This window comes from Pogoniulus pusillus, chromosome 1, assembly GCF_015220805.1.
Source record: "Pogoniulus pusillus isolate bPogPus1 chromosome 1, bPogPus1.pri, whole genome shotgun sequence".
NCBI classification, from domain to species: Eukaryota; Metazoa; Chordata; class Aves; order Piciformes; family Lybiidae; genus Pogoniulus; species Pogoniulus pusillus.
Window position 1 is genome coordinate 1,558,648 of NC_087264.1, and position 235,069 is coordinate 1,793,716.

The 235,069-nt window shown below is 50.7% G+C and overlaps 6 protein-coding genes across 18 annotated transcripts in view; 4 read left to right on the forward strand and 2 right to left on the reverse strand.

The window, feature by feature from the left end:
• Positions 1–45,392, reverse strand: part of WDHD1 (WD repeat and HMG-box DNA binding protein 1) — a 56,378-nt gene extending 10,986 nt beyond the window's left edge. For 2 of the 8 annotated variants that reach the window (XM_064146885.1, XM_064146818.1), the window contains exons 1-21: positions 44,983–45,312; positions 44,812–44,903; positions 41,623–41,734; positions 39,078–39,229; positions 33,939–34,050; positions 33,351–33,401; positions 29,508–29,603; positions 25,959–26,051; positions 23,634–23,740; positions 21,689–21,824; positions 21,334–21,517; positions 20,717–20,907; positions 18,660–18,844; positions 14,346–14,587; positions 12,759–12,896; positions 11,377–11,533; positions 8,626–8,740; positions 5,589–5,720; positions 4,388–4,608; positions 2,995–3,125; positions 790–846 (exon numbers count right to left, since the gene is read on the reverse strand). In XM_064146885.1, the coding sequence (XP_064002955.1) occupies positions 790–846; positions 2,995–3,125; positions 4,388–4,608; positions 5,589–5,720; positions 8,626–8,740; positions 11,377–11,533; positions 12,759–12,896; positions 14,346–14,587; positions 18,660–18,844; positions 20,717–20,907; positions 21,334–21,517; positions 21,689–21,824; positions 23,634–23,740; positions 25,959–26,051; positions 29,508–29,603; positions 33,351–33,401; positions 33,939–34,050; positions 39,078–39,229; positions 41,623–41,734; positions 44,812–44,888 (2,689 nt within the window). In that variant the 5' untranslated portion in view covers positions 44,889–44,903; positions 44,983–45,312. The other 6 variants (XM_064146775.1, XM_064146359.1, XM_064146620.1 and 3 more) reach the window with 5 other exon arrangements.
• Positions 45,393–45,454: 62 nt separating this feature from the next.
• Positions 45,455–59,088, forward strand: SOCS4 (suppressor of cytokine signaling 4). Its single transcript, XM_064152642.1, has 2 exons — positions 45,455–45,761; positions 57,236–59,088. Exon 2 carries the CDS (start codon positions 57,336–57,338, stop codon positions 58,635–58,637), a length of 1,302 nt encoding a protein of 433 aa, XP_064008712.1. The 5' UTR covers positions 45,455–45,761; positions 57,236–57,335; the 3' UTR covers positions 58,638–59,088.
• Positions 59,089–82,756: 23,668 nt separating this feature from the next.
• Positions 82,757–96,345, forward strand: MAPK1IP1L (mitogen-activated protein kinase 1 interacting protein 1 like). The gene is made up of 4 exons (XM_064147024.1): positions 82,757–82,869; positions 90,429–90,456; positions 91,722–92,435; positions 93,637–96,345. Exons 2-4 carry the CDS (start codon positions 90,433–90,435, stop codon positions 93,646–93,648), a joined length of 750 nt encoding a protein of 249 aa, XP_064003094.1. The 5' UTR covers positions 82,757–82,869; positions 90,429–90,432; the 3' UTR covers positions 93,649–96,345.
• Positions 96,346–109,872: 13,527 nt separating this feature from the next.
• On the forward strand, positions 109,873–119,269 carry LGALS3 (galectin 3). Its single transcript, XM_064152651.1, has 7 exons — positions 109,873–110,003; positions 111,784–111,830; positions 111,955–111,977; positions 113,551–113,880; positions 114,095–114,183; positions 115,689–115,857; positions 119,006–119,269. Exons 3-7 carry the CDS (start codon positions 111,960–111,962, stop codon positions 119,159–119,161), a joined length of 762 nt encoding a protein of 253 aa, XP_064008721.1. The 5' UTR covers positions 109,873–110,003; positions 111,784–111,830; positions 111,955–111,959; the 3' UTR covers positions 119,162–119,269.
• Positions 119,270–121,016: 1,747 nt separating this feature from the next.
• Positions 121,017–167,320, reverse strand: DLGAP5 (DLG associated protein 5). Of its 2 annotated transcripts, none has more exons than XM_064147216.1 (19): positions 167,233–167,320; positions 150,790–151,040; positions 147,785–147,990; positions 147,281–147,385; positions 145,018–145,102; positions 142,045–142,149; positions 140,432–140,502; positions 136,897–137,192; positions 136,333–136,454; positions 135,302–135,422; positions 134,869–134,954; positions 133,176–133,336; positions 130,988–131,080; positions 129,517–129,724; positions 126,962–127,211; positions 126,577–126,634; positions 125,309–125,471; positions 124,185–124,234; positions 121,017–122,218 (listed from the first exon to the last, which is right to left on the reverse strand). In XM_064147216.1, the coding sequence occupies exons 2-19, from the start codon at positions 151,028–151,030 to the stop codon at positions 122,096–122,098; spliced, it is 2,544 nt and encodes an 847-aa protein (XP_064003286.1). In that variant the 5' UTR covers positions 151,031–151,040; positions 167,233–167,320; the 3' UTR covers positions 121,017–122,095. The 2 variants fall into 2 exon arrangements, with proteins under 2 accessions (XP_064003286.1, XP_064003200.1); XM_064147130.1 differs by lacking the exon at positions 167,233–167,320 and adding an exon at positions 155,662–155,730.
• Positions 167,321–167,566: 246 nt separating this feature from the next.
• FBXO34 (F-box protein 34) lies at positions 167,567–228,974 on the forward strand. Of its 5 annotated transcripts, none has more exons than XM_064147347.1 (5): positions 167,567–167,697; positions 188,185–188,263; positions 207,115–207,219; positions 210,764–210,962; positions 226,070–228,974. In XM_064147347.1, exons 4-5 carry the CDS (start codon positions 210,886–210,888, stop codon positions 228,261–228,263), a joined length of 2,271 nt encoding a protein of 756 aa, XP_064003417.1. In that variant the 5' UTR covers positions 167,567–167,697; positions 188,185–188,263; positions 207,115–207,219; positions 210,764–210,885; the 3' UTR covers positions 228,264–228,974. The 5 variants fall into 5 exon arrangements, with proteins under 5 accessions (XP_064003417.1, XP_064003681.1, XP_064003501.1 ...); XM_064147431.1 differs by lacking the exon at positions 167,567–167,697 and adding an exon at positions 169,214–169,387; XM_064147518.1 differs by lacking the exon at positions 167,567–167,697 and adding an exon at positions 187,841–187,859.
• The last annotated feature ends 6,095 nt before the right edge of the window (positions 228,975–235,069 follow it).

Below are 235,069 nucleotides of genomic sequence, written 5' to 3' on the forward strand. Positions count from 1 at the left end.
ACTGCCCTCATCTCTCCCACCCCAAAGAATGCCTTCATGACATAACCAGGCAGGCATTTGGTGTGGCTAAGGCAATCAGAACAGTGTTGTGGAACCCATTAGGTAAAGAAGACATCAACAGGAGCAGGGAACCTCTTAAAAACATGAGAGCAAGAATCAGTCTCAGCTACCACTCAACAGCACTGTTATGCACTGAACTGTGGCAGTAACAGGAGAGTGGAGGATCTGGGAAGATGTAGATTCATAGAATGGTTTTGGTTGGAAAAGACCTTTAAGATCCTGAAGTCCAACCATTCCCTAATTCCATCAAGTCTGGTGCTAATCCATGTCCCCCAGCACAACATCTGTGCGTTTCCTAAACACCTCCAGGGATGGGGATCCAACCACTTATCTGGGGAGCCTCTTCCAGTATTTGAGAGCACTTTCAATGAAGAATTTTTTTCCAGTATCCAACCCAAATCTTCACTGGTGCAACCTGAGGCCATTACCTCTCATCCTGTCACTTGTTAGCAGGTAGAGGAGACCAGTCCCTACCTGGCTCTAACCTCCTTTCAGGGAGCTGTACAGAGTGAGAAGGTCTCCCCTCAGCCTCCTTTTCTCCAGGCTAAAAACAATCCCCTGCTCCTCACCAGCCCTGTTCTCCAGGCAGGCCCTTTACCAGCTTTGTTGCCCTTCTCTGGACTCACTTCAGGACCCCAATGTCCTTCTTGTAGCGAGGAGCCCAAAACTGAACACTTATCAAGAAGCATGACAAAGTTCTGATCCTGGAATAAGTGGAGGTGTACTCACTGGACTTAGGAGCAGGGACCTCTGCTGAGGTGGCACTCCTGGAGAAAGGATTTGGCCCTTCAGAACAAAGGAAGAGGCACATATTTAAGTACAACAAAATGTAACAGCATGACTTCTTTAGAACAACACCCCCAGACAGACAAGTTACACAATCCACATTTCAAAGCAGGGCTCAGAGTCTTCAGACTGGGCACACAGCCTTGCAGAACCATACTACTTCCACCTACATTCAACTGACAGTTGTATACTTATTGCTTAAACCTTAAGGTGCTTAAACCTGAACAAGTGTGCCCAGCAAACTACTTGTCTACCTGTTCAACTGCTGCAAGATTTGAGCTGAAACTGAAGCAGTTGTTTCACAAGGTTACCCAGTGCATGAGAAATGGGATCAGACAAGAGAAGAATTCCCCAGGGGTCCCTCAAATGGTTATGGCAAGCTGTGGCAGAGCAGGTGACAGACACTAAACTTGCTTCCCTGCAGCAACTGCAAGACACAGGCTGGAATATGGACCTGCTCACTCAGTAGGCACTGCCACTCATCTCCCAGAGGGGACTCCAGGTAACAGGATGCCCACAGGCAGGAGTTAACTGCATGTTAACCTGTCACTCCTGTGCCATTATTCCACTTCTCAGCCTTGTTCAGCATCTCCATCAGTGACCTGGAGCAAAGGATGGAGTGCTCTCAGCAAGCTAGCTGCTGATGCAAAGCTGAGAGGACTGGCTGGCACACCATCAGGCCATACTGCCACTCAGAGACACCTGGGTGCAGAGAAACCTTATGAGGTTCAACAAGGGCAAGTGTAGAGTCCTGCACCTGGGAAGGAACAAAGCCCTGCACCAGTACAGGTGTTCAAGAGACAGGCAATTACTGGAGAGAGTCCAAGAGAGGACTATGACAAAGCTAAGGGGCTTGGAACCTCAGTCTGAGCAGGAAAGGCTGAGGCACATGGGGCTCTGTTCCATGAAAGAGGATCTCCTCAGTGCTGATCAATAACTAAAGGGTGGGGGGAAAAAGGATGAGGCCAGAATCTTCTCAGTGATGCCCAGTGACAGGACAAGGGGATGGGCACCAACTGGAACACAGGAGGTTCCATCTACACATAAGGAAAAGCCTCTTTCCTTCGAGGGTGCCAGGGCATTTGGGCAGGCTGCCCAGAGAGGCAGTGGAGTCTCCTTCTCTGGAGAGATTCCAAATCCATCTGGACACTGTGATCCTTGGTGACCTGCTCTGGGTGACCCTGCTTTAGCAGGGGTGCTGGACTGGATAATCTCCAGAGGTCCACTCCAATCCTTACCACTCTGTGATTTTTTTCACACATCAACACCCAAACAAGACAGATTGGACAGCAGCAGCCCTGCTTCCACCAGGCAGCAGAAAAGCCTGCCCTTGGGACAGCTGCAGTTTCAGAAGCCAGTGAAGCAAATGGGATTACTTTCTCTTTATGTCATTGGATCTAAAGCAAACCTCCTGTACCTCACTTGTGCTGACCTGGGACAGGTGGTAAGCCTGTCTTACCTAAGTTTTATCTCAGAAGAACAAAACCAAAACTAACAACACAAAACTCATTGTTTGTACAGGCCTGTGGACTGCTGAGTTATCCAAATGACATATCATCAGGGAATTTTCCACAACTCATAGAGTCATAGAATCAAGCAGGTTGGAAGAGAGCTCCAAGCTCAGCCAGCCCAACCTAGCACCCAGCCCTGCCCAATCAAACAGACCATGGCACTAAGTGCCCCAGCCAGGCTTGGCTTCAACACCTCCAGCCACACAGACTCCACCGCCTCCCTGGGCAGCCCATTCCAATGCCAATCACTCTCTCTGACAACAACTTCCTAACAACATCCAGCCTGAACCTCCCCTGGCATAGCTTGAGGCTGTGTCCCCTTGCTCTATTGCTGCTTGCCTGGCAGCAGAGCCCAACCCCACCTGGCTACAGCCTCCCTGCAGGCAGCTGCAGACAGCAATGAGCTCTGCCCTGAGCCTCCTCTGCTGCAGGCTGCACACCCCCAACTCCCTCAGCCTCTCCTCACAGGGCTGTGCTCCAGGCCCCTCCCCAGCCTTGCTGCCCTTCTCTCAACACCTTCCAGCACCTCAACATCTCTCCTGAGGGGCCCAGAACTGGACACAGTAACACCTTATCAAGCCTGTGAAAGACACATCCAAACCATATCCAGCCCATTCAGAGAACATGTTTTTCTTACTCTGTTTATGCACTTCTGGTGTTTCTTCTTCCTCCTCACAGGCATCACTCTCCTCAGCACCTTCCATTTCTTGGTCCTGCTGAACACTTCTGACTGGCTGCCGACTCCACTCCCTGGCAGAGTTGCTGTAACTAAATGGAAGGAATCCATCAGGAAGGAAGTGGTTGCCACATTCAGAGGGAAAGCTGGAACAATGGAAGGTAACTTACTTGCCTAATTTAGGAAGTAAGACCAATAACATCAGGCATTTATTTACATTCTACCTCTGATTAAACTGTGATGGTTACTAAAAACAGAATAAAGGCTCATTAAGTGCTTCAGTTGACCCTGAAACACCGACTGCAGCTCCCTGCACCGGCCGAGCAGTTGTAGTTCCATGAGAGACCACACAGGGTGATGAAACTGCCCGAAACTCACACGCAGCTGAGCACATGCACTGGCCTTCAGACGGCCCCGAACGCAGGAGCAGACAGCCAAACAGAAACAGCAGCCTTCTGCCACCTGCCTCAGAGTGCACTTATGGCTGCCAAATCCCTTTGCTGCAAATATAAATGCAAACATAAACCAGCTTTCCTCATTTCTCAGGTTGTTTGGGACTCCTTCACCTAGATCAAGGTTGCTCAATGTCCCTGCTGACTGCAGGGAGGTTGAATTAAATGACCCTTAACAGTCCCTTCACACCCAAACCACCCCAAGACTATCATTCTACTGCCGTTTAAACACACGTTTGGCCACACCTTGAGAGCTGTGACCTGTTCTGGCCTCCTCCATTGCAGAGAGATGTTGAGGTGCTGGAAGGTGTTTGGAGAAGGGCAGCAAGGCTGGGGAGGGGCCTGGAGCAGAGCCCTGTGAGGAGAGGCTGAGGGAGCTGGGGGTGTGCAGCCTGCAGCAGAGGAGGCTCAGGGCAGAGCTCATTGCTGTCTGCAGCTGCCTGCAGGGAGGCTGTAGCCAGGTGGGGTTGGGCTCTGCTGCCAGGCAAGCAGCACCAGAAGAAGGGGACACAGTCTGGAGTTGTGCCAGGGCAGGTCTAGGCTGGATGTTGTTAGGAAGTTGTTGTCAGAGAGAGTGATTGGCATTGGAATGGGCTGCCCAGGGAGGTGGTGAAGTCTCTGTGGCTGGAGGTGTTGAAGCCAATCCTGGCTGAGGCACTTAGTGCCATGGTCTGGTTGCTTGGGCAGGGCTGGTTGCTAGGTTGGGCTGGATGAGCTTGGAGGTCTCTTCCAAGGTGCTTGATTCTCTGATGCTAGCATACACAGTTTAAGTAGAGCAATGTGAGCTGTTACCTTGTAGCTAACACATCACAAACAATGGCCAAGATGTCCCTAAGCTGGATCAGTGTGAACAGATCCACAGGGAGCGTTCCCAGGGTTCTAGTCTCAGAAGTTTGTGTTACCCAGCACGTGAGGGCTTTGGGAAATCCTCCTCCTCCTCCTCTTCATCTTCCTCTGCTGTTGCCAACTCTCTTGCTTTTTCTACAGCCATTTCACTGAGTCTCTGAGCTAAGTTCAGCCTTCGGGAGCGAGAGGCGTACTTGATCGCTAAATTCACAACGCTGTGAGTCATGAGCTCAGCAAGCTCCATGCAGCGGAATTCACGCTCCAGCTTGCAGGACAGCTGAAAGAGAAGAAGCCCTGAGGATTACACACCTTGCAGGCACACAGCTCCTCCCAAGCCTCTAGGAACAGAATGTTATGGTCTGGGTGAAGGGAATGAACAAAGGCAAAGCAGCACCAGCAACCCGGAGGGCCAAGCAGAGCCTGGGCTGCAGCAGCAGCAGTGTGGCCAGCAGGGCCAGGGAGGGGATTCTCCCCCTCTGCTGTGCTCTGCTGAGACCCCACCTGGAGTCCTGCATCCAGCTCTGGAGCCCCTGGGACAAGAGGGCTGTGGAGAGGCTGGAGTGTGTCCAGAGCAGGGCCAGGAGGATGCTGAGAGGCTGCAGCAGCTCTGCTGTGAGCACAGCCTGAAAGAGTTGGGGCTGTGCAGGCTGGAGCAGAGGAGGCTCCCAGGGGACCTTCTTGTGGCCTTCCAGCACATGAAGGGGGCTTCCAAAACAGCTGGGGAGGGACTTTTGAGGCTGTGAGGGAGTGCCAGGCCTGGGGGGAATGGAGCAAAGCTGGAAGAGGGGAGAGTGAGGCTGGAGGTGAGGAGGAAGTTGCTGAGCAGGAGAGTGGTGAGAGGCTGGACTGGGTTGCCCAGGGAGGTGGTTGAGGCCCCATGGCTGGAGGTGTTTGAGGCCAGGCTGGCTGAGGCTGTGTGCAGCCTGCTCTAGGGTAGGGTGTCCCTGGGCATGGCAGGGGGGTTGGAACTGGCTGCTCCTTGTGGTCCCTTCCAACCCTGCCTGATTCTATTCTATGATTCAACCAGGAGCCAAGAAAAAGCTCTTTTTTTGTTCCCCTCGTCCCCCTGCTTTTCACACTGGTAAGCAGTACCAGTACTAACTGCAGCTCATCTCCTGTCCTAGCCTGAACTAGTTGGACTGCCAGCCACTAGGCAGACTTCCAAGGAGAGCAATCACATCAAAACTTCCATTGGATGCCACCCATCCAAAATGAAGCCTCAGGAATTCTTTCCAGTGCTTCTTTATTTGTACTTACAGCAAAAAGCTTCATTAGCAGTTCCTGCTGTTCCTTCAGTGCCTGACTTTTAGCAGTTCCATCCAGCTCATAGCCATTCCTTGATAAGTAATCTGTGTGGTTGTGAAACACAACAGAACGCCAGTACTGCTCCTGGGGAAGGCAGAAAGATGGAGGTCAGAGGAGAAAATGTAGTTCACAGCTTAATGTCCAACAGTATTTCACAGACTCTACTGCTCCTTTCCTCTGATGAAGAGGGTGAGGGATACACAGTTCTCTTCAGAAGCCACTGAGTACTGAGGGGATAAAAAAGTGACCACACTAACAAGCACTTACCCACAAGAAGGGCTGGAGGGAGGAAGCAGAAAATTCCAGACCTGTCAGCCTGACCTCAGTTCCAGGCAAGGTCATGGAACAGCTCCTCTTGAGTGCCATCACAAAGCACCTACAGGATGGCCAAGGGATCAGGCCCAGCCAGCATGGGTTTAGGAAAGGCAGGTCCTGCCTGACCAACCTGATCATAGGACCAACGAGTTTGGAAGAGAGCTCCAAGCTCAGCCAGCCCAACCTAGCACCCAGCCCTGGCCAAGCAACCAGACCATGGCACTAAGTGCCCCAGCCAGGCTTGGCTGCAACACCTCCAGGCACAGTGACTCCACCACCTCCCTGGGCAGCCCATTCCAATGCCAATCACTCTCTCTGACAACAACTTCCTCCTAACATCCAGCTTAGACCTTTTAGGTTCCCTGCCTGGTGAATATGGGAGGCTGTAGCTGGAGTCTACCTGGATGGCAGCAAAGCCTTTGACACCCTCTGCCACAATAGGCTCCTGGCACAGCTGGCAGCTCCTGGCTTGCACAGATTCACTCTGATAGGGGTCAAGAACTGGCTGGAGAGCTGGGCCCAGAGTGGAGGTGAATGGTGCCACATCCAGCTGGCAGCTGGCACCAGCTGTGTGCCCCAGGGATCAGTGCTGGGCACAGTCCTGTTCAACATCTTTACTGATGATCTGGAGCAGGGGATTGAGTCCAGCATCAGTAAGTCTGCAGATGACACCAAGCTAGGAGCAGCTGTGGAGCTGCTGGAGGGTAGCAGAGCCCTGCAGAGGGACCTGGCCAGGCTGGATGGGTGGGCAGAGGCCAATGGGATGAGAATGAACAAGGCCAAGTGCAGGGTTCTGCACTTTGGCCACAACAACTCCAAGCAGCACTACAGGCTGGGGCCAGAGTGGCTGAGAGCAGCCAGGCAGGGAGGGAGCTGGGGGTGGTGGGAGAGAAGAGCTGAAGCTGAGGCAGCAGTGTCCAGGTGGGCAGCAGAGCCAATGGCATCCTGGGCTGGCTCAGGAGCAGTGTGGGCAGCAGGACAAGGGAGGTTCTTGTGCCCCTGTGCTCAGCACTGCTCAGGACACCCCTGGAGTGCTGTGTCCAGTTCTGGGCTCCTGAATTCAGGAGAGATGTTGAGGTGCTGGAAGGTGTTTGGAGAAGGGCAGCAAGGCTGGGGAGGGGCCTGGAGCACAGCCCTGTGAGGAGAGGCTGAGGGAGCTGGGGGTGTGCAGCCTGCAGCAGAGGAGGCTCAGGGCAGAGCTCATTGCTGTCTGCAGCTCCCTGAAGGGAAACTGTAGCCAGGTGGGGTTGGGCTCTGCTGCCAGGCAAGCAGCAACAGAAGGGGACAGAGTCTGAAGCTGTGCCAGGGCAGGTCTAGGCTGGATGTTGTTAGGAAGCTGTTGTCAGAGAGAGTGATTGGCATTGGAATGGGCTGCCCAGGGAGGTGGTGGAGTCTGTGTGGCTGGAGGTGTTGAAGCCAAGCCTGGCTGGGGCACTTAGTGCCATGGTCTGGTTGATTGGGCAGGGCTTGGTGCTAGGTTGGACTGGATGAGCTTGGAGGTCTCTTCCAACCTGCTTGATTCTATGATTCTCCACAATTACATTTCACTTCAGCATCCTCTGCCTTAAGAGCAGCAGCCAGTGCAGAAGGCTCTGTTTTCAGAGTAATTACATGAATTTGAGCATGAATTTGTTTGGGAAAAAACGCCACAAGCATCTCCCAGAAATGTTGTTATGCCTAACATATTAAAAAATAGACCTTAAAGGGAGTCTTAATTTGGATCCCCAAATCTGGTGCCTGTTAGAACATGAACCACTAGAAAAATAAAAGAGAGAGTGAGAGAGACTTGACGTGTCAGAAATAGATGCTGTATAAATATAACCTTATATGAGCTCTAGCAGCTTTAGCTGGTATTTTTCTAGGAACAGTTGTGTGCCCAGGTGGCCAAGAGAGCCAATGGCATCATGGCCTGCATCAGGAACAGTGTGGCCAGTAGGACAAGGGAGGTTATTCTGCCCCTGTACTCAGCACTGGTCAGGCCACACCTTGAGTGCTGTGTCCAGTTCTGGGACCCTCAATTCAAGAAAGATGTTGAGGTGCTGGAACATGTCCAGAGAAGGGCAATAAAGCTGGTGAGGGGCCTGGAGCACAAATCCTATGAGGAGAGGTTGAGGGACCTGGGCCTGTTTAGCCTGGAGAAGAGGAGGCTCAGGGGTGATCTTATTACTGTCTACAACTACCTGAAGGGGCATTGTAGCCAGGTGGGGGGTGGCCTCTTCTCCCAGGCAAGCAGCAATAGAACAAGGGGACACAGTCTCAAGTTGTGCCAGGGTATGTATAGGCTGGATGTTAGGAGGAAGTTCTTCACAGAGAGAGTGATTGGCATTGGAATGGGCTGCCCAGGGAGGTGGTGGAGGCACCGTCCCTGGGGGTCTTCAAGAAAAGCCTGGCTGAGGCACTTAGTGCCATGGTCTGGTTGATTGGTTAGGGCTGGGTGCTAGGTTGGACTGGATGATCTTGGAGGTCTCTTCCAACCTGGTTGATTCTATGATTCTATGAACCAAACCACAGCAGAGCAGCTGAACAAAACCACCCAGCCCAAATAACCTCCTTGGCTCTGTGTCGTACTCAGAGTTTGTAGCACCCTCTTTCACAGCAGAGAGGATTAACAGGAATTGTGTGCCATCTCTGCTAGGAGGATATCTGAGGGTGTGGACTCAACACTGTTCCTTACCTCCATCTGTCCCTTTTCTGTGGCAACTTGACAGTAAGGAAGTTTGAAGGATAGTATTGCTACAGCAGGCCGGGGCAGCGTAGGAGGGAATCGAGCTCCTTTACAAGGAATACACCTGTGTAAAGAGAGACAAAACCACAAAAGCCTCAGCACCTACAGCCACCACTTCTACACCTAAACTCTGTCTCCTGAGAAGCAAGACACTTTAAGAGGATTTGTTCTTTCTAAAGCAGTAATTAAATTACTGACTTAAATACAGCAACATGAAAGATGGAGTTGGAAAGGGTTGTTTTCACCCTGCGACCAACAAAAGATGCTTCAAACAGCAAAGCATTGTGCTGCTCTGGTTGACACCAGAAGCTCCAGAGGTGGCACAGCACAGACACAGATCTCTATCTCACAGGACACAGCATTTAGCAGCTATTACAGAAGGTAAATGAAATTTAGTAAACTCAGAAAGCACTGAACAACTGAAGCCACTGGACCAAGAGCAGGCAGACCTATCAGTTATTCTGAGGAGGGGGTTTTGGAGTTCATGGGGAGAGCAAGTGCTGTGCCCAGACATAGAGAGGGGGGGTGGAGGGGTGTATGAATGCAGTTTAATTCTTTCAGCTGAGCAGAGCAAACAATCAGCAAAACAAGCTCTGATAACATTTGAGTGTATTCTATTCAGAGTGGAAACACATTCAGAATTTCTGGTAAGTATATTAAAGGAACAGAAAAGTTGTAATATATAGAAATATATTAAAGTTACATAAAAAAGGATTTTTTTTGTTACTGAGATTGAAACAAAACACTGAGGGCCCAAGGTCAGCATTACAAAAAGGGCTTTAATCAGCCTGACTCTCCCCCAAAGTTCTCACAGTAGCTGTCAAGTTTCTGAGCATCACTCAGGCAGGTATCTCCTACCTTCTGCAGAGAATCCCACCCATACCAAGCAGGATTTCCTTGTCAGAGAAAGAAAAGGGCAGGGGAAAAGAAGGCTAAGCAGATGCTAAAAGCAGTCCTATTGTTTCATCCCATTTAACTGAATGCTTTCTGGTAACAATCACTTCAACTAAACATCGACTGGGGCAGAGCTGAATTTCCAGCAGCAGCAGCAAAGCAGCATTGACAAAGCAGCATTTTCTAAGCTGCTGCTTTAGACACTAGGAAGAAGGGAAAAAATAACCCAGGAAGCATTAGTGCTCTGGCTATCTGTGTTAATTAAGGCATATGGTGTTGCTACAACAACCCTCCCCCATCTTAGCTGTAATGTGCCAGTGGCTTTGAATAAAATGGGCTTTTGCCACACGGAGCAGCTCTCTCCCTCAGTGTAGAAGGAAAAAAAACCTCATGATGACAGCCTCACAGTTGACCATCTCATCAATGTGATGTGTCCTGCACATTTTGGTGTGCTTTCTCTGGAGGCCAACATTATTTAATGATTTAGAGTGAATTGACATTTACCAGTGATGTCAAATTATTTCCTTCTTTGCCAAGAGAGGAGTAAAAAGAATGTCAGATAAATCCAAATGAAATGCAGGCTCCCTCCAAACTCCACAACTGTGTGTGGCTAGCAAAGAAGAAAAGCCTACAATTCAGTAAAATATGGGAGCTGATGGATTCTGCTCTGGTAGGAAAAGAACACAGCTCACTGAATAGGGAGAACTATGAACACAGCTCAGAAACTCATGTCCAGGATGAGTGTTACCATCAACAGAAACATCACCACTATCACATGTGATAATGTAATGGCCACTGGGTTGATCAGAGGGCTGTCCTCATAGGAGAGGTGCTCCAGCCTGAGGGAGTTGGGGCTGTGCAGGCTGGAGAAGAGGAGGCTCCCAGGGGACCTTCTTGTGGTCTTCCAGGATCTGAAGGGGGCCTCCAAAAAGCTGGGGAGAGACTTTTCAGGTTATGAGGGAGTGCCAGGAGTGGGGGGAATGGAGCAAAGCTGGAGGTGGGGAGAGTGAGGCTGGAGGTGAGGAGGAAGTTGTTGAGCATGAGAGTGGTGAGAGGCTGGACTGGGTTGCCCAGGGAGGTGGTTGAAGCCCCATGGCTGGAGGTGTTTCAGGCCAGGCTGACTGAGGCTGTGTGCAGCCTGCTCTAGGGTAGGGTGTCCCTGGGCATGGCAGGGGGGTTGGAAGTGGATGACCCTTATGATCCCTTCCAACCCTGACTGATTCTATGATTCTATAACTCACAGCTAAATTTTGGAGTGACTTTAAATACAGAATTGTTCTTCAGGGCCACAGTTCAAATATTAATGCAACAGTTCTGATTTATCTATGTCTAAGGATGCAGATTAATTATAGGGTTCCTCTCTAAGTAACAAAAGGGGGAAACAAGGGGGAGAATAGGGGAAAACAACAACAGAAATAACCCAAATACCCACAAAAACCCAACTCCACAAAGGCCATCAACAGCAGAAGCATATTCCTAACAGCAACCACCTCTTTTGAGTAGGTTTCTCTAGCAAAAATTCAGTTTGCTGACTGTGTCTGCATCCAAGATGTGTGCTTTCATAACAAAGCACAAGGCAAAAAGCCCCAATTGGTCAGTTGCAGGTTATAAAACTCTCATGACTTCACTCAAAACCAATGTAGTGATGAAACATCCACACACAGAGTTACATTTATGAACTCAATCCTTTGCTGTGCGTGTTTAGTAGCCTCCTCTTTGAGGAGCTGTTTCCAGTTTCTCTTAGCAGGACGAGTTCTGTAATGGAAAACCAAAGCAAACAAAGGATTTCCTTGTGAACTATCTGACCTGAGCTGCTGGGGATTCTCATGGATGCCAACCACCCAGTAATGATCTGATTTTGCTTTGCAGTGCTCTCTCATGTTACAGACTGGAATCCAAGTGTTCCCCAGCCCTCGGTTCAGCATCCGGACGAGTCCTTCGGAATCCACGTAACAGGGGGTACCTGTTTGGCACAAACAATTAACGCTGGCAGGCAGTTCATTACAGCAGGAGGCAGCCTGCACTGGTGGGTACTGCTGGGAAACGATGGTTAATGGATCTCGATCACCACATCCTCCCACGCAGGCAGCACAACCCAGCTGTGCAAAACTCGTTTGCTTAGAAAGCTACGCCACCTCCTGCCGGCTCAACTCTACTGCCGGCCAGCTCACAGCTCCCCTTCAGCACGCTTCAGGAAACCACAGACTCACACCACAGGGAGGGTTGGAAGGGACCTCCAGAGATCATCGAGTCCAGCCTCCCTGCTAGAGTAGGGCCAACCACGGCAGGCTGCCTAGGATCACAATGCCGGGTGGGTTTGAAGTCTCTCCGGAGAAGGAGACTCTACAACCTCTCTGGGCAGCCTGTTTCAGGACACCAGCAGCCTCACAGCAAAAAGGGTTTGCCCTAGGTTTAGGTGAAAGCTCCTGTGTTCCACTTTGTGCCCACTGCCTGTCACCAGGAACCACTGAAGAGTCTGGCCCTGTCCTCTTGACCCTCACACTTTAGATATCAACCAGCACTGACCAGATCCCAGCTCAGGCAGCAGGTAGAACCTCCTATGTTCCAGATTGTGCCCATTGCCTGTCACCTAGAACCACTGAAAAGAGTCTGGCCCTGCCCTCTCGACCCTCACACTTTAGATATCAACCAGCACTGACCATACCCCAGCTCAGGCATCTCTTCTCCAGGCTAAACAGACCCAAGTCTCTCAGTCTCTCTTCCTCAGACTGCTTGGGTAAATACCCAAAGAAAATTCACTATTTTACAACTACTTTATCTGGTTATCATCAAAGCTGCTCCCAAGCAATTTTGGGAGGTGGGTGGGGGAGCTTTTGCTGAGATAGCTGAACACACTTATGATGGTGTATGAATGCAGTTTAATTCCTTCAGCTGAGCAGAGCAAACAATCAGCCAAACAAGCTCTGATAGCATTTGAGTGTATTCTATTCAGAGTGGAAACATATTCAGGATTTCTGGTAAATCAATTAAAGGAACAGAAAAGTTATAATATATAGAAATATATTAAAGTTATTTAAAAAAGGATTTTTTAATTACTGAGATTGGAACAAAACACTGAGGGCCCAAGGTCAGCATTACAAAAAGGGCTTTAATCAGCCTGACCCTTCCCCAAAGTCCCCACAGTAGCTGTCAAGTTTCTGAGCATCACTCAGGCAGGTATCTCCTACCTTCTGCAGAGAATCCAAGCCATACCAAGTAGGATTTCCTTGTCAGGGAAAGAGGCTCTCCGTGCAAAATCTGTCTTTTCTTTTCTCCTAGTTCCATCAGCTGGACTCCAAGGCACTGGTCCCCATCAAAGCCAGTTCCTAGGAAGAAGTGATTCAATAACTGTGCTACAAAAAAGAATTGTCTCATCTCCATGCTAAATCTAAGTTTTGAATCAAACCCCAGTTCTAATGCAGGTTTACCCATGAATACCAGTGTCAGGCAAGAGATTATTTGTCAGTTTGGATGTACAGAGCACATGTGACAACCACTCATGAATTTCCCACAGTTCTGGCCTATCTAAAACCCAAGTTTTATCTGCTAGTGTCATAGCATCACAGAATCAACCAGGTTGGAAGAGACCTCCCAGGATTTGGGACTGAGTCCAGCATCAGTAAGTATGCAGACGACACCAAGCTAGGAGCAGCTGTGGAGCTGTTGGAGGGTAGCAGAGCTCTGCAGAAGGACCTGGCCAGGCTGGATGGGTGGGCAGAGGCCAATGGGATGAGACTGAAGAAGGCCAAGTGCAGGGTTCTGCACTTTGGCCACAACAACTCCAAGCAGCACTACAGGCTGGGGCCAGAGTGGCTGAGAGCAGCCAGGCAGGGAGGGAGCTGGGGGTGCTGGGAGAGAGGAGCTGAAGCTGAGGCAGCAGTGCCCAGGTGGGCAGCAGAGCCAATGGTAGCCTGGGCTGGCTCAGGAGCAGTGTGGGCAGCAGGACAAGGGAGGTTCTTGTGCCCCTGTGCTCAGCACTGCTCAGGCCACCCCTGGAGTGCTGTGTTCAGTTCTGGGCTCCTCCATTGCAGAGAGATGTTGAGGTACTGGAAGGTGTTTGGAGCAGGGCAGCAAGGCTGGGGAGGGGCCTGGAGCACAGCCCTGTGAGGAGAGGCTGAGGGAGCTGGGGGTGTGCAGCCTGCAGCAGAGGAGGCTCAGGGCAGAGCTCATTGCTGTCTGCAGCTGCCTGCAGGGAGGCTGTAGCCAGGTGGGGTTGGGCTCTGCTGCCAGGCAAGCAGCAACAGAACAAGGGGACACAGTCTGAAGCTGTGCCAGGGGAGGTCTAGGCTGGATGTTGTTAGGAAGTTGTTGTCAGAGAGAGTGATTGGCATTGGAATGGGCTGCCCAGGGAGGTGGTGGAGTCTGTGTGGCTGGAGGTGTTGAAGCCAAGCCTGGCTGGGGCACTTAGTGCCATGGTCTGGTTGACTGGATAGGGCTGGGAGCTAGGTTGGACTGGATGAGCTTGGAGCTCTCTTCCCACCTGCTGGATTCTATGATCTTAATTATAAAATTCTCCTCTTCCCTACAGGATAATTTTAGCTATGATAATATCAATTGTGGACCTCACTATCAGAAGGCAAAGATCTGTGAGCTGAGCTGGTAAAACCATCATCAAGAAGTACAAGCAGAAGGATCAGCACTATCAAGAAGAGAGCAAGAAGGATAAGCATTATCAAGAATAAAACACTCCTGGTGAACTCTTGTTTGAAGCTAGTAACAGACAAAGGCTGAAAACATAACCCAAGTTCAAAAACAGAGAGAAGGGAGAATACTACCTCTGTGATAAACAACCATCAACTGCTCTCCATGTCCTGCCATAGACACCACTGGGCCTGGAAGGCTGAAGATCTCTTTCTGAATTCCTCCAACTGTGAGCACACGAACCAGCAAAGCACTAGTGGCACAAGCAGCCCAGCCTTGCCCTAGGCAGATGGCCTCGATGTCTTCATCCTTTGGCATATCCACTGTCCACTCCTTGTTTGCATCCCACGAGCCAAAATGAATGCAGTGCAGCTTGCTGAAGTGGAGACAAAAAAACAACAGTCAACTATCTCTAAAGGAAGGAAAAAACAATATCTGAAAAGACCCCAGTGTATTCCAGACAGCTGGAATCTGTGGTAGTGACAAAGGAACTGCAAATTACAGGCGGTCATTTGCGTTGTCAAACACCAGAACAGGCTCCCCAGGGAGGTGGTTCAGAGAATCAAAGAATGGATCAGGTTGGAAGAGAGCTCCAAGCTCAGCCAGCCCAACCTAGCACCCAGCCCTGGCCAATCAACCAGACCATGGCACTAAGTGCCCCAGCCAGGCTTGGCTTCAACACCTCCAGGGACGGCCACTCCACCACCTCCCTGGGCAGCCCATTCCAGTGCCAATCACTCTCTCTGCCAACAGCTTCCTCCTAACATCCAGCCCAGACCTCCCCTGGCACAGCTTGAGACTGAGGTTAGTTGGAATATATGGTTGAAACCCCATGCCTGGAGGTGTTGAAAAGGTGCAGAGATGTGGTGCTGAGAGATGTGGTCTAGCACCAGACTCAGAGGAGTTAGGGAAGGGTTGGAGGTGACGATCTTAAAGGTCTTTCCCAACTTCTGTTTGACAAAGTGTTACTTCTATTACCCAAGAACCAAAAAGCCAGCTCAACCTCCAGCTCTGTAAATGTAAAGCCTCTAAAGCCTGACACAGAGACAGCTCAGTGGTCTGAGAGGAGATTTGAGTAGGAAACAGGCAATGTCCTGCTTAATTCACATTAAGAAGCACTGAAGGCACAGTCTCCCCTGAGTATCAGCCCTCAGCATATATCCATCATATTTATGCTCTATTTAAAAGGAGGGAAAAAAGTAACTTCAATTCTACCTTCTCAATAACTAAAATCTGCCCATGACCAACTCACAGATGCCATGGCTTTTCAGACACTACCTATCTGTACTGAGAAGTACATTTTGAGCCACACAACCAAAACATACAAATAACACTTTGATAGGTAACAACCACAATGCCATGTGTGTGAAACTAGGAAGGCAACTTTAAGTGCTGGAGTGTGTCCAGAGCAGGGCCAGGAGGATGCTCAGAGGCTGCAGCAGCTCTGCTGTGAGCACAGACTGAAAGAGTTGGGGCTGTGCAGGCTGGAGCAGAGGAGGCTCCCAGGTGACCTTCCTGTGGCCTTCCACGGTCTGAAGTGGGCTACAAAAAGGGTGGAGAGGGACTTTTGAGGCTGTGAGGGAGTGCCAGGAGTGGTGGGAATGGAGCAAAGCTGGAGGTGGGGAGAGTGAGGCTGGAGGTGAGGAGGAAGTTGTTGAGCATGAGAGTGGTGAGAGGCTGGACTGGGTTGCCCAGGGAGGTGGCTGAGGCCCCATGGCTGGAGGTGTTTGAGGCCAGGCTGGCTGAGGCTGTGTGCAGCCTGCTCTAGGGTAGGGTGTCCCTGGGCATGGCAGGGGGCTGGAACTGGTTGCTCCTTGTGGTCCCTTCCAACCTTGCCTGCTTCTATGATTATAAGTTCTTCTTCAAGATAATTTTGGAAGAAACCAACACTAAAATATTATTTCTGTTGCTCTTAAATGCAAGAACAGAGTCCAGCTGGCCCAGCTGGTAAATCTTTCTGTGGTTTTCATGGTTTGGGTTCTTCACACCTATAATTTATAGGGTATCTGCAAATTTTTCTCTTTAGTAACAGCATAAAAAGAAATAGCACAGCCCTTATGATTAACTTTTCATAGAACCACAGAATGGTTTAGGTTGGAAGTGACCTCAAGGATCATCCAGTTCCAACACCCCTCCATAGGCAGGGACACCTCCCACTAGAACAGGTCACTCAAGGCCTCATCCAACCTGGCCCTGAACACCTCCAGGGAAAGAGCCGCCACAACCTCCCTGGGCAACCTGTGCCAGTGTCTCACCACCCTCACTGCAAACAACTTCCTAACATCCACTTTCAATCTCCCCTCTGCCACTTCAAACTCATTACTCCTCATCCTGGCATTGCCAGACCTTGTCAATAGTCCCTCCCCAGCCTTCCTGTAGCCCCCTTCAGATACTCGAAGGCCACTCCAAGGTCTCCTCAAAGCCTTCTCTTCTTCAGGCTGCACAGCCCCAACTCTCTCAGCCTGTTCTCAGAGCAGAGCTGCTGCAGCCCTCTCAGCATCTTGGTGGCCTCCTCTGCACTGGCTCCAACACTTCCATGTGCTGCTTGTGCTGGGGGCTCCAGAACTGCACCCAGGACTGCGGGAGAGGTCTGAGGAGAGCAGAGCCAAGGGGCAGAATCCCCTCCCTTGCCCTGTGCCCACACTGCTCCTGCTGCAGCCCAGCACAGGGTTGTGTCTGGGCTGCACTCACACTGCAGGCTCCTGTTGAGCTTTGCATCACCCCAGACCCCCAGGGCCTGTTCCTCAGGGCTGCTCTCAGACATTCCCCACCCAGCCTGGAGCTGTGCTTGGGATTGCAGCCACCCAGGTGCAGGACCTTACACTTGGCCTTGCTGAATGTCAAGAGGTTGGCCTGGGCACAGCTCTGCAGCCTGTGCAGGTCCCTCTGGATGGCATCCTGACCCTCTAGCAAGTCGACTGTGCCCCACAGCTTGGTGCCATCTGCAAACTTTGATGTGAGCAGACTGCAAAGGTATTGCTCATGTTGACAATTTGCTTTGAATTAGCAATGTGTGCAGTTTCCAGAGTAATTTGGAAAAGGGATTGAAAAAACAGAAAGTCCCCAGGGAACAAATAATATCTTTAGACATTCTTGAAGTCTTCAAGTGGGTGGATGTGAAAATCCTTCTTAAAAGTGGTCCCCTAAATAAAAAGTCTCATCTAAAGCAAAAAAACTCCAAAAAAAAAAAAAAGAAAAAAGGATAACAAAAGTTGAAATTATTAACTGAAATTTATGGAACCACAGATTGCATCAGGTTGGAAGGGACTCTCAAAGGTCACCTTCTCTAACTCCCCTGCAGTGAGCAGGGACAGTGTGATGGTTTGGGTGTTACCTGCCCCCCCTCTCTCAAGAAATCACCCAGACTAGACTCAGCCAAGCTGGAAATGAAGGACTGAAGCTTTATGTTTACAGCTTAGCACAACACACAAGCAGGTAGTTAGAACAGCTACAGACAGCAATAGACAAGGTAAAAGGTAATGCAGACACACAGCAGCCCTCCCAGAAACCAGAGTGCCCAGAAGGGGCTCCTAACCACCCTAACACCTCCTTTCCACCCCTCTACCTTACTCCAGACTTTGCCTTACGTTCAAGGTGAGTTTGGAGGATTGGCAAGGATGGTTAGGAAGCAGAAGGATTAGTTACACAGAAAGCAGGCCAGGGAGAAAAGTACAGACACCAGCTGCAACAGAGAGCCACTGACACTGTGTTATCTGTGTTTATTTTCTTGTTCTTATCCATCTCAGTAAGCCTGTGAGTGCAGCAGACATCAGCACTGCTTCATTTTCACAGCCTAGCATCTGATTCTTCTGGCCAAAATAGTCCAGCTAGTCTCAAAGTAGCATGGACATCTCCAACTAAATCAGGCTCTCCAGGGCCAAAACAAGTCTGATCTTGAATGTCTCCAGATATGGGGCCTCAACCAGATCCGTGTGCACCCTGTTCCATTATTTCACCACTCTCACTCTAAAGAACTTCCTCCTGATGCCCAGCCTGAATCTACTCTGCTCTAGTTAGATAGAATGTCCCTCATCCTATCACTACAAGGCCTTCTCAAAAACCATAGAATAGAATCATAGAAGCAGTCAGGGTTGGAAGGGAGCACAAGGATCAGCCAGTTCCAGCCCCCCTGCCATGCCCAGGGACATCCTACCCTAGAGCAGGCTGCACACAGCCTCAGCCAGCCTGGCCTTAAACGTCCTTCCCCAGCCTTCTTGTAGGTCCCCCATAGTTATTGAAATGCAGTTACAAGGTCTCTCCAGAGCCTTCTCTTTTCCAGGCTGAACAGAGCCATTTCTTTCAGCCTGTCCCTGTAGTAGAGGGGTTCCAGCTCTCTTACTGTCTTTGTGGCCCTCCTCTGGACCCGCTCTAGTGGGTCCGTGTCTCTGTTGTGTCGGAAGAAGTGCAATTCCACGCTGTGAGTTTTGCAAAGCAAGGCCATGACTTACCTTGCAAGCTCTTCTGTGCTCTCACAGGCCAGTAAGATAGCTTCAGCAGAGAGGTCAGCCATTGTGTGATTCAGGGAGTTGGGCAGGTGTGTTGCATGGTGTACGGAGGTATCGTGAAATTCCACGTCGATGGCATTGTCCTGTTCGTCATTGTAACACCGAATGATGCCAACAGAATTCCACACCTAGTGAAAACAATCCCCCCCAAAAACAACCCATCAAACATGGGGCCACAAAACAGCCTGCTAGAAACTTCCTATCACAGAATGGCTTCGGTTGGAAGACATCTTAGAGATCACAGAATCAGAGAATCAGCCAGGTTGGAAGAAACCTCCAAGCTCAGCCAGTCCAACCTAGCTCCCAGCCCTATCCAGTCAACCAGACCATGGCACTAAGTGCCCCAGCCAGCCTTGGCTTCAACACCTCCACCACCTCACTGGGCAACCCATTCCAAAGCCAATCACTCTCTCTGACAACAACTTCCTAACAACATCCAGCCTAGACCTGCCCTGCCACAACTTGAGACTGTGTCCCCTTCTTCTGCTGCTGCTTGCCTGGCAGCAGAGCCCAACCCCACCTGGCTACAGCCTCCCTGCAGGCAGCTGCAGACAGCAATGAGCTCTGCCCTGAGCCTCCTCTGCTGCAGGCTGCACACCCCCAGCTCCCTCAGCCTCTCCTCACAGGGCTGTGCTCCAGACCCCTCCCCAGCCTTGCTGCCCTTCTCCAAACACCTTCCAGCACCTCAACATCTCTCTGCAATGGAGGAGCCCAGAACTGGACACAGCACTCCAGGGGTGGCCTGAGCAGTGCTGAGCACAGGGGCAGAATCACAGAATCAGTCAGGGTTGGAAGGGACCACAAGGATCATCTAATTCCAACCTCCCTGCCACGGTTTAGGGCAGTTGATCTTGTGGCAGCCTCCAGCTGCTTAAAGAATAATATATCAACCTCTTCTTCCTGATTGGGTGGTCTGTAACAGACTCCAACCAGGATGTGAGCCTTGTTGGCCTTCCCTTTAATTCTCACCCTCAGGGACTCAACCTGGCCATCCATAATCTCTATTTCCATGATGTCCATAGCATGCTGTCTACAACTACCTGAGGGGTGGTTGTGGCCAGGAGGAGGTTGCTCTCTTCTCTCAGGTGGCCAGCACCAGAACAAGAGGACACAGCCTCAGGCTGTGCCAGGGGAGATTTAGGCTTGAGGTGAGGAGAAAGTTCTTCACTGAGAGAGTCATTGGACACTGGAATGGGCTGCCCGGGGAGGTGGTGGAGTCGCCGTCCCTGGAGCTGTTCAAGGCAGGATTGGACGTGGCACTTGGTGCCATGGTCTGGCCTTGAGCTCTGTGGTGAAGGGCTGGACTTGATGATCTGTGAGGTCTCTTCCAACCCTGATGATACTGTGATACTGTGATGCCTGATACCCAGGGCCACTCCTCCCCACCTTCTCCCTCGCCTGTCTCTCCTGAAGAGTCTGTAGCCATTGATTACAGCACTCCAGTTGTGTGAGTCATCCCACCACTTATCTGTGGTGACAACATCATCGTTTGCTTCTTGTACCAAGGCCTCCAGCTCCTCTTGTTTCCTACCCACACTGCATGCACTGCTGTACATACACTTCAGCTGGGCTGCTGCTTTTATCCCTACCTCTGCCTTAGCACACTCAGCCTGCTTCAGTTCATCTCTGGTACTGTTGTATCCAACCCCCTCCCCCTTCCAGCCTAGTTTAAAGCCCTTTCAACAAGCCTGTCAGCATGTGTGCCAGGATCTTTCTCCCCCTCTAAGACAGATGTACCCCATCTGTTGCTAGCAGACCCAGAGCTGTATAAAGTTCCCCAAGATCAAAACCCCAAAATTTTGTTGGTGGCACCAGCCTCTGAGCCACATGTTAATCAGGCATGGTTTCCTGTTCCTCTCAGCATTCCTACCTGCAACTAAGGCTACTGATGAATATTGATCCTGCTCTGGCAAGAGGGTTGGACTAGGTGATCTCTAGAGGGCACTTCCAACCCTCAACATTCCACCATTCTATGATAACCACTCAGCAGTAAGACTCACCATGAAACGATGCATGAGATGGGCAGGAGTGGAGCCAGACTGGAATGGCTTTTGCTTGGGGGTTGGCATTGGCCCATCATAGAAAGGTTGCTGTGTGGATGTTGGTGGTAAAGCTGGAAAGCCACCAGGCTGATCATCATCATCATCTTCCTTTTCCAGGAGACTGGAATTAGCTTTTATCATCCCAATATCTAGAAGTTTAAGAATAATAATTATGTCTTATAAATGTTATGATGATTATGATGATGGAATATAGGTTGAAAAATTAAGAGTTAATGTTTCTCTGGAAAAATAAGGGAGAATATATCTGAACAGAGGGTGCTGAGATCATCTCAATCATAGAATTAATCAAGCAGGTTGGAAGAGAGCTCCAAGCTCAGCCAGCCCAATCTAGCACCCAGCCCTGGCCAAGCAACCAGACCATGGCATTAAGTGTCCCAGCCAAGCTTGGCTTCAACACCCCCAGGCACAGAAACTCCACCTGAGCAGCCCATTCCAATGCCAATCACTCTCTCTGCCAACAACTTTCTCCCCACATCCAGCCTATACAGCTGGATATAGAACCCACACCTCAATAACAGCACTAAAGCACTATGAATAATCAGTTCATTCAGTACCTAGTGAGTTGTCATCATCATCAACTATTGCCCTTCTTAGATGGGCTGAAGCTGGCATGACATCATCATCATCTTCATCAGCTCCAGGCTTTGGGGAAGACTGTGGTTCAATATCTCCATTTAAATAGTCATCATCTTCTCCATCAAAGAGATCATTGTAGTCCTTTGTCACTGTACTGGCAACCTAAAACCAGATTAAGGCTTAAGGTTGATGGTTTTACTGTAGGAAAACTTCTGGAATTCCAGAAATTTCCTCCACACAAGAGGAAACTTTGGACACACAAACCAGAACTTTCAATCTGACTTAGCAGTCTAAACAATCATGTTAATTTAAGAAACATTGGGTGATGATCACCTTGTCATCTGCTTTCTTTCCATCACCAATATGTTCCAACAGCCCCAGATTTCCTTCAGTGTCTGTGTAAGCAATGTGGTTGTATTTAGGGTGCCATGCCAGTCCACAAACTGAGTAATTTTTCTCATGCTTCATCCTAAAAAGAACACAGAATCACAGAATCAAGCAGGTTGGAAGAGACCTCCAAGCTCAGCCAGCCCAACCTAGCACCCAGCCCTGCCCAAGCAACCAGACCATGGCACTAAGTGCTCCAGCCAGGCTTGGCTTCAACACCTCCAGCCACAGAGACTCCACCACCTCCCTGGGCAGCCCATTCCAATGACAATCACTCTCTCTGCCAGGAACTTCCTCCTAACATCCAGCCTAGACCTCCCTGGCACAGCTTGAGACTCTGTCCCCTTGTTCTGGTAGCAGAGCCCAATCCCCACATGGATTTCTAATAAGCTTCTCAGGGCAGAAGCCTCCCCAAGAGTTACTGCAAAAGGTGGCAATATTTCCTAGCATTAGAAAATGCTGTTAGACATAATGAAACAATGAAGAGGTCACCTTTAGAATAAACAGCAAGTGTTCCTTTCCTACAGAGAAAAGCACTCCAGCTTTAAAAGCCAAATGGAGCTATCTTCTTAAAATGGGAGCTCCCTGACAGATGCAGAGAAGACAAAGCATTTCCCCAGCAGCTACACATTCCAGAGCCATGCACTTACAAAAAGAACACCAAGTTGCTTCCTCTGTTCTAAATTGATGAATTAATCCTCTGTCTTATCCACCCTTTATTGTCATAGAAAATCCTCCCATTAATTATTTACATCATCTGACTAGTTCTTAGCACAGGCACTACAGTAACAATCAAGTTTCTTACCCACAACATTCAGACAGATAAATCATTCCTTCTCTACCTCACTTAGTCATAACATGTATTATTTTGCTGTGGAAGGAGAACTGCTGAATCACAGAATGGTAGGAGTAGGAAGGGATCCCTGATGATCATCTCATCCAATCACCATGCTAAAGCAGGATCACCAGCAGGTTACCCAGGATCACAACGTCCACGTGGGTGTGGAATCTCCCCAGAGGAGACTCCACACCCTCTCTGGGCAGCCTGCTCCCAGGCTGCAGCACCCTTACAGTACAGAAGTTTCTCCTCATGGTCAGATGGAACTGCCTGTATTTTAGTGTCTGCCTGTTGCTCCTCGTCCTACCACTGGGCACCACTGACTTCATCCTCTTGACCCCTACCCTTTAGCTGTCAATCAGCATTGATCAGACGCCCTCTAAGGCTGCTCTTCTTTAGGCTAAACAGCCTCAGATCTCCCAGCCTTTCCTCCTCACCGAGATGCTTCAGGCCCCTCAGCATCTTCATCATAGAATCAAGCAGGTTGGAAGAGACCTCCAAGCTCATCCAGTCCAACTTAGCACCCAGCCCTGGCCAAGCAACCAGACCATGGCACTAAGGGCCTCATCCAGGCTTTTCTTGAACACCTCCAGGGATAGATTCTCTCCAGTAGTCTCCTGTCTCTCTTGGACTGGGGAGCCTGGAACAGGACCCAATACTCCAGCTGTGGCCACTTCAGAAGAGGGTAGATGGGGAGGAGAACCTCCCTGATTTGTTGGTCACACTCTTCTTAAAGCACCCCAGGATATCACTGGCACACTGCTGGCTCATGCTTGTTATGCACCAGGACTCCCAGGGCCTGGTCAAGATGCTATTGAGGCTGTGAAGCCTTCCATCAACAGAAATGTTCAAGGCCAGGCGGGATGGGGCTTTGAACAACCTGGCCTAGGGGAAGGTGTCCATGCTTGTGGCAGGGAAGTTGGAGCTGGCTGATCTTTAAGGACCCTTCTAACCCAAACCATTTCATCATTCTGTGGTTTACACAAATAAGTTTTACAAAGAAGATAACAAAATTCTACTTTAAGCAAAACAGTATGGAATAAAGTTGAATACCTCTCTATGCACCCCTGGGTTTCCACATTCCACACCACTATACTCCCATTTATACTTCCAGCTGCCAGATACTGCCCAGAAGGAGACCAGGCCACAACATTCAAGGACTAAGGGAAAAAAAATCATTTAAAAAGAAAACAAAAGAAAAAATGAGCAATGCACACACAGCTTTCATGTTCTGGAGCTTCACACTGACAGACACTTGGGAATAAAGCAGTAATAGTAATCAGAGAATCAAGCAGGTTGGAAGAGAGCTCCAAGCACATCCAGTCCAACCTAGCACCCAGCCCTGGCCAAGCAACCAGACCATGGCACTAAGTGCCCCAGCCAGGCTTGGCTTCAACACCTCCAGCCACACAGACTCCACCACCTCCCTGGGCAGCCCATTCCAATGCCAATCACTCTCTCTGACAACAACTTCCTAACAACATCCAGCATAGACCTGCCCTGGCACAGCTTGAGGCTGTGTCCCCTTCTTCTGCTGCTGCTTGCCTGGCAGCAGAGCCCAACCCCACCTGGCTACAGCCTCCCTGCAGGCAGCTGCAGACAGCAATGAGCTCTGCCCTGAGCCTCCTCTGCTGCAGGCTGCACACCCCCAGCTCCCTCAGCCTCTCCTCACAGGGCTCTGCTCCAGGCCCCTCCCCAGCCTTGCTGCCCTGCTCCAAACACCTTCCAGCACCTCAACATCTCTCTTGAATGGAGGAGCCCAGAACTGGACACAGCACTCAAGGGGTGGCCTGAGCAGTGCTGAGCACAGGGGCACAAGAATCTACCTTGTCCTGCTGCCCACACTGCTCCTGAGCCAGTCCAGGATGCCATTGGCTCTGCTGCCCACCTGGGCACTGCTGCCTCAGCTTCAGATAATAATAATTATCTTTACAAACCATACCCAGCTTGCCATGATGCAGCTGGCTTTCAGTATCTCCCTACAAGAACTGTACTTTAAAGACAGCACATTGAAGGTTTTTTTTTTCCCAAAATACTCATCTTCCGTCACTGAACACTGCCATGAGGTCAAACAAAACCTCATTCTAGCAGGTAGACAGAAACATTGTCTATTTTGGAAGCTCAGCACTAAAAAGCTTAAATGGGCTGCCCAGGGAGGTAGTGGAGTTGCTGTCCCTGGAGGTGTTGAAGCCAAGCCTGGATGGGGCACTTAGTGCCATGGTCTGGTTGCTTGGCCAGGGCTGGGTGCTAGGTTGGACTGGATGAGCTTAGACCTCTCTTCCAACCTGCTTGATTCTATGATTCCATTTATTTTGAACTTCATACATTTCATAAATTAAAATTCCAGAGTGTGTGCTCTGTAGCTTAGTAAGACTAAGAAAGTGAACCTCTCTAACCCAAATGTTTGTTCAAAAGAAATAAGACAGAATCATAGAATCAGTCAGGGTTGGAAGGGAGCACAAGGAGCAGCCAGTTCCAAGCCCCCTGCCATGCCCAGGGACATGCCCCCTGCTCTACCCTAGAGCAGGCTGCACACAGCCTCAGCCAGCCTGGCCTCAAACACCTCCAGCCATGGGGCCTCAACCACCTCCCTGGGCAACCCCTGCCAGCCTCTCACCACTCTCATGCTCAACAACTTCCTTCTCATGGCCAGTCTCAATCTCCCCACCTCCAGCTTTGCTCCATTCCTGCCACTCCTGGCACTCCCTGACAGCCTAAAAAGTCCCTCCCCAGGTTTTTTGTAGCCCACTTCAGATGCTGGAAGGCCACAAGAAGGTCACCTGGGAGCCTCCTCTTCTCCATGGCACAGTTAGAGCTACTATGAAGCTAAATTTCAGCTTAATAAAGTATAAACCAAACAGCTGATATCTCTGTTCTGCACAGCAATAATACCCTTGATGCTTTCCCTCCACAGCTCTCTATCCAGAGCAGTTTGTGATAGCAGATGTTCTTCAGCTGCACTTGGTGACTCACCAGTAACCCACTAGATGTCTAAAGTCTACTACAAATGAAAGAGAACCACAGCCACGTGAGGATGTTTGACACTCCTCTGGCTGCCCAGGGAGGTGGCAGAGTCGCTGTCCCTGGAGGTGTTGAAACAAAGCCTGGATGAGGCATTGAGTGTCATGGTCTGGGTGACTGGATAGGGCTGGGTGCTAGGTTGGACTGGATGAGCTTGGAGCTCTCTTCCAACCTCGTTGATTCTATTATTCTATCTTTTTTCCTTGTGTTCTGACAGAGTGGGACAGGAGCAGAAATGAAACAGCAAATGTGAGTAGCTGTTACAAAGGGGAGAGGAGGAAATACCATCCAGAAGATCATTTCTAGAAGAATAGCATTTAAGGCATGAAAGATTTAGCACCTGGTTTATGTACCTACCTGTGTGATGAATGCATCTGACAGATCAAACTGACTGTCCCAGGTTTCTCTTCTGTAGAGTTTAACAACCTGATCTACAGGGATTGCCAGCAACTGTTCAAAGGAAGCAAGAATCAAACAGTTACAAGACCTTTCACACAGACCATTCACACAGCACAGCTCCCTCATTCAGAGGGACTACAGCTGAGTACCGCAGCATTTAATCGCTCTCTAGCATCCTCCCAGTACCAGCTGAGACAAGCAAGCTGAAGTCACTGGAATTCAAGGCTCTTTAATGCTTTCTACATGCAGCACAGCAAAGCATGTCTGGGTTTTTTAATATCCATTGCTTTGTGGCAGAAAATTGAGGATGGAGACAGCTACACCATGAGGTTAGAAGTTCTTAGTCCTGGGGTAGCTAATAGACACACACACACAAGCAGTTTTCAATGCTGTGAGCACAGGCTTGGTTTTTCCCTTTCCCCCCTCCTTCCCCAAACCTCTACTGATCAGGTTATAGTTCTCAGTAAATCTTATTTCAACAGCTGATTCCTAGCTCATTTCACCTTTCACAAAAACACTGCCTCTTACTGCCTCTGTTTTCTCAGTATTCAGGGTTTGACAATGACTTCTACCAGTCTGCAATTTTAAGAGAAGCAAAACAACTACTTACACACCACAGGTAGATTTAGACTGGATATTAGGAAGAAATTCTTTACAGTGAGGGTGGTGAGGCACTGGAGCAGGTTGCCAGGGAGGTTGTGGATGCCCCCTCCCTGGAAGTGTTCAAGGTCAGGTTGGATGAGGACTTGGGCAACCTGATCTAGTGCAAGGTGTCCTTGCCTATGGTGTGGGGGTGGAAGTGGAGAAGAGGAGGCTCCAAGGTGACCTTCTTGTGGCCTTACAGCATCTGAAGGGGGCCTCCAAAACAGCTGGGGAGGGACTTTTTAGGCAGTGAGGGAGTGCCAGGACTGGCAGGAATGGAGCAAAGCTGGAGGTGGGGAGAGTGAGGCTGGAGGTGAGGAGGAAGTTGTTGAGCAGGAGAGTGGTGAGAGGCTGGCAGGGGTTGCCCAGGGAGGTGGTTGAGGCCCCATGGCTGGAGGTGTTTGAGGCCAGGCTGGCTGAGGCTGTGTGCAGCCTGCTCTAGGGTAGGGTGTCCCTAGGCATGGCAGGGGGGTTGGAACTGGCTGCTCCTTGTGGTCCCTTCCGACCCTGACTGATTCTATGATTCTAAATGATCTTCAGAGTCCCTTCCCACCCAAACCATGTTAGGATTCTATGCATGTGTGTGACTAATTAGCCTACAAAATAAAAAGGTTTGCTTTTATGAACTATGGGTGTTGAAACACTTTGCACTGCAGGTGACATTCTCTCTTCCACAGTTACACATAATGCTATCCAAGCAGCCAGGTGCTCTGAAGAGTGGACATGGGTAGACAGACACAAAGGTTACGTTAGGGGAACAAGATTATTGAGGTAAGAACTCTGAGAAAACCCCTGGGAAATACTCTGTAGATCCAGTATACTGCAATATCAACAGAGGCTGTATAGGCTCTGCCATGCTAATCATAGCATGGTTTAGGTTGGAAGGGACCTCAAAGCTCACCCAGTTCCAACCCCTCACCATAGGCAGGGACACCTCCCTCTAGAACAGGTTGCTCAAGGCCTCATCCAACCTGGTCTTCAACACCTTCAGGGAGGGAGCATCCACAACCTCCCTAGGCAATCTGTGCCAGTGTCTCACCACCTTCACTGGAAAGAACTTCCTAACATCTTTACAGGCTGGATGTTAGGAGGAAGTTGTTGGCAGAGAGAGTGATTGGCATTGGAATGGGCTGCCCAGGGAGGTGGTGGAGTCTCTGTGGCTGGAGGTGTTCAAGCCAAGCCTGGCTGAGGCACTTAGTGCCATGGTCTAGATGACTGGCCAGGGCTGAGTGCTAGGTTGGATTGGATGAGCTTGGGGGTCTCTTCCAACCTGGTTGATTCTACAATTCTATGGTCTAGTTTATACCTCCCCTCTGCCAGTTTAAATCCATTATTCCTCGTCCTGTCATTACAAGACCTTGTCAATAGTCCCCAGCCCCCTTCAGATACTGGAAGGCCACTACAAGATCTCCTCTCTTCTATTTTGCATTTATCTGCTTTTTCTACCTCTCCTCTTTGCATTGGCCAGCCTGATGTAGTGTAGGGTGGCCCTGCCCAGGGCAGGGGTGTTGGAACTAGATGATCCTTATGGTCCCTTCCATCCCTGACTGATTCTATGATTCTCAGAAGCGGCAGAGGTCTTCCAGGTAACATGCTACAGAGACACCTGTACTGCTGCATTAACTCCCCAAGCTGCTTTCATTAGTGATCCACACACAGCACTACTGCAGTAGTCTGTACACAATGCACCACAGCTCTAGTATTTTGCACCAGGGGAGGTTTATGTTGGACACAGACAATTCCTTCCCTGAAAGGATTGCTAAACCCTAGAACAGGTTGCCCAGGGCAGTGGTGGAGGCACCATCCCTCCAGGGATTTAAGAGCAGCATAGATATGGTGCAGAGGGACATGGTTTAGTGGTGAACCTGACAGTATCAGCTTATATAGTTGGACTTGATGATCTTCAAGGTCCTTTCCATCCCCCAATAATTCCATGATTGTATGTATCAGCAGCATTGTTAGTCACAACAGGATTGACTTCACTCTTCAGGTGAAAAGATCAACTTACTAAGGAAATATTTACAGAGCAAGATTACTGATAGGGCAAAATTTACTCAAAGCAGCTGAAGCCTGAACTCCTTTGATCCCCTGTTGTGAGCAATCTGATTATTTCCCCTGTGTACAATGTTTCCTCTTACTCAGCACAACATGACTGCTTAAGGGTGGCTGGGGCTGACAGCTGGACTGCTGCCAAACACAGCCTGGGGCTTAAAGAAGGAAACAGTTCCAGGTTTTGATTCCATTACAAGAGGGATGTGGAGATGCTGGAGTGTGTCCAGAGCAGGGCCAGGGGGATGCTCAGAGGCTGCAGCAGCTCTGCTGTGAGCACAGACTGAAAGAGTTGGGGCTGTGCAGGCTGGAGCAGAGGAGGCTCCCAGGGGACCTTCTTGTGGCCTTCCAGGATCTGAAGTGGCCTACAAAAAAGCTGGGGAGGGACTTTTGAGGCTGTGAGGGAGTGACAGGAGTGGGGAGAATGGAGCAAAGCTGGAGGTGGGGAGATTGAGGCTGGAGGTGAGGAAGAAGTTGTTGAGCATGAGAGTGGTGAGAGGCTGGAATGGGTTGCCCAGGGAGGTGGTTGAGACCCCATGGCTGGAGGTGTTTGAGGCCAGGCTGGCTGAGGCTCTGGCCAGCTGACCTAGTGTAGGGTGTCCCTGCCCACTGCAGGGAAGCTGGAACTAGACAATCCTTGTGGTCCCTTCCAACCCTGATGATACTGTGATTCTATTTTTCCTGAGAGTGAACTTCACCCCAAATATTTTCCTTAGTCCCAGGAGCTGCAATTTGGGCTTGCCCAGACTGAATTCTATTCTCAGACACAGAAAGAGAGAAGGAGGATTAAGATGTGACTAAAACAACACCACTTACCTTCCCATTGCCAGGTTGCCAGCCAAGCCTGCATATTGATTTAGCATTTATCACATCATTACATTTCTGCAGCAGTGGCCAGCTTGTTGTGCATGTCTGAAACCAAAATATCAAGCAATGAATTTTCTACCACTGTCAAAATCTTCTGTGCAGAGCAAATTCTTAAAAGGAAAAATGAGGGGGGGGATTAAATTAATAAAAAAAAAAAAAGAAAGATAAAGCATTTTTGGAGCTGAAACAAATCTCTTCTATCCAAATATAGATCTGAAACTATTCTAATGACAATACAACTGCTCGTAGCAGAAATAAAACACACAGAATAAGTGTTTTTAAACAAGTACAGAACAAATGATCTCATATATTTAGACTTAGAGAGAAATCTGGACAAAATGAACTTGTCAAAGCCTGGATCAACTGCAGCAAGGTGACACCCATCAGTCTGAATGGCCATAGTCTCAAATTACAGCACAGATACTCCATACTGAGCCAGCAGTGTGCACTTGCAGCCCAGAAAGCCAAGCAGAGCCTGGGCTGCAGCAGCAGCAGTGTGGCCAGCAGGGCCAGGGAGGGGATTCTCCCCCTCCGCTCTGCTCTGCTGAGACCCCACCTGGAGTCCTGCATCCAGCTCTGGAGCCCCTGGGACAAGAGGGCTGTGGAGATGCTGGAGAGTGTCCAGAGCAGGGCCAGGAGGATGCTAAGAGGCTGCAGCAGCTCTGCTGTGAGCACAGCCTGAAAGAGTTGGGGCTATGCAGGCTGGAGCAGAGGAGGCTCCCAGGGGACCTTCTTGTGGCCTTCCAGAATCTGAAGTGGGCTACAAAAAAGCTGGGCAGGGACTTCTGAGGCTGTCAGGCAGTGGCAGGACTGGGGGAATGGAGCAAAGCTGGAGGTGGGGAGGTTCAGGCTGGCTCCGAGGAGGAAGTTGTTGAGCATGAGAGCAGTGAGAGGCTGGACTGGGTTGCCCAGGGAGGTGGTTGAGGCCCCATGGCTGGAGGTGTTTGAGGCCAGGCTGGCTGAGGCTGTGTGCAGCCTGCTGTAGGGTAGGGTGTCCCTGGGCATTGCAGGGGGGTTGGAACTGGCTGCTCTTTGTGGTCCCTTCCAGCCCTGACTGATTCTATGATTCTTTGACTAGAGAAAATGGTTTCAAGCTGCACCAGGACAGGTTCAGGCTGGATGCCAGGAAATACCTCTTCACCAAGAGGATTATCAAACATTGGAATGGTCTGCCCAGAGCAGTGGTGGAGTCCCTGCCCCTGGAGGTGTTTCAGCAGTGTGTGGATCTGGCATTCAAGGCCATGTGATTCTGTGATCTTGCACTCATAGGAATTACTGCAGTCAGTGGCATTTAGCAAAAACACATCCAGGTGCAGAAGTGCTTTACTGAAGTGTTCACCTAAACTCCTCAAGTTCCTTAGACTTCCAAGACCAAAGATGAAATCTGATTCTCCCCCTACTTCAGGTCTGATTTCATATAGGCCCTGAACTCTTTCACTCAAATATTGCCAATGTGAGCACAAAGAATGTATTTCTAATAAAATATGTTTTCAAGCCATCCCCTTTCTGACAAATTTGGCCTTTCATTTTCCAGTTGGCTTGTTTTAGTATTTGAGCCTGGCTTTCATCCACTGCTTTGCTGGGGACCATCTCCTGTGCCCCTGGGCTACAGAATTGCTGTGGTGCCAGCACCGATTAGCACATGCATGACCGGTGGTGCATGGGATGTCAACGATCAAACTGGCTTTCAGCTCTGGGAAAGGACTTCCCCAATGTGCTGGTCAGGTAACAGAAAGGGAAAGTCAGCTCCAGGCTGGGGTGCTTGGACCTACACTGGGGAAGATGTAACAGGTGTTTCCCATCACAAGAGATGTCTCTGTGGGTGAGGAAATACATCTCTGACTTTTTCTTCTTCTAGGCATCTTCCTCTTGTGACTAAATGACCAAATCCACTTTGTTTCTTACAGTCACCAACTTCCTTGAAAGGAGGCTGTAGCCAGCTGGGTGTTGGTCTCTGCTCCAAAGCAAGAAGCAACTGGATAAGAGGTGGCCCCAGGTTGCATCAGAGGAGGTTTAGGTTGGACATTAGGTACAATTTCTGCCCTGAAAGGGTTGTCAAGTGCTTGAAGAGGCTGCCCCAGGAAAGTGGTGGAGTCATCAACCCTGGAGGGGTTTAAAAGCTGTGTAAATGTGGTATTGAGGGACATGGTTTAGTGGTGGCCTTGGCAACGGCTGCATTAACATTTGGACGTGATGATCTTAAAGATCTCTTTCAACCAAAACGATCTGATGACTCAACCATTCAATGATTATAGAGTTTGTAAACACCAACCAAACAACAGCCTTAAATAGCCTTAAACTCATTCACACCTAAAAGGCTGCATTAACATTTGGACAGTGATGATCTTAAAGATCTCTTTCAACCCAAACAATCTGATGATTCAACCATTCAATGATTAGAGTTTGTAAACACCAACCAAACAATAGCCTGGATAGCCTTAAACTCATTCACAGCTAAAAGGCTGAAATGCACTGAGCTGAGCCTTGAGTCTGCATGTACCACAGGCAGAGAGCAGCACAGACTGAAGCAACAAATCTGTTCAAATTCAGAACTCAAAGAAAAATGTTTTCATCATGGGCGTCATCACAGTGATCCTGGCACGTGCAATCAGTACCTCCTCCTAATCTCAAGTCAAAGTAATCATGTCGTAACACCACCACTTAGAAAAGACACTGTGTAGCACCTGAGAGCATTATTCCATCCTCCCCAGTCAGTCTGCAACCCTGATAATTATCCACTGCTTCAGAGGAAGCTTGGTGGAAACAAATAAAAATGCCTCGAGGGTTGTTTATTAAACCAATAAAGAATCTGAGCTAACTGCTATCTTCTCACACAAGTGTTATTTCTGACAGTAGGGTTTCTGATAGGGTTATGAAGATTATTAGGGGACTAAAATATCTCTCTCATGAAGAAAGGCTGAGGGACTTGGGGCTTTCTAGCCTGGAGAACACTTCCATCTTATCAATGCTTATAAATAAAGAGTTGGAGCCAGCAGGATGGAGCCAGTGATCAGGCAAAACATAACAGGCACAAACTTGAACATAGAAAGTTCCATCTAAACATAAGGAGGGACTTCTTTACTCTGAGAATCACAGAATCAGCCAGGTTGGGAGAGACCTCCAAGCTCACCCAGCCCAACCTAGCACCCAGCCCTGGCCAAGCAACCAGACCATGGCACTAAGTGCCCCAGCCAGGCTTGGCTTCAACACCTCCAGGGACAGCGACTCCACCACCTCCCTGGGCTGTGCAGGGAGACGATGGAGTCACCATCCCTGGAGGTGTTCAAGAGAAGACTGGATGAGGCTCTTAGTGCCATGGTCTCGTTGACTGGCCAGGGCTGGGGCATAGGTTGGACTGGACGACTTTGGAGGTCTCTTCCAACCTGGTTGATTCTATGATTCAAAACCCATCTGCATGCCATCCTGTGCAGCCTGCTCTAGGTGAACCTGCTCTGGCAGGGGGGTTTGGGCTAGATTATCTCCAGAGGTCCTTTCCAACCCTTAACATTCTATATTTGTGCTGAGGACTAAACACAAAGTGTTGGCCCATGAAGATGAAGGGAAGAAATCAGGAATTCCACAGACAGGAAGAAGAGTCTACATTTATCCAGGCAGCATCTTAGCATCAGGCTTTGGAATTTCCCCCACAGATGGATTTGGTAAAGAGTAGTTAGATTCTTTTCCCAAAAGAAAACACTATTCCAGTAGGGTTCTTTCAGTTCAGCTTTTCTTGCTATCTGTGAAATCTTGGATTTCTTAGGCAATCTGAAGCTTGAAATGGAGATCTTTTACCTGATCTGCAATTTTCCATACCCTGACAGATCCATCGCAGCTCGACGATGCCTGTGCAAGAGATTTTTGTGAACCAATTAATACAGACAGAGAGAAATCAATGCCACAAAACAAACCAAAAGAACCCCTATAACCAATGTTAGAGACATAGCATACAAAAAGAAAGCCTTCCTCTTTGAACCATTTGAAGATTTAATACTTTCTAGTGCTGTCATCTTGATAATTGTGCTCAGCTCCAAAATACTGCTATTGCAAACCCTCAGACTTCAAGCAAGCTGCAGAAGAGGCTCAAAATTAATAGCAAATTTCTTTAGTAAGCCATCTTTCCCCTCTAAAATCAGATCAGCATTAGATTCCAGAAGAACAGACAGTAATTGAGTAGTAAAGCAAAGACTGGGTTCTCCTGGGAGGCAATAAGCTGTGGCACACTCCATCATCAGTAACATCAGCTGAAACGAAGTGGTCTCATGTGCCCAGTCATTGCTGGTGTTTTCTTTTAGTTTGTTTTCAAAAAGCACTTCTTTATTTTCTTTCCCAGGGGAAAAAAAAAAAGAGCTTCAAAGTAGAAAGCAGAGAAAATGTTTTTACCAAGTAAATATCCTGGGGGTCAAAAGACAGGCTTAAAACAGGAGCGTCGTGTCCTCGGAATGTTTTCTGCTTGCTGCTGTCAGACACCTCCACCACTTTGATCAGAAAGTCACTGTAAATCACAATGGCACAGACAGAGAAGTATTAACAGCAACAATCCGTGTGTTTGGGGCAATAAAAGCTGGGTGCTAGGCATAGTTTGGGGAATCACTGTCCCTGGAGGTCTTCAAGAAAAGACTGTATGAGGCACTTAGTGCCATGGTCTGGTTGACTGGATAGGGCTGGGTGCTAGGTTGGACTGGGTGAGCTTGGAGCTCTCTTCCAACCGGCTTGATTCTATGAAGTTTGCCTCTCAATGCTGTATGATCTAAGGGAAAATGAGAATCTTGAGGTTTACTACAACAGGAGTAAAGCAGGACTACTTTTAAGAGAAAACAATCATTGTTCTTGAGGGAGCTGGGGTTGTTTGGTCTGGAGAAGAGAAGGCCAAGGGAAGATCTTGTGATAGGTGTTCAAGAAAAGACTGGATAGGGCACTTAGTGCCATGGTCTAGTTGACTGGACAGGGCTGGGAGATAGGTTGGACTGGATGAGCTTGGAGGTCTCTTCCAACCTGCTCGATTCTCTGATCTTACTGTACTCTACAACTACTTGAAAGAAGGCTGTAGTGAGGCCAGTGCTGGTCTCTTCTCTCAAGTAACTAGAGATAGGATGGGAGAAAATGGGCTTAAGTTTTGCCAGGGTAAGTGGATACGAATTGGATACTAGGAACAACTTCCTTATTGAAAGAGTGGTGAAGCACTGGAAAAGGCTGCCCAGGAAGGTGGTGGAGTCACCATCCCAGAGATGTTCAAAAGCCATTTAGACCCAGCAATTCAAGACATGGTTTAGTGGGCATGGTGGTGTTGGATAGAGAGTTGAACTTGATGATCTTAAATGTCTTTTGCAACCTTAATGATTCTATATATCTGTTTAACACAATATTCTACATGGCCTAAAGGAAACCCCTGCTTAGACACCAGAGAGATGCCTTACCAAGAACTACCTGTTGAATGGGACTGATGCTCATTTCTGTCATTATCTGCCCAGGTGGTTTTTAGAAGAAGATAAAGCAAGACATTTATTTTATGACTTCTTGAACAGGATTTACAGTATTTAGCTTAGTGTCTCAGATACATCAACAGATTTTCCCACAACTTTATTCCCTCCTCCCAAATTAGAGTTTATTGCAGTTTAACTCAAAATACCCATGATAGCTTAGCAGTTGCTAAACCAAAGAGCTTCTGTGACAATCTTTCAGCAACACTTCCTCTCACACTTCACTGCAACACCCTCAGAGAGAAATTTCATTTTAGGACCTAATTCTATAGGGTTAACCATGACTTTAACTATATTCAGAAGCATGAAGGCTGTGGATGTAGTCTACTTGGACTTCAGCAAAGCCTTTGACACCATCTGCCACAAGAAGCTCCTGGCCAAGCTGGCAGCTCATGGTTTGGACAGATTCACTCTGTGCTGGATCAAGAACTGGCTGGATGGCAGAGCTCAGAGAGGGGTGGTGAATGGTGCCACATCCAGTTGGCAGCTGGCACCAGTGGTGCTCCCCAAGGATCAGTACTGGGCCCAGTCCTGTTCAATATCTTTATTGATGACCTGGACGAGGGCATTGAGTTCAGCATCAGTAAGTTTGCAGATGACACCAAGGTAGGAGCAGGTGTTGACCTGTTGGAAGGTAGCAGAGCCCTGCAGAGGGACCTGGCCAGGCTGGATGGGTGGGCAGAGGCTAATGGGATGAGATTTAACAAGGCCAAGTGCAGGGTTCTGCACTTTGGCCACAACAACCCCAAGCAGTGCTACAGGCTGGGGCCAGAGTGGCTGAGAGCAGCCAGGAGGAAAGGGACTGGGGGGTACTGATAGACAGTAAGCTGAAGATGAGCCAGCAGTGTGCCCAGGTGGCCAAGAGAGCCAATGGCATCCTGGCCTGCATCAGGAACAGTGTGGCCAGTAGGACAAGGGAGGTTATTCTGCCCCTGTACTCAGCACTGCTCAGGCCACACCTTGAGTGCTGTGTCCAGTTCTGGGCCCCGCAATTCAAGAAAGATGTTGAGGTGCTGGAACATGTCCAGAGAAGGGCAACAAAGCTGGTGAGGGGCCTGGAGAACAAATCCTATAAGGAGAGGCTGAGGGAGCTGGGCCTGTTTAGCCTGGAGAAGAGGAGGCTCAGGGGTGATCTTATTACTGTCTACAACTACCTGAAGGGGCATTGTAGCCAGGTGGGGGGTGGCCTCTTCTCCCAGGCAACCAGCAATAGAACAAGGGGACACAGTCTCAAGTTGTGCCAGGGTTGGTATAGGCTGAATATTAGGAGGAAGTTCTTCACAGAGAGAGTGATTGGCATTGGAATGGGCTGCCCAGGGAGGTGGTGGAGGCACTGTCCCTGGGGGTGTTCAAGAAAAGCCTGGCTGAGGCACTTAGTGCCATGGTCTGTTTGATTGGATAGGGCTGGGTGCTAGGTTGGAGTGGATGATCTTGGAGGTCTCTTCCAACCTGGTTGATTCTATGACCTCAATTTTATCATCTAACCAAACAATCACAAGGGGAAGTCTTTAAGCTACATTGTGTGACAACTAAAATTACTTTAGTGTTCTTAACACTACTCAAGACAGCTTAAAAGAAAAGAACCAACAGGTAAATCACAGAATTGGTTTGGGTTGAAAGAGATCTTTAGAGTTGATCTATTCCAATCTTGCTGCAGTCAGCAGGGACATCTTCTGCTACAGTGGGTTTCTCAAGAGGCCCAGACAACCTGATGTGGAATGGCACCAGGGATATGGGATCTGCCACCCCTCTGGGCAACCTGAGCCAGTGTGTCCCCACTCTCACAGTAAAGAATTTCTTCCTCCTATCTAGTCTGAATCTCCTCTCTTTTAGTTTAAAATCATCACTCCTTCTCCCATCACATGTCCTGCTAAAAAGTCCAAACTGTTTTCTAGCTCATTTCACACCCAGAGGAGTCATGGAGCAGATGCAATGCTGTGCCATGTCCACTGTGAAGGACAGGCTCCAGCAGAGAGGTGAGCAGACAGCCTGGGTCAGCTACAGCTGCCCAGAGTTCACCAAATCTCATTAAGGATTACCTGGCTCTTAAATAAAAAAGTAAAGTGTTGTTTACTTGCTCATTATTTCACCATCTTTGTTAAAGGGGCAGCTACTGGGAAGGAAATTAGAATGACATAATCATTTTGGTTGGAAAAGACCTTTAACATCATCAAGTCCGACTGTTAACTCAGCACTGCCAAGCCCACCACTAAACCATGTCCCCTCAGCACCACATTTAGACAGCTTTTTAATCCCTCCAAGGATAGTGACTTCACCACTTATTTTGCTTGGCAGCCTGTTCCAGGGCTTGATAACTGCTTTCCCTAAAGACATTTTTCCTGATGTTCAACCCAAACCTCCCCTGTGCAACTCAAGGCTGTTTTATCTTGCTTTGTCACTTGTTCCTCGGGAGACCCACAACCACTTCATCCCAACCTTGCAGGGAGGTGCACAGAACCTATTTTTCCACAGGCTGAACAAACCCAGTTCACTCAGCCACTCCTTAGAAGACTTGTGTTATAGACCCTTCACCAGCTTTGTGGCCCTTCTCTGGACATGCTCAGCATCTACATGTCCTTCTCAGAGAGATAGGTCCAAAACTGAACCCAGGATTCAAGGTGCAGCGTCATCAGTGGCCAGTACAGGGGAAAAAAATCACCTCTGTAGTCTTACTGGCCACACTACTGCTGATTCTGGCCAGGATGATGTTGGGCCTCTTGGCCACCTGGACATACTGCTGGCTCATGTTCAGCTGGCTGTCAACCAACACTCAGGTCTTTTTTCAGCAGGCATTAACTCTATCCCAGCTGAAACCAGGACTACAGTGTATGTAAAAGTACACATGGACCCTAAGGAATGAACTGAACTGCACATTTAACTCCCCTCAGGCAAGTCTTGCAACTGTCATCTCTTATCACTTGGCAGCATGGTGGTGATGCTTATGCCAGAGAATGGCTCAAAACACTTGCACAGATCAGAACCCATCTAACTTTTGCCTGTACATACACACTATCCTTAGCACACAGCAACAAAATCCTTGATGCTGCAGTGAGATCCACACGGGCATTAAAGGAGTGAAAACTGAAAACACTCAAGACTCCTCAAGAGAAGGAATCATTCCACAACACCAGATTCCCACTGAAAACCATTCAGTGAATCAAGTATCTTTCCTGGTTTCCTAAAGTCCTTTTCATTCCTTTCTTCTCCTTCACCCCGGAAGGCATTTAACAATACTTAAAAAGCTTCAGAAGCACATGGATTAATGATCTCAGTGCTAAAAGACAGCACGTGAGGAAGCTGTCAGATTTTGAATAACAGCAATACTTTGATTACTGGCTGGAGAGCAGCCCTGAGGAGAGGGACTTGGGGGTGCTGCTGGAGAAGCTCAGCAGGAGCCAGCAGTGTGCACTTGCAGCCCAGACAGCCAAGCAGAGCCTGGGCTGCAGCAGCAGAAGTGTGGCCAGCAGGGCCAGGCAGGTGATTCTCCCCCTCTGCTGTGCTCTGCTGAGACCCCACCTGGAGTCCTGCATCCAGTTCTGGAGCCCCTGGGACAAGAGGGCTGTGGAGATGCTGGAGTGTGTCCAGAGCAGGGCCAGGAGGATGCTCAGAGGGCTGCAGAAGCTCTGCTGTGAGCACAGACTGAAAGAGTTGGGGCTGTGCAGGCTGGAGCAGAGGAGGCTTCCAGGGGACCTTCTTGTGGCCTTCCAGCATCTGAAGGGACCTCCAAAAAAGCTGGGCAGGGACTTCTGAGGCTGTCAGGCAGTGGCAGGACTGGGGGAATGGAGCAAAGCTGGAGGTGGGGAGGTTCAGGCTGGCTCTGAGGAGAAAGTTGTTGAGCAGGAGAGCAGTGAGAGGCTGGACTGGGTTGCCCAGGGAGGTGGTTGAGGCCCCATGGCTGGAGGTGTTTGAGGCCAGGCTGGCTGAGGCTGTGTGCAGCCTGCTCTAGGGTAGGGTGTCCCTGGGCATGGCAGGGGAGTTGGAACTGGCTGCTCCTTGTGGTCCCTTTCAACCCTGACTGATTCTATGATAAGGCACAGATTACCTTGATCCAGCAGCAATTTTGGTGCCATCACCATTAAAGATGACATGGTTTGCATTCGTGGTGAAACGAGTGAGGATCCCATCTGGAGCTCCTTCAGGGAATGTATGCACCTGGACAGTGTTGTTTGATATTGCTGTGATCAGTCTCCCATTCTAAAAACAAAATCCAGCATAAAATTTGTTAGTTAAAATGCATTTATTTCAAAAGTTGCTTTGATGTGCCTAATATTTAGCTAGATTAACTCTAGTTTTCCAGAAGGGACCTGACAGCAAGAGTAGCAGGGAAACATTCTTTTAGCTTGTATTTCATTCCCCCCAAAACACAGACAAGCACAGTAACTTTAATAGTTTAGCATCTTAACCACACTACTGAAGACTACAAAAAATACTCTCCTCCTTTCAGTCCTGTAGAAGAGCACTGCCTGAATTTTTTACAGGCTCACAGGATGTTAGGGGTTGGAAGGGACCCAAGGAGATCATTCAGTCCAAACCCCTGCCAGAGCAGGACAGTGCTATCTAACACAGAGCACAGAAGAACACATCCAGATAGGCCTTGAAAGTCTCTATTACTGAAATTTCCAGTTGCTTCAGCTCACCTAAAATTCATTATACCAACTATATGGCCATTTTCTGTATCAAGACCTTCCCAATTTGCACCTGTAGTAAAACAACAAATACCCCAAGTCACAAATGAATGTCAAAGAGAACTACCTAACCTTCTGGTGGATGGAAAATTCACTCCTTTGACGTCGGCAAGCAAGCTCTTAGAACAGGCAGACTTTTGTATCCTGCTCAGATTAATACACCGCAGCATCAGGAGAGGGCACCCTTGGACCAACTACTCAAGTTAAATGCCACGAGGGAAAGATGAGAAGTTCCTAACTACAGCTCAGTTCTCTTGGAAAACAGAAGGCTGATGGTCACTAAAAATTAACCCGGATCAAAAGAAGTGTAAAACAAAATAAATCATTATCCTGTACTTGGAAAAGTAGCATCTCTTCTTCAAGTGATAGAATTATTCCTCTGTTGTATGTAACAGTAAAGTTTTGAAACATATAAACAAATACTTTATTTCCTTGAGGGTTTCTGCTTATTTGTTTGAGTTTAGAAAGGGTTTGGGTTTTGTTTGGCTGAGGTTTATTTTAAGTCGCCTGAAATTACAGTACAAATCCTGAAGATAAAAGCAGCAGCAGCAGCCAGTGCTAAACAACCTAATTAAATAATCTCAATTCAGGAATCTCAATTTGAAGCCTTATACAGAACTAGTACCTTAAGAATAGAATAGAGTAGAATCAACCAGGTTGGAAGAGACTTTCAAGCTCTTTCAGTCCAACCTAGCACCCAGCCCTATCCAGTCAACCAGACCATGGCACTAAGTGCCCCAGCCAGGCTTGGCTTCAACACCTCCAGCCACACAGACTCCACCACCTCCCTGGGCAACCCATTCCAATGCCAATCACTCTCTCTGACAACAACTTCCTAACAACATCCAGCCTAGACCTCCCCTGGCACAGCTTCAGACACTGTCCCCTCGTTCTGTTGCTGCTTGCCTGGCAGCAGAGCCCAACCCCACCTGGCTACAGCCTCCCTGCAGGCAGCTGCAGACAGCCATGAGCTCTGCCCTGAGCCTCCTCTGCTGCAGGCTGCACACCCCCAGCTCCCTCAGCCTCTCCTCACAGGGCTCTGCTCCAGGCCCCTCCCCAGCCTTGCCGCCCTTCTCCAAACACCTTCCAGCACCTCCACATCTCTCCTGAACTATGGAGCCCAGAACTGGACACAGCATTCCAGGTGTGGCCTGAGCAGTGCTGAGCACAGGGGCAGAAGAACCTCCCTTGTCCTGCTGCCCACACTGCTCCTGAGCCAGCCCAGGATGCCATTGGCTCTGCTGCCCACCTGGGCACTGCTGCCTCCTCTTCAGCTCCTCTCTGCCAGCACCCCCAGCTCCCTCTCTGCCTGGCTGCTCTCAGCCACTCTGGCCCCAGCCTGTAGTGCTGCTTGGGGTTGTAGAACCCTGCACTTGGCCTAGCTCAATCTCATCCCATTGGCCTCTGCCCACCCATCCAGCCTGGCCAGGTCCCTCTGCAGGGCTCTCCTACCCTACAACAATTCCTCTACAATCCTCTGTGGGATAAATGAATTTCCAGAAGTAGTTTTGATGTATAGAAAATACTTCATTTAAGTAAAATATTCAAAACCTCTAATAGGCACAGTTAATCAGCTGAAGTTCTGTGAATTTGAGAAAACTGTGGTTTCACCACTGCTGTACTCTTTGCATTTAGATATTTGCATAAAGGTAGAATGTGTTCATATGCTCAAATTTAAATACCTGCTGCTCTTTAAGCAGCATTGTTTGCTTATACATTAATCTGAAGACAAGGATCTATATATTTAACATACATTAGACTGAAGTGTGTATCTTATCCCAGGATATATTTAATGTTACGTACAAAAGCAACATCCTTGAGCTTGAAAATCCAGCATCTGTACAGGCAAAGTGTGTATCAACACCAGCAAGGCACAACTTACAGGAGTTATGTTAACAATACCTTCAGAGCACATGAATAGGCCTTTTCTCCCACATCAATGGACTTTGGATCGTCATCATCCAGGTTTTCCCAAATCCTAACATCTCCATCACTGCCACAAGTTACAATGCAGCTGTGAAAAGACACAGGATTTGTCAACATTCAGCAACAGAAAGGTTAGACACTGATTTCTGATCCCAAGGTGAAAATGTTATTAAAGTGTGAAGTTTTCTTAAATGGAAACAAAATCCATACTAAATGATAAAGCAAACACATTTATCATGTTTAAGTAGCTTATTAAAGCCTATGAGGAGAGGCTGAGGGAGCTGGGGGTGTGCAGCCTAGAGAAGAGGAGGCTCAGGGCAGAGCTCATTGCCGTCTACAACTACCCGAGGGGAGATCGTAGCCAGGTGGGGTTGGGCTCTTCCCCCAGGCAAGCAGCAATAGAACACGGGGACAGAGTCTCAAGTTGTGCCAGGGGAAGTCTAGGCTGGATGTTAGGAGGAAGTTGTTGGCAGAGAGAGCGATTGGCATTGGAATGGGCTGCCCAGGGAGGTGGTGGAGTCACCGTCCATGGGGGTCTTCAAGAAAAGACTGGATGAGGCACTTAGTGCCATGGTCTGGTTGATTGGATAGGGCTGGGGCATAGGTTGGACTGGATGATCTTGGAGGTCTCTTCCAACCTGGTTGATTCTATGATTCTAAACATAAGGAAGATGGGTAAATCACATCTGGCAGCACAACAGAGTAGCTCAAGTCTCTGATAGCTCCCTAGGCCTGGTGTTCATCTGAACTGACCCTGAGATACTCCCAGTCAAGGCATTTTTCCCAAGACCCAGATTAAATTCTTCAAAGGATTTATTTAGCACTGTTTTCTCTAAGAACTGGGCTTTTCATTGCTTCTCAAGACTTTGAAAACTTACCTCACAGCTGATTACAAAGCTGAGGGCAAAACTGAGAGTGTGAATGCATACCTGACTAAAGTTTAACATACTGAAAGTGTTCCAAGCCTACAGAGGCCTTAAAAATGGTTCCTACAGAATTCAAGTTTGCTGGAGTTAACTTCTAGAGTTTTAAAACAGCAAACAATAACCTGAAGTTGCAGAGTAAACACACAAAAGCTTGCATGGAATTTTTAATGAAAGAGGTCACAAAGCCATAATCAGGACTTGGTTTCTTTTCCACTTGTCTGCAGACCCCAAAAATTCTAATTAAAGAGCAAAACTTTGCCAAGCCAGTGGTGAAGCTCTGATGCTGTTGTTCTGAGTTCTGTAAGCTCTGTACTTTGACAGCAACACAACACTGTCTTGATATTTAATACACTGATGCTGGCAGTGCAGCAGTAGTGGAGCAGTGGTAAGGGACAGAGGTGCCTGCATCCCTTCTTAAACATTTGCACAGTGATGGCAAAGAAGGCTTTTTGTGGCCTTGAGGGAACATCACTAGACTAACTCTTAAGAGTAGTCTTTGCTCCAGGGTTAAAGGTGTACAAGAATATGGACTTAAACCACACATGATACATGACTTAGAATCACAGAATCAACCAGGTTGGAAGAGACCTCCCAGATCATCCAGTTCAACCTAACACAGAATCAACCAGGTTGGAAGAGACCTCCCAGATCATCCAGTTCAACCTAACACAGAATCAACCAGGTTGGAAGAGACCTCCCAGATCATCCAGTTCAACCTAACACAGAATCAACCAGGTTGGAAGAGACCTCCCAGATCATCCAGTTCAACCTAACACAGAATCAACCAGGTTGGAAGAGACCTCCCAGATCATCCAGTTCAACCTAACACAGAATCAACCAGGTTGGAAGAGACCTCCCAGATCATCCAGTTCAACCTAACACAGAATCAACCAGGTTGGAAGAGACCTCCCAGATCACCCAGTCCCCTTGAGTTCATTGTGAAGGCCTGCCTTCTGGCTTACCATTTATTTTTAGACAATGAAAAGGTAGCATCAGGTATTCTGTTTACATTTATACATTCAAGAGCCAGCAACAAGCATAAGAAAAGACATCAAGCCAAACATCTGATTTCTTCAAGTATGTTTCTTACTGATGAAGTGAACATATTTACTCTTGCATTACACTGACTCATGCTAGATTCTGAAGTCACTCTTAGGAGTCTTTTCCAACCTTAATGATTCTATAAGATTATCCAGTCCAACAACAGATGATCAACTCCAACCATAAAAAAGGGCATACAGAGCTCTTACATATTATATATACATATATATATGCATATATGCACATATGTATATCACAGGCTCACAGGATGTTAGGGGTTGGAAGGGACCCAAGGAGATCATCCACTCCAACTCCCCTGCCAGAGCAGGACAATCCTATCTAACACAGAGCACACAGGAACACATCCAGACAGGCCTGGAAAGGCTCCACAGAAGGAGACTCCACAACCTCTCTGGGCAGCCTGTGTCAGGGCTCTGGGACCCTTACAGGAAAGAAGTTCCCCCTTGTGTTGAGCTGGAACCTGCTGTGCTGCAGCTTACACCCATTGCTGCTTGTCCTATCCCAGGCAGCAGTGAGCAGAGCCTGTCCCCCCCCATCCTGGCAGCCTTCAGATACTTACAAACATTTATCAACTCCCCTCTAAGTCTTCTCTTCTCCAGACTAAGCAGCTCCAGGGCCCTCAGCCTCTCCTCATCAGCCATGCCCTCCTGTCCCCTCATCATCCTCATAGCCCTCTGCTGGGCCCTCTCCAGCAAATCCCTGTCGCTCTTCAGCTGGGGAGCCCAAAACTGATGGCAGTATTCAAGATGAGGTCTCAGCAGGGCAGAGAAGAGGCGAACCTCGATCTGCTGGACACACTCCTGCTAATACACCCCAGGATCCCATTGGCCACAAGGGCACATTGCTGTGCCACGGGTGACTTGTTAGCCACCAGGCCCCCCAGGTCCCTCTCCACGGGGCTGCTCTCCAGCCTGTATATACACGCATAGACACACACATATATATACACACACCCCTGCATTTAAGTTAAAAACCAATCACTTCAAAACCCGGGGCACCAAAATATTGTCACATAGCCAGTTCACCAACACAGGCAAACCCCACAGGGTTCGCCAGACCAAACCAGGCCATATCTCCAGCCCAGCAGCCGGTACAGAAGCTGCTGGGAAGGCAGCAGCCAGGCCCAAGATGCTCCCTCCCCAGGGCAGTTCCTGGGCGCTAGGAACTACGATCTTACCTCCCGGCGTCATCGAAGCAGACATCCGTGTGACCTTCCGTGTGGCCGTACCGCATCGGCTTTTGTGCTGAAGGCATCTTCACCCTCGCCTGCTAAGGACGAAAGAAACAGATTAAAAGGAAAAGCTTCAGAGAGAGCCTCAGACAAGGTCAGGGCTGCTCGGACACCCACCCAGCCGCCCCCAGGGCCGGGGGCACGGAGCTCGGCCACCAGCTGCCCCCCGCTTGGCCTAAGGGGTTCACAGCCGGGGAAAAGAAGGAAGCGAACCAAGAGAGCAAAGCGGGCAAGAAACGAGCCAGCGGGGGCTCGGAGGGGGGCGGCGTACCGCAGGCCTGTCCCTCAGGCACCTCAGCGCTCCGGGCAGGCCGAGCCAGGGCCTAGAAGGGACCCCTCCCCTCGCACCACCTCCCCGCTCAGACCCCTGCCCTCCCCGCGTGGGGCAAGGGGCTCGCACCGCCCGCCGGGCCGAGGGGAAGCCGGGGCCGGGGCCCGCTCGCCGCCCGCTCACCGCCCGGCCCAGCCGCCGCTTCGAGCCTTCCCGCGCTCGGCCCCGCCGCGCTCAGCCCCGCACCGCCCGCCCCGGGGCCGGGCCTGAGCCGTCACCGCCCGGGGCGGGGCTGCGCGCAGGCGGCGCTGGGGCTGGCCCCGGCCGCCCGGGAGAGGGAGGATGGCGCCGGCCGTGGCGGTGGCGGCGGTGGCAGCAGTGGCAGCAGGCGCGGCCGGGGCCGCCTCGCAGCGGTTGTGTTCGGGCGGCTGAGCGGAGCCAAGGCCAAGGCCGCCGCCGCCTCGCCCGGGCTGCCGCCGCCCTTGCCGGGACCCCGCGTACCGGTTGTGGCGGAGGTGCCGGCGACCTTCCGCCTTCTCCTCCTGTCACCCGCCGCGGGTCAGGCCGCCCTGTCCGGCTGAAGAAGCGACTTGGGCGGCGAGAGGCTTCCCGGGAGGGCGCGATCGTAAGTTGGGGTCGGGGGGCAGCCGAGGCGATGTCAGGCGGGGTGTGAGCCCCTGTCCCCGGGGTGGGCTCGGTCCTCGGTGGGTGTTGGCTTTTCCTGTGAGCAGCGGTGTGTGGGGGCATGCCTGATGTGCATGTTCTCCTGTGTGGAATGCACAGGTACTTAGTGCATGTACTTCTGGGCATCTGTTTGGTGGTAGTCCCTCGGGAGGCACAGGAATGGCAAGGAAAGCCCAAACGAGGGCTTTCACCCTTCACCCCTCGCTTGGCCATAATCCCCATCTCAGCAAAGCACATCAGGGAGCCTGGGGAATGCCCTTGCTCCAGCAAAGGCAGCAGGATCAAACCCACTTGGAGATGGGTCTGGTAATGATGGAATTAAGGCTGTAATTACAGGCACCCGGATGCATCCGTGAGATGGAGGTGACAGCAGTTGTGGTTAGGCAGGTGAGGATGGCACTGCAAAAATCAGTGAGCTTCCCTGCCCCGAAAAATAGGAGGAGGAAGGCAGCAAGGTTTAGGTCTCGAAGGGCAAAGGCTGTCGGAGCTTGACATACCTGAAATAAGGACTGAAATCCAGTTCACAGGCTCACAGGATGCTGGGGGTTGGAGGGGACCCAAGGAGATCATTCAGTCCAACCCCCCTGCAGAGCAGCATAATACTATGTCTATTTACTACCTCTATTTATCTTATCTATTTATGTACAGTTCTCCATTCCTCCTTTATGTAGCTTTAATGATCTGGCCCAGTCTATTCCTGCTTCTAAGAAAAATTGCTGCCAGGCAAAAGCCTTTTTTCCTCTTCGGTTTTGCTCTTGCAAGCAGAGTTATCAGTGGCTGGGGGGGTGAGCAGAGTGATTTATTTGTGTAGGAAATGTGCTCGGGCTCCCTAGGAGAGTCACATTGTTGATGCTTTCATGAATGAGTAAGTGACAGGATTACTGAAGGAAAAACAAACCCCAGCCAGCTATCTGCCCAGGTTTCGTTCTGCAGCCTGCTGGAAGCTGGGTAGAGGCATGTTTCCCATGGGTGCATGCTGCCATGTGTCGGCAAATCGTGATTTCTGGTGGGCATAACGTGTTCTAGCCAGAGTGATTCCAGCTCAGCCACTTCTCAGATGAGTGGGAAGAGCAAGCTATTCTTACTGCAGCCTGCCTGCAAGCTGCTGCCTGGGATGGGGACACAGGCATGTCAACTGGATTCGTTTTTCTTTAGTGTTTCAGTTTGCAGAAGCTCACAGAGGGCACTACTTTAATTTGGCAATCTCTCCTATGAGGACAGGCTGAAAGAGTTGGGGCTGTCCAGTCTGGAGAAGAGGAGGCTCCGAGGTGAGACCCTACCTGGACTACTGCATCCAGTTCTGGAGCCCCTATTGCAAGAAGGATGTGGAGGTGCTGGAGGATGCTCAGAGGGCTGCAGCAGCTCTGCTGTGAGCACAGACTGAAAGAGTTGGGACTGTGCAGGCTGGAGCAGAGGAGGCTCCCAGGTGACCTTCTTGTGGCCTTCCAGCATCTGAAGGAGGCCTCCAAAAAAGCTGGGGAGGGACTTTTGAGGCTGTGAGGAAGTGTCAGGAGTGGGGGGAATGGAGCAAAGCTGGAGGTGGGGAGAGTGAGGCTGGAGGTGAGGAGGAAGTTGTTGAGCATGAGAGTGGTGAGAGGCTGGCAGGGGTTGCCCAGGGAGGTAAGGCCAGGCTGGCTGAGGCTGTGTGCAGCCTGCTCTAGGGTAGGGTGTCCCTGGGCATGGCAGGGGGGTTGGAACTGGCTGCTCCTTGTGGTCCCTTCCAACCCTGACTGATTCTCTGATGCTATGTTCTGATTCTGTAATACCAAGCCAGTTTGAGTTCAGTTCTGTATCGCAACAAAACGAATGTGCAGATGATAGCTGCTGGGATAACTCTGAACAGCACGGGAAACTAGGGGGAGGGTTTTTAGGGAGCTGGGGGATCCCGTGGGCACCTGGCCAAGGGGCTGCAGGCCCTGTGGCTTCGTCACGTCTGAAGTGGCAGGGCGTCAAATGCAAGGTTACTCTTTAAAGCCGGTCAGGAACTCAACCTGCTGCTGACTTGATTAATGGGTGCGAGCGGCAGGGCGGGAGCTGGGAATCGCTGCTGCTCTCCTATTCGGTTTCTGGGTGGAGCACGAAGTGTTGGTCATGGACCATAAAGCTTTTACTGATTGCTGCTGCTGCTGCTGCTGCTGCGGTCTGCCAAGTGCTGCTCGTTCAGCACATGAGCAGAGGTTCATTAACCCAGCAGATATGGGCAGCCCTCACCTTTGGCACCTGCTTCCAGATCACTTCTACCTCTTGGGTATGAATAAAATAGCCCCAATGTCAGGGTTAGGGGACATGGCTTTGTGACCCCAATGTCAGGGTTAGGGGACATGGCTTTGTAACCCCATTGTCAGGGTTAGAGGTCATGGCATTGTGACCCCCTTCTCCTATAGTTCTGCAGGTATACAGAGGCTACTTCCAAGCAAGAGATATTGTAGGTTATCAGCTTTTACTGGTTGCTGCTGCTGCTCCTGCTGCTGTGGTCTGCCAAGTGCTGCAAGTTCAGCACATGAGCAGAGGTTTGTTAAACCAGCAGATATGGGCAGCCTTCACCTTTGGCACCTGCTTCCAGATCACTTCTACCTCTTGGGTATGAATAAAATAGGGGACATGGCTTTGTGACCCCTTTCTCCTATAGTTCTGAGGGTATACAGAGGCTATTTCCAAGTAAGAGGTATTGTAGGTTATCCTGATGTCCTTAGACGGTCACTTTGATGGTCTGGTTGATTGGATAGGGCTGGGTGCTAGGTTGGACTGGAATGAGCTTGGAGGTCTCTTCCAACCTGGTTCATTCTATGATTCTCTGACTCTTTTGTGTGTGTGATTATTGCTTTAATTTGCTGGAAAGGCCTCTGGAGTCGAGCTTAGGTATTTTTGAATGGTATCATAGATCAAAACAAACATAGACAAGACTGAACTAAAATAAGTTAAGACAGAGGAATTGAGATTTAATTTTATGCTTAATAGGTTGGGCTTTTATTCCAAGAGAAGTCAGTAACAGCTCAACTTCAGGAAAAGGTCAGGCTTTAAAATGCAGTCTTGTGGCCAAACTCTAGTTGGGTGAAGTGAATGAAACCAGCATGTGACCAGTGAGACTTTTTCTTCTCTAATAACTTCTACGTAGGTTGAAAGAGGAAAAAAAAAAAAGCAAAAGTACTCCAATTTATTACAGCTTGCTCTTCTTCCTCTCAGGATTTTATCCATTCTAGAAGAATGTCAACTTCTATAACAATTCCAGAATGGATTTGTTGTTCTTTGTGTGAGTCTTCTTCTCTTGTTTAATTAGAGGAATAATACATAGAATGAGAGAATCAGGCAGGTTGGAAGAGAGCTCCAAGCTCAGCCAGCCCAACCTAGCACCCAGCCCTGGCCAACCAACCAGACCATGGCACTAAGTGCCCCAGCCAGGCTTGGCTTCAACACCTCCAGCCACAGAGACTTCACGACCTCCCTGGGCAGCCCATTCCAATGCCAATCACTCTCTCTGACAACAACTTCCTAACCACATCCAGCCTAGACCTCCCATGGCACAACTCCAGGCTGTGTCCCCTTGTTCTGTTGCCACTTGCCTGGGGGAAGAGACCAACCCCACCTGGCTACAGCCTCCCTTCAGGTAGTTGTAGACAGCAATGAGAGCCTCCCAACCACCCTTCACTCCCCCTTTCCACCCCTCTACCTTATCCCAGACTCTGCCTTATGTTCAAGGTGAGTTTGGAGAAGCGGCATGGGGGGTTAGGAAGCAGAGGGATTAGTCACACAGACAGCAGGTTAGAGAGAGAAGGGAGGCAGCCAAAGCCAGAGAGCAACTCTGTTATCTATATTTATGCTCTTGTTTTTATCCATCTCAGCAAGCCTGTGAGTGCAGCAGGCATCAGCACTGTTTCCTTTTCACAGCCTAGCATCTAGTTCTTCTCACCAAAATATCCCAGCTAGGCTCATACTCGCACAATGAAGAAGAGAATTAACAGAGGTAGAATGATGAAGAAGACTTGGAGGTACTAGGCTTGAGGCAAAGGGCCAGCAGCTCAGGCCATAAATATCTCATTAAAGCAATTCAGTATTGAATTAAGAAAGAAGGGGGAAAAAAAAGGTCTGTCTTCTCCTGTTGGAGTTATTGAGTCTTTGCCACTGATTTAATTAGACATATGGTGAGGCTGTAACTGTCTTATCACAGCCTACCTCCGGCTAGGAGTTGATACTGTTATTGCCTTCAAAGAGCTGCTAGATATTGCTTTTATATCTATTAGATATTGTTTGGGCTTGGAAGCCTTAGTGGTGAGGCGTCAGCACTTGGGAAAAAATGTATCTGGTACAGCTGTCTGTGCACCCCCTTCTCAACAGCCTGGCAGGAACCCTGCTTCTGAAGGAGGGAGCTGTGCACACTAAAAACACCAAGGGCACTTAGTGCCATGGTGTGGTTGACTGGCTAGGGCTGGGTGCTAGGTTGGGCTGCATGATCTTGGAGTTCTGTTCCAACCTGGTTGATTCTAGGATTCTTTCTTGTTCCTAGGGACTGCAAGCTCTGGCAGTCTTGGGTAACCTTGAACTGCAAGCCTGATCCCATGGCCCAAAGTGAACTCTGCTTATCCCTGCACGTTGTTTTGTCTTTGCCGTTTGCTTAGGAGGAAGAGTTTCAATTGTAAAGGCTTTGTGAAGGCTGCTGCTGAGATGCCTTGAAGGTATCCCTGTGTCAAAGGCAGCTTTTGTAGGAAGGAGGCTAATCATATCTACCAAAAGGATCTTGGAACTGATGCGTGCAGGCTGCACAGAGCTGAGCTCCTCCATTTAACCTTGCCCTGTAGGGAAAAGTATACTCCGTGTTCCCTCTCTTTTATCCTTGCCCTCCTCTCCTTTTCTCTCAGTCGTGTTCCAGCTGTTAATGGACAGCATTTCCCTTGGCCCTTTCCAGTGAAAGGATTGCCTTAAGTGGCAATACAGCACTGAGTGCCTCACTGCTCTTTGTGTTCTCTTTCTTTCCAACAGATTATTTTTGGTCCCAGATTTATTGATGGGACTGTGAATCGTGGGGTTGGAAGGGTATGAAGGGGTGAGCTCCTGTTGTAATGTCACATGGCAGGATTTGGGCACCTACATATGTTGTTTCAGGAGGCAGCTTGCCTGTGAGAGCACAGATCACAGAACCACAGAATGACAGGTTCGAAGGGACCAACTACCTGAAGGGAGGCTGTAGCCAGGTGGGGTTGGGCTCTGCTGCCAGGCAAGCAGCAACAGAACAAGGGGACGCAGCCTCAAGCTGTGCCAGGGGAGGTCTAGGCTGGGTGTTAGGAGGAAGTTGTTGTCAGAGAGAGTGATTGGCATTGGAATGGGCTGCCCAGGGAGGTGGTGGAGTCTCTGTGGCTGGAGGTGTTGAAGCCAAGCCTGGCTGGGGCACTTAGTGCCATGGTCTGGTTGATTGGCCAGGGCTGGGTGCTAGGTTGGGCTGGGTGAGCTTGGAGCTCTCTTCCAACCTGCTTGATTCTATGATTTGGTCCAGCCTTTCTAGGTAATGGAGTTTAAATGAGATGGCCAGCACCCTGTCAAGCTGGGTCTTAAAACTGTCCACTACTTCCCCTGGGAGATGATTCTAATGTCTAACTAATCTCATTGTGACAACTCATCTTCTGGATTTCAGTTGGAATCTCCCCAGGAGTAGCTTGTACTCATTACTCTTTGCCTTTTCCATGTGACTCCTTGTCAAAAGGGAGTTGCCACTCTCCTGGTAGGCATCCTTTGTGTGCTGGTTCATGGTAAAAGGGTCTCCCCTAAGCTTTCTCTTCTCCAGGCTGACCAAACCCAGTTCTCTCAACCTTTCCTCGCATGGCAGATGCTTGTAACACATCTGGAAATCAAGGGTTTGTCTCCTGGGTCACTGAAGCATCCATTTCCTCCACAATGCCAAGTTCAAACCTGGTTTAATTAGGGTGACATCCCTTTCCCTTCATTTGTCCTATGCTCTTTTCACGGGTCCAGAGTTGTGCCTGATTATCAATTACTGCTCTGACGCGGCAGAACTGGCACCTGGGTTCCAGCAGCCCTCAAACCCCAGGGAAGCAGCATTCTGTGCTGCTGGCTAATGGTGTATGTCTTGCAACTTCACGTGCTGGTCCTCAGGCTGAAGTTTCAGGGTTTAGGTACCACTAATAATCTGTGGTCAGAGGAAAGGTATGAAATAGAAGGCAGCTTTACAGTTCACTAAAGCAACCACCGAGGAATGACATCAGCCACTGAGCTGACTTGAGTTGCAGGGCTGTAGTTAGGAGATAACAGACCTATTCAGCACTTCTGGGGTTTGTGCATTTTGCAGGTTTTAATTAAAAGCCCATCTTCTGCCTCTTCTTATTCCTTACATGGGCTGGATGTGCAGGCTGAGATAACTGAAGGTTTCAAAAGCAATTTACAAACTGTCATATCCTAATTCCCAAGTACTTGGCTTTGCCTCCTCACTGCTATCTCTCTGTCCAATTAGCAATCCCATATGTAGGGACTTGGAATCACAGAGTCATAGAATCATGGAATCAGTCAGGGTTGGAAGGGACCACAGGGAGCAGCCAGTTCCAACCCCCCTGCCATGCCCAGGGACACCCTACCCTAGAGCAGGCTGCACACAGCCTCAGCCAGCCTGGCCTCAAACACCTCCAGCCATGGGGCCTCAACCCCCTCCCTGGGCAACCCACTCCAGCCTCTCACCACGCTCATGCTCAACAACTTCCTCCTCACATCCAGCCTGAATCTCCCCACCTCCAGCTTTGCTCCATTCCCCCAGTCCTGGCACTCCCTCACAGCCTAAAAAGTCCCTCCTCATTTATTTTGGAGGCCCCCTTCAGCTCCTGGCAGGCCACAAGAAGGTCACCTGGGAGCCTCCTCTTCTTCACTTGTTGTGTTTCCCTACAGGATGAATCTAGAATAACTTTTGGTCTGCAGCAATTACTCCTGATTAGCAGCAGAATAAATGAAATTGCATTTTTTGTTCTCACTTCTTTTTGCATCGTGGAGAAAACTCATCACTTCACTCTAGTTGTTTCTGGATGAAAAATCAGCAGTGTTCCAAAAGCAATCAATCAAATCTTGGTCTAAATAAAGGTGCTTTGGGTCTTATGTACAAATGTTGCCTTCCTCCTGCCTGCTTTGCAACCCACAAAGCTGGGAGTGGGTTTTTTTGCTGAAAAGTGGCTTGCAAGAAGAAAAAGGCATCTTGGTTTTAATCTTTGCTTTGTAACTGTTGGCATATCTGTGATTCCTCTAGGTACCAGTGAGGTATTGTTCATCTACACTGCTCCAACACCAGGGAGTTTCCCCCATATTTGCAATCTTTTACCTATTTCCCCCTCATTTTATATTTCCTGCATCTTTGTGATGGTTTGGGTGTTCCCTGCCCCCCCACACTTAGGAAGATCACCCAGACTAGGCTCAGTGGCTCTGGAAATTGAATGAAGGTTTATATTTGCAGCTTAGCACAATATACAAGCAGATAGTTACAATATACACAGAAATATACAAGTTAAAAAGTAATACAGATACACAGCAGCCCTGCCAGAAACCAGAGTCCCCAGGAGGGGCTCCCAGACACCCTTTCACCTTCCTCCTACCCCTCTACCTTACCCCAGACTTTGTCATACGCTCAAGGTAGTTTGGAGGGTCGGCCAGGGGGGTTAGGAAGCAGAAGGATTTGTTAGCAAGTTAGGGAGAGAAGTGCCTGCAGCCACAGCCAGAGCAGGACTCCCTTATCTATGTTTGTGTTCTTGTTTTTATACATCTCAGCAAGCCTATGAGTGAAATAGGCATCACCATAGTTTCCTTTCCACAGCCTATAATCTAATTCCTCTCACCAAAATATCCCAGCTAGGCTCAAACTAGCACAACCTTCTCCCCCCTTTCCCTGCCTTGTTCATCTACACTGCTCTAACACCAGGAGTTTTTTTCCCCACATTTGCAGTCTTTTACCTATTTCCCTCTCATTCTGTGTTTCCTGCATCTTCTCCCCCCTTTCCCTGCCTTGTTCATCTACACTGCTCTAACACCAAGGCTTTTTCCCCCCATATTTGCAATCCTTTACCTATTTCCCTCTCATTCTGTGTTTCCTGCATCTTCTCCCCCCTTTCCCTGCCTTGTTCATCTACACTGCTCTAACACCAAGGCTTTTCCCCCCCATATTTGCAATCATTTACCTATTTCCCTCTCATTCTGTGTTTCCTGCATCTTCTCCCCCCTTTCCCTGCCTTGTTCATCTACACTGCTCTAACACCAAGGCTTTTTCCCCCCATATTTGCAATCCTTTACCTATTTCCCCCTCATTCTCTATTTCCTGCATCTTCTCCCCCCTTTCCCTGCCTTGTTCATCTACACTGCTCTAACACCAGGGTTTTTTTCCCCCACATTTGCAATCCTTTACCTATTTCCCTCTCATTCTGTGTTTCCTGCATCTTCTCCCCCCTTTCCCTGCCTTGTTCATCTACACTGCTCTAACACCAGGGCTTTTTCTCCCCGTATTTGCAATCTTTTACCTATTTCCCTCTCATTCTGTGTTTCCTGCATCTTCTCCCCCCTTTCCCTGCCTTGTTCATCTACACTGCTCTAACACCAGGGTTTTTTCCCCCACATTTGCAATCTTTTACCTATTTCCCTCTCATTCTGTGTTTCCTGCATCTTCTCCCCCCTTTCACTGACTCCCTCCCAGATCTCTCAGGTTTGCGAGTAGTAAATAAAGAATGCAACGTCAAAGATTCCCGGGTGAAAGTTCCATCTGGGCTGCATTTGGCTCACAGATTGCATGTAAAGCCTTTTGGCACTGCATTCTTATTCTTGTACTGAAAGCAGAGGCTAGAACTCAGCCTGCGCAGCCCCGGGGGACCGCAGAGAGGTTGTGTCATGCTGGCTAATCCTGATGATGAGAATGGATTGAATGGAGAGAGGAAGTGGATGCCCTTTTCTTTTTTCCTGCTTAGTATTTACCATGTCAATTAGTTTGAAAAAGAAAAAGGAAAAAAAAAAGGGGGGGGGAGGGCACAAAAAAACCCAACCCCCAACAAAACAAAAAATCCTCAGCCAGAGAAAGCAAAAGCCCAGTGGAAGAGAGGAGCTGTACGTGGGGTTGGTGCAAAAGCATCATGGTATGTGCTGGGGAATAGTTGCCTCAGGAGAGAAAAGCACACAGAACATATTGCTACCTTGAAAAAAATAACTCTGCTCTACTTCCAACCGAGTAATCAAAAGAGGAATTTTTTTTCCTCCCCTCCTTTTTTTTTTTTTAAAGCAGAGCATTCAGAAGGAAACCTCTTATCTATCTGAGAATTCAATACACTTCGGGAAACAAAAGAGAATGAAAGCAGCAGCCGCAGGTCTCGGAGCAGCAGTGATTTTAATAATGTAAACTTTCTTCTCTAATGAGTAATAAGCAGTTCCATCTTTCACAGCCTCTTAAAATTGCTTTTAGTAAGGGACTGGATTTGTTTTAATCCTTTTCAGTATGTAAAGCCCCAGATATTTCAATCCCTTCGGGGCTCAGTATTTTCTAGCTCTGTTTGAAAAGGCAGAGGAAAACAGCTTTCAGAAACTGAGGGGATCTGGGACTGATAGAGTTTAATTTGTCTACTTTTTTTTGTATATACATATCCAGTAAGTGACCCAAAAGTGTCAGTTAAGAAAAAGATCTCTGGCATCCCATCCTGTGGATTAGTAGCAAACAGGCATATCATCTAGGTACAGTAGTTCTTTGTACTCTGACCTAGTTGTTTCTGTTCTGCCTTGTTCCTTCTAGAAAGGTTATTTGGAAGAGCAGCAGAATTTGCTTACTGAACAGCTCGAGAGGTATCACCTGCCACATGAAGTGTCTCCCTTTAAAATGGACCTCAGCACAAGAGGATTGCCAGCACCTAAAGCTCTGCTCTCCTGTGTAGTGGGGATGGGTACTATAAAAATAACCTGAGATAGAATCATGGAGTAGTGACAGTTTGAAAAGGGTGAGACTGAACAAGGCCAAGGGCAGAGTTCTACACTTTGGCCACAACAACCCCAAGCAGCACTTAGAGCTGGGGCCAGAGTGGCTGAGAGCAGGCAGGCAGAGAGGGAGCTGGGGGTGGTGGGAGAGAGGAGCTGAAGCTGAGGCAGCAGTGCCCAGGTGGGCAGCAGAGCCAATGGCATCCTGGGCTGGCTCAGGAGCAGTGTGGGCAGCAGGACAAGGGAGGTTCTTCTGCCCCTGTGCTCAGCACTGCTCAGGCCACCCCTGGAGTGCTGTGTCCAGTTCTGGGCTCCTCAATTCAGGAGAGATGTGGAGGTGCTGGAAGGTGTTGAGAGAAGGGCAGCAAGGCTGGGGAGGGGCCTGGAGCACAGCCCTGTGAGGAGAGGCTGAGGGAGCTGGGGGTGTGCAGCCTGCAGCAGAGGAGGCTCAGGGCAGAGCTCATTGCTGCCTGCAGCTGCCTGAAGGGAGGCTGTAGCCGGGTGGGGTTGGGCTCTGCTGCCAGGCAAGCAGCAACAGAACAAGGGGACACAGTCTCAAGCTGTGCCAGGGCAGGTCTAGGCTGGATGTTGTTAGGAAGTTGTTGTCAGAGAGAGTGGTTGGCATTGGAATGGGCTGCCCAGGGAGGTGGTGGAGTCTGTGTGGCTGGAGGTGTTGAAGCCAAGCCTGGCTGGGGCACTTAGTGCCATGGTCTGGTTGACTGGATAGGGCTGGGTGCTAGGTTGGGCTGGGTGAGCTTGGAGCTCTCTTCCAACCTGCTTGATTTTATGATTCTATCTACCAGCACCCCCAGCTCCCTCTCTGCTGGCTGCTCTCAGCCACTCTGGCCCCAGCCTGTAGTGCTGCTTGGGGTTGTTGTGGCCAAAGTGCAGAACCCTACACTTGGCCTTGTTAAATCTCATCCCATTGGCCTCTGCCCACCCATCCAGCCTGGCCAGGTCCCTCTGCAGGGCTCTGCTACCCTCCAACAGCTCCACAGCTGCTCCTAGCTTGCTGTCATCTGCAAACTTACTGATGCTGGACTCAATCCCCTGCTCCAGATCATCATTAAAAACATTGAACAGGACTGTGCCCAGCACTGATCCCTGGGGCACACCACTGGTGCCAGCTGCCAGCTGGATGTGGCACCATTCACCACCACTCTCTGGGCTCTGCCATCCAGCCAGTTCTTGACCCCTATCAGAGTGAATCTGTGCAAGCCAGGAGCTGCCAGCTGTGCCAGGAGCTCGTTGTGGCAGAGGGTGTCAAAAATGTCTTGTTCTGGGGGATACTTTTTTCCAGGGATAGGATAAAAGAGCCTTGGCTGGGATTAGCCTGGTCTTTGTGGGGTGCTCAAGTGAAACTAGTTCATCTTGGTCATGCTTTTTGCATGGTCAGCAATTAAGTGCCATCGTTGCCCTGCATTGCTCTCCTGCCCTGTGCATGCAGAATCCTAACCCAGCTGTGTTGGTTTCTTTTTCTCCCTTCTTCAGACGTTTCCAGAAGGTGCCTCAGGGAAGCTTCCACATGTAGAAGCACCCTCTGAGAAGCACAGGTGCCCTTTCTGGCAAGCCGTGAAGCAAAGCTGCCGGCATGGCAGAAAACAAGGACAGCAGTGTGAAAAGCGCCGACGTGAGACCCAAAAGCAGCCGCAGCAGAAGTGCGGACAGGAAGGACGGGTACGTCTGGAGCGGCAAGAAGCTCTCCTGGTCCAAGAAGAGCGAGCATGGTTCTGATGGGGAAGCAGCAGGGAGACCAGGGGCTAACTTCAGGAGCCAAGAGAGGAAGTACAGCTGCTCCTCCATCGAGCTGGACCTGGACCGTTCCTGCGGGCACAGGTTCTTGGGGCGGTCTCTGAAGCAGAAGCTGCAGGACGCGGTGGGGCAGTGCTTTCCGCTGAAGAACTGCAGCGGGCGGCACTCCTCGGCGCTGCCAGCCAAAAGGAAGATCCACATCAGCGAGCTGATGCTGGACAAGTGTCCCTTCCCCCCGCGCTCCGAGCTGGCTTTCCGGTGGCACTTGATCAAAAGGCACACGGCCCCCGTGAGTCCGAAAGCAGAAGACTGGATAATTGCCGATTTATCCCAGCAGGAGGAAAGGGAGGATCAGCTGCGGGACGAGGAGATTGCCGACGGGGGAATGGGCTCTCCCTCCCCGTCCTGCGACTTCACCGACAGCGGCTCCTCTAGGCGCGATTCGAGCTCGGAGCTGGCGGCAGGCAAGGCGGGGAGGAGCAGCAGAGACGAGAGCGACATGGACTCGGACGACGAAGTGATAACGCTGTGCACCAGCTCCAGGAAAAGAAACAAGCCCAAATGGGAAACTGACGACGAGCTGCTACGCATGGAAACGCCTCCCAAGTACCACACCCAGATCGACTACGTGCACTGCCTGGTCCCAGACCTCCTCCAGATTAACAACAACCCCTGCTACTGGGGAGTCATGGATAAGTACGCAGCCGAGGCGCTGCTGGAGGGGAAGCCGGAGGGAACGTTTCTGCTGCGGGACTCTGCCCAGGAGGACTACCTGTTTTCGGTCAGCTTCAGGCGCTACAGCCGCTCCCTCCACGCCCGCATAGAGCAGTGGAACCACAACTTCAGCTTCGACGCCCACGACCCTTGCGTCTTCCATTCCCCGGACATCACGGGACTCCTGGAGCACTACAAAGACCCCAGCTCCTGTATGTTCTTTGAGCCGCTTTTATCCACCCCGCTAAACAGGACCTTCCCTTTTTCTCTCCAGCACATATGCAGAACAGTTATTTGCAACTGCACCACCTACGACGGCATCGACGCCCTTCCCGTGCCGCCCTCCGTGAAGCTCTACCTGAAGGAGTATCACTATAAGTCCAAAGTGAGAGTACTCAGGATTGATGTACCAGAGCAGCAACGCTAAAAAAAACAGCCTATTTTTAGGAGATTATCTCTAAACCAAGGTTCTCTTCAGTCTTTCTTCCTTCTAGGATTTAATACTTTTTTAAGTAGCTGTTTGATTTCTTTTTGTTCTTCCTCCTTCTGCAGATTATTTACTGCCCAAGCTAGCCTCTCTTCAAGGCTTTTTTAATCCAAGTGTGCTTTGAGTCTTCCCAGACTTCTCTTTTCTTTAAGTACTGTTGTTCATTGTGGGCTTTTGGTACTGTTCTCAGGCTAGAATGTGATGGAGTTTCAGGTAGGCTTTCTGCTATCTCCCTAGGTGGATAGTCTGTAGGTCTAAAAATCAGTCTGGGACTTGGTCTGTCTTTTATGTTGTATTTCCATCTGTTGCTGACTTGTTTGCAGTAATGCCCTGTTAACTGAAGGTTGACTCCTCTGTATTTTCTGCATTTCTCTTAAAATGAGTGCTCTAGCCTCTGTGTGAGTCTGTCTGTCTGTCCAGACGTAGCCAATGTGGTAAATCTGTCTGCCAGTCCTAGCCAAGCAACCAGACCATGGCACTAAGTGCCCCAGCCAGCCTTGGCTTCAACACCTCCAGCCACAGAGACTCCACCACCTCCCTGGGCAGCCCATTCCAATGCCAATCACTCTCTCTGACAACAACTTCACAGTAACTTCCTAACAACATCCAGCCTAGACCTCCCCTGGCACAACTCCAGACTGTGTCCCCTTCTTCTGTTGTTGCTTGCCTGGCAGCAGAGCCCAACCCCACCTGGCTGCAGCCTCCCTGCAGGCAGCTGCAGACAGCAATGAGCTCTGCCCTGAGCCTCCTCTGCTGCAGGCTGCACACCCCCAGCTCCCTCAGCCTCTCCTCACAGGGCTCTGCTCCAGGCCCCTCCCCAGCCTTGCTGCCCTTCTCCAAACACCTTCCAGCACCTCAACAGCTCTCCTGAATTCTGGATCCCAGATGATCTTTCTATAAATACATCAGGGGACTGGATACCAGGGAGGGGAAGAAACTATTCAAGCAAAGGACAACACTCAGAACATGGAACAAATATGTATAAACTGGTTGTGAAAAGATTTTGGTTGGAAAAGAGATTTCCTTCATCCCCAGAGCAGTGGTGCCCTGGAACAGCTTTTTATTTTAAATAATAACAGTAAAAAGCCAACTGGCTGTGAACTGGGATTTGATCAGTGTCTGGATGGGATAATCACAGAATTGTAGAATGGTTTGGCTTAGAAGGGACCTTTACAGTTCATTTAGTCCAATGCCACTCCCCCATCTTCAAATAGAGCAGGGGCAGAATCCTCATCCTGTACCTGCTGTCTGCTCTGCAGGGGATGCAGCTCAAGACACAGTTCTCATAGAGCAGTCAGGGTTGGAAGGGACCACAAGGAGTAGCCAGTTCCAACCCCCTGCCATGCCCAGGGACACCCTACCCTAGAGCAGGCTGCACACAGCCTCAGCCAGCCTGGCCTCAAACACCTCCAGCCATGGGGCCTCAACCACCTCCCTGGGCAACCCAGTCCAGCCTCTCACCACTCTCCTGCTCAACAACTTCCTCCTCACCTCCAGCCTCACTCTCCCCACCTCCAGCTTTGATCCATTCTCCCCATCCTGGCACTCCCTCACAGCCTCAAAAGTCCCTCTCCACCTTTTTTGGAGGCTCCCTTCAGATCCTGGAAGGCCACAAAAAGGTCCCCTGGGAGCCTCCTCTGCTCCAGCCTGCACAGCCCCAACTCTTTCAGTCTGTGCTCACAGCAGAGCTGCTGCAGCCCTCTCAGCATCCTCCTGGCCCTGCTCTGGACATGATCCAGTATCTCCACAGCCCTCTTGTCCCAGGGGCTCCAGAGCTGGATGCAGTACTCCAGCTGGGGTCTCAGCAGAGTGGAATAGAGGTGGAGAATCCCCTCCCTGGCCCTGCTGGCCACACTTCTGCTGCTGCAGCCCAGGATCTGGACTGTGAGTGCACAGTGCCAGCTCACATCCAATTTCTCATTCACCATTGAAGGAGCTGCTTATGATAGATGGGACTTGGTTCTGTGGTGGTATTTCACTGTATGAAGTACTCAGTTTTCACTGTGGGAGCTGCTGCTGCTGGAATCCCAAGGCACTGAGTGGGAGGGTGAGAAGGAAGACACTTCATTCAAAGGCTGCAGATGATACTCTCTGATCTTGCACTGTCGATCCCAAGGTGCTGCTGAATAACTTTCTTACCTTGTTAGCAGGGGTGGGGTTTTATTTTCTTTTTGCCAAGCAGTATGGTTTCAAAAGAACCAAAAAGTCTGCAGAGTTCTCTTGCAGTGTGAAGCATGTGGTGGAGTGGCCTCCTGCCAAATTCCACGTAGGGGAAAGCCATGCATGGGTAATGCTCCTGAAAGCATCACTTACGCTGCATGGGTAGGCAGATCGCTGCTGAACGCTGGAGGGGCAGGGAGGCTCAGTCCCGTGGGCTCAGGCAAGAGACTCTGCTGCTCTCCAGCCTGGCCTGGTGGTGCAGATGCAGGTGGTGCAGGAGTGACCTGTAGTTCTCTTGTCTTCATTTGTGTCTGCTTTATCTCCTCTCACAAAACTGAGCCCAGAACTACTCTGCCAAAAGTATGTGAGGTGATGCAGTTGTTACTACGACAACCACCATTCCCTCACCTCTGATCACAGGGAGTTAGAATCAGAGAACCAAGCAGGTTGGAAGAGAGCTCCAAGCTCACCCAGCCCAACCTAGCACCCAGCCCTGGCCAAGCAACCAGACCATGGCACTAAGTGCCCCAGCCAGGCTTGGCTTCAACACCTCCAGCCACACAGACTCCACCACCTCCCTGGGCAGCCCATTCCAATGCCAATCACTCTCTCTGACAACAACTTCCTCCTCACATCCAGCCTAGACCTGCCCTGGCACAGCTGGAGGTTGTGTCCCCTTGTTCTGTTGCTGCTTGCCTGCAGACAGCAGCAGACAGCAATGAGCTCTGCCCTGAGCCTCCTCTGCTGCAGGCTGCACACCCTCAGCTCCCTCAGCCTCTCCTCACAGGGCTCTGCTCCAGGCCCCTCCCCAGCCTTGCTGCCCTTCTCCAAACACCTTCCAGCACCTCAACATCTCTCTTGAATTGAGGGGCCCAGAGCTGCACTCAAGTTCAAGGTGTGGCCTGAGCAGTGCTGAGCACAGGGGCACAAGAACCTCCCTTGTCCTGCTGCCCACACTGCTCCTGAGCCAGCCCAGGATGCCATTGGCTCTGCTGCCCACCTGGGCACTGCTGCCTCAGCTTCAGCTCCTCTCTCCCAGCACCCCCTGGTCCCTCTCTGCCTGGCTGCTCTCAGCCACTCTGGCTCCAGCCCCAAGTGCTGCTTGGGGTTGTTGTGGCCAAAGTGTAGTTTTGCCATCTAACTGAAATGCTTTTCAAACTGAGACCCCAAGCCTGCAGGGTTACAAACCTTTTTTATTTCATTCAGGCAGCTGATTCAAAGAGTGGTGATCAATGGTGCCAGGTCCAGCTGGAGAGCTGTGACCAGTGGAGTCCTCCAGGGATCAGTGCTGGGGCCAGTCCTGTTCAACAGCTTCATCAATGCCATTGATGAGGGCACAGACAGAGTCTGCTCAGCAGGTTTGCTGCTGACACCAAGCTGGGAGGCTTGGCTGAGACAGCTGCAGGCTGTGCTGCCATCCAGAGAGCCCTGGGCAGACAGAGCTGGGCACAGAGGGACCAGATGAGCTTCAACAAGGACAAGTGCAGAGTCCTGCACCTGGGGAGGGATAATAAACTGCAGCAGTACAGGCTGGGAGGTGACTGCTGGAGAGCAGCCCTGTGGAGAGGGACCAGGGGGTGCTGGTGGAGAACATCCATGGCACAGCAATGTGCCCTTGGGGCCAAGAGGCCAATGGAATACTGGGGAGCATTAAGCAGAGTGTGTCCAGCAGAGCAAGGGAGGTTCTCCTGCCTCTCTACTCTGCCCTGCTGAGACCTCATCTTGAATACTGCCTTCAGTTTTGGGCTCTCCAGCTTAATAGGGTCAGGGATCTGCTGGAGAGGGTCCAGCAGAGGGCCACGAGGATGATTATGGGACTGGAGCACTGCCTGGTGAGGAGAGGCTGAGGGCTCTGGGGCTGCTTAGTCTGGAGAAGACTGAGAGGGGATTTGATCAATGTTTGTAAACATCTGAGGGCTGGGGGTCAGGAGGGGGGGACAGGCTCTGCTCACTGCTCCCTGGGATAGGACAAGCAGCAATGGGTGTAAGCTGCAGCACAGGAGGTTCCAGCTCAGCACAAGGAGAACTTCTTTCCTGTAAGGGTCCCAGAGCCCTGGCACAGGCTGCCCAGAGAGGCTGTGGAGTCTCCTTCTCTGGAGACTTTCAAGGCCTCTCTGGATGTGTTCCTGTGTGCCCTGAGCTGGATTGTATTGTCCTGCTCTGGCAGGGGGATTGGACTTGATGATCTCCTTGGGTCCCTTCCAACCCCTGACATCTGTGATCCATGATCCTTTGATCTAGTTCCAACCCTTCTGGCACTGGCAGGGACACCCTCTACTAGAACAGGTTGCTTATGGCCTTGATCACTTCCAAGGAGGGAGCATCCATAGCCTTCCTGGGCATCCTGTTCCAGTGTCTCACTACCCTTACTGCAAATAATTTCTTTCTAATACCTTATCAAAGCCCAGCAATCAGCTGTGTGTGTGAGGTTAGGCTGTGTGCAGGGCTGGGGCAGAAGAGCACAGTGCCATGGAGTCTTGTGCCCATGCTGCAGCCTAAGACTAAGCAATATTTCTATTTGCATCTTTTCTTTTCACTTTATACAGAAACCTACACATTTGTAGACATCCAATCCACCCTGCAAGCTCAGTGTGGAGGAGCTGGACTGGAAGGTGTAAAAGTGCAGGCCAGTGACAAGCAGAGTCCCTCAGGGGTCAGTCCTGGCACCAGTCTTGTTCAACATCGTTGTGGGTGCCATGGACAGAGGCACTGAGTGCAGCCTCAGCAAGGTTGCTGCCCACACCAAGCTGTGTGGTGCAGCAGCCAGGCTGGAGGGCAGGGATCCATCCAGAGGCACCTGGGCAGGCTGCAGAGGTGGGCACAAGCCAAGCTCAGGAGGGTCAACAACAACACCAAGTGCAAGGTCCTGCAGCTTGGTTGGGGCAATGCCAAGCACAACTCCAGGCTGGGCAGTGAGTGGCTGGAGAGCAGCCCTGAGGAGAGGGACTTGGGGGTGCTGCTGGAGGAGAAGCTCAGCAGGAGCCAGCAGTGTGCACTTGCAGCCCAGAAAGCCAAGCAGAGCCTGGGCTGCAGCAGCAGCAGAAGTGTGGCCAGCAGGGCCAGGGAGGGGATTCTGCCCCTCTGCTGTGCTCTGCTGAGACCCCACCTGGAGTCCTGCATCCAGCTCTGGAGCCCCTGGGACAAGAGGGCTGTGGAGATGCTGGAGAGTGTCCAGAGCAGGGCCAGGAGGATGCTGAGAGGCTGCAGCAGCTCTGCTGTGAGCACAGCCTGAAAGAGTTGGGGCTGTGCAGGCTGGAGCAGAGGAGGCTCCCAGGTGACCTTCTTGTGACCTTCCAGGATCTGAAGGGGGCTACAAAAAAGCTGGGGAGGGACTTTTGAGGCTGTGAGGGAGTGCCAGGACTGGGGGGAATGGAGCAAAGCTGGAGGTGGGGAGAGTGAGGCTGGAGGTGAGGAGGAAGTTGCTGAGCATGAGAGTGGTGAGAGGCTGGAGTGGGTTGCCCAGGGAGGTGGTTGAGGCCCCATGGCTGGAGGTGTTTGAGGCCAGGCTGGCTGAGGCTGTGTGCAGCCTGCTCTAGGGTAGGGTGTCCCTGGGCATGGCAGGGGGGTTGGAACCAGATGACCTTTGTGATGCTTTCCAACCCTGACTGATTCCATGACTCCATGACTCTAAGGTCTCCAAAGCTCCCATCCCATCCCTTTCATCCTGTGCGAGCTCCCAAGCAATCTTTCCTATGCAACTCCACCCAGGACCTGCTCCCCTACCTTTGCTCCTCTGAGCAAAGAAAACCCTTTCCACTGAACTGTGTCATTGTGACGATGCAAACAGATCTGCCTAGAGAGCAGCCCATTTGTTCTCAGTGTGCTCTAAACAGGTTTTGAGCCCAAGTCTCCAGGGAGGAAAGGCAAAGGCATCAATCTAGCGCAGCGCACACGGATGGCTACACTGCAGCACAAGCTCTCAGCTGCTGTAAATCAGCCTGGCTCTATTGATAAGCTCACAACAGCTTGTACCAGCTGAGGTTCTGCCTCCCCCACGTGCAGATGAGAATTGCATAGCTGGTGCCAGGAAAAAATGACCCTTTTCTTGTGGTGATCTTTTCCTGGTGCTGCTTCTATTCGACCAACATTGCCCCCTTGCACAAACTGTAGTCTATTAAGGACAGCTTCATCCTAGGAGATCTGTTTTCCCCTCCTCCTGCCACTGCCATTTTGCAAATGTAAAGAGACTGGGCCCTAAAGATCATCTTCTGTGTCCATCACCTGTGCCATCAGTCTCTTCTCCCTAGTATCAGCTGATAGGATGAAAGGTGAGACCCCACCTGGAGTCCTGCATCCAGCTCTGGAGCCCCTGGGACAAGAGGGCTGTGGAGATGCTGGAGAGTGTCCAGAGCAGGGCCAGGAGGATGCTGAGAGGCTGCAGCAGCTCTGCTGTGAGCACAGCCTGAAAGAGTTGGGGCTGTGCAGGCTGGAGCAGGCTGCACACAGCCTCATCCAGCCTGGCCTCAAACACCTCCAGCCATGGGGCCTCAACCACCTCCCTGGGCAGCCCAGTCCAGCCTCTCACCACTCTCCTGCTCAACAACTTCCTCCTCACCTCCAGCCTGAACCTACCCACCTCCAGCTTTGCTCCATAATCACCCAGGAGGTTGCAGACAGGCTGAGTGCTTTCTTGTCCATCTCTCCACAGCGAAACCACTGGCATCAGACTGGAAGATGCCTCAGATGTCACTGCCACCAAGGTAAGAGTGGGGTTGGCAAGAGAGTGATTGGCATTGCAATGGGCTGCCCATTCCAAGAAAAGACTGGATGAGGCACTTAGAATCATAGAATCAAGCAGGCTGGAAGAGAGCTCCAAGCTCAGCCAGCCCAACCTAGCACCCAGCCCTGGCCAAGCAACCAGACCATGGCACTAAGTGCCCCAGCCAGGCTTGGCTTCAACACCTCCAGCCACACAGACTCCACCACCTCCCTGGGCAGCCCATTCCAATGCCAATCACTCTCTCTGACAACAACTTCTTCCTAACATCCAGCCTAGACCTCCCCTGCCACAGCTTGAGACTCTGTCCCCTCATCCTGTTGCTGCTTGCCTGTACACAACACAAAGCAGTGATCTTCATTTCAGTGCTTTCCTCTTAAAGACTCCTAGAATGGGCTGGGTTGGAAGGGACCTTAACTATCCCCTAGTTCCAACCCCTTCCCCAGCCACAGGCAGGGAGCATTTCCAAGGCAAAGAAGAGCTCCCTGCCTGGTGCAGTCATACATGGGCTGGCTGTAAGACTGCCATGCTCTTAAATAATTAAAAAAAAACGGGGGGGGGGGAATGCTTTAATTTTGAAAGAGGATGCTGGAGGAAGGAGGTTAAAGGAAGCTTTTAGTCAGCTCCAAGGTTAGATTTATTGATCTAGTGATCAATCCCTTTCTCTTTCCTGAATTTAAAGCTAATGGGGGGACTGTGGTCAGAGATGAGTGGCTTTTAGTTAAGGTTTTTGACTCTTATAAATAATCCAACAAATGTCCTGGTAAGTAATAAGAAATAAGATCCTGGCTCATTCTTTTTAAATAGAACAAATGTGGCAAACAAGACTCAGCTGTAATTTCTGCAGTCATTTATTAGACAAATTGCTCTTCTCCACTTCTTTTTACAAGAGAGACATAAACCATTAGATTATTTATTCATGAATCATAGCCATTAAGATGATAAATCAAATTATCAGCTTCCTGTCTCCCTCCAGTTTTAATCATTTTTCATAGCTCATGCAGCAGCAAGACAGCTTCCTTCCTATGAAACAAGAGACCTGCAGAGACCTTTTTAGTGTCAACCTACATTTCCTTCCCATTTTTGAGTCTATCCTCAGGATTTTCCCTGGCAGTTTGATCTGCAATAAAAACCCGATAAGGAACTTGTACATTGATCCACTGGAGCAGAGTTAGCTCTGCAGAAAGTGATTTTGGTTAACCTCTGCAATAACAGAGCACTGGAAAAAAAGCACTTAAAGGGCATTTTACTGCCACCCCTCAATGTTCATAGCAGTATCATAGAATCATGGAATCAGGCAGGGTTGGGAGGGACCACAAGGAGCAGCCAGTGCCAACCCCCCTGCCATGCCCAGGGACACCCTACCCTAGAGCAGGCTGCACACAGCCTCAGCCAGCCTGGCCTCAAACACCTCCAGCCATGGGGCCTCAACCACCTCCCTGGGCAACCCACTCCAGCCTCTCACCACTCTCCTGCTCAGGAACTTCCTCCTCACCTCCACTCTCACTCTCCCCACCTCCAGCTTTGCTCCATTCCCCCCACTCCTGGCACTCCCTCACAGCCTCAAAAGTCCCTCCCCAGCTTTTTTTGTAGCCCTCTTCAGATGCTGGAAGGCCACAAGAAGGTCCCTTGGGAGCCTCCTCTGCTCCAGCCTGCACAGCCCCAACTCTTTCAGGCTGTGCTCACAGCAGAGCTGCTCCAGCCTCTGTATCAGGTATTTAATGAGACAATTCTTTAACAGAGGGAAGCCTTGACACATAGAATGACTTAAGCTGGAAGGCATCTTAAAGATCATCCACTCCACCCATGGCAGGGACATCTCTCAACTGGACTTGGTTGCTCAAGACATCATCCAGCCTGGCCTTGAACATCTCCAGGGAGAGAACATCCACTGGTCAGTCTCTTCTGCCACGCAAGCAGCAACAGAAGAAGGGGACACAGCCTGAAGCTGTGCCAGGGCAGGTCTAGGCTGGATGTTGTTAGGAAGTTGTTGTCAGAGAGAGTGATTGGCATTGGAATGGGCTGCCCAGGGAGGTGGTGGAGTCTCTGTGGCTGGAGGTGTTGAAGCCAAGCCTGGCTGGGGCACTTAGTGCCATGGTCTGGTTGATTGGCCAGGGCTGGGTGCTAGGTTGGGCTGGCTGAGCTTGGAGGTCTCTTCCAGCCTGCTTGATTCTGTGATTCCCATAATGTGAGCTAGCCAAGATTAGGTAGTCTGAGCCAAGATGTTCTTTCACACATCCCTGCCTCTCTTGCTTTCCCTCTGCATCTGTCTGGTCCAGCCTCTAAAGCAGCAGTAGCATGAGCCACCCATGCTGTGGTGTGGGTGAAGTCATCATTTGGAATCATAGAATCAATCAGGTTGGAAGAGAGCTCCAAGCTCAGCCAGCCCAACCTAGCACCCAGCCCTGGCCAAGCAACCAGACCATGGCACTAAGTGCCCCAGCCAGGCTTGGCTTCAACACCTCCAGCCACACAGACTCCACCACCTCCCTGGGCAGCCCATTCCAATGCCAATCACTCTCTCTGACAACAACTTCCTAACAACATCCAGCCTGGACCTACCTTGGCACAGCTTGAGGCTGTGTCCCCTTGTTCTGGTGCTGCTTGCCTGGCAGCAGAGCCCAACCCCACCTGGCTCCAGCCTCCCTGCAGGCAGCAGAAGGAAATGCACATCGATTTCCCTTCGTCCAGCGGCACCTAACTGGTTTTAAACTTGATCCTCCCTGTTAAATCCTCCTCTCAGGGAGCAGTGATGAGGTCAGAGTTACCAAGGATGGAAGAGGAGCCTCTGTCTGCATCATTAGAAACAGTCGTCTGTGCTAGCGTGTAAAAATCAATACCTGGTTACTCAGCCCTATGAATAATAGAGTTTGGGATGTAAATATATAATGTATGCATCTGCAATCCATAGCAGGGGCTGCCACGAGCTGCAGCAACTCCCCTCTGCCCTCCAGAGAGCTTGAGAATCTCCTGGGTACTGCAGGGCCAACACGTGTGCTCAGCCCAGCCCCCCTGCAGGCTGGCTGGAACAGACACCTTCCTGTGGGCATCCTTGCAGGGTTAGAGAGGACCCCAAGGATGTCCTTGAGTGGGTACTGCAGATGTTCTATTGCTGGGGAGAATCCCCTCCTTGGGAGCAGTCTACATCAGAGCTCTTGTTTCTGCCACAACATTTGTTAAGGTGCTGGAAGGTGTTTGGAGAAGGGCAGCAGGGCTGGGGAGGGGCCTGGAGCACAGCCCTGTGAGGAGAGGCTGAGGGAGCTGGGGGTGTGCAGCCTGCAGCAGAGGAGGCTCAGGGCAGAGCTCATTGCTGCCTGCAGCTGCCTGCAGGGAGGCTGTAGCCAGGTGGGGTTGGGCTCTGCTGCCAGGCAAGCAGCAACAGAAGGAGGGGGGACAGCCTCAAGCTGTGCCAGGGCAGGTCTAGGCTGGATGTGAGGAGGAAGTTGTTGTCAAGAGAGAGTGATTGGCATTGGAATGGGCTGCCCAGGGAGGTGGTGGAGTCTGTGTGGCTGGAGGTGTTGAAGCCAAGCCTGGCTGGGGCACTTAGTGCCATGGTCTGGTTGGTTGGCCAGGGCTGGGTGCTAGGTTGGGCTGGCTGAGCTTGGAGCTCTCTTCCAACCAAGCTGATTCCATGGTTCTATGATTCTATGATTGACTTATTTTGGAACTCTGATGTTCAGCCACTAGCTCAGAGCATCTCTAAAGTCTGTCTCAGCTGAACAGGTTCATTGCCAGACCTTTAATGCACAGCAATTGGACCAGACTACAGTCTATTGCTTGTGCTAACATACTGGGTGGGAGGGGGTGTTTAGGGCAAAGCCTGGGTTATGTGATTGCATTTCTAGGTCAGGCCTTTATGTGTAGCCACATGAAGTTTCAATCTGGACAAAACACCCAGTAAGGGTCCCTAAGTTTGATGCTGTTATGATTAGAAAGTTGTCTAATCAAATTTTGCATCCAATTAAAGACAACAACAACAAAAAAAGGAATTGGATTAGGTCTCAGCCTGAGACCTTCACTGTTATTTTTAGTCTGCAACTAATGAACCCCAGAAAATAGAGTGTATAATGAAAACACAGTGATTGGTTCTGCTGGGCTGGCTGGGAAAATACATTAGCAGATCAGAAAGGGTCATAAATCTTTGTCACAACCTTCCTCATTAAAGCAGATAATTTGAAATTGCCTCTGGTGTATTAAACAGTTCATTATTTGGTAGGGGAGCAGCACACGAGACAAAATAGGAGTCTTCCACTCACTGATAGCCAAAGCCTGGGCAAAAGGGGAAAAGAGAGATCAAGCAAACCTGGGCAAGGGAAAAATCCATCTGAGCACTGGGTCTGGGCTGCCATACAGCTTGTTTGGAGCCATCCAGAGTTTCATAGAACCAGAGAATCAGCCAGGTTGGAAGAGAGCTCCAAGCTCAGCCAGCCCAACCTAGCACCCAGCCCTGGCCAACCAACCAGACCATGGCACTAAGTGCCCCAGCCAGGCTTGGCTGCAACACCTCCTGCCACAGAGACTCCACCACCTCCCTGGGCAGCCCATTCCAATGCCAATCACTCTCTCTGACAACAACTTCCTAACAACATCCAGCCTAGACCTCCCCTGGCACAACTCCAGACTGTGTCCCCTTCTTCTCTTGCTGCTTGCCTGGCAGCAGAGCCCAACCCCACCTGGCTACAGCCTCCCTGCAGGCAGCTGCAGACAGCAATGAGCTCTGCCCTGAGCCTCCTCTGCTGCAGGCTGCACACCCCCAGCTCCCTCAGCCTCTCCTCACAGGGCTGTGCTCCAGGCCCCTCCCCAGCCTTGCTGCCCTTCTCCAAACACCTTCCAGCACCTCAGCATCTCTCTGCAATTCAGGAGCCCAGAACTGGACACAGCACTCCAGGGGTGGCCTGAGCAGTGCTGAGCACAGGGGCACAAGAACCTCCCTTGTGCTGCTGCCCACACTGCTCCTGAGCCAGCCCAGGATGCCATTGGCTCTGCTGCCCACCTGGGCACTGCTGCCACAGCTTCAGCTCCTCTCTCCCACCACCCCCAGCTCCCTCTCTGCCTGCCTGCTCTCAGCCACTCTGGCCCCAGCCCCAAGTGCTGCTTGGGGTTGCTGTGGCCAAAGTGCAGAACCCTGCCCTTGGCCTTGTTCAGTCTCATCCCATTGGCCTCTGCCCACCCATCCAGCCTGGCAAGCACAACTTCCATGAAAATAAATCCCTGCTGGATGACATAGTTTGTTTTTCCCCCTGTTCCAAGGGGAACTGCCCAGGGTACATCTGCACCAAGACAAATGTGCACAGACCCCAATGCAGCCAGGCTGAGACTTTCCATCTCAAAGACCCCCCACAAAAAGCCCCAGAATCAGGGAGAAAGCTTTGAGATGAGCTTTGGCCCAGGCTCACTCTAAACGTTCTTTTATCTCCCTTCCAGTTGGCCACTGAAGTGTCTGTAGTTCTCCCCAGGGAGACTTTCTAAGCCTTTAAACAGCTACTGCCCTGCAGAATCCCTTCCTGTTGTCAGAAGAGAGAAGGGGAACTCAGAGCATTATGCTGCATGCCTCAAGACACCAAAGAACAGAGACTCTCATGGAGCCCTCTGAATCTATTACCATTGCTGGGGATGTGGCTGGAAACAACCCCAAGGTTAGCAAGTTCAAGGGCTTCTTTTCTTCTTCTCTTCCCCACCCCCCAGAACGACTCCTGCTAGAAATGCTCTTGACTTCAGTCACTATTCCAGCTACATTTGCACTTTAAGGGAGCTCTGCCAGCGATGGAAAGTCTCATTTCTTTATTGCAGTGCTTCATATTCGGGTGGCTATTGGCTTGGCAACTCCACTGGACCTAAAACCTGACTGAAGAGGTGTACTTGTGAGATGTTTGTCAGTTCAGGAGGAGTCTGTCAGTGGAGTCCCTCAGGGGTCAGTCCTGGCACCAGTCTTGTTCAACATCGTTGTGGGTGCCATGGACAGAGGCACTGAGTGCAGCCTCAGCAAGGTTGCTGCCCACACCAAGCTGTGTGGTGCAGCAGCCAGGCTGGAGGCCAGGGATCCATCCAGAGGCACCTGGGCAGGCTGCAGAGGTGGGCACAAGCCAAGCTCAGGAGGGTCAACAACACCAAGTGCAAGGTCCTGCAGCTGGGTCAGAGCAATGCCAAGCACCAATGCAGGCTGGGCAGTGAGTGGCTGGAGAGCAGCCCTCAGGAGAGGGACTTGGGGGTGCTGCTGGAGGAGAAGCTCAGCAGGAGCCAGCAGTGTGCACTTGCAGCCCAGAAAGCCAAGCAGAGCCTGGGCTGCAGCAGCAGCAGTGTGGCCAGCAGGGCCAGGGAGGGGATTCTCCCCCTCTGCTGTGCTCTGCTGAGACCCCACCTGGAGTCCTGCATCCAGCTCTGGAGCCCCTGGGACAAGAGGGCTGTGGAGATGCTGGAGAGTGTCCAGAGCAGGGCCAGGAGGATGCTGAGAGGCTGCAGCAGCTCTGCTGTGAGCACAGACTGAAAGAGTTGGGGCTGTGCAGGCTGGAGCAGAGGAGGCTCCCAGGGGACCTTCTTGTGGCCTTCCAGCATCTGAAGGGGGCTCCAAAAGAGCTGGGGAGGGACTTTTGAGGCTGTGAGGGAGTGCCAGGAGTGGGGGGAATGGAGCAAAGCTGGAGGTGGGGAGAGTGAGGCTGGAGGTGAGGAGGAAGTTGTTGAGCAGGAGAGTGGTGAGAGGCTGGACTGGGTTGCCCAGGGAGGTGGTTGAGGGCCCATGGCTGGAGGTGTTTGAGGCCAGGCTGGCTGAGGCTGTGTGCAGCCTGCTCTAGGGTAGGGTGTCCCTGGGCATGGCAGGGGGGTTGGAACTGGCTGCTCCTTGTGGTCCCTTCCAACCCTGACTGCTTCTGTGGTTCTGTGCTTCTATGATTCTGTGCTGACCTGGGACAGACATTTAGGGGGTTCCTGGTGCAGCTGAGGGTGTTCACTCCACTGCAGGACTAAGATTTGTTTCTTACCTTTACTCCCCCTGCTCCAGGTAATGGATTGCTGCAATTGCCTTGGCAGTTTTGGGTTTTCTCATCAAAAATGTACAAATTTCATCCACTGCAACTTTAATAAAGCAAAATCTTGTCACAAGAGCTCAAAATTATTTAATGCCCTGAGAAAATCCGTGGGAATAACTCCCATGTCATTCCTCAGGCATTTCTTCAGCCTTCAGGCCCTGATTCAGCAAATAGCTCAAGTGCCAGGGCTGAAGTGGTGCCTTTTAATTGCTAATGCCAGGCAAAAGTGCCCTGAGAATCCACTTCCTTCTTTGGTCTTATTTGTTCATCAGCTTGCTGGAAGAATCATAGAATCACAGAATCAGGCAGGCTGGAAGAGAGCTCCAAGCTCAGCCAGCCCAACCTAGCACCCAGCCCTGCCCAACCAACCAGACCATGGCACTAAGTGCCCCAGCCAGGCTTGGCTTCAACACCTCCAGCCACAGAGACTCCACCACCTCCCTGGGCAGCCCATTCCAATGCCAATCACTCTCTCTGCCAACAACTTCCTAACAACATCCAGCCTAGACCTGCCCTGGCACAGCTTCAGACTCTGTCCCCTTCTTCTGTTGCTGCTTGCCTGGCAGCAAAGCCCAACCCCACCTGGCTACAGCCTCCCTGCAGGCAGCTGCAGACAGCAATGAGCTCTGCCCTGAGCCTCCTCTGCTGCAGGCTGCACACCCCCAGCTCCCTCAGCCTCTCCTCACAGGGCTGTGCTCCAGGCCCCTCACCAGCCTTGCTGCCCTGCTCCAAACACCTTCCAACACCTCAACATCTCTCTGCAATTCAGGAGCCCAGAACTGGACACAGCACTGCAGGGGTGTCCTGAGCAGTGCTGAGCACAGGGGCACAAGAACCTCCCTTGTCCTGCTGCCCACACTGCTCCTGAGCCAGCCCAGGATGCCATTGGCTCTGCTGCCCACCTGGGCACTGCTGCCTCCTCTTCAGCTCCTCTCTCCCAGCACCCCCAGCTCCCTCTCTGCCTGCCTGCTCTCAGCCACTCTGGCCCCAGCCCCAAGTGCTGCTTGGGGTTGTTGTGGCCAAAGTGCAGAACCCTGCCCTTGGCCTTGTTCAGTCTCATCCCATTGGCCTCTGCCCACCCATCCAGCCTGGCCAGGTCCCTCTGCAGGGCTCTGCTACCCTCCAACAGCTCCACACCTGCTCCTAGCTTGGTGTCATCTGCAAACTCACTGATGCTGGACTCAATCCCCTGCTCCAGATCATCAATAAAGATATTGAACAGGACTGTGCCCAGCACTGATCCTTGGGGCACACCACTGGTGCCAGCTGCCAGCTGGATGTGGCACCATTCACCACCACTCTTTGGGCCCAGCTCTCCAGCCTGTTGTTGACCCCTACCAGAGTGAATCTGTGCAAGCCAGGAGCTGCCAGCTGTGCCAGGAGCCTGTTGTGGCAGGTGGTGTCAAAGATGGTCTATTCTGGAGGATGCTTTTTCCATGGGAAGGGTAAAAGAGCCTTGGCTGGGACTAGCCTGGTCTCTGTGGGGTGTTCTTGTGAAACTAGTTCAGCCTAGCACTGATGCCTGAGGGACACCACTAGTGCCAGCTGCCAGCTGGATGTGGCACCATTCAGCACCACTGTCTGCATGTGCTGAAGGTGGTAAAGAGAGCTGCAGTGGTGACTGCACTGACTTTGGGTGTGCTCGATCCATCCTAGAGCCAGGAATAGGTCTTGGGGAGGGTGGGGGCTAGCACCAAGCCCTGGCCACATCCTCTTGGAGCCAATATGCTGCCCTCTAAATCATGTCATGGAAAAGAATAGCTGGGGTTGAAAATGCCAATGTAGAGCCTTGCATGAGGTTCTGATGGGAGGAAATGGAGGCTGTGTGGGAGATGTTTGGCTCCCAGTCAGTAAGGGGCATTATTTCCCATGCCTCCATCCCAGGATCAATGATGCCATTGTTTAGGCCACTCAGCAGGGCTGCTTGGTGTGACAACGTGAGGGCAGTTCAGGGGCTGTGGTGCTGCCTCCCTGCTACAAGTGCAGGCCACTTTGGTTTTCTTCTCTGGCATCATAGAAATATTTGGGTTGGAGAGAAGCTCTGCTCCAACCCCCAGCTCCAAACAGGGCTAGGGGCAAACCATGTCTGGCTGAGTTCTGCCTGTGTCCACAGATGGAGATTGCACAACTCTTGGGACACTCAGCCCAGTCCTCTAACCCTGCCACTGTGAACACTACCATTATTGCTTGCATCCTGTCAGACTTTCCCTTGTGGCTTGTGACTTGCTGCTTGTCCTTTCACCACATGCCTCTGCAGGGCATCTGCCTGCTCTGGGTGGCTGCTGAGGTGCCTCCCCTCCTGCCTCCCAGCTCAAAAACTGTTTCCACACACTCTTCACATGCTGTAGAGAATCATAGAATCAGCCAGGCTGGAAGAGACCTCCAAGCTCACCCAGCCCAACCTAGCACCCAGCCCTGGCCAACCAACCAGACCATGGCACTAAGTGCCCCAGCCAGGCTTGGCTTCAACACCTCCAGGCACAGGGACTCCACCACCTCCCTGGGCAGCCCATTCCAATGCCAATCACTCTCTCTGCACCTTGAGTGCTGTCTCCATCAAGAGAGATGTGGAGGTGCTGGAAGGTGTTTGGAGAAGGGCAGCAAGGCTGGGGAGGGGCCTGGAGCAGAGCCCTGCGAGGAGAGGCTGAGGGAGCTGGGGGTGTGCAGCCTGCAGCAGAGGAGGCTCAGGGCAGAGCTCATTGCTGTCTGCAGCTGCCTGCAGGGAGGCTGTAGCCAGGTGGGGTTGGGCTCAGCTGCCAGGCAGCCTGCAGCAGAAGAAGGGGACACAGTCTCAAGCTGTGCCAGGGCAGGTCTAGGCTGGATGTTGTTAGGAAGTTGTTGGCAGAGAGAGTGATTGGCATTGGAATGGGCTGCCCAGGGAGGTGGTGGAGTCTCTGTGGCTGGAGGTGTTGCAGCCAAGCCTGGCTGGGGCACTTAGTGCCATGGTCTGGTTGGTTGGGCAGGGCTGGGTGCTAGGTTGGGCTGGGTGAGCTTGGAGCTCTCTTCCAACCTGCCTGATTCTGTGATTCTATGTTCTGTTTGCTTATATTTATTTGAGTTCACATATACCTGATAAAACAGAGAATAAAGCAGGGTTGGGACTGTTGAAGCAGGTCTCAAAGGTGCTGCATTCAGTTTTGGGCTCCCCAGTTGAAGAGGGACAGGGATCTGCTGGAGAAGGTTCAGCAGAGGGCTTATAAGGATGATGAGAGGACTGGAGCACTGCCTGGTGAGGAGAGGCTGAGGGACCTGGGGCTGCTTAGTCTGGAGAAGAGAAGACTGAGAGGGGATTGAATCAATGTTTATAACTATCTGAGGGCTGGGGGTCAGGAGTGGGGGACAGGCTCTGCTCACTGCTCCCTGGGATAGGACAAGCAGCAATGGGTGTAAGCTGCAGCACAGGAGGTTCCAGCTCAACACAAGGGGGAACTTCTTTCCTGTAAGGGTCCCAGAGCCCTGGCACAGGCTGCCCAGAGAGGCTGTGGAGTCTCCTTCTCTGGAGCCTTTCCAGGCCTGTCTGGATGTGTTCTGTGTGCCCTGAGCTGGATTGTGTGGCACTGCTCTGGCAGGGGGTTGGACTCAGTGATCTCTTGGGTCCCTTCCAAGCTCTGACATCCTGTGGCCTGTGACACATACATGACATGAAGTGGTGGCCCTCTGCTCTCTGAGGGGTTGTGTTTTCAAGTGCTCACTGCTGCAGAGACAAGATGGGAACTTTCCTTGCTCAAAAGCAAACAGGAAGACCTCCTATTTTCTTCTGCTCCTATTCTGCAGTTGCAAACAAGGCTGTCTGTTTTGGAAGAAGGAGAAGGCAGCTAGGAGTTAACTGGCTTGTGGAGGGGCTTGGCCTGGCAAGGAGGGCAGAGTTGATTTTCCCTCTGGCCCAGATTCCCTAAGCCATATGAACACCCAGGAGAACACACATCTCTGGCAGAGAGACTTAAGAACAGTCACAGTGGGACAAGCCAAAGGTCTTGCTGCCCTTGAACAGACTGTGGGCAACACCAGATGTGCAGAAGAAGGAGAAAGACAAGAAGTGGGGAATGATTTTCTGCTTCCAAAGGCTCTGAGCCCCTGGCAAGCGGCAGCCTGGGACTGCACCTCCAACACCAACACCTGGAGACCCACCAAAGACAAAGGACAGTTCCAGGTGGAGCTATCAAGGGGGTGCCTCCTACTTCTCTCTTCAATCATGTTAGCAGTTCCCAGCAGGAATAATGCACTGGGCAGGGAGAGCAGCCCTGAGGAGAGGGACTTGGGGGTGCTGCTGGAGGAGAAGCTCAGCAGGAGCCAGCAGTGTGCACTTGCAGCCCAGAGAGCCAAGCAGAGCCTGGGCTGCAGCAGCAGAAGTGTGGCCAGCAGGGCCAGGGAGGGGATTCTCCCCCTCTGCTGTGCTCTGCTGAGACCCCACCTGGAGTCCTGCATCCAGCTCTGGAGCCCCTGGGACAAGAGGGCTGTGGAGATGGTGGAGAGTGTCCAGAGCAGGGCCAGGAGGATGCTCAGAGGCTGCAGCAGCTCTGCTGTGAGCACAGACTGAAAGAGTTGGGGCTGTGCAGGCTGGAGCAGAGGAGGCTCCCAGGGGACCTTCTTGTGGCCTTCCAGCACCTGAAGGGGGCTACAAAAAAGCTGGGGAGGGACTTTTGAGTCTGTGAGGGAGTGCCAGGAGTGGGGGGAATGGAGCAAAGCTGGAGGTGGGGAGACTGAGGCTGGAGGTGAGGAGGAAGTTGTTGAGCAGGAGAGTGGTGAGAGGCTGGACTGGGTTGCCCAGGGAGGTGGTTGAGGCCCCATGGCTGGAGGTGTTTGAGGCCAGGCTGGCTGAGGCTGAGTGCAGCCTGCTCTAGGGTAGGGTGTCCCTGGGCATGGCAGGGGGGTTGGAACTGGCTGCTCCTTGTGGTCCCTTCCAACCCTGACTGATTCTGTGACTGCCAAATCTCAATCACTCTGTCTTCCAGCACCTGACCAACCTTTGTGCCCTGTTTTATCTTTCTCTTTAAAGCAGCTGGGATCTGTTTGTCCATCAAGAGGTGCTCCTGTGCTTGGGCATTTCATCTCTCTGACACTTGTTTGCCTGATGCCTCTCTGCCTGGCCCACCATGCTTCCTCTGCAAACCCTCTGAGGCCCCTAGCTTTGCACAGCTCTGATGTATGCCTTTTTCTATGTGAAATTAATTGTTCACTACCAAGTCATTCATGTCTCTGCTTCAGCAGGCTATTGATGGCACTGCCATACAGCTAAGGTCAATCATCTGCTGATGGCTGCCAAAGAACACATTTACAGTCAAATGGCTTGTAGTAATTCAGGGAATGGTGCACAGAGGGATCAGCTGAGCTTGTGAAGGATCTCTATGTACTGATGGGACAAAGGTGCTGCTGGAGGATGTGTGATGAATTATGGGCATGAGTATCATAAAATCAGCCAGGTTGGAAGAGACCTCCAAGCTCAGCCAGCCCAACCTAGCACCCAGCCTTGCCCAATCAACCAGACCATGGCACTAAGTGCCCCAGCCAGGCTTGGCTTCAACACCTCCAAGGACAGCAACTCCACCACCTCCCTGGGCAGCCCATTCCAATGCCAATCACTCTCTCTGGCAAGAAGTACAGGGTTAACCCTCCAGGGGGAGTGACCCTGGACCTGACCCTAGGTGCTTTTGACCCCTCTCCAGGGGTAAGTCTGAACACCAGCAGGTGATTCATGGTTAGCACCACTACCCCTCTGTCTAAAGGTCCATCAGAGCAGGGGGAACTTTTTGTTCTCTCTCTCTGTGCTCCCTGCCTACCAGCATCACCATCCTGGTCCTGCTCCTCTTTGTTTTACCAGGTGGCCATCACCCAGGAGGCAGACAAACCCCTTACCACCAAAAATCTGCTGGTATTTACACATTTTGTACTTGTTTTCCCTTCCCTGGACCTTTGTAACTTCCCTACCTCAGATACCTTTTTACTTTATTGTTCAACTTTTTTTTCTTCTTTTAACTTCCAAATCAGAGTGAGATTATGTATTTGGGTGTGCTTACCTTCTCCTCTCTCTACATCTAATTCCTTTCCTTTGGGAAATAAGGGGGAAGAGTACTCAAAAAAAATGTTATTGGTCCTATCCAATATATTTGAGTCTCTGTGAATTTAAATTAGAACTGAGACACAACAACTTCCTAACAACATCCAGCCTAGACCTACCCTGGCACAACTTGAGGCTGTGTCCCCTTCTGCTGTTGCTGCTTGCCTGGCAGCAGAGCCCAACCCCACCTGGCTACAGCCTCCCTGCAGGCAGCAGCAGACAGCAATGAGCTCTGCCCTGAGCCTCCTCTGCTGCAGGCTGCACCCCCCCAGCTCCCTCAGCCTCTCCTCACAGGGCTCTGCTCCAGGCCCCTCCCCAGCCTTGCTGCCCTTCTCCAAACACCTTCCAGCACCTCAACATCTCTCTGCAATTCAGGAGCCCAGAACTGGACACAGCACTCTGGACACAGTACTCAAGGTGTTGATCTGCTCAAGGGCAGGAAGGCTCTATGGAGAGACCTGGACAAGCTGAACTGGCAACTTGGAGGTCTCTTCCACCCTGGTTCACTCTATGAAGAGCTACGTTTGCCTGAGGGAGGGGAAAAGCTGTGCACACAAACAAATACTTGCACAAACAGTCATCACCCTTCCTGCTCCTGCAGAAAGGGGGGGGAGGGTGTGCATTTCCCACCCATCAGGAGCTCCTAAGGCCAAGGTTGGCTGGTGAGGTTATTGATTCAAAGTGCCACTGTGGTCACAGCTTGACACTCAGCGTGAGATGCCACCACTGTCACCCGCTGCACATTTGCTCATTAATTAAGGCTTCTAACTAGAGGCTTGCTCAGGAGGAGACGTCCTGCTCTTAGGCTTCCTGCTGCCACCACTGCCAGCCCAGGACACTGCAGCAGCCACCCACAGCGAGGCCTCTGTAGCAGGGAGAGTGAAGGTGAGCAGAACTGCCGCTGGGAGGAAGGTTCATTTCCCTCTTACTTGCTCATTTCTTCTACTAAGGCCACACCAGAAGAGCTGTTTCTACAGGAGCTCCACTGGTCAGAGCCCAGAAAGGCAATTCTGGAAGAGCAGTGAAGTCAGCCTGAATTTTCCAGAGTCATAGAATCATAGAGTCAGGCAGGGTTGGAAGGGACCACAAGGAGCAGCCAGTTCCAATCCCACCCCCTGCCATGCCCAGGGACACCCTACCCTAGAGCAGGCTGCACACAGCCTCAGCCAGCCTGGCCTCAAACACCTCCAGCCATGGGGCCTCAACCACCTCCCTGGGCAACCCCTGCCAGCCTCTCACCACTCTCATGCTCAGGAACTTCCTCCTCATGGCCAGTCTGAATCTCCTCACCTCCAGCTTTGCTCCATTCCCCCCACTCCTGGCACTCCCTCACAGCCTCAAAAGTCCCTCCCCAGCTTTTTTGGAGGCCCCCTTCAGATGCTGGAAGGCCACAAGAAGGTCCCCTGGGAGCCTCCTCTGCTCCAGCCTGCACAGCCCCAACTCTTTCAGGCTGTGCTCACAGCAGAGCTGCTGCAGCCCCTCAGCGTTTAATGAGACCCGGAGGGAGCAGATGAACCCAGCAGCGATGCCATCGTGGGGCTGGGTCTGCACCAAACTGCCTTCTTAGTGCTGATAGCAATGATTACTGGAGATAAGCCAGTACAAGCATTGTGCTCCCATGCCCGTGGCAGCTACCATAGTGCCTGGGGACCACTCCTGCTGCTCCTTTCCCCCAGCTGCTTTGGGAATGGCCGAAGGATGACCTTGGGAAGCACACACAGATGCAGGCTTGCCGAGGGGAGGGCAGCAGCACAGGGGATGCAGGTCCTGACCTGTGCTCCCATCACCCCTGCCTGGGTTTCTGCTGAGCTCGATGGCATCCTCTGTGCCTGCACACACCGAGAGCATTAGTGCCATAGCTTGGAGGGGCAGGGCAGGAAAACCACCTTATCTGTTTAGCCCTCCTTAGCACGAGGGGCTGAGAACATCAACCACGGGGTTGGGTTGGAAGGGACCTTTAAAGGTCTTCTAGCCCAAGCCCTCCCTGCAGTCAGCAGGGGCACCTGCCACTAGAACAGGTTGCTCAGAGCCCCAGAGAACCTGACCTGAAATGGTTCCAGGGATGGGCAACCACCTCCACTGTAAAAGAGTTCTTACTTCTCTCTAGTCCTTCTCCTCTTTCAGTTTGAAACCATCACCCCCTGGCCGGCCACAACTGGCCCTGCTAGAAGCCTGTCCCCATCTTTCTTATAGTACTCTTTTTAAGCAGCGCAAGGCCACAAGGCAGCCTCCCTGGAGCCTCCTCTTCCCCAGGCTGAACACCTCCAACTCTTCTATCGCGTCCTCTCAACAGCGGGGATGCAGCTCTTGTATGGCTGTGCACGTCTCTCGGGTGCTCACGACTGCAGAGCTGGCCCCAGCACCGCAGGTGGAGTCTCAGCACAGCGAGCAGAGCGGCTGAGCCCCTCCCGCCACCTGCCCCCGTACAGCCGGGGAGCGGCCTTGGCTCAGGGCCGGGCGCGCCCGGTGCCGGCTCTCGCCCAGCCCTTCACCCGCCAGCACCCGCACGTCCCTGTCCTCCGCGCTGCGCTCCACCTCTTCATCCCCGGCCCTGCGACGATGCCAACCACCGCCCAGGCACAGGGGCAGGACCCTGCTCGTGGCACTGCTGACCCTCACGACGTTCACAAGGCCGCACTTCCGCAGCCTGCGCAGAGCCCTCTGGATGGCATCCCACCCCTCGGCCGTGCCCAGGCGGCGGCAGAAGGCCACAGCTCACCCTTCCGCCGCTGAGCGCAGCGCGCAGCGGAAGAGCCGAGCCCCGCTCGCTGTGTCCCCTGCGGGCAGAACGCGGCCGCCCCGCCGCTGAGCGCAGCGCGCAGCGATAGGAGCCGAGCCCCGCTCGCTGTGTCCCTGCCGGCAGAACGCGGCCGCCCCGCCGCTGAGCGCAGCGCGCAGCGATAGGAGCCGAGCCCCGCTCGCTGTGTCCCTGCCGGCAGAACGCGGCCGCCCCGCCGCTGAGCGCAGCGCGCAGCGATAGGAGCCGAGCCCCGCTCGCTGTGTCCCTGCCGGCAGAACGCGGCCGCCCCGCCGCTGAGCGCAGCGCGCAGCGATAGGAGCCGAGCCCCGCTCGCTGTGTCCCTGCCGGCAGAACGCGGCCGCCCCGCCGCTGAGCGCAGCGCGCAGCGCAAGGAGCCGAGCCCCGCTCGCTGTGTCCCTGCCGGCAGAACGCGGCCGCCCCGCCGCTGAGCGCAGCGCGCAGCGATAGGAGCCGAGCCCCGCTCGCTGTGTCCCTGCCGGCAGAACGCGGCCGCCCCGCCGCTGAGCGCAGCGCGCAGCGATAGGAGCCGAGCCCCGCTCGCTGTGTCCCTGCCGGCAGAACGCGGCCGCCCCGCCGCTGAGCGCAGCGCGCAGCGATAGGAGCCGAGCCCCGCTCGCTGTGTCCCTGCCGGCAGAACGCGGCCGCCCCGCCGCTGAGCGCAGCGCGCAGCGATAGGAGCCGAGCCCCGCTCGCTGTGTCCCTGCCGGCAGAACGTGGCCGCCCCGCCGCTGAGCGCAGCGCGCAGCGATAGGAGCCGAGCCCCGCTCGCTGTGTCCCTGCCGGCAGAACGCGGCCGCTCCGCCGCTGAGCGCAGCGCGCAGCGATAGGAGCCGAGCCCCGCTCGCTGTGTCCCTGCCGGCAGAACGCGGCCGCCCCGCCGCTGAGCGCAGCGTGCAGCGATAGGAGCCGAGCCCCGCTCGCTGTGTCCCTGCCGGCAGAACGCGGCCGCCCCGCCGCTGAGCGCAGCGCGCAGCGATAGGAGCCGAGCCCCGCTCGCTGTGTCCCTGCCGGCAGAACGCGGCCGCCCCGCCGCTGAGCGCAGCGCGCAGCGGAAGGAGCCGGAAGGAGCCGGCAGGAGGCGGAAGGAGCCGGAAGGAGCCGGAAGGAGCCGGAAGGAGCCGGAAGGAGCCGAGCCCCGCCCCGCGGCGCCCCCTGCCGGCAGCACGCGCCCGGACCAGCACCTCCCCTCCGCGCGGGCTGCTAGGCACCACGTGACCACCCGAGGCCGCGCGGCAGTGGGCGGTGCGATGGGTTGATCACGTGACCCGCGCAGCGGTGTGGGCGGGGCCCCCGCCGCGGAGGGGGTGTGGCCAGCAGCGTGACCTTCCGCGCGGGTGAGGAGGCGGGGCGTGTGACGCAGTTCCGCTTCCGCCTGGGCGTCGGGGTGGCGGTGGTGCTGCGGCCGCCGCCTCCTGCCGCGCTCCCGGCCTGTGCCGCGCCTCGTTCCTCCCGCTCAGGTATCCGCTGCCCTGGAACCTCGGTGTGGCGCTCGCCGGGCCCGCTAGGGAGCGGGAGGGAGGGATGGAGTTGGGGGAGGAAAGGGAGGAGGTTCCATCCCATGCCGCCCCCGGGGACCGCCGGGCCGCAGCTGGCTCTTCCCGCTTCAAACCCCCGGGCGAGGCGGGCGGGAGGTGTCGCCGCCTCTCCTAGTCCCGGTCAGCTGCGGAGCGGTGGTACTGGGAGTCGCTGGTCTCGAGAGAGTGTGAGCAGCCAGGCTCCCCCTGCCCGGAGAGCCGCCGCCTAGGGAGGCCGGATCGCTTCGGGCTGCCGGTGGCGGCCTCATGGCCGCGGCCGCTTTCCGTTACGTGGGGCTGGCTTTGCTGATGTCTACAGCAGAGGGGGTTCATTTGTGGCGGATCCTGTTTTACTGTGCGCATCGGTGGTTGCTGCTGTGTTTCGAGTGGATAAAATATTTTACTGACTTAGGTTTATGCTCTGTGGTGGTAATCTGTACATGAGTATATAAATGAATGTGGATCGCGTGGAAGTGAGTGTTTAAACCAGAGGTTCTTCACGGGTAAAGGTCAGATTTTCAGCTCATGGGAAGTTAATTAATTGCATCCAATCTTACTTTCCTTAAGGTAGCTGGCTTGCTGGGAAAACTAGCCCTGTGTGCTAGCAAATAGCAGATTGCTTATCTGACAGGTTTCATGTCTGGAAGCAGAACTTGTTTCTAGGTGAATTTAATGGAAAACAGAGTTAATTTGATGCTGTTCAACTCTATTGTCAGTAGATGAAAGAACACATATAGCTAGGTTAATAGCTGGACACAACTATCTTAAAGGGTTTTTCCCAACCTAAAGAATTCAACGAATCATTTATTTTCTTTAAAACAAAACTTACCCTGAAGCTACCTTCCCCAAGATCCCTACAGACCAGTGGCTGACATCAAACTTGTGGTAAATATCAAGCTGGTCCTAGATAAAGCTTAAAACTTGGGTTCATCCAGGTACGTTTTAACAGTGCCAAATAAAGATGTGGAAGATGCCAGCTCTGTGCAGTGAGATTGTACCCTGAAATGCAGTTATCCTTGTAATGAGCCTCTGTTAAGGAGCAGAAAGGTGCGTGGTTTTTTTTTTTTGTTGCTGTTGAGGCTACAGCTGGAATATGATGCACAGGACTGGTGTTTGCATTGGTGGGGGAATGTGGCACACCAAAACCCCTCTGGTGAGGGTGCCAAGCGCAGTGTCAGTGTGTGTATTTCATCCCAAACAAATAAAAGTAGTGAAGCTGATAGTTCCTGAGTGTATAGCTTTGGTAGGACTGGATGATCTTGGTTGATTCTGTGGTAGGAAAGAAACGCAGATACTGTTTAAATAGCTAGTTCAGGAAGACTTCTGAAGGATTGATAACAGGAAGCTAAAGCTATAGATGAGAAACCATGCACACTTCAAACATGTGGATAATGGGATAGGAATGGACTCCATATCTCTCCCTGAAAGTTTAGAGGCAACTATGGAAGCTGCCAGACTGACACATCTCTTGCAAGGTTCACAGGGAAGGATGGTTTGGACAGGAGTCACCATTGGCAGTGGAGGCTCGCTGTTCTCTGCTGGTTTTATAGAATCATAGAATCATAGAATCAACCAGGTTGGAAGAGACCTCCAAGATCATCGAGTCCAACCTATCACCCAGCCCTAGCCAGTCAACTAGACCATGGCACTGAGTGCCTCATCCAGTCTTTTCTTGAAGACCCCCAGGGACAGTGCCTCCACCACCTCCCTGGGCAGCCCATTCCAATGCCAATCACTCTCTCTGTGAAGAACTTCTTCCTAACATCCAGCCTAGACCTACCCTGGCACAACTTGAGACTGTGTCCCCTTGTTCTATTGCTGGTTACCTGGGAGAAGAGGCCAACCCCCACCTGGCTACAATGCCCCTTCAGGTAGTTGTAGACAGTAGACACAGCTGGCACGCTAGCAAGTCACCTCGGGAGTGATAAATGCCTGCTGGCTTTTGAACACTCTGCTTCTGAGGTGATGACCATCTGAAGTGATTAGATCTGGTCTTAGTGGGGAGGCAACTGAAACAGTGGCCTGTCAGGTCTAGAGAAGTGGAACAGGTTCCAGCTCCTTTTGGCTTTATATCTTACAAGTCTTCCAAACTACTAAGGCCTCTATTTTGAAGCATTATCAAACCCACATAGTTGTTATGATACAATACACAGCAGTGTGTAACAAATGCAATGCTTTGATTACTGATCTTAAAAACATCTGTCCAGACAAGCTGAGTTCTGACCTGTGTCAGTCAAAACAGAGGTGGAAAGGGGCAGAGGGATCACCAAATCTCATGTAGGTCCTAATGATGTTACTGTTGGTTTTCCCCTTCAGGCAACTTGCCAGTTGTCTTTCTTCTCCCCATAAGTACATATCCATGCCAGACAAAGTGATTGCGTGGTATAGTGGTGAGAAGACATTAAAGATAGGGAAAGGTCAGCTGTGAAATGTTGATGCTTAATGCCTGAAGGTGTAAGCTGCAGAAATTTGCATATTTTGGAAAACATTTAGAAGCTATCAAAGATTTGCTCTCTCTTCCATTTTATCTGTGTAGCTATGTTGGGTAGTTACACTTATGTGGGCAGAAATCTTGTTGTAGATGAGGTTATGCTGGTAGGGATTAGTCATGTTACAGTGACAAAAGAGCCTCTTTGCTGATCGAGCCGTGCCACCCAGTGGAAATGCAGCAGAGCCTGTTGCACCTAGGAGGCATTTTCTCTGTGTTTGAAAGATGATCATGGAGACAGGAACTAAATCTGGCACGTCAAGTGTTCAGGAAATGTCATACAACTCAAAAAAATAGGATGCTTGCTTTTGGATAGCTTCAGTTAAAGGAGTTTCTAACAAGGGCATCAACTGATGATGGATAGAAACCATGAAAGGCAAGAGCATGGGAAAAACTGCTACATCCATCAGCTCTGCTTGGGCTGGATGTGATCAGAGAGGATTTAGAGCTTTTAAAACCACAGTGGAGCAGTTTTCTGGTGGAAGCTGTTAAGTGGGATGGATCTTGCATACCACACATGACGCCACGTTGCCAGAAACAAGAGTTTTCACAGACCCTTCTGACAAATCACTGTTTGGTCTTGAAGGCTGTTGGTTGAGCTAGCTTGGCAGTGGCCTGTCAGAAGAGTGCTTCCTAACCTTTCTCCCATCTTCCATGTGGAGTCCATCAGGCTTACTTGTCACCTACCTGGTGTTAATTTTCAGGAGGAGCTCAGTGGAGTCCAGGAGGGCTTGGACTGCAGTCTGAAGATTTGGCTGTCTGAGAGTTTTGAGTAGGTGCAGTGAGGTCCTTCATGTCCTCTCATCTCCAGCATAAAGGATGAGAGATTCAGCTCCAGGACACCTCTTTTTATGAGAACTGTTGCCCTGCACAGCTGCTGTGCAAAAGCAGGGGATGCTTCCAGGGACACTGGCTTTCAGAAACCAGAGGCAGTCTTATCTTGCAGCCCAGTGGATGTGAACAGGACTTCACCTTGAGTTCTGCCAGCTCTCTAGTCTTCCCCCTCCCTGCCAGGCCATTTGCACTCCTGAACCCTCCTCCTACTCACTCCTTCTTCCTCCCAGCTCTGGGAAAGAATAATTAAATGTGGCAAGACAGATGTTTAGGACACAAATGAGCTTTTCTGTGCTCACAGCAAGGCTCATGCAGTGCTCTCCTAGGAAAGCTTCAGGAGAAAATGGTCCATCTATTAATTCTGCTGACAAAACATCCAGTCAGGGCACCATTCAGCACATGGATCTAAACTCTTGAGTAATGGGTGACTTTAAAATGGAGCTACTTGGAGGTCTTCTGCCTGACAGTGTCTCCAGATCTAATTTGTGAGCCATGGGGATGCCTTGGGCGATACTTTTACAAACAGAGCTGATACTTCTGCAAGGTTTTGTTGGGATTTCTTTACACTAATGTTGAACACCTTGAATGGGATGTAAATTCTAGATTAAAGTACAAATTAGTCCATATGTTGTCTGAATGTGCCTAACAGAAATTTCATCTTCTGCTTTATTAAATGAAGGTGGCAGTACCCAGATTCAGTCTGTGTTTAGAGAACGTCCCTGAAGTAGGCCATCCTGTCTGCAAGGAGATCCTTGGCATGCTTGGCATTCACTCAGTTATTCCAAATGTTGCCAGCAAATGTTGCTCCAGTCTGCTTGCCAAAGGAAAAAAGCCACTAAATCTCATTATAAGCTATGCTTAACTATGCCTCTTTTTTTTTTTAATTGCCATAACTCATACAGCAGAATTGTTTCCTTAATTTTCATGGCAGAGTTGAAATGATCTACTGACAAATATTGGGGCTATTTGCTGGTATTTTGTCAGAAGGCCTGTTCCAGCTGTCTTCATCCACTGCTTTGACTCTAATTTACTACTCTCTGTCACTTCTCTGATGGATTGTGGTATTTTCTTCTGAGTTCTCCTTCAGGTCCCTTTCCTTTCTCCCTTCTTTCCATTGCAGCCTATGTTATGTCTTCTTCTGGGGGTTTTGTAGGTCTGGTTTTCAGTTGGTCTTACCCATCTTTCCATCTGCCTTAAAGAAAGGCTGATTCTCTTGGCCTCTTTTGGTCTTGCTCTTTCCTAACCTGTTGGTTTTATTCCTTGTGACTACGTTGACATATAAAAATAACTGTTTCCATGAGTTTATACATGTTTCTATATTAATGATTGATTGCCTCTATTTTGTGCCTTATATTAAATGGTTTGTGTCTGTATAGGTAAATTGAACTACAGTGCCACTGAAAAGCACACATCAGCTTCTAGTTAGGATTACCTCCTCACCACTGAAAAGCTCACATCAGCTTCTAGTTGGGATTACCTCCTCACCACTGAAAAGCTCACATCAGCTTCTAGTTGGGATTACCTCCTCGCCACTGAAAAGCTCACATCAGCTTCTAGTTAGGATTACCTCCTCGCCACTGAAAAGCTCACATCAGCTTCTAGTTAGGATTACCTCCTCACCACTGAAAAGCTCCCATCAGCTTCTAGTTGGGATTACCTCCTTGCCACTGAAAAGCTCACATCAGCTTCTAGTTAGGATTACCTCCTCACTACTGAAAAGCTCACATCAACTTCTAGTTAGGATTACCTCCTCGCCACTGAAAATCACACATCAGCTTCTGGTTAGGATTGGCCATGGTTTGTTAAAAAAAATTCTAAGGAGCTCTCTTATTATACAAGAGATTTGTTCAAGAGAAGTTGAGCTTTTTCTGGTAGATGTCTCTCTCACTTTCTTTATGTAGTTCAGTTGGCTTCTTGACTTTTAAACCAAGAATCATTGATCCGAATTGATCTGATACAGATATTCAAGTACTTGTTTGAAGGAACCTCTACTGTTCATGAGCTAATGTTGGAGCTGTAACATACCATTGGATTCATGTGATTAGGCACCAATTGCCACCAGGGTGCCAGCTTTGTGGATGTGTATTTCCTAAAAGGTTTATTTACATTTTTAGGTCCTTCCTAAAAGGCTTCCTTAAGTTATTAGGTGGAACTTAAGAAGTTCATCATATTTTCTCTGATGTCTGGGTTGATCTGTGTGGTCATAAATAACTTGGAAAATGAGATGAGCAGTCTCTTGTTGATGTGAAGCCATTCAAGAAAGTAAGGATTAAGTAATAAAATAGCAGATATAATTCAACTTTGATAAATTTGGTGTAATTTAGGGTAGATAAATGTAGAGCAGTGCATATAATTTCACATATAAAATGATGAGCTGACCCCTTAATGCCAAGGAATGAAATATTGCCGCAGAAGTGTCAGTTCTGTAGTGATCAAAAAGCAGATGAAACATGAAGAAGTATTAGGAAGGAAATAGAAGATAATTAGGAAACTGTATAAATCAGTGGTTATCCCACACCTTAAATTCTCTGTGGTTCTCTCTTGTCATTCATCTCAAGAGATACAAAAGAACTGGAAAAGCCTCAAAGAGAGGCAGTGAAGAATAATCAAAGCTGCTGCACAAGGGTCAGTGAAATCAGCTACAGCTCAGCCTGGAAAGGGAACAGCTCAAAGAAAACAGTGAAAATCTGTAGAATAATGATCAGCATGGGCAGGGTGGATAAGAATAGACCTGCTGATTTCCTCAGCTGCAAGGATGAAGTAGCAATGACTGAAACTAGTAAGATCCAAGTTTAGAACCAAAAGAAAAGGTACCTTTTTCTGTAACAGCAGCCCTGTGGAGTTTCTTGCCAATGGGTGTTGTAGAGTAAGCAAGGAAGCTAGACATGCTGGTGGAAGTTATTTGAGGTTTGTTATCCCGTAGGAATTGCTCACAATGTAGGAATTCTCAGAGTTTGGAATCCTTTAACTACCAGAGTGAGTGTCATCTCTTTCCTGCTGCTCACTGTTGAAGACAGAATGGGCTGCTGAGCTAAATGGCCCCTTGCTCTGCTCCAGCACTGTCCTAGGAATAGAAGGTGTAGGCAGTACTAAACTTACAGCACAGTTTCAGAGAAGACTCTAGATGCTCTGTCCCTGACATCAGTCCCTGTATTAGGTCCTCATCATCACAGGCTACCTGTACAAAACTCTGCACCTGACATCAGTCCCTGTGTTAAGTCCTCATCATCAACAAGCAAAATAAGTGATATTTTTCTGTGGGGGTCATCTTTGTGGTAGTATTTGCACTCTTCTGTTTTGCATTTTTCTTCCTTTTATGTTCCTCTCCATGTCCTAAACTCTCCTCTAAAGCTCTCTGGCTGCACTGGGGCATATTCACCTATTCCACCTGCTCGTGGTCACCTTTTTAACATCTCTTCACCTCTAGTCAGTATTTGCTGTCATTAAACCAAATGTAATTTCAGTTGCTCTGTTTTTGTGGCTATTGAAGGTGGATGAAGCCAGTCAGCCTTCACTGTGGTGAAGCTCTGGAAAGCTCCAAGTGAAAAGATAACACATGTCTTCTTGGTCCCTGTTGACATTGCTTCTTGGGAGTGTTAGAGGTTAGAAGTTGGGTACTTGTTAACGACACCAACGCTGTGTCTAGGTTAAGTGTCGGTGAGTGTAAGTAAAGAGCATCCACTGCCCTTTAGTGTGTTCTGAAAGAGCTGGGCATAAACTAGCAGCAACCTGTACTTTTATTTCTGGCAATAAATCTGTGTGGGGATTTAATCATGTTTTGCTTTAGATGCATTAACTTCACCTGCAAGCAGCCTGCTGTGCCTTTTCTGAGTGGCAGCTGGGAAGAGACTTGGCATGCTTGTCAGACATCACTGTCTGGGTAGGCTATATCAGTGTTTGAAGGATTCTTTCTTAGTGTAATGTGACCCATTTACATTTGTGCCTGAGTCCTGCCTGAGCTGAGACAGGTAGAGGCTGAAGACTTTCCTTTTTCTGAGAACTTTCATGCAGAGGAAGGTGTTTGGGTGGCAGGTGTCTGTCTGGGCCAGTCATTAACACAAAGCTGCTGCCACTTGCTGTGGTTTGAACGAGACAGGTGTCGAGTTTGTCTCCTGAACTCTTGCTTGAAATGCTTCTTTTATTTTCAACAAATTTCACTTTATCTTACCTTACTTTTCAGCAAAATGTCTGGAACTGATGATTTTTCGGTAAGTAACAGCTTTTCCTTCCTGAAGATCAGCCAGTTGTTACTTCATTCTAAAAGCTTGACGTGCTTTGCCAAGACCAAGGGGAGCTTACAGCTGAGAGGCCGCAACAACCCCAAGCAGCGCTACAGGATGGGGACAGAGTGGCTGAGAGCAGGCAGGCAGAGAGGGAGCTGGGGGTGCTGGGAGAGAGGAGCTGAAGAGGAGGCAGCAGTGCCCAGGTGGGCAGCAGAGCCAATGGCATCCTGGGCTGGCTCAGGAGCATTGTGGGCAGCAGGACAAGGGAGGTTCTTCTGCCCCTGTGCTCAGCACTGCTTAGGCCACCCCTGGAGCACTGTGTCCAGTTCTGGGCTCCTCAATTCAAGAGAGATGCTGAGGTGCTGGAAGGTGTTTGGAGAAGGGCAGCAAGGCTGGGGAGGGGCCTGGAACACAAACCCTATGAGGAGAGGCTGAGGGAGCTGGGGGTGTGCAGCCTGCAGCAGAGGAGGCTCAGGGCAGAGCTCATTGCTGTCTGCAGCTCCCTGAAGGGAGGTTGTAGCCAGGTGGGGTTGGGCTCTGCTGCCAGGCACCCAGCAATAGAACAAGGGGACAGAGTCTGAAGTTGTGCCGGGGCAGGTCTAGGCTGGATGTTGTTAGGAAGTTGTTGTCAGAGAGAGTGATTGGCATTGGAATGGGCTGCCCAGGGAGGTGATGGAGTCTCTGTGGCTGGAGGTGTTGAAGCCAAGCCTGGCTGGGGCACTTAGTGCCATGGTGTAGTTGACTGGATAGGGCTGGGTGCTAGGTTGGGCTGGATGATCTTGGAGCTCTCTTCCAACCTGGTTGATTTTATGATTCCTCTCTATTGCAGTCATGGTGTTTTCCTTTTGGGAAGGTGTAGCAACCTGTGGATTAAACACGGGAAGCTTCCAGGTTACTTTGTGTGTTCACTTCTGCTGTGATAGTAACAAAGGAGTTGTGCTTTAGTTGTGCCAGAGTAGCTATAATGGAAATCTATCAAAGCCTTCCTGGATGTGTGATGAAATTGCTTATTGCTATGTGTGGTAGGTCGCCTTTTATCTCTGGATTGCGCACTGTGGCATGTCAAAAGGCCTCTTCTTGCCTTAGTGATAGGAGCTGCACAAAAATGAATGTAATCATCTCTGTGCAGCAGCAGAGAGCTCTTCCTCCTCCCATTTTGGCAGCCGAAACCTAGAACACGTAGTGGGTGAATGTCTGCAAGGAGTAAGTCTGGTCGCCTTTTACATCCTCACTGCTGCTTTATCTTTTAGTTGGCAGATGCTTTGCCAGATCAGTCGCCTGCTAAAACCTCCAAAGTGAGCAGTACCAAACCTGGGCAGCAGCCTGGTCAGCCACCGCAGGGTTGGCCAGCTTCAAACCCTTGGAACAGCCCCAGCGCTCCCCCCGCGGCGCCCGCCGGACTGCCACCAAATACATCCGCTTCCAGCGTGCCGTTCGGACCTCCTCCAACAGCAATGTATCCTTCAATGCCCCCCGGACCGCCTGCTCCATTTCCTCCTCCTCCTACTGGACCCTCTTGCCCTCCTCCTGGTGGTCCATATCCACCCCCAACTGTGCCAGGTCCTGTCCCACCAGGGCAATATCCTCCGCCAAATATGCCCTTTCCAGAGCTTCCAAGACCTTACGGTGGTCCAACAGAGCCAGCTGCACCTCCTGCTCCTGTTGGGCCATGGGGATCCATGCCCTCTGGAGCATGGGGACCAACAATGGGAGGGCAGTATCCTGCACCTAGCATGCCATATCCACCCCCAGGGCCATACTCTGCTCCTACCCAGACTCCAGGGGCTGCGCCAACAGTACCATGGGGTACAGTTCCACCCGGAACATGGGGACCTTCACCGCCAGGTCCATTTCCTCCACCCACAGGATCATATCCGGCTCCAGGACTATATCCTACGCCCCCTAATCCTTTTCAAGTGCCATCTGGTCCTGCTGGTGCTCCATCAATGCCTGGTGGTCCCCATGTGAGTATCTGCTTTTGGTTTTGAATGACTCTAAAATGTTACACTTTCAAGTGTGGATGTTCAGTAAGATCTGGTAGGGCAGGTAAGGAGCTTCAGCACATCTGTCTTGCTTCTGCAGTCAGTGGAATAAATAACAAGATCACAGGATGCTAGGGGTTGCAAGGGACCCAAAGAGATCATTGAGTCCAAATCCCCTGCCAGAGCAGGATCACACAATCTAGCTCAGGTCACAGAGGAACACATCCAGACAGGCCTTGAAACTCTCCAGAGGAGACTCCCCAAACTCTCTGGGGAGCCTGTTCCAGTGCTCTGTGACCCTTATAGTAAAGAAGCTCCCCCTTGTGCTGAGCTGGAACCTCCTGTGCTGCAGCTTATATCTATTGCTCCTTGTCCTATCCCAGGGAGCAGTGAGCAGAGCCTGTCCCCCCCTTCCTGACCCCCAGCCCTCAGATGTTTATAAACATTGATTAGATGCCCTCTCAGTCTCCTGAAGCTGGAGATAGGTAGGTTCAGGCTGGAGGTGGGGAGGGAGTTCCTGAGCATGAGAGTGGTGAGAGGCTGGAATGGTTTGCCCAGGGAGGTGGTTGAGGCCCCATGGCTGGAGCTGTTTCAGACCAGGCTGGCTGAGGCTGTGTGCAGCCTGCTCTAGGGTAGGGTGTCCCTGGGCATGGCAGGGGGGTTTGAACTGGCTGCTCCTTGTGGTCCCTTCCAACCCTGACCGATTCTGTGATTCTCTTCTCCACGCTGAACAGCCCCAGGCCCCTCAGGCTCTCCTGATCAGACAGTGCTCCAGTCCCCTAATTCTTGTAGCCCTGTGCTGGACCCTCTCCAGCAGATCCGTGTCCCTCTTAAACTGGGGAGCCTAAAACTGAGCAGCCAGCTTCTTCTGAAGTGCTTAACTAAGTACACTAAGGTGGTGAAGTTCTGTCAAGTTAAGTGTGACACAACATTAACAGTCATCATCCACCACTTGGAAAGCCTTCTCTACAAGGCAAAGGAGGGGAGAAAAGAAGCCTTGTGACTCCTGAAAGAGAAGGCATTCTAGTCTCTGTGGTTTAGAGGAGGGTTGCTTCTAGGGCACAGAGTGGGAGGGAGCAAGAAATGATAAGGATGAGTTTGTTTTTGACTAAGAATTGTTGTGACTGTGAATGAACTGCTTTGTGAAAACCCCACATTGACCACGAATTGTTATCTCTTGCAGCCTTATCGTTGAACACATTCTGGGCAGCAAAATACTGTAGCTTTCCACCTTCATCCACTACTTCAAGAGAGATTTTTACAGTTTTTGTTTGGGTAATGTTGGGGGCTCTGAAGAATCCTTGCCTCTTGTATGTGCATTGGAGGTATTGAAGGAGCAGTTTGACATAAATGTACTGTGCTCATACGCTGGCATAATCGTTTGGCTGACTAAAATAGAGCAGAACTCAAACTAAACATCTGTGGTTCTTATTGTTGGCAAGTGTTCCTTGGAAAAACAGAGGCTTTGCCAAGTGAGGATGATAAAGAAGCCAGGCTCAAGGACTTGATGATTCTTCAATTTCCATGGATGCTTTAAGTCTTTGTTGCCAGACTGGTCACTGAACGGATGGATAGTCATACATTGTCTACTTTCAGGTTATTCTTAAATGCCAATAAAAAGTGTTTTGGTTTGGTTTTTTTTTGGGGTCAAGAAATCTGATTCTTGAACGTGCTACAGTAATTCAAACTAAAGAGACAGAGGATGTGAACTTGAAGGGTTTTTTTTCCTCAGCATTTTGTATATACTCAAAGCAATCGCTCGGTGTGGGACCGCGGAGGAGAGGGCGCGCGTTGGGAGCGCGCGGTCTGGCGCGTCGGCACGCTGTTCGTGTTCACAAGCAGGCATCTCTGTGCAAATTAAATAACCTGGATGTGCAGTTAACTTTTGAATCAACAAATGTGAGTTTTATGCATGCAAATGAGGACATCATTTTGCCAGTTCTCATTCTGTGGTGGTTGGAAGTTTGGCTTGGTCTGTGTAAAGAGAAACTGATCCCCGCTTAGGTAAGGTGTTTCCCTATTTCTAACCCGGGTTCTAGTCCTCTAAAATTTGACTTTGCTGCTGGGTTGTGTAAACCCAGCAGACTTTTTTAGAGTCCTTGGAAACTGAACTTGAGCTTAAAAGATCAAAAAAAAACCCCCAACCCGACAACTCCCCTCCCAGCAGTTTAGTTCTGTCGGCTACAAAGATCCTTACTGCCACGGTTGAGAACAAGGAGGTCTCATCGGGTCTCTGCTGGATGTCGCGATGGGGAGAGGCCCTCTGTTCTCAGCCAGGTGTCTGCATACCTCACTGAGTAAGTGTCATTGGAGTAATGAATGTCTGGAAGGCTGTGCACTGCTGTGTAGCTGTCTCTCCTTGGATGAGGCATGCAGGAAGTTCCCACACTCAAGCCGTGTCTGTGCAAAGAGCATGCAGGGGGTTCGCTGCAATGCTGATTCAGCGCTACCGAGGCACTCGGCCATGTGTCGGTGAGGAGTTCTGGCACTCTCCGTGGTACTTCATAGCCTAGGCTTAGACCACAGACAGTTTCTTTCATCCCCAGCTGGGGGTATCCTAACTTAGCTTCTGTAAGTAGACTTAGAAACAAATTTTGCTTAACATGGTAGCTCCTTAGGGAAGTCTTTGTATCATGGAACTGTGAAAGTGAATTAACTCTCTTCCAGTACCTTGTCGTGACTTCCTGCATGCATGTAATGGGCTTCTTCAAAACAAAATGGGGTGACCTGGTGGTGATGCTTGGTAGAAGTCATAGCCTTTATGGCAGAGTCCTGCAGTGTTCTTGCAGGAGAAACCAATCAGCTTTGAGCTGTGGCTGGTGTTAACCTAATGGCATGAAAGTTAATAGCAAAGGTTTGTGTAGTTTTTGTCTGGGGAAGACAATACTGAAGCTGAACAAAAGTGTTTAACATCTCAGCTTATAACCAGCATCTGCAACCCTAGAAGGAGGAACCTGAAGTGCATGTCTTCACTAACCTTAAACATACCCCCTCTACCCCCACTCCCCAGCAGACTTGGCTTAGCTCTTGGCAAGACCAATTAACAATTAACACAAGAGAACATCGATTTCCATTTGCTCAAGTGCTTTTTTGATACCTGCAGCCTTAGAGTCTAAATCAGTGTAACAAAACAATAACCCCCAACACATTCCAAATGAATGGATCATGCAGCAGCAACACTCCAGTCTGGAACTGCACTGGTGAGATGTGCTTTGCAGGGAACAGGGAGAGGTAGGAAAAGGTAAAGCAAACCTGGTAAGTGATGTTGTTTTGGAGAGGGGATTTGTGAAAGTCACTAGACTTCTAGGTTCTTCCTGAAAATAGGCAGGATTTATTACTGGACCATTTAGGCTTAAAATTCAGTATATTATGGGATGTTTTTTCAATGTATATTCGTATTTCTTGAGGTCATGGAAACTGTTTCATAACCCCTTTGTTTTTGTGAGCAGAGTTCTTTGCCTAGCAGTGAAAAGGGTATTCTACCTGTTAATCTATTGTGTACAAAAAAAGTATATATATAATAAAAACAAAACAAAACAAAACTTCCAGTTGTCACTATATACTGTGTAGTAACTTTATCACCTGTTCTGTCAAGTGTGAGCAGTTCTGGCCTGAAGCTTTTTGCAATGGGATTTGTACCTTTCTATGCATCGTTCGACTGCTGACTTTTGTGCTTCGAGATCGACGTCCCGCATCTGTTTACGAGATGAAGTCTATAAGCAATCACATCTTGAAAGTAGAGATTCTCACCTGCTGCTGTAATTTTCTTTAGACAACGAGGACAAGATACTTGCTGTATGATAGTGAGGAGCTTATAAATACAGGATTTGATATTTTTTTGAAAATGCTGTCACTTTTGTATTAAGATTAGACATTAAACGTATTTTCAAGACGGTCGTCTGCACTGTAGTCAATCACTGCTTTGGACATGCTCTCTGTAGACTTTTGGGGTTTTTTTTTTTGCCTTGAATAGTAAAAAAAAACCCAAACAACAAAGGCCATCCTTGGTTTGCTAAGACTGAATATAAAATCAGAATGACCTGACTGCTGTGAGTGTTTTTTTCCTCTTCCTTTTTGGTGAGCTTTGCAGCCTGTGCGTATTAAATGAAAACTCGAGACGCGGTCTCAAGCTGTGCCAGGGGAGGGCTGGATGTTAAGAGGAGGCTTTTGCCAGAGAGAGTGATTGGCACTGGAATGGGCTGCCCAGGGAGGTGGTGGAGTCGCTGCGCCTGGGGGTGTTGAAGCAAAGCCTGGCTGGGGCACTTAGTGCCATGGTCTGGTTGGATAGGGCTGGGTGCTAGGTTTGGCTGGATGAGCTTGGAGGTGATTTAATGTTGATTGGATAGGGCTGGGTGCTAGGTTGGACTGGATGAGCTTGGAGGTCTCTTGCATCCTGGTTGATTCTGTGCTGGTTGGATAGGGCTGGGTGCTAGGTTGGACTGGATGAGCTTGGAGGTCTCTTGCATCCTGGTTGATTCTGTGCTGGTTGGATAGGGCTGGGTGCTAGGTTGGACTGGATGAGCTTGGAGGTGATTCTATGTTGACTGGATAGGGCTGGGTGCTAGGTTGGACTGGATGAGCTTGGAGGTCTCTTGCAACCTGGTTGATTCTATGGTGGTTGGATAGGGCTGGGTGCTAGGTTGGACTGGATGAGCTTGGAGGTGATTCTATGTTGATTGGATAGGGCTGAGTAATAGGTTGGACTGGATGAGCTTAGAGGTGATCCTATGTTGATTGACTAAGGGTGGGTGCTAGGTTGGGGTGGATGAGCTTGGAGGTGATCCTATGTTGATTGACTAAGGATGGGTGCTAGGTTGGGGTGGATAAGCTTGGAGGTCTTCTCCAACCTGGGTGATTCTATGATTCTAGATGCAGATGTGACTATTGCTCTCTTGTAGCCTGTCTGCCTCAGCTCCTGCCTCCTCACAAACATCCCTGGTAATCAAGCAAGGTCAGGTGTTTTCTCTCTTCTTTTAGAGAAGGAATGACTTATTTCTTTAACCTGTGTAGAGTGTGATGTGTTCTTTCTTTGCTTGTTTGAATCACAGAATCAACCAGGTTGGAAGAGAGCTCCAAGCTCAGCCAGCCCAACCTAGCACCCAGCCCTGGCCAGTCAACCAGACCATGGCACTAAGTGCCCCAGCCAGGCTTGGCTGCAACACCTCCAGGCACAGAGACTCCACCACCTCCCTGCTTGTTTTGGTTTTCCCTGGCTCTGTACTTTGCTAAATTGGTTTGTGGGTCACTTAAACCACATCCACACATGCCAGTGCTTTTGGACTTGATGACCTTTAAATGTCCCCTCAGGGCTTGGTGCTGGCTTGAAGAACAAAGCTTGGGCATCACTCATCACTGCATTTACGTTCTTCCTAGATAGTGGTTTGCAGAATGGTTCAGCCAAGCTGGACAATGTTGCTGCCTTTGTCCACACCTTCAGCCTTTCAGGAAGGTGAAAATGGCAGCAGTGAGCAGTAAAGGGAGGAGACAACAATGTTTGTCCCCTCTGAGCCTTAGGAGACAAGCTCTCAAACTGCACACTGACTGTGATCCTTACATCTGGTAACAGAACAACAGTGCATGGCCAATGCTGTAAAGGTCTTCCTCTGTGAGATCCTCTGCTCCTGTGGATGCTTCAAACGAGTCTCACCTCTGCAGTGTAGGTAGAGGTGAGGCCGTGTGTGTGTGTGTGTGTGTGTGTGTGTGTGTGTGTGTTGGTCCAATCGTGTTGGTTGCTGACTGCCCTGCAGGCAAACAGCTTTACTACTGTTTTGGGGGGAGCTCTGACACAAGTCATACTTAGCTGTGTAGTTCTTTGAGAAGCAGTTTGAAAAGCTCTGCCAGGGACCTGCAAAGTGGTGGGCATGTGGGTGCCTAGAAGCACCAGGCAGGGTGTGTTTAGTTCTGGTCTGCTGCTGTCGAGGCAGATGCCTCAACTCCCCAGGCAAGCTCAGACCTCTTTCTGAGTTCAGGCATTGCTCACTGACCAACTAGTGTGACACTGTCCCCTGCTCTGCCCAGATGGGCTGCCCAGGGAGCTGGTGGAGTCTCTGTGCCTGGAGGTGTTGCAGCCAAGCCTGGCTGGGGCACTTAGTGTCATGGTCTGGTTGATTGGCCAGGGCTGGGTGCTAGGTTGAACTGGCTGAGCTTGGAGCTCTCTTCCAGCCTGCTTGATTCTATGATTCTAAAGGGTGGGATGTTAATAGGAAGGTTGTCTTCAACCACTGCACAGCAGGAGCCCTTGGGCATCTAGGGGAGGACAAATCTTGATACACATAAAGTGGTTTGGACTTGAAGGGACCTTTAAAGGTTACCTAGTCCCATCCACCTGCAGTCAGTCAGCAGGGACACCTGTAACTAGAGCCCCACACAGCCTGATGTGTGAGGGTTCCAGGGGTGGGGCATCTCCCAGCTCACTGGCAAGCTGGGCTCATGTTTAGCCACCCTCAGTCAGAAAGTTACTTGAACTCTTTCCTCTTTCACCCCTTGTCCCCACAGCAGGCCCTGCTAAAAAGGTTGTCCCCATCGTCCAAGTACTGCAAGGCCACAGTAAGGTCTCCCTGGAGCCTTCTCTAGGCTGAGGAACCCCAAGTCTCTCAGCCTGTCCTCACAGCAGAGGGGTTTAGCTTCCTTAGCACCCCCTCCAACAGGTCCCTGTCTCTCCTGGGTGAGGACTCCAGAGCTGGACCCAGCGCTGCCCTTGGGGGTCTGGAGGCAGAATCTCTTCACCTACTGCTCATGCTGCTGGGGATCAACCCAGGACGTGGCTGGGTCTGGGCTGTGAGCAGATGGTGCTGGCTCATGTCCAGCTTTTCACCCACCAGCACCCCCAGGTCCTTCTTGTCAGTAGAGGCTTTCTCATCTCTGAAGAACAAAGTTTCAGCCATTCAAATGTGATTCCAGGCCCTTCCAGCAGCTGCTGTTCAGCAGGCAAGTAAGAGATCCCTGTGCTATTCCTTATGGCAAATCTAGAGCTGCAAGGTTTGAGCTTTTAATCAAGGGGTCCATGCTGGAGGATTAACTCTCAGTGCATTGCACGAGGTAGTGTGGTTACCCCTGAGATGTCTGGAGAAAGATCTCGAGTGGGCTGGGGTCTGGTGTGCTCTGTGGGTGGATGTTGGTGTCTGTGATGTTGGGAGTGGTGAGCTCTGCACTTGCTGTCTGGGCTCCAACCAGAGCCTCTGATACCTGGGGGTGTGCCAGCTGTGCACAGGCAGGGGTTGCAGTCCTTGAGGTTATGGTCTGGAGAGGGATGATGGCCAGATAGACATGATGTGTGCATGCCTCACTTGGTATTCACCTTCTGTGCTCTGCCACACCTGGAGTGCCTTGTCCAGTTCTGGGCTCCTCAGTTCAGGAGAGATGTTGAAGTGCTGGAAGGTGTTTGGAGAAGGGCAGCAAGGCTGGGGAGGGGCCTGGAGCAGAGCCCTGTGAGGAGAGGCTGAGGGAGCTGGGGGTGTGCAGCCTGCAGCAGAGGAGGCTCAGGGCAGAGCTCATTGGTGGCTGCAGCTGCCTGCAGGGAGGCTGTAGCCAGGTGGGGTTGGGCTCTGCTGCCAGGCAAGCAGCACCAGAAGAAGGGGATACAGCCTCAAGCTGTGCCAGGGCAGGTCTAGGCTGGATGTTGTTAGGAAGTTGTTGTCAGAGAGAGTGATTGGCATTGGAATGGGCTGCCCAGGGAGGTGGTGGAGTCTGTGTGGCTGGAGGTGTTGAAGCCAAGCCTGGCTGGGGCACTTAGTGCCATGGTCTGGTTGCTTGGCCAGGGCTGGGTGCTAGGTTGGGCTGGCTGAGCTTGGAGCTCTCTGCCAGCCTGCTTGGTTCTCTGATTCTATGACCTGGCTTGCCCAAAGATGTTTTCAAAGCAGTAGTAAGGGAAGGCTCACAGAATGGTAGGTGTTGGAAGAACCTCTGCAGTTCATCCAGTCCAACTCCCCTGCTGATGCAGGGTCACCCACAGGAGGTTGCACAGGATTGCTATGTCCAGGTGGGTTTGAAACCTCTCCAGAGAAGGAGTCTCCACAGCCTCTCTGGGCAAGTATAACTTACCCTTTTTTCTCACAGTTCAGTGGAGCTTGAGTTCCTGTGGCCTCCAAGTGGCAAGCACCCAGTAAGCTGATGGCAGCAAGGGAGGACTGTTGTTTTTTGCTCACTCTTGTCTGTGGAATCTCTCAGGTGAGTGGCAAAGCCCAGGGTAAAAGCTTTGTGCATCAAGGCAATCTGCTGCTGGAAGCCAGTCCTCGTGAGCAGGGATCTGCTGGTCCATCAGGCTGACCCGTTTGGGGATGACCATTCCAGAGATGGGGACAGGGAGAGTTTGTGTCCTCTGTGCACTTGTGATAAGGTTAAGTCACAGGTTACACCTAGATCAGTAAAGGGCAGTCAGCTAGCAGTAGAAGCACTTCAGCTCTGTCTTATCACTTTCCAAAGGGTTCCCTCCCTGTTAAATGAGAGGTGAAGAGATGAACCAGCAGCAGCTGTGTTCCTGTCCTCTTCCCATCTCTCTCAGCACACTCAGCAGGGGAGGGCCACGCTGAGAAGTCAGCTGGCATGTGCCTGTGGGATAAATTTCAGGTCCCAGTTCTGTTGTCTGCACAGGATCTTACCTGCTCTGCCAGATCCCTGTGGCAATTATGGGAGAGGAATGCTTGCAGCACTTAACCCTTAAACTCTTGCATCAAGCTGTGCCATCAATCTCCAGGTCTGTGCTGCTTGGCAGTAATCATGGGTTAATGTCCATCTGCCTATCTCTTCCACCTCTGTCCCCACCCCAGTTCTCCTTAAACATGATGACTTCTCTGATGGAACCCTGTGTGCATCCCACGAGCTGCTCTGCTGAGTGGAGCAGAGCCAGAATCATAGAACAGAATCAGAGAATCAGTCAGGGCTGGAAGGGACCACAAGGAGCAGCCAGTGCCAACCCCCCTGCCATGCCCAGGGACACCCTACCCTAGAGCAGGCTGCACACAGCCTCAGCCAGCCTGGCCTCAAACACCTCCAGCCATGGGGCCTCAACCACCTCCCTGGGCAACCCCTGCCAGCCTCTCACCACTCTCCTGCTCAGGAACTTCCTCCTCACCTCCAGCCTCACTCTCCCCACCTCCAGCTTTGCTCCATTCCCCCACTCCTGGCACTCCCTCACACCCTCAAAAGTCCCTCCCCAGCTTTTTTGGAGGCCCCTTCAGATCCTGGAAGGCCACAAGAAGTTCACCTGGGAGCCTCCTCTGCTCCAGCCTGCACAGCCCCAACTCTTTCAGTCTGTGCTCACAGCAGAGCTGCTGCAGCCTCTGAGCATCCTCCTGGCCCTGCTCTGGACACTCTCCAGCACCTCCACAGCCCTCTTGTCCCAGGGGCTCCAGAGCTGGATGCAGGACTCCAGGTGGGGTCTCAGCAGAGCACAGCAGAGGGGGAGAATCCCCTCCCTGGCCCTGCTGGCCACACTGCTGCTGCTGCAGCCCAGGCTCTGCTTGGCTTTCTGGGCTGCAAGTGCACACTGCTGGCTCCTGCTGAGCTTCTCCTCCAGCAGCACCCCCAAGTCCCTCTCCTCAGGGCTGCACTCCAGCCACTCACTGCCCAGCCTGGCATTGTGCTTGGCATTGCCCTGACCCAGATGGAGGAAGCTGCCAGTGCTGCAGACTGTGGCCTCGGTGAGGAGACACTTGTGTGAGGCTGTCAGTGGAGGGAAGCTCATCCAGAAGAGGAGCTGGAGCACACAGCCACCAGAAGCATTTCATGCTCTGCAGAGGAACTAATTTCTCTGAGCTAGAGGGGGATGAGCTATTTAGATTGCTAACAGCTGGCTCTTGGGTGAAGGTTGGGTCCTTTCTTGGGCCTTACCCTGCTGCTATCTGTTTCTGAGTGATGTTGAGGCTGGAGCTGGCATCCTCAGTGTGCAACGTGGGGAGTTCTTTCTAGTCCAGGGGCTAAGTTCCTGCTGCTGGTGGAGCTCATGTTCTAAAGCAAACCCCAGCTCATCTTGCTGCAAACCTGGATGGTGGCATGAGATTAAGCACAGGCTGGAGCAGGAGAGAGGAGGAACTGCTCTGCAGTGAGGACAGTCACGCGTGGGGCTGTGCACTGTCCCTCCTTGGTGGCTTTGGAGGCAAACCTGGGAAAGATCCCATGCTCCACAACTGGAAGTTCTTTCCAGTGAAGGTGGTGAGACACTGGCACAGGTTGCCCAGGGAGGCTGTGGATGCTCCCTCCCTGGAGGTGTTCAAAGCTAAGTTGGATGAGGCCTTGAGCAGCCTGTCCTAGTGGGAGGTGTCCCTGCCTATGGCAGGGGCTTGGGACTGGCTGAGCTTTGAGCTCCCTTCCAACCTGAACCATTCTCTGCAGTGCTGGAGGGACATGGTTTAGAGGTGCACTTGGCAGTGCAGGGCTAACAGTTGGACTCTATATTCTTAAGAGCCTTTTCCAACCTTCACAATCCTATGACTCCATGGAGAGGATCCCATCAGTAGGTCCGAGGTGCTGCTGCCTTCCCCCTCACGTTGATGCTCTCTGGCTGGCAGTACCAAATATCGAGGTCAGGAGTTGCTAGAAGGAGTGAAGTGACACCAGGCAAAAGGTGCTCTGAGTTTCAGGGAAAACTCAGACGCTGGGAAAAAAGGAGTTTATGAGTGATGTGGGAAAAGCAAAGCCTCGCCTGGTCCCTCTGGATCTCCGAGCTGGTGGCTGTCAGCAGCAGAGGGCAGTGCTGCTGCTGCCAGCCCTCCTGCCTGCTCCCTCCTTGGCAAGCCCTGCCTGGCACGGAAGCTCCATCCGGGAGTGATGACTTTCAACGGTGAACTTGGTAATAAAGAGAGGAAAACCAACAACATCTTAGTGACTTGGAGCTTAAACCTCGGAGGTCTCTTCCAGCCCGGCTGACTCGGTGGCCCTGTGCGCTGCTGTGGCTTGCAGTGCTGCCCGGGAGCTGTGCGCACCGCCTGCGCCTCGGCACAGCCTCGCACTGCGCTGCAGCAGGGCTTGGACTTGCGCAGCAGGGCTTGGACTTGCGCAGCAGGGCTTGGACTTGCGCAGCAGGGCTTGGACTTGCGCAGCAGGACACGGACATGCTGCGTGTGAGATGCACACACGAGTCCTGCTCAGTGCAAGGCTCCAGAGGGGAAAGAACTTCTGTGCTCTGCAAAAGCTGAGTCTCAAAAGCTGTGCAGCAAAGAAGGGAAGCCAAACAAGCTGCCAGGGGCTCGTACAGAGCCCTTCCTCCTCCCATCCCTTTTGTTTTCCCCAGCTATGGTAACAGACACTGGTTCCAGCCAGACTGCATGGGCTTAAAGGCCAACCTCAATCATAGAATGGTTTGGGTTGGAAGAGACCTTAAAGATCATAGAATCAAGCAGGTTGGAAGAGAGCTCCAAGCTCATCCAGCCCAACCTAGCACCCAGCCCTGGCCAAGCAACCAGACCATGGCACTAAGTGCCCCAGCCAGGCTTGGCTGCAACACCTCCAGCCACACAGACTCCACCACCTCCCTGGGCAGCCCATTCCAATGCCAATCACTCTCTCTGACAACAACTTCCTAACAACATCCAGCCTAGACCTGCCCTGGCACAACTTGAGGCTGTGTCCCCTTGTTCTGTTGCTGCTTGCCTGGCAGCAGAGCTCAACCCCACCTGGCTACAGCCTCCCTGCAGGTAGCTGCAGACAGCAATGAGCTCTGCCCTGAGCCTCCTCTGCTGCAGGCTGCACCCCCCCAGCTCCCTCAGCCTCTCCTCACAGGGCTTGAGGACTTTTGTAGCTCCCTGCTGGCACAAGTTGCTTAGAAGACTCATTTCACACCTAGAAAGCAACTCAAGGCTCAGGTTGGCTATCAAGTCCAAGGTGATTCCTCTCATTTGTTCATCTTGGATACCATAAGGGCCCCAAACTGGAGCAGGGTTTTGCTCATCAGAAGCATCAGCATTCAAAGCCCTGGGGAGCTTTCTGGGGGTGGGGCTGGTGCTCTGCTGGCACTGCCAGAGCAGGAGGGAACTGGGTGAGCTGCAATTTCGCACCACTACTTTGTTTTCTGGGAGAAGGAAGCTCAAAGACAGGAGCTTTGCTTTCTGCTTTGGAAAGAGAGACTGAAAGGGACCTGATGCAGGCAAATATGAGCATGTCCAGGCTTGACTGTAGATGTGAGCAGCTCAGATGGTGCTGTGGGCATCAGTTTGCTTTATCTGTTTGCTTCCTTTACCATCAAACTCGAGTTACTGAAGTTCTAAACCTTCCCCTGCACCGAATGTCTGACTAGCACTGGAGCAAGGTGGTATTGGGGGTGGGGGGTGAGTAATGCCACCAAGGAAGGCCTGGAGTGAGCCATCTGTGAGGATGAGTGATGCTGTTTGAGAGGTGCTGGGAGGATACTCTGTTCAGTCTGGGGGCCCTCACTGCAGGAGAGATATTGAGGTGATGGAGCATGGCCAAAGAAGGGCATTGAAAGTGATGAAGAGTCTGGAGAAGAGGTCTGGTGAGGAGCAGCTGAGGGAACTGGGGTTGTTGAGCCTGGAGAAAAGCAGGCTGGGAGGAAGCTTAATCTCTCTGACAGGAGATTGGAGACAGGTGTGTGTGGGGGTCAAGTCTCTTCTCCCTAATAGCAAGTGAAAAGCCTGGCTGGGGCACTCAGTGCCATGGTCTGGCTGACTGGCAGGGCTGGGTGCTAGGCTGGGCTGGATGAGCTTGGAGGTCTCTTCCAACCTGCTTAATTTTATGTTGGTTGGATAGGGCTGGGTGCTAGGCTGGGCTGGATGAGCTTGGAGGTCTCTTCCAACCTGCTTAATTCTATGTTGGTTGGATAGGGCTGGGTGCTAGGCTGGGCTGGATGAGCTTGGAGGTCTCTTCCAACCTGCTTGATTCTATGATTCTATGATAGGGTGAGAGGTGGTAGCCTCGAGTTGCAGAAGGGGAGGTTTAGGCTGGCCATCAGAAGAAAAGTCTTCACTGAAAGGGTTGACAAACCCTGGCACAGGCTGCCCAGGGAGGTGGTTGAATCCTCATCCCTGGAGGTGTTTAAAAGACACAGAGGTGTGGTGCTGAGGGACATGGTTTAGCACCAGGCTTGATAGAATTAGGTACTGGTTGGACTCAATGACCTTAAAGGTGTTTTCCACCCAAAAGGGCTCTATGCTTTTATGATGCTGCAGACAGCTGGCAGGCCACAGAGGGGAGTTCCAATGCTGGCTTTGCCTGGGATGCCCTTTTGCAGCCAGGTGGATAGTTGGAGCTGACTCAGTCACTGGCATGCAGGGCTGAAACTGAAGTGGCACCTTGGGGAGGGGCAGTGCAGGGCTCCATAAAGGCATCTGTGGCACTCGGATCCTCATTCCTGTGTCTGAGAAAGGAGATAAGATTGTGGTGGTTCCTGTTCCCCAGCCTGGGAGGTTGCACAGGGGGGAAGGAAAGATGATGACTGGATTCAGCAGCTTGGATAGTGCCACCCATGGCCTTGCTGGTAGATCTGCAGCCCAAACGTTGCTCATGATGGTGGTTCCAGACCCCACACACAACTCAGGCCACAGGAAGCATGAGACTGGTGGAATCACAGGGTCAGTCAGGGTGGGAAGGGAGCACAAGGAGCAGCCAGTTCCAGCCCCCCTGCCATGCCCAGGGACACCCTACCCTAGAGCAGGCTGCACACAGCCTCAGCCAGCCTGGCCTCAAACACCTCCAGCCATTGGGGACTGAGTGGCTGGAGAGCAGCCAGGAGGAAAGGGCCCTGGGGGTACTGATAGACAGTAAGCTGAAGATGAGCCAGCAGTGTGCCCAGGTGGCCAAGAGAGCCAATGGCATCCTGGCCTGCATCAGGAACAGTGTGGCCAGTAGGACAAGGGAGGTTATTCTGCCCCTGTACTCAGCACTGCTCAGGCCACACCTTGAGTACTGTGTCCAGTTCTGGGCCCCTCAATTCAAGAAAGATGTTGAGGTGCTGGAACATGTCCAGAGAAGGGCAACAAAGCTGGTGAGGGGCCTGGAACACAAATCCTATGAGGAGAGGTTGAGGGAGCTGGGCCTGTTTAGCCTGGAGAAGAGGAAGCTCAGGGGTGATCTTATTACTGTCTACAACTACCTGAAGGGGCATTGTAGCCAGGTGGGGGGTGGCCTCTTCTCCCAGGCAACCAGCAATAGAACAAGGGGACACAGTCTCAAGTTGTGGCAGGGTAGGTCTAGGCTGGATGTTAGGAAGAAGTTCTTCCCAGAGAGAGTGATTGGCATTGGAATGGGCTGCCCAGGGAGGTGGTGGAGGCACTGTCCCTGGGGGTCTTCAAGAAAAGCCTGGATGAGGCACTTAGTGCCATGGTCTGGTTGATTGGTTAGGGCTGGGTGCTAGGTTGGACTGGATGAGCTTGGAGGTCTCTTCCAACCTGGTTGATTCTATGATTCTATGATTCTATGGGGCCTCAACCACCTCCCTGGGCAACCCAGTCCAGCCTCTCACCACTCTCCTGCTCAGGAACTTCCTTCTCACCTCCAGCCTCACTCTCCCCACCTCCAGCTTTGCTCCTTTCCCCCCACTCCTGGCACTCCCTGAACCCTGAGGATGTGTGTTCTGCTCTGTAAAGGGCACTGGATCTCTTGTGCCATCGAATTTCTTGCCCTCTGGATTGATTTCCTTCCCATTAGCCACAGAATCATGGAATGTTGGGACCTGCCCTGGCACAGCTTGAGGCTGTGTGCCCTTCTTTGCTGCAGCAAAGCCCAACCCCAGCTGGCTGCAGCCTCCCTGCAGGGAGCAAATAGCTGTACTTGTGTCTTCTCTGGAGCTTGCTTAGTGCTCTGGTAATAAACCCAACTGCTCCCTTCTCTCTGTCCCCAGAGGCACAGCTGCCAAGCCACAACCACCACACCTCTGTGTCCAACCCTGTGAGTCATGGGAGGATGACTCAGATGATGTGGGGCAGGGAAACTGTGGATGTTTCATGGCCCTGCGTGCAAAGGGCTCAGCCCACGAATGCTGAAGTGATCCTCACTGCTGCTGCTTGCTTCGTTTGAGTGGAGAAATCAGCTCAAGTTGGTTGATTTTGTGATTCTAGGTTTTGGGTCCTGGCTTCACTTTTGGGCCAACCTTTGTTTTGACACAGTGTCTCTGTTGCCTGACTGAAGCACAAAGCTTATGGCACTGGGGAGGATAAAAATAACACCACCAGGTAACCTTTACTGCTGACTGTGGTGATTCATAGAGTGCTTTGGGTTGGAAGGAACCTTGGACATCAGCTAGTTCCAGCCCTGCCTGGCATCAGCAGAGACACCCTCCACTAGACCAGGCTGCTCAAGGCCTTTTAGAGGTCTCCTTAGCCTATCTGAGCCCAGTCCTGTTTTAATGTCTTCACTGATGATCTGGAGCAGGGGACTGAGTCCAGCATCAGTGAGTTTGCTGATGAGACCAAGCTAGGAGCAGCTGTGGAGCTGTTGGAGGGTAGCAGAGCCCTGCAGAGGGACCTGGCCAGGCTGGATGGGTGGGCAGAGGCCAAGGGGATGAGACTGAACAAGGCCAAGGGCAGGGTTCTGCACTTTGGCCACAACAACCCCAAGCAGCACTTGGGGCTGGGGCCAGAGTGGCTGAGAGCAGCCAGGCAGAGAGGGAGCTGGGGGTGCTGGGAGAGAGGAGCTGAAGCTGAGGCAGCAGTGCCCAGGTGGGCAGCAGAGCCAATGGCATCCTGGGCTGGCTCAGGAGCAGTGTGGGCAGCAGGACAAGGGAGGTTCTTCTGCCCCTGTGCTCAGCACTGCTCAGGCCACACCTGGAGTGCTGTGTCCAGTTCTGGGCTCCTCCATTGCAGAGATGTTGAGGTGCTGGAAGGTGTTGAGAGAAGGGCAGCAAGGCTGGGGAGGGGCCTGGAGCACAGCCCTGTGAGGAGAGGCTGAGGGAGCTGGGGGTGTGCAGCCTGCAGCAGAGGAGGCTCAGGGCAGAGCTCATTGCTGTCTGCAGCTGCCTGCAGGGAGGCTGTAGCCAGGTGGGGTTGGGCTCTGCTGCCAGGCAAGCAGCAAGAGAAGAAGGGGACACAGTCTGGAGTTGTGGCAGGGCAGGTCTAGGCTGGATGTTGTTAGGAAGTTGTTGTCAGAGAGAGTGATTGGCATTGGAATGGGCTGCCCAGGGAGGTGGTGGAGTCTGTGTGGCTGGAGGTGTTGAAGCCAAGCCTGGCTGGGGCACTTAGTGCCATGGTCTGGTTGCTTGGCCAGGGCTGGGTGCTAGGTTGGACTGGCTGATTTTGGAGCTCTCTTCCAGCCTGCTGGATTCTGTGATTCTAAGAAGTTTCACTAAAATTCATGACAATTAAACTCAGCAGATTTTCAGCCTTTTCTCCCCCTTGTATCAGCTGCCTCCTGCTGCAGCAGACCAGAGTTTCAGGGTGAAAAGACATCTTTTTATTCCTACCTATTGCTTTAAACCACGGAGCCCATGGAGAAAGCAGGAGAGAGCTCACCCTCAACCCACAGCTAAATTGCACTGGTTGAAATTACAGCTGCTACTAAGAGCTCTCCAGCCCCAGCCTCCAAGGGGCCTCAGTGCCCCAGGTAGAAAGCAAAGGTTTTGGTTTTGGGGTTGTTTTTTTTTTCTATTTTCTTTATTTTCTCCCTTTTCCTCCCTTTTTTATTTTTCTTTTTTCCCCCTTTTTTATTTTTTCTTTTTAAAAATTTTTTCTTCCCCCCTTTTCTTTTTCTTTTTTCCTTTCCCCCCTTTTTTCTTTTCTTTTTTTTCCCTTTCCCCCCCTTTTTTCTTTTTTCCATTTAATTTTCCCTTTTTTCTTTTTTCCATTTTATTTTCCCTTTTTTCTTTTTTCCTTTTTTCATTTTTTCCTTTCCCTTTTTTTTTCTTTTCCCCTTTTTCCTTTTTCATTTTTTTCTCTTCCTTTTTTTCCCCCTTTTTTTCTTTTTTCCTTTTTTCTTTTATCTTTTTTGTCTTTTTTTTTCTTTCCCCCTTCTCTCTTCTCTTCTCTTCTCTCTTCTCTTCTCTTCTCTTCTCTTCTCTTCTCTTCTCTTCTCTTCTCTTCTCTTCTCTTCTCTTCTCTTCTCTTCTCTTCTCTTTTCTTTTCTTTCTTTTTTCCTTCTCTTTTTTCTTTTCTTTTCTCTTTTCTTTTTTTTTCCTTTTCTTTTTTTCTTTTCTCTCCTTTTTCCCTTTTTTTTCTCTTTCCCCCTTCCCCCCCCCCTTTTTTCCTTTTTTTCTCTTTTTAAAAATGTTTTCTTTTGATTTCTTTTTTTCCCCTTCCCCCCCCCCCCCCCCATTTTTCCTTTTTTTGCTCCTGTTTTCTCCCTCGGCAGCTCTCCAGCCGAAGCAGAACCACCAGCAGGAAGCGTTCCAAACGCAAACGCCTATTTGCGTCTGCTGCGGCTCTGGGAGGGAGTGAAAGCCTCTGACGCGTGGAGATCGACTGACCTGGGACAGGAAAGCTGAGCAGCTGCAGGTTAGCCTGTGGGTGGTGTCCCCAGGCCGTGCGGGGGAAGGGGAGGAGGTTGCTGTGCCGCAGCCGCTCCCCCCGCCCCATCCCCGCCCCGTCGGGTCCTCGCCGCCGGGTCCAGGCCGCCCAGCAGCGGTGGGGTCGCAGCTCCGCCGCCGAGAAGCGGGAGCCGGCGCAGCGCTCGGTGAGCAGATGCCCCCCGCGGGGGTCCCGGGTGGGAGCAGGGCAGCAGCAGCAGCAGCAGTACGGCGTGCACTGCTGTGCAGAGGCTGTGTCTGCCCTGCCGTGCGTGGGGGCGGGAGCCGGGACGCGCCCCGGGGCAGCTGCCGCCAGTGCCCGCCGCTGGCGGGGAGCGCTCTCGGCGGCTGCAGGGAGCGCTGCGGGTGACCGTGGGACGGGGAACGAATGAAGGCAGCCAGGAGCACAGCCCGGAAAATGGCTGCAGGAGTGGAGCCGAGGGGAGGAGAACGTCTGGGGCTTGCCTGGGGCGAGTGGGAGACTCGTGGGGTGCTTCGCAGGAGGTCTCCCTGGGGTGTTCGCCGCAGACCGTCCTCGCCAGGTCGGTGAGAGCTCAGGGAGTGGAGATCGAGCAAGTTGCATCTGAACAGTCCAAGTGGTGTCAGCAATACACTCTTTGAGGCACTGCTGGAGGGCAGAGCTGCCAGGGGCCCAGCAGAAAGCAAATCACCTGCTGGAGCTGTTGTGGAGTGCTTTGCTAGGATGCTGTTGAGCACTGGAACAGGTTGCCCAGGCAGCTGGTAGAGCCCCCAGCCTTGGAGACAGCCAACATCAGGTTGATGGGGGTCTGAACATGCTGATCTAGTTGGGGGTGTCCCTGCTGACCGCAAGGGAGAGGGACTAGAGGACCTTTAAAGGTCCCTGCCAATCCAAACTGTGCTGTGGCTCCCAGACCTACAATGCTGAAGAGACAGAAGGAGGACAGGGCAACCTCCAGGCTCTGAGCTTGGTGGCATCACTTCTTGGCACAGAGACTGAGTTTTCACTGGATATCAGAATCACAGAATCAGTCAGGGTGGGAAAGGACCACAAGGAGCAGCCAGTGCCAACCCCCCTGCCATGCCCAGGGACACCCTACCCTAGAGCAGGCTGCACACAGCCTCAGCCAGCCTGGCCTCAAACACCTCCAGCCATGGGGCCTCAACCACCTCCCTGGGCAACCCAGTCCAGCCTCTCACCACTCTCATGCTCAGGAACTTCCTCCTCATATCCAGCCTCACTCTCCCCACCTCCAGCTTTGCTCCATTCCCCCCACTCCTGCCACTCCCTCACAGCCTCAAAAGTCCCTCCCCAGCTTTTTTGTAGCCCCCTTCAGATGCTGGAAGGCCACAAGAAGGTCTCCTGGGAGCCTCCTCTGCTCCAGCCTGCACAGCCCCAACTCTTTCAGGCTGTGCTCACAGCAGAGCTGCTGCAGCCTCTCAGCATCCTCCTGGCCCTGCTCTGGACACTCTCCAGCATCTCCACAGCCCTCTTGTCCCAGGGGCTCCAGAGCTGGATGCAGGACTCCAGGTGGGGTCTCAGCAGAGCACAGCAGAGGAGGAGAATCTCCTCCCTGGCCCTGCTGGCCACACTGCTGCTGCTGCAGCCCAGGCTCTGCTTGGCTTTCTGGGCTGCAAGTGCACACTGCTGGCTCCTCTTGGGCTTCTCCTCCAGCAGCACCCCCAAGTCCCTCTCCTCAGGGCTGCTCTCCAGCCACTCACTGCCCAGCCTGGCATTGTGCTTGGCATTGCCTCCACCCAGCTGCAGGACCTTGCCCTTGGTCTTGTTGCCCCTCCTGAGCTTGGCTTGTGCCCACCTCTGCAGCCTGCCCAGGTGCCTCTGGATGGATCCCTGCCCTCCAGCCTGGCTGCTGCACCACACAGCTTGGTGTGGGCAGCAAACCTGCTGAGGCTGCACTCAGTGCCCAAGAGGCTCCTCCTGTTGGTGACCTTTGATTTCTCCCACAGGTACCAGGCAAGGGTTCGTTTGGCTGCCCCAGAGCTCTGCCTGGCAGGTAGGTGACACAGATTTAACAACCTCCATCCTGCTGCTGCTATCAGCTGCAGCTCCTCTCAAAGCTCTCCATTTGTGGGTGTGTGCTGACAGTGACCTTGGTGTCCTTTGTCTTTCTGCTGCAGGAGGAATGTCAGACGGATTCTCTGTAAGTATGGACTTCATCAAAGCCAGGTGGGGGCTGTGGAGGTCACCTTGCCTTGAGGCAGGGCTCTTTGGTGGGGAGGGAATGTGTCTTTGCTAACCTAAGTCCCCACATCCACTCCAGTTACATCAGCACTGAACTGGCTCTTTGGCAGCCTCACCCCAGGCATCCTCCATCCCTCTCTGCTGCTGGGAGGTGTCCTCAGTGTGTGCCCTTGGCTACAGAAGCTGGGAGCTGATAGAGCCTTTAAGGTCACCAGGTCCAGGCATTGATCTAACACTACCAAGTCTGGTCCTAAACCCTGTCCCTCAGCACCTTGGCTAAGCAGCTTTCAAATACCTCCATGCATGGTGGCTCAGCCTCTTCCCTGTGCAGCTTGTTTCAAGGCTGGGCAAATGTTTTGGTGAAGAATGTTCATAGCATCACAGAATCAGCCAGGCTGGAAGAGAGCTCCAAGCTCAGCCAGCCCAACCTGGCACCCAGCCCTGGCCAACCAACCAGACCATGGCACTAAGTGCCCCAGCCAGGCTTGGCTTCAACACCTCCAGGCACAGAGACTCCACCACCTCCCTGGGCAGCCATTCCAATGCCAATCACTCTCTCTGACAACAACTTCCTAACAACATCCAGCCTAGACCTGCCCTGGCACAGCTTGAGACTGTGTCCCCTTGTTCTGTTGCTGCTTGCCTGGCAGCAGAGCCCAACCCCACCTGGCTACAGCCTCCCTGCAGGCAGCTGCAGACAGCAATGAGCTCTGCCCTGAGCCTCCTCTGCTGCAGGCTGCACACCCCCAGCCTCTCCTCCAGCCTCCTTTCAGGTAGTTGTAGTGAATGAGTAAGTCTCACTTCAGTCTCCTCCAGACTAAACAGCCACAGCTCCTTAGCCACTCCTCACAAGGTTTCTTCTCTAGACCCTTCAGCAGCTTTGTTGCCCTTCTCTGGACACCCTCCAGCAGCTCACTGTCCTTGTAGAGAGAGTCCCAAAACTGACCCCAGCCCTCAAGGTGTGGTCTCAGCAGTGCTGAGTACAGGGAGACAATCACTGCCCTGCTCCTGCTGGTGACACTTGCTGGTCTGAGCCAGGATGCTGTTTGCCTTCTTGGCCAGCTGGGCACACACTGGCTCGGGGGGGCCTTATCATGGTCTACAACTACCTGAAAGAAGGTTGTGACCAGATGGGGTTGGTCTCCTCTCAAGCAAGCAGCAACAGAAGAAGGGGACACAGCCTCAAGCTGTGCCAGGGCAGGTCTAGGCTGGATGTTAGGAGGAAGTTGTTGGCAGAGAGAGTGGTTGGCACTGGCAGGGGCTGCCCAGGGAGGTGGTGGAGTTGCCATCCCTGGAGGTGTCTAAACCAAGCCTGGCTGTGGTACTTGCTGCTGTGATTGAGTTGCTTGGATAATGTTGGGTAATGGATTGGGCTTGATGGGCTCAAAGGTCTTTTCCAACCTGACTGCTGCTGTGATTCTGTGCTCTTCAGCCAGCTGTTGATCAGCACCCTCAGGGCCTTGTGGGGGCTCAGCCTAAGCCCAGGATCAGTGTCACCCTCCTAACCCTCCTCTTCTCCCCTCTGTCCCCAGTTATCCGATGCCTTGGCCCCCGGCAGCAACCCGAACCCCTCTGCGCCCCCACCCCACGGCTGGCCCTCCTGGGGGAGCCAGCCTCCAGCTCCTGGGGCATTCCCAGGCTATGCTCCCCCCCCGGGGCCGTATCCTGGAGCACCTGGAGCATTCCCTGCAGCACCAGGAGCCTATCCAGGAGGACCAGCAGGACATGGACTGTATCCAGGAGCACCCGGAGCGTTCCCTGGAGCACCAGCAGGACCAGGGCCATATCCTGCTCCAGGACAACCACCCAGTGGCCCTGGACTCGGGCCACATCCTCCGCAGGGTGGACCAGCTGCTCCCATGGTAACAGCTCCATCGTGTTTGTAAGGGTTTCTGTGCCTTCACTGCATGGCCACGGGAGGGAGCTGGGGTTGGCTGCCTCCAGAGAGGCTGGCATGAATTGCCACCGTGCCCCAGGGCTGCCTTGCTGTGTTGCCATACTGAGAGCCAGCCCATGCCTGAGCACTGGGCTTTGGACATGGTTTTCTGCTAACACCAACTCCCTCTTGCCTCCCAGAAAGTGCCCTTCGAGATGCCCCTGCAGGCAGGACTCATCCCTCGGATGCTGCTAACCATCACAGGGACTGTCAGCCCCAACCCTAACAGGTACTGTGTGTGTCCAGCTCTGAGGGGGAGCTCCAGCTCCAGGGAGGCTGGAACTTGCTTTCCATTCCTGAGGAGCAGCTGCCTGGTGCCAAATCAGCTGTTACACACAGTCAGTGTGCAAGTGCCCTCTCGAGGGAGGGGGTGGTGTAGTGGCACTGCAGCGCTGGGATGGACCTGAGGATCTGAGAGGTCTTTTGCAGCCTTGCTGAGCCTATGAGTGTCCATTAGGGCCTGTGGCTCCTTCCTGCCCACTTGCTGCCACATTTGGCAAGCCCTGGGCCAGAGCCTGAGGCTTTCACAGAACCACAGAATCAGTCAGGGTTGGAAGGGACCACAAGGAGCAGCCAGTTCCAACCCCCCTGCCATGCCCAGGGACACCCTACCCTAGAGCAGGCTGCACACAGCCTCAGCCAGCCTGGCCTCAAACACCTCCAGCCATGGGGCCTCAACCACCTCCCTGGGCAACCCATGCCAGCCTCTCACCACTCTCATGCTCAGGAACTTCCTCCTCACCTCCAGCCTCACTCTCCCCACCTCCAGCTTTGCTCCATTCCCCCCACTCCTGGCACTCCCTCACAGCCTCAAAAGTCCCTCCCCAGCTTTTTTGTAGCCCCCTTCAGATCCTGGAAGGCCACAAGAAGGTCCCCTGGGAGCCTCCTCTGCTCCAGCCTGCACAGCCCCAACTCTTTCAGTCTGTGCTCACAGCAGAGCTGCTGCAGCCCTCTGAGCATCCTCCTGGCCCTGCTCTGGACACTCTCCAGCATCTCCACAGCCCTCTTGTCCCAGGGGCTCCAGAGCTGGATGCAGGACTCCAGGTGGGGTCTCAGCAGAGCACAGCAGAGGGGGAGAATCCCCTCCCTGGCCCTGCTGGCCACACTGCTGCTGCTGCAGCCCAGGCTCTGCTTGGCTTTCTGGGCTGCAAGTGCACACTGCTGGCTCCTGCTGAGTTTCTCCTCCAGCAGCACCCCCAAGTCCCTCTCCTCAGGGCTGCTCTCCAGCCACTCACTGCCCAGCCTGCATTGGTGCTTGGCATTGCCTCCACCCAGCTGCAGGACCTTGCCCTTGCTCTTGTTGACCCTCCTGAGCTTGGCTTGTGCCCACCTCTGCAGCCTGTGCAGTGCCTCTGGATGGATCCCTGCCCTCCAGCCTGGCTGCTGCACCACACAGCTTGGTGTGGGCAGCAAACCTGCTGAGGCTGCACTCAGTGCCTCTGTCCATGGCACCCACAAAGATGTTGAACAAGACTGGTGCCAGGAATGACCCCTGAGGGACTCTGCTTGTCACTGCCTGCACTTGGCCATGGAGCCATTGGCAGCCACTCTCTGGGTGCAGCCATCAAGCCAGTTCTCTATCCATCCAGTGCTGCACCCCTCAAACCCCTGTGCCACCAGCTTGGGGACCAGGATGTGGTGCAGGACAGTGCCAAAGGCTCTGCTCAGGTGCAGGCAGATGACACCACCCTCCCTCTGGTGGAACAAGCAGCAGATGCAGTCCTGTCTTGGCAGGTTCTCCGTGGATTTCAAGAGAGGGAATGACATTGCCTTCCACTTCAACCCCCGCTTCAAGGAGGACAGGAGGAAAGTCATCGTCTGCAACTCCCTGTTCCAGGGTAACTGGGGCCAGGAGGAGAGGACAGCTCCCAGGTTCCCATTTGAAGCTGGAAAACCCTTCAAGGTAACAAAGAAGCCCCCAAAACTCAGTCTCAAAGAGCCAACCATGTGCTGGGTAGGGGGGGTTGGGCAGGGCCCTGCAACAAACCTGGCTGTGAGGTGTACAGTAAGCTGCCCGTGGGACAGCAGTGTCCTTCTGGCCAAGGAGCCCAACCCAGGGCATTAACCAAGTGTGGCCAGAAGGGCAGGGAAGGTTCTCCTCCAACTGCTCTGCCCTGGTGGGGCCTCATGTGGAGTGTTGTGTTGAGTTCTGGGTCTCCCAGTTGAAGAGTCACTGGGATACGCTAGGAAGTGCCCAACAGAGGCTACAAGGATGCCTAAGGGACAGGAACACTGTCTGGTGAGGAAAGGCTGGGAGCCCTGGCACAGGCTGCCCAGAGAGGCTGTGGAGTCTCCTTCTCTGGAGTCTGTCAAGGCCTGTCTGGGTGTGTTCCTGTGTGCCCTGAGGTAGATTGTGTGCTCCTGCTCTGGCATGATCTCCCCCCCCATGGGGGGTCCCTCCCAACCATCCTGTGAGCCTGGGACCCTGTGACCTGGAGCTGCTCAGTGTGGAGAAGACTGAGAGGAGCTCATACTCATGTCTCTAAGTATCTGAAGGGTGGCTGCCAAGAACGTGCCAGTGTCATTTCAGTGGTGTCATCAGTTCAAGAGAGATGTTGAGGTGCTGGAAGGTGTTTGGAGAAGGGCAGCAAGGCTGGGGAGGGTCCTGGAGCAGAGCCCTGTGAGGAGAGGCTGAGGGAGCTGGGGGTGTGCAGCCTGCAGCAGAGGAGGCTCAGGGCAGACCTCATTGCTGCCTGCAGCTGCCTGCAGGGAGGCTGTAGCCAGGTGGGGTTGGGCTCTGCTGCCAGGCAAGCAGCACCAGAACAAGGGGACACAGTCTGGAGTTGTGCCAGGGGAGGTCTAGGCTGGATGTTGTTAGGAAGTTGTTGTCAGAGAGAGTGATTGGCATTGGAATGGGCTGCCCAGGGAGGTGGTGGAGTCTGTGTGGCTGGAGGTGTTGAAGCCAAGCCTGGATGGCACTCCAGACCCCTCCCCAGCCTTGCTGCCCTTCTCCAAACACCTTCCAGCACCTCAACATCTCTCTTGAACTGAGCAGCCCAGAACTGGACACAGCACTCCAGAGGTGGCCTGAGCAGTGCTGAGCACAGGGGCAGAAGAACCTCCCTTGTCCTGCTGCCCACACTGCTCCTGAGCCAGCCCAGGATGCCATTGGCTCTGCTGCCCACCTGGGCACTGTTGCCTCAGCTTCAGCTCCTCTCTCCCAGCACCCCCAGCTCCCTCTCTGCCTGCCTGCTCTCAGCCACTCTGGCCCCAGCCCCAAGTGCTGCTTGGGGTTGTTGTGGCCAAAGTGCAGAACCCTGGAATGGGCTGCCTGGGGAGGTGGTGGAGTCGCCGTCCCTGGGGCAGTTCAAGGCAAGGTTGGATGTGGCACTTGGTGCCATGGTCTAGCCTTGAGCTCTGTGGTAAAGGGTTGGACTTGATGATCTGTGAGGTCTCTTCCAACCTTGGTGATACTGTGATACTGTGTTCAGTCTCATCCCATTGGCCTCTGCCCACCCATCCAGCCTGGCCAGGTCCCTCTGCAGGGCTCTCCTACCCTCCAACAACTCCACAGCTGCTCCTAGCTTGGTATCATCTCCAAACTTCCTGATGCTGGACTCAATCCCCTGCTCCAGATAATCACTAAAGATACTGAACAGGACTGGGCCCAGCACTGACCCCTGGGGCACACCACTGGTGCCAGCTGCCAACCAGCTGTGGCACCATTCACCTGCACTCTCTGGGCTCTGCCCTCCAGCCAGTTCTTGACCCCTATCAGAGTGAATCTGTCCAAGCCAGGAGCTGCCAGCTGTGCCAGGAGCTGCTTGTGGCAGACACTGTCAAAGGCTTTGCTGCAGTCCAGGCAGACTCCATCCACAGCCTGCCCCACATGCACCAGGCAGGAAGCTGATGATAAAAGGAGATCAGGTTGGTGAGGCAGGACCTGCCCTTCCTGCAGGTGAAGGTGTCCAGGGTGTAACTTCTTCCCACTTGTGTTATTCCCCTTTATTAACTCCTCCTTCCTTGCACTGTTGCTCTGCAGCAGCTGCTGGCAAGGTTCTGTACAGCAGTTTCCCCGTTAGCAGCCAAGCTCTCTGCACAAGCTGCTGCTTCTGCAAGCACAGCTCCCACTGCTTCCTCATAGCACTCTCATAGGCATGAGGAGCCATAAACCGTGGGCCAGCCCTGAAGGAGAAGTACAGCTGGGCTTTGGGGGAGGCAAAGGTCACCAGTGTTCCTGCAGCTTGGAGTTGCTGCACCAGCTTCTCCACATGCCTCTGGGCTGGGTTCAGCTGGAAGCAGACATTAGTCAGTGCCAGACTGCTCGAGTCCAGGGGTCAAACCTGCAGCTTTGTTGAGGCAGAACCAAGCACCAATGCAGGCTGGGCAGTGAGTGGCTGGAGAGCAGCCCTGAGGACAGGGACTTGGGGGTGCTGCTGGAGGAGGAGCTCAGTATGAACTGTCAAGTGTGCACTTGCAGCCCAGAGAGCAATCAGAGGCTTAGGCTGCAGCAAGAGCAATGTGGGCAACAGGGTGAGGCAAGTGATTATCTCCCTCTATTCTGCACTGGTGAGACCCCAGCACCCAGCTCTGGAGCCCCTATTAGATGAGCTGGAGTGTGTCCAGAGAAGGGCCACGAAGATGCTTAGAGGGCTGCAGCAGCTCTGCTGTGAGGAAAGACTGAGGGAGTTGGGGCTGTTCAGTTTGGATAGAAGGCTCTGAGGTGACCTTGTTGTGGCCTTTCAGCACTTTAAGGGGACTTAGAAGAAAGCAGGGAGGGACTTTTGAGGCTGCCAGGACTGGGGAGAATGGAACAAAGCTGGAAATAGGGAGATTCAGACTGCATTTTTAGGAAGAAGTTCTTCACCATGAGGGTGGTGAGACCCTGGAATGGGTTATGCAGAGCAGTAGTGGAAGCCTTATCCCTGGAGGTGTTTAAGGCCTGGCTGGATGAGGCTCTGGGCAACCTGATCGAGTGTGAGGTGTCCCTGCCCATGGTAGTGGGGGGGGGGGTTGCAACTAGATGATCCCTGTGGTCCCTTCCAACCCTGACTGATTCTGTGATTCATCCTAGAGCTAACCTTTGGGGCTGGGTGGGGGTTTTCTTTCAGCTCCAGATCCTTTGTGAGGTGGATCACTTCAAGGTGGCAGTGGATGATGCTCACCTGCTGCAGTACAACTTCCGTGAGAAGAGGCTGAACGAGGTCACCAAGCTCTGCATCGCTGGGGACGTCACCCTCACCAGCGTCATGCCCACCATGATCTAAGGCTGCTGCTGGAGCTGCAGTGTAAGCTTTGTGCTCCTGCTCTGGCTGTAACAGAAGTGCCTTTTGACATGACTCTCTTGCAGTAATAAACCACACTTTCACAAGTGACCTTTGGTTCACCATCAGCTCAGACAACGTAACAGAGCAGCCCAGAGAACTGGGCCAGATCAGCCTGGAGAGGTGAGGCCACACCTTTAGTACTGCCCTCACTTTTGGGGCCTTCACTACAAGGAGAATAGTGAGTTGCTGGAGTGGGGTCAAAGCAGGGCAGTGAAGCTGGTGAAGGGTCTGGAATCATAGAAACAACCAGGTTGGAAGAGAGCTCCAAGTTCATCCAGTCCAGCCTAGCACCCAGCCCTGCCCAACCAACCAGACCATGGCACTAAGTGCCCCAGCCAGGCTTGGCTTCAACACCTCCAGCCACACAGACTCCACCACCTCCCTGGGCAGCCCATTCCAATGGCAAACTACAAGTCTGAGGAGCAGCTGAGCAAACTGGGGCTGTTTAGCCTGGAGAGAAGCTGAGGTCCTCTACAACTCCCTGAAAGGAGGTTGGAACAAGGTGGGGATCAGTTTTATCTCCCAAGTAATAAGACAAGAGGAAATGGCCTCCAGTTGCACCAGAGGAGGCTTAGGCTGGATGTTAGAAGAAAATGCATCACTGAAGGGTTGTCAGACCTTGGAACAGGCTGCCCAAAGAAGTGGTTGAATCTTCCATGGAGGTATTTAGAAGCCATGCAGCTGTGGTGCTAAGGGCCATGGTTTAGCAGCAGATTGGGCAGTGTCAGGTCAGCAACTGGACTTGATGCTCTTAAAGATCTTTTCCAACCAAAAGACTCTCTGATCTTCCAGGAAGTTAAAATGTGGATGCAGCTGAATTCTCACTGTAGAGACAGGGAATCTCTCTGACAGAGGATCACAACTGGGAGCTGTTTGGTTGTAGGGAGAGGAAGACTTAGGGAAGCAGCCTGTGAAATACCACTGCTGGTTCTGCAACCCAGGGCAGCAGTCCCCACCCCAACAGTTGCCAGGCAGCAAGCAGCAGCTCTTATTTTCAGTTTGGGTTCCTTTAGCAAGAAAGAAATAAACAGCACAGCAAAGGACTCCTTCCCCCCAGGCAGGAGCTGCAGGTCAGGCTCTGAATATGGTCTTTGTAATTCCCTGAAGCTGGCCATGTAGAAACACTGCAAAATGGGGAAGACTCCTAAAGCCAGGAGGAAGAAAAATCTCTCTCTCCTCGACCATGGTTAAATTTCCCCCTCCACTTCCAGAACTGATTCAATGGCCTGGCACTGTCTGTCCTGAGCACTCCTCACTCCCCAAGGAGACCTCTTTTAGATAAGCATTATGCACTGCCTGGAGTGGGTCACAAGCCTTTTGCTTCCCTACCCTCATCACTTCTGCATGAGTCAAGAGCAGTTTTAAGGGTGGGGAAGTATATTGGCACACTCACCTCATGAGTCAGACTAGTTAGAGAGTGCTCCCTTGGCTGTGAGTCAGTGCCCCATTCCTCTCTGCAAAACAAGAGCAGTGCCAGAACTGCTGCTGAGCTTCTTCAGCATCTCTGATGGGTCCTGTGCTCTTCTGTAACTTCATTAGTACTTCAAATCGTTGTGACTTGGCCTTTCTAAGTGCTGACATTCCCAGCAGAGGCAGTGACCTGGGCCAGCACGTGGCTAAGAGCAGCTGCTGTCTATGTTGGATGTCAGAAATCCTTTGTCCCCACTCTTCAGTGCACAGACTTGATGCCTGAGCAGAGCAGGGAGGTCGGTAAGAGCTCTTTATTTAAGCTAGCCCTAGGAGCAGAGTTTCACAAAGAGAAGAGTTGATTCCAGCACCACACACCCATCTCACATCAGCTTTCTCCATTTCTTTATTTCAGTATAATCAGTACACAGCTCCCAGGTTAAAACTTAAGGTTGTTTTTTTTTCCCCTCCCAATCTCAGATGTGGTGGCAAATGCTTTCTGCTGGGGGAGCTGAAGTACCTCTGCTTGGTTTAAAAACAAAGCCCAGGGAAGAATGTGGATGTTACATTAAGGTCACTCTGACAAGAAAGTATTTGTTAAAATCATGGCAACTGGAGGTACTCCAATGCTACTACTCAGAGTATCTGTAACTGCATGGATTACAGTCTGGATAAGAGACTGCATGAAGAACAAGACACAGGAACAGGCTCCAAGGGTTTAAGAGAAAGAGGTTAAGAGACTTTCACATGAAAAAGCAAAAAGAGAACAGTTTGGCTTCAGGATACTTCAGATGCTCAGTGGAAAGCTGTGTCCTTGAAGGGATGAACAATCAGTGCCTGTTTTAACACACTGCCAGGAAAAACATATGCTCTGACTCTGCAATCTTTGTTCTGATCTAGTTTTTACTACCTCAAACCAAGTGGTTGTTAAACACCAGGAAGGAATTAGTCATGTCAACTCCTGACACAGCTGCTGCTGCACAGAATACTGGAGCTTATGGTGCACCAGTACCCCACAGCAGCAACAGTGGTTTGGGAGAAGCAATGAGCTGAATCTCACACTCAGAAGGTTCCCCCCACAACACATCAGAATTAGGGCACAGGTATAGCTAGTCTGGTAAAAGGAAGCAAGGTCAGGACAGAAAAGCTTGAAGTTTGTTTTACAAGTTGGAGTAAAAATGAAATAGATAAAAAAATATACAAAAATAAAACCATTTTGCCTTGCAATTGCAATGTGCAAAGCATGGACACAGGAGGTCTAACCAGCAAAGATCCTGCTGCTAGTGTGCAGTGCACAACAACTGTACTGTAGTGAAGTGTGTTGTAACAATCTAAGACTGACCACAAAAATACTACAGGTGTTTGTCCACCCAGGACATAGTTGGAGGGTAACAGTTTGCATTCCAGATAGCCACTGTGGGGTTTTGGGTTAATACAATTTACACATTCTGCAGTCCAAGTCACTTTTCATTTTTGCTCAGAGTGGGAAACAGGAGAAAATACAATGAGGTCACTGAATGTTTCAGTGGCTGCAAACCTCTGGGCTTTGCTCTTGACTGGTGTGAAGGGGAGCTCAGCATCCAGCATGGGCTGTGGGAGAAAGCAGAGTTTGAGGTGAGTCTTGGAGACAGTTACCTGCTCTGCAAAACACCACTGCAGTGACACACAAGACAAGCTAACAGCAAATGGCATTTTCTCTGATGCCATCTGTACAGCCACCAGACCAACAAGAATTACTGGCTGGCTCGAGGATGTGAGGTGCAATGCCTAATGGAGAGGTGACTGTAACACTGAGGGACAAAACCAGCAGGGAAATGCTTCTGGCAAGAGAACAGAGGCAGGGAATTCTTGCCTCTCCCTTGGCACTGTGGACACATCACAGCTTTAGAATAAGCAAAGCACTCATCAGGCAGAGCTGAAGTCTGCAGCACTTCAGTAAATGCACTAAGTGCTGAGGCAGTTGGGGTGACTCAGCCTGAAGAAGAGAAAGCTCCTGGGAGACCTTCTGGTGGCCTGTTGGCAATTAGAGAGGCCAGTCAGAAAGCTGGGGACATACTTTTCAGCAGAGTCTGTTGTGACAGTCCAAGGGGTGATTGGTTTAAACTAAACTAGGGTAAATTTAAACACTGACCCAGACAGGTGGCAGATGCCCCATCCCTGGAAACATTCCAGGTCAGGTTGTTTTGGGCTGTGAGCAACTTGAGGGCTCTGCTGACTGCAGTGGGGTTGGATTAGAAGATGTTAAGAGCTCTCTTCCAGCCCAAACCAGTCCATGATTCTACACTAAAATGGGCTTGCTTATACATGACACCATTCCAAAGCAACAGCCACAGGATCACAGCATGATTTGAGTAGGAAGAGGCCTTACAGGAGAAGAGGAGGCTTTGAGGAGACCTTATAGTGGCCTTCCAGTATCTGAAGGGGGCCTACAGGAAGGCTGGGGAGGGACTATTGACAAATTCTTGTAATGACAGGACGAGGAGGAATGGGTTTAAATTGGCAGAGGGGAGATTTAGACTGGATGTTAGGAGGAAGTTCTTTCCAGTGAGGGTGGTGAGACACTGGCACAGGTTGCTCAGGGAAGTTGTGGAGCACAGAAGCACCCAACGTGATCTTTGATCACGTTGGGTGCTTCTGTGCTCCACAACCTCCCTGGAGGTGTTCAAGGCCAGATTGGATGAGGCCTTGAGTGACCTGTTCTAGTGGGAGGTGTCCCTGCCTACAGCAGGGGGTTAGAGCTGGATGATCCTTGAGGTGCCTTCCAAACTAGACCATTCTATGATGTACTTCCAGCCCCCTGCCATCAGCAGGGATAGCTCTTACTAACCAGGTTGCTCAAGGCCCCACCCAATCTGTCCCTGAATGCTTCCAGGGTTGGAGCCTCTAAAGCTGGACCCAAATCACAGACCAATTTTCCTAAGAGAAATGTTGCAAGCTTGTGTTCAAATATAAAATCAGAAGGCAAGGCAGGGTCCATTTCAAGCACTAAGCCATATTTGAAAGAGGACTTTTCATGAGAGCCCAAGGAAACTCTAAACCCAAATTCTTCTAACAACTTGAAAGCTTTTCACACCTGCTTTTCCCTGTTGAATCTTACTTCCAGCTCTAAAAGTCAAAGCTAGAAAAGCAGCAAGAAGAGGTGGAACAGACCTGAGAAACTACAAGAGGAAAAGGGAAGGAAAAAGCCAGGCCAGTTGACTATGTTAATAAATACAAGGAGATAGGTGAGAAATAGAATTTAAAGGCTCAACCTGTTAAGAATCAGACATTTTTCCATTGCAGATGTCTTCACTTGTACTTGTCTACACTCATCATATTCAGTAAGGAGTAAAACCCTGAGCAAGGAGCCAGGAATTGTGACACAGGTTTTAAGTTATGATTAAGTTATAATCATAGTTATTCTATGTAAGTTACTCTGTGATTCTAAGTTATGTGAACTGGCTTGATGACATCTCAGCTTAGTTTCCTTCATGCAGCAGCTGACACTGCAGGAAAGGTTAGCAGCACTGTAACATGCAGGTTGTCTTAAGTCAACTAAATCTGAAGGTCAGCTTACCATATCAAAAGGGTTTCTGCCAACAGCTGTCAAATCACTACCTGAAACATCTGAAAAACAAGAAGATTTCATTCTTTCATTACAAGGACCCAAATACCTTAGCCTGATGCTGCCAAAGCCCAAACCTTCTTCTTTTCTGCACTTAGTGAGAGCTCCCAAACCACTCTATTGGCTCCCAATCCAAGCCTTTTACGTGAGCTTTTCTCCTCCACATGGAAGCTGTACAGGCCAGTCTGATGGGCAGTGTTTGCACACATGGACACACCTGTAAGTCATGCCAGATGAAGATGGCTTTGCTAACGGCACACAGATTAACTGAGCTGTGAGGGCAGTGAATTCAGTGAGCAATGTTTCAGATGATCATCAAAATTTGGTTCAATAGAGACAAGTGCAGGGTTCTGCACCTGGCAAGGAATAACCTTGTTGGTTGGGGCTGGCCAGCTGGAAAGCTGCTCTGCAGAGAAAGGACCTGGGAGGCATAGTGGACAAGTTTACCACAAGCCAGCAATGACCAAGAAGGCCAAATAGTTTCCTGGGGTGCACTAAGACTATGTCCAGCAGGAGGAGGGAAGTTCTCCTTCCCCTCTACCCCAATGAAGCCACCTCTGGAGTATTGTATCCACTTCTGAGCTCCCCAGTTCAAAACAGACAGACAAGTACTGGAGAGTCCAGCAAAGGCTACAAAGATGCTGAGGGGCCTGGAGCATCTCTTTGAGAAGGGAAGGCCAACAACACCTGGGGCTGTTCAGACTGGAGAAGAGCAGCCTGAGAGGGGGTTGGGGTCAAGAGGATGGGGCCAGACTCTTCCCAGTGGTGTCCAGTGGACAGGACAAGGAGCAGTAGGCACAAACTGGAACCCAGGAAGTTCTATCTGAAAACGTGCAAAAACTTCTTTGCTGTGCAGGTGCTGGAGCCCTGGAGCAGGCTGCCCAGAGAGGTTGTGGAGTCTCCTTCTCTGGAGACATTCCAAACCCACCCAGAGATGATAGTGGGCAACCTGCTCTGGGTGACCCCACTGCTTTAGAGGAGGGAGTTGGACTAGATAAGGTCACTTCCAGCCCCCCACTAGAGTCTGTGATAAAGCCCCAGCACAACCACACAAACCTTTCTAAGCAGATACACACCTGTGTGTTGTATTTTTGGTTCTCCAGGCTGAAAGTTATTCTCTGTGCCAGTCTCCTTCTCGGGACTGAACATGACAATATCCAGTCCTTGACCTTCAGCAGATAGTTCCATCTCTTCCATGCCATTTATTACTTTGAATTCACTGCTAGGATTTTCCAGCATCTGAAAGATCAAGAATTCTCATTGTCTTTAGCTCCAAGAAACTCAGATGTTTGGAGTAGCTGTATTTGTTTCTCAGAGTGCCAAAGAGCAACCATCAGTGAAATGAGGTGAACATGAGGCAGGACTCATGACACTAAGAAGCTTTCTTAGTTTATTTTTGCCTGCAATAAAAGGAAGTTTGTCAGCTTTGGATGCAGAAAGCACAAAGATGAAAGGGTAACCAGGACACTCGAGGGATGTGAGCTTACAGACACCAGCACAGCCCTGTTTTGACAGATCAAGCCCATTCATTTCATTTACAGGCTTCCAACACAGTTCAGGAGACAGGCTTTTAACTTCAGGCATTGGACAAAGCACAAACAGGCCAAGGCTCACAGCTTAAGGCTCTGATCCATTTCACAGGAACTGTGCTCCAAACACTCTTGTCAGCCTGATAATCCCTTTGAGAGTATCAAGGAAGTTCTTCCACTACATGAAAGAAAATTTTGAACTTTAGGCACCAGCTGGAGTCCTGCATCCAGTTCTGGAGCCCCTGGGACAAGAGGGCTGTGGAGATGCTGGAGAGTGTCCAGAGCAGGGCCAGGAGGATGCTGAGAGGCTGCAGCAGCTCTGCTGTGAGCACAGACTGAAAGAGTTGGGGCTGTGCAGGCTGGAGCAGAGGAGGCTCCCAGGAGATCTTCTTGTGGCCTTCCAGCATCTGAAGGGGGCTCCAAAAAAGCTGGGGAGAGACTTTTGAGGCTGTGAGGGAGTGGCAGGAGTGGGGGGAATGGAGCAAAGCTGGAGGTGGGGAGAGTGAGGCTGGAGGTGAGGAGGAAGTTCCTGAGCATGAGAGTGGTGAGAGGCTGGACTGGGTTGCCCAGGGAGGTGGTTGAGGCCCCATGGCTGGAGGTGTTTGAGGCCAGGCTGGCTGAGGCTGTGTGCAGCCTGCTCTAGGGTAGGGTGTCCCTGGGCATAGCAGGGGGTTGGAACTGGCTGCTCCTTGTGCTCCCTTCCAGCCCTGTCTGGTTCTATGATAAATCCAGGTGTCAGGGGCAAATGAAAAGTTTCTTTGCCAACAACTACAGTGCAGTACTCAAAGGACACACAGGAACCAGGCAGCACTTACTTCACTCTCCTCTGACGTGTCAGCAATATCATGTTTTCCTTCTGAAGACACAGAAATGCTGAAAAAGAAACCAGAGTGTTTTCTTTCTGTCTTCTCAATCACCATCACTCATCTTTTTACTCACTCAACTGCTCTCACAGCTTTGCTTTGACTTTGCAATGGCTTGCTTGCCACTGCTCCACTACTTCCCAGGCACAAGCCAACTTCCACCCCAGCAGAGAAATGACATTGGGGCAAAACACTTAATATCTGCTTGAGGGAAGGGGAAGAGAGGAGGACTTTGTGGCATTGGAAGGTGGCATTGAATGGGGGATTAATTATTTTGGTTGAAACTGGACAATTATTTGTAGGGAAGTGAAATGAAAAGCTGCTTTGCCATGTCTACCTTGGCTGAAGAAAGATATCAGGGAGTTTCTGCAGTGGGGGCATTTCTCCTGAGGGAACCTGGTGCACTTCTGAATTCTGTGCTGGGTGGAAGCCTTGGCACACTGATGTTGTGTGGTTTGCAGTTGTGTCCTCAGGGTTATGGAGGCCAGAGGGAGTGTTCTGAAGCAAAACTTTGCTGGATGATGTTGGAGTAGCCATGTTTTCAGCAGCTCCCTGGGAAGATCTGAGAGATGTCTTTGAAAGCAAGCCTGAAAAACAGTGGTTTAGGTCTCATTACTGGAGCAGTTTGCAGCAGGATGAACGAGCTGTGGATTCCAGCTAGGAAGGCTGTTGCTTTCTGCATACTGAGCTGCTTGCACAAGTACATGGAAATCTTACACATGCTACAAGGAGAAATTGGCAAAGTGGTGACAAGAAAAGGACCTTGCAGTCCTGGTGCACAATAAGGTATCCAGGGGGCAACAGTGGGGCCTTGTGGCCAAGAGCAGCAGTGGTATCCTGAGGTGCACTGAGAAGAGTGTGGCCAACAGGTCTAGGGAGGTTCATAGAATCGGTCAGGGTTGGAAAGGAGCACAAGGAGCAGCCAGTTCCAACCCCCCTGCCATGCACAGGGACACCCTACCCTAGAGCAGGCTGCACACAGCCTCAGCCAGCCTGGCCTCAAACACCTCCAGCCATGGGGCCTCAACCACCTCCCTGGGCAACCCCTGCCAGCCTCTCACCACTCTCCTGCTCAACAACTTCCTCCTCACCTCCAGCCTCACTCTCCCCACCTCCAGCTTTGCTCCATTCCCCCCACTCCTGCCACTCCCTCACAGCCTCAAAAGTCCCTCCCCAGCCTTTTTGGAGGCTCCTTCAGATCCTGGAAGGCCACAAGGAGGTCTCCTGGGAGCCTCCTCTGCTCCAGCCTGCACAGCCCCAATTCTTTCAGTCTGTGCTCACAGCAGAGCTGCTGCAGCCTCTCAGTATCCTCCTGGCCCTGCTCTGGACACACTCCAGCATCTCCACAGCCCTCTTGTCCCTGGGGCTCCAGAACTGGATGCAGTTCATCCTTCCCCTCTGCTCTGCCCTGCTGAGACCACATCTGGATCATTGTCTGAGCTCCTCCAGATTATGGGGGGACAGGAATATACTAGAGTGTGTCCAACAGGCTACAAGGATGGTCAAGGGATTGGAACTTCTGTCTCATTTCCTCTAAGGGTGACAGAGCACCAGACCAGGGTGCCCAGAGGAATTGAGTCTCCTTCTCTAGACACTTCCAAGACTCCTCTGGACACGCTCCTGTGTGACCTGCTTTGGCAGGGAGACTGGACTCAATCTTCCAACCTCCACCACTTTGATTCACTAAGTTATAAAACCACCCTAACTCTAGCTAAGCAATTTAAGTATTTACTACCCATTCATGAGGAGCCTGAAATCATGAGGCTTGCTGTTCTGATTAGAGAGACCATCTGGTGGAAGCTGTCATTAATCTCCATCTTTCACATGAGATGATTTTAACAGAACTAAAGAGCCAGATTTGATTCTTATATTCTCTGCTAGAGCTTGCCTAAACCAAGCATTGCTTAAAGCTTTTAGGAAGATCCTTCCAATAACAGCAAACATGAGAAAAAAAATGATACACCAAAAAAAAAGAGGGAAATTTAAAGTTGATTTAGGAACTAGAAAGGGGAAAAAACCAACACAGCTCCCAAGGAGTCAAGGATCACTGCAAATACTGACTGCACATAGGCTGCAAGAAGACAGCTACTGCAAATGCAGTTATATTTTGGTCATCTGCTGAAAAAAAACAAACACAAAACATATCAAACATCTCTGTAGCAGACTGGAGCATGTTACAGTCTTGTTGAACATGCACACAGATGTACAGCTTTGAAGGCAGCACTGCAAGAGATTAGGTTAAAAAATTCCCCTTTCTGTCTTGCAAATAGAGCAGATGAGCCTGTGCTGACTTTGATGACCAGGTTTGGGAGCTAAGTCTGGGAACACTCAGATGAAAAGGTCATTGTTAAACACATGCTGACAGAACCTGAATCAGCTGCTTTTACCCCTGTGTCTAAGCAGAGATTTCATGCTGCCACACTCACTCAGATCAGTATCTTCAGTTTCCTTTGGATCCCTGATGTAACCCTCCTGATGGAGGGGTTGGACTCGATCTCCTTGGGTCCCTTCCAACCCCTAACATCCTCTGATCCTGTAATTCACCACTAGTTGAAATACTGGCTCCAGTATTAGGAGCTGTATCCAGTATGAACAGCACAGTTTATAGATTCAGTAGAATGGTTTGTGTTGTAAGGGACCCTTAAGATCATCCAGTTCCAACCCTTCTGTCATTGGCAAGGACACCTTCCACTAGATCAGGTTGCTCAAGGCCTCATCCAACCTGGCTTTGAACACCTCCAGGAAGGTGTCAACCACAACCTTCCTAAGCAGCCTGCTGCACTCTCTCATCACCCTCACTGGAAATAGCTTCTAATAAGTCCCTCAGCCAAGGAGATTGGTTAAACACACTTCAGTCCTTTTGGGCCATAAAAATGAGTAAACTTCACCTACCTGGAAAGGTTTTCACAGGGCTTTCAATCCTGAAAAATCCTGCTTCAAAAACCACCTTTTCCACTTCAGGGAGTTTCTCCTGCACACCATCACCATGCTTCATTTTTCTCCTCATAGCTGCCTTGACAGACGCAAGCCGGCTGCGGGCAGCAGCTCTGCCAGCTGCTCCCAGCTCCGGTTTGGGCACTCCATTTGGAACTGTCTTCCTCTGGAATGGTAAGGAAGTCTAGATCACATCTGCAATCTTCAGACAGCAGCAACTGCCCATGAACAGCTGCGGGCCACACACGAATCACAACAGGCAAGAGACAGCCTAGAGAGAAGGTCTCTGCTCTCCTTCAGAAAGCCCTGAAGTGCCCCAGTCGGTGAGGACAATCCAAAGGGCCTTTCATGCTGAGTCTATAGCTCAGAAGTGCTCCCTGAAACTTCTTTCTAAGTCTGAAGAACATATATGGAACCAAAGGGATACAGGGACTCCTAGTGGCAGGCAGGACAGACACCAGTCAGTCAGAGAAGTCTCTCATAGAATCAGCCAGGTTGGAAGAGACATCCAAGATCATACAGTCCAACCTAGCACCCAGCCCAATCCAGTCAACCAGACCATGGCACTAAGTGCCCCAGCCAGGCTTGGCTGCAACACCTCCAGCCACAGAGACTCCACCACCTCCCTGAGCAGCCCATTCCAGTGCCAATCACTCTCTCTGACAACAACTTCCTAACAACACCCAGCCTAGACCTCCCCCCGCACAGCTTCAGACTGTGTCCCCTTGTTCTATTGTTGGTTGCCTGGGAGAAGAACCCAACCCCACCTGGCTACAGCCTCCCTTCAGGTAGTTGTAGACAGCAATGAGCTCTGCCCTGAGCCTCCTCTGCTGCAGGCTGCACACCCCCAGCTCCCTCAGCCTCTCCTCATAGGGTTTGTGTTCCAGGCCCCTCACCAGCTTTGTCACTCTTCTCTGGACACCTTCCAGCACCTCAACATCTCTCTTGAATTGAGGAGCCCAGAACTGGACACAGCACTCAAGGTGTGGCCTGACCAGTGTTGAGTACAGGGGCAGAAGAACCTCCCTTGTCCTACTGGCCACACTGTTCCTGATGCAGGCCAGGATGCCATTGGCTCTCTGGGCCACCTGGGCACACACTGGGGCTGCCCAGGGAGGTGGTGGAGTCACCATCCCTGGAGGTGTTCAAGAAAAGCCTGGCTGGGGCACTTAGTGCCATGGTCTGGTTGCTTGGCCAGGGCTGGGTGCTAGGTTGGACTGGCTGAGCTTGGAGGTCTCTTCCAACCTGCTTGATTCTATGATTCTATGAGAAGACATTCATAGAGTTTTTAAACATGAACATCTGAAGAAGCCGGATGAGAAGAGCTTCAGAAGGAACTTCCATTTCAGAGTACTCACTACTGCACCAGCAATTTCCAGGTTGAGATCACTCACACTTGCATCTTGATGCCTTTGGGAGCTACACATACCTTGACAATTTCTGGGCGTGGGACATCAAGTAGCTGCCACTCATTGTCTTGAAGCTTCTTGAGATGATCAAACTTCTTATTCACATCTTCAATCTATTGGAAAGCCCAGAAGAGTCCAGGTTCAATTTTCAACTCACAACACAACAGTGGTTCATATTATGCATGCCTTGCTTTAAATACAGGAGCAAATTAAACTACCAGCTGATTGAGCATTACATGTTCTGATGGAACTGTCACCAGCACACACAAGCTTCAGCTTAGATGACAGGACTAGTCTAACTTCTGTAGTTTAAAGGTCAGTGAGGCAAATGTAATTGTTCAGTAAGGTCTAACATCTAAAATGAATGAGCTGCTTTACAACCTGTTCTTCTACTGAACTTAAAGCTCTTGGAGAATGGCAGCATTTAAGGGATAGAAAAGAACACACTGCAAAACAGATCTTAGCCAAGCAAGCATGAGTCTTGCATTAGGTAGGAAATGCACCATGCAAGCTTAAACTGCTGGCCTAAACAGCTTGTTAAGGAAGCCTGTGCTTGCTCATGACAAACTAGCTCTGCAGCATTACCTGCAGCAAGGGCAATAGCCTTCTTCCCAGGCTTTGTAGTGCAGATGCTTGCCCTACATGCTGGTAAGGTCACACAAGGCTTATTATGCACAGCAGATCAGTCATTGACCTGACAAGGCCTTTACATCCTTCCTGAGACTCAAACCACAAACAAACAAAACAAAAGAAGGGACAGCTAGCAGTTTTGTTACTCCAAGTTTATCTCAAGTTAAAAGGTGAGGAAGCTCAGGAGAAGCTGGAGCAGCTTCCACATGCACACTAAGATTAGGGAAACTGCTTTGCAGCTTACTGGTTCTAGCAGTTCCCCTCCAATAGATGTCAAGAGGCAGCTCAGAAACCCTTATGCTTTCTGGAAGGAGTCAAAGACCTATGACTGTGGCCTTAACAATAAATCCATCTTTGAGTTTAATTTACCTATTTACAGGTTCTTTAGTGGAATACTGATGTACAAATACCCCTGAGAGCCTTTTGAATTATTCATTATATTTCCTTGTGAAACCAAAGGAAGCAGCAAGAGAGATGACAGTTTTACAGCAGGCCAAATACTGGATCCTGCACTTGGCTCTTAACCAGCCTGTGCAATGCTACAGGCTAGAGGAAGAGAAGCTGGAGAGCAGCCCAGTAAAGACCTGGAGGTGTTGACTGACAGTTGGCTGAACAGGAGCCAAAAGTGTGCCCAGGCAGTCAAGAAGGCCAAGAGCATCCTGTCCTGGATCAGCAACAGTGTGGCCAGTAGGATCAGGGAAGTGATTGTCCCCCTGTACTCAGCACTGGTGAGCAGGCCACACCTTGAACACTATGTTCAGTTTTGGGCCTCTTGTTATAAGGATACTGAGGTGCTGGAGTGGATCCAAAGAAGTGCAATGAAGCTGGCAAAGGGTCTGGAGAACAGGTCTTGTGAGGAGTGGCTGAGAGAACTGGGGTTTTCAGCCTGAGCAAAAGGAAGCGGGGCAAAGTCTTCACCACTCTCTACAACTCCACAAAAGGAGACTCTCCTGCTCAACAACTTCCTCCTCACCTCCACTCTCACTCTCCCCACCTCCAGCTTTGCTCCATTCCCCCCAGTCCTGGCACTCCCTCACAGCCTAAAAAGTCCCTCCCCAGCTTTTTTGGAGCCCCCTTCAGATGCTGGAAGGCCACAAGAAGGTCCCCTGGGAGTCTCCTCTGCTCCAGCCTGCACAGCCCCAACTCTTTCAGGCTGTGCTCACAGCAGAGCTGCTGCAGCCCTCTCAGCATCCTCCTGGCCCTGCTCTGGACACTCTCCAGCATCTCCACAGCCCTCTTGTCCCAGGGGCTCCAGAGCTGGATGCAGGACTCCAGGTGGGGCCTCAGCAGAGCACAGCAGAGGGGGAGAATCCCCTCCCTGGCCCTGCTGGCCACACTTCCCCTGCTGCAGCCCAGGCTCTGCTTGGCTTTCTGGGCTGCAAGTGCACACTGCTGGCTCCTGCTGAGCTTCTCCTCCAGCAGCACCCCCAAGTCCCTCTCCTCATAATTTGCATATTAAATGATTATGATTACTACTCTTAATTTCAATATTAAAAACCACTATATAAAAGTTGCAATATGTTGCCTGTAAATAACCCAAACAACTTCATTCTCATTGGTTAATGTGCAAGTACATACCTGAAAATTAACCATATCCCAAAATCCATCTAGGTCTGTACATGTGGTCTCTTTGTCACCTTGTTTAAATTCACAGTTGTCCACCAGGCCTTCAAACTGTTTAAACCTTTCTGCTATCAGCAGTCTTGTCTGACCAACTGTGGTGCGAATGAGATCTTTAGCTGACAGCAACAAGAAAACAATGAAGAAAGAGCTGGATGAATCCATCAGGTCACATACTGCTTTTACACTGATTTCAAGAGTCACAGAATGGTAGGGATTGGAAGGGATCTCCAGAGATCTACTCCAACCCCCCTGCCAATTTTACATGTCTCATGCTTTAACTAGGAACAAAAGCCCTACCTTGCTGGTTTTAGCTAACAGTTGTAAAGTCTGGGCTGTTCAGAGTATGTTTCAGAAAGGAATGAACATAACCTTTTCCTGATGAGGTAATATTTCACACAACAGCATTTCATGGAAACAGCCAGGTTGGAAGAGGCCTCCAAGCTCATCCAGTCCAACCTAGCACCCAGTCCTATCCAGTCAACCAGACCATGGCACTAAGTGCCTCAGCCAGGCTTTGCTTGAAGACCTCCAGGGATGGCTACTCCACCACCTCCCTGGGCAGCACATTCTAAGGACAGATGTGCTGGTTTGAAGCTAATTGGTATATTTTAAAGAGAGGGATTAGATTATTGGCTGTGAAAAGAAAGTAATAGTGATGTCTGTATCACTCATTTCTTCTGCTGAGAGATATAAAAGCAAGAAAACAGAAAGTCAGACAGTCAGCCTGCTGCTTGCTTCACTAATTACTCTGCCTGGACCTGTATTACTCAACCTAATCAAAGTGCAGCGTTCTGCACTTTGGCCACAACAACCCCAAGCAGCACTACAGGCTGGGGACTGAGTGGCTGAGAGCAGCCAGGCAGAGAGGGAGCTTGGGGTGCTGGGAGAGAGGAGCTGAAGAGGAGGCAGCAGTGTGCCCAGGTGGGCAGCAGAGCCAATGGCATCCTGGGCTGGCTCAGGAGCAGTGTGGGCAGCAGGACAAGGGAGGTTCTTCTGCCTCTGTGCTCAGCACTGCTCAGGCCACACCTTGAGTGCTGTGTCCAGTTCTGGGCCCCTCAATTCAAGAGAGATGTTGAGGTGCTGGAAGGTGTTTGGAGAAGGGCAGCAAGGCTGGGGAGGGGCCTGGAGCACAGCCCTGTGAGCAGAGGCTGAGGGAGCCGTGGGGTGTGCAGCCTGCAGCAGAGGAGGCTCAGGGCAGAGCTCATTGCTGTCTGCAGCTGCCTGCAGGGAGGCTGTAGCCAGGTGGGGTTGGGCTCTGCTGCCAGGCAAGCAGCACCAGAAGAAGGGGACACAGTCTCAAGCTGTGCCAGGGCAGGTCTAGGCTTGATACTGGAAGCTGTTGTCAGAGAGAGCGATTGGCATTGGAATGGGCTGCCCAGGGAGGTGGTGGAGTCTCTGTGGCTGGAGGTGTTGAAGCCAAGCCTGGCTGGGGCACTTAGTGACATGGTCTGGTTGACTGGCCAGGGCTGGGTGCTAGGTTGGGCTGGCTGAGCTTGGAGCTCTCTTCCAACATGCTTGATTCTATGAAATATCCAATACAGCTGCTACTAAGTTCTGCAGACAGTGCTACTTCACGAATAAGTACCTCCCTCTGTCCCCTTCAGTTACCATAAAACCCCTTCTAGTGCATGTTACAGCTTGATCTTACCATCCTCTGGGATGTCCAGCTCAAGTTTTCCATCCCACTGCAGGCACTGAGACATCAGTCCCTCTGTCTCAGACTGAAGGATGTTTCTGAAGGAAAACAGAAGGGATGGTGGGAAAATACAGGTTTTGGACAATCAGGTACCACTACTTGTGACTGCTAATGGCTACCATCCTTTTGCTTTCAGAGAAGCTACACTGTCTTTGAGCAGAAGCCATTAGATGGCTTTAGTTTGCTTGTCTTAGGACAGTGCTACTCTCCAGAATGTTCTGTTCTTTGCTTGTGCTAACAATACAAAAATGACAGCAGTATGTGCCTACTCAGGTCACTGCTGGCAGACATCAGCCACAATAGGCTGATCTTTCCAAGGCATCTTGCCAACAGTGAGAAGGGCCTCAAAAAAGACAGCAGGGAAGTGAAACACATGAACACTCACCTGAAATAGGGCACATCATGTTCTTGCTCTCTGATATCATCTGACTTCATTTTGAGTACTGGGGAGACAGGAGTTGTTTCAGGTGATGTCTGAGTGGAAGTTTTCTGCTCTGATTTGCTGGCTGAAAAGTATGAAAGGCTTTTCATAGAATCACAGAATCAATCAAGGCAGGTTATTCTTCTCCTGTACTCAGCACTGGTCAGACCACACCTTGAGTACCATGTCCAGTTCTGGGCCCCTCAATTCAAGAAAGATGTTGAGGTGCTGGAACATGTCCAGAGAAGGGCAACAAAGCTGCTGAGGGGCCTGGAGCACAAATCCTATGAGGAGAGGCTGAGGGAGCTGGGCCTGTTTAGCCTGGAGAAGAGGAGGCTCAGGGGTGATCTTATTACTGTCTACAACTACCTGAAGGGGCATTGTAGCCAGGTGGGGTTGGGCTCTTCTCCCAGGCAACCAGCAATAGAACAAGGGGACACAGTCTCAAGTTGTGCCAGGGTAGGTATAGGCTGGATGCTAGGAAGAAGTTCTTCACAGAGAGAGTGATTGGCATTGGAATGGGCTGCCCAGGGAGGTGGTGGAGGCACCGTCCCTGGGGGTCTTCAAGAAAAGACTTGATGAGGCACTTAGTGTCATGGTCTGGTTGACTGGCTAGGGCTGGGTGCTAGGTTGGACTGGATGAGCTTGGAGGTCTCTTCCAACCTGGTTGATTCTATGATTCTATGATCAGGTTGGAAGAGAGACCTCCAAGATCATCCAGTCCAACCTAGCACCCAGCCCTGGCCAGTCAACCAGACCATGGCACTAAGTGCCTCAGCCAGGCTTTGCTTCAACACTTCCAGCCACACAGACTCCACCACCTCCCTGGGCAGCCTATTCCAATGCCAATCACTCTCTCTGCCAACAACTTCCTCCTAACATCCAGCCTGGACCTCCCCCAGCACAACTTTAGACTGAGTCCCTTTGTTCTGTTTGTGTAGAAGCTGGTGAAAACTAAAGCCACCAGAACAATGAACTAAATGTGAGCTTCCTACCTTTTTCTCTTTTCAAACTTGTAGTGGTTTGTTGGTCTTGAATGTCCTTATCAGTGGGCGAAGGTGGACTTTTTAAATCAGCCTCTTGTGCCTTAACCTCACTGGATTTCTCCTTGATACCACTGGAAACAAAGTACACAGAGTTAAGACGTGGAGCAATTGGCATCAAATGCTGCCAAAGACATAGAAATGCACAAATTGGAAGGCAGTTCTATGCAGGACACTGGAGAACTCAAGCAAATCCTGAAGTGAATAATCTGTGCAGACACTCATACAGCATATTCCCTGACACATGGAGCAGACAGACTCATGCTTGACATCACTCTCTCGGCTGTTGAATTTAGTTCATAGTCAAGCAACAACAGCAAGCACAACGATCAGGAGGAGTTTCAACACCCTGGACAGGGCTGGGTGCTAGGTTGGACTGGATGAGCTTGGAGGTCTCTTCCAACCTGCTTGATTCTAAGAGTTGGTTACACAGGGCAGCCACTGAAAGATCATGTTTTCTGCATCATCACAGAGATGTTCAATTGTATTTTAGGCCATTAAAAGAATGAATCTTACATTGGAGAACTGGAAAAATCCCATAAGGCATTAGGTGTCAGAAATGCATTTGCACTAGAAGGAGTCATGGGTGTAACTTTGTAGGTTGCTAATCCATCCAGTGGCTGAAAGGCAAAGTTATGAGGTGCAAAAGAGCGTGTTCTGGGTCTCTGTGAAGCAGAATTGATTTCTCTGTCTGCTGAGGTTTGCTCCTGCTGAAGTTCTGTTGATGCTGAAGGTTTGGAATCAGCTGCAGAATCTGTCAAGATTGGGTCCACTTGAATTTTTTTATCCTCTTCACCTTTAGAAGCAATGACCTAAAATGGCACAAACAAAACAAATTCTACATTATCAAATCAATCAGAGAATCAACCAGGTTGGAAGAGACATCCAACATCATCCACTCCAACCTAGCACCCAGCCCTGGCCAACCAACCAGACCATGGCACTAAGTGCCCCAGCCAGGCTTGGCTTCAACACCTCCAGCCACACAGACTCCACCACCTCCCTGGGCAGCCCATTCCAATGCCAATCACTCTCTCTCACAACAACTTCCACCTAACATCCAGTCTAGACCTCCCCTGGCACAAATTCAGGCTGTGTCCCCTTCTGCTGCTGCTGCTTGCCTGGCAGCAGAGCCCAACCCCACCTGGCTACAACCTCCCTGCAGGGAGCTGCAGACAGCAATGAGCTCTGCCCTGAGCCTCCTCTCCTCCAGGCTGCACACCCCCAGCTCCCTCAGCCTCTCCTCACAGGGCTGTGCTCCAGGCCCCTCCCCAGCCTTGCTGCCCTTCTCCAAACACCTTTCAGCACCTCAACATCTCTCTTGAATTGAGGAGCCCAGACCTAGGCACAGCACTCCAGGTGTGTCCTGAGCAGTGCTGAGCACAGGGGCACAAGAACCTCCCTCACCCTACTGGCCACAATGAAGTGTTTCCTACAGGCATGGGCTGTACATTACAACATATTGCAGACTGGTGAGGGTTGGAAGAGACCTCTGGAGATCTAAAGTTGGGTCACCCAAAGCAGGTTTCTCCAGTGGGTTTGGAAAATCTCCAAAGAAGGAGACTTCACAGCCTCTTTGGGCAGTCTAGCCCAGGGGTGTGGCATCCTTCCAGTAAAAATGGTTTTCCTTTTATTTAGGTGAAGATTGCTCTGCACCTGTTGCCCCTTGTCCTATCACTAGGCACCACTGTAGAACCTGGCTCCATCCTCCTGATCCCCACCCTTTAGATAATGATCATCATTGACAACACAGTCTGAAAGCCATCAGAGAAGAGTTCCAGGCAAGGTGCTTCCTACAATAGATCAGAAATCATGAATTACCAATAGGCCCAACTGATTTGTGGGTGTCAAAACCATTCTAGGAACAGGGATAGAAGTTCTTTACAAGGAATGCAGTTGAAGGAGCTAAAGCACTTCTCCTACCCAAACAGCAATTGAAATTTGCAAACACTTGCTCCCACTGCTAGGGAAGAAAAGGCTTTAAATTGGCAAGATCCTCAAGTAGAGTTCCTGGCTCCAAATCCAACACTTTATGCACATACTCTGATCCAAAGACTGAACATGCTAAACTGAACTGAGAGCTGAGGAATGAAGCCCAAGACAAGTGCAGTGAGGACCACAGAATGTCAGTAAAAGAGGAGAAAAAGGTAATCAGTAAGTGGAATCCACAGTCCTGTAGGATGAGTCACCAGATAGTCACACAGAACACATTTCTGAGAGAGCTACTTGAAGACATTGGTAGCTCAAAGCAGCCAAGAGATCTTAGATTGTTTTCCAAGAAAATATGCATCTTCAATTTACTGAAAGCCTTGCTACACTTTAGATACTCCTGCTTGGAATGTAAGCCTGGAAATCAACTTTCAACACACTTCTTGTGACAAGAGTTTACCAACTGGCAGCACAAGGCATCTCCTGCCTGTGCAGAGGTACTTATCTATGCCTCTTACCTCCTGACAGGGCTTAAAGACTATTTCAAGACAACATCAGAGCACAGCTGCACTATAGAAACAGGAGTGGAGATGGGAGACACAAGGGAAGCAGGAGGTGAGGGGAGAATAGAGAAGTGCAACGGAGAAAACTCACAGACAGCTCCCACACAGGACTGTCAGAGTGTGAATGTTCATGCAGATTGCCTGGGGACTTGGGTTGGAGTCCTCCCATGAATTCAGAGATACATGGCATGGTTTGTGTGGGAAGAGAACTTGAAGATGATCTAATTTCAACTCCCCTGATGCAGGCAGAGACAGCTTCCACTAGACCAGGTTGCTCAAGGCCCCATCCACCTAGGCTTTGAACACTGCCAGGGAAGGGCTGTCCCTGGGCAACCTGTTCCAGTCTCTCACACTTGATGTAAATAATTTCTTCTTAATATTCAATCTTAATCTTCCTTCCTCAAGCTTCAAAACCTCCCCTCTCACCTTATCACTGCAAGCCCTTGTAAAAAGTCCAGACTGTAGAAGTAAAGAGAACCCAGAAGCTGCTGTCCCTCTGTAGGAGCAGGGAAGTTATAGCAGTGACACCAATAACTACAATGACTGCCTTCAATTGTAACAAACTGTGTATACCTTGCAGACAAACACATTTCCAGCTTCATGTTTTGCTCAAGTATCTTTACACTGTATTTATTAGATTCTAGAGAACAGTGTGGGCAGCAGGACAAGGGAGGTTCTTGTGCCCCTGTGCTCAGCACTGCTCAGGCCACCCCTGGAGTGCTGTGTCCAGTTCTGGGCCCCTCCATTCAAGAGAGATGTTGAGGTGCTGGAAGGTGTTTGGAGAAGGGCAGCAAGGCTGGGGAGGGGCCTGGAGCACAGCCCTGTGAGGAGAGGCTGAGGGAGCTGGGGGTGTGCAGCCTGCAGCAGAGAAGGCTCAGGGCAGAGCTCATTGCTGTCTGCAGCTCCCTACAGGGAGGCTGTAGCCAGGTGGGGTTGGGCTCTGCCGCCAGGCAACCAGCAACAGAACAAGGGGACACAGTCTGGAGTTGTGCCAGGGGAGGTCTAGGCTGGATGTTAGGTGGAAGTTCCTGGCAGAGAGAGTGATTGGCATTGGAATGTGCTGCCCAGGGAGGTGGTGGACTTGCTGTCCAAGAAGAGACTGGCTGGGGCACTTAGTGCCATTGTGCAGTTGATTGGCTAGGGCTGGGTGATAGGTTGAAGGTGTCTTCTGACCTGGTTGATTCCATGAAACTCTCTTCTATGAAATACTACCTCAGCAGGAAAAGGTTATGTTCATTCCTTTGTAAAACATACTGTGAACTACACAAAATTCACCACTGCTAAACCCAGCAAAACAGGGGTTTTATTACATGAGACATGAGACATGCCATGCACCAACTTATGTAACTTAAGTCATTGTCCAGATCTTGATTAGTAATCAAGTCATCCATAAGAGCACTTCATTTTAAAAACAGATATGGCTTCCTCCCCAAATCCAATTTATTAATGAGCTTATTACTTCTATGCCTGAACCCAAGCATATTTGAACTGCAATTACACTGCTAGGGGCTCTCACATCAGTTTTACTGCTTTTCCATTTCAATTATTAACTGACCTACCTCCATCTGGTCGGGTTTGACTCCTTTCTTCTGCTTTCCTACATTTGCTGTCTTTCTCTGTGACTGGTAGCCTATAAGGAGAGAAACTCCCAGAGGTCAAAAAGGCATCTGATTAAGATAATCTTTCACCAAAAGACTGCCATACAAGTCCAGCAGCTAAAGAAAGGGAGAAGCTGTTTTGTGTCTTGAGTAGGATGTGGTTAAAGGGCAGACATCTAATTGCAAAAGCTCATTCAAAAGACAACTTGGCCTAGAATTTAAACAGCTTATTAGGAGATTATCACCTAGAGAGGAAAACAGATTAATTTAGTTGTTAGATGTTGTCATATATCAAACATGAAACTCACCTTATTACCTTAAAGGCTTCATGTCAAGGCAATTCGAGTTCAGATTTTTAATAGCACAGAATTTCTGCTGTTCAATTGAAACTGGGACTATCAAAGCTGTGATTTCAGCCCAGAGGTTAACTTCTGTCATATATATAATACAAGGGACACTGCAAAACATTATACAGGGTTCAGGAGAACATTGGCTCTCATCAGATCCAGAGGCACCAGCTTCTGATCACAGAACTAATAGTTATGTGTCCTTAAACACCAACACACCAAACTTGCAAATCTCTACCAGTTCCAATATTCCTCTCTGTGCTAGTTTGAGCCTAGCTAGAATATTTCAGTGAAGGGAATTAGATGCTAGGCTGGGAAAAGGAAACAGTGGTGACGTTTGCTTCACTCATAGGCTTGCTGAGATGGATTAAAAACAAGAACATAAACATAGATTACACAGTTTGTTCTCTGGCTTTGGGCTGCACTTTTCTCTCTCTAAGCTGCTGTCTGTGTGACTAATCCATCTGCTTCCTAACCCCCCTGGATCATCCTCCAAAGTCACATTGAATGTTAGGCAAAGTCTGGGATAAGGTAGAGGGGTGGGAAGGGGGTAGAAGGGTGGTTGGGAGCCCCTCCTGGGGACTCTGGTTTCTGGGAGGGCTGCTGTGTGTCTGCATTACCTTTAACTTGTCTATTTCTGTATAGATTGTAAATACCTGCTTGGATATTGTGATAAGCTGTAAATACAAAGCTTCATTCAATTTCCAGCTCGGCTGAGTCTAGTCTGGGTGATTTTCTTAAGTGTGGGGCAGGGAACACCCAAACCATCACACTCTTTGTTTGCAATTACCATACAGATATTGCTGCTCCACACCAACAGATTCAGTGTTGTTTCAACATCCTGATTTCAAGATTGCAGTAAGAGTTCCAGATAAGAATCTAAGTCATATAGCATTTAGTCCTTCTCTTACATGACTATATGGCATGATTTACCTAGTCAAAGCAGATGGCTACACAGCAGAATGCAGCATGCTAAGACAGTCTAGAATAAGCTGATAACATTTCTACAGCACAAAAGTGCCTCAGATATCAGCAAGATCCTAAAGACAACCAAGTTATCCTACAATATCACTTAACAATGTATCTAACAGCATATAAACATACATAAGTTGTCTCCAGTGCTCACTTACTCAGGACTAGATGGTATCTCTTTATAGCACACTACTCCAAATGGACCTATCAGGCTTGAGTTAACAGAAGCAAGACAGCATTTGCTGCCTCACTTACCGGTGGTGGCAGCAGGAACTGTTGTTTTCAGCACCTGCCTAGCTGCAGAGGCTGCTGCTCTGGTGATTCTTCCACTGAAGGCTGGCTGGGCTGCAGTCTGCAACACTAAGAAACACAAATGCCAGAGGCCTCAAGCTTAATAAGGAGGTGCACTTGAGGAAGAAAACTGAAAGTTTACATTTAGTAGAAATCAAAAGAAGTGCACTAGCAATTATCAGCTGCATTAGAAACGACAGGGGTTTGGTTCTTCATCAGTTCAGTGCAAGCAGTGTTACATGCCAAGGATGAGCTGTGCCCTGGACATCAAGGCAATGCTCTGAAGGGCCTTGATTGAAGATGTTTTATTGTACAGTAGTACCTCCAGGACTACCAACGTCCCCATGTGGCAGATGCCATGTACAAAGCTTAAGGACACTGCAGTCAGAGTAGAGATCAAACTTACTTCATAGACAAAAGTCCCTGGAGTAGTAACTTGCTGTAGTTATTTGCACAGCTGAAAGCTTCAGCAACCCAGCTGTGTAATGAAGTGATGCCCTGATCATTATATCAAAGTATTCCAAGGACTGAATTTAATGTAATCTAAAGAATTAAGATGAATTACCCTTGAAATAAATGTATAAAATATGACAAGTTCATGCACTGTGTTGCCCCTCTTAATTCTTTTCATCTCAGTATTGTAGAACTGCTTCTAATAGTCTTCAAAAATGATACAGGAAAATTTAACAAGAGAATCAAGCAGGTTGGAAGAGAGCTCCAAGCTCATCCAGTCCAACCTAGCACCCAGCCCTGGCCAGTCAACCAGACCATGGCACTAAGTGCCCCAGCCAGGCTTGGCTTCAACACCTCCAGCCACACAGACTCCACCACCTCCCTGGGCAGCCCATTCCAATGCCAATCACTCTCTCTGACAACAACTTCCTCCTAACATCCAGCCTAGACCTGCCCTGGCACAACTTGAGACTCTGTCCTCTCACTCCCCTTTCCTTTCTACACCTCAGTAAAAATGACCAGCCCCACTTAGTTTCTGTCAACATTCATTGAGTTTGCAATGCCAAGCTGCAATTCTGTGCAAGATAGAATGAGAAGCTGGACAAAGAAACTCCTCAATAAATAACTAGCTTTGATTTATCCACACATCTACTTCCCTAACATTTTTATACTCTTGTTTAAATACATCAAATGGATATTGCTATCACAAAGGGAATAATCAAGGCTAGGGATGACAATTTTCCCACAATGAAATGTTTTAATTGTTGTATCAAACACTGATAATAGACCTTCTCAGTATTCACTGAAGGCACTGCTTAAATTGATTTAAGCAAAGGTCTGCTGTCAGCTGATTTAATTAAATCAGTGATGAAGATTCCATTTCACTCTGAATTAATATCTTGCATGAACATCAACATTCCACATGACTTAGTCTTACCTATTTAAGGCATGGACATCAATCTCCTATCAGGAAGATTTCCTAAAGTACTCTACTCCCTCAAAGGTGGCATGGATTGGGTATTTTTGCTGTTCTCTAAAGAAATGCCTGTAATTGGATTTAGACTGAATAGAGAAAAATTCTTTAGTGAGGATGGTGAGACACTGGAACAGGCTGCCCATGGAGGTTGTGGATGCCACCTCCCTGGAGAGGTGTTCAAGGCCAGGTTGGATGAAGTCTTGAGCACCCTGGTCTAGTCAGAGATGTCTCTGCCCATGGTGGGGAGGTTTGGACTAGATGATCTCCAAGGTCCCTTCCAATCTAAGCCATTCTATGGACCTAATTGTAACATAGAAGGTGACAGACACAGAAGAGGCTGCTAAAACATGAAAATCTAAGGTTAGAACTGTAACTCATTAAAGACAACCACACATTTACCCAGTTGCACCAGTGTGCATCACAAGTTGGAGCTCCTGTCTCCGAAGTTACACACTAAGGTGCTTTACCAGTCAGCTATATCCTGTTGCATGCCTTTGTGACTGCTGAGTTACACAAGCAGCATAATTTGGAGCCACAGACAATGGCAGATGAAGACAGACATGACTGAGCAGCTATACAGCTCGCACTAGGAGCTATTTTTAAGGCTACTTACAATACAAAGGAAAACTCAGATTTTACTCATGTCAGTTATTCTTCACCTTCCCAGGTGATGTCACTTGCTCTTCTGTAACAGCAGCAGCACCTGCCTATGGTATTTCTCTTAGTGACAGAGCTCTGCACAGCTCCAGATGCTGAGTTAGCAGCCCTGCAATTCTTCCTCCTGACTTTTGAGGGTTTTCCCCTCCTCTCCTAGAGTGAATAATCAGGATAGGTAGCATCCTACAATCCATTTCCACAGCCTAGGGAGGCAATATGTGTATGCCAGGAGACATTCTTGGGGCCTTTCAGTACTTAAAAGGACCTGTCTGAAAGATGGTGACAATCTTTTTAGGAAGCACCTGTTGTAACAGGACAAGGGGTGATGGTTTGAAACAAAGATGGGAGAGGCAGACTAGATGAACAACTACCTGAAAGAAAGCTGTATTCAGGTGGGGATTGGGCTCCTCTCCCAGACAACCAGCAGCAGAACACGGGAACACAGCCTCAAGTTGTGCTGGGGGGAGTATAGGCTGGATGTTAGGAGGAAGTTCTTCACAGAGAGTGATTGGCACTGGAATGGGCTGCCCAGGGAGGTGGAGGAGTCACCATCCCCAGGTGTTCAAGGGGAGACTGGATGAGGCACTTGGTGCCATGGTCTGGTTGACTGGCTAGGGCTGGGTGCTAGGTTGGACTGGATGAGCTTGGAGGTCTCTTCCAACCTCATTAATTCTATGATTCTAGATAAGGAAGATATTTTTCACACAGAGGGATGAGACACTGGCCCAGCTTGCTCAGAGAGGTGGTAGACACCCCATCCCTAGAAACATTCCAGCTCAGGTTGGAGTGGGCTCTGAGCAAGCTACCTGAAAAGGTCCCTGCCCACTGCAGTGTGGATTGGACTTTCATACCTTTCTCCTTCTCAGCTGCTTTGTCTGCACTCATCTGTTTACGTCCTGCTGGCATAGGGCACACTCTATGCTCCTTGGCACTGACCTACAAAGGAAGAGAATATTTTGTCAAGTATCAGACTTCCACAAATTAAGCAACCTAATATCTGTCTTAGGCAGCAGTAAAACAGAAGTCAAACAATTTGGCACAGAGCCATTAAAAAAAACACTCCAGAAATTAAACCCAACTAAACCAGTTTCTTTCAGATGGGTTAAGATGCAGCATTCAGTGAACCAAGAATATGTCAGAGAAAGAAGGAACAAAAATATTTAAGAAACAGTTTCAGTTTACTGTGAAATTAGGTGCCAGTTCCTGCTGCACCTTAGTACATGTGTGTTAAAAAAAGATCAGCTTTCACCAAAAATAATCAGTATGAACACAGTGGTGCCCTTGTAAAGTTATGACTGGAATCTTTCAAATATACTCCAGTTTCCTAAAGCACGATTGCCAAATTCAAGTACAGCTAAGCATGATTGCCAAACTCAAATACAGCTTCTCTTACAGATTACTGCTGGCAAAATTCCTTAACAAAATCTACTTTTTAAATACAAAGAACAGTAGAAGGGACTGGCAACACAGAAGTTATTTTGGACTGAAGAATCATAGAATCAAGCAAGTTGGAAGAGAGCTCCAAGCACATCCACTCCAACCTAGCACCCAGCCCTGGCCAAGCAACCAGACCATGGCACTAAGTGCCCCAGCCAGCCTTGGCTTTAACACCTCCAGGCATGGCAACTCCACCACCTCCCTGGGCAGCCCCTTCCAATGCCAATCACTCTCTCTGACAACAACTTCCTCCCAACAGCCAGCCTAGACCTCCCCTGGCACAACTCCAGACTGTGTCCCCTTGTTCTCTTGCTGCCCAGAACTGGACACAGCACTCAAGGTGTGGCCTGAGCAGTGCTGAGCACAGGGGCAGAAGAACCTCCCTGGTCCTGCTGCCCACACTGCTCATGATCCAGACCAGGATGCCATTGGCTCTCCTGGCCACCTGGGCACACTGCTGCCTCAGCTACTAAGCAGTACTGCTAGGCCTCACTCTGCCTGGCTGCTCTGCAGTTACTCTGTCCCCAGCCTGTTGAGCTGACTCTATAATCTGCACCCATGGCAGACTTTCTGAACTTAAGGGAAATGCATTGGTCAGTTCTCCAAGCCAAAACTCAAAGTATGTAACTTCAGTCTCACTACCAGCTCTACACATATTTACAGCCCACACTGACTGCAGTATTTTTAACTGAAAACTTGATCCAGATCTGTGAATTTCTCTGTCTCCTGACCTAACCAAACTCTCTGTACTTCATTTCAGCACCATGAGATGTATCAACTTGCCAATAGCTTTTCTGATCCGATTTGTCCTTCTCACTAATGAAACATCCTAGAACACAGCACTTAACTTCACAGAACCATAGATTTGTTTTGTTGGACAAGACCTTTAAGTCAAACCATTCTCTAACTCTACCAAGTCTGATGCTAAACCATGTCACTCAGTACTGTGTATTTGTGTCCTCTGAACACTTCCAGGGATGGTGACCCAACCACCTTCCTGAGCAGCTATTCCCGTGTTTGAGAACCCTTTAATGAAAACTTTTCTTCTAATGTCCAATCTAAACCTCCTCTGGTGCAACTTGAGGCCATTTCTTCTTGTCCCATTGCTTGTTCCTGGGGAGAGAACACCAACTCCCACCTGGCTGCAACATCTTTTCTGGTAGCTGTAAAAAGTGAGGTCTCCTCTCAGCCTCCTTTTCTCCAGGTTAAATCACCCTGGTCACCTCACCTCTTCCTCACAGGACTCGTGCTCTAGATGCTCCACCAGCTTCACTGCCCTTCTCTGGACTCACTCCAGCACCTCAGTTTTATTCTTGTAGTGAGGGAATCAAAATTGAACTCAGCACTCAAGATGTGGCCTCACCAGTGCTCAGTAGAGGACAATAGCTTCCCCAGTCCTGCTGATCACACTAATCCTGGCCCAAGACAGGATGCTGTTTGCCTTCTTGGCCACCTGGGCATGCACACTGGCTCACATTCAGCTGGCTGTCAATCAACAATTCCAGGTCCTTCTCTACTGGGCAGCTTTCCAGCCACTTTTCCTCAAGCCTGCAGCATTGCATGGGGTTGTTGTGACCCAAGTATAACTTGTAAGCATACAGGCCTGAACTATGGTCTGAAGAATAACCACATCTTCCTATCTAAATGTATTCACTGAAGCTTACATGAAAAACTAACCATAGAAGGCTTAGATGCAGTTGGTATCACAGTTTTTTCTCCTTGGTTCTTGGCCTTTGATCGAGTAATCCTCCCAGAGTAAGCAGGAGCTGAAGCAGGAGCTGCCTGAAAACATCCCCAAGGAAACAAGAGTTAATTTACTCCTTTTCTCCTTATCATTGCTGAGTGGGCAAGAAGCCCAAGTGTGAAAAGCAAGTTATTTGTGCAAAATGAGTCAAGTGTATAATCTGAACAAGTTAGCAGGTGTAAAATAAGATAGCTGTTTCATTTGTGGAGGAATCAGTCCAGTCTTTGAACTGACAACAGCTATGAACACAAAAATCAACACATCACTACTATGACTTCCAGCTCGCTTTTTAAAAGGAGACAAACTGCTCCCCCACTAGAAATCTTTGTAAAGTATTTACATAATAAACTGTTTATTTAGCATAACATAAGCCTAAGTTTGTCCTCTAACTGTAGTGAGTATAAAATACTCTATAAGCTTAATATTCCTCTTGTTACCTTCTCTTTTGGCTTCACTATGACTGGATCTTCAGGTACAAATGAAAGAAATCCAGGTGCAGTTGGTCTGTACAACCCAACTTTGAACACCCCCTTTTTAGCTTTCTCTCTCTGCTCTTTCAGCTTTCGAAGTTCCTTTTCTTCTTTATAGCGCTGGAGCATTTCCTTGCGGTTGTTAATCCTCTGGGTGGCTGCATCTGTACATTCTGAAGCAAAGATGGAACACAAACAGCTCACAAAAAATGATTCTATTTCTGAGCTAACAATAAGCAAATCAGTAGATGTCAGCTTTTTCAAGCCAGAAGAACAACAGCTTGAGGAGGTCTAGGCTGGATGTTAGGAAGAAGCTCTTCACAGGCAGAGCGATTTGCCAACCAGCAACAGAAGAAGGGGACAGAGGCTCAAGCTGTGGCAGGGGAGGTCTAGGCTGGATGTTAGGAGGAAGTTGTTGGCAGAAAGAGTGATTGGCATTGGAATGGGCTGCCCAGGGAGGTGGAGAAGTCACTGTCCCTGAAGGTGCTCAAGCAAAGCCTGGCTGAGGTACTCAGTGCCATGGTCTGGGTGCTAGGTTGGACTGGATGAGCTTGGAGGTCTCTTCCAATCTGGTCCTATGATTCTAAGTCAAAACAGCAGAAGACTGAAATCTGTGCCTGAAAGTTTTAAGCAAAGCCTTAAAATGCAAGTACAAATGATCCATTAGCTTGCTAAGAGCTTTAATTATCTCAATTATTTTAAACCTTCTCACTAAAAGAACAGTCCATGGCAAAATTCCAACTTACAAACACACATCCTCAAATCTGCACCCAAGGCATGCTGTCATTTCACATCCACTTCACAGAGCACAGGCTGTTCTTACAAGGTTACTAGTATTAAAGTCAACATTTTAATGACTTCTTTAGTTTAATTGTACCATACACTTGGAATCTCATTGAAAGCTGAGTAGTTTAAGTCAGTGGTAGACACCAGTGTCTGTCTCAGGCTGAGAATAAATGAGGCAGAAGTTCTGCCAAAGAATAAAATCTTAAGATGATACCAGACAGTCAACTATGTATCTGTATGAAAAAAAATCAGTATTTACTTAGAAGTTATTGAACATAATCATAAAATCAACCAGGTTGGAAGAGAGCTCCAAGCTCAGCCAGTCCAACCTAGCACCCAGCCCTGCCCAATCAACCAGACCATGGCACTAAGTGCCCCAGCCAGGCTTGGCTTCAACATCTCCAGGGACGGCAACTCCACCACCTCCCTGGGCAGCCCATTCCAATGCCAATCACTCTCTCTGACAACAAATTCCTAACAACATCCAGCCTAGACCTCCCCTGGCACAGCTTGAGGGGAAGGGCTTGTCCCCTTCTTCTGTGGCTGGTTGCCTGGCAGAAGAACCTAACCCCACCTGGCTACAGCCTCCCTTCAAGTAGTCATAGACAGCAATGAGATTACCCTTGAGCCTCCTCTCCTCCAGGCTGCACACCCCCAGCCCCCTCAGCCTCTCCTCATAATCAAGATATACTTTTCTATTATTTCCACCTTGCTTATAAATCCCAAAATGGCTGGGGTCAAAAGAACAGGGTCACACCAGCTGGAACAGTGAATATAAGGAACATCATCTTTGCTGTGAGGGTACTGGAGCAGGCTGCCCAGGGAGGTAGTGGAGTCTCCCTCTGTGGAGACTCTCAAAATTCACCTGGACATGACCTTGGGCAATCTAGTCTGGGTGAGCCTGCTTTGGACTAGATGATCTCCAGAGGACACTTCCAATCCCTACAGTTCTGTGATTCAGTGACTGTGATACATTAGATATGATTACATATGGATTACACTCCTTCTCCCAGTAATCTTCTGCTAGCATTATACCAAAGGTGAAAGCATTTCTAAGCATTATCCTAATTCCTTAGGCCATTAGCATCCAGAAGAGCTAGGGAGGCAGAATTCAGTCTAAGTAGGCCCCACTGAAAAAATGATACTCTGCATTTACCCAATTAGAATTCAATTACTCATGTCTAAGCACACTTGAAGCACATGACAGACAACCATTACATGTCAGATGAGATTTCAGGTCAGGATTTTTCACTTCTAGAATGACAAAGCAATCATTAAGAAACTTCCCAATGAATATTAATAGCAAAAAGCTTTCTTCTTTTAGCTGCTGCAGAGAAATCATAGAAGTTATTTTTTGTCATAGAATCAACCAGGTTGGAAGAGACCTCCAAGATCATCCACTCCAACCTAGCACCCAGCCCTATCCAGTCAACCAGACCATGGCACCAAGTGCCTCAGCCAGGCTTTTCTTGAAGACCCCCAGGGACGGTGCCTCCACCACCTCCCTGGGCAGCCCATTCCAATGCCAATCACTCTCTCTGGGAAGAACTTCTTCCTAACATCCAGCCTAGACCTACCCTGGCACAACTTGAGACTGTGTCCCCTTGTTCTATTGCTGGTTGCCTGGCAGAAGAGGCCACCCCCCACCTGGCTACAATGCCCCTTCAGGTAGTTGTAGACAGTAAGAAGATCACCTCTGAGCCTCCTCTTCTCCAGGCTAAACAGGCCCAGCTCCCTCAACCTCTCCTCATAGGATTTGTGCTCCAGGCCCCTCACCAGCTTTGTTGCCCTTCTCTGGACATGTTCCAGCACCTCAACATCTTTCTTGAATTGAGGGGCCCAGAACTGGACACAGCACTCAAGGTGTGGCCTGAGCAGTGCTGAGTACAGGGGAAGAATAACCTCCCTTGTCCTACTGGCCACACTGTTCCTGATGCAGGCCAGGATGCCATTGGCTCTCTTGGCCACCTGGGCACACTGCTGGCTCAGAAGGATAAAGCTAAATTAAGGCTTTATTTCCTGATTTTTTTCAACAGTTAAAAGAAGTGGTAGCCATTGGCTTTTAAATCTTAAACCTTGTCTTCAAATTCAATTGTTGCCCACAATGAGGTTCTGGTGCTAATGTTACTACACCAACTCAAAGATGTTTCCAACAATTCAAAGCTTTCTAACAAGTCACTACTCACTCTTTCTCACACTACTGTTCTCTTGAGAGCACATTTCATTTGTCTCATTCAGCTGAGAAATCCCCCTTTCTCTTGCAAGCTGGACATTGACATCTGCCAATCCAAACTTTCTGCCCTTTTCAAACAGCTTGTGTCTGTTCTCCTTCTGTAGCATCGATTTCCTGCGCGCCACTTTGGTTCGGAGAGTTTCTGTGCTCAAATCCTTTTTGTACCGACAGGCAAACTGGGAGGCTGCAGCCATCTTGATGACCCTAGACCAAAAAAAGAATCATAACCATTAGAACAAAGGCCATTATGGTTTGCTTTACCCTTTTCCTTGCAGTCTGACAGCTAGGAAAAACCTAAGGTCTGCTTTATTCCTTCCTCTGTACCTACCAGAGAAAACACAAACAACAATTTCAGTAACGGACTCCTCATTATTTCTCTTTATTTTTAATGCAGTCAAGGAGCTGTGGTGAGCAAGTCTGACCCAGAATTAGCAGGGGACACCGTGTCACTGCCAGGGATAGGTCTGTTTTCAGCACAGATGTTTTTCATGTTAAGGAGACAAGTCAATGACAAGGTCATAGGACAATAGTTGGAAGCAGCACTGCCACTGAGCATTTAGATTACACCCTATCTGATGGCGAGGCATTTCTGCCATGCAGCAGAGTACTTGGCAACATGGCCCAACCTTGTTTCCAGGATGCAACTGCAACACAATAGCCTTTATTTCAAGCAGGATTTCTCCCTACTTTTTCCAACCTGAAGAAGGCTTATTGCAAATGTAAGCTGGTCTGTACAAACTCTATTAACAGCAACATAGCCTCAGTGCTGTCTACAGCTACCTGAAGGGACATTGTAGCCAGGTGGGGGGTGGCCTCTTCTCCCAGGCAACCAGCAATAGAACAAGGGGACACAGTCTCAAGTTGTGCTGGGCAGGTCTAGGCTGGACTTTGTTAGGAAGTTGTTGGCAGAGAGAGTGATTGGCATTGGAATGGGCTGCCCAGGGAGGTGGTGGAGTGGCCGTGGCTGGAGGTCCTCAAGAAAAGACTGGCTGAGGCACTCAGTGCCATGGTCTAGTTGACTGGATAGGGCTGGGTGCTAGGTTGAAGTGGATGATCTTGGAGGTCTCTTCCAACCTGGTTGATTCTATGATTCTAAAGAAGTCCATCCTTTCATGCCCTGCATCCCACTGAAGCCTGTCTTGTTCAGTGTTTTTATGCCTTCTTTCTCCTGAGACGTCAGGATTAGATCTATGAGGTCTCTTCCAACCTTGTTGATACTGTGATACTGTTGGTGCCATGGTCTAGCCTTGAGAGTTGTGGTAAAGGGTTGGACTCGATGATCTATGAGGTCTCTTCCAACCTTGTTGATACTGTGATACTGTTGGTGCCATGGTCTGGCCTTGAGCTCTGTGGTAAGGGGTTGGACTTGATCTATGAGGTCTCTTCCAACCTTGTTGATACTGTGATAACTTTTTGCAACTGGTCTTATTCTGCCACCTCAACTTGGGCCTTCCATTACTTAGAGAACACAGCTTTATGGTAAGGAGTACGAAAGCAAAGCTGAGCAGCCAACAGTTAATTCATTTAACAGTAAATTAGTCATTTGCTGAGGTTACTTATTTCAAGACAGCAAGCTTTGATCAAGCTAACGGAAATCATCAGTGAATGAGACTGAAAAGATCAGCCTTGGGGATGGAGGATTTCTTCAAAATGAATCCCTCCTCCTCCTCTTGCCAGCAAAAGCCATAAACAACACCAGCAGGCTAACTGAAAAACACAAATGTGAGAGGAGTACCAAAAAACCCAGAAAGTGTTCAGAAATAAATAGCAATGCACTCATAAACTACATGAACTTAAGGAAAACACAGTCAAGGACAGAATCTCAGCTCTTGTAAGGAGCACAGACAAAATCTGTCTGATGAAATCACTGCTGGCAGTGACAGCTCCTTGAGCCTCACTTCAAAGCAGTATTCATGCACCAAGTAACTTTTCCATGGCACCAACAGTACCTGCAACACCATCTGGAAGTGCTTGGAATAGATACTGGAGATAAATGTATGAGTCAGAAATCTAAATGGGTATATTTTAATTCTTTTTTTATCCAATATATACAGTACTGCAGCACAGAAAAACAGACACTGGAAATTAAACACAAAACTCAACAAGCAAAAGGGAACCAAACATCAAAACTCAGCTTAAAGCTCTCAGATCAGAGATTAAGTTTCTTTTATATGGTTCTAGAAGACCTCGTGTCAGTGTCACTTGATTTGTGGCTATTTTACAGTTCATCCTGGATCTCACATTCCAGCTTTCAGGAATTGATTAAAAGATGTCAGTTAATGGTTACAAGCAATCAGACTAACTCTACTGTGGTTCAGAAGTTATACTGGGAGGTGGTGGAGTCGCCATCCCTGAAGGTGTTCAAAAAAGGACTAGATGAGGCACTTAGTGCCATGGTTTGGTTGATTGGAAGGGGCTGGGTGCTAGGTTGGATTGAATGAGCATGGAGGGATCTTCCAACCTGGTTGATTCTATGATTCTCTATTTGCCTTGCTTTACATTTCAGTGATTTAGAAAGACTAGTTTGTGAGCATCTCCAATAACCATCTTAGAACTGCTCTTGTTAGTCATTCCCATAGTATAACAGAATATCACTCTATCTGGCCCCCAGAAAAAGCAAGCTTTCTGAGCCCAGAAGCTAGCAATTAAGCCTCTCCACCCATCCTTTGTGCACAAATCCTCTGAATTTACCATATGTTGTTTAAATACAACAACACTCCTTTCCAAGTGCAGGGGCAAGTTTTAATTCAGTGCCTTGAACAGAAGGTAACATAAGCTACATGTACAGAATATACACTGTTATCAATCAGGCAAGCTCAGAGAAAGCTGCATTTTCCTTTAACACTGATAAACACTCAACATGTTTAGAGGCTTTTAGTTCTGCTCTGCCTTCTACTCTGAACAATATTTTTCATAGAATCACTCAGGGTTGGAAGGGACCACAAGGAGCAGCCAGTTCCAACCCCCCTGCCATGCCCAGGGACACCCTACCCTAGAGCAGGCTGCACACAGCCTCAGCCAGCCTGGCCTCAACCACCTCCAGCCATGGGGCCTCAACCACCTCCCTGGGCAACCCAGTCCAGCCTCTCACCACTCATGCTCAACAACTTCCTCCTCACCTCCAGCCTCACTCTCCCCACCTCCACCTTTGCTCCATTCCCCCACTCCTGGCACTCCCTCACACCCTCAGAAGTCCCTCCCCAGCTTTTTTGTAGCCCCCTTCAGATGCTGGAAGGCCACAAGAAGGTCCCCTGGGAGCCTCCTCTGCTCCAGCCTGCACAGCCCCAACTCTTTCAGTCTGTGCTCACAGCAGAGCTGCTGCAGCCCTCTCAGCATCCTCCTGGTCCTGCTCTGGACACTCTCCAGCATCTCCACATCCCTCTTGTAATAGGTGCTCCAGAACTGGATGCAGTGCTCCAGGTAGGGTCTCACCTATTTATTGTAGTGTAAGTCCACTTAAAAAAATCATCATAGAATCAACCAGGTTGGAGGAGACCTCCAAGCTCATCCAGTCCAACCTAGCACCCAGCCCTAGCCTAGGACAACATAGTCTTGTCCCATGAAAAATGTCAAGAGCAAACAATTTGTGCTCCACTAATCCTAAAGCATTCACCTGGAACCCAAAGAAAGCAAATACAAGCAGAAGGATAGAGATCTTCCACATAAATGTTATCAACTTACACTCCAGGTCACAAAACCCACCATCTCTTTGGGATCCCTAAGAATGTACAGCATGCTCAAGATGCTAAACAAAAATATCTGCCTCCTTTTCTTTCCAGCTTATGGCTTCGGAGCAGTACTTGGCCCAAACATAAGTCTAGATTAACTGAAATTCAGTTAGGATACATTCAAGACTGTATGTTAGGAGGAAGTTCTTCACAGAGAGAGTGATTTCCCATTGGAATGGGCTGCCCAGGGAGGTGGTGGAGGCACCGTCCCTGGAGGTGGTCAAGAAAAGCCTGGATGAGGCACTTAGTGCCATGGTCTGGTTGACTGGACAGGGCTGGGGGATAGGTCGGACTGGCTGAGCTTGGAGCTCTCTTCCAGCCTGGTTGATTCTATGACTAGCAGCAGGAAAGAGCTTATTACATACAAGGGGAATTGTGGCCCTGGTTAGCAGTCCCACGTTAAAGGTGAACACGTAGAGGAGTGATTTTTATTTCACTAAAGAATCACTTCCAAGCAACACCACCACACGAACCAAAGGAGTTCATGGAATCATAGCATCAAGCAGGTTGGAAGAGAGCTCCAAGCTCAGCCAGTCCAACCTAGCACCCAGCCCTGGCCAAGCAACCAGACCATGGCACTAAGTGCCCCAGCCAGGCTTGGCTTCAGCACCTCCAGGGACGGTGCCTCCACCACCTCCCTGGGCAGCCCATTCCAACGCCAATCACTCTCTCTGTGAAGTTATACAGACCTAGAGAGCCTTTAGCTACATAGTTGGCATTTTTTAGACCAAATAGTGACAAAGAAGAGCGGAAAAAGCAAACAGGTTTAGAGGCTGAATCAGGTCTAGACACGGAGTCTTCGAGACGAGGCCCGGAGGTCACCATGGTCTGGTTGCTTGGCCAGGGCTGGGTGCTAGGTTGGACTGGATGACCTTGGAGGTCTCTTCCAGCCTGCTTGCTTCTATGATTCTATATCCCGAAGAACCTCTCCCCGAGCCCCGATTCCCACCGCGGCTCTGAGACTGTTTTCCACTCAGCCCCTTTTCCCTCACCGCCCCACCCCGCACCCAGGCCAACGACAAGATGCTACTGCACGACCCCTGACAAGACGCCGGCAGCTTATTCCCTCTCCCACCGCCTCCCAAAGCCAGACCTACCTGAGCCGAGCCCAACCGCTCCAACCCCCGTAGCCCGCTCGGCGCGGCCGCCTCGCCTCGCTTTCAAATGCCCCCTGACAACGCTCATTGGCCCGGCCGTCCTGCGGCCTCCCATTGGCCCGCTCGCCGCCCTGCGGCCTCCCATTGGCCCGCTCGCCGCCGGCCGTTGATGGGCGGAGCCAAAGGCCAGGATCGAGCTGTTTATTGGCCTGCCGTGATCGCCATGCTTGGTTTTTATTGGCTGCGCTGAGGGTTCCCCCTCCCCTCGCCTATCGCTCATTGGCCGGTGGGGCGGGAGGCAGGGAGGCGAGGCGTGGCTCTGGCGGCTCGCTGCGCGATGGCGGCTGCAGGGTTGCTGTGCTGTGGTGGGAGCTGTGCGCGCTGCGGCCTGATTCCCTCTTCCCTGCGGGGAGCTGGGCACGGGGGGAAGGACGCGCACGTCTCGTACTGCCTTTCCCGCGTCCGTGCAGGCTGCTGGCTGTCCCTCGGTGACCGAGGGTGGTTAGGGGACCGGAGGGGCAGGGCTGATGGGGAGAGGCTGGGGGCCCTGGGGCTGCTTATCCTGGAGAGGACTGAGAGGGGATTTGATGTTTATAAACATCGGAGGGATGGGCGGGGGGGTGGGACAGGCTCTGCTCACTGCTGCCTGGGACAGAACAAGCAGCAATGGGTGTAAGCTGCAGCACAGCAGGTTCCAGCTCAGCACAGGGGGGATCTTCTTTCCTGTAAGGGTCCCAGAGCCCTGGAATGGGCTTCCCAGAGGGGTTGTGGAGTCTCCTTCTGTGGAGACTTCTCTCCTGTTAGGGTCCCAGAGCACTGGCACAGGCTGCCCAGAGAGGTTGCAGAGGCTCCTTCGCTGGAGCCTTTCTGGCTGCGTTCCTCTGTGATCTGCGCTAGATTGTGCGGTCCCGCTCTGGCAGGGGGGGTTGGACTCCATCTCCTTGGATCCTTTCCGACACCCTGTGATCCTGTGGCCGCTGTCATGAGAGACCGAGGGCAGGTCTGCCCAGGCTTTAAAGGGCCTGGCGTTGTGCTGAGCATCTGCTGCTCCTCCCGTGTATCGCCACGATCCCTCCCCTCCGGTTTGTGGAGGTGGGGGGGGGTTCAGTGAGGCCCTCGCCCGCCAGGCCGTTTGTTCTGGGTTGGTTCATCTAAAATCTGCACAATTCAAGTGCAGAAATGCTACGGAAGAGAGCAGCCACTTGGTGGCACTGCGAAAGTGTCGAGGGCGCTTGAGGGGGGAGTGTGCACGGCAGGAGAAGCTGCCCCGCGGGCGCCGTGCCAAGGGGCAGAGCAGGACTACACCTTGCAAATAGCCTAAAAATGCAGGACCTGGAGAAGAGGAGGCTCAGGAGAAGCCTGAGGAGGCTCAGGGGGGACCTCATTGCTGCCTAGAACTCCCTGAAGGGAGGCTGTAGCCAGGTGGGGTTGGGCTCTGCTGCCAGGCAAGCAGCACCAGAAGAAGGGGACAGAGTCTGAAGCTGTGCCAGGGCAGGTCCAGGCTGGATGTTGTTAGGAAGTTGTTGTCAGAGAGAGTGATTGGCATTGGAATGGGCTGCCCAGGGGGGTGGTGGAGTTGCCATCCATGGAGGTGTTCAAGAAAATACTGGATGAGGCATTTAGTGCCATGGTTTAGATGACTGGGTAGGGCTGGACTGGCTGAGCTTGGAGGTCTCTTCCAACCTGGTTGATTCTATGATTCTATGACAGTAACATGTCTGTAAGTGCAATTACAGTGAAAGATGACCCTTTCTTGTACCCTAAAAGGTCCACCCTTCAGGTTCCCCCTTGTGTTGAGCTGGAACCTCCGAATGCTGCAGCTTACACCCATTGCTCCTTGTCCTATCCCAGGGAGCAGTGAGCAGAACCTGTCCCCCCTCCTGACCCCCAGCCCTCAGATGTTTATAAACATTGATTAAATCTCCTCTCAGTCTTCTTTTCTGCAGATTAAATAGTCCCAAGTTCCTCAGCCTCTCCTCATCAGGCAGCTCTCCAGTACCATCATGATCCTCGCAGCCCTCCGCTGGACCCTCTCCGCAGATCCCTGTCCCTGTTCAACTGGGGAGACCAAAACTGAACTCAGTACTCAAGATGAGGTCTCACCAGGGCAGAGTAGAGGGGCAGGAGAACCTCCCTTGCTCTGCTGGACACACTCTTGCTAATACACCCCAGGATCCCACTGGCCTTCTTGGCCACAAGGGCACATTGCTCTGCCATGGGGTTAGCCACCAGCACTCCCAGGACCCTCTCCACAGGGCTGCTCTCCAGCAATCACCTCCCATCCTGTACTGGTGCAGTTTATTATTCCTTCCCAGATGCAGGACTCTGCACTTGTCCAAGTGAGCAGAGCCTGTCACCATGCTCCTGACCCCCAGCCCTCAGATCATAGAATCAGACAGGCCGGAAGAGACCTCCAAGCTCATCCAGTCCAACCTAGCACCCAGCCCTGCCCAACCAACCAGACCATGGCACTAAGTGCCCCAGCCAGCCTTGGCTTCAACACCTCCAGCCACAGTGCCTCCACCACCTCCCTGGGCAGCCCATTCCAATGCCAATCACTCTCTCTGCCAACAACTTCCTCCTAACATTCAGTCTAGACCTCCTCTGGCACAACTTGAGCCTGTGTCCCCTTCTGTTGCTGCTTGCTTGTCAGAAGGTCTCTTCTGGCCACCTGGCTACAACCTCACTTCAGGTAGTTGTAGGCAGTGATGAGGTCACCCCTGAGCCTCCTCTCACAGATGATATGTACAGATTCCTGCCTGGCAAACAGGCAGAGAGGAGTAAAAGTACTCAGCAAAAGGTAAAAAAGAGCCAAAATTAAACTGAAAGGGGGAAATGGGAGTAAACATCCTGTTTTCTTTAAAGGTTATACTGTGCCCCAGCAACATCAGGCTGGACTTCTGGAGAACAACAAGTGTTCAGCCACCCCCCTGCCCAGCACCAAGAGGCTTTTGCCAGTACCAGCTCTGGTGTCATTGGTGAACAGATCCCTTCTAAATGCTTCAGATTCTGAAAGTGTGGTTAGAATCATAAAATCAGTCAGGGTTGGAAGGGAGCACAAGGAGCAGCCACTTCCAACCCCCCTGCCATGCCCAGGGACACCCTACCCTAGAGCAGGCTGCACACAGCCTCAGCCAGCCTGGCCTCAAACACCTCCAGCCATGGGGCCTCAGCCACCTCCCTGGGCAACCCATGCCAGCCTCTCACCACTCTCATGCTCAATAACTTCTCCTCACCTCCAGCTTTGCTCCATTCCCCCCAGGCCTGGCACTCCCTCACAGCCTCAAAAGTCCCTCCCCAGCTTTTTTGCAGCCCCCTTCAGATGCTGGAAGGCCACAAGAAGGTCCCCTGGGAGCCTCCTCTGCTCCAGCCTGCACAGCCCCAACTCTTTCAGTCTGTGCTCACAGCAGAGCTGCTGCAGCCTCTGAGCATCCTCCTGGCCCTGCTCTGGACACACTCCAGCACCTCCACATCCTTCTCGTAATGGGGGCTCCAGAACTGGATGCAGTACTCCAGGTGGGGTCTCACCCTCCTTTGGTTCCTCCAAAACATTTCCTTCCACAAAAAGCATCGACTCTGCCAGCCTGGGATGTGTGTAAATCCCAGGAGAAATTCTAGAGGTTACCTTAGGGTAAAGCAGTCCAATGATGCAAACCATGCTCAACCAGGCAACCAGCAATAGAACAAGGGGACACAGTCTGGAGTTGTGCCAGGGGAGGTCTAGGCTGGATGTGAGGAGGAAGTTGTTGTCAGAGAGAGTGATTGGCATTGGAATGGGCTGCCCAGGGAGGTGGCGGAGACATCGTCCCTGGAGGTGTTGAAGCAAAGCCTGGATGAGGCACTTGGTGCCATGGTCTGGTTGACTGGATAGGGCTGGGTGCTAGGTTGGGCTGGTTGAGCTTGGAGGTCTCTTCCAACCTGGTTGATTCTCTGATTCTATGAGTTTTAGGGCAAAATTCAGTCTAGGAGTGTCTTCTTTCCAATCAAACCCATTTTTTCCCCACTGCACACCTGCACCTGAAGGAATCCTTCACACTGAAACTTGTTTGCCCTTTGGAGCATCTACACTGTCAGATTTGCTGCTTCCCACACTGCTACCGAATGTAGGAAGTGCTGCACTGCAGCTGGGGCTTCAAGCTCACTAGCTCAAATAACACTGGTGATAACACAGAGGTAAGCACTTCAAGGCAGAATGGTAACCTGAGTACCTAACCCAAGTCCTTGGCAGGCTGAGGCTCTGCACCTTGGCTGGTAGTTACCTGATCTAGCTAAGTTAAAGCCAGGATGGATTTCTTTAACACTCTACAGTGACACTTTCCACTGACCATATGTAGGTCACTGCAAGGTACCTTTGAACAGTGGCATGATGTTCAAATACTGCAATGTCACTTTAAGAGGAAAAACATGTTAGCTGGGTGTCTTTCAACCAATTTCCTGGTTGCTACTGATTTTATTGTTTTAAGAGGAACAAACATATTACCACTTAATAGATAAAGCCAAGCAATGTGAAGCTATGAACTCATTGTCCTGTGCAGATATTACACATGCCTGAAAGGTTAAACCTCTCATTGTCTAGCAGTCCTGATGATGTGATGATAATGTAGCTACATTGAAGCTTTGAGAACCAATTTGAAAGTACCTATTTCTTGCCAGTATGACTGTCATTATGGGATACATTTTGTACTGAAGAGATCATTATGTGGAAACCTGCTAACTTGTTCTTTCTACTCCTCATTTGTTCACAGGGAATATTGTTCTTTGTCAGGGTAATTCTTTCCACCATTACATAAATGCAGCTTACTGAGGAGCAATATTGCACCCTCAGCAAGTTTGCTGCCCACACCAAGCTGTGTGGTGCAGCAGCCAGGCTGGAGGGCAGGGATCCATCCAGAGGGACCTGGGCAGGCTGCAGAGGTGGGCACAAGCCAAGCTCAGGAGGGTCAACAAGACCAAGTGCAAGGTCCTGCAGCTGGGTGGAGGCAATGCCAAGCACCAGTGCAGGCTGGGCAGTGAGTGGCTGGAGAGCAGCCCTGAGGAGAGGGACTTGGGGGTACTGGTGGAGGAGAAGCTCAAGAGGAGCCAGCAGTGTGCACTTGCAGCCCAGAAAGCCAAGCAGAGCCTGGGCTGCAGCAGCAGAAGTGTGGCCAGCAGGGCCAGGGAGGGGATTCTCCCCCTCTGCTCTGCTCTGCTGAGACCCCACCTGGAGTCCTGCATCCAGCTCTGGAGCCCCTGGGACAAGAGGGCTGTGGAGATGCTGGAGAGTGTCCAGAGCAGGGCCAGGAGGATGCTGAGAGGCTGCAGCAGCTCTGCTGTGAGCACAGCCTGAAACAGTTGGGGCTGTGCAGGCTGGAGCAGAGGAGGCTCCCAGATGACCTTCTTGTGGCCTTCCAGCACATGGAGGGGGCTCCAAAAAAGCTGGGGAGGGACTTTTGAGGCTGTGAGGGAGTGCCAGGAGTGGGGGGAATGGAGCAAAGCTGGAGATGGGGAGAGTGAGGCTGGAGGTGTGGAAGAAGTTCCTGAGCATGAGAGTGGTGAGAGGCTGGAGTGGGTTGCCCAGGGAGGTGGTTGAGGCCCCATGGCTGGAGGTGTTTGAGGCCAGGCTGGCTGAGGCTGTGGGCAGCCTGCTCTAGGGTAGGGTGTCCCTGGCCATGGCAGGGGGATGGAAGTGGCTGCTCCTTGTGGTCCCTTCCAACTCTGACTGATTCCATGGTTCTATAATATGGGACATGTAGGGAAACATTTGCCCGAACTTAGCCCTGAAGTAATTACCATTTCTGAATATACTTCTGATTAAAGTTCAGGCAAATGCAGTTATAAAGCTGAAGCCCCCAACAAGACATACTTGACACCTGTCAAAAAAGCCTCTGTAGGCAAACTACTGCATGTGGAGTCAGTCTGGGCACAGAGTAGTCTTCCAGCCAAATTCAATTGATTAGTTCTTAATTAAGCATCATACAGCAGAACCATTACAGTGCATTGGCAGTTGTTCCCACTCCTGATGATGCTCGTCATCTGAAGTGGTTTGAAGATCAGAGCAAACTCCAGGAGCAGAAAATAGAAGCTGGATTCCTGTCTTACAACAGCGAGGAAATGGAGGTAAGCCCCTCTGCTGCAGTTTATTGCTCTGTTCTTCAAGTCTTATCCTGCACAGCAGCACATTTTTAATCACAGAGTGAGACAGCCACCCACCAAAGCCCTAAGGCCTCAGCCTGTAGCCTAGGAGGAGGGAGGAGAGATCACAGAACCACAAAATGCACCTTCTTGGGAGAAGAGACCAACCACCACCTCACTACAACCTCCTTTTAGGGAGCTGTAGAGAGCCAGTACAGAGCAGCAATCACTGCCCTGGTCCTGCTGGCCACACTACTGCTGATCCAGGCCAGGATGCTCTTGGCCTTCTTGGCTACCTGGGCACATACTGGCTCATCTTCACCTGGCTTTCAACCAACACCCCCAAGTCCTTTTCGATTTGGCAGAGTATTGAGGATGGGTCTGTGCATTTAGTCCAAGCCCCTTGCAGTCAGCAGGGACATCTGCAACTAGAGTAGATTGCTCAGTGCCCCAGACAACCTGACTTGGTATGTTTCCAGGAATGGGGCATCCATAAATCAATCTATCTATCTATCTATCTATCTATCTATCTATCTATCTATCTATCTATCTATCTATCAATCACCTCCCTTGGGCATTTGTGCCAGTGTTTCACCACCCTTGATATAAACAAAATCTTCTCTCTAGTCTAATTCTCTCTCTTTTAGTCTGAAACCATTGCCTCTTATCCTGCCACAACAGGCCCTGCTAAAAGGGCTGTCATCATTTTTGTTATTTGCCCTAATTACTGAAAGGCCACAAGGAGGTCTCCTTGGAGCCTTCTCCAGGCTGAACAACCCCAACTCTCTCAGCCTGCCCTCACAGCAGAGGGGCTACAGCCCTTGCATGGCTTTTGTGACTTCCTCTGGACTTTCTCTAACAGATCCATGTCTTTCTTGTTCTGAGACAGACATTAGGACTCCCACCAGGCTGGGCTTGGCGAGCAGCTTCCCTTGCCTGGGTATTTGCTCTACCACGTGGAAAAGCACATACAAACAACATCAAAGGCCACCCCTACAGCCCACGGTGTTACACAGAAATTGGGAAACTTGCTCTGCTCCCTCCGAGAGCACTCAGGAGACTCCCAAAGCCCAGATGTGTGGGCACAGGATGCAGAGCTGGGGGAAACACCTACACAGTGGCTATGCAAAGCAAGTCCAGGCCCTCCCTTGTTTGATGTCTCCTGCAGCCAGGTCTGCGCTCAGTGGCTGGGACTTTCCACTCGCCCTTGAGAGGCAGACGAAGCTCTCCAGGCTATAAATAGAAAGATGAGTACCCAACTCTGGGCATGATATTGCACTCTGGCAGCCTGATACTCCAATGCTAGATGTTGTAGCATATTTAGAAGCTCCCAGCTTTCACTGGAGCTGGCCTAACATGCAAATGAGCAATCTTACAGCTGGGAGCCTGAGTAGTTTTTAATCTCAACATATCTTTATATGCTCTGTTCTTTATGGTGTGTTTATGCTGTATGTTCCCTGCTGATACACATTTCAGTCAAACCCCCAATCTAGCACTGCAAGGTGAAACCATCCTGCAGCTGATTTTGTCCTCCAAGGCCCAAAGCCATACTCTTAAGGAAATCACATTTCTTTCCAGACTCAAACCTTGTTGGTTTTCTTCTGTGGGGCAGAGGGGAGTGGGAATTAACACAAGCACAAATGCTGCATTCAAGCATAAGCCACTGCTGAGTCAAGACCAGACTTCTTGTTGTTTCCAGGGACTTTGGAGTAGGTTATTTTGGCTGGTTTATACTCTGATCCCCTTTAGCAAAAGCAGATGAAGAAACCACTTGGTGCAGTGGGATTAGATGATGTTTCAGCAGTGTGAAAGAGGTTTCTAACTGGGTTAGGCCAAGATCATTGCCTTTTTATTTGGAAAGAGCATCCTCTTCCCTAGCTTAGATGAGACTTTTAGTATACATTTTTATTACTTTGGCTTAAAACCTGTATGTGTTCTTTTCTCAGCATGTACCTCTTTATGTCTCCATTACCCAGAAGCAGAACATCTTGTAAGAAAGGTGGATGTGACTGCTGGAATTCAGTTTTTCAAGGTTAAAACAGAAGCGGTAAGGAAAGGCTTGGTTCAGACCTTGCAGCAACACGAAGCTGTGAGGAATATGACCACAACACAGGATCACAGATGTCAGGGGTTGGAAAGGACCCAAAGAGATCATCCCCCCCGCCAGAGCAGGACCATAACCTAATTCAGGTCACAGAGGAACACATCCAGACAGACCTTGAAAGCCTCCAGAGAAGGAGAGAACAACATTCACCAGAAAAGCCTTTTCACTCCACAAGCTGCATCCTTTTCTTAATGCCATTAAAGGAGAACTTGTTTGTGCACATTCAGCAACCTGAAGCTTCACTTGAAGTGACAATGAAATCCAGAAATGAGTGAAAAGAAGGAGTTCTGTAGGGAACACTGCTGTCCTGATGGACCATTTCCCCAGCTATGACACTGCTATTACACAATTCCTTTAATTAAGATAGGAACAATAAAAGAGCTCCAATGACTTGGTCAATCCTATGTACTCTGACAGAGCTAAACTTCTCCAGGTCTCTGATAAGATAGGATTGGTTTTCATTATCTATTGTTTTTCCAGTGTTCAAGGCTACTGAAATGCTGAAGTGCCAGATGGCCATGGAAGCTAAACGAGGTGCAAAAATCTTTCTTATGTTATCACTAAATGCCCTAAGGGGAGCAGAGGGGAGAAAAGTTATTTAATCGTTGCAAGTCACTTAGCAGCAAATGGCATTTATCTCTCTTTACCTTTTATGATCAGGTTACCTGCCTGGTGAATGTGGGGGAGGCTGTGGATGGAGTCTACCTGGACTGCAGCAAAGCCTTTGACACTGTCTGCCACAACAAGCTCCTAGCCAAGCTGGCAGCTCATGCCTTGGACAGATTCACTCTGTGCTGGGTTAGGAACTGGCTGGATGGCAGAGCCCAGAGAGTGGTGGTGAATGGTGCCACATCCAGCTGGCAGCTGTCACTAGTGGTGTTCCCCAAGGATCAGTGCTGGGCCCAGTCCTGTTCAATATCTTTATTGATGATCTGGAGCAGGGGATTGAGTCCAGCATCAGTAGGTTTGCAGATGACAGCAAGCTAGGAGCAGCTGTGGAGCTGTTGGAGGGTAGCAGAGCCCTGCAGAGGGACCTGGCCAGGCTGGATGGGTGGGCAGAGGCCAATGGGATGAGATTGAACTAGGCCAAGTGCAGGGTTCTGCACTTTGGCCATGACAACCCCAAGCAGCACTACAGGCTGGGGCCAGAGTGGCTGAGAGCAGCCAGGCAGAGAGAGAGCTGGGGGTACTGGTGGATAGTAGGCTGAAGATGAGCCAGCAATGTGCCCAGGTGGGCAGCAGAGCCAATGGCATCCTGGGCTGGCTCAGGAGCAGTGTGGGCAGCAGGACAAGGGAGGTTCTTCTGCCCCTGTGCTCAGCACTGCTCAGGCCACACCTTGAGTGCTGTGTCCAGTTCTGGGCTCCTCAATTGCAGAGAGATCTTGAGGTGCTGGAAGGTGTTTGGAGAAGGGCAGCAACGCTGGGGAAGGGCCTGGAACACAAACCCTATGAGGAGAGGCTGAGGGAGCTGGGGGTGTGCAGCCTGCAGAAGAGGAGGCTCAGGGCAGAGCTCATTGCTGTCTACAACCACCTGAACGGAGGCTGTAGCCAGGTGGGGGTTGGTCTCTTCTCCCAGGCAACCAGCAATAGAACAAGGGGACACAGTATCAAGTTGTGCAGGGGGAGGTCTAGGCTGGATGCTGTTAGGCAGTTGTCAGAGAGAGTGATTGGCATTGGAATGGGCTGCCCAGGGAGGTGGTGGAGTCGCCATCCCTGGCGGTGTTCAAGGGGAGACTGGATGGGGCACTTAGTGCCATGGTCTGGTTGCTTGGCCAGGGCTGGGTGCTAGGTTGGACTGGATGAGCTTGGAGCTCTCTTCCAACCTGGTTGATTCTATGATTCTATGAGTTGGAGTAGAAGATTTGGGCTGTAGCATTGTGGAGCCTTTCTCTAACACAAGACATGTATTTCATTCCCCCTTAGGTCACTTGATGCTGTCTGGTGTGGCAGTGTACGTCACTGAACTGTGGCAAACCTAGTGATCAGGGCTTTTCTCCATACACACAAGCAAATCATCATGGTCCTGTACCAAAAGAAGTGATTTTCCCCTGGAACACACAAAGCCACTGTGTCAGCAGCAGCTAAATCCTGCACTTGTTTGGGGTTTTGTTTTGGTCCAGAGTAGAAAGCACTGGAAGGATGACAAACTGTGGGTTCTGTTTTCTGCCTTGTCACCGATCTAATATTTGACCTTCATCAACTCATTTCACCTCTGTCCTCCCTCCTGTCCTCTCTTTATCTTTGTATATAGCAGCCATAGTCAACAGAGACTGAAGAGACTTTGGGAGGTTCATCTCAGCCATCTGAGATGCCATGTTAATGTGATCCTGCACCGTGGCTAATTATCTCTGCCCCTCGTCCGGACTCCTGTAGCACAGTGCTGTGCTGACACACATCCTGCTTTTTAGCTTGAGAATGGCTTCAAGGATCTTCTCACAGTATTGCATTACACAGAGCAAGCAATGTCTGCACTGCTGCCCTCAAGCCAGCCAGAGAAACCATTATCTTTTTGGTTTAGCCCTGCCCTCACCCTGGGTCCTCCATGGACCTGCATCCCTCCACGCAGAAGTGAATTGCTGAAACCTTTTGAGGAGGGGGGATGCTCCGTCTTGCAGGAACCCCTTGGGGGGTTGTACTTAATTCCCCCCTTCCCAAGGTCTTCTCTTGGCACTTCATTGTTGTTCTCAACACCTTTGGTTTCAGAGGGCTTCTCTGGTGCCAGCCTTTATTTCCCTGAAGGCTGAGGGCTTTGCAAGGATGGCACAGAGGAGTTGGCTAGGGTGGTTCTTGCCTGATGAACCAGTGCCCAGTCTATGCAGCCATGCCTCCTAAACACATCTACACCAGGAACAGCAGCCTGTGTTTTCCTCTGCCAAGGGCAGCAACCGCTCAAATGATGGCAAAGGGCATGTAGTGATTGTGCTGGGGAGGTAACCTTGCCAAATATGAGCTAGCTGGCAGTGCTGACAGTGCACTGGTGGGGATCCAATGCTCCTCCACATTCCCTGCAGCATTTTTGGCCCTGCAGTCAAGAGAGTTACACAGATTTTAAAGCCAGGAGGTCTACCAAACGAGTTTCTTTGGCCTCCTGCAGAGGAGTATATATACTTTAAGCCAGTTATCAGCATATTAAATCCACTCATTACATATGGGCGGCAGGCAGGAGGCTGGGCACTGTCCCCCTCATTGCTTTCACTGCCAAGTTGGTTACTACAACCTACAGTAACCAGCGCCCCAGTACTAAGATCCGAGCCTGGAGGCCCGGGGGTGAGCAAGGCTGTGGACATCCCACCCCAGCCAGCGCTGGGGACTGCGAGGAGACCTCGATCCTGCCGGTTCCCAGCACCGGGCTCTACCTTGAAACGTTTCGGCCGGAATCCTAGGGGCGAGGCCCAGCTCCGAGGAGTTCGCTGCGGCCCCGAGGAGCCCTCCGGGCGCAGGGAGGGCCGCGCCGGGGCCGTGAGGAGATGCCGGTCCCGCGGAGCCCAGCGATGCCCCGAGCGGGCCGCCGGCCCCATGGCTGCCCGCCGGCCCCTCGGCTGCCCGGCCGGCGCTGCCTGGCGCGGCGGGGAGGCCGGTGCCTGGCACGGTGCGGAGGCGGTCGGCGGTGCCGCGGCCCTCCCCGGCGGGCCCGGGCCCATCCCCGTCCCGCCCCGCCCCGGGCCCGGATTGGCGCGGCCGGCGCGGCCCCTCCCGCCGCTCGGGAGGGATCCGGCCGCGCTGCGCGGCTCGGCGCCGAGCTCAGCCTGGCGGCTCCGGGCGGCTCGCTGCCGTCAGAGCGGTCCCTGCTCCCCGCACGAGTGCGGCTGGCCACGCTCCGGGTAGGTTTGTCGCGGTGCGTGCGGGGCCCGGGGTGGGCAGGAGAGCGCAGCGCAGCGCAGGCGCCTGGGCTGGGCTGGTCTGGCTCGGCTTGGGGCCGCGGGCCGGGGCGGGCAGGTGGGCGGCGAGCAGGCCCCGCACGCACCGCCCGTTCTCCTGGCCGGCCATGGCGGCTCCGGGGGCCGCCGAGGGGCTGCTGGCCGAGCGGGGCTGCGCGGCGGAGGGCAGCAGGCCTCCTCGCTCCCCGCAGTCCCGGCGCCTCCCCGCCGGCGGCTGCTCCTTTTAGGGTTTATTTTATCTAATTCCCCGTGCTGCGGGGATCCTTCTCGAGTGTCAGGGCACCGCGGGGTCAGAGGCGGTCGCTCCCTGGGGGACGGTTTGTTACATTCGCCCCGTTGTGCCTCCTCCCCGGCTCCGCTGGCAGCGCTCCCGTGGCCTTCCCGCCTCCCGACGGGCCCGGCCCAGCTGTTCTGACAGCGTGAGCTCGCTGCCGCGGCGGTGGCGAGGGCGACGGAGCGCTCCGCGCTGCGGGGTCCTGACCCCTCCGCTCGGCCTCGGCCCGCGGGGCATCTCCCCTCCCCGGCGGTTATGTAACGCCATCGACCCCCGCGCCCGACCCACGCGTGAGGAGGGCTGTGCGCCCGGGAGGGGGCTTGGGGGTCGTCCCAACTTCCTTTCTGCCGTTCCCGGTCTCTGTGTAGGCAGGCGAACGAGCACGCATGGGTTTTCCTTCAAAAAGCCCAACCAAACCCCATGTGTTTTTGCCCCCCACATTTTGGTCTGCTGAGTGCTGTCACTTCCTGATGGTGTTTTACTGCTCGGCTCATCCTGTGCTTTGTACATCCTTCGGAGGAGAGTGTGAGGCTCAGTGAACGTAACAGCCATCCCCGAAGGAAACGTCGTTAGACATCGTAGATAATACTTCTAATAACGCCTTTGCGTGGGGATGGTGCAAGAACCCCAGGAAAGGTTAAAAGTACAATGATGGTGGAAGTGATTTCTTCTCGAAATTACTTCCTCCAGGCCCTTACTTGAAGCAAGTCCAACCCTGGAGGTGTTGCAGCCAAGCCTGGCTGGGGCACTTAGTGCCATGGTCTGGGTGACTGGCCAGGGCTGGGTGCTAGGTTGGACTGGCTGAGCTTGGAGGTCTCTGCCAACCTGCTTGATTCTGTGGTTCCATGTGCGCAGCTTTTACTGTCTTCGGTAGACCAGGGTTACTGACTTGCGCCATGTGGCTGCCAGCGGGGAAAAATTCTGCTGGGATCAGCCGGAGAAACGGCTCTGAGCTGGTTCTGCGAGGTGCTTTCTGCGACACCCACCAGCAGCGTCCGTCTCTCCTCTCGGCTCTTAAATGACGAGGCTGGACGGGGCGGCGGAGCGCAGCCACGGCCGCTCGGGGTTGGTCGCGGGCTGCAGAACCCGCCCGTGGAGCTGTGTGAAACGCTCAGGTGGTTCACCCTGCTGCGCTGCATGCAGTCGTGGCCGTGCCGGAGCTCTCGGTACCCGGTTTTGGGAGCTGGAGATAGCCAAGGCTGCCTTTGAAGCGGCGAAGCGCCCAGCTCAGACTCGAGTCGCGAGTCCTTAATGAGTGTTTGCGTAGCGCTTGGTGCTCTCCTGGATGAAAGGCTTTACATAATTGGCCATGGTAATTGTCTGTCACCCTTTGAGAAGAGCCAAGAAAATACACGCGAGGTAGGTAGTTGATTTGGAAGTCCAAAGTCTAAGCCCGTGAATGCCTGTAGGGTTGGTAATGCTGTTACTGCTTAACGTGGAGGCAGCAAAATGACTGACTAGAGACACAGTCTAGTTCTGTTCTGAGCTGCTCCATCGGCATTGTCCGGACAAGTGACATCCTGCTCATGTTTGAGCTGCTTGTTCCTCAGTGCCCAGGATTATTCCTAGCACGATTCTGGTTGCACCAGCTTGCATTTTGGTTGGGGGTTGGTGTTTTTTTTTTCCTTCCCTTTCCCTAGCGATCTTGACTGGAAGCCTTTTACAGTGTTTTGATTCCTTTTTAATAAATGGCTAATCCCTTGCTGCAGGGGATAGGAGTGTTTTGAATGCAGAGGTTTTGGGTCTTGAGGGGAGGGGGAAGGGAGAGCCTTGTGCTGCTTTCCAGCAGCCACCCGCCTTCCCCGGGATTGAGTGAAAGAGCCTTATTGACTGGTTTTGAAGGTAACATGCCCAATTCTCCTCTTACATACTGAAAACCATAAATTTGCTGTAGCACAGAGCCTCCGAGGGGGAAGAAATGGAATGTCAGGGAGCCTGGGCTTCATCACCAGCAGTCTGCTAACAAAGGCAGTGTCTGTTAATTGGATCGTGCTCATCAAAAGTCTCTCCTTCTAACGACAAAGTTGCATTTGAATAGGTGTGAAAAGTTGTGGGATGTGATTTAATACCAGTGTCTTAAAACCATCTCGCAGGCTCTGTATGACTAAGTTGTCTCTTTCATACTTAATTGGAGGATGAGCAGAGGTTGAGGAGGAAGCTGTGTACATTTCACTTGAACTAAATGCTCTCTAAACTATCTTCTCCATTTAGATAAGGATCGTGAAGGAGTATGAGTGACTTGACAAGTGATAAGCTGCAACTGATGTTTTTTTATAGGTATATAAAACATCTTTGTGTCCCTTCAAATTGGAAGCTTGTCTTGTAGTATGCTGTGGATGTTTGTCATGGTGTTGGTAATGGTTTGAATGGTAGCCAGCAGTGAAACTACATGCTCATAGAGTCTGGCCTGTAGTTCTTGTGTCAGGGAGAGATGTGGCTTTGGGCTGTAGAGCTGCCAAGGTCGATTTCTGGTGCTGTGAAGCTGAGCACTGTGTGGTAGTAGGTGCACAATGCGACCTAGATACTAACTGTCCCTGAAGTTCCAGGTGTCACTGCATACACCATAGTATGTTACTGTCACTACTCACTGCCCCATGGCATAATAAAACAGTTCTCATCACTGCTTGCTTTGTTAGTGGCAAATAGGGCACGTTTTGGTGTCCCCATTGCAGGTTCGATACTGGATTCAGAGAAGAGGGCAGCTTTCCTTCTGCTTAGTGTTTGAGCCTATGATTAAATGAACTGTAGCATCTTTCTTGTCCTTGCTTTTTGTTTGCTCTTGAGCATTGTTTAATCATTTGGTGTATAATTTAATTCTTATCCCATACATTTAAGCTTTTAAAGGGGCTCTTAGTTGAGTGTGAAGATGTTAGTTGCAGGTAACTTGGCAGCTTTGTATCCTCTCTAGTAAGGAGGGCACAGAAATGGTGCTTTGGTAGATGTGGCTACTCTGTTTTCACTTGTACCATGTTTGTCTGGTTTTGTTTTCTAAGGTAGTTTGATTCTATTAGCTTACTAAAGTTGTCATCTACCAAGGTCAGTGTGACTGACTGTCTTCGTCATGCCTTCTGCCTTGAGAATTTTTGGGAGACTTGCCCATAGTGCAGATTGTGACTGTAGCTGTGGGACTTGCATTTGGAAGTTGTAGTTGTGGAATTCATCTTTACTCCCCAAATAATTTCTCTCTTTGCCTTTTGGTGGAAGGGGAATATCTGCTGTGTCACTTGCTAATCCTGCTGTTGCAGTCTGATGCTCGAAGCATAAACTGGAGATGTGTTTACCAGTGTAGTTGTGGTGGTTGGTTTTAATCAAGCTATTTTGGATGTCAAACACAGAGAAATCGCAGCAAGAGTGGCTTTGGTATGGGTGTAGGGTGGACTTGTGCAGCTCCCATCCATGGTACTCACACGGACAGACAGCTTGTGGTGAAACCTGGCTATCTGCAGCGTCATTGTGATGGGTATCAGAGGCAGATGGATTAAATATAGCTCAGGTACGCCCAAACATGTTACACTGCAGAGGTAATAGCAACGTTTACACAGATCACCTTCCTACACATCGGAGGTTCAACTGCCTCTTTCGTGGTGAGTTGCTGCTGGGCAGCCCCATGACTGCTTAATGCCGTTTTGAGAGTAAAAATAAGCCCAAATGGCTGTTAAGAACATGTCAGCTTTGTGATAAATATTGCTTGCAAATGGTTGGTTGGTGTCTTCAAGTGCAAAAAACAGTGTTTCTCTTTTCCATGTGATTAAAACACAAACCTTGCTCTAGTAGCTGCTGTGTCTGCAGTTCACAGTGAAGTAATGGCATTTAGGTAGTGCGGAGGCTGAGCTTCTGCCAGTTAAAATCCTTGCTGTCCTAATGTGCCATTCTGCATAGCGCCTGGAAGCCAATATCCAGTGTTCTTCTGCCTTGCAGCAAAACAACCAGTGATTAAAAATTCAGCAGATGTTGTGGTTCACTTAACTACTTGTTCTTGCATCATTCAGGTCATATCACACAATTAATGTTGCTAACGTTCAATCTAGCTGCTTTTTTTTTTGCCTCAAGAATGGAAATCATCTGAACTACCATGGGATTCACAGAACTGTTTTGGCAGGAACTAGGCTATGCAAAGTAAATTATTCAGAACTGTTTTCATTCTTCCCTTAACTTGGAGAATCTCCTTTTGATTTCTCAAATATTACTTGTTCGTGCCAGACAGAGCTCTAATTTCTGCAGTTTTTCTCACTTTAAAAATCAAAGTGTTTTCTTTTGATTGCTTTGAGATAAGTGAGACTCCTTAGTTGAGAAAGAGGAGTGGGGGCTTTCTTATTTAAACTCTCTATTTTATTTGGCCAGAGAAGTATTTTTGTATGAGAAGTCTCATTTTGGGCAGGGTTTTTACTGCTTTCAGTACATCCACTTTTGATTTGTGCAGTTTTGGTTGATAGTACTCAAACCAGTGTGTTGCTTACTTGACTTTTAAGTCAGAGTTAAACTTTCCTCTCCATATGTTCCTTTAATTATGTAAGTTTGGGTTCTTTTTGTAGCACACATGGGTTCTGGAAACCTTTTCTGGACTACTTGGGGTTATCATAGGTTGGAAGGGACCCTTGAAGGTCATCTTGTCCAACCTCCATGCAGTTACATCAGGTTGCTCAGTTACAAAGCAGTGTTCATGTAGCAAGACCTGTGGCTTGTTTTCACTTCTTTAACCACTTTCCTGTTTGGAAGCTGCACAAACAGCAGTCTATCATTTCTCTTCACCATCAGTACTGTAACTGTGGCTTTGGTTGACCTCCCTGAACCTTCTCAGTACTCATCTGTTGATGTTCTTGGTAGGAGGTCAAATGCTCCTAGGTGGGTGCCTTCTAAACTGGATACATTCATTGGTAACCATCCTTTTGGATCATGCTTCTATAAGCATAATTCTTTAATATGTATTTTAGAACTTCTTCATAGAATTGTTTGGAAAAGACCTTTAAGATCATAGAATCAACCAGGTTGGAAGAGACCTCCAAGATCATCCAGTCTGATGTATTATTGAGTCGGTCTACTAAGGTTATAGTAGGCAAACAACTGAGAGAAGTTGCTGGGTCTTTGAATGTCTTTGAGAGTAACTTCTTGTACTAGGACAGCCCTTGGCTCGAGTGCTTGAGAGAAACTAAATTCAGAATGTGGAACACAGGTGGAGTATTTTGGTCAAGGGCACAGGTGAGGTTCAGCCATTGCTTGGTGCGTTGCTGCAGGCAGCTTGAGGACTGCAGGGCTTAGGAGAAGGCTGCATCTTTTAAAGGAAGTGGCAAATGAGGAATGCAGAAGGGAGATGTGTGCATTACTGTGTGTGGCATACTCTATCTGATGGGTATGGAGAAATAATCCACAGAACCCGGGGATTTTTGAGTCCTGTCTGTTGTTCGAACTTGCCGTGGGATGGCTTTTTGTGGTCCATCCATTAGCACATCAAGAGGATGTGTTTTTAGTCCAGTCCTGTGTGGCAGGGCACTCCAGGCTCCCTTCCCCCCCAGCTCTGTCTCTGGAGGTTTGAATGGGGGAAGAAGGAGGTGTGAAACTTCTTTCCCCCATTCCTGGTGGCCTTGAATGGGGATCAGCAAAGGGCAGCCTTTTCTTCCAGCTGTATTCTCTTCAGGAAGCCCACAGGAGAATCTGGGCTGATGGTTGGCAGGGTTCTTTGTGCCAAGTATACATTGTGTAGGGGGATTTTAAGAGCCACAAGACAGCATGCACAGCCCCTGCTTTTGCACCCTTCTGTGCAGTTTGGTCCACGACTCTGCAAGCCCAACATGCCCAGTAGGTTCAATCTGAGAGTGTTGCCTGTGCCAGCCAAACCTGGTTTCTCCTTGGACCACTGTATCCTGGCTTCTTGCTGCATGGGCTCAGCCTCTGCTGTGAACTGCAGCTGCTTGTAGGAATGAGCCAGCAGTTTGGCTTTTTCCCTGTGCTGCTGAGTGTCACTTGGTGAGATTTGCCTGGTGGAAGCTGTGTCTGAGGTGCTTTTGACTTGGGCAGGTTTTCATTCGCATCAGACTTTGCCACGTGGGTCCACAACTGGGTTATAGCTTGAGGTTGCAGAGGGTGCTGCAGAAGAGATCCAGCAGCATCATCTCTAAATTCCTACTCTGACCCCATGAGTAAATCAACCTTTCCCTATGCTCTCTGCTCAGACAGATTTATAAGTGGGGTAAAGCTATCTTGTAGCTTAGCCTTCTCCATTTTCTGACTCTCCTAAATTGCTAAAATTGCCCATAAGCATCCTTGGGAAGATTCCCAACTGCATTTGGACCTGTAAATAAAATTTAACTACTTGTGTATATAGTTTGGGGGTGGGCCTTTGGGGAAAGAAAAGGTTTTATAATTCCTGCCTTGGCCAATTAATTGCCCCAATCAAATCAGGCAGACGTTTCCTTGGGAAAAACTTGTCCAAACTATTAAAGCTAATGTATCATAGAGTGGAATCAACCAGGTTGGAAGAGACCTCCAAGCTCATCCAGTCCAACCTAGCACCCAGCTCTGGCCAGTCAACCAGACCATGGCACTAAATGCCCCAGCCAGCCTTGGCTTCAACACCTCCAGGCACAGAGACTCCACCACCTCCCTGGGCAGCCCATTCCAATGCCAATCACTCTCTCTGCCAACAACTTCCTAACAACATCCAGCCCAGACCTTCCCCGTTTCCCCTTGTTGTGCTGCTGGTTGCCTGGCAGAGAGCCTAACCCCACCTGGCTACAGCCTCGCTTCAGGCAGCTGCAGACAGCAATGAGCTCTACCCTGAGCCTCCTCTGCTGCAGGCTGCACACCCCCAGCTCCCTCAGCCTCTCCTCATAGGGTTTGTGTTCCAGACCCCTCCCCAGCCTTGCTGCCATTCCCTCAACACCTTCCAGCACCTCAACATCTCTCTTGAATGGAGGGGCCCAGAACTGGACACAGCACTCAAGGTGTGGCCTGAGCAGTGCTGAGCACAGGGGCAGAAGAACCTCCCTTGTCCTGCTGCCCACACTGCTCCTGAGCCAGCCCAGGATGCCATTGGCTCTGCTGCCCACCTGGGCACTGCTGCCTCAGCTTCACCTCCTCTTTCCCAGCACCCCCAGCTCCCTCTCTGCCTGCCTGCTCTCAGCCACTCTGGCCCCAGCCTGTAGTGCTGCTTGGGGTTGCTGAGGCCAAAGTGCAGAACCCTGCACTTGGCCTTGTTCAATCTCATCCCATTGGCCTCTGCCCACCCATCCAGCCTGGCCAGGTCCCTCTGCATTGCTCTGCTACCCTCCAACAGCTCCACAGCTGCTCCCAGTTTGGTGTCATCTGCAAACTTACTGATGCTGGATTCAATCCCCTGCTCCAGATCATCACTAAAGATATTGACCAGGACTGGCCTCAGCAGCTCGAGACAAATCATTTCAGCTAAGTTGTTGCCAGATAATGAGTTTGGGAAATGAAGTTTCAAATATACAAACTTCCCCAGCCTCTTTAGTGCCCTTCTTAGGGTGATGGGGAAGGATTCAGCTTGGGGTTCGTGTGTTCCAGATAACTGTGTGTGCATGCCTCCAATCTGTTGTACTTGCAGGGCTGAGATTCAGGAGAACATGTTTGATCTCCAGTTGCAGAAGGAAATAAAAAATGCTTCTCAGGCAGCTAATTCCATCTGCTGGAAAAAGAAGAGCAAGGCCAGCTTCATCACTCTTTTTGGGAGCTGCTTTTTGCTGTGCTAATTACTATGGATGAACTTTGGAAATCTGCATCATTTTTTGGCAGGCCTAAGCGACAGCCATTTAACTTGGGATGTTAGTGACTCTGAACGTTCCTAGCAACTCCTAAGCTACTTCTGGTTCATTTTGGGGGTTATTGTTTTGGTGTTTCACAAGCTCTGATTTTTAGTGAGCTTCAGTAACATCTTCTCAGGGGTGATCTTGTTGCTGTCTACAACTACCTGAAGGGGCACTGTAGCCAGGTGGGGGGTGGCCTCTTCTCCCAGGCAACCAGCAATAGAACAAGGGGACACAGTCTCAAGTTGTGCCAGGGTAGGTATAGGCTGGATATTAGGAAGAAGTTCTTCACAGAGAGAGTGATTTCCCATTGGAATGGGCTGCCCAGGGAGGTGGTGGAGGCACCGTCCCTGGGGGTCTTCAAGAAAAGCCTGGATGAGGCACTTAGTGCCATGGTCTGGTTGACTGGATAGGGCTGGGTGCTAGGTTGGACTGGATGAGCTTGGAGGTCTCTTCCAACCTGCTTGATTCTATGATTCTCCTTGCCGTGACTTTCTTTATACACAAGGGTAGATGGCTGCCATTTCCAGTAACTTGCAACCTGTAGTCTAACACAAAACTCCTTCTCTTATTCAATTAGGAAAAGGATTGAAAAACTGAATTCTTCCAAAGTGGATTCTAAGAGAGTAAAATTGATAATTCAAGTTTCATTCACTCTTCTGCAGTGTGAAAAGAGCACTTAAAGTGTGTTTTCACAAAGCAACCTTGGGGAGATTGGGGCATATCAAGTCTGGTCCTAATTCTGCTAAAAGCTGGTCTCCTCTTGCAAATTCTTAAGCTCCAAAGAGTTTGGATACAGAATCATCATTGCAAATAGCTGCTAAATGTTATGTCATAGAGTCAGCCAGGTTGGAAGAGACCTCCAAGCTCATCCAGTCCAACCTATCCCCCAGCCCTAGCCAGTCAACCAGACCATGGCACTAAGTGCCTCATCCAGTCTCCCCTTGAACACCTCCAGGGACAGTACCTCCACCACCTCCCTAGGCAGCCCATTCCAATGCCAATCACTCTCTCTGTGTCTTTCTAAAAGCCTGGGGTTAGACACTTCTCTGTCTTCTCAAGATGTCCAGCAATGACACTTCTACTTGGTTTGCTTTTGATAGAATCAGTCAGAGTCAGGAGCAGCCAGTTCCAACCCCCCTGCCATGCCCAGGGACACCCTACCCTAGAGCAGGCTGCCCACAGCCTCAGCCAGCCTGGCCTCAAACACCTCCAGCCATGGGGCCTCAACCACCTCCCTGGGCAACCCAGTCCAGCCTCTCACCACTCTCCTGCTCAACAACTTCCTCCTCACCTCCAGTCTGAGTTTTGTTCTTGCTACCTCCTCCTTTTACTGATTTTTGTGTTGGTGTATAATCTGTGAAACATCAATGTTTGGAATTCCATACTAAAATTTGCTGTCTGCTTTTTGTTTTGGAGTGCTGTGACTTGGTGGGTGTCTTTCTTTTGGATGCAATAGATTGAGTTCATTGAAAAACCTGAACCATTGTTTGTGCATTGTGGTCTTACCTTGTGTTCTGTCTCAGCACCACCAGAAACTTCCCATTTCGTAGTGTGCAAATGCAGTCCCATGTCTTTGTCCCTACTTTCCTCCTCTGCCTCTGCTGATCACTTAAGAATGCAGTTTCTTCCTTGGGATGAACAGGGTTATATTGCTAGGCTCTTTAATTCCTCTTGAATTGGCAGAAAGCCAAGCATAAAGTCTTGTTCATAAGTCACTCTAGAGAATTCTTTGTACATGCTATTGTTTTCTTTGCATGCTACCTTCACTTTCCCCCAGTCTAGACCAGGCATAATTAGACTTGTGTGTATGTGTAGGCTTGGGTGTTGCCACTCTGCAGCCCAGCAAGCAATTTTGAAGTCCTTGGGCAGTTCCAGACCAACATTTCTTGTAGCATCAAAGGCAGCAGCTGGTCCTCTGCATCTAGGTAGGTGAAATAATTTTTCTGTTGTGTCTAAACTTCAAAGACAAACGGATGGCTTGTGCCTGTGGTTTGGCTGTCTGCAGTGTGGCCTCCTGGAGGCTACATTTTAAAGAAGAGTTTGGACACTGGGTTCAAACAGGACTTGCTGTGAATCGAGTGCTGGTAGCTAGTGGAGAATTGGGGTTTGTGTTCACCAGCTCCTGTGCTTGCAGAGGCAGCTCTGTTCCCTTCCGATTTATGAAGCTCGTTCCTGAAGTCTTTGTTCTGAACTTTGCCTCACCTAAGTCTATACTGCAAAGTACAAAAATCCTTTCCATCATGAAAGGCTTTGAGACTCTGGCCCTGACCGTTGAGGTTGAGAGACTCTCCCTGTAAACACCGAGGCAAAGCTGCCCCTCGTTCTCCTGCTGCTAAGCTGCTCTGGCTTTGGTATGATGCTGCCTGTCATGCTGACAGCGCTTTTCTTTCTCATTTCCTGGCTTCCAGCACATGTCCCTGTCCTGGGCACAGGAGAGCTGTCCTTGCACAGGACGTTTGTGCCCCTGGCCATCCACTGCTGAGCAGTCAGAACATGCAGGGCATGGTGGCTTGTGACAAATGTCAGGAACTTTGTAAGGAGACCCTAAAAAATAATCCTTTAAGGAAGTCTGTCCTCTGGAGGTGGATTTCTAGACCTCTATTTAACTGTCAGGGCATCAGCATAGAATCAGCCAGGTTGGAAGAGAGCTCCAAGCTCAGCCAGCCCAACCTAGCACCCAGCCCTGGCCAAGCAACCAGACCATGGCACTAAGTGCCCCAGCCAGGCTTGGCTTCAACATCTCCAGGCATGGCCACTCCACCACCTCCCTGGGCAGCTCATTCCAGTGCCAATCACTCTCTCTGACAACAACTTCCTAACAACATCCAGCCCAGACCTGCCCTGGCACAACTTGACTGTGTCCCCTTCTTCTGTTGCTGCTTGCCTGGCAGCAGAGCCCAACCCCACCTGGCTACAGCCTCCCTGCAGGCAGCTGCAGACAGCAATGAGCTCTGCCCTGAGCCTCCTCTGCTGCAGGCTGCACCCCCCCAGCTCCCTCAGCCTCTCCTCACAGGGCTCTGCTCCAGGCCCCTCCCCAGCCTTGCTGCCCTTCTCTGGACATGTTCCAGTATCTCCCCATCTTGGACCCTTAGTTTCTTGTGCTTGTATCTGACATCTCCTTTCCATTCTAAAGAAAGATGGTGTTCTGCCTTTGGTTTGTTGGCTTTTTTTTAATGAACTAACTTTATCTTCTTAAACACATGAAGTGATGCACAGAATTCTTGCTTCTGTATCTGAAATCTTAAGTAAATCTGCTGTTGCTTCTGAAATTCAGGCTGTGGGAGGATTAGTGGTAGCAATGAATCCATCTTCTGTGGTGCTGAGGGGGAAAAAAATCCCAGTGTTTCTCCTAGAAGGCATCTGGGTTTTTATGGATGCAATAGGACTGCAAATGTAGTCCTATTAAAATATAGAGTGACTTGCTATGAATTGGTCTTGCAGCAGAAGCAGTTGGAGATGTGGCTTCGATACAAGTTACTGGGAATTCTCTTCTCATGCAGCTTTGCAGCCTCTGCTGCAAACAGGAGCTCAGGGCAGACTGAGTCACGCTCTCTCCACGGGTGGTGCATGGGATGTCACCAACAGTGGACTAAACCAGTTTTCCTAATGATTGCTTTGTTAGGCCCTAAAACAGCTTACTGGGCTGTTAAAATGATGTCCCCTGATGTGTCAGCTGTAGGCTTGGGGTGAATTGTAGGCTAACAGTGGTAGTTTACCTACCTTTGTAGCAAATGCCTTTGCAGCATTCTGTGTACTCTTCTTATCTTAAAAGGCAGATGGGGTTTTTTTTTGCTCTCTTTCCTCCTTTGGATCAGCAAATATAGCCTGGAAAGGGTTGTACATGAGCCTGATCTAGGTGGAGATGTCCCTGCTCACTGTGGAGGTGTTGGACAAGATGACCTTCAAGGATCCCTTCCAACCCAATGCGTTCAGTGGTTCTGTGCAGTGGTAACACAGCTTCACCCCCGGCCTGACTGAATCCAAGGAAGCAAAGTCACCAAAGTGTTCTGCAAGAATATCTGTGGGGAAAACGTTTTTAAGAGGTTGGGAAGAGCTTTAGAATCATAGAATCAAGCAGGTTGGAAGAGACCTCCAAGCTCAGCCAGTCCAACCTATCCCCCAGCCCTATCCAGTCAACCAGACCATGGCACTAAGTGCCTCATCCAGGCTTTTCTTGAAGACCCCCAGGGACGGTGCCTCCACCACCTCCCTGGGCAGCCCATTCCAATGCCAATCACTCTCTCTGGGAAGAACTTCTTCCTAACATCCAGCCTAGACCTACCCTGGCACAACTTGAGACTGTGTCCCCTTGTTCTATTGCTGGTTGCCTGGGAGAAGAGGCCACCCCCCACCTGGCTACAATGCCCCTTCAGGTAGTTGTAGACAGTAATAAGATCACCCCTGAGCCTCCTCTTCTCCAGGCTAAACAGGCCCAGCTCCCTCAACCTCTCCTCATAGGATTTGTGCTCCAGGCCCCTCACCAGCTTTGTTGCCCTTCTCTGGACATGTTCCAGCACCTCAACATCTAAAGTCCAGTAACTTAATCTGAGTGTACAGTTGTTGCATCCATATTGAAACTCTACAGAGCAAGTCCACTGATGCTTTCTGGTTGCATTAGTTATAAGTTTGAGTGTTTTAAAATCCTTTTTAGGGCTGGGAGAAACCCTTTCATGTCCTTCATCCTGCCCTTGTTTTATTTAGGTCACCACATTTCAGCAAAGCATGGTGTTTTTCATCAGGTGGCTCTCCAGGCAGAGCAGAAGCAGTTAGGGACCCAGGAGCCTGTCAGGCTGTTTGCCACTTGGAGAAGCATGGAGATTTTTACAGAGGAGAAGCTGGTGGTCACAGCTAGAGAAACTTCACTGAGGCTGCTAGGAGAAAGCATGTCTTTAGTCAGAGCAACTGGTGTCTCTGAGGTGGAGGGGAAGATGGGTGAGCTCTTGAGCATGAATAAATGTCAGCATGTATTTCATCAGAATTGCAGTTTGGAAGCTGGGATTGACTGCAGGTTGCCACCTGGCTTTGAGGTGTTGGGGCCTTTCTGCACCCCCCATATGTAAGTTGTACCTATGGAGGAGCACAGGTCTCTGCTGCCAGGCAACCAGCTACAGAAGAAGGGGACACAGTCTCAAGCTGTGCCAGGGCAGGTCTAGGCTGGATATTAGGAGGAAGTTGTTGTCAGAGAGAGTGATTGGCATTGGAATGGGCTGCCCAGGGAGGTGGTGGAGTCTCTGTGGCTGGAGGTGTTGAAGCCAAGGCTGGCTGGGGCACTTAGTGCCACGGTCTGGCTGACTGGCCAGGACCGGATGCTAGGTTGGGCTGGCTGAGCTTGGAGCTCTCTTCCAACCTGGTTGATTCTGTGATTCTTCATGTACCACTTCAAAGACATAAAGCACAAGTCTCCAAGGGAGAGTGGACTGCAAATGGCTCTGGTAAATTGAGCCAGCGTTTTCAGGCTGGAGTCAGTACAGCCAGACAAGGGTGCCAGCAAGAGATACCTGTGTCCTGACTTTAATAGCTTCACTTCTCAGTGGTCAGGCTCAGGAGGATAAGTGAGAGATGCTTTAACTTAAAGCTTGTAGGAACAGCAGTGCTTTTCTCTTGCAAAGTGGTGTGCTTTTACTGGCACAGCTAAATGCAGCCCTGTGAAACTTAATATATGCCTGTGTGGGTACCTGAGAAAACATACCAGTAGCTTTCTTATGGGGAGATGCTGAGAATATCACCTTTGCCATCCATCAGGGCTCAGGCAGGCTTGTAAGCAACAGCTTTTCTTTGCTTGGAGGTATTTTCAGTGATCAGAGCAGCAGAGCTAGGAGGAGAGCTGATAATGCCTGTGCTGCTTTTTTTCCCCTTTTGGAGGAGGAGGAGATGGGACTAATTGCATACCTTCCAATTCCAGTTATTCATTACTGTATACTCATTAGAGCAGCCCTGCAGTCTGCTCTGATAGCAGATAAGTGCTGTGGCTTGGAGCATTTGAATCTAAGCAAAACTTAAGTGCTTTTTCCTTTTTCCCTGGAGAGAAACTGTGATTTTGTTATGTGAATGTTAGCTAAGACAAAGTTGTCTTTTGTTTTGTGTACAGCTGTCATGATGCTTCTCTGGGCTTTGTGCATGCTAGAGGTATGTCCTTGGTGTGTCCCAAAAATACCCTGAAACACTGCACTCTCTTAGCTGGCAGCTTCAGTTGAAGGTTTTCCAAGTGCTTTGCCAGGTGAAGGTCTGCTTAGTTTTGACATGAGATGCCTCAAAGGGTTTAGATATAAACCAGTGAAGGTTTAAATGATATTTTATTAGCAATAAATGTTAACGAGTTTCTCTGTCTGCATTAGGCTCTGAATTGTCAAGTAAAACAGCCTGAGCACACCTCTCTTACCACATCTGTTGTGAGAGTAGTTATGTTGATGAGGTTTTAGCAGAACTCTGTAGTTTTGTTTTCCCAGTGTAGAATCATAGAGTCAACCAGGTTGAAAGAGACCTCCAAGATCATCCAGTCCGACCTAGCACCCAGCCCTGTCCGATCTTCTCCTAGGCAAGCAGCAACAGAACAATGGGACAGAGTCTGGAGTTGTGGCAGGGCAGGTCTAGGCTGGATGTTGTTAGGAAGTTGTCAGAGAGAGTGATTGGCATTGGAATGGGCTGCCCAGGGAGGTGGTGGAGACTCTGTGCCTGGAGGTGTTGAAGCCCAGCCTGGCTGGGGCACTTAGTGCCATGGTCTGGTTGCTTGGCCAGGGCTGGGTGCTAGGTTGGACTGGATGAGCTTGGAGCTCTCTTCCAGCCTGCTGGATTCTGTGATTCTAAGAAGTTTCACTAAAATTCATGACAATTAAACTCAGCAGATTTTCAGCCTTTTCTCCCCCTTGTGTCAGCTGCCTCCTGCTGCAGCAGACCAGAGTTTCAGGGTGAAAAGACATCTTTTTATTCCTACCTATTGCTTTAAACCACGGAGCCCATGGAGAAAGCAGGAGAGAGCTCACCCTCAACCCACAGCTAAATTGCACTGGTTGAAATTACAGCTGCTACTAAGAGCTTTCCAGCCCCAGCCTCTGGTTGTCTGGCTAGGGCTGGGTGCTAGGTTGAACTGGATGAGCTTGGACGTCTCTTCCAACCTGGTTAATTCTGTGATTCTAATCAATTAGAAATGGGGTTCCAGTGAGAAAGGGAATTATGGGGCAGAGCTTCCAAAAGGACTTTTGTCTTTCATTGAAAGAGGTTAAAAGTGCATTCATGCATCAGGCTCAATCCTGATAAAATGCCTTCTTGGAATAGATGTTTCTGAAAGGTGATGATTTTGATGTACTGGCTGAAGGCCCTGAAAGCACCACAGACAAATGCCTGGACTTAGTATAGCACAGTACTGGGCAAAGCATAAACTCATCAGACTGGCTTTTTCTGGACTGACACAGAGCAGTTAAAGCTGATCTGTTCTTAAAAGGACAGCTGACACTGCAGTCTGAGCTGCATACAATTCTTTGTCTCTGCTTTTGACTCAAATGGAAAAGTAGTTTGGTTTTTGTATTAAATGGGACTCAACTGTTGGTGCCCCAAAGGGATCTGTTCGTGCAGGCTCTGTGTGGACTGCAGGCATTCTGCTTCTGGTTCTCACTGCTTTTTGCTGTAAGCAAAGTCAGGGTGATGGGAAGATGGTAACCTTGGACCTTTAGCCTGGAGAAGAGGAGGCTCAGGGGTGACCTTATTGCTGTCGACAACTACCTGAGGGGAGGTTGTGGCCAGGAGGAGGTTGCTCTCTTCTCTCAGGTGGCCAGCACCAGAACAAGAGGACACAGCCTCAGGCTGCACCAGGGGAAATTTAGGCTGGAGGTGAGGAGAAAGTTCTTCACTGAGAGAGTCATTGGACACTGGAATGGGCTGCCCAGGGAGGTGGTGGAGTCGCCGTCCCTGGAGCTGTTCAAGGCAGGGTTGGACGTGGCACTTGGTGCCATGGTCTGGCCTTGAGCTCTGTGGTAAAGGGTTGGACTTGATGATCTGTGAGGTCTCTTCCAACCCTGATGATACTGTGATACTGTGGCAGATAACTGTTGACAGGTAAAGTGTCTTGGGAAAAGAAAATACAATCTGGGGCTTTTTGGTGTTGGTGAGTTTTGTAACTTTGGGCTTGGTTGTAACTGAGCCAGTGGGCTTGGTCATGTAGAGTGACTCCATGTGGATCCAAATGCAGCATTCAGTTCTTGAAATAATTTAGGGTGAAGTGATGGTAAGTTACAGAGGATTAGCATATGAGGCCCCTTTAGTGGGATCTTGCATTTCTAAAGTGGCTTTCAGAGGAGAAGACTCAAACATGCTTTGCAAAGGAACCTGTGCATTGTGTGCTGGAATGGCTCCATGCTTTGATAGCAATGTAAGAGTTCTTTTAATGAGATGAACTGCATCACCTTCTTTTAGGGAGATATTTATTCACATAGGAGAAAAGGCTTTTTTTTTCCCCCTGAAAATCTAGAGCTGATCAGACTCCTGTGTCCATTTTTAGCAACCGTAGGAGAGAAGACTTTTTTCTTCTGAAAATCTGTAGCTCCTCAGACTCCTGCATACATTTTTAGCCACTGATCCTGCAGAGACAGGAGGCTGGCAAGCTGAACTGGGTATTGCCTAAATAAAAACTAGGTTAAAGCCTAAAGTGCTATATGGCAGCAGAGCTGCCTGACCGCCCCCCCCACCCTGCTGAGAAGGTTGAGCCAGCATGTTCTTTGCCACAGCTTCCTCCAAGAAGTTGTAGGCCACATGAGTCTTGAGTGGTAATGTGGGTGCCTAGCTGCCTTTTTGAAGGAGGCTGGGAGCCTTGCCTTTGTGGGGAAGAGAATCATAGAATCAACCAGGCTGGAAGAGACCTCCAAGGTCATCCAGTCCAAATATCACCCAGCCCTATCCGGTCAACCAGACCATGGTGCTAAGTGCCTCTTCCAGTCCTTGCTTGAACACCTCCAGGGATGGTGACTCCACCACCTCCCTGGGCAGCCCATTCCAATGCCAGTCACTCTCTCTGTGAAGAAGCTGCAGGATGGGGTGTGATTAACTTTCTCTGCTGGCTGATATGCTCTGGGTGTAATACAGGTAGAAGAGGACAGGAGGTTCAGCTGAGTAGCGAGGAAGGGTCTGCAAAGCACATTCCTATGAGTGGGTGAAGCTCCTCTTCTTGTGTGCTCGTGATGAGGGCAAATGCCATTGCTTTGAGCAACATCTTGGCATCTTTTGTGCTGAGGTGAAGTGCTGGCTGATAAAATGGTGTCTCTGCTGCTATCTCAGACCCACAGCGCTGGATTCTGCATGTTTAGTTGTTGAATGGTTGTGTTGCCTTTGCTCCAGTGAAAGAAAGCTGATCCTATGGTTCAGAATGGTCTCTTTGCCTTAGCAATACTGCACTTGATGTTTTTGGAGTTGCCCTTGCACATGTCCATGTTGCCTAGGCTCTTGTGACCATTTGGGATGGTGTCTTGCCTTCTCTATGCTCTGCTTCTCTTCCTGAAGTTTGTTAACCAGGCCTCCATAGCTGCCACCTAGCTTTGGCTCTGGACTTTGCTTACCTCTTAATGGTTGAAGCATGCCTCAGTACCTCCTTCCTCTTTCTTGTTTGATCTGGGGGTTTGATCACCTCTCTGAAGCAGCATGTGGTTGCTTGAATGGGCACATGTGCCTGGGAGGGTGGATGATGAACATCCACACATTTTTGCAGCTGTGTGCCCATGAGCTAGGGTGTGTGTACTGGGGCTACTCATGTGCTTCAATACTACTTGGTTATGATCCAGAAGGTGAATTAGAGGCAACTTGTCCAGTACCAGAGACTTTTCTGTGTGAAATGTTTAATGACCACCTGGAGGGCTGCAATCCTGTGGACTGTGTGCTGTCATGTAGCTTTGAGCAAGCTTTCCTTATTGCAGAAGCTGGATTGAATCCTCAGGGGTGGACAGCATCTGATCTTTATGTGAGGGAGGGGAGAAAGCTGCCTGACTTTAATCTGGATTTACTGGGTAGTTGATAGAAAGACCTCTGTCCTCAGCAACTCATTCAGGTTATGTTGTGTTGCAGAAGCTCCATGGAGATGAAGCCTGCTGACTTCATTTTGCTCTGAAATCCATTTGGCTTAATGTTCCCTCCACAGTCTCTGCCTCCTATAGTATTTGTAGCTGGGTAACCTGCTGGGTGATGAAGGACTGAGTTTGGGACAAAATCTAGCTACATTGGTGGCTGTGAGGTGGCAGTGGCAAGTAAGTTGTCTTTGAGGTGTTTTTATACTGAGAACAGTGTGTCTCTTGCCTGTCTCTTCTTCCCTCTGTGATTTGCAGTCTGTATTGCAGTTGTGTAGCAGGCAACCAGCTACAGAAGAAGGGGACACAGTCTCAAGCTGTGCCTGGGGAGGTCTAGGCTGGATGTTAGGAGGAAGTTGTTGTCAGAGAGAGTGATTGGCATTGGAATGGGCTGCCCAGGGAGGTGGTGGAGTGGCCATGCCTGGAGGTGTTGAAGCCAAGCCTGGCTGGGGCACTTAGTGCCATGGTCTGGTTGATTGGGCAGGGCTGGGTGCTAGGTTGGAGTGGATGAGCTTGGAGCTCTCTTCCAAGCTGGTTGATTGTATGAGTCTGCTTAAAAGCAGGGGGGGTTGAATCATAGAATGGCTTGGAAGGTACCTTGAAGATCATCTACTCCAACCTTCCTGCCAAGGGAAGGGATCTCTCTAAACAAGGCTTGATTGCTCACTCATGGCCTTTCCCAACCTGGTCTTGAACACCTTTGGGGGACACACATTCACAAGCCTTTTGGGCAACTCATTCCACAGTCTCACCACCCTTGTATTAAAGAACTTCTAAGACCTACTCTGCCTCAGCTTAAAACCATTTCTCCTTATCCTATTCTAGATGCTGTTATAAAAAGTCCCTCTCCAGCCTTCCTGTAGGTTCTCTATGGGTATTGGAAGGCAACTCTAAAGTCATAGAATCAACCAGGTTGGAAGAGATCTCCAAGCTCAGCCAGTCCAACCTATGCCCTAGCCAGTCAACCAGACCATGGCACCAAGTGCCCCAGCCAGGCTTTTCTTGAACACCTCCAGGGATGGCAACTCTACCACCTCCCTGGGCAGCCCATTCCAATGCCGATCACTCTCTCTGACAACAACTTCCTAACAACATCCAGCCTAGACCTGCCCTGGCACACCTTGAGGCTGTGTCCCCTTGTTCTGTTGCTGCTTGCCTGGGAGAGGAGTCCAGCCCCACCTGGCTACAGCCTCCATTCAGGGAGCTGCAGACAGCAATGAGCTCTGCTCTGAGCCTCCTCTGCCTCTAGGCAGAACAATCCCAGCTCCCTCAGCCTGTCCATATAGCAGAACCGCTCCCGTCCTTGGGCTGTCTTTGTGGCCCTGCTCTCAGCTTGCTCCAGCCGTTCTGTAACGCTCTTCTGATGCTATTCCGTGCGGCTGTGCCGCGCAGGAGCCGCGCTGTGCCGCGCAGGAGCCGCGCTCAGCCTGCGCTGCTGAAGGCAGCGGGGAGAAGCGGAGGTGCCTGCGCCAGTCACCCAGGAGCTGCACTCCTTCGGCTCTGAGTCGAGCTCAGGCTCATACAGGTTGTGGAATTCATTTATACCACCCCAGCGGGGTGTGGGACGCTGCGGAGACAAACAACGAGGTGCCCAGCCCCCAGGCTTCTGCTGGGTGTTAGATAAGGCGGCGTGGGGTAATTCCGGGCAGGGACCTGGGTGGAGGGCTTGGAGGAGGCTGAGAGTTACATCCGTGTGGAGAAGCTGCAGTGTTCCTTCTGCCTGCCGGTGGGTAATGGCTCTGTTAAGAAGTCCTGGGTGCGTCTGAGGTGATAGGAAGCACAGAGGTCAGGCCCGCAGGAGGAAGTGTTGGGTGAGCTGCAGAGACCTGTGCACTTGTAAGAGAAAGTGGAAGGAGGTGACCTGAAACCAGCGCAGCGAGCTGGGAGTGGCTGCGGTTACGCAGCAGCTGAGTGCCCAAAAGCAGTGGCACTTGAGGACCTGGAGGGGCTGTGGTGTTGGGGCGGTGACCGGGAATCCACGGCTAGACCCCTGGACGTGTGTCCTTGGTGAGAATGGAGGAACAGGTAAAGAAAGGAGTCCAGCTCTGTGCCGTCCCTGCAGCATGGGCTTCCATGATGCCAAAGCAGCTTCTGCTCAGCCGCCCAGCAGGGCTGCTCCTTGCAGCCTTCAGCTCTAGGTGCTGACCTCCTTTAAGGTGGCTGCGGTCAGTCAGTGCCGGGGACCTGCTCCCACTGCTGGTGCTCCACCTGTCAGCAGCACGTTGTTTGCTGCTCCCGCGTGCCTTTGTGCTGGGCAAAGCAGCTCTCTGGGGGCTGTAAGAGCTGCTTAGCAGTTGTAACGCCGTTAAAGTGTCACTAATGTCCTTTTTCCTTCCCTTTTGCTCTTCAGAAATGCCGTTCTCATGAGTGCACAAGGAACCTACTGGACTGTAATGTCTAACCCTACATGGAATAGCAACTCTTGGAAGGTACCACCCTTTTTTAACTACAAGGCTTTGTTACAAGTTGGGCTAATGGTGTGCTGATCTTTTGCTTCCAAGCTGAGAATTGAAGAGCCATGCCTTATGTAATGGCATCCCTTCCAAAGAGATGAAGGTGCTGTGACATTTTGGTCTCTAATTTCCAGAGGAAGCTGTGTGACACCCAGCACTCAATTTGGGGTGCCAGGAGTCCATCCCTGTTTATCTGTGAATGATGTATTTAGGCAGGTCTTGTGTTGCCTTAGGAACACAGATGATGGTTTCTGTTCAGAGAGCTGAAATAGGCTTTCTTCATACTTGGTGGCCATCCTTGGAAACGTATCACTCTTTCTTTTGATGATGCTTGATGACTTTTCTCTTTGCCTTCAACTTAATTGTTGAGGTGCTGGAAGGTGTCCACAGAAGGGCAAAAAAGCTGGTGAAAGGCCTGGAACACAAACCCTATGAGGAGAGGCTGAGGGAGCTGGGGTTGTTTAGCCTGGAGAAGAGGAGGCTCAGGGGCAACCTCATTGCTGTCTACAACTACCTGAAGGGACATTGTAGCCCGGTGGGGGTTGGCCTCTTCTCCCAGGCAAGTAGCAATAGAACAAGGGGACACAGTCTCAAGTTGTGACGGGGAAAGTACAGGCTGGATGTTAGGAGGAAGTTCTTCACAGAGAGAGTGATTGGCATTGGAATGGGCTGCCCAGGGAGGTGGTGGAGTCATTGTGTCTGGAGGTCTTCAAGAAGAGACTGGATGAGGCAGTACCATGGTCTGGTTGACTGGCTAGGGCTGGGTGCTAGGTTGGACTGGAATGATCTTGGAGGTCTCTTCCAACCTGGTTGATTCTGTGATTCTGGATAGTCTTTCTGGTGGAGAGGCTTCTAGCTGTATTTATGAAGAACATCATGATCAAGTGCAGTTACACTTCAGCATTTGGATTGCGATGTCCTAGCTGTTTGTTCTGAATTACCCAGCTCTCAGGCGTTGGCTTGTCCTGCTGTCTGATCCTGCAGTGATGCCATAATACTGAATTTTGGACTGCCCTGTACATTACCATGGCAACAGACTGATGTCACAAACTCAAGGACATGACTTCAGTGTATGATCATGCAGAGGCACGATCAGATTTGTGAAGGAGAAAGCTGACTAATGCACATCTCAAAAGCAAACAAGGGGAATGCAGGTTGCAGCTGACCAAGCAAGGTGCTTCAGTATGGAAATTCCCCTCGTAGAGAGGAGGGGCTGATGATGTCTTTAAGGCAGGGACAGTCATCGTGTTGAGCTTCTCTTTACCCTGGATAAGCAGGCATCTTGCAGGTATCCTGTATCTTTTAAATAGGTGGTGTGCTGGGGTGGGAAAACCTGCTCTCTAGTTTCACAGCTTTGAAAAGGCACTTAAAAGAACTTCTCGGTGGTCTTGTAAGCACACTGAGAACACTCTGACTTGCTTAATGTTGTTCAAACAGTTTAATTGGTTTTCCAAAGCTTTTATTTTGTCCATAATATCGGGAGGTGAAAGGGGAGCTCTGCATCTGCATTATGGTCACATTTTCCTATATCCTATTAGCAGATTCCAAGATTGTTTAATGTGATCTCCACCCATTTCGTTTGGCTGCAACCTTTGCTCCCATGAAAACAAGGCTGATTGTTCTGAATTGCTGTGTGTATGTGCTTTGGCACGGCATGAAGGTACCTATAATAACACAACCATTGTCTGGAAAAAAAAAGCAGTTTGCAGTAATAACTACAAATAAAAGGGTGCAGTACGGGGGCAAGACAGATAATGGTCATTTTCCCACCCCTTGCCTACAGCAGCTTCTCAGCGCTGTCAGCCCTTAGCATGGCAGGGATGTGGGCTTCAGTGCAACATGTGAATGTTAGAAACAAGGGGCTGAAATATTTGCATGTTGTTCCAAGTTTCTCCTTCCTGGACGTGGTTTCCCTTGCACATATCGAGGGATGGGGAGGCTGAATGACTTTTGCACAATGCAGTATTTTATTTGCATGCTGTGAGCAGTTTAACAAGTGTGTGCTAAATGAAGCATTCCCACTTTCAGTTAGCAGCTGACACACACTTAAAAAGGGGGAAAAAAAAGAAAGGGGTGGGGGAGAAAGCCTTTAGGTTGAACAGTGAGGTTTTGAGGGGTGACATTGTGCTGCCTGTTGGAGCGGATGGCTGGTCGTGCCAAGCCTGAATGTTAACTCCAAATGCTGTGGGATTCAGTGATTAACCAACTTTAAAGCTCCTTCGTGCTGAAGTAATTTTTGCTCATCTCTGCACTTTGTGGAATAAAGGCTGTTTAGAGCACAAGATTCGGAAGCTAATGTGGCTGTTGTAGGCGTTCAGTGTCACAGGAATTGAGGATATTTAACAGCAACTGGCATTTCTTAGAGCAGTTTGGTTGCCTCCCAGGACAGGAAGCTGTAGAACGTTGAAAAAGAGGCAGTGAAGGAGTTTAACAACCCTGTCTCTAAATCAGGATGCTTGAATTCAGTGCCTGGCCTTGAGCTGAAAAGACTGGAAGCTCTGCAAGATTCAGTGATTCACTGCTTTGCAGCGAACAAGGAGATAATGGTGATGGGCTATCAAGAAGGCAGCCTTGCTAAAAAGAGAGGCTTTGTGATACCGTAAAGGGGAAGGAAGTCTGGAGAACATAGAAAAAGAACAGATGTTTTTGGAGGTGGGGAAAAACTTTATCCGTGTAGTCTGTTCTTGCAGTGGAGCCAGCAGAAGGAACTTGATACCAAACAAAAGTAGGCACACCCAGTATTTTAGCAGAGGGATCCTGGAAAGCTGCTCCTCACTGCCTTGACCCTTTCTGTTTGACAGATCAAGGGATCTGACATCTTGGAGAGGCAGAACTGAGTAATACAAGTGCCCAGGAGTTTGTGCAAAGGTGCATGTGAGAGTTTGGAGGTGTTTGATGCTACTCTTTTGACAGCAATAAAAAAATCTTGATGGCTGTATATAAAACAGTAATCAAAGCCAGAAGCAAAGAGAGATGCCATTCCTCCAGAAGGAAATAACGACACAAGATGCATTAAAAAAGAGGGAGAGGTTTCTTGCAGGGAGTATTTATGGGCTGTGATGACTGGAAGTGGGAGAAAACAGATTGCTGATCCTGTGTAGCAAAGTACTGGTGGCAGTGATTTTTCAAGTTGTTGAAACTGGCATCCAAAAAAAAAAACCCCAACCAACATATTTTGTTCTTACTAATAGATTAATCCACTGTAACTGACTGTGAAATAAACCCCAGGGAGTTTTCCTCTTCTGTATGTGCTGTACAACCTCTTTGCTGTCTGCTTGGCAACTGTACCTTCAGACAATTAAAAGCTGTTTTAAATCCGTTCTTTCATCTCTTTATTTTGCATCTGGGTGGTACTTTGAGAGCCATCAGTCCTCCTTCTGGCCAAGGTCTGAAATCCAAGGTAATAAGGAAGGCTGCAGGTGAAGCTCTTTGTTCTCTTTTATGTTTTGCTGAAAAGCAAACCAGGTGCATGTGTGAGCATAGGGTCATAGAATGGTAGGGGCTGGAAGGGACAGCCAGAGCTTATCAAGTCCAATCCTCCATGCCAAAGCAGGGTCACATAGGATGGGTCACACAGGAACTCATTCAGGGGAGGAGTCTCCACAACCACTCTGGGCAGCCTGCTCCAGTGCTCTGTCACAGTAAAGTTTCTTTCCTTATGTTGAGGTGGAACTTCTGTGTTCCTGTTTGCATCCCTTGCTCCATCTCCTGCCATAGAGCACCACTGAAGAGGGACTGCCATTGCTCCATCTCCTGTCATAGAGCACCACTGAAGAGGGACTGCCATTGCTCCATCTCCTGTCATAGAGCACCACTGAAGAGGGACTGCCATTGCCCCAGCTCCTGCCATAGAGCACCCCTGCAGAGACACTGCCATTGCCCCAGCTCCTGCCATAGAGCATCACTGAAAAGAGACTGCCATTGCCCCAGCTCCTGCCATAGAGCATCACTGAAAAGAGACTGCCATTGCCCCAGCTCCTGCCATAGAGCATCACTGAAAAGAGACTGCCATTGCCCCAGCTCCTGCCATAGAGCATCACTGAAAAGAGACTGCCATTGCCCCAGCTCCTGCCATAGAGCATCACTGAAAAGAGACTGCCATTGCCCCAGCTCCTGCCATAGAGCATCACTGAACAGAGGCTGACACTTCTTGACACTCACCTTCCATTGTAGACATTGATCTGATGCCCTCTCAGGCTGCTCTTCTCCCATGCTAAAGACCAAGGTCTCTTGGCCTTACCTCCTCAGACAGATGTTCCAGTCCCTTAATCATCCTCATAGTCTCTGTTGGACCTTCTCCAGTATATTCCTGTCCCTCTTGAACTGGGGAGCCCAGCACATGACTTCTACACTTAGAATAGTAACTGAACTTCTGCAGTCTTGTATGGCAGCATGTTAGTTCACTTTGACACTCTGAGATCTTAAGCCACTTGCCCCTCTAAAGTCAATAACCAAACCTCCATGGCTACAGTTGCTTAGGAAGCAGTTGTAATTACCCAGAAATTACAGGAGTAGTTCAGCACAGGGATCCTCTGGTTTCAGCACATAGTTTCATTGCTCTGTAGTGTTTTGAGAGGCTGAAGGGTGGGATGCAGCTACACTGAGTTTCCAGATTCCTAACAGTGTGAGGGACTGTTTTTAATAGTGATGATAAAAACAGCTATTCCCAGTTGGAGGTTAGTCAGTGGTACAATTATCAGAGCTATGAAGCAGTGCAGGGATGGCTCAGAATGGAAAAAAATAAGGCTTGAAGCTTCTTGAGGGAGCTGTTTGAAATGGTTTCCTCATGGAGAATTAGTGAGAGATGTTCAATGTTGAGAGGACAAGCTGGTGGGGCTGGGGGATCACTTTGGTAACTTGGTTTGCAGGGCAGCAGACTTCAGCTGTTTTCTTGGGAGAGGGATTTAGTAGCGATCTGTCGATGAAAGGCAGTGTGGTGAGTAGGAGCTCTGGAGCTGCTGTGTTTGATTTAGTTATGGTCTTCTGCTCTGTGCTGTGCTCACACCAGCTGCTCTGCTGGGGAGTCTAAAAATGTGCTGAGTGTTTTCACAGTGCAGTAACAAACCCCAGCTCCAAATCTGCCTCGCTCAAACCACCCTCTTCAAAACATGGTTGCTGGTGACTTCTTTTCTGCTTAGATTCTTGGTTATTTGGTGATCCAAACCCATTTTGTTAGGTTTTGTCTGAGAGAAGGAGACCCTGAGACAAGAATATTGAGGTCTTGTGAGGTAACCCCAAATCTGGTGTCTTTAGGTGAACCTTTAGAGTATTTTCCCAGTTCAGTAACAAACCCCAGCTCCAAATCTGCCTCGCTCAAACCACCCTTTTCAAAACATGGTTGCTGGTGACTTCTTTTCTGCTTAGATTCTTGGTTATTTGGTGATCCAGACCCATTTTGTTTGGTTGTGTCTGAGAGAAGGAAACCCTGAGACAAGAATATTGATTGAATGGGGGAGAGCAGTGGAGAATATTGAGTTAAATAGCAATACCTCTATTTTTCCCTATTTTCCCTTGCCTGCAAAGGTTTTTTTGAATGAATAAGCCTGAAAGTCTTGTGAAGCAACCCCAAATCTGGTATTTTTAGGTGAACCTTTATTTTCCCAGTTCAGTAACAAACCCCAGCTCAAAGTCTGCCTCTCACACCATCCTTTTCAAAACATGGTTGCTGGTACCTTATTTTCTGCTTAGATTCTTGGTTATTTGGTGATCCAGATGCATCTTGTTTGGTTTTGTCTGAGAGAAGGAAACCCTGAGACAAGAATATTGAAGTCTTGTGAAGCAACCCCAAATCTGGTATTTTTAGGTGAACCTTTAGAGTAATTTCCTCGTTCAGTAACAAACCCCAGCTCAAAATCTGCCTCACTTAAACCACCCTTTTCAAAATATGATTGCTGGTGACTTCTTTTCTGCTTAGATTCTTGGTTATTTGTTGATCCAGACCCATTTTGTTAGGTTTTGTCTGAGAGAAGGAAACCCTGAGACAAGAATATTGAGGTCTTGTGAGGTAACCCCAAATCTGGTGTCTTTAGGTGAACCTTTAGAGTATTTTCACAGTGCAGTAACAAACCCCAGCTTGAAATCTGCCTCACTCACACCATCCTTTTCAAAACATGGTTGCTGGTGACTTCTTTTCTGCTTAGTTTCTTGGTTATTTGGTGATCAAGACCCATTTTGTTAGGTTTTGTCTGAGAGAAGGAGACCCTGAGACAAGAATATTGAGGTCTTGTGAGGTAACCCCAAATCTGGTGTCTTTAGGTGAACCTTTAGAGTATTTTCACAGTGCAGTAACAAACCCCAGCTCCAAATCTGCCTCGCTCAAACCACCCTCTTCAAAACATGGTTGCTGGTGACTTCTTTTCTGCTTAGATTCTTGGTTATTTGGTGATCAAGACCCATTTTGTTAGGTTTTGTCTGAGTGAAGGAGACCCTGAGACAAGAAGATTGATTGAATTGGGGAGAGCAGTGGAGAATGTTGAGTTAAGTAGCAATACCTCTATTTTTCCCTATTTTGCCTTGCCTGCATAGAATCATAGAATCAACCAGGTTGGAAGAGACCTCCAAGCTCATCCAGTGCAACCTATCCCCCAGCCCTATCCAACCAACCAGACCATGGCACTAAGTGCTTCATCCAGTGTTTTTGAATGAATTAGTCTGAAAGTCTTGTGAAACAAACCCAAGTCTGGTATTTTTAGGTGAACTAGAGAAGTTTATACTTCTTAGGTAGTTGTTAACCTGGAAAAAATTGCACCATCATTATTTCTGATGTCCTCTTTGGGGTCTGTGTTACTGAATTGTGAAGATAAACATGAAAAGGGGAAGTTTAGCAGCAAAAGTTGTCACAGCTTAGAAGGCACTTGAGTGTGCAGAAGCTATCCTTGCCTGAAATTTCCATGCTATTTTGGGGACTTTTGAAGAGTGAATTGGAGCAGAATTTGTGCTATGCTTGGAATTCTTGAAAATTTAATTGTGTTAGTCGTTTGGTGGATCAGCTACAAAGCACTGATAACATAAAACTCCTTTTTACTTCAAGTAACTCTGAATTCTTAATGGGCAAAAAAATCTTTTGAAATGTAGCCAAGAAGAAGGGGAAAAAAAAGGATTAAAGAACCACAGAATTGGTAGATTTCAGAATTACCTCACATTGTAAACAGCCTTTTGAAACAATAATGCAAGCTGATTCTCTAATCCTGCCCTGCTGCATTTCACAGGCTCACAGAATTTGAGGGGGGGACCTCATTGCTGTCTACAGCTGCCTGAAGGGAGGCTGTAGCCAGGTGGGGTTGGGCTCTGCTGCCAGGCAACCAGCAATAGAAGAAGGGGACACAGTCTCAAGTTGTGCCAGGGCAGGTCTAGGCTGGATGTTGTTAGGAAGTTGTTGTCAGAGAGAGTGATTGGCATTGGAATGGGCTGCCCAGGGAGGTGGTGGAGTCTGTGTGGCTGGAGGTGTTGAAGCCAAGCCTGGCTGGGGCACTTAGTGCCATGGTCTGGTTGCTTGGCCAGGGCTGGGTGCTTGGTTGGGCTGGCTGAGCTTGGAGCTCTCTTCCAACCTGCTTGATTCTATGAATTTCTTAGATTGGAAAAGACCTTCAAGCTCAGTTTCACACTGACAAGTCCTTGACCAAACCAAACCCCTCAGCATGACCTCCAGTCACTGTGAATCACTCTGGTTGGAAAGGACCACCAGGATCAGCCAGTCCAGCCTTCATCCCAGCATCCTTCATCACTGGACCATAGCCTCAAGCTCCACATCCGCTCTCCTCTTAAACACCTCCAGGGATGGTGACTCCACCACCTCCCTGGGCAGCCTGTGCCAGTGCCTGACCACCTGTTCAGGAAAGAACTTCCTCCCAACAGCCAACCTAAACCTCCCCTGACACAACTTGAGGCCATTTCCTCTTGTCCTAGCATTAGTAATTCAGGAGAAGAGACCAGCTCCAGCCTCACTACAACCTCCTTTTAGGCAGTTGTAGAGGGCAATAAGGTCCCCTCCCAGCCTCCTCTTCTCCAGACTAAACACCCCCAGCTCCCTCAGCTGCTCCTCATAGGGCATGTTTGTCAGACTCTCCCCAGCCTTGTAGCCCTTCCCTGCGCCTCAATGTTCCTCCTGTACTGTGGTAACCAAAACTGGGCACAGTATTCAAGGTGTGGTCTCACCAGTGCTGAGTACAGGGGCATGATCCCCTCCCTACTCCTGCTGGTCACACCATTGCTGATCCAGGCCAGGATGCTGTTGGCCTTCTTGGCCTCCTGGGCACACTGCTGGCTCATTTTCAGCTGTCTGCCCACCAACTTGTTTAGGCATTTAACTGCTTATATAGCTGGGTTAGTTCAGCAGAGGATGGAGCTGGGTTAGTTCAGCAGAGGATGTTCTATGTGTGTTGTTCTTGAAAGAATTTGTATAAAACCCAGCAGATTCTTTGGCTGGGAAAGATGATGATCTTTTTCTTTCAGCCTGTGCTGTAGCCTGCCTTCTGCTTTCTAGAACAGGGAGTCCCTACCCATGGCAGGGGGGTTGGAACTAGCTGATCCTTGTGGTCCCTTCCAACCCTGACTGATTTTGTGACTCATCTGAAGCAATTTAGCCTTAGTGTGTCACTGGTCATTTTGCTGTGGTTTTGAGTGTTTAAAACCTTTTTAGGTGTCTTTGAGCACAGGTTCTGTGGTTTGCAAGCTGCAGAGTGGTTTGGTGGTCAGAAACATCCTCTGCATCCAGATGCTGTATCACAGAGCCTTCACCTTCATTTGTGTGACCCCAACTCCGGTGTGCTGCATCCTCCTTGTGCCTGCTCCGGCTGAGCTGTATCTACTTGGATGAGCTCTGCAATGTGCTTTGTTTTGCATGATGGATAACCAGAGGATCTGCTTTGATTGTGCTCTTGTAAGCCCTGTCTGCATTGCTGCGTTGTTCCTTCTGTCACTGCTTTAGATTAGGTCTTTATTTTGCTGGCTTTGACACCCTGCTGTCCCATTTCCTCGCTGTGCATGTGCATGACTTCATGCTGCAGGCCTGGAGCTGTTAGAGAGGCACTAGCACAAGGCATGACAGTAGGTGAAAAAACAGACTGCTGGATAGAGTCGATGTGGCCTCATCCTGCTTTCAGTGAGAAAATATCTTCAGCACCATGGCAGATTAATCTTCTAATGGAGAGTGAAGTTTGGCAGGGTCTAATGTGCAGCCTAATTGGAAATGCATGATTCCTGTGTGTGGTGTCAGTTAATCAGCACCAGCACTTAATGACAGAGCCAGAATAACGTTTAATTTCTTCACATGTTGTGGATGTGTGCTGAGGTAGCCTTGGCCACTGGCCAAACGCCCACCCAGCTGCTTGCTCACTCCCTCTCAGCAGCACAGTGCTGAGGGGAATAGGCTTAGAGAGCTTAAAGGTCAAGATAAAGTCAGGGAGATTACTGATGACTGTTGTGGATAAAACAAAAACATAATTCCTCACCAGCTAAAATAGATTTGAGTAGTGAGAACCCAAGATAAATATTGGAGGGCCAAGCAGAGCCTGGGCTGCAGCAGGAGACGTGTGGGCACCAGGGCCAGGGAGGTGATTCTCTCTCTCAACTCTGCTGAGACCCCACCTGGAGTCCTGCATCCAGCTCTGGAGCCCCTGGGACAAGAGGGCTGTGGAGATGCTGGAGAGTGTCCGGAGCAGGGCCAGGAGGATGCTGAGAGGCTGCAGCAGCTCTGCTGTGAGCACAGACTGAAAGAGTTGGGGCTGTGCAGGCTGGAGCAGAGGAGGCTCCCAGGGGACCTTCTTGTGGCCTTCCAGCATCTGAAGGGGGCTACAAAACAGCTGGGGAGGGACTTTTGAGGGTGTGAGGGAGTGGCAGGAGTGGGGGGAATGGAGCAAAGCTGGAGATGGGGAGAGTGAGACTGGAGGTGAGGAGGAAGTTGTTGAGCATGAGAGTGGTGAGAGGTTGGAGTGGGTTGCCCAGGGAGGTGGTTGAGGCCCCATGGCTGGAGGTGTTTGAGGCCAGGCTGGCTGAGGCTGTGTGCAGCCTGCTCTAGGGTAGGGTGTCCCTGGGCATGGCAGGGGGGTTGGAACTGGCTGCTTCTTGTGCTCCCTTCCAGCCCTGACTGATTCTGTGATTGTATTAACCCAACACCTTTTCTCTCCCGTTGGCTGCAGGGGGTTACCTGTCCTGCCATGGTACACACCTTCTCCTTATCCTTCTCTTACTCCTGTGCTTTTTTGTTTCTCCTAAGTGTTGTTTTCCCCCCATCTTCAAACGTTCCCACAGCAGTGCCAGTTGCTTAGCTGATGGGCTCAGCTCTCTCCTGTTGTGGGTCGTGGTGGAAAGAGCCTGGTGCAGCCATGATATCCTCCTGCAGATGCCACGTTGGAATCTAACACTAATTAGTGATTTTTAGTTTGTTAAACTTTTGTCACCTGTTATTTAGAAGCTTTATGGCTTGTTTTTTAAGGTACCCTTGGAAAGACCAGTGAGTCCAAAGCTTGTTGAGAGGGTGTGGATAGCATTTTCTTGCTTGTTGGTATGTGAACGAGTGGTTGTTCTTTTAGATGCTCTTGATGAATCTGTTGTGTTGGAGGTTTTCTGTCCCCATCAGAAGTATCATAGAATCAGCCAGGTTGGAAGAGACCTCCAAGCTCATCCAGTCCAACCTAGCACCCAGCCCTGGCCAGTCAACCAGACCATGGCACTAAGTGCCTCATAGAATCACAGAATCAACCAGGTTGGAAGACACCTCCAAGCCCATCCAGTCCAACCTAGCACCCAGCCCTAGCCAGTCAACCAGACCATGGCACTAAGTGCCTCATCCAGGCTTTGCTTGAACACCTCCAGGGATGGCAACTCCACCACCTCCCTGGGTGTGTTGGTTTGGGTGTTCCCTGCCCCCCCCCCCCCCCCCTTTAGAAATCACCCAGACTAGACTCATCTGGCTCTGGAAATGGAATGAAGCTTATTATATACAGCTTAGCAAACTATACAAGCAGCTATTTACAGCATATACAGTTATAGACAAGGTGGAAGCTAGTACAGAAACACAACAGCCCTCCCAGAAATCTGAGACCCCAGGAGGGGCTCCCAACCACCCCTTCACCTTCCCTGTACTTCTCTCAACCTTACCCCAGTCCCAAGGAAGAGTGGAGGTTTGGCCAGGGGGTTGGGAAGCAAAGTGAATGAGTCCAAAACGGAGGGTGAGGTTAGAGAGGTGCAGCTTGGAGCTGCCCAGCAGCAGAAGTGAGTTATCTATGTTTTGATATTTGTTCTTGTACATCTCAGCAAGCCTATGAGCGAGGTAGACATCAGCCTTGTTTCCCTTTCACAGCCTGTAATCTAGTTCTTCTCACCAAAACTCTCTAGCTAGGCTCAGACTAGCACTGGGCAGCCCATTCCAATGGCAGATCACTCTCTCTGGCCACAACTTCCTCCTCCTGAAGTAATGATTCTGTGATAAACAATTTGAGCTTCCCCTTCATGTGAAGCCTGTCCAGGGGTTGGGTATATTTAGTGTAACTGTTTTGCCAAGTCTGCAGAGCAGAATTTTTCTGCAAACTGCTGACATTTAAAAATGTGACACTTGGGAGCTGAGCATTTCTGCATTATCCTCGCAAGATGAAAGAGAGTTTTCTGTGCAAGCATGAAGCCAGGCCCTCAGCTGTGTCCTAGTTTGAACAGAGCTGGGAAAGGGTCATAGATGTATAGAATCAACCAGGTTGGAAGAGAGCTCCAAGATCATCCAGTCCAACCTAGCACCCAGCCCTATCTAATCAACCAGACCATGGCACTAAGTGCCTCAGCCAGGCTTGGCTTCAATACCTCCAGCAACAGAGACTCCACCACCTCCCTGGGCAGCCCATTCCAATGCCAATCACTCTCTCTGACAACAACTTCCTAACAACATCCAGCCTAGACCTCCCCCAGCACAACTCCAGACTGTGTCCCATTGTTCTATTGCTGGTTGTCTGGGAGAAGAGCCCAACCCCACCTAGCTACAATGTCCCTTCAGGCAGCTGTAGACAGCAGTGAGGTCTGCCCTGAGCCTCCTCTGCTGCAGGCTGCACACCCCCAGCTCCCTCAGCCTCTCCTCATAGGGTTTGTATTCCAGGCCCCTCCCCAGCTTTGTTGCCCTTGTCTGGACACCTTCCAGCACCTCAACATCTCTCTTGAATTCAGGGGCCCAGAACTGGACACAGCACTCAAGGTGTGGCCTGAGCAGTGCTGAGCACAGAGGCAGAAGAACCTCCCTTGTTCTACTGCCCACACTGTTCCTGAGCCAGCCCAGGATGCCATTGGCTCTCTTGGCCATCTGGGCACTGCTGCCTCATCTTCAGCCTACTCTCTGTCAGCACCCCCAGGTCCCTTTCCTCCTGGCTGCTCTCAGCCACTCTATTCCCAGCCCCAAGTGCTGCTTGGGGTTGTTGTGGCCAAAGTGCAGAACCCTGCCCTTGGCCTTGTTCAGTCTCATCCCATTGGCCTCTGCCCACCCATCCAGCCTGGCCAGGTCCCTCTGCAGGGCTCTGCTACCTTCCAACAGCTCCACAGCTGCTCCTAGCTTGGTGTCATCTGCAAACTTACTGATGGAAGGTTTCACGACAACTCATGAGGCATGAGTCCTGGGGAAGATGCTAGTGTGTGAAAACGGGGTGGGTTCAGGAGTGTGATAGGAAAAAAAGGGGCATTTTGAATGGCAGAAATTCTTGCAACGTGTGGCACAGTTATTCCTAGAGCTTTAGTTTGGCTGCTGCTCTATTTCATTTGTTTGTGTTGCCAAGCAAGGCTTCTGGTGGTTCAGTTTTGGTTTTGGAGGCCTTTAAAGATGGATGTTGTTGCCTGCTGCCTCTGCTTGCTGCGGGGCCACGGTAAACAAGCCCTCAGAGCAGTATTCCAGAGAGGAAGAGGAAAGTGTATTTGATTAACAGGTGGCTCAGAGGCTGCTGCCTCCAGCAAAGCTTCGGGTTCTTTGATACTGGGGAACTTCATCTTGCCGCAGGTCTGCAAGCATCAAGTGGGGTACAACTGATGCAGAGGGGGAGAAGGACCCTAGCACATGAGCTGGCTGGGCTTGTTGAGACATTTAACAAGGCCAAGTGCAGGGTTCTGCACTTTGGCCACAACAGCCCCAAGCAGCACTACAGGCTGGGGACTGAGTGGCTGGAAAGCAGCCAGGAGGAATAGGAGCTGGGGGTACTGATAGAGAGTAGGCTGAAGCTGAGGCAGCAGTGCCCAGGTGGGCAGCAGAGCCAATGGCATCCTGGGCTGGCTCAGGAGCAGTGTGGGCAGCAGGACAAGGGAGGTTCTTGTGCCCCTGTGCTCAGCACTGCTCAGGCCACCCCTTGAGTGCTGTGTCCAGTTCTGAGCTCCTGAATTGCAGAGAGATGTTGAGGTGCTGGAAGGTGTTTGGAGAAGGGCAGCAAGGCTGGGGAGGGGCCTGGGGTACAGCCCTGTGAGGAGAGGCTGAGGGAGCTGGGGGTGTGCAGGCTGCAGCAGAGGAGGCTCAGGGCAGAGCTCATTGCTGTCTGCAGCTGCCTGAAGGGAGGCTGTAGCCAGGTGGGGTTGGGCTCTGCTGCCAGGCAAGCAGCAACATAAGAAGGGGACACAGCCTCAAAGCTGTGCCAGGGCAGGGCCAGGCTGGATGTTAGGAGAAGTTCTTCCCAGAGAGAGTGATTGGCATCGGAATGGGCTGCCCAGGGAGGTAGTGGAGTCTGTGTGCCTGGAGGTGTTGAAGCCAAGCCTGGCTGGGGCACTTAGTGCCATGGTCTGGTTGCTTGGCCAGGGCTGGGTGCTAGGTTGGGCTGGCTGAGCTTGGAGGTCTCTTCCAACCTGCTTGATTCTATGTACAGAAGCAGGGCTTACTGTGTGTTGTGTCATGGTGCAGGATGACTTCTTGCCTCTGTATTGTCAAGTATGAGATTTTTGGCTTCCTGGTGACTTCTTACTTAGTTAATAGATGCTAATAAAATGGTCAGCTCTGTGCTGGAGTAGATTGATTCAGTGACATGCAGGTAATCAGAGGAGTACTGCAAATGGACTTATTCTCAGTGTGCTATAAAAGCTGCCACAAAAGGGACAAAGGAGACTTCAAGAATTAGAGTGGGTCATTGTGCTGTGCTGCTGCAGCACCAACAAACTATTTCTGGTGAACTCATGAATAATTGCTGTCAGGCAGGCCATGTGATGGTGAATTTATTGGCTATCACAGCAGAAAAAAAACAACTCTACCAAATGTGTGCCAAAATGAGTCAAGTGGACCTCTCCAGCCAGGATCCCAAACATCCTCAGGCAAAACAGGGTGACGGAATTCTTGTTGACGACTCTAATCTGCCATGTCAGTGTTAGAATAACAAGCAGGATCTTTAGCAAACTGACTTTGTGCTCTGCAAAAGAGGAGATTCTTCCACTGTGAGGGTGACAGAGCACTGGAACCAGCTGCCCAGGGGGGTTGTGGAGTCCCCCTCTCTGGAGATAGTCAAGAACTGTCTGGGTGCGTTCCAGTGTGATCTGCTCTAGGTGATGCTTCTCTGGCAAGGAGGTTGGACCAGATCAGCTTTCAAGGTTCCTTCCAGCCCCTGACATTCTATGATTGTTCTTCTTGCTGGTTTTAACTGGGTTTCTCCAAAGTGGGACAGGTTGACTCCCTACTGGTGTTGAAGCTGATCTCTTTCATGTAGGCTGTCTGGGTTTCTGTGTCTGACGTTTGTCCTATAAGTCCCTTCTCACATCAGCTCTGCACCTCACAGCCCTTGCTACCGTTCTTTGCGTGCACAGGAGCAGTCCAGTGAGACCTCAGCCTTGTGAAACAAGGGCATCACATCTCCAGAGCTCTGGGAGTGCTCCTCTGCTATTTTTGGAACCAGCTCTACTGCTTCTATAATAGGAAGGCTTCTGGAAGCTTTCTCCTTCCCCTCGCCCTAAGAAAGTAGCCTTTCAGCTGAGCTTTCATGAATTCAGCACCCACATGGCACAACAAATGGAGTTTTGTACACTAAATAGTTCAGACAGGGCTGGGGGATCTCGTGGCCTCGAGCGTGCAGCCTCGCGCTGCGAGTACCTTTGCTCGTACCCCAGATCTGAGGACATGGCAGCTCTCACCCTGCCTAGGGGAGCTCAGCCACCCCCTCTTTGTCATTCAGGGCACACAGGAGATTAGATGGGGACAAGGAGAGCCAAAGGAGGTGGCAGCTTTCTAGAAAGTGGAGTGATGTGTGAGCTGAGTGTGTTTGTCTCCAGCGCTGGAGCAGCATTGGCAAGTAAGGCATTTACTGGTTTTGTTTTTCCTCTTGGATCAAGCCAAACAAATCTAATGAGCCAGGTCTTAACTTTTTCCCAGTTGAGCAGCAGCTGACATCCTTGGCCAAACTGGGCAAGACAGCTGAAACCTTTCAGGAATAGTTGAATAAGGGAAACATTTGCAGCAGCATTTCCCCTGCAGTATTAGAATGCAGGGCTAACAAGGTGCAGCAGAGGTTGTCTTATTCTCCTTTTCCCTTTCTGATGGGAGAGAAGGCTTGCAGATTTGTGCAGTGGTTTGGGTTGGAAGGAGTCTTAAAGATCATCAAGTTCCAGCCCCTCTGCTCTGGGCAGGGACACCTTCCACTAAACCAGGCTGATCAAGGCCTTGTCTAACCTGGCATCTCCTCCAGGGAGGGAGCGTCCACAACCTCCCTGGGTCACCTGTTCCAGTGTCTCCCCACCCTTACTGTAAAGAATTTCTGTCTAATACTCAGTTGAAATCTCTCTTCCTCAAGCATAAATTTAGATTTAGTTCCTTCAATGGTAACCACCCCTAGAGGAGAGAAAGAAAGCACGAGAGTTGCAAACTCAAAGCCTTTGATTCTTCACTGACATGATCTTGGAAGGAAAACAGGTTCTCCCTGTGGTACTTCATTAGAATAAGCATTTCATCTGCTATCTGTACAGCAAGTAGCACAGTCCGACAGCAGCACAGTCGTGCGTTGCCTTGGAGCCCTACACGCTCATTTCCCTGCCTCCAAACCTCCCTGTCCTGCATGCTGTGCTGTCAGAAGTGTTCCCTTCCTTGGAAACAGCTGAGATCCACTTTGTCACAGGCTCCTTCCCTGCTACAGTTCAGGGTATGGATTCAAGACAGAGTCTGGTGTGAGCTGCTGAGAACCTCATGCCACAGGGCTTCGCTAGTGTCAGCAGCTTCAAGAAGTCCACTTCCACTTCTTCTGGGTTAACAACTTCTTTTTTCTAGTTCAGCTCCTCGAGCTGTTTCAGGTGAGAAATCAGAGGGGAACCAGTGTTGATAAGGGGAAGCGTGAAAGGGCTGTGAGGGAGAGGTGAGACCTCAGCATGGCAGGAATGACAGCAACCAAAGTGACTGTGGGGGTTGCATGGTGTTTTGGAGCATCTGGGATCATAGAATCAGTCAGGGTTGGAAGGGACCACAAGGAGCAGAAAGTGCCAACCCCCCTGCCATGCCCAGGGACACCCTACCCTAGAGCAGGCTGCACACAGCCTCAGCCAGCCTGGCCTCAAACACCTCCAGCCATGGGGCCTCAATCACCTCCCTGGGCAACCCAGTCCAGCCTCTCACCACTCTCCTGCTCAACAACTTCCTCCTCACCTCCAGGCTGACTCTCCCCACCTCCAGCTTTGCTCCATTCCCAACACTCCTGGCACTCCCTGATACCCTGCAAAGTCTATGTGCACCCTGCTGACACAGGTGGCCAGGTTCAAATTGAGGAGGGAATCTTCACCTTTCAGTTAAGTAGTTGCTGTTTCTGGGGTTAGCCAGGGGATAGAGTTGTGGGGCTTTGGGAGAGTGGAGTGAATTTGGTGGGCAAAAGAGCGGTAATGGGGTCCTGCTGCTTGGCCAGCTCCGAGTCCCTGTGCCTGGAAGTGCTACCAGCAGGTTTTGATGTGTAAGTAGACACAAGAAGCTCTCCCCACCATTTGTTCCAGCTGGAGCCCCTGTGGCAGCTTTATTGCTTTCAGGTTAGATTACATCAGATGCAGGCAAAGTGACACCTTTAGACCTTCAAAGAGGAAGCTGAGCACGCACACAAGGTTTCACAAGGCAAACAATGTGTGTGGTGGCTCCTGCTGCAGGTGAAAAGGCCAAGCTGCAGTGCAGCAGGACTGTGAGAATCTCATCTGACCTCATCTTTTCACATAAGCTGGGTGTGCAGTGTCTTTGCCTAGTTTCCTGGGAGAGTTTGTTGCCAGCTGCAACACAAATGTGAGGTCACTCTGAAACGCTGTAAGTTGGTTTTCAGTTAAAATGTGCTCCATTTCTCTTATTTTGCTCTTAAGACTGAGGTTTAGCCTGGAGAAAAGGAGGTTGAAGAGAGATCTTTTCACTGTTGGCAACAACTGAAAGGTGGAGGTTGGCCTCTTCTTCCAAGGAACAAGCAGTAGGACAAGATAGGGCAGGGTGTCCCTGGGCATGGCAGGGGGGTTGGAATTGGCTGATCCTTGTGGTCCCTTCCAACCCTGACTGATTCTGTGATTCTAAGAGGAAGCAGCCTCAAGTTGTGCCAGGGGAGGTTTAGATTGGATATTGGGGAAAGATTACTTCACAGGAGGGGTTGCAAAACACTGGAAGAGGCTGCCCAAGGAAGTGGTGGAGTCCCTGTCTGTGGAGGGATTTAAGAGGCGTGCAGGTACGGTGCTGAGGGATGTAGTTCAGTAGTGACTTGGTCGTGCTGGGTTGATGGTTAATGTTGATGATCTTAAAGGGCTCTTCCAACCAAAATAATTCTGGGGTTCTGTGATTAAAAAAGGAAAATCTGGATGGTGAGCTTTGTGTTAAAAGGCAGTGGAGGAGATGATGTATCATCTTGCTGTGAGACCTAGTCTGGGAACTCTCACCCTGAGAGTGGTGAGAGGCTGGCAGGGGTTGCCCAGGGAGGTGGTTGAGGCCCCATGGCTGGAGGTGTTTGAGGCCAGGCTGGCTGAGGCTGTGTGCAGCCTGCTTTAGGGTAGGGTGTCCCTGGGCATGGCAGGGGGGTTGGAACTGGCTGCTCCTTGTGGTCCCTTCCAACCCTGACTGATTCCATGAACAGCTGCTGGTTGTTACCATGAAGCTTGAGTGCTGGGCCTGGAGAAGCCTCTGTGGAGACCTTTGTTATAAGGCTGCAGCACTGGTGGGGCTTTCTGTTGGTTTTTTGTTGGTTGGTTGGGTTTGGGGTTTTTGTTTTGTGTGTGTTGGGTTTGTTTGGTTGGTTTGTTTGTCCTGTGGGTGTCTGTTGTTGCTGTTGTTGCTGGTTTTGTTGTTTTGTCCCTCCTAATGACTGCTATATTAACTCTCCTGACTTCCCCTCTGCAACGCTGGTCACCACCTTCTGCTAATGCTCTTTGCTGGGTTGATCCAGTGCAGTGGCCCTGTGGAGCATCCTAAAGCTAACCCTGTGTGAAGGTGGCATGATTTCTGCTCAGACCAGTCCCAAGGGCACAACCTTCTTCCCAAAAGCACGTTTTCAGGTGGGCTGTGCCCATGCTTTGCTCTGGTTTGTTTTACCAGCTACCACTGTCGCTGTTCAAAACATACTTGCTCTTGCAGGAAGGCTTTAGCTAGCAAAAGCTGTAGCGTGTTGCTGCACAGATGGAGAGGCCTTGACTCCCTCTTATCCACACTAGCTGAGCTAATGCATTTGTTTTCCTAAGCTGCAGCAGTGCTCAAAACTGATGATAAGGTGGAGAGTTTTCTGGGACCATTCAGCGAGCTGCTGTCTGTTGCTGGGAGGATGTGGTGCTCGCTGCTGCCAAAAGCTGAGTCCTTCCCGCATCTTCTGCACGAAGGCATGTGTTTGGGGGCGGTTTCAGAGAGGAGAACAACACAGTGAGATGTTTAACTTCCTCTTCTGTGTCTCTGTGTGTTTGTATTTCAGTGCTCAGGCTGTACCCAACTCTGTGCACAACTAACAAGTCAGCTGAAGCACCTACTGATCAGGATCAGCCTCGGTACAGAAACGCACCGTGGCACGTAAAAGGCAGTAAGTATCTCTTTGCTGGCTTGGATGCTGAGGATTGTTTTTAATCCCTCTTATTTAATTCACAAGCACAGCTTTACTGCTCACACAGTAGGAATTTGTCAGTGGCTTGCTGGCATTAATAGTCCATTCCAGCTCTATAGCCCAGCAGCTAGAGGAGAGGAGAAGGCATGCACTGTATGGGGCTGCGTTTGGATCTGTGCTGCAGTGCCCATATGAACTCATCTCTCTTTTGCCAGGTTTTGCTTCCCTCTAGTCTGTGCTAGTCCCTTGTTAAACACATGACATCCCACCGTGTGATGCCTGTGCTTGTGGCTGTCCTTGACCTGAGCCAGTTCACTCAATGGTTTTGCTTCTCCAGCTCTTTGTTGCAGATGAGGTGATCTTAGTTACAGGTTTTTTTTGTTTGGCTTTTTACTGCTTACTTCTCACTTGATCTGCATGGGAGTAGGACTAGGACAAAGCATCTGGTGTTCCTAAGCAGGATTAACTGGAGAGAATACAAGTTATTGAAAAAAGTGACTGGCATCCTTGAAATGGTATGGCTGCACCCCTTGGGTGGGGGTATAGTCATGTCTCTGTCTTGCTGTTCCTGCTGAGTCTCAAGTCCTAGTGTCAGTAAGGCCAGAAGGGGAAGCCAGACAAGAGCTTGGTCAAAAGTCAGGATTTCAGTGCTTTCTATTGATGGCTCATGGGAAAGTTATGATTTTGTGGTTACCTTTTGGTTTTTCATTAAACACTTGGCATATCTAAGGGCAGTGAAGCTGGTGAAAGGCCTGGAACACAAACCCTGTGAGGAGAGGCTGAGGGAGCTGGGGGTGTGCAGCCTGCAGCAGAGGAGGCTCAGGGCAGAGTTCATTGCTGGCTACAACTACCTGAAGAGAGGCTGCAGCCAGGTGGAGTTGGGACTCTTCTCCCAGGCAACCAGCAGTAGAACAAGGGCACAGAGTCTCAAGCTGTGCCAGGGGAGGTCTAGGCTGGATGTTGTTAGGAAGTTGTTGTCAGAGAGAGTGATTGGCATTGGAATGGGCTGCCCAGGGAGGTGGTGGAGTCTGTGTGGCTGGAGGTGTTGAAGCCAAGCCTGGCTGGGACACTTAGTGCTATGGTCTAGTTGACTGGATAGGGCTGGGAGCTAGGTTAGACTGGCTGAGCTTGGAGCTCTCTTCCAACCTGCTTGATTCTCTGATTCTGTGCTTTTTCTCTGTGAATTGCTGCTGGTGAATACACTTTTTGCAGATCACAAAACATCAGAAATTGATGCATTATTTTTCTAGGTTTCAGTCTTTTAGGTAGGTCCTTCTTATAGGCTCTGGATAATCTGATGAAAGTGGTGTTTTAACTGTACAGATGAAATTTCTAGTGCTGTGAACCGTGGCAGCCTAGCTCCTTGTGTGAGTTCATGAAGTGGAGAGTGACCTTTCACCTTCTCACTCTGCCAGTGCAGTGTCTGTCTTCTCCATCCAACACATTTCCATGCCTTGTGTAGAACTCAGAAGAGATTTCTTCATTACAACAGGGGTGTGTTTGTAGGATACTTTATTATTTGAGGCTCCTGCTTGCTGAAATGCAGACAAATGATTAACCTCTCAGTCACCAGCACTAGAGGAACTGTGAAATTGCTACTGCAGATTTTAAGTCAGATGGGTCTAAAACCAGCTTCTGTTTTCCTTGCATGGAAAGTCATCCTTCGTTGCTTTCTTGGCAAGTGTGGCTACCAATTTAGAGTGAGCTTTCCAGGCTAGGAGTGTGTAGTGGCAGCATTGAGGTGTAAACTGTGTTGGTCAAGCCCTAACAAAAAGAGCTGTTGACAGACAGGCACTCTTCAGTGTGGGAGTTCTTTCCCTGGCAGGTGCTGGGAAAGGAGCAATGTGAGAGGCTCCATCTCAGCGAGAGTTCTGCTACCAGCAAGCACAAACCTCCAGCGAGTGTCTCTGCCAGGCTGCACTGTGGAAATACTGGGGTGGGAGCCCTGGACAAAGCTGCTGAAAAGGAGAGAACAACCTGCTTTGCTAAATCACCAGTCCCCTGGGGATGCAGCGCTATAGTTAGCATCTTCAATTGGCATGCCTTTATTACTGCATCATTGTGCCCGGTCCTCTGGAGAGGAAGCAAACGATCTTTAGAACAATCGGCTGGCAACTCAGACTTGAGATTTGAGCCTTTCCAGGGCTCTTTTGCTGGGTCACTTTTTCCTTTTATGTTCCAACCGCGAGGTTGTTGTTCTTTCGCCATCCCAAGTACGTTAAAGCACTGCTAACGATGTCTACTTCAAGGACAAAGCGTCGAAGGCAGCAGCCCAGTGCAAGGGAGAGATACTGCGGAGCAGTTTTGTTTTGGTGAAGTCTTATCTGCCTGCGATGCAGAGCTGGGGCAGTTTCACAAGGCTTGGAGGCTGAGGGGTGGCATGTTTTTTGTCCTGGCTGAAATCTGCCACGTTACTTTGATTAGAGCACTAACGTAACTCCTGGCAGCCTCAAATCACACTGCTAGCAGCAGTTTCCCTCCACAGCTTGATGCAGTGCTAAGGAGCAGAAAGATCCTGTGCGTCCTGTTTGCACCGAGCTTGGAGGACAGCGTGTTCCAAAGGAGGTGCCAAGGTAGTGCTGCAGTCATATAAAAGATGAGGAAGCATTATGTGTGCAGGCAGGCTGCTCTAGGGGGGTGTTTGTTCCTGGTTTAATAGTCTTCAGAAGCCCCAGCTGCAGAAATGGCATGAGGAGGGTTATTTTATAGGGGGGTGGTCAGAGGCTGCAGCAGCTCTGCTGTGAGCACAGACGGAAAGAGTTGGGGCTGTGCAGGCTGGAGCAGGGGAGGCTCCCAGGTGACCTTCTTGTGGCCTTCCAGCATCTGAAGGGGGCCTCCAAAAAAGCTGGGGAGGGACTTTTGAGGCTGTGAGGGAGTGCCAGGACTGGGGGGAATGGAGCAACAAAGCTGGAGGTGGGGAGAGTGAGGCTGGATTGTTGAGCATGAGAGTGGTGAGAGGCTGGAGTGGGTTGCCCAGGGAGGTGGCTGAGGCCCCATGGCTGGAGGTGTTTGAGGCCAGGCTGGCTGAGGCTGTGGGCAGGTGTCCCTGCCTAAGGCAGGGGGTTGGAACTGGCTGCTCCTTGTGGTCCCTTCCAACCCTGACTGATTCTGTACTTTCATGATTTTATTCCTAAATCTTCGGGTATGAGCTGGGACACAGAAGATTCCACTTGGACATGAGGAGAAACTTCTTTCCTGTGAGGGTGAAGCTGGAGCAAGCTGCTGAGAGAAGTTGTGGAATCTCCTTCTCTGGAGGCTTTCAAAACATGCCTGGATTTGTTCCTGTGTAGCTTACCTTGGGTGGTCCTGCCTTGGCAGGGAGGTTGGACTCAGTCCCTAGAGTCACAGCCTGACATTCTGCGAGGCTGTGATTTAGATCTCTCTCTATGTATCTTTTGTGTATGTGTCTGTGTGTATGCTTATTTTCTCACTCTTGAGCAAGAGTCCTTGTCCTGCTCACCTGTGCTCAAATCCCTGCTCTAATCAAACCTGATCTTCTTATGTTCCTCCCTGTTCTCTTCAGTTTCCAGGTGCCAGAGACACGGAGAAGCCCTGTGGGGGCAAAGAAGGTGGATGGGGAAGCCTGGCGTGTGAGCCAGGATGGACTGGCTGTAACGGCGTGCCTTAGCTGGAGAGGTAGTTAGGATGAAGAGTTCCTGCAGAGCTGGCCTCCACAGGGAACCACTCAGTTCCACGTCCTCCACCTGCCATCAAGTCAAACGGTACGGACAGACTGCTCGCTTGGCCTCTAGTGACGTCTGTAGCGCTGATGGAGCCTCCTGCCTTCCCTCTTGTCTTCTGTGTAACTCACACCTTTGCTCTGAATTCTTACTTTGGGATAGTCTTTAAGTGGGGCCACAACACCCCCAAGCAGCACTACAGGCTGGGGACAGAGTGGCTGAGAGCAGGCAGGCAGAGAGGGAGCTGGGGGTGCTGGGAGAGAGGAGCTGAAGATGAGGCAGCAGTGTCCAGGTGGCCAAGAGAGCCAATGGCATCCTGGGCTGGCTCAGGAGCAGTGTGGGCAGCAGGACAAGGGAGGTTCTTGTGTCCCTGTGCTCAGCACTGCTCAGGCCACCCCTTGAGTGCTGTGTCCAGTTCTGGGCCCCTCAATTCAAGAGAGATGTTGAGGTGCTGGAAGGTGTTTGTGGAAGGGCAGCAAGGCTGGAGAGGGGCCTGGAGCACAGCCCTGTGAGGAGAGGCTGAGGGAGCTGGGGGTGTGCAGCCTGCAGCAGAGGAGGCTCAGGGCAGAGCTCATTGCTGTTTGCAGCTCCCTGAAGGGAGGCTGTAGCCAGGTGGGGTTGGGCTCTGCTGCCAGGCAACCAGCAACAGAAGGAGGGGACACAGTCTGGAGTTGTGCCAGGGCAGGTCTAGGCTGGATGTTGTTAGGAAGTTGTTGTCAGAGAGAGTGATTGGCATTGGAATGGGCTGCCCAGGGAGGTGGTGGAGTCTGTGTGGCTGGAGGTGTTGAAGCCAAGCCTGGCTGGGGCACTTAGTGCCATGGTCTGGTTGACTGGATAGGGCTGGGTGCTAGGTTGGGCTGGATGAGCTCGGAGCTCTCTCCCAAGCTGGTTGATTCTATGATTGTATGAAATGTTGGAATACCTTAAGGGCAGAAATGTTCTTTGACACTTTTATTTGATAATGACAACTACAGATTCACTACAGCTGGTCCTGTACTTGGAAAAAAAATCACTGGGCTTTCTAGCAACAGCTGTAAATTAATTTGGGAACATGGCTTTGAAGTACAAGTTAATTGGGGAATGGTTTGTTCTAGTAGACTTACAACATGCAGGCAGCTTAAAGCAAGTGGAAATGCTGGCAGTCGTTGCTGTGGTTGGTCTTCCTCTGGAGTAAGTAATTAGATTAGTTTAAGCTCAGATTTTTTGTCTTGCTCACTCCCCTGTGTCTCTTATTAAGGAGAAATGAAGGATTGCTTTCAGACACTTGTGCCTATGGGACAATTAAGTCAAGGCCTCTCACTTTGTCTCGTTATAGGCACACCATGCAGAACAACTTGTCCTCATGCAAATGCAAGAACATGCCAGTTTGAGTTCAGGCTGCTTGAAAAGATGTCTTTGGGGTCTGATGTTGTGGTGGGGTTGGGTTTTTCCCCTCTTTTTTTTTTTTTCTGAAACAAAGACTTCTAAACTTGCTCAGCCTGAAGAGAGGCAGCTTTCTGGTTGCCAAAAGCTCAGTGGGTTTGAAGCAGATTTGAACCTTTGTTCTTTGTGGTTGTGTAGACAGCATATACTTACGTGTCCAGAGAAGGGCAGCAAGGCTGGGGAGGGGCCTGGAACACAAACCCTATGAGGAGAGGCTGAGGGAGCTGGGGGTGTGCAGCCTGCAGAAGAGGAGGCTCAGGGCAGAGCTCATTGCTGTCTGCAGCTGCCTGCAGGGAGGCTGTAGCCAGGTGGGGTTGGGCTCTGCTGCCAGGCAAGCAGCACCAGAAGAAGGGGACACAGTCTGGAGTTGTGCTGGGGCAGGTCTAGGCTGGATGTTGTTAGGAAGTTGTTGTCAGAGAGAGTGATTGGCATTGGAATGGGCTGCCCAGGGAGGTGGTGGAGTCTGTGTGGCTGGAGGTGTTGAAGCCAAGGCTGTCTGGGGCACTTAGTGCCATGGTCTGGTTGCTTGGCCAGGGCTGGGTGCTAGGTTGGGCTGGCTGAGCTTGGAGGTCTCTTCCAACCTGGTTGATTCTCTGATTCTATAATTCCTGGTAGCTTTACTGCAGGAAAAGGCTTCCTGGGTCACCCAGCTCCTCACTTTCCCAAGCTCTATCTGGTAATCCCTTTTTGTACATTTTCAAGTCTAGCCTAACAACAATTACATCTTTTCTTCCCTCCACCTGTAGATAGAATCATAGAATCAACCAGGTTGGAGGAGACCTCCAAGATCATCCAGTCCAACCTATCACCCAGCCCTATCCAGTCAACTAGACCATGGCACTAAGTGTAGGTACTGATGATGACAGATCTAGCTGTGCCGTTAGGAACCTTGTTTTGATGCCCAGATTGAACATTCATGCCAGTTTTCACACTCACTTGAGCCTGAGCTCATTTTCTGTTTTCCTTTTGCATAAAGACTGCTGCTTATTTTCAGTGGTTTACCTCTTTTTATGTATTCTGTAAAACACAGTGTTGTTACCCTCACCTCTTTTGCTGTGGTAGATGACCCAGATGTTGTCTAGTAGCTTCTTGAGTACCTAACAACTGTCATCCTTGTTCTTAGTGTGGACAAATCTGCTCTGAGTCGTGTCAAAAAGTGTATGCTGCACTCCAGATCTGACAGGAGAGCTCTCCACTGCTGCCTGGAATATATTACAGAATCACCTCCACTTATTTCTGTTTCATGGATGTCTATGGTGGCTGTGATGGTTTGCATGTTACCTGCCCCCCACACTTGAGAAAATCACCTAGGCCAGACTCAGTGGCTGGAAGTTGAGGACTGAAGCTTTATGGTTACAGCTTAGCACAAATACAAGCAGGTATTTACAATATCTACAGCTGCAGACAGAAATCTGCAAGGTAAAAAGCTAATACTGACACACAGCAGCCCTCCCAGAAACCAGAGTCCCCCAGGAGGGGCTCCCAACTACCCTAATGCCTCCTTCCCACCCCTCTACCTTATCCCAGATTTTGCCTTACATTCAAGGTGAGTTTGGAGAATGAGCTGGGAGGGTCAAGAAGCAGACTCAGTCACACAGACAGCAAGTTAAGGAGAGAAGGCAGGCAGCCAGAGTCAGAGAGCAACACAAACTCTGTTTGTGTTCTTTGTATACATCTCAGCAAGCCTATGAGTGCAGCAGACATCATCATCATTGTTTCCTTTTCACAGCCTGTAGTCTAATTCTTCTCACCAAAAACATTCCAGCTAGCTTCAAACTAGCACAGTGGCCAATGCACCTTTCTTAGTTCCATCCAAAACCTAATGTTTAGCTTTCTGGTGCCTCACCATCTCTGTCTTAGAACTCTGCTTCTGTTGCTTGGTGCTTTTTCCTCCCTGCTGTTTTGGAAGTGACTTCGTTTCTGTGGGTGCCTCTCTGGTATTTGTGCTGTGGTCATGAATAGAATAGAATCATAGAATCATAGAATCAGCCAGGTTGGAAGAGACCTCCAAGCTCATCCAGTCCAACCTAGCACCCAGCCCTATCCAATCAACCAGACCATGGCACTAAGTGCCTCATCCAGTCTTTTCTTGAACACCTCCAGGGACGGTGCCTCCACCACCTCCCTGGGCAGCCCATTCCAATGCCAATCACTCTCTCTGTGAAGAACTTCCTCCTAACATCCAGCCTAGACCTACCCTGGCACAACTTGAGACTGTGTCCCCTTGTTTTATTGCTGGTTGCCTGGTGTTATCATTCCTAGCAAAATCAGATGTTTCCAAGGCTGATTCCTGAGGTGTTTCATGGATCTCCAGGTTGTTGTTCTCTTATCCAGCATCACCTGGTGGGGTTGTCTGCTGCTAAGGCAGCTCTTTTGAATCTTCTCCCATTCCTCTGACTGTCTTAACAGGAAATCTCCTTGTGCCTTTGGAAGTCCATATGAGCAAGATGTAGTTGTTGTACTTAAAAAGATGACTTCTAGAGAACTTTCAGGTTAGCCTGGCATACTGTGCTATTTCCTCTTTTCCTGGGTCACCTTAATCCTCTTTGCTTGCAAACCACTTTTATGTTGAAGGCAGAATACTAGGCCTGGACAGGTTGCAATTTCTTTGCCTCTTTCTCCCCTGCAATGCCACCTCTAATGTGGCACATGTTTTATTAACTCCTAAACCTCGTGAAAGGGAACAATAAATATTGTTTCTTGGCTTGCAGTTCATAAATCTGTCTGTTTTGGTGTCTAAAACTGAGATGAGCCACTCCTCACAATTTGCATAGAATCATAGAATCAAGCAGGTTGGAAGAGAGCTCCAAGCTCAGCCAGCCCAACCTAGCACCCAGACCTGGCTAAGCAACCAGACCATGGCACTAAGTGCCTCAGCCAGGTTTGGCTTCAACACCTCCAGCCACACAGACTCCACCACCTCCCTGGGCAGCCCATTCCAATGCCAATCACTCTCTCTGACAACAACTTCCTCCTAACACCCAGCCTAGACCTCCCCTGGCACAGCTTGAGGCTGTGTCCCCTTCTTCTGTTGCTGGCTGCCTGGCAGCAGAGCCCAACCCCACCTGGCTACAGCCTCCCTTCAGGCAGCTGCAGACAGCAATGAGCTCTGCCCTGAGCCTCCTCTGCTGCAGGCTGCACACCCCCAGCTCCCTCAGCCTCTCCTCACAGGGCTCTGCTCCAGGCCCCTCCCCAGCCTTGCTGCCCTTCTCCAAACACCTTCCAGCACCTCAACCTCTCTCCTGAACTGAGGAGCCCAGAACTGCACACAGCACTCAAGCTGTGGCCTGAGCAGTGTTGAGTACCAGTGCAGAATAAATGTGTTGTTACTGTAAACCCCTTCTGACTACTGGAAAGCACCTTCTGGGTGGCACTGTCTGTGATCAAATCCTCTGCAGTGCTGCTGACTTCATGAGCCAGTTCCTTGAGTTGCAGCAGAACAACCTGATGACCTACCTTCAAATCTACTTCTGCTTAACCTTTCTTTTGAGCCTTCTCACGATGGTGCAGCCCAAGGTTAATTTCTACAACCTTTCTTGTGTCCTCATTAGGTATGCACAAAATGAAGATTAAAGAGAATCACTTTGGCTCATTAACTGAAAAAAAAAAGTGTTTCACTGTGATATTAAAGTGTTTTTTTTTATTATTCTCTTGCAATTAAGAAATTGGAAACCAGATGATAAATCAAGCAAGATAAAACATTTCCAGAAGGAAACATGTCCCTGTGCTGCTCTGGGCAGCTTTCAGCAGAAGCCTTAAAAAGCCATCAGTTTTTTTTCTTGCCCTTTTTCTGTGATTTTTACATAGCCACAGACTGGTAGATATTGGCAAGAATGTCTGGAGATCAACTAGTCCAAGCCCTTTGCTAAAGCAGGGTCCCCCACAGCAGGCTGCTCAGGATCACAGTGTCAAGGTTTGGCATATCTCCAGAAATGGAGGCTCACAGCTTCTCTGGGCAGCCTGTCCCAGGGCTCTAGCATCCTGAGTGCTATGTCCAGTTCTGGGCCCCTCAATTCAAGAGAGATGTTGAGGTGCTGGAAGGTGTCCAGAGAAGGGCAATGGAGGTGGTGAGGGGCCTGGAACACAAACCCTATGAGGAGAGGCTGAGGGAGCTGGGGGTGTGCAGCCTGCAGCAGAGGAGGCTCAGGGCAGAGCACACTGCTGTCTGCAGCTGCCTGCAGGGAGGCTGTAGCCAGCTGGGGTTGGGCTCTGCTGCCAGGCAAGCAGCAACAGAAGAAGGGGACAGAATCTGGAGTTGTGATGGGGGAGGTCTGGGCTGGATGTTAGGAGGAAGTTCTTCACAGAGAGAGTGGATGTTAGAGAGGAAGTTGTTGGCAGAGAGAGTGATTGGCATTGGAATGGGCTGCCCAGGGAGGTGGTGGAGTTGCTGTCCCTGGAGGTGTTCAAGAAAAGACTGGATGAGGCACTTGATCCCATGATCTGGTTGACTGGCTAGGGCTGGGTGCTAGGTTGGACTGGCTGAGCTTGGAGCTCTCTTTCAACCTGGTTGACTCTGTGATTCTATGATTCTCACAGCAGTAGGTGTTTTCCAGTGTTCAGGTGGTACTTGAGTGTGTTACAGTTGGCTCCTGTTGCCCCTTGCCCTGTCACTGGGTACCACTCTAAATAGTTTGACCCTGCCCTCTTACCCCCCACCCTTTAGCTATTGATCAGCATTGGTCAAGTCCTCTCCCCAGCACTTCCCCAGGCTGAACAGTCCCAGATCTCTCAACCTTTCCTCACAGAAAACATATTCCAAGCTCCTCTTTATCTTTGTAGTCCTTCATTGGACTTCATCCAGTAGTTCCTTGTCTCTCTTGAACTGGGCAGTGCAGAAGTGGACGCAGGACTTTGTTTCTTCTCACTTTAGCCTCCATCATAGGCATGTGTCCTCTTTGTGCTGCATGTTTCTGGGGCAGCTCTAAGCTGACTAAACAGTTCAGTTCATTTTGTTCCCTTCTGCTTTATGGCATGTCTGTGTCATCTGTGGTGTGGTTGGGAAGCAGGCAGCATGGGGTTGAGCTTCATAAAGAACTGCTTCTCAGTCATGCACTTCACGGTAAGTGCTTTTGCACAAAGGAGTGGCAAAGCAATGGCACTTCTTCCTGAGGAGAACTCAGGCAATAGCTGAGGCTGCTGTGCTTTATTCTTCTCACCTTTAGGTCTGTGTGTTTACTTCATGTCTTCAAAACTTACTCGTGGGTGGGAGTCTTCAGCCTGGAGTAGTCTGCATGTCGGTCTTTGTCCAGTCTATGGCCTGAAACCTCTGCTTGGTGACAATGATGGATTTCTGTGCATGCCAGATTTTGTAGCTGCTCCTGTGTCATCTTCTCCAGAGTCAGGTTATTTGCATGCCTGATGTGGGTGAGCGAGCAGAGGAGGCATCCAGCATTCAGAGTTAGGTGTCTACTTTTAGCTCCTCAGCTCTCTTGAGTCCGCTCTGCTCTATGTCTTTGGCTTGTTCCTGCTTGCCTCCGTGCTGGCAGCTCAAGTGAAGGGCACTGCTTCAGCAGTCAGGTACCTTCTCTTCACCTTTGGAGCCTGAGGCAGACCACAGTGGCTCTCAGATGGAGGCAGGAGCAGTGTTGCAGGCACTGGGAGGTGGGTCAGGAGCATTTGCTTTCACACGAGCCAAGGGAGTGGGTTCTCTAGAAGTGGGCTGCTTCCGCAGCTGCTGTAGTCCAACCCGCCCCGGTCTGCAGCATTGTGCTTCCCAGCTCGCCTTTCTCCAGGCCTGGACACTTGCCACATGCCAGAACAAGCTCCAGTGAGTAGCAAAGCCTCTTCCACCCCAACTGCTGGCCTGGGACTTTCCCGCCCCGGCAGAATCCATGGAATGCCTTTGAAGCAGCTATCAGTCTGCTTTGCCTTGCCCTGGCGCTGCGAAGGGGATGGAAATGGCACTGGAGACTGAGCCCAAAGGACCCACCTAGGTCCTTCCAGAAATAACAAGTGGCTGACCAGAGTTCAACTTGCATTCTGTAATTGACAGTGTCCTTTGCAGAGACAGAGAAGTGGGATGCCAGGGAGGAGGAATGCTTTGCCAGAGGTTATGCTTGGTGTGGATTTTTATTGTTCTTGGGTTTTTGTTCTTCATTTTCTTTTTTTCCTGGCTTCTGTTAGTATGTCCTGAGGGTTTTTTTCAGAGTTGTAGTTGGCACTGTGTGTGCAGTCAGCAATGCTAGGAACTTCTGTGGACTGGAGTTTGTGTTTACAGAAAGAAATCCACAGGAAACTTTGGGGTTTGGATTGAAATTTTCACCTTGCTAAAGCCTTCCGGTGCTTTACCCAGAAAACTTGCACTGTGAGTGTGCTGCTGGAGCTCATCAGCCTTTTGTTGTTGTTCTGGCTGGACAGAGGAAGTCTTTTGTCTTCACAGGCCAGATTGGATGTTAGGAAAAATTTCTTCACTGAAACAATGGTCAGGCATTGGAACAGGCTGCCTGGGGAGGTGGTGTCACCGTCCCTGGAGCTGGTCCTGAGAAGGTGTGGGTGTGACACTCCAGGGCATGGTGGTGTTGGGTTGAGAGTTGGGCTTGCTGTTCACAGCTCCCTGCAGGGAGGCTGTAGCCAGGTGGGGTTGGGCTCTGCTGCCAGGCAAGCAGCAACAGAAGAAGAGGACACAGCCTGGAGTTGTGCCAGGGGAGGAAGTTGTTGTCAGAGAGAGTGATTGGCATTGGAATGGGCTGCCCAGGGAGGTGGTGGAGTCTGTGTGGCTGGAGGTGTTGCAGCCAAGCCTGGCTGGGGCACTTAGTGCCATGGCCTGGTTGCTTGGCCAGGGCTGGGTGCTAGGTTGGGCTGGCTGAGCTTGGAGCTCTCTTCCAACCTGCTTGATTTTATTCTATTCTAACAGCCCTCCCAGAAACCAGAGTCCCCAGGAGGGGCTCCCAAACACCTTTCCACCTTCTTTTCACCCCTCTGCCTTATCCCAGGGTTTGCCTTGCATGCAAGGTGAGGTTGGAGGATCATCAAGGGGGTTAGAAAGCAGAAGGATTAGATACACAAAAGCAGCCCAGAGCACCAACTGCAGGAGACACGCACAGATTGACTCTCCTGCTCTGCCTTGCTCTGACTCTCCTGCTCTGCCTTATCTGTGTTTTGTGTTCTTGCTTTTCTACATCTCAGCAAGCCTGTGAGTGAAGCAGGCATCACCTCTGTCTTCTTTTCACAGCCTAGCATCTATCTTTTGTCACTAAAATATTCCAGTTAGCCTCAAGGTAGCACAGCTGGTCTGGTAAATCTCAATAGTGTGTTGGGGGAGGGAAAGTTCCTAACCCACCACAGCACAAAAGCAAATAAAACACTTTTGGAGACTGCTGTGACTTAGATGATCTATAAATACAAAAAGAGGCAGACAGATTCTGGGCAGCTTGGCACAGGAATAGCTTATGGGCCTTCCCTTCAGCAGGGAGAGGAGGGGGGTGTGCATGCATGAAGACATATATTTCTACTTGCTTATATCAGTGCTGTGTGGCAGCTGGCTGGATAAAGCCACAGTGGGAACAAACTAGTTATGAATTGTAAGAGCAGCAGTGAGATTCCAGAGGGTGTTAAGTATCCTGTTTTTCAGACATGGCTGATTAGAGAGCAGGGAGGACAAAAAAAAACCCACCAAACACAAACCTGGCTCTCTTATTTCATCAGTTTAAGAATGGAATAATAGTGTCAAGGCAGCTCTGCTGCTTGGTTCACTGCTGAGCATTCCTGCCAGAGTTATCTCCTGTCAGCTCGAGGCTCAGGGCAGAGCTCATTGCTCTCTACAGCTACCTGAAGGGAGGCTGCAGCTAGGTGGGATTGGGCTCTGCTGCCAGGCAAGCAGCAAGAGTAGGAGACACAGCCTGAAGCTGTGCCAGGGGAGGTCTAGGCTGGGTGTGAGGAGGAAGTTGTTGTCAGAGAGAGTGATTGGCATTGGAATGGGCTGCCCAGGGAGGTGGTGGAGTCTGTGTGGCTGGAGGTGTTGAAGCCAAGCCTGGCTGAGGCACTTAGTGCCATGGTCTGGTTGCTTGGCCAGGGCTGGTTGCTAGGTTGGAGTGGATGAGCTTGGAGCTCTCTTTCAACCTGCTTGATTCTAGGATTCTATCAGTGATTCCAAACAGCACTTTTGGGTCTGCAAACCTTCATGAACTTCTGATCAGTCATTGTCTCTCAAGATAAAATTAGAAAGCCTGATAACTTGGAAGGGAGGAGCAAAGCAAAGGGGGTTGTTCTGGAAGTAAGTGTTGTAGGACACTGTGTAATAATGTATAATAATTTCATATATAATTATTATGCATGAGTGTGTCCAGCAGATCCAGGGAGGTTCTCCTGCCCCTCTACTCTGCCCTGCTGAGACCTCATCTTGAACACTGCCTTCAGTTTTGAGCTCCCCAGTTGAAGAGGGACAGGGATCTGCTGGAGAGGATCCAGTGGAGGGATTTGATGATGAGGGCACTGCTTGATGAGGAGAGGATGAGGGCCCTGGGGCTGCTTAGTCTGGAGAAGAGAAGACTGAGGAGGTTTAATAAATGCTTATAAAGATCTGAGGGCTGGGGGTCAGGAGGGGGGGGGACAGGCTCTGCTCCCTGCTCCCTGGGATAGGACAAGCAGCAATGGGTGTAAGCTGCAGCACAGGAGGTTCCAGCTCAACACAGTGGGGAACTTCTTTCCTGTAAGGGTCCCAGAGCCCTGGCACAGGCTGCCCAGAGAGGCTGTGGAGTCTCCTTCTCTGGAGCCTTTCCAGGCCTGTCTGGATGTGTTCCTGTGTGATCTGTACTAGGTTGTGTGGTCCTGCTCTGGCAGGGGGGTTGGGCTGGGTGATCTTCTCAGGTCCCTTCCAACCCCTAACATCCTGTGAACCTGGGACTGTCACTGACCTCACTGCTGGAACAGCTACTTCTTAAAACAGTTTTAAATATTTCCAAACCTACCTGTAGCTGCCACAGTCCTCTGCTTGCCAGCACTGAAGTGTTGCTGAAATGAGGTTGTCTGTGGGTGGGGACTGGGAGCTGGTTCATCTTCAAAGCAATTTTTGCTTGTTCTGATTCTGGGAGCTGGAGATGAAATGTGCTGCTGACGTGCAGGAGAGAAGCTCTGTTTGTGTAAAACAACTTCTTGATGTTCACAGCAAAGTGTCTGGAGTAGGGGTGGTTTTTTTCCCCAAGTGACACTTGGGGGTGAAGGTCTGTTCCTGACCTGCATTTTAACACAGAAGCTCCTGGGAAGAGCTGGGTGGCAGCTGGTCAGGTGGAGTTGGCAGTGCTCTTTATAGCTCCCCAAAATCATTAACCAAAGGTTTGCTTTCAATCTGGAGGCATTAAACCAGTGCCCTGAACTGAAGGCTGAATTCAACCACAGTGCTGGCAGCAAAACTTCTGACTGAGGTGTAATTTTGTTATGTAAATCACAACTTTTCAGCCTTAAGTGGTATTGTTGGCTGAGCCAGAGACTAACTGAAACACAGGAGGAAATACAACCTGAAACCAGAAATCCAGAGTAGGTGAGGCATAACTCTACCCTTTTGTCTTTCTCCATAGAGCAGAAATAGCTGGGAGCAGCTGAACCAACTTTGCTGGCTAAACATGTCCTCTAAGCATGTTGGGGTAACCAGTTGGGTCCTGTTTTTGGTCGTGTAATACCTGGTCTCACCTTCATCTGGAGCTTCTCTTAATGAAGGGTGTTGGACTGATTGTCCTGCTGGATTCCTGAAACCTGCTTGAAGAAAGCCTTTTGAAAACACATTCAGCTCATCTTTCAAACACCCTGGCATGGAAACTCGGGGGTGAAATCTGATCTGCTGCTCCTGGCTCCTGAGGTTTCAGCGTGCAGAGCTGTGGAGCTAATCCTGCTCACCTCTTCTCCCCAGGGCACACTGTCAGGCAGCCATCAGAGCTTTTCTTTCGCTCATCTTGCAAAGAATGGCTCCAAAATGCCCTTTCCAGATGGGGAAGGGAGAGCTGCAGGCAGTTTCCTGCAGCAACAGCTTGCTGCAGTGGTTTTGCTGCTCCTCTGGGCTGGGCTCTGGCCTGAGCACATTGGATGGGACTGGGTGTTAGGTTGGACTGGATGATCTTGGAGGTCTCTTCCAACCTGGCTGATTCTGTGATTCTCTGGTGGCCTGACCCTGTTTAATTGTGAAGTGCCACCGAGATGAGGCAGAGTCTATGGAAAACGAGGCTGAAGCAGACTACAGCAGCTTTGATTTCCCATTCTCTCTTCACTCCTCTGTTGCAGCTCCCTGACAGTCTATTTTTATCAGATTATTTTCGTTTTTAGCATCCAACTGAGAAGGCAAACAAAATTTCTTGGTTGCATTTTGCAGAGGAGACTAAACTGGGAGGTGACCCAATTCCAGTAAGAGCTGGAATTAGCATGCAGAAGGCATGAGGAGAGCATTAACCCAGGACTAGGTAGGTGTACCTGCAATAATGAGAGCTCTCCTGCCCCCACAGTGTGTAGGAGAAGTGCAGATGGGTTTAGCACTGACTGCAGGAGTGAGGTCATGATCCTCCTGTAAAATCAAGAGGGGAGAGAAGGTAGAATCATAGACTGGTTTGGGTTGGAGGGGACGTTCTAGATCACCTGGTTTCAATGCCCCTCAATAGAAAGGGACATCTTCCACTAGAGCAGGTTGCTCAAAGCCCTGTTGAACCTGACCTGCAAGGTTTCTAGGAATGGGGCAGCTTTTACCTCTCTGGGCAACCTGGGACAGTGTTTCACAGCCCTCAGCACTTTGCATCTAATCTAAATCTCCATTCTTTGTTTAAAGCCATTACTCCTTGTCCTATCACTGCATGCTCTTGTGAAATGTTCTCCTCTAGCTTTCCTCTAGGCCCTCTTTTAAGCACTGAAAGGCCACAAGAAGGTCATCTGGGTGCCTTCTCCAAGCTGAACAGCCTTGACTCTGTCAGCCTGACTTCACAGCAGAGGGGTTCCAGCCCTCCCCTCATTGCTGTGGACTCCTCTGGCCCTGCTTCAACAAGTCCATGTTCTTGTGTGCTGACAGAGCTGGACCCAGCACTGCACATGGAGTCTCACCAGAGCAGAACAGGGGAGGAGACTCAGCTCTGAACCTGCTGGCCACACTGCTTTGGATGCAGCCCCTGGATAAGACTGGCTTGTTTCCAGTGTCTCACTCTGGCCTTCAAAGCACTGCAGAGGACCAGAGGGGTCCCCTAGGCTTCATGCACACATGTAGGAAGGTGAACTAAGCACTCCCTCCCGATGTACCTCCTCAAAACCTCTCTGCCTGCATTTGTCACCCATCCCCTCACTACTCTTACCACTAGGGCCAGAAGGAGAGGAACCAAAGCTGAGGGGAAAGCAATGGTTAAGCAGCATAGCTGCTTCTAGAGCAGGAGGCTTCCTCTGCTTGGGCAGGACAGGCTGAGCTGTTGCCCTCCTGCACTCCTGTGTGGTGTTAAGCAGCTGGAAGTGGAGTATCTTGGTTTCAAAGCCTTCCCTTGGCTGGGTCTGGAGCTCTCTGGCTCAGCTCTGTGTTGTGTCATCAGTTACTTTGGAGGGTCAACAGCCCTGGCTGATCTGTGGGGCTGTCTGGAAGGTCCCCAAACTGCATTCCAGTGGTATGTCCATGTGCATTCTTGGTTCTGGCCACCTCCTTACAGCCTTCCTGTGTGCTTTGGTAGGTCTGCATGAGGGGGTGAGTGAGCTGACTTCTTCTCTCCTTCTGTGCCAACCCCATAGGTGCCCTGTGTAGTGTACTGGAGGGCATCTGGAGGTAGGTGTGTGTCCTGATGGCACTGTGGCACAGCGGGACAGAACCCAGCTGGCTTCTGACTCCATGTGTCTGATACAGACCTATCATGTGTTAGGGCTATAAATTTATCCCACTTGGTAGGTTTGTAAGTGAAAGACCTTTTTAGGCTAGAAATGCAATACCAAATTCAACATCCAGTGTCTCAGTGTGGCCACATCAGGCCATGGGAAATGGTGGCATTGGCCTTGCTGCTCTTAAACCAGCGAGCATGGATTATCCCTGTTGCAAAAACCAGGCCTTTTAAGTGTAACCATTCAGAGATTGCCATGGAAACAGTCTGTAGTTAGTGCTGCAGTGTGCCTGTGTGTCCTGGGAGAAGAGCATCGAGTCTCTTGCTAGTTGCACCCTGCCTGGCAGTGCCCTGACTTGCTGCATCTCTGAGCTTTGAGTTGGAAGATGACTGCACAGGTGTGGCAGAACAGAGTTGAGTGCCTGGGATGCCACAGGAGCAGTGCTCCTGTTCTGGTGCCACCAGCATCCAAGGGCTCTGCACTTTGGCCACAACAACCCCAAGCAGTGCTACAGGACGGGGACAGAGTGTCTGGAGGGCAGTCAGGCAGAGAAGAAGCTGGGGGTGCTGATGGATAGTAGGCTGAAGCTGAGGCAGCAGTGTGCCCAGGTGGGCAGCAGAGCCAGTGGCATCCTGGGCTGGCTCAGGAGCAGTGTGGGCAGCAGGACAAGGGAGGTTCTTGTGCCCCTGTGCTCAGCACTGCTCAGGCCACACCTTGAGTGCTGTGTCCAGTTCTGGGCTCCTCCATTCAAGAGAGATGTTGAGGTGCTGGAAGGTGTTGAGAGAAGGGCAGCAAGGCTGGGGAGGGGCCTGGAACACAAACCCTATGAGGAGGGGCTGAGGGAGCTGGGGGTGTGCAGCCTGCAGCAGAGGAGGCTCAGGGCAGAGCTCATTGCTGTCTGCAGCTGCCTGCAGGGAGGCTGTAGCCAGGTGAGGTTGGGCTCTGCTGCCAGGCAAGCGGCAAGAGAAGAAGGGGACACAGCCTCAAGCTGTGCCAGGGCAGGTCTAGGCTGGATGTTGTTAGGAAGTTGTTGTCAGAGAGAGTGATTGGCATTGGAATGGGCTGCCCAGGGAGGTGGTGGAGTCTCTGTGCCTGGAGGTGCTGAAGCCAAGCCTGTCTGGGGCACTTAGTGCCATGGTCTGGTTGCTTGGCCAGGGCTGGGTGCTAGGCTGGAGTGGATGAGCCTGCAGGTCTCTTCCAGCCTGGTTGATTCTATGATTTTTGTTTTCAGCTTTAACTGTACTTTATTTCCTGAAAAGCAGCAGCAGTAGTATGTCTTTTTGAATCATAACTGAAGAGCATACATAAGGAGAAGCTAATGTTGGTTAAACCTTGAGCCCACATGTGCCTTACAACTGGATTAAGAGCCAAAGGCACAGCAGAGTGGCTCTAGCCCCATGATGAACCTCCAGCTGCATTTGTACAACAGGTAGTACTTCAGCACTCAGATTTCTCCTTGCAACTCCCTGGAAATGGATTTCTCTAACAGATCTCTGCTGTCCTTAAGATCAGCATCCCATTGCAGGAAGTTCTCCAAGGGTCGAGGTTGCAGCCTGCTTGCTGCTTTTCCTTTCTCAGGTGCTTCCTTTTGAGGTGTGAGCTGCTCCATGTAGAGCAGGAGGCATCTTAGTGCTTCCTTTTGAGGTGTGGGCTGCTCAGTGTAGAGCAGGAGGCATCTTAGTGCTTCCTTTTGAGGTGTGGGCTGCTCAGTGTAGAGCAGGAGGCATCTTAGTGCTTCCTTTTGAGGTGTGGGCTGCTCAGTGTAGAGCAGGAGGCATTTTAGTGCTTCCTTTTGAGGTGTGGGCTGCTCAGTGTAGAGTAGGAGGCATCTTAGTGCTTCCTTTTGAGGTGTGGGCTGCTCAGTGTAGAGTAGGAGGCATCTTAGTGCCTACTTTGGACCACCTTCTCTCATTTCAGAGGGGAGTAATTAGCAGCTCTAACTTCTTCCCCCTCTGTTTCTCCAGGGTTTCTGGTATGCACTTAAAGCCATATCTCAAGTTGCAGAAGAAAGAGCGATCTCCAGAGCTGAGCCAGGACTCCCTGAGGGGCCCACCTCTGAGCCACCAGAGATCAACACAGGGAGAAGACTACAGCAACCCCTGCACCAAACTGAGCGTTTTCCCCAAACCCTCCCTCGTGACTCCATCTGAAAGGCTGCTGGGGATTATTTATCCAAATACTATGTGCAATATGAATGGGAAGGGTCCGGCAGATGGTCCGAGTGCAAGGGAGAAGAAGAACGCCCTGTCTGCAACCATCCACCAGGGAGAAGAAGGGGAAGGGCCTCTGGATGTCTGGGCTGTAGTGAAACCTGGCAACACCAAGGAGAAGATCGCCTTCTTCGCTGCCCAGCAGGGGGGCGGGGGCCGGCCGGGCTCCATGAAGATCAAGAGCAGCTGGGACATCGACGGGAGGACAGCCAAGCGCAGGAAAAAATCGGTAGACCTCAAAAAAGCCAAAATCCAGCTGGAGCGAATGAGGGAGGTGAGCTCCCGCTGCTCCCAGCCGGAGCCTTTTGCCTGTGGCATCGAGCACTGCTCGGTGCACTACGCGAACGACGGCGGCGAGAGCGTGTTGGCGGGCCGGTCCCTCTCGGTGATAGAGATGGTAGCCTTCCTGGAGCAGCGAGCCAGCGCTCTGCTGGTGGACTGCGCCAAGACCTGCGCGCCCGCCTCCACCACCCGCCTGAGCGCTCAGCCCAGGGGTGCGCTGCCCGGCGCAGACCCCTTCGCCGCCGCCGCCGCCGCCGGGGCGGGCGAGCTGTGCGCCGAGAGGGCACCCTGCGGCGTGGGCGAGCAGCAGCAGGGCGAGCCTGTGCGTGTGCTGGACATGGTGGCCAGGCTGGAGTCGGAGTGCCTGAAGCGGCAGAGCGAGCGGGAGGCAGGCGGCAGCCTCTCTCGGAACAACAGCTTCCGCAGGAACGTCGGCAGGGTGCTCCTGGCCAGCGGCACCCAGCCGGAGGGCGAGGTGGGCAAGGTGTCCTCGGGGGTCTTGGCGCCCGGAGATGGCTCGGAGGAGGCAGGGGTAGCCGAGGCTGGATACGGAGGGCGGTGCGGCCCTCTGGGTGACAGCGAGCCGTGGGACGGCGCTGCCTCTGCCCGGCAGCCTTTTCCCCCTGCGCTGGATCCGCGGGTGGGGGATGTGCGTGCGGGACTGGCTCATGCAGTGCTGGCCATCGCGGCTGGCAGGAGTGATTCTGAAACCCACCTCGAGCCTCCCAGACCTCTGCCGCCTGCCTGCCCGGCTGCTGCCAGGCTGCCGCCGGCTCCCTCGCAGAGCAAGAACGCGGCTGCTGATTGTACGCCGAAGGAGCCTGTCCTCTTCCCGAAGCAGGGGCTGCACCCTGCCAGGAAGGAGCCCTTATGCATCAGTATAGCAGTCACCAAAACCGAGAAGGGCTGCAGGAAGGAGAAGCTCTCCAGCTCCAGCGAAGACCCCCTCCCGGGGAGGCTGTTTTTCCTCCAGGCCGACCAGCCTGCCTCTCACGACCCACAGCTGCTGCGGGGAAGTACCCAAGAAAAGCCAGGAAAAGCAGTCCAAAATGAGGATGAGGATGCTTGGGCACCTGACAGGCCGTGCGTGAGGGGCGCTGTCCCTGCAGAGCCGTCCGCCCTTGCCGTGCCTGCGGCAGAGGGAGCTGCGCCAGCGCTCGACGCCTCCTGCCTGAAGCGGCAGGTGTCGCACGACTTCCTGGAGACCAGGTTCAAGATCCAGCAGCTGCTGGAGCCTCAGCAGTACATGGCCTTCTTGCCTCACCACATCATCGTGAAGATCTTCGCCTTGCTCCCCACCAGGAGCCTGGTGGCCCTAAAATGCACTTGCTACTACTTCAAGTTCATCATCGAGTACTACAACATCAGGCCGGCGGACTCACGCTGGGTCCGCGACCCCCGCTACAGGGAGGACCCCTGCAAGCAGTGCAAGAAGAAGTACGTCAAGGGGGACGTGTCGCTGTGCCGCTGGCACCCCAAGCCCTACTGCCAGGCTCTGCCCTACGGGCCTGGCTACTGGATGTGCTGCCACCGCTCGCAGAAGGGCATCCCGGGCTGCAAGCTGGGCCTCCATGACAATCACTGGGTTCCCGCCTGCCACACCTTCAACCGTGCCCTCCACAAGAAGAGCAGGGGAGCGGGAGCCGACGCAGAGGAGGAGTATTAGTGCACATACACTCTCCTGCTCCGGTGCTGGGGGCCAGGAGGAGCATTCTCATGCCTTGTGCTGTTTACAGTGTATATAATTGTCGTGGGTGGTTTGGTTTGGGTTTCTTTTTTGTTTCGTTGTTGTTTTGGTTCGGTTTTTTGTTCGTGGTTTTGTTTGTTCGATTGATCCTCCCCTCCCCTGTCCACAGGGCTACGAAACTGCACATCCTTCAACACGAGAGCCTTTACCTTTTAGATCCCAAGGTAGCTTTTAGTCCATCTCTGTGTAAATAACACTCTAAGAGGAGCCCCCTAACTGTACATAGAGAGCCTGCAGCTGGCTGAGCAAGGTAATCCCTACAATGCAGCTATGGTAGTGTTGCGGCTATCGTCGTGAGTGGTTTTTAAGTGTCTTGTTTCAAGAATCTGTATATCCTGTATAATATATGAATGTTTCTGAGAAGAAACTCTAAAAGAGGTAAAGGGCAACTTCTTCAAAGACTTAACTGGACAACCCTAAGATTAAGACTAGAACAGACCCATTCTAGTTGGTGTGGCAGCAGATGGAAAAAAAAAAAGGAGAGGAGGGGGGAAAAAAAAAAAGAGAAGAATATTATTGTATAGTCAGAATATGAAAAGCTCCTGTCTACCTTACCTTCCTCTCTGCTTCTTTTCTTCTTTCCTTTTTTTTTTTTTCTTTTCTACTTAAATAAAAACTGTGCATTCTAAATCTGCCTGCCCAGCCTGTCTCTTCTCAACCAAAACTAAACTGCCCCCAAACACAGCCGCGGCAGGAGTTCGGGGCTGTGGTCTGCTCTGGGCTTGCAGTGTTCTACCTACAGAAAACTGGTCTGACTTTAGAGGAAACACTGGTCAGGGCACACCCAGAGTGCTGGGTCCAGTTCTGGGCTTCCCAGTTCGAGTAGCACAAGGGAGGTTAATCTTCCCTTGCACTCAATACTGGTCAGGACAGACCTGCAGTGCTGTGTCCAGTTCTGGGCTCCTGAATTCAGGAGAGATGTTGAGGTGCTGGAAGGTGTTTGGAGAAGGGCAGCAAGGCTGGGGAGGGGCCTGGAGCAGAGCCCTGTGAGGAGGGGCTGAGGGAGCTGGGGGTGTGCAGCCTGCAGCAGAGGAGGCTCAGGGCAGAGCTCATTGCTGTCTGCAGCTGCCTGCAGGGAGGCTGTAGCCAGGTGGGGTTGGGCTCTGCTGCCAGGCAAGCAGCAACAGAAGAAGGGGACACAGCCTGAAGCTGTGCCAGGGCAGGTCTAGGCTGGATGTTGTTAGGAAGTTGTTGTCAGAGAGAGTGATTGGCATTGGAATGGGCTGCCCAGGGAGGTGGTGGAGTCTGTGTGGCTGGAGGTGTTGCAGCCAAGGCTGGCTGGGGCACTTGGTGCCATGGTCTGGTTGATTGGCCAGGGCTGGGTGCTAGGTTGGGCTGGCTGAGCTTGGAGGTCTCTTCCAACCTGGTTGAGTCTAGGATTGAAATGAACCTTATTAGTGGGAGAACTCATTGCTGTAACATTCCCAAATTCCAGCCTTTCCTTTCCCTGCCACCTGTGCTCATTAGGAAGCTGGTGCTAGGTGTGTAAAACCAGCAAACTAAGGACTGTGGTCCGAGTTCTGCTTCTCATCTCCTGGGTCAGCCCTTTGCCTGTGCCCTGTGTGCTTGAGGATGAAGTGTGGGTCCATCAGGATGAAGGTGCTGCTGCCTTGGTTCAGGGGTGTGCTGGAAGCTTTGCTGCCTGCTGCATATGGAGTTGTTCCCTTTGAAAAGGGATCTTTGCTCTGCAGCCTCTGGCATCGTGGTTCTGAGGTGCGAGTTGGTGCTTTCAGAGGAGGATTGAGAACCTTTGTGTCAGGAGTGCAGATAAACAGCAGTTCCTCGAGCTCTGGGAGCTGAGTGTGGCATCTATTCCAGTAGTTCTTGGCACACGTTTCCTTCCTGCCGTGTTGCATTCCAGTCTCCAGTTACAGCCTTTCTTGTGCCCAGTGTGGAAGTCTGGGAAGTACCCTGGACACCCCAGCAGCTGTGCTCACGTCCTGGGAACTGAGTGGAGCAGCAGCCATTTAGCCTGGAGCCCAGTGGACTGCAGCAGTTGTGCCTTCTCCTCCTCTGCATCCCTTCTCTTTCCCTTGCTTGGCACTATTGTTTTTTCTCTGCTCCTCAGGACAGCGATGGACTCTGGGCCCCATCGTTGCAGCTGGACCCACTGACATCTTTGGCTCAGGGCAAGAGGAGCTGCTGCCACCTTCCCACGGGCTCGCCATGGGTTGCCTTTTGCCCTGCAAACCCCGGGTGAGGGCTGTGGGAGCCGTGCTTGGCTGGGGCAGCTGTGCACCTGGTTCGTCTGTTCTTTAGCCCTCGGTGCGAGGTCTGCAAGGTGCGGCGGGGTGGGAAGAGCTGCTGCCTGCTGCACCACCCACCCTCTCCCTCTGCTCTGCCTCGGGGTGTGCCCGTGGGATGCACAAGTGACTCGCGTTGGACAGCATGAAGGCAGGGTTTGAGGGCAGATGCTTTAATGGAGAGAGCAGAGAACGAAAGCTGAAGCCTCAGCGCCTGAAATGTGAGTTTGGTGAGCCCAGGTGCTGCCTGGTGCAGTTCAAAGGAATGCTTTCCTGTTTCTCCCCGGGTTCCAGGCTCCCCTCTGGGTGCTGCTCAGCCATCCCTGCAATGCAGCAGACATGATGACAACCAGGAGGAATGAAACTGGAAATCTACGAGCAGGGTGGGGCTGCCTTGTAATGGGCTGTGGAGAGGGAGAGCAAAAGCAGGAGCCCTCCTGAATCGGTGACTTCATTCCCTAACGGGGCGCAGGCTTCGAGCCGCTTCCCTCAGCTGCACTGGGGCCAGCGGCAAAGCCAAGGTTTTCTGGCAGGAGCTGTCCTGCCAGAGCCATCAGCACCCAAAGGCCTTCAGCCCCGCCGCAGTTAAGGCAGAAAGGGCAGAAGCTGCTTTCCAGCCCCGCACCCGAGCCCCTGCAGACCTGGAGATAACCTGCTCCGGGCTGACTGCAGCGAGGAAAAGCCTCTGGGAAGCTGAAATAAAAGCAGCAGAGGGAAATAGTCTGTGTCAAGAAAAGGGCCCAGTGAGGTCACCTCTGTTGTTCTGGGTTGGTTTTCTTGCTTGTTTGTGTTTGTTTAGAACAGGCTCCGAGCTTTTGGTCACCTTCACTGACCAAGGGGGAAAAGGAGAACAAAAATAACAGCAGGGGCTTGTTTTGTTCCTTGCAGCACTGAGAGCCAGCAGACAACTTGCTCTCTAGCCTACCCCATCCCCACCCTCCCTCTGAGCTGGGGCTGGTTTATACATCACTGATCACTGTTTGCTGGCACTGGCCCTGGTGTTGCACAGCACTGCTGGGAAAAAACTGCATCGCAGAACAGTCCTCTGCAGCCAGAAGTGGGTTGGTGCTGAGTGTGGCCATGCTCAGCTGCTGCTTGGCTTTTTCATTCCTTCTCCCCCCTCCTGTTTTTTTTTTGCCATAAAATAGTACTGTGCAGATTTCTGTTTCCTTAAGGGTCTGTGGAGGGAGAACCCAAAGTGATGCATTTTGTTTTCCTAGGAGGCAATTAAAGTCCTGTGTTGACTTGATACAGTTCAGCTTCCAGAAGAAGTGAGGATGAGGACCTGCTCTGGGCACTCTGCGGTCCCTGCCTGGCAGCACTTTCAGGAGCTAGCTGACTTTCCAGGTGTGCCTGTGAACAAAGCATAGCACCAGTTCTGCTTGCAGGCTTGGAGTTCCCATCAAGCTCTGGCTATCTTCTGCAGTGGAGTCCACTGGACAAAGAAGCTTTGTGGTTGGGCTCTTCCTCCAGCCTGCTTGTTTCTGCTGGCACCACTGTGCAGTGTCTCTGCTCCATGTCATAAATTCACTGCTGAGCTTATCAGAGTTCAGCTCTCTTGGCTTGGTCCCTGTTCCCTTCCTGCAGTGTCTGCCCCCATGCCTGCCCCTGCAACCCCCTTTTCACACTTGCACAGAACTGCCAGCCTCTGAGTCCCTCTTCTTGCAAGATGGGAATGGTGCTCAAGCCTCACCCTGGGCTGTTCCTTTTCCCCAGCTGGTTTGGCTGGTGCAGGCAGCACTGGCATAGGGACAGGGCTTGGAGCACTATGGGGCTGCTCTGCTCAGGATACTTTATTGTGGCCCCTCAGGAATAGGGAGTTTAAGAGCTACATGGGGCTCTGTTGTGTTTACTCTGCAGCAACAGTTTGTGACTTGAATCATTTGGAACCTTTAAGTTCAGCTGCAGCATTTTGGGGGGGGGGTTGTGTCTCTAAATAAACACTGCTGCACATGCTCCTGTGTGACCGAAAAGACAACAGCCCAACCCCTTCTGGCACAGCTTGACATGAGACTGGGGCAGCCTCTTTCTGTGTTTGGAAGCATTTTAAGGGAGGGACCTTTTAAAGGGGAACTTCTTTCCTGTAAGGGTCCCAGAGCCCTGGCACAGGCTGCCCAGAGAGGTTGTGGAGTCTCCTTCTGTGGAGCCTTTCCAATCCTGTCTGGATGTGTTCCTCTGTGACCTGAGCTGGATTGTGTGGTCCTGCTCTGGGGGAGGAGTTGGATTCAGTGATCTCCTTGGGTCCTTTCCCACCCCAGCTATCCTGTGATCCTGGGTGTGACAGGACAGAGAGGGATGCTTCTAAACTAAAAGAGGGGAGAGTCAGACTAAATAGAAGAAATTCTTTGCTGTGAGGATGGCAAACCAGGCCCAGGGTGCTCAGGAAGGTGGTAGATGCCTCAGCTCTGGAACCATTCCAGGTTAAGAGTGCTCAGGGCTCTGAGCAACCTCCTCTAGTTGCAGGGGGTTAGACTAGGTGACCTCTGAAGGGTGCACTCCACCCCAAACCCTTCTGTGATTCTAACATTTCCTACCACAAAGCATTGTGACAGCCCAACCCCACCTGCTGCTGGCACTGCTTAGGGGACCTAAGTAACCTGCAGCCATGTGTTGAGCTTGGAGCCTGCGTGCCCTGCGTGGCACAGAGGCTGCTTTCTGCCGTGGCCACAACTGCTTGGCTGTGACTGTGTGTGTAGGAAACGAGAGGTCCCTCCTGCTCTTGAGAGTACAGCAGGCAGGGACCACAGGGCCTCAGTCGTCCACTGGATAGCTGGGACAGGGCAAAAAGAGAGTAAAAATCAAAGTGGGAGAGGTTGCTTGGTAGAATAGAATCGGAGACTCAGGGCTGGAAGGGACCACAAGCATCCTCTAGCTCCAACCCCTCTGCCATGGGCAGGGACGTCCTACCCTTGATCAGGCTGCCCATCATCTTCATCATGCTGCAGCCAGCAAACCAAGGCTTACCAGGCCACCCTGTGCCCCAGGCAGAGCTCTTTGCTGCTGCCAAAGATGGCCCTTTCCCATTCTCAGTGCTTCACTTGAATGGTTACTTCCTTCAGAATCCCTCATGCCTGCACCCTCCTGAAATGACCTGGGCAGGAGGAGCATCCTTCCTTGCAGCCAGCTGGAACTCAGGCTCAGCACCTGCAGGAAGAAGAGTCAGACAGCAGAAGACCACCTCAAAACCAGGTCTACAGAAGAGATGTGTCCATGTCTCTGTGCTTACAGGGACAGGGGTGTGGGTGCTGCAGGCCTTCTCCACTGTAGCTGCTGCTACCTTTTAAGCAAGAATGTGTTTTAGGAATGGGCATTGCTTATTCCACCCCTGTCTGCTCCCACTGCTAAACAGCTCCAGTCCCTCTGATGCTCTGACTGCTCAAAATTCTTCTGTGCTTCCCCAGCACAGACTCAACCAGGTGGGAAAAGACTTCCAAGCTCATCCACTCCAACCTATCCCCCAGCCCTATCCAAGCAACTCGCCCGTGGCACAAAGTACCTCCTCATCCAGTCTTCGTTGTATGGAACCAGGATGGTTAAAAACCAAACCACACAGAAGAAACAACTCTACATTTACTGCTTAAAAAAAAACTCCTGTTAAAGATTTATTGCAGTAATACAATAAAATTTAGAAAAAACAAAGCCAAAACGACCACCCAAAACGTTTGTGTTCAGTTACACCTAGGTGAGAAGTTGGAGAGAGAGGCCCCAGCTGACAAGCCACCCTTGGGTGTCCCATCAGAGATCCTTTGAAGGCAGCTGCTCTTCAGTCAGAGGCTGGAATCAAGAATTAGGCTCTCCTTCAGGGGCTCAAATGGGCCACCCTCCAGCACAGCCAACCTCCCAGCCACAACTGAATCTCCTGCCTTCATGCCAGGCCCAGGCTTCTGTAAACTCAGAGCTTGCTGTCCTCCAAGAGTGACAGCGACAAACACTGCTGCCCTCCCTCCCTCTCTGCCCACCCCCAAAAACCACCTGGGCAAAGCCCCACCCTGGTGCTTGCACTCAAGGTTTGGACATGCACAATGTGCAAAACACTTTCAACACCACCCAAGTCTCTGTGTCCTGTTATGAACCAAGCCCTGTGCCAATGCAGTGACCTCCTCTCCTTCCACACTGTGACATGGCTGCAAATAAATGACCTTGGAGAAGATGATGAAGTTTATGGCTTAAGAAGGTGCTTTGCCTGGTTTGTGTCTGTGTGTGTTGGGTTCTCCTTCCCCTGTGGAAGTCAATGACAAAGTGCAAAGATGAGTCATGGCCTGACCTCGAAGGGTTCAAAAGTAGCATAAAGGCAGCAATGGAAGAGCAACTGAAATGTGTATTAAAAACTACAATAGAGTCAAGAAAATACTTCCATGGTGGGGTTCAGTGCAAAATAAGTGTGTGTGGGGGGGGGGGGGGGCAGAAGGGCTGTGTGACACCACGAGTGATATACAGTACTGGTACGTGCTGGTTCCTCAGAGCTGCGAAGGATCTGATAGC

Excerpts from the sequence above, each read along its gene's own strand:
- SOCS4 (XM_064152642.1), top strand. The coding sequence starts at position 57,336 with ATGGCAGAAAACAAGGACAGCAGTGTGAAAAGCGCCGACGTGAGACCC.
- MAPK1IP1L (XM_064147024.1), top strand. The coding sequence starts at position 90,433 with ATGTCTGGAACTGATGATTTTTCG. Across the intron at positions 90,457-91,721 it reads CTGGAACTGATGATTTTTCG|TTGGCAGATGCTTTGCCAGA; the intron begins GTAAGTAACAGC and ends TTTATCTTTTAG.
- LGALS3 (XM_064152651.1), top strand. Across the intron at positions 114,184-115,688 it reads GTCAGCCCCAACCCTAACAG|GTTCTCCGTGGATTTCAAGA; the intron begins GTACTGTGTGTG and ends CTGTCTTGGCAG. Across the intron at positions 115,858-119,005 it reads AAGCTGGAAAACCCTTCAAG|CTCCAGATCCTTTGTGAGGT; the intron begins GTAACAAAGAAG and ends GTTTTCTTTCAG.
- DLGAP5 (XM_064147216.1), bottom strand. The coding sequence starts at position 151,030 with ATGGCTGCAGCCTCCCAGTTTGCCTGTCGGTACAAAAAGGATTTGAGC. Across the intron at positions 133,337-134,868 it reads GCTGGACATCCCAGAGGATG|CTAAAGATCTCATTCGCACC; the intron begins GTAAGATCAAGC and ends TGTTGCTGTCAG. Across the intron at positions 122,219-124,184 it reads GCAGAAACCCTTTTGATATG|CCCATGCTGGATGCTGAGCT; the intron begins GTAAGCTGACCT and ends TTTCTCCCACAG.
- FBXO34 (XM_064147347.1), top strand. The coding sequence starts at position 210,886 with ATGAAGAGTTCCTGCAGAGCTGGCCTCCACAGGGAACCACTCAGTTCC. Across the intron at positions 210,963-226,069 it reads ACCTGCCATCAAGTCAAACG|GGTTTCTGGTATGCACTTAA; the intron begins GTACGGACAGAC and ends CTGTTTCTCCAG.